The following is a 288,358-nucleotide window of genomic DNA, read 5'->3' on the forward strand; positions in this document are numbered from 1 at the left end:
CTTACATAACATTTGCTGGTGTTTCTAACGAGGTTTCTAAATTGTCTGCTTGAGTTATAAAACAATTATGTACCAAAAAAGTAATAGCAGCATACAAAAAAGTGAAACTGGCATAGTTATAGCTAGACAATGACTAGCAGACCTACCTGTAAAATACATTCTGTTTTCTGTCATGATAAAAATAATAAAAATTTTGTCAGATTTTTAGAACTTGCTGATGTCAATAATGGCAGGTTTGTCTCTTTGTTGATTAAAGACAGTCACATTTTGAAAGGAAAGTTGGTAGTCTAGCGGTAGCAGTTCAAAGCATCTATATGTGATATATGAAGCTCAGAATAGAACCCAGTAAGCTTATCACTTCAGGCAAATAATGTTGTGTCTCTTCACTCTACATATTTTGTGCTAACCACACCGGCACATTGTAGCTAAGTACTATCTTAGAAACAGATGTAACTTTGTTGTGCCCCCGCAAACCATGCTAAAACCTCAACATCCTCGTTTTACTTATGACAACAGACTTTATGATGCATACAAATTAATATGCTTTGTTACCAGAATCATTTCTTCATGTAGCATGTATAACTTGGTCAGAATTTCATCCCCAATATTCTTGAAACATTACATATATATATCCATACAAGACTCTGGCTTTTTTTTTCGCATGTGAAAATATTGCATGGATAGAAAAAAATTACAATGCAGTTCTCTGCGTTTTGCATGTTTCTGAATCTTTACATTTTTGCTTTTGTTCCATATTTAGTTTCTTTAATAAAAGCCATCTTTAAATACTAAGTGTTAAATTCTGACTTTGCATACTGGAGTTCTCCATGTGAAAATAAAAAGGTATTATTTTCAGAAAGGCTTGCCTACAGTCTGTAAACCTCAATGAGGTAAAAGGGAACTTCAGCCACTGGAAATTGTAAATCGCTATTCAGGTACAGTTCTTCAAGTGTTTCTCCTTTGTTTATATATTTTACCTATGGACTAGAATGGAACATAAAATCATTACTGATAAAGTTTGAAAATAAGTGCAAATTGTGCATCAATGTCAAACAGTAAAAAGTGAACTGGATTGCATGGTGAAGTGTCAAACAGTACATATTTCTCCATGGTAAAAGTAAAGGCATAATTTAAAAAGCAAAGAACGTATGCCATGACAATAACAACTTACTTTTGTTAATGGTTACTACTTGAGTATAATTGAGTATCACAGTAGTTATTCAATAGACTTGGAGTTCCCAGCCTAATGCTTGGGCCCAGACATGAAAGAGGTCCTTGTATTTATGAAGGGGGAATACTGAGTAGATTTGTATTCAGATTTGGCAGTGGAGTTACAGTCATATCATGTTCAGTTTTCATATCTGCACTTCAAGCAGGATGTTGAAAACTGGAAAGTGTTCAGAGAAGAACCACAAGAATGCTGGGAAATCATGTCTTGTACCAGAAAATTCAAGGAACTCAGTCTTCTTACTTATTAAAGGAAAACTTAATAGGCGTTCAGATATCAGTTTACAAGAATCCATGTCAGACATCTTCATTCTGGTGGACAAGGACAAGCAAGATTCAGTGGCTGGAACCTTAGGCTTCAATGCAACATGCAGATTTTTAACAGGGAAGTAGATTAACTGCTGAAGCAACGTGCTAAATGTTACGGCAATTTCCTCATCACAGAGGTACAAAATCAAGATAGAGATTTTTTTTAAATCCAGTTTGTGATAGGAACTGAAACAAGAAATATCTGCACTTTCGATATTAAAATACATAATTAAAAACAAAACCTGAAAAAATAGTTTGGCTTTCAGTTAATTTTATGCAATGTGTTTGGTCCTGTTTTCACAGCATGCTATCTTTTAATATTATGTTTCCTCTACTCCTTAACTTCACTTATATCAGGTATTCTTGTCTATGCAACATAGAAAATGCCTTGGATAGTTTGCCTTGGAAAAGATGCAAGGGAGTTTATATTAACAATATTCTTATCATAATTAAAATTACTTGTATTCCATCCCTGCAAAAATGGTCTTTCAAAAAACCCAACAAACCAAAAAGTACTGATGAATTAGGATGTCTCCTACACTTTTATTGACTCACGTAAAATCTCTCTGCATAAATCAAGCTCAACATTTCATTCTGTAAAGAATTCAAGCTCCATACTAGTCTGTTTCAGGGGTCTGACCCATTCCTTTACATAAGTAGAATCCTTCCAGGCACATTCTTCAAGAAGCATAGTCTGGTACAGGAAGATTCAAAAATTTACAGGTAATGAGAACATTTTTAAAAACAGTAATTTTTTAGCATTAAAATGTGGCTATGTGATGTCACATTGTCGCCATAATAGCAAGAAAAGTTCCTCAATCTGCTCTGTGGTCCATACCTCAAAATTTCCACTGAGCATGAGGTTCAACCATGGTTTCTTTTCATATTCTTCTTAAGTGAAGCAAGCCATTTCGTGAAAAGGCTCTTAGCTATGCTGAATTTTCTTAATGGATGAAGACTGGTAAAGAGAAGTTCTCCAAACTGTTGAAAGAAGCACAGAATGATAGATACAATCTGAAAATCAAGCATACTGCACAAACTTATTTGCAATATTATATTTATGAAATTAAAACAACAGCAATCAGAAAATTTCAAAAGATACAATGTTGTTCACTTTATCAGTACAAATTACTTGCTTTGGTACTGCTTTTGTTACCTCTAACAGATTCTGTAACAAATATGCTCATTTGTAAGTAGAAAAGCAATTTTATTTCATTCTTGATTTTACAAAATTTCCTTGACAGCAGGAAAGAAAATTTTTTTTTTTAAGTATTATGTGTAATGAAGATTCTGCAGTTTGATGTCTCATCATAGGACATCTCTGCAAATGCAAGAAGGACAGATGCAAAAGGCTTCCCCTTTGGAAGGAGTAACCTCTCACAATGATAAATGCTGGAGGTTTTCCAGCTGGGGAGCAGCTCTGCTGAAAAGGACCTGGGAAACTCAGTGGACAGCAAGCTGAACATGAGAAAGCAGTGTACCCTGGCAGCAAAGACCAACAGCATCTTGGCATGTATTAACAGGAACATAGCTAGTAGACTGAGAAAAGTCATTATCCTCCAGCAATTGGCACTCATTATGTCTAGAATGTGTGTCCAGTTTTGGGCCTCCCAATATTGGAAAGACATTGACAAATGGCAGTGGGTTCAGTGGAGGGCCACCAAGAGGCCTGGGGCCTTGAGCACTTGCCAGGAGAAGAGACAGTGAAGGAACTGGGCTTGTTCAGCCTGGAGAAGAGCAGGCTTTCGGGGAATCTAACAGTAGTTTTACAATACCTATGACAGTTATCAAGAAGATGGAGTCAGATTCTTTACTGTGGTGCATGGCAGGAGAACAAGAGATAATGGGCACCATTTGAAACATGACTGGTTCTGAGCAGATGTAAGAGAAACCTTCTTCCCCATGAGAACAGTCCAGCAGTGGAACGGGTTACCCAGAGAGGCTGTGCAGTTTGTGTCCTTGGAGGTTTTCAAGACCTGACTGCATAAAGCCCTGAGCAAACTGTTCTGACCTCATGCTGATGCTGCTTGAGCAAGAGGTTGAAATAGGTGACCTCTGGAGATTCCTTCCTGAATTATTCTATGAACTTAAATTTATGATTTCCAGTTGTACCATGCAAAATCATTGACTTCATTGATGCAATACAAGCATAACTCAATGGCTTTTAATAACTAGTTCTCATGAAGATGAAAATGGATAAGAATGCTATGCAGTGTCTTTGCTTATCTTATGAGCACCATGTTGATAGGAATGAAAAAGAGAACATCCTTTCCCTAATGAGATCAAAAGGTATGACTTTGGCTATCTCCAGGTAGCACTGTTGTTAAGCAGAAATGACATCTTCCACTGTCACTTTTAAATGCGTGTTAGATTTCACCCTTGGCTTTACCATATAAGCATTATGCACTTTATCATTAATTTATATACAGAAATTTATTCAACAGTTATAACAAAGAAAATAGAAATAAAACATCATTACCTCCATTTAGTTTGGAAGCATTCATATTGTAAAGGTAATGTAGGGGGAATTTCCTGACCTTTGAGTATTCTATTCTTCATTTAAAGATTCTCTGAAACGTTTTGAATTTCATTTCCTTTGTCTTCTGTAGTCACTTTACATTCAAGATTTCTCACTATCAAGGCTTCAGTGGCAACATCTTTAGACAGCCTTACACTCCAGAATAGCAGAGCTTTGACTTAGTAGCTCAAGGCTTGACAAGCTTCTAGCTCATTGCCTTGCTACATTAACATAACACAAGTGGTTGGTTGTACTTTGAGAAAAACCTGTACTTATCTTGCACTATGAATATCATACCTGTTAATTAAAAACTAGCAGCAGTACCTGTCAGTAACAAAGAATGCACCCACACCTTCTTCATAGTTCAGCTTAGGCAAAGACTTCATTTTTCCGCTCTTGTTTTTCTCATAACAGTGGTTCATCTTTTCTTTGTTTCCAATATGTGTATATATATATACATAGAGAAAGCTAAAACTTTTCTTGCCTAATTATAGAAGGGAGTACACTTTCATCTGAAGAAGTTTAATTACATCCTGATTAACCGTGAATTGCTGCTTTTCCAGCAAATGACATTCTGTGCTCGATTTGATTTTTTTTTTTTTTTTTTTACTTACAACATTGTAACTGTTGAACTCATAATCTGATCCACTGCAGAACTTCATGGGTATTATAGCTATCATAAGGTAGGTTTAGGAGCAGGTCTTGATCATAGTTGTCCCGTGGAAATGTTTCTGCTTCTAGAGAAATAACATTTAATTATGTCAGTGTAGGATTTTTGTTGGACATTTTAATTTGTTAATAGTAATAACAGTACATACAAAAATCAAATCACTGTTGCTAGTGTTTTAAAATCTGGAGGTGCTGAAATCATCTCGAATCCAAGGTCCTGTGTACTCAGGGCTGGATTAAACACACAACAAAATTTTCCCATACCATGACAGCTGAAGTTCAGATACTACATGTTGCAATTGATTTAGAGTCATGTTTTCCTTTTTAGCCTCATAATGATTAATAGTGACACAATGAAACCAGGGTTTTTATTAAACTGGGCATGTCATTCACATTGTTTCTGGGAGGAAGCCTAAAAGGGAAGAAGGATGGTCTTGTGGTTAGGGTTCTACAGTAAGGATATGTCTCTTTGTCAAGTGAAATGTAATACAGAGGTGTCAAAGCTGGCTGCAAGTTAGCTAATTAGCTAGTTCAGGCACTGGAGTCTTGCTAAAACAAACAGAGGCTGGTAATTGTAGTGCCATGGCTAAACTTAGAGCACCTGAACTTCATACTACGTTCTGCAGCATGTATACATCCTTAGGGGACAAAAATAAGTTTTCTGAAAAATGCCTCTTATCTTTTCCATTCTTCCATTGGCAAAGGGAGCAGGAAATAGAAGGTTTCAGCTTCCCATGTCAACGGGATCTCAAAGAGCCCATAGAAGCTTTTATTCCCTTCTTTTTTGAGATAAACATTAATCTCTTCAGGTTTTCTGCTTAACACTTTTAGCAACAATTAGCTTTTACTTTAAAAGAAATATGTTTTCAGCACCTCAGCCTATTTGGCTTTTTTTCTCCCCCACCACTTCCTTTAAAATCTGTTGAATTAGATGAGCCCTCTGAAGCTTAGCCCGTGGCATATTTTCATCTCTCATTATCTGAATTACATAGGCTACTCGATAATCAGCACAGCTTTGTCTTTTCCGCTAGCAAACTATCCTAGTTTGAATTGATCTTCTCCAATCTGGTGCTAAGGAAAAAGAGAAAAATTTCTCTGCTACTTTGTTCTTCTCATGCTCGATTGTAAGCCCAAATGGTTAAAATGCAAGACTCCTTAAAAGATCCAAAGCTGAGCAAAGGAAGGGCTAGGGTGGCTTCTCAGAAACAGATGAATTAGAAGTAAGAAACAGGTTTCCTCTTCTCTACCACTACCCACATCTGAACATACAAACAACAAAAACAACGGTAAGGTAAGGAACAAAATGAGGACAAACTCAAAAAAAAAAAGAAAAAAAGAGCTGGTACTCAGATAAAATCAAAGATTGTTTCCTACCATCAGTTTGTTTTGGAGCATTTATATTCATAGGGTGAATGTTTGTGTCTACTAAAATCAGTGGACTCTTTGTTACTGATTTCAAACTAAACCAAGTTTTCATCTGGAGATTTTACGTCAGATTGCAAGAAACTTCTTCCTAAAGTTCCCAACAAAATATCTAGTTATACTTCTTGATGGTTTTTAGAAAAGTGTCCATTTAGGATTGCAAGAGATTAGGAGAAAGAGAGTGCAGAACATCAGACACCATTTCATTCTCACAATTAGTCTCAGTTTTAAAAATGCGCACCTCTTGTTCAGACTGAATTCTAACTTCACGCTCCAGTACCTGAACTTTGTTATGCTTTGTGTTCTAAGCTGAAAAGCCTTCTTTCCTTTGGAAGCTAGACACAATGACCAAATGTTTTCTTAATCTGTCCTTCATAGAGAAAAAAGAAAGTTAAGTTCTCGTGTCTCTCCCCATACATCTGTATGGACTTTCCTCTATATTACTGAGTTCACATTCTGGAATCAAGCATCCCAGGTATTTGGTCAGACTTTACAGTTTAACTTATGTTAAGCCTACCTATAAATCAGGTATTATTTTAATATTCACAATTCTTCTCCCACTTTCTACTCCTCAATAAATTGCTATCAAAGCCTTCTGATGTGTTTTTAAAGTAGAAAAGGGCAAATATAAAGAAATATATTACAAAGGTTTAAAACTTAACACCCCCTTAGAAAATTAGTGAGCCCATATTACTGCAGAATATGGATGCAGTTTTCTTTAAAATGTGCTATTGACAGCAGCTATGCTTTTCTTGGACTTGGGGGTGGGGGATTTGGGGGATGTGCTATTTTGGGTATTTATGTTATACCATATGTTCCTTTATTGATTAACATCGCTCTAATAATACAATACTACTAGAATGAGATTGATTTAGTATCTTGCAGCTGCAGCTTAACTTCACTAATTCCCTATAAAGGGGGACACATGCAAGTCTTTTAGCTTACAAATACACAAATCCACTATGAGATCAGTATTCTTAGCACTTCATCCCAGAAAACATGTGGCATTCCTTACATGAAGACAAACTATTTAAAATGCAAAAAGCGGTTTAATTCATTGCCAGGGAGCATTACAGCTGGTCTTGATCACATCAATGCTCTTGGAGTCTTAGTTATGAAACACTGAGCTCACCTCTGTGTTAGTTTTACATATGCATATAAGTGGTCTAAGCACTCTCAGTGTCAGAGAAAAGGCTAAGCTGTTAAATGGACATAGGCATTGTAAATCGGGTTTTCAGATTTGCTTTATTCATTTGTCCTCTTTAATGTGTAGACAAGTGTTGATACCAGAACTGAACAAAGTTACTCACCTAGTCTGTATTTAGGAATGCAAACTCAATCTCACATAACATGGGTTTGCAAATTCTTACATCAGATCAAGTTGAATTAAATCTGTTTGACAGGAGTTGCACAATATTTTGAAAAATATTTCACCAGAGATTTTCAACACAGCATTGTCACGAAGGTGTGTTAATGGACCCGGCTGTGTCAAATTATTGCTCTTGAAAAGGCTTTTAGCTCAGATTAATCTAACATACACAAAACAGAGGCCAGGCAGGTTTTTGGGAAGGATGGCTAAAAGTTTTGTTAATTTCTGTTACAGGCATAAAAGCTTCTGCACATTAAATAGTTTGTCTTCATGTAAGGAATGCCACATGTTTTCTGGGATGAAGTGCTAAGAATACTGATCTCATAGTGGATTTGTGTATTTGTAAGCTAAAAGACTTGCATGTGTCCCCCTTTATAGGGAATTAGTGAAGTTAAGCTGCAGCTGCAAGATACTAAATCAATCTCATTCTAGTAGTATTGTATTATTAGAGCAATGTTAATCAATAAAGGAACATATGGTATAACATAAATACCCAACAAGCACAGCTTACACAACAGATGGTGTAGGGAAAGCATCATGTTTAAGGGCTTAGTGAGGGAAGAAGCTGTATACCTAAAAAGAAAGTACCAATATATGTTATCATATTGCTTCTCCTTAGCCCAATAGTGCATGAGCATGACACATTAACACTTAGAAAGACTGGAATACTTTTGTAAAAAAAAAAAAGAAGAAGAAAGTGCAAGCAGAGAATACATTGTGGAATTCCCTTGGTTATTTTCATCTTGCTGATTAAGCAACTATATTCAGCCAGACATACAATGGAAATAAACAGGTAAATGGTATTGGAGGAGGAAATACATAATTACACTGTTTAAAGGAAGGTAAGTTGCTGGTATGTTTTCTCACTTCCATTTATAAGGGCCCAATGTATGTACACTGATCTGAAACAGAAGATGGTGTACTCCTGAGTTGCTCTGGCTTTCTCAGTTAATGTTTTGACAGATTTTGTATCTCCTGTTCTAGAGGCATATTTCAATAAGCAGGACACTGCGAGCTGACCTAATTTCATCTGAGTAGGTTACACTTCTAACACACTCACAAATACAAGCTGACCTAATTTAGATCATCATGTTACTGTGGTTAAAAGGTCCTTGCATTAAATTGATTGTTATGCTTATGTAAAAGTGAAGGGCTTTGGAAACTTTTCAGACAGCCAAAACAAATGAAACAAATGTCTCAGTAATTGCTGTAGCAGCAGTGACGCAGATATAAACATTTGCGTATTTGAGTTTAACCCATGTTTTAAACATTTGAAATATCCTCAAGAAATTCCATATCAGGTCAGGTTTTTTCCTACTATCTGAAAAGATGGCAAAGACATTCTTTGTCAGAGTACTGCAGTGCTGGAGGACATCTTCAGCCTCTTTTACATAATCTTCTGTGGTTTTCAAATGCAGAGTCAATAGCATTAGGAACTTATTTTTTTCTGCATAGATTCTTGCCTTCGTGCAGTCAGAAAGGGCAAGTATCTCTCTGTCTCTTCAGAGGGTCTGTAACTGACTCTGGAGGACTAGAATGGACATGAAGTTAGGTCCAGTTAACCTTTTCTGTTAAAAAAGTTACTTTAAAAGTGGTGGTGGTGTTGTAGTAGGAAGCTCTGATTTTTTTCTTCAGCTCTGCTGTTCAGTTGTTTTGTGGTTCAACTAACATTTTGGACAAAACTAAGGAGTATTGCTCCTGAGGGGCATCACTGAGAGAGAAAGCGGGGGAAGGACAGAAGCAGAAGCTGACAGATCCCAGAGACTGCATTGAAGGAGGTGGAAGGGAAAACGGGGAGTGACAGAAAGACGGAAGGAAGGAGATGATTAAGGATGTTACTTGACGTATTTAGCAGACACTGAGACATACTCTTGGGCAGTAGAAAGATGCCCAGGCTATGTCTATATTGTTAAATAAAAAACTACCCTGGCCTGAAGCTAAGCCCAGACTGGCTGGCATCCAAACTGTGTAGGATTAACCTCTCAAGAGCATAATGGTTGCATCCACACTACAAGGGAATGGAAAGAGGGAAGGGAAGGGAAGGGAAGGGAAGGGAAGGGAAGGGAAGGGAAGGGAAGGGAAGGGAAGGGAAGGGAAGGGAAGGGAAGGGAAGGGAAGGGGAAGGACTTTGCATCTTGTCAAGCATTAGGTTCTTCCATTTTCACCTGTGAGAAGTGAAACTTCTTCAAAAGACAGAGATTTCTCTTATGCAATTAAGTAACTGTAGAGTGCTGATCTATGAGAAACATGCAGACCACAATCATTCATTCCCAACACGTACAACCAGCAGCAGGTTGCCTGCATGCTAGTGGCTCATTAGATAAAACAGTTCTAGCACATAAACCACAGGCAAAAGTGTCACGTCGCACCCACACCTAAATGAACCACTTGTACATCTTTAGGGTAAATAAAAAATCTACATTGGTCAATATTTTTTCAGAAGTACCTTTGTTTATTTTTACACAACAAAATAGTCTATTAGGTAATGAGTTTAAAAGAAGACGGGGAACAAAACATAGTAACATGAATTTCTGTATCTTTTTGAAAATGGGAAACCTGGTATAAGAGATGAGTTTTAATTAAGGTAGTCAACTGGATCTTGTCATCTGAAATAACTGTCATAGGCTGTCTTTTCAGATGTAGTAAATTCTTGCAGCTGATTTGAAAGCACTAGATTTTTGTGGTTTTACAGCTGATGAAAGGCTTTCAGAGTAAATTGCATGACAAATATCATTAACAGAGTTGTCAAATCCATCACTATATGTAGTTATTGAAATTATTAGTTTAAAATAATTTTTAAAAAAAACTTAGCCCCTTTCATCTTTGCCAGTCATTCACAAACTGATTCAAAGATGAGGCAATGTACTTGTGATTCACAAACTTCATTCAGATTTTGGATTAAGAATTTTCAGTTTGTATGTATCAGTCCTATGCATTTTTAGTAATTTGCATGGATATTGCAAAAATTTGCATGGATATTGCAAATTACTGTAACATTCCTGTTCATATGAGGTGATAAAATGGGAGGGAAATGAGCAACACATATTCTGGTTCATACATCAGCAATATTTGTTCCCTTCACATCCAAGTACAGATGTTTGTAGCAACTAAACTAAAAAGCAATTTTTGAACGGTTATATAAAACTGATATTACTCCTACAACTATTTGTTAATAATATATGAAGAGAGTTAGAAAGCTAAATGGAACAGCTGCTGGGAGCTATCTTTGCCTCACTGATATCCATGACAAAATCCCACTGGTGCAGGAAGCCCCCGCTTGCTGCAGTGTTCCACTGCCTCTGAGCATAGGAAGCAACATTTATGGACCTTGGTCACCAACAACAAATGAGTTATCAGATCTCCTTCTCTTTCCAAAATCTCTATTCTGAGGCTCACTAGCCCAACTAAGCAGTTCAAACCAGTTAAAGGGGTTTAACTCTCCATAGTCCCCAGTGCTGGCATCTTCTCTGTTGCTAGCTACTGTTGAACCCTCTGTTTCATCAGCTGCGTATTCTTACCTTGGAACAGAACATTTCAGGTGTTTGGTACACATGAAGAGCATTTCAATAGTATTCAGGACTATAATAAACTTTTCAAACTATAAGTATTGGCTCTGCTATGTAAACAGGAAAACAGTTTTTTGATAGCTTCCTATCTGAACACCATTTTCTTGTTTGTATGTGCATATGAGTCAATTGTCAGGAAACTTCATGATTCTGCATATGTTTGTTAAAATACCACTTCTGTGACAGCATAAACCACTGTTAGATAGCAAAGGTGCCTGGGACAGATTCAGCATACCTATATAGGACCCAAAGCTGCATATTTGTGGAGACAGAATGTGCCTGTGTCCTGTTATGATTCACGGTACGTTTCCTACCCTACATCCCTTGCTGCTGTGCTCAGCTACTTAGAGATCCAGAGTTCACATCATGGTCTTACATGAGTGAACAATTTTAGAGAAAATAAAGTGAAGCTGACATAAAAGTGCAAATCAAAATTTCTCAAGATTAAGAAGTCACTTTTTTTGGTACAGCCTTTCTGTGGTTTCAGAAAGGAGCAGAAACGAAAGGTTTTGTTATTGTTGTTGTTATTACTTTCTAACTATAAAATCATGGTTCATGATGTAATTTTGTGGTTGGTTAAAATCCTCACTTTCCCAAACTCAGTTTGACAGCTACCATGACTTCACTGGAAATGCATGTTCATTCTTTTTTTGCCGTCAGCTACTAATTACTGCTAATGAGTTTGCCTTCATTAAGTCTCCAGTAGGGCAGAAGTACAAAGTACTCCAAACCATGCAGTTCTGTTAAAATGTTGGTGCTCTTTCCAATCTGCTTTCCTAAACAACAGTTTTCAGTGTTCAATTCCTCTTCCAAATTTCTGATCCTTTTCAGGTATTTGAATTTGATGGACAAGTGGACAAAAGAGGCAGCTAAGTGATCAGGATGCTGGCAGGATTCATAGTTCATATTGCAGAGTGAGTTTCCTCTCTGTGACATGAAGCTAATATTTACTTATCTTAAAAATTAAGGTTTTGTGGGTTTTGTTATCAATAGCCCCAAATCAGTGTGCTGTAAATAGCTTGATTCCACTTTGCTTTTACAAAGCATGTTTGTGATGGTGTCTACATCCTCTTTGCTGTGGGGCTGAAGGTAACTGCAACAGACAGAGGGAACCTGTGCAGCCAGCCTGCCCTGGGAAGGGGGTGTGACTGCAACCTTCGCACGCCTCTAAAACTGTACTTAGCAACGCTAGCACTTCAAATGAACATCCATTCCCATCTATTGCCAATCCTTTTCTGACTTCTTCGTAGAAGGAAATCAGTATTCCTCGTACACAGTCTAAGTCCTGAATGAGTCACCATAAAAACACTCCCAATTCTGGCCATTTCTCCAAAATGTTATACATACTTTTTCCCGTAACTGCTAAGTGGCAATCCACAGTAATCAATAAAACTGCACCATGTAGCCCTGTAGTTGGGCAAAGGGGCTGTAAAATAGAAGGAACATTTTCTGGAGCAAAAGCCTTGCAAATACTATTCTGAGGAATAAACTATGGACAGTCCTTTACAAAATACTTCCTTAAAGTTAGGTGCAGAAATCTATTTTTAGTTAGTGAAATATATAGTCAAATATTTAGAGGTAATGACCAAGTTCTAACAGATCAATGTAGGGTGTTTAGCAGCTGTGAAAATCAAGATATTAGGTAACAAGAGGTTTATTATGGGATTTTCAAAAGCTTTCCAGTGACTGAGAAGCACAAATCCCACTGAAATAATGTTTTCCCTCTTTATTACTTTGAAAATATTTTCAGAGGGGGAGCTAAACTAGATGATTCCACTTTGATTTTTTTTTTCTCTATGATAATCAGAAAGCTGAGAAATTTAAATGTAACAGCTGAGGAAGAGTGAAGCTGTGATTCCAGTACCATTTGCAATGCAACTCCCTTGTCCTTGCAAAGTTCACTTCACATAAGTATGCACAAATGCCGAGTGCTTTAGCATGCAATAAAGGTGTTGGTGGGAGAAGCAAACAGGCAAAGCATTGTCAAGCACTAAAAATTTTCACTGATGTTATAAGTGTGATGAAGTTTGCACAGGGAATTATAATGTTATGCTGTACACATTAACATAATGATCTTGAACCACTAAGCAGTGTATCTGTGGTTATGGAGGATCTCACCATAGACTCCTGTTTCTCAGTGGTTATAGCATACAAAGTTAGAACTTCTCCTGGCTTTCCTTCAAGTGTGGCTGAGTCTGTGGAGAAAAGTTTAGTAAAATCTACTGGATCCGAGACTCGAAGGGAAATGAAACGTTCAGGGAATGGAAACATTCAAGGAAGGAAATGCAAATGCTAAAGATGACCTCACTTTGCCCGAGTGACGGTCTGGTCATACAGCATGGTTTCTGGGAATGAGGGATGGCATATGTCATGACATGGGGAATGTTTGAATGCTGATGTTGCACTTTAGTGAGTTTAGTGTACCGTTTATAGCGTAGTAATAACCTTACTAGAGCAGGTTGCAAGCCGTGAGGGACTCACATGCACATGCTTTCTGGCTAGCCTTGGGCCAGACAGGAGTGACAACTGGGTGGAAGGGCCCGTTGTCTCAGTGTCCCTGTGTTTCGCTTCAGTCCCTGGCCTTTCCTACTCTTCACAGGGGCAGAAACCTGCTGTCCTATGCCCAGATGCAGATGGCTTCCCTCACTGCGCAGTCTCGGCTCCTCTAGCCAGCTGTGTGGTGGCAAGTGGAGAGCAGAGGTCCCAGACCACCCACTCTCCCCTGGTTTTCACCACTGTCTCCTGGAGAAAAGAAGTAGGTACTTTATGAATTCCCTTTCTACTTGATTATAAGGAGAAATAGTGGAGACTAACTTTCACTGCACCATCCAGAAGTCCATGATCAGAGCCATCCTCTTGTTTTCTGCTGTACTTGCACTTAGTATCTTACTGATCACTTTCCTAGCTGAATCTCGGGTTGCAACAAATGTGCATTTCAGCAGCTTGTGTCTGTTGTGGTTTGGTTTTTCTCTTTGGCTGCTCGATATTCAAATTTTTGTTTCCCTCCCTGTTTTTTTCTTTTTTCTTTTCCAAGCCGAGGTGATTCGGTGCAAGTTTACAGAACATTCTGGTTGTGAACACAAACACCTTGACGCAGATGGCTCCCGTGGCAGTTATGCTTTGGCTGCGCTGAGGCTGGGCTTGCAGTGTTTGCCTTGAAAAGTGAAACCAGGGGAGGTATGCCTGTTTTCATGTTTTGTTACAAATGCCACCTCAGGCCAAGGTCACTGAAAGGTTGGGCAGCGTCATTTACCTGTAAGCAATCTATGTTTATTGTTTCTTATGAGCTTTGCTTCACTTTAACATAAGGCCTTGGCACAGGTTCATATGACTGTGATCAATTTCTGACTTGGCTTTGACATTTTCCTTGGCTTTTAAAGCAACACTCCTTGCATATAACCCACCATGGAGTGAAAGCTAAGATAAAAATTGTGTCCTATGTGCAAAACTCAGTGTCATCCCTACACGTCCAGACAGCAGTATGTGATGTTAATCCATACACATGGTAGTCAATAAGAGCCAGCATATACTTAACTTTCCTGTATGCATTTTAGTGGAGAGAAATCAGCTTTGTGTAATGGTAGAAAACGCTGGCTGATGCTGTGCAAGACAGTGCAAGAAGGGAGCTGCTGCAGGAGCCGGGAAGGAAGGGGAACCGCCTGGCCCCTCTGAGGGTCTGCAGGTGGCCGGCTCCTCCTGCAGCACATGCAGCTCTGCTGACTGCAAAGAGCTCTTGCCAGTGGGGCTTATATTGTTCAGTGAGGTGAATAGCAAACAAAAAGCCCCTTCTTGGCCTATGCTGCACCCACAGCAAAGAAGCAGCCCTGTATTACTGTAGGTGCAGTATGTTCTGCACCATGCCTATGTGCAGAGACCCAAAAAAACAGTCGAGCCTTTTGTCTTCCCTTTCTCTGGGACACTGGCTCCTATTCATGAGATGCTGACATTGCACAGATCCTGCCAAACTTCTCTACAAGCACCATGCTGGTCATTCAGGAGAGCATAAGATCGGTGAGTCCTCTCACTGCAGGTCTCCTTGTCCTGCTTGTGCTGCCCCTGCAGGCACCAAGAGCTTTTTTCCCACCTCTCCTCATGCACTATGATTTCCACCCCTCCTTTCATTTTTATACTTCTACTCCCTCCATGCAGGCAACACCTCTCTTTAAACCATGGTACTGCAACTGGAAAGAAAAATGACCCTTGCTTTGTTCATCAGAACCGCTTTGGGTAATGTATCCCCTAATGAAACTTACCTCTTTTTACCTGTGATGACATCTGTTCAGGCCATGGTGGGCAGCCCCGCTAGGCAGACCAAGCAGCTGGGAGGCTGACCGCAGCTTGTAGGGAAGGCGTGTGAGCAAGGCAAGTAATAACCCCATGAAATTAAGCAATTAGAGACCCAAGTGGACCTGACCAAAATAGGTGTGGTCAATGGCAGCCTCACGTTCCCAGAACTCAGCTTTTGTCTATCATCTGGGCAATGTTTGCACTCTCTCATCCCTTTTATTGGATAAAGGTCTGAGCTCAGGGAAATAATGGCTCCAAAATGAAGTTAGGTAAAACTAATTCAGCAGGTGATACCAGTAGATGCAGCAGTTAAAACAACTATTGTGATCCAGAATGTATAAGCACAAGAATGCGGAGAACTGCATTGATGATAATATCCTTGTGCACAGGGATTAGTGAGACTCTTATGAGAGTATTGTGTCTGGTTCTGAGCATTTCAGGAAAAAGATGAAGGAAAAGTTGGTGTAAGGAAGACATGTCTTACTGAGTGAAAAGTTTAAAGTCCTAGATTTAGTTTACTTGTTCAAAAACATGACAAAATGATAATTTCATGGTTGACTACGATTATCTGCATGGGAAAGGATTTCTGATAATTCATTTTTGTAAATAAAAGCAGACAAGATCTGCTCACTGGAAGCTGGATTTAGACAAATTCGCATGTACAACTTGAATGATAAGGACAGCTAATTTCAGGGGTGCAGTAGTTCCTCCTCTGCTTCAAGTCTTGAGAATACCAAATGTAATAACTCAGGCATCACAAATAAAACTGATAAAGAGATGAGAGAGTGATATTCTTTGGACAGCGTTGTGCTGCAGGGCAGTCCACATCATCACAACAGTCTGTTCTGCCTTATAAAACCTCAGGTTACATTCACAGTGCACAGTGCAGCACGGGCTAGAGATACCTCATCCAGATCTAGGAGTGAACCGCGGTGGTGGTACAGTTGTGCTGGCACAGAGTCCATCTGAGCTCACCCCCCATTACAGTAAATTAGGTGAACCAGAACTGTACGGTAATAATGCTACATAGCATCCAGCTTTCGTAACTACAGTTTTATAGCATTTCAGGTGGTGCATGTACCTCTAATCTTCATTGGACTGTGAACTGAGAATATTGCCAGGCCAGAGGATTCAATTCCCATATTACATTGAAAGGTCAGCATATTTGGGTTCAATTTTTTGGCTGTACCCTTCACCCAGTTCTTCGGCTAGGATGAAATTCTCACTGAATCAGATTATCTTCTTTCTTACATTTCCTACACATTGCTATGATGAAATTCCCTTTATTTCTTTGGGTTTTTTGCTGGTATGCCTCAGTGTAAAGCAAAGGAGAGCTGAAAGGCTTGTTAGACCCATACTGCTAGACATTAGACACTACACTGACACAGCAATCTCTCAAAAAGAATTGCCATGTAGATGATGACAATGATGATGATAATAATAACAACATTTATTATTTATTAAATAATTAATGAATTGATTAAATAATAATTGCTAATCAAATTAATAGTTAAATTAATAAATAATAAATTAATTTAAAAATAATTAATAAATAATTATTTGTTATTATTGATGATGATGATGATGATGATGATGATGATGATGATGATGATGATGATGATGATGATGATGTGTCAAACAGTCTTCTGCTGTGCCCTGTAGACCTGCTAGACCCCATGACTGAAGGTTTCCATTGAGCAGACACTGTGCTCTAGATTTCAGTCCTATGTTACCTTTCTGGTTTTTTTACATTATTGACAGGCATTGATTTAATCCTCTAGAGAAGGAAAGGCCAATCGTATTCAGTTTGGGGTTTTAATCTGTTTTGATCAGCATGGATAAGGAGCCATTTAAAAATGAAAGAAAAAAAAATGAAGCAGATATAAGAACTTTTCCCTTGGGGTGAAGGAGGTAGCCAGCAGGTCTGCATTATCTCAGTAGCTCATCTCTTATTTTGGTGGCTGAAGAGCGTTCTTTGTGCTCTGCCCTGGCAGGAGCAGCGGGAAGCATCTCATGTGTTTGCTTTGCGGTGATGGCTGTGGCACCCAGATTTGAGGGAGCTGGCAGGGAAGAACCATTCTGCCCCTGAGTATCTACGCGTGGCCAAAGGGAAACATGGATCATGAGGGGCACGGGGGGATGGCAGGAATAGGAGCCAGCCAGCAAATGGGGACTTTGCAGCAGGAATGTAGACAGCGAAAGCAGGCAGCGGCAGGCCTTAAGAGAGATTAAAAGAGCCTTTCTGAAGGACACAGAGGGAAGAGTGGAGCCTGTTGCCGGTAGCTGGGCTGAGAGCAAGCCTGGAGAATGGGTCCTGTGTTACACTGGACATTATTTGAACTCTGACGGCGTTTCTCCATTTCCAAATGTGAAAAATGTGAAACTATCTCTGGGTGGTTTTTAAATGATCACTGTAACGACAAGATGGCAACAAATCTGCATGCTGCTCTGCCAGCTGGGGTCCCATCACAGCTCACATATGTCCCTCTGCAATTAGTGCCTTACCTGTGTATTTCTTTTTCTCCTAGCTAATCAGGCATAATGAATGGGGAGAAAATGTGTAATTATTTTCCCTTGTTATAGAAATTTCCCCACCCCTGCATTCATATTTAAAATGGAGGATAACCTTTCAGGTTGATCACATATATTTTCCTGTGGTTTTTTGGCATGAAGTGTCTCATTTTAATGATATCTCAAGCATTACTCATATTTAATTGATACAACAGAGATGTAATTCATTTTGAACATATAAAAAACTCAGTGCACAAAATTTGTGCCAAACCAAATCACATGAATTATATATCTTTTTGTTACCTTTGTTAATGTTTGTTTACAATATGTTTTTTTCAGTTGCAATTTCATTTTTTTTGTGTGTTTTTCTCAGTTCCTCTACTTCTAAGTAGGTTTCATACCAGGAAAGAGCTTTTAAAATATATTTAAATGTAAAGGCATTTAAATTATTACTCTCCTTTGTGACCTTTTGTTATCTAATGTTTATCTAGTCCTCATTTGCTTAAGTATTCTAAATGTTTTTTAAAAAGTAGTCTTTAAAAATATTTTAATGAGTTCAGCCTTACTGATGAAGCTACATTCAACCATGCTAATCTGAACCAATAAATTCTGTTATCCTTATGGCTAACAGTCAGTATAGCTGTAGCTGGCTTTTCACTGCTGCTTGTTAAGCCACTGGAAGACCAATACATACTGAGATGTGCAAGAAAAAGCTAAGGGAACCTATCCTGATATTCAAGGTTGCCTTCAGCAGCCAGATCCGCCCAAGTTGCCACCCAAGTCTACTTCGCATCCATCTAAATAGCACAAACCTTGGTTTAGAAACCCATCATCCTCCTAAAAGTTCAGCTCTGGAGGACTTGCCTCTCCCTGAGGGCTCGTCCCTCTCTCCGAGTGCAGGGGTGAGGACCGGGCCACCTTGGGGTCAGCGCTCAAGGGCTGCAGCACAAAACCCATGGCAATGGTGTGAAGGGACAAACATTGGCAGGGTCAGGGCCATGGCAGGGCACTCAGCACAGCAGCCACAGTCCTTCCCATCCCACCTTACGGCAGCTCCCTGGGGGCCACAGGCACCCCAGCTTTGCCCCACCACCTGCACTCGACACTGGCTTTTTTCCCTGAAGTTTCAGCTTCCACTTTTGTCCACTTTCATAACTGCAGCAGCTATTGCCAAAAGCATTGGCAGTACCTGCATACCCTACCATGCCCAGGCAGACGTGGATCCTGTGCCTGCCCGAGTGGGAGGGAAGGGGAGAAGTAAGGGGCTGCTGCCACCCTCATGCCAGCACTGCCTGCTGGGTGCACACCCTCCCTCCATCCCACTTACCTGGCGGTGCCAAAGCCCTGCATCCACAGCACATTAAACATAAACATTGCAGACGCTATTTCAGGTTCCTCGTGCTCTTTCGCACATGCCACCAGCCTCAGCTCCCTCAAGATGGTTTCTGTCCACCTGTTCCATTTTACATGGACATGTCATCATGTTGCCTCTGTTCACTCCTTCCCTTTGTCCTGTTTGCTGGGGTCTGCGCTCGCTTTTTATCTGGGGCTTACAAAAGAGTCCAGGTCTGTGTCATAGACTAGTCATACATTGGAATGGAGCCTCCTACGTCCCCTCGGCTTTTATTTCTGGAATGGAATCTTCATGCAGGAACACTATGGCTGAATATTAAATACCCAAATCAGCCACAGCTATCATGGACAGATTCTTAAAGAATATATTCAGCTGAAACCAAATCCGTTTTTAGCAGTTCAAATTTTTAAACTAAAGGAAAGTCTAAACCCAAATTCATTAAAAAGAAAGAAAATTCAAACATATTTAATTTAAAAGTTGCAGGGGTCAGATTAGAGTATTTTGCAGAATTAAAATACATTCACAAAATGCTTCATTGTCACCAAAATGGCAGGGTTTTGGCCCGGCATTGTGTTTGAAAAATGTTGTTGAGTAAGTACAGTGGTCTTATGGGAGATGCTCTCCTGACGGATATCATAAGTGAGTAATGTGTCTTGCAGTAGTTTATATGTTTCTTTAAGACCTAAAAAAAAAATAATGTGAAGACAATCTAAGCTTTCATTTCTTTAACTATGCTTTAGCTCAGGCTGTTGTAGGGAATAGCTGAAAATATTATCCTGAGCACTCTAAAGACTTAGAAACTAGCAAACAAATAAAAGAAGCCCAGAAGTATTAATATGACTGTTCTTGTTACTGCTGTTGCTGTATTTGTTACTTAGGAAAGAAAAAAAAATCACTTTTTTTAGCCTGTCCTGTAGTTTTGGAGTCTGATCTCATAATATTTGCATGCCTGATCAAAGTGCACACCAGTCCCTCCTGCTTTACCCTTCACCCAGCAATGTTTTTCTAACTTTTCTATGTTCTTTCCTCAGTATAACAGTTCTCCTTGTTAATATGGTCCCAGTTTATGAGTCCTGGGGGAGGAAGTTCAAAGCAGTAATTTTAAGTGTCAAATCCTCAAAGACAGTTCAAAGACACAGTCAAAAATTTCTGCTCTCTGTTACACGTGGCTCCTTTCTTCAGGACAATGTGGTGACGAACTATGTATCTTCCACCCTGCGCTGCTCTCGTACTCTGCAGACAATGTAATTTGGTGATGAGGGAGGCACAATATCTTCCAGAGTAACTCCGTTTAATCTCAGGGTTTCATTCTTTCCAACACTTACCAGAGCTGGTTTCTTAGCTGAGTAACAGCAGTGTCTACTCTCACGCTTTCTCTCTCTCTCCACCCAAGGCTTCAAGTTATGTTATCCATGGCAATGGTGCCTTAACCAATACTGACTCCCACATGCTCTTGGGCCAGCAAAACACTTCTTAGAGCAGCCTGAGACTAACATGAAGTCCTTTAGCTGAGGAGCTGTCGAGACATGTCTCCACCAGGGTGAAGATACATGGAACTAAGTTTACAAAGCAGGTCAGAGCAAGAAATGTCAGGAAGCAATAAAAAAGAAGAATCTGAATCCTTTTTTATGTAGAAGTCCTCCTCCTCACAGCTGAAGCTGGCTGGAAGATTTCTGCTTCCCAGCATATCTGGTTAAAAAAGTAGAAATCTAAGTATGAAGTCTGTTTGAGTATATATGTAATACATGTCCTAATGAGGTTCTGGTTTATTACTTGCTTTACCAAACTCTTTGCTAACAACAACAATAAAAAGTAATAATAACCATGGTAATAACCATGTTTTTCACTTTTAGGCACCAACCTGTAACTTGCAAATACAGGTATTAACATCTCAATTTCAAGTGTTTATTGAATTTCATAAATTCTGTTTCAGAGCTTCATGAATCCCCCAGTTTGTCTTTCTGGCAATAATCTAAAGAAATACCCTATGGCAGATTTTCTTAAAGGGTGTTTAGGGTATTTTTTTCTTGAAGCTTTAATTTAATGAGATTCAGAAGCATGTTAAAGTTATGCACAAATCAAATATTGTATTGAAGGACGATGGACCTAAATAGGTATAAAAAAGCCATCTTGAATCAGCACTCATGGCCCATAGAAGGGAAGGGAAATTGTGCCATCCTCTCCTCCAGCTCCCTACGACTTTGAGGAGCAGTGCAGAGCAGGTCAGATCAGGTCAGGCAGAGGGACCAGCGCTCTCTGTGATATAATGAGATAATTTATTAATTATTAATACTAATATATTAATTAATATAACATTAATGAGATAATGTATTAATAATTAATATTAATTTATTAATAGCCCAAGGAACAGAGGAACCCCCATGCCATAGAGAGGGCCAAGAAGCCTAATGGCTCCTGCCAAATCTGATCAACATGAGAAAAGTTCCCTCCCAGTCCAAGGTGGGCCATGGGTTTACCCATGGGTATCTGACCAGGACAAACCAACTGAGCTCCTCAAACACAAGCATGCCTGTGTCCTCCAACCATCAGTGTCCACATGACCCATTTCCAGTGCTGCACACTGGGATGTGTCTGGAGGACCCGCTTCACTCTCCCCCCACAGATGCTCTGGGATTTCCCTGAACTGGAACATTTGAAAAGCGTAGCTGGTAGAAGGATGGTATCTACTAACTACATCTTTATAAGCAAGTACTGACAGCAGACTTAAATCTAGCATATGTGCACCAGCCTTTTGCATTTTTCAGAGCCAAAAGAGAATTAAAACAGACTTTTATGTCCTCAGGAGAAGGAAAAACAAGTGAACAAACAGTATAAGAAGCAAACAGAAATGCTAACTTGTAGATGACTTGCTTGGTTAGTAATTTGCAATAGCTGCAACACAAGTGATAATCCAAGAAGGCACTGGATCGTGTGGAGCAGTCAGCAGGAAGTGCTGAGGAGCTGATACACTGCATGGATGGCACACACTTGTGAACCATAGGGCACTGAAAAAATTGTTTTCCCCAGTCATAGGGGTTGTAACCTGGATTTTATTGACAGCCAAAAATGTAAGAGGGTCTAGGGTGACTCAGAAGCTCCCAAGCAGAGTGTTGGGACCCAAAGAGGACTGGCAGACGAATGAAGCATAGGTACGTTTTTGCTGGGCCATCAAAACTCTTACCTGTTTAAACTGTTTTTTCTTTTTTTTTTGGTGGAACCCTGAATGAGGAGGCAGAAGCAGTTTAAATTTATTGCAAATGAAAAGTGATCCCGTCTTCTTTCAGCCTCTCCTGGGTACTAACGCTTCAGCTGCCCTAAGATTTAGACTCTCACAAATTTGATTTCCTATCTCCAGGGCATTAGAGGAAGGCAGCAAAGTGAGACCGATGGACTCAAATATCTCTTAGAAATCAAACAACTTTTGAAGCAGAGACCCAGAAGTAAAACAAAATGTACTTTTGGTTCAGGCTTTTACTCTATACTATTTTTTTTTTTTCTTTTCATTGTGGTCCCTCGTTTCCCCACCCAGACAAAATGCAGCTATGACAACATGGAAATCCCCTGAGCAGCACAGCTCTGATAATAAGATTGTTCAGGTTCAACCAAAATATTATGTCTGAAAAGTCTTTCTTTTAGTTTGCTCCAGCTGAAACAGGAAAAAAGAAAAAAAAAAGATCAAAGTGATAGCCCACTCAATTATAAACAAGACAAATTTAAAGTGAGAAGGTGTCATTTCCGGATAGTGATCCGTTTGCACAGGAGAGCCCTCCTTTATTGATATTTCTGGCTGAAAATGAGGTCGAAATTAGCCTGAGGGTTTCTAGAATAACTTGAAGTTGAATATTATTAAGCCGGGTGCCAAAATCCTTAAATAAACTTTTCTAAAGCAAGCCAGGGGTAGGTCTTTGGGATGTGAAGTCACCAGGACCCAATCTCATTGATTCAAGTTTGGCTTCAATAAGCTTGGGTCAAGCACAGGAAACCCAGAATGGAGAGACAAGGACTAACTGTTCCTGAAGTCCCACCAGCTGACTCAGATCTCTGAAAGATGGTATTTCTTGAAGGGATATAATGTGAATGGGGCACTGACCCAAATAATTGTGTAAGTGAAGTCAAGCTTTTGAGCGAGGGTCAGTCAGGCTATGGTGCTGCCATCTTCAGTGGTTCCTTGGCCCCAGTGCTAAGTTCAACTTCTGCTTTGCTTTGTACAGGTCGTCACTCTGGCCTGGCACATCCTTCTCCTGTTTGTGGGTGGGAGGTATTGTAGAGGTCTGCCAAGCAGATATCTACCCCCTGCCTCAGCTTGGGCTCTTTTTTAATTCAATGGAGAGAAGGAAATGTATTTAGGGGTTTAGACTTCATCTTTTGAATGTCTGTGTTAGGAGAGATGAATCATGCTCTCCATTGGCTAGATGGGAGCAAAGCATGAAAAGCTCTGACATAGGGGTATACACTGTAAATACCTACATATTGACCAATGAATCCAAACCCATTTTTCTGTATCTACCTAGGCTTAGTGCACCTTCAGGCAACGCTTTGGTGGGGAGCCTCAGGGTCCTACCACAAGGTGGGACTTGACACAGCTATGGGAGTTGTCCGTATCCCGGACAGCCTCGCTGAGCTCTCATGGAAAGGGAGCCATTTCTTCCTATTAAAACAGGGCAGGGGAGCCCAGAAACACCCCCCTGGCTACCCACTGCCCCCTGCTCAGGGCAGCAAGTGACACTGGAGGACAGTCCCTGATATCCTGGCAAGAAGGACACTTTTCTAGACATGAGGGCTGAACTTTCATCATTTTGGTGAGTGGTTTAAATTATTTCCTTGCAAATGAAAAAGCTGTGGTGGCTTCCATACCTAGTCTCCTTATTATAGTGTCATCATTTTTCTGTTTGCTTGGGCATTGTTACCAACTTTGCCCTTGGTTTCCTTTATGCCTCTGACATAAAGTTTTTTTGGTGCAGCCGGGGCTGTGCCAGAGCTTGCTCTTTTCTTTCAGGTATTCAACACACTTGTAGTTAGCCACATCAGTCAGCTGTGTACATGGCCCTGCATTACGCTCTAGTGTGCGTTGGTGTATACAGCCACAGAAAGTGTGCGAAGGAAATATTTAACACCTCCTTATCTTCCGCTTTCTGCTTCTGCTTTGTCCAAAGCCTGAAAAAATGTGAGATGTACCACTTTGTTCTTGGGAGCTAGGTTTTGCAGGATTAGTCTTTTAAATCACAGCTTTTCTGGGTCAGCACTGCCTTATGTGGGACTTCATAGAATCACAGAATGGTTTGGGTTGGAAGGGACCTTTGAAGATCATCTAGTCCAACCCCCCTGCCATGGGCAGGGACACCATTCACTAGGTCAGGTTGCTCAAAGCCCATCCAGTCTGACCTTGAATGTTTCCATTGATGCGGCATCCACAACTTCTCTGGGCAACCTGTTTCAGTGTCTCACCACCCTCATCATGAAAAATTTCTTCCCTACACCAATCTAAATCTACCCTCTTTCAGTTTAAAACTGTTGCCCCTTGTCCTGTCACTACAGCCCTGGCAAAATGTCTCTCTCCATTTTTCTTAAAAGTGCCCTTTATATATTGAAGGCTACCATAAGGTCTTCTTGGAGCCTTCTCTTCTCCAGGCTGAACAACCCCAGCTCTCTCAGCCTTTCCTCAGAGCAGAGGTGGTCCAGCCCTCTGATCATTTTTGTGGTCTCCTCTGGACCCGCTCCAACAGGTCCATGTCCTTCCTGTGCTGAGGACCCCAGAGCTGGACGCAGCACTGCAGGTGGGGTCTCACCAGAGCAGAGTAGAGGGGCAGAATCACCTCCCTCGACCTGCTGGCCACGCTGCTTCTGATGCCAACACTTAAAGAATAAGTAACAGCAATCACACTTAGTGTTTCATAGCTGGAAGATTTTTCTCCCTTGGACCTGTGTATCTCCATTGAGATGAAAGTAGATGAGGGGACTAAACCATGCTCTCAGGGAAATAAGCAGCAAAAATCCCACTAGCCAAGCCAGGAGCAACATCCATGAAATGTGCTGCTGATGCACTGGACTTGACCAGATTTGGCCCAATAAGTCAAGGGGCCCGATCCAGAAGGTCCTTAGTTTTGAAGTGGGAAGCATGTTTCAAAGTAAAAGCTCGGCAAATTTCTTCACACTGGCTTCCTGTTCTCTGCCACTAGTCATCCTTGTCGGCATGTTTACATTTCCCCTTGCCTGCGGTCTCTTTATCAGGCAATGGGTTTGTTCTGTGCCTAGTATAAAGTAAGTGAGCTCGGGTTTCGCACACACACGTACTGCACACATGCAGCGTGCTCAGGATGACACAGACGAGTACAGTATTGAGCATTTTCGTCTTGTTTCTTCACACCACTTTTGGGGAAAGTGGTTGCACCTCAGCAGATGGTGATGGTGAGTCATTTCATCTTTCCAGTCATGTATAATCTTGAAAAACCTGAGTTAAGAGCTCCAAAATGCAACTGCTGGGTTAAATGTGTTAGTGTTTTAGCTTCCAGTCTCTTTCTTTTAGTGCCAGTACCTGAGGCAGATGTGGAGTTGGAGGACACCTATTTAATTTAATTCCCAAGTCTGTTGTCCTTGTAATGACCAAATTTGTATGAAATGAGGGAGACCATAGCTGTATGTAGAGGGCATAGAAGATCAGACCTGTTAATCCTCTCTCGTTGTATCTAGTGTTCATGTGAGGAGTTATGCCTGGGAGCGGGGAACCACTTCACGCTTCTGCAGTCCATGGTCACTCTGAGCTGCCATCAGAGAGGGGTGAGGTTCTGCCTTCTCCTGCTCTGGGCAGTTTCCTCCAAAGAAAATGTTTCAATGTTCCTTAAGCTTGGCCCAAACTGTTCCACTTCAAAAGCCAAACTTTTTCTCTTTTTCTTTAAGCAATTGCATAAGGTATATCTAGGGGATAGTCCCAATCTCCCTCGTAGTATGGCTGAAGCAGCAACTCAACCAAGGGGATCTCACAGCCCATCACTAAAAGCGTTCATCCCTTACTCAGCAAATAATTATAAATTAATTCAACAGTTTAAATTTAAGCTTATTGCAGATTTCATTATCTCATTTAGAGAAGTGAAAATGATTTAGCAGCTTCAAAATAAAAAATCAAAACATAAAGAGCAGCAATAAAACCACTATTTCAGTCTGCTGTCCCTTTTCTCAAAAGAGAGCTGAAAAGTTGGATTTAGAGGTTCAGTCCCAGATCTGTTAAACTCTTACTTATCTAATACTAAACAAACAGCAGTGACAGAGCTTGTTGCACTGTGCCCTGAAGGACATGGGCAGTCAATCAGTTATCGGTAGTTTTAGGGGTCCATTGTTTGGGAGCAAAAGAGTTTTTGGTATTTAGGAAGATAATGGCTATTCTCCTGTGCTGTCTCACAGATAGCGAATCTCATTTTCCCCTGTGTGTCATGTATTATAATATGTAAGTATATAAAGATAGGATACGCATGATAAGTTTTTTTAGTTAGAAGAAAACAGTGAGTGGCTCAGAACTGCATCTAACAACTTTGTTTTTTCTTTTTGCCTTTTATTTATACAATCTGCAGCTGTTCAGAGCCAGCTTTGGCAAGCAGCTCTGGTGGTGAACGGTCAATGCTAGTGATTTATCGCTGATGTCACTGAAATCTTCAGGGCTTCCCAAAAGCAGATATGACTGGACCTTTCCTTGTTTTGTCACTAACTTCCAGTAAACCATAATTTGCTTAGAATTAAAGACAAACAGATTCAGAAAATCCCCACTGAGCAAATAGCAGCTTTTATGATTTCTTTATGAGTCTTGTGGATTTGGTCAACAAATTAAACAATCCAAGGTAAAATCGCCAATGATGGATGTTTGGCTTTCACTCTTTGTCTCTCCAACTCACCCTGCATCCTGGCAAAGTGCTGCCAGCTGATTCAGGCATGAGCTCACCCCTTCTTATGGGCAGAGGAGGGAAAAGCTCATTGCAGCACTTGCCTTCATCTCCTCCTTTTTTTCTGAGCAGCAGACTGCCTCCCAAGCACTGTCCCCCAGCCTGGCAGAGGTGGTGGAAATCCGCAAAAGCCCTAAGAGAGCTACAAGCAGAGCTAAGAAGGGGCAGCCATGGAGGCGCAGGAGGGCATGGGCAGGGGGAGCAGGAGGCAGAAGGCGGTGGGGTCTTGCGGGCAGGATGGCTGGCTTCAGTGGTCCTCCTACCCAGATTTGTATGGTTTGTCCAACCCACATCAAAACTGTAGGGATTAAAACGAGTTCTGACTGACAGGTTAGCACTAGAGATTTTGCATTACTCTATCCATGGAGACAGTCACTTCATTGACTTTGGAAATTCGGTCACTGATCCTGCAGGTGCTTAGCAGTGCCTTTGGTTTCATGCGTTGTTGTTAGTCCTGGTGGCTTCCGAGCTTAAAGCTGAAGCACATCCATAGCCTTTGCTAACACTCTTCTCTTGGTAAAGGCTCATGAGATTCCTGCTGTGATTTGAACCATCCTGCTGGCTATTGTTCAAACCTGAGACACAACCATTTCTGTGAAGGACCTGCCACGGCTGTAGCTATGAGAACAGTTTTTCTCCCACTAGAATCTCCCCATCTCAAGCCCTGCCTTGATTTCAGCAGAGCCAGGCTCAAGGGTCTGCCTGGTCTGGGCTGTTCAAGGGAAAAAATTATAATCTTGTAAACTTTTAATTGTGTAAAGAGTCCTTAGCAGTGTGAGTCATGCTGGAGTCATCAAAACCATTTACATAGCAAATACATTTGTGCGTGGTGGTTCTGAGGTTTAGGGAAAAAGGGTAAATGAGGCTACATGCATATTTATGTCAGACAAAAATTACTGTCAGCCCATGGAGGAACCGTACCAGAAAAAGTGTTTCAAATTGCTTATTTAACACCATTAAGTTTAATTATCACATATTCTGTGGTGAGGATGTTATTTCCATGAATAAGGAACCACATAATCACAATGTGAAAGTTCAGTGTGAAAGAAGTAAAGTCAGCTTTCCTTCCAGCGCGGCACCAAAAGCGCACTATGCTGGTTAAACATTAAATGACTGTTTGAACTGCTAGACAAAACTTTTTTCTTTCTTTTCATTTTGCAGTCTAGTAGAGAATTAATTAAAATTTATGTCACTTTTCAGCAAAGAAGTAGCAGACAGCTGGAAGGTTTTTTCTGATATGCCATTTTTTAATATGATGATTACCAGCTTTGTGTGTTTATGCAAAATCTGGTATATGTAGTTTGCATATGCAGATAGCACCAAGCAGTGTCTCTCTCTCTTATATAAAGGAAGAGCAGTCATCCTAATTCATAAGTTTTAATGTTCTCTTGAGGTAGCTATGAGTACAAATAAACTGGTCTCCTGGTAGTTACATGTAAAGTCCTAGAGAGGCATAAAATGTCACGTGTGTGCATGTGAGCTTTGGGTGTATCTATCTATATAAAATAAGGGTTTTTTCCATTTTATGCGGATTCATTTCAGTTTACTCGTTATCCCCTGAATTTTGAGTATATGTATATCTATATCTCTATATGCGCACACTTTTACCCACAAATATGTAACTTTATGTACATGTATATCAGCCCAGATAGCTCAGGGTTTTGTTGGTCAAGACTCTCACCTGTCTGAAACTGCTGCAGGGCTTGTTCTAGGGTTGTGCTGTGCTGCACAGGTTATCCCCTCAAAGCAGCAGTACCAGTGGAAGACACCACATTTCGTTGTCCTTCAGGGACAGCTGGGCTCTCCTTGGGACAGACCCCACCAGAGCTGCAGTGAGAAGGGAAGACCAGTAATTGCTTCTTAGCACCTGCTGCTCATGGTGGCAAATGGCCACTAAATCTTAGCTCGGGAGATAGATCTGCCTCTGGATTCTGGATTCCTGCAGCATCAGATGATCCCATCCCTCCTGCTGCCCACCATGGGTGCTGGTGGCAGCAGCCCCCTTCCTAGCCCCCGCCTGCACTGCTAGTGCGTTTTTCTCTGCATTCCTGACTGACTTCTGAATTTCTTCTCTTACTCAAAACCCAACTCCAGATGCACCTCAGCTCTGAGGTCAGGAGGAAGTACTGCTGATAGTGACCCTGTGGGGTGATGCTCTTTACTTACACTTTAAAGCAATCAAAAAACTCTCCTCTGCTTTCCCCCTGCTGTCAAACCATGACCATTTTTGATCTTCAGATGTGCTCCTGTGCTGGACAACGTCTGGGTCTCCCTGCATGCTGGCAGAATTAGCCAGAGATCATAGGATCACCGGCAGGACTATGAATGATGGTATCCAAGTAGCTGGTCACGCTTCAGTGATCTGATTCACCTGGGTGACAGCAGACATGACCATAATTTTCTCTGGGAGGCATTATCCATTAGAAATATTTCCACAGGCATTTCCCCACACTGTTTGTGAGCCACTGATATCCCTGGAGCAGCCAAGGTCTTGGTCTCACTGCAGCAGGTGCCCCACATGGCAAGGGCATGCCTGAGGAGTGAGTAGGAGAGAACCAAGCAGGGGACTGGGACATGGGGAAAAGGTTTATGTATCATCACAGCTAGCCTTAACCACCCATAAAAGGAGACAGAGGCATTCCTGCCCTGACGATCCACTCAAGGGGTCATGGCAATAACCCTTTCCCTGTCCGCTCAGCTACAGTGGGTGAGATTTCATGAAATAAGGCTGAACTGGCAGTTTCTGCCAGAGAGGACTCCTCTCAGAAGCATCAAGTTTTGCTTCACTGACCTCATACCTGACAAGTGTAGGACTTGAGATATATGCTCTTAGTCAAATCGCAATTGTTTTATTAGTCATCGAAGCAAATTTGCAGGAAGCCACGTGTTCTGGCAGAAAGTCTGAGCTTTCCCTCCTGAGCCCAAATTTGTGACATTTCAGAAAACTTACAGTACAATCAAAATGGGGCTTAATTGTCTCATGACACCAAAATACTCTTGCTTTCCTAAAACCACCCATATAATTTTCCAGTCTTCTCAGGAACCTGGTGACAGGCCAGACCTTCACAGCACGGGCAGGGGCAGAGCAGAGGCAGCAGGACACTGCTCGGGCGCTCTTGGCTGTCTGCAACACGGCTGGTCCTGATGCAGGTGCAGCAATGGCAACTGCCGGGTGTGCATCCTTGGCTATGGGTCTGCCACCTCAGGGCTACAAGGTGTTTGATGCACGTTCAGGCTGTCCTGAGCTGGAATTCCCATACACATAACTCCCATTGAAACTAGCCTTTGCTCTTGAGCAGATGTTAGCCTCAAGTATCAGCCTCAGACACCTCTGGCAGTAACCGTGCAGAGTATATCCCCCAGTGCATGTTTCTGTTCCATTTATTTTCAAGAGTGTTTTGGTCTTTGACTTGAATATTCTACTTTTCAACAGGCATCATGAACATGTCTTCCTCCCCTTCACATACCCAAGGATAGCAGCATTTTGTGGTTCCTAATAGGAAAACCTGTTTGAGAAAGTTCTGAGATGATTTTCAGATGGAGTAGGTCCTGCTTTTTTCTTGATATAAGGTTTATCCATAACTCTTGAAACGAGAATTCCTCTGTCCCTGGCTCAACCTTAGGAGGAATTAAACTGCAGAGCAGACAATGTATTTTCTCTGTTTTGCACTTGACACTGGGACTTTTTCACAGAGGTTTCCAGGTCAGTATCAGTGCCCCTCTTTGCCCATGATTAATAGAAAAGAACAGACATAGGGTGTCTTGTCTGACCAAACCATTTGTGATGCTGTCTTTTTATAGTTCACAGGCCGATGATGCAGAATGTACCTTTGTGTGTGGTAAGTGGGTGGGCTTCACTGGCATGCAGGGAGAGCAATCTTGAAAGGTGCAAGTGGCTTTTAATTTCATTTTGAACAAGCTTGCTTTGCTTCTTACAAAACAGGTGGGTTTATCCTCTTCCCTTCAGGCAACCACATAAAGAAACAACCTCCTATACAATGGAGCTGCAAATCAAACACACTCACGGGTTTGCTTCAGTAACATCCTGTGAATCTCTCCTTAGGGACTTTTGGAGATGATGAACCAGACAATTTTGACATTGACTGCTTCAGCCAGCTGGAATTTAAGGATTCCTACAGCAGCCTGACCTGCAATTTTACTGAGCTGCCTCCTCACAACACTAACTATACCCTGGCCCTGTGGTAAGTGCTGTCAGTCTGTCCTTTGGTAAACTTCTGGGAAGCGAAATGCTAAGCACCAGTGAGTCATGTTGCCATATGCTGGGAAACAGGAGCAGCAAAGCTAGACAAAATTCTGTTTCAGAGTGCTTTACCAAGTTTGAATACTATATTCAGCAGAGAAGAAGAGTTTACTGAAACTGAACATAACTCCCTAATAAGAAAAAAAATCAGCTGGAAGGATCTGTAAAGGGCATTATAACGTCTCAAATAGTCCTAACCTTGCTTCTGTTGCTCTGGAACACCTGTAATTACAGATGTATCCCAGCATGAACTGAGAGCGTTTTTCCTTTAAGTTAAATGATATTAAAAAAAAAACCAAACAAACAAACCTAGCCTTTATCAAGTGAAAAGTAAAAATATTTTTGAAGAGGCAGATCATTTCCACAGAAAATTCTTTGCCAAGAAGGCTGATTTCCCACTGCAGGGAAAATGCCTTTATCTAGGTCAAGACAAAAATTAACCAATTGTCTTTGCACACACAGCCATGCAAAAAACACATTTGAATGAGTATACAAAAACCCAACAGTTAACAAACACATCAGTCATCTCCACTTGTCGTTGAAGCCTTGAAACTCTTTTCCACCTTTTTTTTAACTGATGCACCTAGCTGAAGAAGCTCAGACTTTATTTCTTTAGCATACTTCTGCTTTTCCCTTTGTCTGTTTTTCCTGAAACTGAAAGTTTCATGGCAGCCAGCAAAAGAAGTGGATTTTTTTTTTTCTTGCTATTCTAATCACTACCTAATTTTTTCCACCTAGTTTATTAGAATTTTTCTGTTTTCACGGGATTCATTCTGGATTTTGACTGAAGTTTTATGATAGTCCTTAAACACAGGAGTCACATAGATGGAGGAACACAGATATTTTCCGCCTCTGAAACTATACCATATGACTCCTTCATGGCCTGGCTGACTGTTGACCCTGTGTTTGCTACCACTTCAGTCAATAAGAAATTTCTCTTTATCTCCAGTGAGCATCCAAACCTATTGCCCTATATTTTAAAATGGCAGCACTAAGAACATTTAAGATCATTTTTAAAGATACAAAGGTTTTTAACACATACATCTCCAATTTAATAATTGCATTTTTTTCTTGGAGAGCTCCAGGACTCTTACTGTGACTCTTGCCACTTGATTATTGTGCTCAAAGATCATAAGGAAAAACATTATCAATCTTTTAAACTCTTTATTTGCATGGCATGTTTTTCTTATTTCACATGGAGTCTCACTTCAGTTAACGTGAAATGACCAACCAAGATTCGTCCCTTACTATGTTATGGTAAGACTGAGAAGAAATTAACATTGTGTCACTTTGGTCAACAGTACCAAGGAAGACAGCAATTATGTGTGCTTCAATATGGAGAAACAGGAAGATGCGTATTTCTTGCAATTCACTGATATACTCTCAAAAAAATACATTTGCATGGACTCTGAGATGAAGAGAAGGGCCTGCAGGAGTCTGATTGTAACTGAGATTGGTAAGACACCATTTTGGACATTTTTAAGATACAGGGGTTACTGGGGAAAAAATAACCCAGCGCAAAGCCTAAACATCAATCTGGATGACATAGAGGCAGTATAAAATAACATCCTAGCAGGGCATGTAGCCTGGATTGGGGTGTTGGCAGAGTGTGGTGTTCCCCTTCCTTCAAAGCCAAACATGATTAACCTCCATTCAAAATGTGCAGCTGAATTCTGGCTTATTGTAACACATTGCCCAGACATGGACATAGACCTAATCATGCGTATGGGTGAAGCAGCTGTTCCTGAGCATCGATCAACTGTCAAGCAGGGACATTTTGTTCATCTCTTACGAGGGATTGCACAGTTTCAGGACTGAGAACCCCAAGTCTAGAATGAGCTCGGTAGCACAGGGACCACAAGGTTGCTAAGATCTCACTTTTTCACACCTTGCTTCTTGGTGGAGCCTGTTGTCTGAACAAGGTGCTCAGGCATCCTGCAGAACAGGAGGGACACCGAGAGCCCATGAACGGGCTCATCAAAGCCACGCTGGGGACCTGAGCCAAGAAATAGGGAAACTGGGAGAAGAATGGCTCCTTAGGACTTACTCCTCTTGGGAGCTGGTCTCATTCAAGGGCTGCAGAGAAGCCCATGTAGGGCAGCTCTGTTCTACTCTGGTGCCACATTGCTTTGCCTTCCTTTGGCTATAGGCACTGTGACATCCCTCTCTTATGAAACATTTCTGCCTCAGTTCAATAGTTTTGTAATAATCTTACATTACCTCTCAGTTTATGGGCCAGCCTGGACCATCTCTGGTGGTCTCTCCTCTAGAAACTGCAGGTTCTGCATGGAAGGATTAAGTATTTGGAGGCTGCAGAAAGAGTGGGCATGATTTCTGGCTATATGCATTTCCCTGAAAGGAGAGAGGTGTGGGCTCTCTGTTCCTGTGGGACTAATATACTTTACATGGCGCATTCAGGAACCCTCAGTGGCACAGACAGGCCCCTGCAGACCTCAAGCACATCCAGCTCAGGCACAGCTTGGGGATAGTCTTGAGGGCTGCATTTTAGACTTGATGTACTTGCACAGATGGTCATTTGACACAGGCTTGTGCAGACCAGGCCAGGTGCGGTTCATAGCAAGGGCCTGGAGCCACAGCCCCCTCTGCTATATCTAACACTGTCACACTTTGTTCCTTCCTCTGTCCCACCACCCTGATGGCCACCAGCAGTTGTACCTGTACCCAGTTTGCTCCCCCGTGCCTTTCTCCCAGAGCAGTGATGGGTTTTGCCATGGGGTGCCCATCTCAGAGCACTGGTTAGAGGGACTGAAGTCTTCAAGCAGTGCTACTGCGGGGGTGGGCATGCAGGTGAATTGCTTTGCAAGACTAAAGGTCACATCCCTAGGAAGTGCCATCCCTGCTGGTCACACTGCTGCTCCAGCAGGTCAAAACCAAGCCCCTCTCAGGACCAAGGTGTAAGGATGAGCTGGGGCTCAGCATGAGGCTCACCCAGCTCAGGCCAGCTCTCGCACAAGATAGGTCACTGTGTAGGGGGTGTTACCTGAAGTGGACTTTTTTTTTCAAAACCTGTTTATTTTGTAGTAACATTATTCTATTCCTGTTATATCCTGGTTTGTTATCATTTGCAGTTAAGCCTGAAGTACCGTTTGATCTAAACATCACATACCAAAAGGAGGCAAATGAATATCTTATTCATTATAGTACACCACACTCATGGAAGAAATACTTAAAGGACAAATTAATCCACCAAATAGCCTATCGGCAGGAAGAGGGTACTTGGAAGGTAAGTGATGATGTATCGGTGAGCTTACACTAATTTCTGAAATTAAATATTATCAGAAATACCAGTTTCATGTAAAAACCGTGCATTTCTACAGTTCTCCAGCTAAAAACTTGGAAAGGTGCAATATTTGGCACTTGGAAATTTCATCAGTCGAAACAATTCCAGACTCAAAGCACCCATGTCTGTTAGACGCTTCTCTGGGCTAACAAAATTTCATTCATTTGGGCTTTGCAGTGGGAAGAGAAGACATAATGTAACAAACCATCCTATGTGTTTGGATGGCTTACTCTTTGCTATGGTGGTTTTGCTCATAATTTCTGTGATCATCAGTCAGTAAATCATATGACCCCTTTTGTATTTAGCAACAGTTTTTTCTTGTCCCTTTTTCATTGAGCGTCTCCAGGCTTTGGGTGCAGCCCTGCAGCTCTCCCACCCCCAAAACCATGTTTCAGACTGCAACTGCCTGTGAACTGAATCTGGTTTGGGCTGCCCAGCTGCTGGGACCTCTGTGTCCCCTGTCACAAGAGTGGCTGTGCAAACACTAGTCCAGCTGGGAGGGTGTTTAAAAGCATGGACTATACCCATTTTTTTGTAGAGAGAACACAGGAGAACTGTAACTAGAAAAAGGATTCAGGCAACCAAATACATTGAAATGAAGAGTACCAGAGCTGCACTGTGGGATTTCAGCTTCTTTCCTGTAGCTGCTCTTTCAGAAGTTGTCTTTTTATGGTGCACAAATGTATTTTTTCCCCTCTCTCTTCTGAGCCTTCCCAGGGAAGCATGTATTTCTCACTGCGGTGTCGGCAATAGCAAAGCACAGTTAATACTTCCAGCTATTTTCCAAAGAGCTTTTACCCAGTGTTAGTCTCTCCTCTCTATGCTGTCTAGACTACCTTGCTGTTAAACAAGGGGGAAGGGGATAAAAGCAGGCTTGTTAGGGATGAGCCTAGGGGTGGCATGCCTGTGTTGGAGAAGAGATCTATAGCCCAATTGACGTGCATTTACACCAATGCACGCAGCATGGGCAATAAGCAGGAGGAGCTGGAAGCCGTTACACGGCAGGAAAACTATGATATGGTTGCCATCGCGGAAACATGGTGGGATGACTCACACAGCTGGAGTGCTGCAATGGATGGCTACAAGCTCTTTAGAAGGGGCAGGCAAGGAAGGAGAGGTGGTGGGGCAGCCTCGTACATTAGAGAGTGTTTTGACTGTCTAGAACTCAACGACGGTAATGATAAGGTTGAGTGCTTATGGGTAAAGATCAGGGGGAAGCTTAATAAGGCAGATATCCTGGTGGGAGTCTGTTATAGACCACCCAGCCAGGATGAGGAAACAGATGAAGTATTCTACAAGCGGTTGGCTGAAGTCTCACAATCTCTAGCCCTTTTTCTCATGGGAGACTTCAACTTACCAGATGTCTGCTGGAAATACAACACAGCAGAGACAAGGCAGTCTCAGAGGTTCCTGGAGTTCGTGGAAGATAACTGCCTGACACAGCTGGTGAGGGAGGCAACCAGGGGAGGTGCCCCGCTGGACCTGCTGCTTATGAACAGAGAGGGCCTGGTGGGCGATGTGGTGGTCAGAGGCTGTCTTGGGCTCAGTGACCATGAAACGATAGAGTTTTCGATTCTTGGAGAAGTAAGGAAGGTGGTCAGCAAAACCTCTACCCTGAACTTTAGAAGGGCAGACTTTGGCTTGTTTAGGAGTCTGGTTGAGAGAGTCCCTTGGGAGGCAGTCCTGAAGGGCAAAGGAATCCAGGAAGGCTCGATGTTATTCAAGAAGGAAATCTCAAAGGCGCAGGAGCAGGCTGTCCCCATGTGCCGTAAGTCGAGCAGGCGGGGGAGAAGACCGGCCTGGCTGAACAGAGAGCTTTGGCTGGGACTCAGGAAAAAAAGGAGAGCCTACCACCTTTGGAAGAAGGGGCAGGTGACTCAGGGGAATTACAAGGATGTTGTGAGGTTATGCAGGGAGAAGATTACAAAGGCAAAGGCCCAGCTAGAACTTAAACTGGCCACCACCGTTAAACATAACAAAAAATGTTTTTACAAATATATCAGCAACAAAAGGAGGGCCAGGGAGAATCTCCCTCCTTTGTTGGATGCAGAGGGAAACATTGCCACGAAGGATGAGGAGAAGGCTGAGGTACTTAATGCCTTCTTTGCCTCAGTCTTTAATAGTCAGACTGGTCATCCTCAGGGTTTTCAGGCCCCTGAGCTGGGAGATGGAGATAGGATGCAGAGTGAAGTCCCCGTTGTCAAAGAGGTGGCAGTCACCGACCTGCTCCTCCACCTGGATGTGCACAAGTCCATGGGGCCAGATGGGATCCACCCGAGGATACTGAGGGAGCTGGCAGAGGAGCTGGCCAAGCCACTCTCCATCATTTATCAGCAGTCCTGGTCAACTGGGGAGGTCCCAGATGACTGGAAGTTAGCAAATGTGACGCCCCTCTACAAGAAGGGTTGGAAGGAGGATCTGGGGAACTACAAGCCTGTCAGCCTGACCTCGGTGCCAGGAAAGGTCATGGAGCAGATCATCTTGAGTGCCATTACACGGCACGTGCGGGACAACCAGGTGATCAGGCTCAGCCAACATGGGTTTATGAAAGGGAAGCTCTGCTTCACTAACCTGGTCTTCTTCTATGACAAGGTGACCCGCTTAGTGGATGAGGGGAAGGCTGTGGATGTTGTCTGCTTGGACTTTAGTAAGGCCTTTGACACTGCCTCCCGCAGCATTCTCCTGGAGAAGCTGGCTGCTCATGGCTTGGATAAATGCACTCTGTGCTGGGTTAAAAACCGGGTGGACGGCCGAGCCCAGAGCGTGGTGGTGAATGGAGTCAAATCCAGTTGGCGGCCAGTCATAAGTGGTGCTCCCCAGGGCTGAGTGTTGGGGCCAGTCCTGTTCAATATTTTCACTGATGATCTGGATGAGGGGATCGAGTGCACCCTCAGTAAGTCTACAGATGACACCGAGTTGGGTGGGAGTGTTGATCTGCTGGAGGGCAGGAAGGCCCTGCAGAGGGACCTGGACAGGCTGGATCCATGGGCCAAGACCAACTGTATGAGGTTCACCAAGGCTCAGTGCCAGGTCCTGCACTTGGGTCACAACAACCCCATGCAACGCTACAGGCTGGGGGAGGAGTGGCTGCAGAGCTGCCTGGCGGAAAAGGACCTGGGGGTGTTGGTTGACAGCTGCCTGAACATGAGCCAGCAGTGTGTTCAGGTGGCCAAGAAGGCCAATGGCATCCTGGCTTGTATCAGGAATAGCGTGGCCAGCAGGACCAGGGAGGTGATAGTGCCCCTGTACTCGGCACTGGTGAGGCCGTACCTCGAGTACTGTGTTGAGTTTTGGGCCCCTCACTCCAAGAAGGACATTGAGGTGCTGGAGCGTGTTCAAAGAAGGGCAACGAAGCTGGTGAAGGGTCTAGAGCACAAGTCTTATGAGGAGCGGCTGAGGGAGCTGGGGTTGTTTAGTCTGGAGAAGAGGAGGCTGAGGAAAGAAGGGAGGCTGCGCCAGGGGAAGTTTAGGTTGGATATTAGGAAAAACTTCTTCACCGAAAGGGTGGCCAGGCACTGGACCAGGCTGCCCAGGGAAGTGGTTGAGTCTCCATCCCTGGAGGTATTTAAAAGACGGGTAGACGTGGTGCTTGAGAACATGGTTTAGTGGTGGACTTGGCAGTGATAGGTTAACGGTTGGACTTGATGATCTCAAGGGTTTTTTTCCAACCTTAATGATTCTATGATTCTATGATTCTATGATTCTAAGCTAGCCTGACACCGTGATGACAACCTGTAATAATAACCAAAAGTACCGAGCAAACAGCACAGTACTGCAGGGATGCAACTGATCTCGCGCATTTTGCTGAAACTTAAAGATATTTTTCCTGTGTCTTCTGGAAAAATAATTGGACTTTTTTGTGTGTTTAGACAATAGAGTCACCATACCTTCAGGTAAAATTACTGGGGAAAAACCTTGAAAAAGATGCATCGTATGAGGTGAAAGTACGTTCGCAGCCCAATGGAGATTATTTTAAGGGCATGTGGAGCGAATGGAGCACTTCCAAGAGCTTCAGGACCGCAACGGAGCAACACTCCACAGAGAACTGTAAGGACAGAAACCACTTTGGTCCATCTGGAAGAAAACAGAGCTAGGGGTCCTCGGCTCCCTGGCCAGCCCTGGCAGCATCAGTTACAAGAGCATGGGGAGGGAAGAGCCCGTGGCCACAGCAGGGTCAGCCCTCACAGGCACTAGGCACTGCAGAGGAGATGACCCAGAAAGCAGCTGTATCACTCTGGTCTTGGGGTGACCCTCCACATGAAGTTAAATCTCACTCAAGGGCAATAAGATCAGACAAATTGCTGCTGTAAGGGCATGAGGGGGGTGCAGAAGGAGGTGAAGGCTGGCTCACTCCTGCTTGCTGCCTGCTGGCATGCAGGGAGAAGGACTAGCTTGCACTAAGCGTTTTAGGTAAGGCACAAAAAGCAGTGAAACATGACTCATTCCAGTGCCCTGGATTTGTGTGTGAATATGGCACTTTAATCACAAATAAAATATGGGATAAAATCTCAACACTGCACTTGTAAACACAAATAATCCTTCTGGTCCTTGGGGTCCCTCAGTCCCCAGGGGTGCCTCAGCATTACATGTGTTCAAAATCACTTCAGTGCTGCTGTAAGGACGTGGTGAGTAGTGGCTTCAATCTGCTGGAGGTGACAGCAGACTTCGAGCTGCTTTAATCCAACCTGGAAACCCAGCTTGGAGCTCAGCCAAGTGCTGATGCTCTCGTAGCCTACTTCTTTCCTCCTTCAGGGAGGCAGGAGAAATGCGCCACTGCACCAGTCCAATGATAGGCAAGTGCAATTCTTGGCATTAATTCCTAATTTATTGTCTGAAGAGACATGACAGTTACAGTGGCTTAACAGTGAGACATCTACATGCATTGGCTGATGTTCTTTACTTTTCTTTAGATAGCAGTGTGGTCGTGGTTATACTTTCCGTCCTGGGATTCATGCTGTCCATTGTCATGATTGTCCTGATTGTAACTTTTTGGGAAAACAGGTAATCTAAGTCTCTTTGTATCAGAAAAAGTGTTAGAAGACAACCCTGTTCTGACAGTCTTACCACCTTCCCTGTCATACTTGTGAACTATTCTCTTTCCATCTCTGGACCTCTGTATCAAGCTGAAGGCAGGCAAATAGTAGAAGTGGGCAATACAATAGAGGGTGTTGGCAGGCAGAAGATGACGTGCCACTTTGAGCAGACTTTGGTCTTGGGCTTGAAACACTTGGACCTTTGGGAAGCTGAAGTCATCACAAAATACTGAGTCAGTGTCTCACTGGAGGCAAATTTGACTCAAAAGCTTCAAGCAAGATCCAGAAAAGAAAGCAACCTGTGGGTTTTAGTGAAGTCCCAAGAGGTCTGGAAACGGTATACCGGGGAGATTGTCTCTTTCCCTTTCACAGGCTGAGTCAGCAGGGTGTTTGCCCTGCAGCGCTTTCGGAAGCAGCAGGGCAGAGCTCTCTGCAACAAGGGCTTGATGGCGTCAGCCACCACCCCAGCTGGGTCCACATGGAGCCAGCCATGTGGTGAAACCAGGCTCTACATCCCACACCCAAGCAGTCATGGCGAAGTGGGATTGGAGATACATTCATGACACAGGCAGTCCTTTGTCTGCATTGGGTTTTTTTCATATATTGGCTACACAGCAGTAGATAGATAGCTGTAAATATATTTTTAAATATGTGACTGTATATGCTTATACAGAATAGATGACAAATTTAAGAAAATGAACAGATATGTAGATAATCGGGTGAAACTAGAATCTGAAGTGAAAAAGTCCCAAGTTTAACCATAGGAGTTGAACCTCTTGAAAGGCAGAAAGCCCAGGCCTCTTTGGTGGCATTCAGAGCAGTCTGTCCATGACATCCAGCTCCACTGACATCCAGAGAGGTGCCTGCATGTGAGTTGCTTTTTGGGGACAACACTTGGGCTGTGCTAACTCCTGAATTACACATGGGGATTGCCTGGGAATGTGCTAGTTGGCCCCAGTCAAACCATGCCAAGACCAATTTTAATAATTAAACATTTTAGACACTGGAGTTATCTGCCAGGGAATGCTCCCCAGTGCTCTTTTATTTGCAAGTATAGATGTGGCTTGAGATTTCTAACTCTTGCTTTTTACTGTTACTGAGCATCTGCAGTTCTCCGACTTTGCTAGAAGTTCAGCTTATGTAAAACTGCTGAAAAAGCAGGCTTTTAGATGGTGAGAATTTTGAAGCCGGAGATTTCCCTTTTAAAAAGAAGAGGGTTTTATACATGTGTGTATATAGATCCACACATACAGACACATATGCAACACAAAATAAATATTCATATACATCTATAGTTATATTTATATAACTGCAACACTGAATGTCAGTTGGGCAATATTCTGTAGATGCATCATAGCTGAAGGTTTCCAGCAGCATAACACAAGAACTTTGCTAATCAAAGCAGTAAAAATGAGACCTGTGGGACAAGGCTACAATACACATATCTGAAGCACAGATAGCTGCCAAGCTGCCAAGGAGTGGGACAATACGCAGTCGTTTGACTTATGTAAACATGCAGAGGCAAATATCAGCAAATTTGCACTTTAACCACAGCATCTTTTTTCACTTGCAGAAATTGGTTTCACCATGCAAAACCCTGTTAACACAGCTAGATGCAAATGAGCTCTTTGCCAGCATAATTTGCTGCTTTCCTAGTACTTGGTGAAGTGTCTTCCTTTAACTGCGATACTTTGTGCACTCAAAAGAACAATGACTATTCGGTGACCTTTATAACTCTTCTTCTCCTGTCTTTGTTTTATTCTGAGACTTCTCTGTTGTTATTCTGGGAAATGCAAGCCAGCCCTCAGGCTTTGTGAGAATTAGTGAAAATAATGCATTATGAACCTCTGATATCTCAACATGTCCCTCTTTTGCTGCTGTTGAACCCCTTTTTGTCTACTGTTGCTGTTTCAGGATCAAGCCTGCTGTGTGGCCAAACCTTCCTGATCATAAAAAAACACTGGAGCAACTATGCAAGAAGCCAAAAAATGTATGTACTTCCACTGTTGTACTCACCTGAGTATAAACTATTGGGAACAAAACTAACACTCATGAGAGACAGTACATGCATTTGCTGCACAAACTGGGACATCTTTCAGAAATTAGTTCTATATTTCACTGAAGAAAGCCCACATTTGCACAGGCAGATGCTAGTCAGGGGTATGTAAATAACAAGACAATCCAACTAGTGCCTGAGCTTTGACTTGTGCAAAGTAACTACAGAGGGCTGGAGAACTTGATATATGAAGAAAGGTTGAAGGAATTGAGTTTGTTTATAGAAAAGAGGAAGCTCGGGGTCAGGACTACTAAACACAGCCTTCCAATACCTAAAGTGTAGGTCCTATCCAGGTCCTGTTTCTGGCAGAAGGTTGGAACAGTCGGACTCCAGAGAACCTTTCCAACTGAGATGCTTCGGTGATTCTGTGAAACTGTGATCATGGGGCTGGAAGGGGACCCTTTGCAGACATCCCTGGTGATGCCTGTGTACCCTTACACGGCCAGCAGAATTGCTCATACACCATGCAGTACATGAACTGCTCTGCTAGATAAAAGCCAGGTGGACAAATGTTACAAACCGTAAGGTGTGGGATTAAATATTGCCTTAAAACTATGTGTCTAGTGCAATTTTTCACTGGGAAACTCATCAGTGCTCTTCTCTCCAGTTGGTATATTATTAGCATGTTCTTAATTTAATAAGAGGTCTCAGACGACTCTCTCAGCCCCAGTGCACCCCACTGCAGGGATTCCTAATGTGTTTCAGGAAGTCGTGGCAAACTTTTACTTCCCTCACTGTTAAATTAGGAAGGTAAAACCGAAAGGAACCACCTGGGTTGGCACACTCATTCCTGTGAAATGGCAGGCATGCAATAGATGCGTGGCTCAGAAAAGTCTCTGAAACACCAGTTCCCATCACATTGCATAGAGCATAAAACGCTCTCCAGTGGCACTGCCTGCAGGAGGCCACTGGATAGGTTCAGATTAATATGGAAAAAGATTTTAAGCCACGTGATAGTTTATTCTCTGCTAACCTATTGTTCAGCCTGCTCAGGCTGAACTCTTTCAGAATTAAAGAAATAATAAATGCCCTTCTAAAACCAAAGGAATTATCAAAGTACCTTTTATCTTAAGCTAATACCCACTGATAACTGACCATGCTGTTCCCTTTGCCACACAGAACTTTGATATAAGCTTTAACCCAGAGAGTTTTGGTTACGTTCATATCCATAAAGTGGATGGCATTCGAGCAAAAGCTGAGCTGGAAAATTTTCTTCAGCCGTCAACTGCTCCAGAGTCAAATCTTCCAGAAAAATTTAGGAGCGGATCAGACCTGAAGATGATCCCTGCGATGACAGACAAAAGCAACCGAAACTTGTCTGTGACTTATGGAGGAATCTGGCCAGCTGAAGCCCTGCACAGACTCCTGGGCACCAGCCAGTCTGCAGTCGCTGAAGGAAACTGCGGCTCCAGCACATACGAGGTGTGCCACAGCAACGGCGTGCCCCTGTGTGATGATGGATTCAACCTTGCCTCTGCTCATCCACCGGATCGCTCTGCCCAGCCTGGACCAGAGCCCCTAAATGGTGACACCGTATCCCAGATGCTGCCTACCAGCGAAATGTGGTCACCAAACAATGAGGAAGCCTATGTCACAATGTCTAGCTTCTACAAAATTCAGTGAACCTTTGTCTTGTCTAGACTGTGCTCTTGCCTAGAAAGGTTGAACCAGATGATTCTTGAGGTGCCTTCCAACCTGGTATTCTATGATTACAGGAATGACAGTGTACCATTTTTTCTCTAACACAAGCAGGACACTGAAGCTTTCTGGTTTGTTTTCCTGCATCCTGTGAGTTCCCACCTCCGCAACACACCCTGCATGCAGTGCAATGCTATACCTGAAAGGAAGTGGGTTCTCCCACGTTTCAGTGATAAGGGGCCTAACCTCAGCTCTCAGTATGCCAGTAAAAATCTTCACTGCAGCAGAAATTAAATTTAATTCAGCCTGGCTTTAATCTTCAGATCTGATTAATCCAGAGCAATGATACTGCAGTCCTAGCTGAGGATCACAGCATGTCTCGCAAAAGTTAACGAACTCTTCTGTTAACCTTTTGGTTGCAGAGTTAAGCTCTTATTAATGCCTAAGCAAGAAATACGATAACAAATTCAAGTTAAATAGAATCCAATCTCTTTGAAACAGTGGTAGGTCAAGAGTAACTCCTCTGCACATGAGTTTGCAAAACGCCAGTAAATGAGAGTTGCTATCAAGCATTAGCTGCCTGGGGATTCAGGAGCTTGGTCACCACAAAGAGAGTTTGCTGAGCCCCCAGGAAAAAAGGCACATGGACTCACTTTAGGAACATGTTTTCTCAGACTCTTTTTCTTTTTTTTTTTTTTTTTTTTTTAGAGAAAGAATAAAACAAAGCAAAACCCTACATGCCACTACTTTTTGCGGTTGATAAAGATATGCCATGGAGCCAATTTTAGGATCCACAGGTACTTCTGCCAGTGCTATATATTAAAGATCTTCAGTATTTGACATACTAGCAATGTTTAGCTAAGAAAACAAAACAAAATCAATGAAAAGCAATGTCCCATCTCTTCCTGTAAACTGAACTGGGGCTGTAAAATGCATGATGCTGTCTTTCTCTGCAGCTCTTGTGCAAACATTAGTGCAGCATGTAAGTACTATCCAGGACGGAAGGGCTGAGCTGACCATGTTTATTTGCTAGCATTATTCCCAATGGCTGTGGCTGCATGAGAATACTTTGAATTTGGCCATGCAATGTTCTCATGCAACATCTGACCTAGGAAGATGGATGGAGCATCATGGACCCTGCCAGGATCAGAAGCCCTATATTTTTTTAAAGGTAGCTTTTTAAATTTTTTTTTTTTTTTTTTTACATTATGACAGAGGAAGGCATCCTGTCCTTTCCCAGTCACCTTTCTCCGGACCCTATGCCCAGCTCTAAGGCATTCCTCACATGCTGATACGCAGCAATGGCTGAACCACCTCACAGTCCCTCTGGGATGTTGCGCATTGCGGAGCACACGCTTGGAGATAAAGCTGCTACACCCACATGGTTGCATGACTGCCGAGCAGCATGGCCATGAGAAATCCAAGCCACTTTGCTGCGCTCTGGGACTGGGGTTCACCTCACTGTGCAGTCTCAGTTCCTCTAGCTGCTTGAGACTGTCCTTTACTGAAATGTATTCACATTCCAGAGTCTAAGGGTAAAGAGAGTACTCTCTCATCCTCAGAGCTGCTCAAATTTTTTCTGACTGGTAATAATCACTGAGATGTCGCTACATTTGATATAGCCTGCTGGAGAAAAACAGCACTCACAAGACAGCACTCCATCTTCTCCACCTCCACCTGACACCAGAGGACCCTTCAAACGGGGACAGCCTTACGGTCCCTGCATGTAAAGGGGATAAGGACTTGGCTCAAGGCATTCCAGTGACATTTTACAGAATGTTTTTTATTGCTGTTTCTCACCGAATGAAACATTGATTAATGCAGTAGAAAAAGATGAAAGCCCTGGACATTCATTTGCTTTACAATGCTTGTATTTCTTTTTAAAAAGAGCTGCTGGTAATGTTCATACCCTGCTAACTTGCACAGTGTGACCGTAGATGCAGACAGACTGTGCTGTAAAGAGATTCTCTGCCAGTAACACAGTGACAAACAAAAAGGGGATAGAGGAAGAAGCAAAAGCGCATCAGAAAAATCCTGTACAGTATGTGCTATGCTTGTTTCGAACTCATACATACCTTTTCAAGGATTCCAAGGGACATCATAAATGTCTGTTTGCACTATTTAAGCAGTAAGGTACTCGTGTAATAGTCTTTCTGTTTGTCCAGAAAGGTATACTTCTCTTTAATGGGGGAAAAGTAGTAGAAACCTGATGTTTATTTACTTTAATCACTCTGAAATAGTTATATTTTTCCTATGTAGTACTCATAGTTTTGCATAGCTGCTAATGTTTAAACATTCATTCTGTTTTCTATGTCTTATTATGTTATTTAATTAGATAACATGTAACCTTGGTTTTATTATGTTTTTACTGTATTAAAAGGACATGGCTATTTGCATATTTATGCTGCTCTAATTCAGTCTTCTAATATACATCTATCAGGATAGGACTTACGCTGCCCTCACTGAAATTTGGATAACTCCATGGGCTCTACCTGGCTTCAGGCAGGATAAATCCCAAATAAATCCAGACAGCTCCCAGAAATAGCCATGAAACCTGTTCACTGAACCACATCCGACTGCTACCAAGCCAATGCCAACAACTGGGTCATCGCAGAGGTGTTCAGTCAAGTCCTGTCAGGCTGAACTTTCACAAGCACTAAGCTCCTCCGAGATAACTCTGTTTGGGGATTAGGCTGCTCTGAAGCATGCAGAGGCTAGCAGTCTCTTTCAGCTTTGACAATCTGGCCTGAACTGTGGGAGCGAAATCTTTTGGAAAAATTGGTCCCTGACTATTTTGTAGGTGCTCAGTACCAATATTTGAGCAGTCTTAGTATCAGCATCCCTGAACATCATATGTGATTTTATGTCCATCAACATAAATTTGATTTAAAAAAAACAGATATAAAAGCTTTCTGCTTCCTTTTGAAAAAAAAAGAAATCCAAATATGCGCCAGAGCAAGAAGCACCACAAGCACTTGTGGTCCATGGCCAGCTTTTAGATGCATAGTACGTATATGAAGATACAGCCACGGCTATGTCTTGACAACACTTCACCGGGTCAGGCCTCAGTACTTTCCTTATTCTATAGGACAGAGTTTCCCCCATAGCTGTTCACAAATTCCCATCTGACTCAACATCCGCACAGAGGTATAGTTCATCTTTCACATACTCCATGCCCCTTCTTTACTTCAGCATAACCTTCCTCCTCCACACTTTCTGCCTCCTGTGCTCATACTCAGCTGCACACACACAAAGAGCTTGGTGACCCTGGTTTCTATGTAGCTGCTTTATGACACCGTGCCTGGAGCTGCCTGCTCCTCTCTCCGCACATAACCATCAGGCTCTGCTGCCTCTTCTGTGCTCGTGGTACAACACAGCTGCTCTCCCGTCTTTGCTTCTCCCCTCGTCTATGTGCAGCTCATTTGCACTACACAAGAATCAACTAGTGGCACACAAACGCTAATCCATGAAATAAAATAAGTCTTTTGTTGGTTGTAACACTGCGTCACAGTCTAATTTTAATGATGCTGAAAAATGTTAATTACCTCCCAAGGCAATACTTGTCCCCTGCTGAATTTATTAGTTTGTTTACCAAATCTCCTCTGGTGCATGTTCATTAGACTGGCTGATAAAACACACAAAAATGCTGCCTGTGTCCGTGGGGTGGCAGAGGAACCGTTTCTGCCAGGGTGAAGGGATGGTTAAATGCATGTGATGTGCAGTGAAGTCTGGGCCATGAAATAAATGGTGAAGGGGTGGCCAGGCCAATGCTGCTGCAAGGACATGTGGCTGAATTCGGGGCAGTTTTAGGCAGGCACAAGCTGAGCATAAAGCCATCCCTTCTGTCAGCAAAGGACCCGGTGATGCTGGCAGGTTATTTCTGCGGGGCAGGAGCTCAGCCCCTTCTAGGGTTCTTAGCAAAAATGCTTATTGACTTGAAGGCCTGTATTTATACAGCAGTGCTGCAGCCCTGGGGGAATAGCAGCAGGTTGTTAGTCAATACGCTTTTGGCTCAAGCTAGTTATCTCTTTGGCAGTGGGTTTCTGCACCTATCCTTTAAAACCAGCTAAAATGTAACATAAAGGAGACTTACCATCTCTGTGAAGAATTATTTTAAGGCCAAACAGTTCCTTATTACTGTGATCATGAAGCCTCCAAAATTAGCACTCCTGTGTGTAACAGGACATTGGCAAAACAAATCTAATGGACAGACACACAAGACAACTGATGATGCCAGGAAATGCAATTGCTAATTTATACCCACTATCCCACCCTTTTGCTCACTCAGCGGCTCTAGATTTCAGTAAGGCTGGCTATTCCTTGGCTTTTAAGCGCCACCTGTTGAAACATGAAGCCACATGTCACAGTCCAGCACTGGGACACTTGCTGGTGTCATCAAATCAAGCAGCTCTGAAAACGTCGCTCAGACAGGAACTGGAAAAAAAATCAAACCCGCAGCAAACTAAACAGTGTTTCACTTCTTTATAGTCTCTGGTCCCAAAGAAGTTGGGGCAAATGAAAGCAAAAGTCAGAGTTTCCAGGATTTCTTCATCATTAAAATGAAGTAGGCATCACTGTCCACAGAAGCACTAACTCCAGAGTAGTAGTTCAAAAATTCGTCTTTTGTAACCTAAGAATGAGAAAAACAGTGTTTACAGTGTGCGATGGCTATATACTGTGGCCCAAAGCAAGATGTTTATGTAACACATCCCCATATTTTGCAAATAAGTCTTTTGCATCTTCCAGAGAAGTCTGATTTTTAGGTCAGACTGTCCTAATCTGACATTAGGATGTGTTGCTGCAGCAAGCTCTCACACAGCATTTGGTCCAATGACACTGAGATCAATGGATTGAGCTTCTTGCATTAGGCGACAGAGCTGTTGCTATGTCCTTGAAAAATGAATAAAAGAAAAGTTATTCTGGTTATTAGTAAATATTGACTGCATAACAGATGTCACAATGAAATTACATTAGTCCAATATTAGCACCATCACCAAATAAATGTAAAAAGCCTCAAAGGTTAGTGAAACAATAAAAAATGAGAAACAAAGCAGAAATGCATTGGTGGAAATATCTAAAGGAATAAATCTATGCCACAAAGTCAGAGCTTCTCTAAAGCAATCTGCTATTTTTTTTCCAGCAAATGTACATAAGCTAAAAAAAAAAAAAAAAAAAAAATCAGTAAATTTTGAATGCTAAAGTATCGTTGAAAGTAAAAAAAAAAAATTGCAGCTTTTGGCAAAAATATCACATTTTCAGTGAAAAAAGAACACATTTATCTCCGGAAAACAAACACTGCTCACATTTTACCACAATCTTCGCTTTTCCACAGAAAACCAGGCTTGAGTTAACTTTCACAAAACATTGTACTTCCTTTCTTTCTCATTTTTCCTATTTGCCAAGATGTTCAACAAAGTCTGGCTCCCATCCCCATTCTTCAGCTGCAGTTCCTGTTGGGATCAACACCAGCGTTGTAAGCTGGGAGGACGCCTGGGTCCAGGTTTTGGCAGAGATGGGGCTGCTGTACCTGGGATCAACTGCAAACGAGCAAGCTGAAGCTTTTGCATCCTACAGTACTCCCACCTCCTGCAGCCTCTGTTGGTGTGATGGTTGAAGAGGTGCTATAGACAAAACCAATGCTCGCTTTGAAATCATGGAGACTTCAAACTCAGCTGGGGCAAATCCGTATGGCCAGGGGCTGCTTCAAATACCGAGGCTGCTCTCAGCCCCCTGAGGACTTGGCATTAAGTCCAGCCCACTAGGAAACCCGCTTTCTGCTCATCGCTTCCTCCTGAGCTGGCTATGAGAAAGGAATTCCAGAGAAACAGGACAGGCTATAATCATAGTGAAAGTCATAGAAAGTGGGCAGCTGCCGATGGTGGCAGGTTGCTCTTGGCATTATCTGTTTTACCAGGGAAAGCTAAGTGTGCTGCTGCTGCTCCCGGTGTGGAAGACAGGAGCTGGAAGGCAAAAATAACCAAAATCACCAGGCTCGCTCCTTCTGCCAGCTGGTGACAGCGGAGGCCACGAGCCCAGCTCTGGGGTGGCAAAGGTCTGCTCTGTCCACGCGGCTGCAGAGTTTGGAGGCAGTACCCTGTAAGAGCTGTTACACAAAGGCAAGTTGGTTTTCATACAGCAATGCGCCCAGGTGGTTTTGTTTGCAAAAGCCTCAGCTGCTTCTCTCTGCCTCTGCCAAGACAGCTTTGTGCCAGAAGACCAACAAAATGAATCAGATCAGTAAATATACCTTGTGGTCTAATTTCAAGAATATATGCCAATGAGTGGGGCTTGCATTAAAACTCAGTTGCTTGAATCAGAAATTTATGCTGCAGGAGAGACAATGAGCCAAATAGCAGTTCTGGACTACATCAAGCACAAAATTTCCCCTCCAGGCCGAAAACGTGAAGCCACAAAAGGACACAAGGGGCAAAACCAAAAGGCAGTAAAGGATGATGCAGGAGTGCTGCCTTTCCCCAGGGAACACACCAGAGGGAGAGGCTGTCCCCTGCCTCTCCACCCCCATGTTGTGTGCTCTTTCAGGAGGGGGTCACAGAGACACTCTGATGGCTCACGTAGAGGTCAGAGCAGAGTCTGGGGGAGGCATAAGGGAGCTCTATGAGGGACCACAGGGCTCCAGCAGCATTTTTGCAGCATGCTCCTGGTGCTGCCTGGCAGGGAGGGCAGCGCTCAGCCCTGACAAGACGCTGTGCCATGGGGCAGGCTGGAGCTCAAGGTGCAGGTGAAACCTTCGCCTCTGGTATTGGCTCACAGCCCTGCAGACTCAGATGTTCCTATGGTTTATGCCATCCTGTTTAGCATCTGTTGCACAATCAGAAAGAAGAAATAGTGGTTCGAACATGAAGCACCGACCAAGATCTGACAATCTTGATGCTAGCACCAGATACGATCGCGTGCATTGCCACCTATCTCCCAGTATCAGCAGTGTGCGCTGTGCAACCACAGACTGGCAGGACAGCCTGCATCACCATCTATCTCCAGCATCTGCTGGGTCTGTAAGCAGCATGCAGCAGCCTGAAGCTGAACACAAGCACTTCAGCTTAATTTTTGGCTCTCCCAGATCACAGTGCAGCATCCCCAGCAGACAGGGACAGTGAAGTGCTAAAGGGCGGCTCTGGGCACCTGCTGTTAGCCCTGATATTCCTTGATGTCTGGTTCAAATCCCTTTCATTTGCCTTTAACCTCTGCAAAGTGCTTCCACTGAATCCCAAGTGTGTGTGCCCAGTGTGTCATTATGGCTGCATGTCTCCTAGTAGAGGTTTTCCTACCTAGCAGTCAATGCAATGTCTGTGTTTGTTCCACAAATTTGCACACATATTAATCAAATGACATTTCTTACAGCACAGATTCCAATTTGTTTTCTATGGCATCTGATTACAAGTTAAAAATCACATGTTATTCTTTCCCAGATTATTTCTTTTTCCTGAAATCACTATATATTTTCTGCAGGTACCAGTGTTTACTCAGATTGTTCCAGGAGCAACCCTGTTCCCACAGAAGTGAAAGGAAATTCTGCTACCAACTTTGAAGGAATCTGAAACCAGCCCTTGGAAACATGCTCAGTTAAAATTTCAAAAGGACTACATTGTGAAAAATGTCCTCCTGATGCTGAGAAATGTGTCCAGCGAGCGATGAGGTCTGCACACAGACAGAGCCAAGGAGCTGGGTGCTACTCAGGGGGCATCAGGGGTCCATTGGCTGCGAGTCTCACCTGCAGGCTGGGCACTGAGCCCTCCTCCCACCAGGACGAGAGGGTCTGAGCTCTCCTGGCTCACGTCCTTCAGGCTTCCACACAAAACCCCATTAGTCAAGCTGAGTGCCGAAATCTCACCCTGGAGCACTCGGTTTTCCCCAGCCACCACAGGCTCCGGCTAAGGCTCCTGGAGGCCCGTGACAAAGCTTCTGCTGGTTTTAAAAAAGCATAGTTCCAGTACCCCTCCTTCCTTCTGAAAAGGTATACTGCATTTGGGATTAAGTAAAATTGGAAAGTATTAACACTGAAGAGACACGCTGGTTGCAGTTACTCAGATAATAACTTTCACTGCACTTGATTAAATGTCAGCACAACAGATCACTGTGGGGTCTGAAGACATGAGATAGCATGTCGGAAGGAAATATTTTTTTCATTTTGTGATTCCGCCAGTCCATTCACTTTACTTTCTTTTTATTTGAAACATAGAAGACAGATAATATGACACCCTGTTGTGGAGCCAATTAATAAATGAGAAATAAATGGATTCTACTCAAGCTGCCAGGACATGTACAGCCTCTATTTGATAGTAAGTTTGTTTTTCATATAAGGTATGTTGGCACTTCAGTAGCATTGCAGTAAGCAAAGGCTCCTCTTATGATCAACAGCAATCATAAAGAGACTCTTTCCACCAGTTTCCAGTGTCAGCCAGTATGCAAGTTTCTGGAGGCTTACAGATCAAAGAAAATAATTGAGTTTGCATAGCCTTTACTAAGGAATTGCAAGCAGCTATTGCTTATACTGACATTATGGCTGGACAAAACAGAAGCAGAGTTTGTATAGCGCCAGGGCAGTAAGCACTCAGGACTTCAGTGTTTGAACTGTTAGCAGCCCCGGCTAATTAAGAGCTGAGATTTCATCAGTCAAGCTCTTTTGAAAGTCCAGTCTATAAGCCTATACTGTTTTTAGCTGGCTGCCAGCCTGAAATGGAGCAAACGCTGCCATACACAAGCCATTTACTCTCTGCTACAGCAGCAGCACCTCAGTCTGGGAGAGCAGCAAAACAATGCAAGAGAAGCAGAAAGAAGATGACAAAAGAAAAAGGAATCAAGGCAGGAATAATTAGATAGCACAAACACCCCCTTCTTTCTTCTTTTTTTTTTTTTTCCTCCACTGTTTTCTTTGTGCAGCATTTCTCCACTCTCTGTATGAGGAAAGGACAGAAGATCTCAGAACTAAGACAGCCTCATTGGTGTGACCAGGAGGGCAGGTTCCCACCCTTTTTTCAGTGTGAGAAACAGAGGATGACAAGACAAGAAAGTTACAAGTTCTTGAGTTCCCAGAAAGTTCCCTGAAGTCATAGCTTGGTCATAAACCAGTATAAATACAAAAAGTAGTAAGCAACTTTCGGTGTAGGTGTGTACAGACAGCAGCTACCAGACCAGTAAATGTTCCACAAACAGTGAGAAGAAAATACTGTAACACACATATGCCCTTTAAACAAAAACGTTAGTGAGATGATCTCACAGTACAAAAAGAAAGAAACCAAAGTGGGGGGAAAGGCTATAAGCAGGCCCACAGAGGTTTGAAACAAGGCATGCACAGGAAAGATGCCTGTATGCCATGTTGTAAGCCAAGGAGAAAACAGGGCTTTAAAGAGAATTTTGCATTTATTCTGGTCCGTGTCTCCCCTTCTTGATCTGTTTCTACCTGCAGCCTCCTGGCACTGGGAACTCACATGTTCCCAGCAGCGAGCTGAGCAGTTGCTCCATCCCACAAGTGAGACCCAAGAAGCCAAGAGATGCTGCAGTGCTACAGGCGAGAGGGCTACGTGACCCTCCTGAGACAGGCTTCCTCACGTTTATAACAGTATGCCCCAGACCACCAACCTTCCAGAATATTTCGGTTTCCTCCTCTTGTATCCTCTGTCAAGCAGAGCTGTATCTAACACTGAAGGAGGGGATATGTTCAGGAGCCACAGGGACCTACTGCGGATGTCTGAGAACAAAGGAGCAGCTTGCCTCAGAAAAGAAAGACAGGTCAGTGATGCAGGGAGAAAAGGGACAGATCTGCAGAGTGGCTGGATGCCAGATCTGCTCTCTGATGATGCTCCGATCCCCTGAGGCTGAGCCTACGGAAGCATCTGGGAATTATTTCTGCAGATTGACTGTAATTGGCACGGTTACTGGAAGCTGTTATTACGGAAAATGAGCATGTTGTTGTGCATACACTTAATCATGGGAACGTACAGAAGGTGGAAGTAAAGTCTTGCTCCTTTAATCATATGATCAGAGTTTCCAAGCGTTCTTCATCATGATGATAAAATAGACATCTGTGTCTATTGAAGCGCTGACTCCTGCATAGTAGTTCATGAATTCTTCTGTTGTGACCTGAGACAGAAGGATTTAAAATAGGAAAATGAACCTTTTTTTTTTTTAATGCTATAAGTCAAAATCAGACATTGAGAAGAACTCTAAGTGAAACTTAACACATGCTATTTCATGTTGTTGCTAGTGAAAAGGAATCCAACAGGAAGAATGAGGACACTGAAAATTTGCGTAAGTTCACTTCTTTGCTAGTAATAAGAGCTCTTATCCTCCAGGAACACTTGGATGGAAATGAAACACACGGAGTTAAACTAACCTTACCAGGAACTGAAGTTAAAATCAGTGTTGCCCAAGAAGATAAATGTTTTAACATGTTTTTTCCAAGCATGCTATAATCTGGTTCTTTGTCTTGTTATTAATAAAAGTGGCCAGGGTTTCTGGTGCAACCCAGAGACAACTAGGAGCTTTATATCCATTCACTGTAGAGAAAATATCATGGCTCTAAACAGGTCCCACTTAAAGAAGCAAATGTTCTTTCAAATACCTAAGAGTTTTGAATATCTTTCATGGGTTTTTTGAGGTTGAATTAGTTTTAAAATTACCATTAAAAAAAGAAATCAGATTAGCAGATACAAAGAGTGCATGTCTCTTGTGATGCCTTAACTCTTGAACTGTATACGTCACTCTTTGAATAAACATCACATAGAAAAATATTTGCTCCTACTGTGTTGTGCATTTGAGAGCTAAGTAAAACGTGACAACGGGGAAAAGTGAACACTGTAGACTGTCCTACCATCAGGAACCGATTACAAGCTTCGCTGACCCTGCCTGTTTCAGAGGCACCCAGCAAGATCATCTAGCAGATGCTTAGCCTTGGGGTATTTCTGCTAAAAACATTTTTAGGTGGTCAGCTCATACCAGTGTCATTAGCGATCTCTGATTCAGGCACAGGAAAGTCACAGTCAGTTCCCGGAAGAAACTGCAATCAGGTGGGCTAACATCAGGATAGCTGAACAAGAGGTGGGTGCTCAGAGTAACTTTTCTACAAGCTCAAACACTGCAGCATTTATGAGGTTCAAGGCACTGAACTTGTGAAGGGTCATTTTGGGTTCTCATTTAATGCGTTCATGTATGACCTCAGCACAGAAAGCAGGAACATTTTGCTTAAGGTTTGCTAGACGTTACCACTGCTTGCAGAGAAGAAGGGGACAACTCATGCAACTGGTGCTTCTGAGGATGATAGAACAGAAAAAGGGATGAAATTCAGCTCTACCAAGTGCAAAGTCATGCTTAAGGGAAATAAAAACCATCACCTTGCTACAAACTGAGAGTCTGCCTGGTGGAAACAAAACAAGTGGAAGATGTGGGTGTAGCAGCCAGTCATTAGACAGGTAAGAGTAACCAGTGTAGTGCAGCCATGGAAACCCAGGTGCAACCTCAGAAGTGTGAAGTGTTGGAGACGTTCCACAAAGTGCTGGTGAAAGCTTATCTAGTTTGTTATTGTGAAGATCTCAGACTGAGAATATCATCACGTGAACAGCGAAGGTCCACGATTGCTCTGAGTTGGTCACACATGTGTAAGTTCAGACCAAAGAAGTTTGCAGATGCATAACTAGCGGAAACAAAGCATGCTTGGTTTGGAGATGGTTACAAAGTGGATGCATAAGAAGTCCACCACAGAAGGTGCCCAGGCTTTGCACCTGCACCAGAGAGTCAAGGCAGAGGGCAGGAAGGGCTCCCAGCCCTGCCTCAGCTAGTGGCTCCTCAGGGTGCACGGCTGGTGGCAGCCCCCCCCAACCCCACCCTCCCTCCAACTCTCTGTGGATAGATCTATCTCTATTATGGACTGATTTGCAAGTCAAGTGTCTCACCAATTACACACACTGGAGAAGCGCTAAGTGTAAAGTATTTCACGTATTAGGGAACCTGTTTTTGAACTGGATCCTGGTATTTATTCTTCTAAGAAGTGAAAAATCCTCCAATTTATGTGGATCCTGAAAATCAGCAATCATGTGGGTTAGTCTGAAGATATACTTAGAGTAATCTATGACAGTAGAGCATTAAGGCTACAAGCCTGTAAATGCAATCTCACATCTACCTTTGCACCTCCTGCAGAGCCCCTTTGCCTCCAAATGCGTAAGCAAGCTGCACCAACAGTCCTACGCAGAGGTTATGCATCCATTTTACTGTCCCCCATAAATGTGACGCAAATGCATGTTTGGTACTGCAATCACTCTCACATTTAATAATTTAAGTCAAATGCTGAGTCAGATGGTAATTTCATGGCTTGACATTAGGTGTTTCACTTACCTTCCCATCTTTGTCATAGGGTGAATCAAAATTATCCAGAAAGGCTCTAAAAACTTGATCTTCTGTCCAGTCTCCATTTTGGTATTTGGGATGATGCTTTGCATTATACACCCCCCGTAAGTCTTCAATTGTTATGACACCATCTCCAGTCTTATCTAACTTCCTGAATGCCTGCATGATGATCTCTTTTCTTGCATTCGACATGGGAGGCTGTAAAGAAATATTAACAGAATCATTTAATTTCTGCCAATTACTTGCCCAGTTCTGAATTCAAGTAGCTGCTGTTGTTAATAGTAAGCCTATTTCAAGGCACATGGAACAACAAACTTCTGACAGTCTACACTGTCCATGAGGTAGGAAGGGCAATATATCACCAAAAGAGCAGTGTGATTGAGACTATTCAGTGTCTATCGATATGATAGTAAATGGACAATAAGAGAGAAAATGCTACCTAGAATGCTTTCCTATTCTACCCAGTTTAAATATTTCTAACAAGAAATTACTAATTACTCTAAGCACTAATCATTTTCTTACTTAATTGTTTAGACTTCAGCAGAGCAAAGAGGCTACAACCAATATCAGTCACACTGTGATTGATTAGAGAAAGCCACCACTGGATTAGTTCATGTTGTAAGGAGATGCATCACAAAATGATGGACAAAGAAGTGAGATTAATGGACTGAAACAACTAGGTACTCGGACTGCAATATAGGAATTTAGGTACCTAAATCAAGGCGGCAATTCATTAAAAAAAACATCACAACCATTTATTTGCAACTATTCTATTCTATTCTATTCTATTCTATTCTATTCTATTCTATTCTATTCTATTCCGTTCCGTTCCGTTCCGTTCCGTTCCGTTCCGTTCCATTCCATTCCACTCTATTCTATTTGCGAGGGGCCTTACGCCTTGCCAAGAAATTCCAGAGATGTGTTGGCTTCTGAGCTCTCTCATCCATAGAGGTGTTGTTTAGGGTGATTTTCTCCTTTAGCATATTTAGACGGAAACAGAGTATTTTAACTTCTCAAGAGTTACTGACCTTTTAAATAGAGCTGTAGACTTTGCTAATTACTAAGGTGAACTGAAGTGCTGTGTTTTGTGTTCAGCTAATGACAAATCAAGGCTTTTTCTCCATTTAATGCAGCAATAACATAAATTCCCAGACTTACTCTCAGTGTAACAAGAAATTCATCAAAATCAATTGTTCCACTGCCATCTTTATCAAATATTCGGAAAATCTCTTGTGCTTCTTCCTTGTCTATCATCATAGCATAATCATTTAATCCTTTCACAAACTCTTTGAAATCAAGGGTCCTGCTGTTGTCATCATCCATAATCCGAAATACTCTGTGGAAAATGTACAATTTGAAGAGAATGCATAGGAAAACTTGAAGAATGCTGCAGCGGTTTAGCACAGTGTCAGACCACAGGGACATCTTATTGAGATAACATTTCCCCCTTGTACAGTCTTCAGAGAAAAAAAAAAAAAAAAGAGGGAGGGGAAAAAAAACAACAACAACAAAAAAAACCTCACACTTATTGACAGCCAAGATGCCTTGCTTAGATTGGGTGCCTGAATATTACACAGCTGAAGTTAAATGAGGTGAAGGCTGCCTTAAGGGGTAGTGGTTTTAAACTAAAGGAGGGTAGATTTAGACTAAACACAAGGAAAAGATTTTTCACAATGAGGGTCGTGAAACACTGGAACGGGTTGCCCAGAGAGGTGGTAGATGCCCCATCCTTGGAAACATTCAAGGCCAGGCTGGATGGGGCTCTGAGCAACCTGATCTAGTTGAAGATGTCCCTGCCCATTGCAGGGACGTTGGACTTAGATGGCCTTTAAAGGTCCCTTCCATCCCAAAGCATTCTATGATTCTGTGATTAACTGAAGGAGTCTTCCTATTCATTACACACTGAGCCACCTAAAAGTTGGGCATGTAGATGAAGTTCCAGCTGTTGACCTAGGATCCCTCTGTGGTTTATGGGGCCTGGGAGGAGTCTCAGGGTGTGATGCAGCTCCCCTTTCCTAGGCGTGGGGCGACCCGCATTCTCAGGGTGACTGCAGAAGGAGTCTAGACGCCTCCCATAAAACAGACAGCTAATAAACCATTACAGACAAGGGAATCACACCCCAAAGGAAAGGAAGCACAAAATACCCAGTATTGAGATACTTAATTATAGAAAATACTGAAGAGAGAGAGAGATGTTTTATGTTCCCCCTCTCTCCCTGGCAGTTGTTGTTCTGGGTCTCAACGAAGCACCTTCCTCTGAGGGATTCATGGTCCTCAGTCTTTCAACAGGCGAGCAGGTCACAATACAGGAGCCCCAAGCCCAGGCTCTGTGGATCGTGGCATTTGCATTGGAACCAGGAAACTCAAATTTTGATCCCTGCTTAGCCTGTGAGCCTGTTGCAGATAGAACTATTAGGCTGAATAATGGATTTGACTTCTTAGACTCACCTGCTAAGTCCTTTGATGCCTGCAGATCCCCTTGCTAAACACTGCAGGCGAAGTCTTTCTACGGGGTCAGTGGTTTTAGACAGGTTTCTTTTGGCCTGGATTGCCATCTCTCGGTCATGCCTTGCTGTGCCCGGCATCTGGAAGACCAAACTGTTCATACAGCATGTATTCACGTACACAAGGCAGAGTGCTGAAACCTGCCTTAGCATATGGAGCAACCCAAATCCCTCACTTGCAAGGTGCTGGCAGCTCTCTCATGAGGACTCCTTTTGACTCTTTATTTCCTTTTCCTTATATCCTTCTATCAGAAGAGGAAATTGCCGATACGGGCCACCAACCCTGAAAGGAATGCTCATCCAACCACTCTGTGATTAACCCAGACGCAAATATGAAAGTGTGGGTAATAATTCGTTGCCTACAGTCTACGAACACAGTGAAAACTGGTGGACACTGCCTCTGCATCCCCAGCAGCCCCACTGAGCCTCCTGAGCCTGGACAGGTTTGCAGTTAACATTTGCACACAGGTAAAGCTGTGACATCAAAAATTGTCCTGGGTGAGGGCCTTTCCTTATGTTTGCTTTTGTTCCATTGCAGTCCTAATTCTCTGGAGCAGGGCTTTCTCCCATTGCACATTTGAGCAACGGCAATCACCCTGAGACCTGACCTTGCCTACAGATAACACCATGTGTTACTTTAACACAACTGCAGAACAAATTAATACCTTAAACTTGCACAGCATTTAGCACCCCGGGATTTCAGGACTCTGCCAACAGTCACATAAACCTTCCAGCTTCCCTCAGAGGAAGGCAGTGGAATAAAAAGAGGAAAAACCAGCCTGTGGACTTGCAGCACTGCAACAGCAACAGCACCACCAAGAGCAGCACGCCCAGGCTGGCAAAGGGTCGCTCCTTCTCCCACAGGGAGTTTGTGCCTAGTGATGTGAGCACCAGGGATGCCCACGCCCATACTGACATTTTAGGGGCACATTGAATCCTGGCCCCTGGGCACGTGGTCAGGGCCAGGACTGCCGCTCCCTAGCCTGGCTGCTGGGTCTGCAGATCATGAAGGCCCCCAAAATATTTTCCAGCCTTCAAAGCATCACAGGACCAGGGCATGAAGGAGTCACAGAAAGGCTGGGCTGAGTTGCAGCAGAGCTCTTGACTCGGAAGGCACTTGGTGTTCCACTGAGGGTGCTGTGGGATCAGGAGATGAAGAAGATGGGTGGCCCTGTGAGGCATCGTCAGTGCACCTTGCACTTCCAATCTCATTGTCATTGCATGTGCAGAAGTTAGAATTGAAATGGTCACAGAAAACTTCTGAGAAAAAAGGAATTAAACTGTTTCATCTTAAGTACTCCGCTCCTGTCTACAGAGCATTGGCCATGGCAGCTGGTAACATCACGTGTGCTGACTTTTGCAACCCCTTCAGACAACAGCAGCTGGGCTTGAAAAAGCAGAAAAACAAAATGTTTTTGTTCCCCCCAAATGGTTTCAGTACTAGTTTATTGTAAAAGTCTAGTGTGGTAGACAAGAGACCATTTCAGCTTTTGCTTCAGCCAGAATGAACAAAAAGTTCTTCTGGGAACTCATTAATGAGTGACCAGGAAGTCCTCACAGCTATGTGGGATCAGCAGTCAAAAATGTTTTCTGCAAACAATGACGTGTCCTTAAGGGAAGATGTTTGGCTGGCAAGAATATAAAATACAGTGAGGTTATATAAACACAGTGCAAACTACATTTACATTATATAATTATGTACTATAGCTTATATATATATATAATCCCTATGCATCTGTATACAGAGTGCATAATGCATGCATAGCACTGTGCAGTATGCCTCTATACTATGTTATGTATTTATATAGATCTATAAATACTGAGACCAATGATGACATAATTCATCTCCACTGCACACTGCAAAAATCTACACAAACACACACCGTGCAAATGGTGAAGTAGCCCTTTGCCTCGGGTTCGGTGGAGGCATTTCCAGTATACTGCAACATGTATCAAATAATCATTGCAGCGAGATTCATGAATTGAGGCTAGGGAGGGATCATCTGATATGATATCTATTATGATCTCCTGTACCTCAATAAAAGCCACTGAAAATGGCCAGTCCTCAGTTACCTCCTCAGTAAGTACAAAGTTTGCTTCTACACCTACAGGCATTTCTGGCTGAGAACTCACCATCTCTAGGCTCCATTTTTCCAGTACTGAATCATTTTCTGTTTAACATATGGTCTTCGTTTCTAGTCTGAACTTCCCCCATCATTAGATGCTGTTTTACTCTCTTTTACTAGATTAAAGAGCTACCTATTAAAACTTTCTCCACATGCAAACACTTGAAGGTCCCTTTTAAACCCTCTTTAATTAGACAGAGTTTAGGACTCTTGCTACAAAATGAGTTTCCAGGTATTAAATAATTCTACTGTTGTTCCTGAACTTTTCTAGTTTTTTTCCAGTGTTGCTTTTGAAGTGGGACAGAGCACTCTAATAATCTCACTAATGCCATAGGCAGAGTATTCCCATTTTTTCCCCCATGTATCATGGTTAAAAACACTAATAGTAAATATTTCTGCTGCTCTTTGCAAATCTGCATTCTCTGTAACATTCAATAACAAAATCTCCAATACCATGTTGTTATATAAAACTCAGCAATTGAAGTCTGTTTGTAAAGTGATTGCACTTACACACCACACTAAAGCCTCTTAAACATGACCTGGCTTCCTGTGTCACACAGCAGTATGAGTCTGAGAATCCTTTCTATACATTCAATAAGTACAGAAAACCAGTTAAATATAAACCCTACTACATGCAAGCCTGGACCATAGCAACACATCTACCACTTCCCTATTTCTGTTGGCTGCTAGTTTAAGCTAGAGATAAACCCTTCCTAGGCTGTTAAAAGACTATACTGCATTGTAAGAAAACAGATTCTGAATCAGAGCAAGGATGGAGGAATCACAGTGATACACATGCTCTCTCCTCTCCTTTCATTTTGCTTTTGCCTCTTTTTAGGTAATTACAATAAATAAATAAATTAATTAAAGATATAGTCAGGATTTTCTGACTATAACAGTTCTCCATATACCTTACAAATGTGTTATGTATTAATAACCATTAATAAAACAAGAAAAGGTCAGAACCATAATTTTGTATGGTTTTAATTCTTGTATCTCTTCCAAGATCATCAGATGTCTCCCACAGTGAAATGAAAGGGGGCTGGTTAATTTAACTCTGAACACTAGAGAGTTTTGGTTTGCGTTAACAGCCTGGGCTATGAGCAAGCACAATACCCCATGCTCTCAGCATTGTTTGTTTCTATGGGCAATGTTTTGTTGTGCAGGCTGAACAGAAATGATTGCATTTCTTCTTAACAAATACAAAACCTGAAATTTTGGGTTGGATTTTTCCAGAAGAACCTTAGGCTCTTCAGCAGCCAGATCCCTTTACATACCTCTAAGCATGAGGTTTAAACCCGGAATGAGTCGGATTTAATTTCAACTCAGCACCATTTGTTTATACGTTATTCTTCAGGTGAGCCCAAGAGCCTCCTGTGAAAAACCTGAAAAACACCCCAGTGTGGCAGGCAGAAACCCACACTAGCCTCTGGATTGCCACAGGCTCCTGAAAGCCCCTGTCCTGGCCAAAGGCATGAGTCGCACATCACCCCTGAGTAGATCTGAGAGTCTAGGAATAGATTAAGTGGCCTAAACCAATTGCACACATTTGGTTTATTCCTAATAATTTCATTCAATTATTAAGAGCATGGAAACTGTGTGACTATTTGGCAACCATCTAAACACCTCCTTAAAAATCTGTCTTCCCAGCCCCACTGACCTCTCCGTAGCAGCCTGCCCTCTCCACCATCCCCAGCATCATCCGGCTCCCATCTTCTGGCAGGTGGGGCATTTCTCCTCTTGCTATTTTGCATATATATATATATATATATATACACACATATATAGTGAAATATCTATATCAAGATATATATCTATATAAAAAAACCCCTACCCTTGGCTTAACCACAAGCTCAACTGATCGGAGAAGCTCGCTGTGAGCTAGCAAACAAGAGAGAAAATCCTTTACCTGCAATGCTATCCTGCACCCGGGGTTTCCACCCAGGACCTGGGAGGTGCCGGGGGCTGGGACAGTGTCGTGCCCCCCCTGCCTCCCCGCTCCCGGGGCTCTCGCAGGGCTCAGGCGGCAAGTGGAGGGGATGCAGGGCCTCAGGCTCACTGAAGAGCTTCCTTGTCCATCTCGTTTTACTTGTTTACACACCCGGCTGCCTTGGCCCCCCCCTTTTTTGGGAGGCCTGGAGTTTACCAGCCGGTCTCCAAGGTGACACTGGTGGCTGCGGCTGGCCCAACCTGCAATTACACTGCTTCCTTGGGCGATTGCTGCTGGGTTGCAAGAGTCGTTTTATTTAACCTTTTTTTAGATCAATGCCTTCCTTCTCATCTCTGCCCACACGGGCTGGGAGGGGAGAGTGGGAGACACCTCTTGCTGATCCTCACTGGGATGCCTGGGGACGCCTGCAGGAGGGTGCAGCATCGCCATGCCAGCATTGGGCACGGCTATGTTGTGAAAACATGTTTCTCTGCTCCGTAATTGATTGATAGAGTTGAAAAAACTTGCTGGTTCAATCCTTTACTCAAAACACAATAAAAGAAAATAAGTAAAAGGCTGTTGACTGTGTTTCACAAAAAAACAAGTTGCCAGGGTGTTTTTTTCCTGCTCATTAATTGCCATTTTGAGGACTCACTGGTGGTGAGAACCTCTGCGGAGATGCCGAGATTGTGTTCATTTGCAGCAAGAAGAAAACTGAAAAGGTTAAACACTCATATGACGAGGAAAAATTGCTCTCTGTCTAGACACAGCTATTAACAACTCTGTCTGCAGAAGGTCACAAACATTATCAGTGACATGGTGTAACACTTGGAGAAGGAATCATATTGATAGACTCCTTGGGGGTAAAAAGTAGCCTGTGTTACACTCCCTGGCCCCCTCCGGCAGCAGCAAGCTGAACAGACAGGATCAGGGCTGATGGCAACAGCAGCCTGTACAAGTCAGCGCCAGAGTGCATGGGAAATGCAGAGAGAGCCTGGTTCTGCCCATGGATAAAACACCGAGCAAGAATGAGTAAGTGCATTGTTTCCTGACAAGAGCAGAAAATTATTTTAGGCAATTACTAGAGTAATAGCATTTGCCTCCTGGCGGGCTGCTTATCTTTCATCGACAGGTACTTCCTGGTACTAAACCATAGTTTGTGCAAGACTTTGTATACGCTTTGTATCTCCCATCTGGCAACTGATTGTACATTAATGCACAAGAAGGAAACAATGCTTATTTAATCATTCAGTGATTCAAAAATATTGATTTTGTGACAATGTAACATCCCCCCGTCTGCTGCCTTTGTTTTGTGAATTGATCTCCAGGGGCCTCCTGAGAGTACATAAGAGATAAGGGGCTCCGAATATGACCTGGGCTGCCGGCGCAGGAGGAGCAGCCCCTGCCGTCTGCCAGCACACACTGCAAAGGCAAAATGGAGACACATAGACTGGAGAAATAATTTTCGCTGAACAACAACTTGGTCCTTGAAATTCAGCATCCCACCTGAGTAAAGCAATTCTTCAGATGCAGAATTTGCATTGACTTTCAGAGGGGTGCATGTAAATCGGAACAGTGAGAACAGGTTCTTGAAAGCAAGAGAATAAGTTAATTTAACATCTGGATACTCGGCTGCCTTCTGCTGCCTTTCCTGCCCTCTGCCAGTGAGCCCAGGCATACATCTACGCATGCGGATCTTCAGTCCACTTTTAGCAACTTCCTCTGAAAAATGGACTGTGTCATGTCTGAGCTGGTTAATGAGTTTTGAATCTGAACAATTATTAATGTGCTTTCAGGTGTCTCAGATTGCATCAGGCTGTGATTAAGTTTATTTGATTGTTCCTGCTCTGTTACTGTGCACACAGCTGTAAACAGAGCTCAGTGAATTCAGAATTTATCAAAAAGGAGACAGAGCTTTCATCAGAACTCCGGAATTTTTCCTCCTTGTTTTCTAACTAGCTCTGAATACATACCTGTTTGATTTTTGGTTTTGTTCAGTCTGAACAGGCTGAACTGTCTGTTGAGTTTGGGGTTCAGCTCTGGACTGAATCTACTAATAAAAAAAATCTATGAGATCTAACATGATCTATACACTCATGACAGAGATCTTGTCAATTTCAGTTTCCAAAAAGTCAGATTTCTTGTTCAATTTAGGCAAGAGGGAAGGTGTAAGAAATGCACAGTGCCTCAAAAAAAAGAGAGAAGCCACTGGATATTCTGCCGTAGTTTACACGCAGTAGCATTGTTTCTTAATGAGCTATCTGTGACCACCACTGTTGAGAAGTTGTCCAGCAGTGAGAAGTGCAGGTATGAACATGTCTGTTCACACTTGGTAGGGGAATCGGTATGATGTTTAATTTTCAATACAATTAAATTAGCAGGTTTTTAAAAAAAAAAAGTATCTGAACACTATACACCAAAGAAGACTAATTTTACAGGATAAACCTTTGGGCTTTTTCCTGCCATTAAAATTGAGAAAGTTTCACATACACCAAAAAAGAAACCCCCATATTAAGTAATATTGTCAAGGGAAAAGTATTCCCATTTTAAATCAAGCTATAATTCAATTAAATTGAACTCCCAATCCTAATAAAATGCTTTTACATCCAAAAATGCTGTCTCCCTGTGTAGTCAGTAGTTATCCAGCCGAAATCAATTGTGCTCATGATCGTTCTCCGGAGCCAAGACCAGCTAACATAGGGCAAACCATGCCCATGCTACCGAACTCCTTCCAAAGAGGGTGGTCACATCCAGCCTGCCTGCTGGGGATAGTCCCCTGCCCTGCTCATAACAGAGATGCAGCCCAGTCTCTCCATGTGGGTCTGACCCCACAGCACTGACCCTCAGCTCATCCCTCCAGGCCGAGGAGCCTTTCCAGCCTGGAAAGTGCACGGTACCGGCAGCGCGTGCTCGATGGATCACTCTGCCTGGCTACGCATCTTTGGCATTCCTTACCTTTACCTTGTCTTACCTTACCTTTTCCCCTCACCCTGCAGAAGCACCCGCAGATTTGTTTTTTTTAACAGCATGTCTGCTGTCAAAGGCATGTGTCGCTTGACAAGTTTTTTAAGGTTATTTGAGATCAGGAGCATTCCAGAAAAAGCTGTAGTTATTTTGAAATATTTTTTCCTGAAAATCTATCACAAATCTGTTTTCAATTGGAGAATGAAAAATGAAAACACTAGATACTTCAGCTTTTTAAGAAGTTCAGCAACAAATGTTTATCAAAAATCAATTATTTTTATCCTGCAGCTTAAATAATAAAACTTTAAGTTTAAAAGATTTTATGCAAAGTGGAAAAAATTAATGTAGGATTTTTAAAATTTTGATTCTCTCACATTTTTCAAAAATATGACGGGCTTCTGTCAACCACAGTCAAACAATGCAATGGAGGTCTGACATGCATGAGAAACTTCTGTGCTCCCCACCCCCCGCTGTGCTCATCCCCCTCTCTGTTTTTCCTCCAGAGAAGAAAACAGTTAAACGGACCCAGCATTTAGTAGGATCAAATACCTTTTGATGCTGAAAAGCTGTGCTGGATCACTGCAGAGAGGAAGAGGTAAGGAAGAACACGAAAGCAGTCTGCAGCTTGCTGCAACAAAAACCAGAACAATCTGTCCTCAGTGAAAAGGGCAAAGAGAAGGGAGCCAAAACCAGAGCGGAGAAGATTTTGGTTAGCTGCTCCTCAAAGAGGCCTCCCTAAAGACTATTGTAACAAAGTGGTGGAACAGGCTGGGGAAAGAAGATTGGTTGTGCAGTCTCTGCTCTTGGCACAGGAACATGCCAAGAGGGGAAGTCTTGGTCATTTTTTGATGTCCCAGTCCTCTGAAATGTGGATTTTTACAGGTATATGGGATCATGCAGGCACAATTTGACAGGAGGGAAAAAGGTGCTGAGGAAGCAATGTCGGTAGTTGTACAGGAGAGGGCAGAGGCTCTTTCTTCTAGGACATGGGCAAAGCATTGGTCGCAGGAGTAGCTGGAGGCTGCGGGGAGGAGAAGCTGTACTTGTTGCCAGTGAGGGGAATGCTTCGCTTGTCAGCCCGTGGAGCCTATCTGACTGCAGCTGTTACTTCAGTCTGCGTGGTACCACTTCTAAAATAACCACAAATAGGATGTATTTTGTTGTTGTTGTTCTCTGGAACTTCCTCTCCAAATTACCAGGGACCGTTTTGGTTCCTGTCTCCAGAAACTTGCTGGTGGCATGTGAGTCAGATGCTTTTCCCTACCGGGGCACGCTTGACATGGCAGCACGAATCAGCATAGGCCTACATACCCCAACAGCCACCTTCTCATTCACTCCACTCATCAATACACTGGTGATACGCCATCGGTCTAGAGAGCTTAGTGATGTCCCAAGTTCCCTTCTCTCCATGGCCTGCTCACTTCAGCAATGACTTTTGTCATCCAGAGGATTAGCTATTGTCAGGCTCCTCTGCACATGTTGAGCCCTGAGATGGTGCTGCCTTGGCCTGTGAGCTGCTGTTGCCTCTGCGAAGATGTCATTTCTCTGGCTGCAAAGAGCAGATTTGTACAGGGATGGGTCAGCAGACTAAAGACCAAGGGCCAGGTCTCAAAACAGATTAATGCCAACTCCTTCAAAACTACCGCTGCTCAAAGAGCTCTCCCCTCCTCATTCTGACCTGGTCCCAGAAACAGTGAGAGCCCAGCCATATGTACTTAGGGCCATTTTAGCCACCAAGGACACCCCAGGTATCTGCATAGAGCTACAGAGGACTTACCTGAGCTCTCCTGGGAGAGGAGCTGAAGGGATGGCAGAACACTCAGTGGTACCAGATGCTGGCATTTAAGCAACTGAATCACCCTCTAGCAGCCCCTGCTATAGAATTGCAGCATCCTAAGAACATTTGAAGTTAAAAAACAGTTTGTTTGGGTCAGCCCAAAGGTCTGCTGGCCCAATCTCTTAATCCCCGCAGCAGCCAGCAGCCACTGTTGGGGTATAAGCACCAGGCATACCTGTAGAGTTGTCCTTCCCCATCTGCCCTCCAGCAGCCAGCCATTTCCCAGCTTCCTGAGCTGGAAGTCATACCTATTGAGCTGTTCTCCATGAGTTTCTCTAGCCCCCCTTTGAACTCATTAACACATTTGGCCCTTGTGAAAACCTCACAGTAACAAATACCACAAGTGCTGAATTGTCATATTCTGCAGGTCACACCTGGTGTTGGAAGCAGCCATTCAGATTTTGGGGCATCCTCACTGAGGAACAAGGACTGGGAGCCAAGAGGTGATGTGGTTGGTAAAGTCCAGCAAGAGTTTCTCTGCCAACAAGCTTCCCAGCCTCGTGAAGAGGACTTTAACCCAGATTTGCTGGTTCTCCTGACCAAAGCCTGAGGAGAAGGACAGGCATGGGGTAGCCATAACACTTCCCAGCTGAAAGCATCACTGCTAGCAACCAACTCAAGTGCCTGCATAGCACAGATGCACATGCACAAGAAGAACAGAAGGAATTAAGAGTCTAAGCACACTCCTCCTTTACTAATTTCTTCCTGTTCTCCTGGTGTAGGAGTCAGACTTACAGGTTTGTAATTCCAGGCTAGATCATCAGACATGGCTTTCTGAGGATGCTGCTTTTTAGCCTTGGTGGAATTAAATCTGCTTAGCACGTGGTGCACCTTCATAACTCTCTAAATTTTAGGACCCTGGGAAAGTGTCTCTCTTAAAATAAGTGCATGCATTCCCTACTTAAACAGTGGACAGAAGCAGGTGTCTTTCTTTGACACCCTCCAGGCAAGCCCAAGGGAGTTTGGTGTCCACTTCCCCCAAAAGCTTCCAAGAGAGTGAGGCTCTGACAGACATTTGTAACACTCAGCAGAGATATAGGGGATCTGCCATCACAGCCTGGAGTCCTGATCTGAGCTCACAGCTCTCACAGGGCATGTATATGAGATAAAGATGAAGACAGATTCCTTCTCCACTATCTCCTGGCTCCCTATAGTTCGGCTTTTGGATTGTTTTTTCCACTATCATCCTCCATCATCCAGTCTGGGCATGCTCTTCATTACTGGAGGAAGCAGACCACTGAGACAGGAGACTCCAGCTACAGCTTGTGAACCTCTGTGGTTTTGTAAATGCTGACTAGGAGGAACTGCCAAACTCCACTTTCTCTGGGGTTTGGCAGCAAAACTAGTGCTTTTCAGACATCAGCAAGACCTAAATAACAGGTTCAGATGCTGCAGTCCTTGCAGCTCGGAGCTCATTTCCATTTTAGCAAAAATCACATCCTTATGACTCTTTCACTTTGAGGTGATGGGGGGGAGCAAGTCTGCTGGCAGGTGAGAAGGAGAAGCATATCATGGACTTTCCCTTTCAAAGGCAATCTTGTGTTTGCTTTTCACTATAAATTAAGGCAAAAATACATTTAAAATTTCTGGTGAAAAAGCTTTCTGCAACACAGTTTCAGGTAAATCATAACGTTCAGTTCTGATAAACCCAAAGTGCTTTGGCTCTGGCATGGATCTTACTGCACGTCACCAGCCAGCCATCGTTGAAACAATGAAGCACAAAGATGCTTCTCTTTTCCATCTAGCTTTTAATATGCAAGATTAAAAACAAAACAAAACATCTACCCTAGTTTTAAAATTGTGGGGGTTTTTTCATGTTTCTTAACATGGAATGAAATACAGAGAATTCCTTTCAGTAGCTGCACACGATCTCAATCCTACAGGCTCTTTTCTCCCACATGGCAACTTCAGAAATCAAATTAGAGTTGTCTTTCTATACTGTTCTGTCTCTTTCTGTTATGATGGCATTAAAGGCTTCAGCCAAACGGATCCTACTTTAAAAGTCCTCTTCTTAAAAGAATTCACATGAAGGAGTGCATGTCAAACAAGTTCCATCTGCTTACTACCTCCTGTGTTTTACAAACCACTAAAATGAAAAAATCCTAGTGCTGAGAGGGTTATCTTACAAGCAAGATTTTCTCATGCCTTTGACACAAACGATTCAGTTTGGCAGCATAGTACTAGTGGTAGGAAAGGTCCTGAAATATGTGTTTGTGCACTGAAAGCTTAATTTGGTGCAGGATATATGGGAGGTTAAAAAAACCAAGAGCTGTTCCTGATCTCTAAAACTTCCAAAATCTGCGTAGTCTCTTTCATCAGTGAAAATTCAACTAGAGATGTATGGACTTGTAGAAGATGCATTGCATCATAAAAATTTAAAGAACAACTCAACACAGTAGCATGCCTTATTCCCTGAGAGGCAGGCAAGAAATGCTGGGAAGTGCAGCCCTGTAACCTTGCATTGCCACTGCTATCAACAGGCCACCAGCTTTGTAGTGAGCTTGCAGAGCTTCAGGATGAGGGCCTGCCATGCTTGCTTTGTCTGAACTTTTCTTGATCTACCTGTAGCTTTGTTGTATTTCTTCCTGTGACAGCAATTTATCTAACTGACCAGCTGCCCATAATAATTTGGTTTAATTGTTTTAATTTTGTTTATCTTGTTTATCTGTGCCCAGCAAGATCATGGAGGAGATCCTCCTGGAAACTGTGCTGAAGCACATGGAAAATAAAGAGATGATTGGTGGCACCCAACATGACTTCACTAAGGGCAAATCGTGCCTGAGAAATTTGGTGGTCTTCTACAACGGAGTTACAGTGTTGGTAGATAAGGGAAGAGCAACTGACGTCATCTACATGGACTTGTGCAAAGCACAACTTACCAGATGTCTGCTGGAAATACAATACAGCGGAGAGGAAACAGCCCAGGAGGTTCCTGGAGTGCGTGGAAGGTAACTGCCTGACACAGCTGGTGAGGGAGCCAACTAGGGACGGCTGGACCTGCTGTTTGCGAACAGAGAAGGACTGCTTGGTGATGTGACGGTTGGAGGCTGTCTTGGGCCCAGAGATCATGAATGACAGAGTTTTTGATTCTTGGAGAAGTAAGGCGCGGGGGGGGGGGGGGGGGGGGGGTGTCAGCAGAACTGCTACCTTGGACTTCTGGAGGGCAGACTTTGGCCTGTTCAGGAGCCTGGTTGACAGAGTCCCTTGGGAGGCAGTCCTGAGGGGCAAAGGAGTCCAGCAAGGCTCGACATTCTTCAAGAAGGAAATCTAAAAGGCACAAGAGCAGGCTGTCCTCATGTGCCGAAAGACAAGCCAGTGGGGAGAAGACTGGCCTGGCTGAATAGAGATATTTGGCTGGAGCTCAGGAAAAAAAGGAGAGTTTATGACCTTTGGAAGAAGGGGCAGGCAACTCAGGAGGACCACAAAGGATGTTGCAAGGTTATGCAGGGAGAAAATGAGAAGGGCCAAAGCCCACCTGGAACTTCATCTGGCCACTGCCATAAAAGACAATAAAAAAATGTTTTTACAAATACATTAGCAACAAAAGGAGGGCTAAGGAGAATCTCCATCCTTTACTAGATGCGGGAGGAAACATAGTGACAAAGGCTAAGGAAAAGGCTGAGGTACTTAATGCCTTCTTTGCCTCAGTCTTCAATAGACCAGTTGTTCTCGGGGTACCTGAGCTGGAAGACAGGGAAGGGGAGCAGAGTGAAGCCCCCATAATCCAAGGGGAAATGGTTAGTGACCTGCTACACCACGTAGACACACACACAAGTCCATGCGGCCAGGTGGGATCCACCCAAGGGTACTGAGAGAGCTGGTGGAGGTGCTCACCAAGCCACTTTCCATCAGCTACCAGCAGCCCTGGCTAACCAGGGAGGTCCCAGTTGACTGGAGGTTACCAAATGTGATGCCCATCTACAAGAAGGGCCAGAAGGAGGATGTGGAGAACTAGAGGCCTGTCAGCCTGACCTCTGTGCTGGGGAAGGTTGTAGAGCAGATCGTCCTGAGTGCCATCACATGGCACGTATGGGAAAAACAGGTGACTGGGCCCAGGCAGCATGGGTTTATGAAAAGCAGGTCCCGTTTCACTAACCTGATCTCCTTCTATGACAAGGTGACCCACTTGGTGGATGAGGGGAAGGCTGTGGATGTTGTCTACCTGGACTTTAGTAAGGCCTTTGACACCATTTCCCACAGCATTCTCCTGGAGAAACTGTCTGTTTGTGGCTTGGATGGGTGTACTCTTCACTGGGTAGAAAACTGTCTGGATGGCTGGGCCCAAAGAGCTGTGGTGAATGGAGTTAAATCCAGCTGGCGTCCAGTCACAAGTGGTGTTCCCCGGGGCTCAGTATGGGGCCCTGTTCTGTTTAATATTGGGGCCAGTTCTGTTTAATATCTTTATCAATGACCTGGACAAGGGGATCGAGTGCACCCTCAGTAAGTTTGCAGACGACACCAAGTTGGGCAGGAGTGTCGATCTGCAGGAGGGTAGGAAGGCCCTACAGAGGGACCTGGACAGGCTGGATCGATGGGCTGAGGCTGACTGTGTGAGGTTCAACAAGGCTCAGTGCTGAGTCCTGCACTTGGGTCACAACAACCCCAGGCAACGCTACAGGCTGGGGGAGGAGTGGCTGCAGAGCTGCCTGGCGGAAAAGGACCTGGGGGTGTTGGTTGACAGCTGCCTGAACATGAGCCAGCAGTGTGCTCAGGTGGCCAAGAGGGCCAATGGCATCCTGGCTTGTATCAGGAATAGCGTGGCCAGCAGGACCAGGGAGGTGAGAGTGCCCCTGTACTCGGCACTGGTGAGGCCGCACCTCGAGTACTGTGTTCAGTTTTGGGCCCCTCACTGCAAGAAGGACATTGAGGTGCTGGAGTGCGTCCAGAGAAGGTAACAAAGCTGGTGAAGGGTCTAGAGCACAAGTCTGAGGGAACTGGGGTTGTTGAGCCTGGAGAAGAGGAGGCTGAGGGGGGACCTTATTGCTCTCTACAACTACCTGAAAGGAGGCTGTAGTGAGGTGGGGGTTGGTCTCTTCTGCCAAGTAGCAAGTGATAGGACAAGAGAAAATGGTCTCAAGTTGCTCCAGGAGAGATTTAGTTTGGATATTAGGAAAAACTTCTTCACCAAAAGGGTTGTCAGGCATTGGACCAGGCTGCCCAGGGCAGTGGTTGAGTCTTCATCCCTGGAGGTATTTAAAAGAGGTGTAGATGTGGTGCTTAGGGACATGGTTTAGTGTTGGACTTAGCAGTCTTAGGTTAACGGTTGGACTCAATGATCTTAAAGGTCTTTTCCAGCCTGAATCTATCGTAACCTCCCGCAAAATGCACACAAGCTTTTCTTCCATAACCCAGGTGCTTTTGTCCAGCTGCAGGTTAGGTGGGAGTGCCACCAGGAGTAGGAGACCGGAGCTCCCAGGCAATCATCCACAACCCCACCTTGCACAGTGCAGTAGAGATCTACACGGCTTGTGTAGGAAGGGACTGAGAAGCATCGTATGGTGGCACAGTTCTGCAGGCACATGCTGGAGAGGACATCCAGCAGGGAAATGCAGAGAAGTAGGCCAGCACAATGTTACAGAAATGGTAGCAAGATTCCCAAAACGTTTCTAGCTCCAAAGGCCAAGCTACAACACGTTACAGACCCTCCTTTGTTTTGGACCTTCGCCACTAGTCAAGTCATAATTTCACTCCCTAGCAAAGTTCCTGCTGATTTTAGAAGTGTGGTATCTAACACATGTAGTTACGCCTGAGGCAATAGAGATGAAGCGTCCAGTATCTATACTTCTCCCTGAAGTTAGTCACCTGGGCCACGACCATTTGCACTAGCTAATGTTCTTACTCTGTGTCTCACTGTGTAGCTCCGCTACGGATATTGATTTTGATGGGGACCCTGCCACAGTACAAATCACTAGCAGGAACCAGAAAGCAGTCATTTACACAGCATCAAGGCTAGGAGCTAGGATACTAGCACTAGTCTGCATTTAAATGTTTGTAAACTAGTTTTTCTGCCTGACAACTTGTTCTTTTTAAAACTTACTTGGTCAAATTGTCTCAAATAGATTTATGCTAGTGAAAAATGTAGCTCAGCCGTATGAACAAGCAACCAGACTACAAATACTGCTGTGTTTGTGATACACCATTCCTGCATTTGAGGCCAAGAATTTGTTAACATTATCTACCCAGAAATTGCATAATCTGTCGTGTTTGTTATCTGCAGGAGGAAGTCATTATCTTCTGATGGATGAAACCTCACAAGTTTTTGTACAAACAGTCATATGATCCGGATGTCACCAAAGATGGCTGTTTTGATGATGCCAAGCAAAAAAAAAATACAGCCCCCCCCAGCTTACATAGTAACAACAAAAAGTAACAAAACATTTCTCAGAGTAGAATATTACAAGAATAATGTGAATCCTAATTATACTACTACTGTAAATACTATGTAAGCTCTAATAACAGTGCATTTAGTCCACCATCAGTTGCCTCTGCCAAGGACAGAGGCTGCAGTGCTACGTTGCAGTCCATGGCGTGTTACTCACCACAGCTTCCTTGACCGTAAGAGGCTCTGCTGAGCGGCACCTTCAGCGTGCAAATCCAGCTTTTTGTCTGATGTTGCCTGGTGTCGCTCCCTGCCCACACTGCCTGATCTGGCACAGCCCTGTCCGGCCATCACCAACGAGGCACGTAGCATCAAGAAAAAAGGTGGGAGCAGAGTCCTGAGACTGCTTCTGCAATGCTTTCACACAAATGTCAAGTCAACACTCCTAACTGCACTGTCACCCTAGTGCCTGGCTGCCTACAAGGAATCAGACCTCCTCCTCTAGCCAAAAGAAAAACAGAGGGCCCTGGACCTTTGGAAAATTTAGGGCTCCACGCTTATCTTGGAGGATTTGTCATTACATGGCAGAAATCAGCACCTGTTTCTTAGCAACAAAGTGGGTAAATTGGGAGGATGGGGACACAGAGACTTACCTGCAGCCAGTGGATCTTTCTGAGAGGCTTGGTGCCTGACATCTAGCTGTTCTCTGACTGTCACTGTCACAAAAGGGATCCAAATCAGAATAAATATTGAACTCTTTGCCTCCTTTTGCCCCAGAGTTGTGAGAAAGCAAGTGTTATTTGTTCCTCATTTTTGAAGAAAAGGTTAATTTTAACCTCCAAAGAGTCCAAAGGAGAAAGAAACAGAGGCTGAGTTAAAGGCAGTATGTTAAAGATGTCTTCCCTTTGAAAATATTGGAAATATCATGTGGGTTAAAATAGGAGTAGTCCAATCCCTACCAAGGGACCAAGTACTCTGGTGGCCAGGACTGCACTGATGAATATAAAAAAGGGTTTGTCAGCAACACTGACAGGTTTGTGGAGGGCAGGTACACAGTCTTGGTAATTTCTGTGTACCATTCCTTAAGAAGCTTGGATTATCTCCAAAGCCCATCAGCATTCCTGACAACCCCAGATGGTGGCTTCTTAAATATTAGACTTTAAATAAAGAAGTAAGGCTGCAAAAGTCATTCAGTGGAAGTTCTCTCTACCTTCCGCATGCAGGTACAGTTCTTTACCACATTATTCCTAGGCAAAGCTAATGCTGCAACAGAAAACAGACTTTAGATAAACACATTCGTAGAATTAAGTCCTGCAGTTTCAAGTCCAGGGGTTTCCCTAGCTGATCTTGTCCTTTGAATAAAATAAAAAAAAGTCTAGGCATGAAATTCAGTTCATTGTAGTTCTCTCTTTATCACCGACACTTCAGCATAGGGCTGTTACCCAAACAAAAGGAAGCACAAAATGCAATACCTCTCTTATTTAGGCAGTGTGACATTTTCTCTCAAGGTTTTGGATTTTTGCTTGGGACATTCTTGGTCATCAGTGTTAGAAATCTTCTGTGGGTGGTGTGGGTAAGGCATCAGTTGCCTACCTTAATGTTTAACTCAGAACTCGGGGAGTACGCCGGAGGAACTCTTGGGTGGTAGGAGATTTCCTTTGCAAAGTTTACAAAGCACTTAAACTCATCAACTTTCTAGCCCAGGGACTTTCCCAGTAGAGAAGTTGCCTGGGAAGAGACGATGTGTTGACTTAGGGGTTCCTGACATCTGGCTCTTCTCAAGTGTCACAACTCGGATCCAAACCAGAACAAGCACTGAACTCCGGCTGCCCATCCTAAGAGCCGAGTCCAGTCCTTCACTGTTGCAAGGTAAGGGGGGGTGGGGGTGGAATCCTTTTGATGAATTCTGCTCTAGTCTTACCCAAATCTTGTTCCAGAGTCAGTATAAAACCTGGGAGACTACTCTGGGGGCAGGTCTTCAGTTGATGAGGAAGATGAAAGGATCATTATGCTGAGCTCAGGGATTTCATCAGTTTGGAGCTATAATGAAGAACAAGCTTCTCATTAAGTGGCTGGTGTGGACAGCTAGCTAGCTATATACATAGGTAGATACTTAAATAGATTTTGCCTACCAGTATAATCTGTTGTCTAGAATTTTTCAAGACTGTCCGTGGTTTCCTGGGAGGCAAGACTTTGCCTCACTTGAATGCTGAGGCTATTTCAGGCACCATAGTGCTTACCTTACCTCTGGTCTCTTGTAAAGCAGCCCATGGTTGCCTGTCACAAACAAAGCAGCAAGCAGTCCAGAAGAGTGTGCTGTGGTGCAGGATGGGAAGCGGCAGCTTTTGGGTGGGACAGTCACGCATATAGCTGACAAGGAGGCTGCTGAAACAAGGTACATGCTCCTGTGTAAGCAGACATGCTCTGAAAGTAAATCTTACAAGTATGGATTTTGGTGGTAACAAGCATCAAGGACATTTTTTTAATCCAGAGGTATTAGTGCGTGTTTTTTTTTAATACACTGTATTATTTTTTTCAACAGGATTAGTTGAAAAGTTAACCAAATTTGTTAACTTCTAAACCATTAAAATTCAAAGAATTCACAATTTACAGATTTGATGAGGAAGTAGCAATTAAAATGCTCAAAAACTATAGCACCCAGTTAGAGAGTCTTGCTTTTCCTCCCATACAAATAGATGTTCAGCACTTATCTGAGTTTTATGAATCAACTGGCATACCAGTATTATACTCAAAGACCTTAGTTCCTCGAAGGAGAAGTTTGGCATAACATGGTTGATGCTTTTAATCCTTCCTGCTCTGCTGTATGAAAATTAAGGTGTGCTCTGTAGCAGAGTTCCCTACTGCTAGCAGGCCACAAGCTGGGATGGACAGTCCTGCCTTGTGTCTCAGTATTTCATCCCCACTTAGCCATGGACTTCTGGAGCCATGTGAAGAAGAGTTTTGTGCCTCTCTGATCACTAATAGCAGAAAGTTGGGAACAGACCAAATTTGAAAAAATCAGCAAAGAAGGAAAAATCAAATCCAACACAAATATGTCTATATAGAATCTGTTGGGGTTTGTTTTGTTTTGTTTTGTGTTTGTTTTTTTTTTAAAAAGACATTAACAATTCTCTCAATCTACAGAGGGTAACAGTTGCTACCCCCTCCTTCCTGATTGTGTGGCAGAAGCCAAGGTGGCAGATAGCAGAGACTGTTGGAGTTCTTGATTTTACAGTAATAGAGATATGAAAAAATATCTCAAGAGTGCAAACATCCAAGGAAATAACTACTTGAATCCAATATAGGTACTGTTAGAACCAAAGAACTGTTTCACAGACTGTCATGGTTTATTGGTCTCAGCAAGTGCTAAAAGACTTCATAGCAAAAATCAGAAGCTCGGTTTTTTTCATTGTGACATTGGGCCAGCTACTCTCAGCCTTGTTGCTGAACATGGTCTTCTGCAGGAATACTGGTTTGGCCTATCTACCCCAAAGTAACTGGAAGTGTCACCTTGTCCTATGGTTGATGAGCTCAAATTGTCACACCGTGGAAATTACTGCTTGCATCCCTCAGGAGGATCGACTAGCTGTGGACTCCAATAGCTAGAATATATAGACTGGTTTCATATTAATTCTTTATTCAAATATACCAGTGCATTCAGACAATCTCTGTAACCGTTTATGGTGGTGTGCTCCCCACCCCCTGCACCGCATAAGCAGTAACCACCAGCAGGGATCGCGATGGCTGCATCCAGCTTATGCTGGACTTTGGGGATGGATGGCCAAGGGCTCTCTGCAGCAGGGACCCAGACGTCTTGCTGGCATGCAAATGTGTCTATAAATCAATCATCTTATGCTATAAATAGTGGAGAGCCCAGTGCCCGTTGAGCTCTCATGCACGGCAAGAGGCTGCATGCCAGGGTCTCCCCTTGAGTAGGGATGCCTCTCAAGGTTACTCCTCGAGTCTGAGAGGTTCCTTGCCACAACAGATCTAGTGACTAATAGCGTGCTAAACTTTGAAATCTTAGCTAAGTGATATAAAGTGATACATAATCCTTTAGACATAAACTGTTGACTAAGTCTGGGACTAGGACTGGATCCAGCTGCACCTCAACTCCTCTCTGAGAAGGAGTTTAGAAAGCAAAGGGGTCCTCTGAGCCTCATGACACAACAGGAGGGTCTACCTGACAGTTTTGTCTGACCCTGTCCTCTACGCAGTAAATAATCAAGTGTACCTTGCCATCAAATCTTGTTAAACCACTGTCACATTTACCACTGAACTTTGTTAACTCACTGTTTTATATCAATAAAGTACATTGTTCCTTCTCTCTTATGAGTGAAGTGCATTCTCACTCCATCTGCGACACAGTTCCCAGAGAAATAACCACATAAGACATGGTCTGGTACTGCTGGTGACAAAGGTCTTTTTCATTGCAACGAGTAGAATCAAGCTCGTAACTCCTAAAGCTCAATAGTGATTATTGTTCCTGGTAAATGGTGACTGAAGATCTGATTATATTTCTGCAGCATTTGAACAGATGTCTGCTTAAACAGGAAGCAAGTCCACCCCATTTTCTGGCAGTGTTTTTAAGTTTTTATTTATTTCTAGGTCTAAATTTGTTCCAAATCACTCAGAACCGACAAGAGGGAGACACTCGCCAAAGTTCATGCTGTTGCCCCCTTTAACAGGGGGTACCTGGGACAGACCCTGCCTACCCACCAGCGCCCCTGAGCCTGCAGATCCCAGTCCTGTTCTGCACCGGCTCGGCTATCGCTTTACAACACATCAGCATTCAAGCCCGCGGCCAGTCTCTGCAATGTTTATCACTCAGAGCTGACAAGTTTCTGATGATTTGTAAAGATGTTTTAAGCACTAGTCCAGAAAGCCTGACTCCAACTGTCTGTGTCTTCCCAGCCCACCACTGAGCTGTCTCTGAGAGGCAATAACACAAGAAAAGTCTTTATTTTATTTTGGTGCTGTGAATTGCACCACACTTGATCATGCTCTCAATCTCTCCCCCAGCTCGCTCCCTCCTTTCCCCTTTGACAGGGTACTCTTAACTCCAAGCCATGAGTTGTGCTCGGGTTAGATACCCGAGGCAACGGCTATAGAGTGTTTGCACAGTACTGAGACGAACACAGGCTTTTACTGCTTCTAGGCAGTCAAAGCTACATATTCTTTGGCTTCACGGGCCAGCTGTCAGCATGTTGCTATCAGATTTCCTATGGAAAATTCAAGGTGAGGCTGTGAGCAGCAAAAAGTGTAAACTTACCCCAGGAGCAGGCAGGGCTCACACCTTCCTTGTCACCACCGCTCAAATACTCTCCCAGGCTTTGCTTTGCCTCCCAACTCACTTCCCTTGTCCCGTCTCTGCCCTGGGTTCGCTTCGGCCCATTCCTCTCCACACGCTGTGTGACACATGCAAGCCACCTACGCGCACTCTGAAGGGGGTGATGCTGTGTCACCACACGGGCTGCCACGAGTGCTGGCCTCTTGCAGCAGACTTGCTAGTTATTTGTGAAACCTGAGCTTGAAAGCTGTTGCTTGGTCACTGAAACATGTTGGAGCAGTACGCCGCTTTTGCATCTTCTTCTCGATTCCCATAGATCTAAAACCAGCAAAATTTTCCAAAATAAAAAGTATGATGTTTCTACAGGACTACTAGTGCTTAGGAGGAGCCAGCCTCTGGGAGACAAGAAGAACACAGAACACACACACGAAAAAATCCCATCAGCATCCAGCCTTGGCGAAGCTTACTCAGAACATATGACCTTTCCTAAGCTTTGGAAATGATTTCGTTTGACAGTGAATTGTTAAACTGTAAGTGTTCACTTGGATTCAAAGGCTTAGCAGGTGTCCACAGAGCATGTCGAGGCACTGCCTCAGTTACACCTTTGCTTTGATGTTGACTGAGAGACGCAAAACACACACCTTTAACCAGATAAGCTGTTTCTGTGGAAGGAGCTTGAAAGCTATTCTTGTGTTTGTGCATAACCCACATTCAAAAACCACTCCAATACCTGACCTCTGTTATGAGCTGAATCTTTCTTTGCAGCTCAGGTCACATTCCCTGAGATGGGAAGAAAAATTGTGTCCTCTGTCCAAGTTGGGCCCTGATCAAACTTTGGCTTCTTGATAAAGCTCTCAAAAAAACGCTGAACGCAATGGTAATGAGTCAATGCATAACAAGATGATGCAAAAGATAGGACCTCTATAAAGAGAAAGGGTTAAGATCTTTATCACTGTATGCAGAGCAGAGACTAGGACGAACAAGCAGCACGCTGTTAGCAGGCACACCATGGCACTGTGCAGGCACAGGTGAAGTGAGAAGGGCAGAGCAAGGTTCATTCACAACCCTGACAATTCAGTGCCAGTCAAACGCTATTTCAGAGGACTTAAAATTCACTGAGCACGCACGGTCGTTTCATTAGCAACTGCTGACAATTAAGCCACAGAATTTATATTGCTCTCTGGCCAAATAAAAATCTGACAGTGAATAATGGAAAGTTAGTATTTAATACAGGACAGCTCCCATCCTCTGAACTACACAGTGTTAGGCTTACAATAGCTACTTATCACAGTAAGTCTGGAGGAAGAGTGTGGCTGGTTAGCTATGCTGAGAGTGTTTCAGTTCCACATCCAAGCCGCCTCTGGAAAAAAAATTAAAAACATACACAGAAGATCGTTCTGCTACTCCTACCTCTTCTCCCATGAACAGAGAAAATGCCATCCACTGGATTATGACAGAGGGCTCAGTTTGGTCCACTGAACTTTCAGTTCCTAATCTTTCTTGACATCTGCATGCATCATTCATTTACTACATCATTCTGAACCCACATATATTAAGAATGCCTAACAAAAAGATCCAGAAAAGACACTTGGTAGTGCAGCAGAACAGGGAGGGGTGACAGTCCCAGAAGGGGTGTGACAGAAGTCTTTACTAACAGTGCCAAGATATTCCTACTGCAGTGATGGCACAGACTGCTCTTGAGTGTGCAAAATATTTCCTGCAACTCACTTAAAACAGCAGTTGCAGATTAAGTATAGGAGACAATAAATAATTAAATACAGGAATCAACCAGTCTTAGTTGTTATAAATATTCTGATGTGCTAAAGAGATGAATTATTACTTGCTCCAGGGTATGGCTTTTCAATTTACAACATCCAGAAGATACTTCTTACCTCTCAAGGAAAATGCCACTTTATCGGAATGAAAAAAGAAACCTAAAAACATACCCTGCCATTGTAGCTGTATAGACACAATAAAACATTTAAATTAAAAAACAAAAAAAAATTTTCTCTCTTCTTCCTTCACCCTATATTTGACTTTTTTTTTTTAGGTAGGGAAGACAAAAGTGATAACTATGCAAGCAGTGAAAGAAGACGTAGAGTTAACTCCTTCACTTTGCCCATCTCCTCACAGCTGTAGCGGAAACAGTCTCTTGCCTCTATGCTTACCAATGGCCAGGGACATCTAGAAAGAATTATGTCCTAGTTTGACGGCTTATGGAAAGGAGGGAGAGATGTAGGAACCCTACCTCCCATCCCACCTTATGCCCCACAAAAATATCCAGTGCCCAGTCAGTCCCAGGAGCACGCAGGGTCCTCACAGACTTCCCCCAGGCACTGCGGGAAGCTTACATCGTCAGCAAGCCTGGCTGCACCTCTCCATCTCCCTGCATTCGCAGAAGCTGCTTGCGATTCCGCTGCTGGGGTGAGCTGTCAGTAAAGGTACCAGCCCGCAGTGTGGGTCCAAGTCTCCTCCCTGGACTCCGACAACAGCACGTCCAGGTACGCAAGCTTTTTCTCATTATCCCTTTTTAATCTGCTTTAAAGAAGATGCAAAAAGATGACCAAAACAAGGTTGGATTGTCTTCTAAAGTAAACTTAATTTCTACCTGGAAAAAAGAAATAAGTCAAATTTCTCTAAAAGATCACTATCAAAAACATTTCAGAGAAGTATGAATATCTAAAATACACCAGGGAAAATGTATTGCAGAAATGATTTATTTCATGCCAACTTAACTCTTTGACTAGATATTTTAACACACATTTCAAAAATATATCCAGTACAACAATAATTTAGAACACTACAGAGAAAAATTTGTAACTCAGTGAATTTCAAAACAGGGTATTATGCATACACACTTGTATCATAAGGCAAAAGAAGATAGTCTATCCATAAGCAGCACTCCTACAGCCTATCTTGATATACACTGGAGAATGAAGATCACCTATTACTAAACCTACACTTACAAATGAATTCCCTTATTTTCCAGATAAGTCTATAGAAATATAAGGTATTTCTATAGAAAATAATTAATTTCTACAGTGATAGCTAAGCTATCACTCTGAAACTACTATAATTCACAGGAACATGTCAAATATAACAACATTATCCTGAAGAAATAACTGAAGTTGCGTATTATTATTGCCTGCCAATTACAACTAAAACACACACGCGCACACAAAAGCATGCTGAGGAATACATTCCAGTGCATTTTAATAGAAACAAAGAATAAATCTGATTGGGCTCACCATATGACTGAAACAGAAGGTATCTAGTATAATGCAACATAATCAACGACAACAATTAATGTATTAGAAAGGGATCTAGTTCAAGGTGCTTTTTTGCTAGGAATGCTGGGTTTCTGTTAACAAAATCAAATAGCGTAGGAGTGTCTCAGCTTCAGACTAGACTACTTAATTAGAGGCACAGCTAGTATTAGAGAACTGCCATGAAGCAGTACATATTCCTGCAGAGCCCATTAGGGAAAAGGAATGTAAAATTTTCAGAAAGTTTAAAAGATTCACAAATAAGTTGCTCTGAAAAAATTAACCATTTTCTGAATTCTAAAGAAAAATGAAAAGCTAGGAGACAATATATACCCTAAGTAGTGTTTTTGTTAATAATTAAGATGCACATATTTGTCGGTAATGAACAGGTCAGATTTCTTTAAGAAGCCTCATAAAAAGTTTTCCTTCATAAAGAGATCTCTATTTGGTATTGTAAATGCCCCTCAGATTGCAAGTAATTACAGCAATAATGAAAACTGGAAAAAAATATTGTGTATTTCACGTAACATTTACAGTATTCCAAGATAAATTTAATAAAATACAAATTATCATAATTACAGAAAATCAGAGTAATCACTTTTTTAATACTTCACATGTAAAAATCGTTGTCATGGTTATGTTTTAAAATAGCAAGAATAAATATTGGAAAGATAGCAGCTTTCCACCATCCCCATTAATACTGTTATGATTATTTTACAAGTGCTTGATTGCAAAATAAAGGCAGATTTGATATCATGATTTTTCCAGTAGTGTAAGTTACAGTAGCATAAAGTTTGTTGTTTCTTAACATGTTATCGTACCTAAAGAATAAAATATATCATAGTTTGCCCAAAGTGTCACTATCAGCACTGACTAGAAGTTGCATATGCTTTACCTTCCCTCATGAAAAGACTCCCTCACTTCACAGCTAGGAGACGCACCTTTCTTGAGCAGCGTGCAAAGGACTCATTTCCCTATACAGATATCAGAATATGTATATTTTTAAACACCTGAAAAAACAGAACTACAAATCTAGTAGGAGAAGTATGTTTGACTAGGGCTTTTTGCTATCCATACTTTTTAAGAAATCCAACACTGAGACAGTATTAAAGTAGCTACTGTTTTCACTCCCGCTTTTCAAAGTTCATTACAACTTGCATGGATTCTTTTCACTGGTTGAAATCTTTGATATGAAGATATTCAAACATTTGTACTTAACTTGGGTGGGTTTTTTGGTGTTTTGGGTTTTTTTTGGTGTTCACAGATGAAGAGGAAACTGTGGAAATGACAATGAGATGGAAGTATACCCTAACTGCTCAGTAATTCAGAAAGTGAAATAATAAAGAAATACATCATTGACATTCTCTAGCTGCAAATAAATACAACTATATACTGACAGAATAAATATGCCAACATTCAGTTCCCAAAAGCACAGTTTGCAAGGCAGTTATATTTTAAATCCCCTAATCTGGAGCATCAAATGTGATGCAAGAAAAAATTAGCCTACAGTACAGTCACCACTTAAACATATCAAAGCTAGTTTTAACTTTTTTTAGCTGTGGTACTGTCAGGACTAGAGCTATAGTAGCAAAGAACTCATCAACAGTTGCCACAATCTGGCATCATAGAATCATAGAATGGTTTGGGTTGGAAGGGACCTTTAAAGGCCATCTAAGTCCAACCCCCTGCAATGGGCAGGGACATCTTCAACTGGACCAGGTTGCTCAGAGCCCCATCCAGCCTGGCCTTGAATGTTTCCAGGGATGGGGCATCTACCACCTCTCTGGAGGTGTAAATCCTTAGGCATGTAGCCCCCAAGCAAGGTCTGCATTATTTGTACTAGCAGTAACCAAACTAGTTTAAAACTAGCTCAAATACACAGCAAATGCTGTGCAGGCATATCCCTTATTTCTACAATGTTCTTTTACAGTTGTACTCTATGCTTCTTTGTTGAAAGTCTTCTGGATTTAGTCGTATGAACTCAAGTTACTTTTCAAAACACACTTTAGATTAATTCACCTACAAATTGCACATAATTAGAGCAAGAGTAACTGTTGGTCACCAGTGAACGCTATGGATGAAACGTGGCTTCACTTATGAACTTGTTACTTAAACACCCAGCATCCAGGGGATCTCCGAGTGCAATCCAGAGGAGAACTCTTGAGATATTTTCAGAGCTCTAATTCCCATGCTTTCAAAAAGCAGACACTGGTTACTCCATTACTCCACTGCAACATCAAAAAAAGGTCACCTTAATGAGCTCAGAATTTCTATGTCAGCAACTGAAATCCCACTGTCATTAATTTATACAGTCAGCTCCTCACATTCTTGTATCCCAATGAAAACTGCACAGAGGGCTTACACTAGGGACTAGTTAGCTTTTGTATATAAAGTCCTGACCAAGTTTCCACTGAAAATTGTGTTTGCAGCCATTCCACTGATTTCTGAGAGGGGAAAATACAGGCCCCACAAAGGCTCGATCCAACTCTCTGAAGTCAGCAGGGGCTAAGTAAGGATACTTCACAAGCATTCAGAAAAACAAACACTCCTTCTATAATTTTTCTGTTAGCACTGAATTAGATCCCTTTGTAACTTCCAAGAGTTAAACAAAGACCTTGAACCTTATTTCATCCAAAGATTTTTACAAATAAACTTTTGGGCAATTAAATGAGATACAAATTTTAAAATTAGAAATATCGAGTCTAAGAACATTCATGCGGATGCATGTCCAAGAACGTATACAACCCCTTTCATGTGAGGCTGAATTCAGGATAGCATTTCTAAGGACATCTAAAATAAATTAATAGGTGCTAACATGAAGTTGCTAAAGAACAATCTGAATAAAGAGAGTCTCATTTTCTCAACTTCCACTCCCTGATACAGCCATAAGATTTTGATCAAGCTTTTACAATACACAAAATACCCAAACTAAAAGCCCTCCTACAGGTAATCTGGAAATTGCATGAGCTTGAATACATGTGGGCATGGCTGTCATTCAGAGTTTTCACCTAAGAACAGAACTGACAATTATTTTATATCTGCCAATTTATTAATATAATTATTTCTATACAAACAGTATTTTTTCCCCTTCATAGTAACAATTCAGTGTTTTAAAACAGGCAGATCAATATATTACAAATACCACTACTGTTAGAATGCATGATGTACTAAATCACAGGAGGTAGTTAGGTTCCCATTAATAATTACTTCAGAAAACAAAGACTATTTTTAAAAATTAGTAGAACACCTCATTCATAAAAACTTACTTTTCAGAGTAACTCATTCCTAACTGCTTTAAGGGATGTCTGCTTTTTAAGCATGATAAAGAATTTATGACAGAAACATGTTCTCTTTCCGTTTTCAATGTAACTTTGCAATAAGCACATAAGAAAACTCCCAAGTGGTAAAGACTTAAGACAAACTGCAATAAATGAACATTTTAAATTAATCCAACTTCCAAAGATATAATGAATTTGACCACATCTTTTACCTTATGATTACATTTGAAAATTCATTCAACTAACTACTGTTTAAAAATATATCTACACCAATGAAATTAATGTGAAGCTTTTTTACACTGTTAATAATTGGCATATTTGAATGGCATTCAAATGCATAAGCATTATTCTTTTTGCAACAACTTACTGCAAAATACAGGCACCTTAAAAACAGATACATAATGCAACCAGGACATTTGGGACATTAAAAGTGTTTACCATTATCTAGTCATGCTATGTATTCCCCTTCTTTTAAAGAAATACTCTACAATTTGAAGCCGTGCCTGAGGTGTGTGCAAATTATGTTTCAGCATTTAATTCAATTTTCACATTATATTTCTGCTACAGTTCCAACTGTAAAAGTCTTAAGCAGACATCGTGTCTTTGATAATGTATTCTTGCTATTGCACATATGCTCATATGACAGTGAAACTCTGGTCCATATTAAACTATTTACACATGCTAAAATAATTTATCTGCATATAATCTTGGCAAAGAAAAGAATATAGCCTTTCTTCACCAATACACCTTGCTCCAAAATTTATACTACCAAATTTCATAGAATCATAGAATACGAGGTTGGAAGGGACCTCAAGGATCATCTGGTCCAACCTTTCTTGGCAAAAGCACAGGCTAAACAAGATGGCCCAGCACTCTGTCCAGCTGAATCTTAAAAGTGTCCAATGTTGGGGAGTCCACCAGTTTCCTGGGGAGGTTATTCCAATGGCTGATTGTTCTCATTTTGAGAAATTTTCCTCTTGTGACCAATCGGAATCTCCCCAGAAGTAACTTGTACCCATTAGCCCTCATCTTTTCCATGTGACTCCTTGTAAAAAGGGAGTCTCCATCTTCTTTGTACCCACTCTTTAAACACCAGAACATGTATTTTATGATTTTATGAAGAACAGCCCACCATTCCATCTTTCTGCTTATACAGGGTCTGATTCAAAGACCACTGAAACCAAAAGAAGACTTAATTTAATTCAGTAGATTTTGGTCTAGGCATAAAGTTCAAATAGAAAAATTATAGAAAGTGTTTAGTAATTGATGTAACTGCACTTTGGATGCATTAAGATGCTCTAACAGCATCTGTTAATATAGAAAAAAAACCTCCTTCCAAAAAATCCTCTTCCTAAAACTTACAATGTTAGAGTTCAAGTTGAGCCCTAGGTATATTTGTGAAGTTTACCATCTATTAACTTAGTAAATTTCTCCTTTCGGTCATGACACAGAAGCCCACACTGATGCACAACAATATCTACAATAGAAGAAGCATATTCTTGTCATAAGTAGTGAAGTTATCATACAGGTGCATTTCCAAAATAGTTGTTCCTTCATATTCTTTTTTTAAACAGAAATGGTCTTTTCTGGTTCAGTGATATATAATAAATACAGTATTTTCCAAGCAATGAGTAGGAAACAGATTTCCACTGAATTTTCCTTAGTTTTGAGGAGCTTAGACATCATCAAATATTTTGCTTCGAGACATTGACAGGTATCTTCCACCAGGCTGGTACCTGCAGAATCAATTTTAAATATGAAAAGGTATCACAGGAAATAGAAAAATAAAGACCCACGAAATCATGTAACTCTTACTGCACTCTTACTCCTTAACTCTCAATGAATTACAGGATCTGAAGTTCTACTGAATTACTGTTTCCATGAGAATTTGATAGGCAGCTATTAAATTAAATCTCATGTGACCAAGAAAAACAGTGATATGAATACTGGGAGTCTTAAATAACTTTGTTTCCTGATACAAAGGAAAGAAGTTGAAAGTTTTTGTTAAACAGAACTTTTTTTCTCCCCCCCCCCCCCCCTTTTTTTTTTTAACTAAAACAACCCAAAACAACACCATCCAAAAAGTAGTTTGGGTGATTAACAGAACGTCTCATTGGGTATTCCTAGGAGAAATACAGTATTAAAGATAATGAAAACAAATGGCTGCATACTTAGTGGGAAAAAAGAAGCTTCACAAACTGTTGGTCAAATATATTTTAAAAGCGTTTTAAAAGCACAAAGAAGTTCCAATGCAAGCACAATGTACTTCCTCACTGCAGTACTTACCAAAACCTGAACAGACACAAAGCCAGACCCTAGTGTCCCCAGTGCTCTTACTGTCCTAGAATGCTTCTAACTATTGCAGGAGCTATAGTTTTAAAAATCAATGTTACACAAGCTATTTTTAAATGAATTGAAATTTCATATGCAATTATTCTTGATTTACTACCTCTGTGAAATGAAATGCAGGTTACTAGAGTAAAGCTCAAATAAGCTCTGTGGCTCCAGATTTTCTTTTTAAAGAAAAAGTTCAGAATGTTCCACTCTGCAAAGTCTGTATAGGTGCCAGAAGACTTCAGATACTGTATTTGAAAATTATTTGCTCCAACAGTTATATAGGCATATTCCTATTTTTGTAGACTATTATCCCATTCACACTGTATAGAAGTTAACAGCTGACAACTAGTCTAGCAGCTCAACTGCTAGGCTAGTTCCTCTTTAAACTCTTGTGCTTAAAAAGAACCAACTTTTGAAATGTGGTGATATTAAACTAGACAAGTTAGTTGTTGATACAAACTAACATTGCTGAATCAATCTGTAAAACCTGGCAGTGCCATTTAACAGCATTCTTTGCATGTTTTTGAACTGGCATTGATTTTTTTACATTATAGATATAAGTCAACTGAAACCATTTATGATTTTTCATTGGATTGGGTATGCTAGTTTTAGCTGAAAAATAATGTAAACTGGTATTTATTAAAAGGGAATTTAAAATTATTTATCATTAAATGATTCTACATCCTAACTAGATAGATAAAAAAGCACCCATACAATGTATTATTTGTTTCTTAAATATGAGCAGAGCTTAGCAGTTATATAAGATACTCTTATTTCACGACTAAGGAATTTAGTGTTGCATTTACACCCACAGAATTCTCTATTATAGACAGAGCTACACTGTGCAGTCTGGGACTTTTTGTTCAATAAGTTCAGATTTTAATTTACTCTAGTAGTTCCAAGACCTGATCCCCAGGTGTACTCCTCCAACTGCTGGTCCTGTAATACTCAGTTTTCTTTCTTGCAGCCCTTTATAATGGTTTTTATACAGGGAAATAAAGTGAGCTTTCTGAAGTCTTGTAGGGAATTAGAGAAAACCTTATATTGTACATATGCAAGTCATTCTCCAGTTTTTTGTTTTTATATGCAGTATTTTTCAGATTATGCCAATATACAAAATTATATTCGACTCCAGTCTTACTCAGATATTTCTAAAACACTGAAAAACCTTCAGGTTTCAATTGGTTTTAAAACAATTCCCATATCATGGGGGAGAAGGAAGAAAGGAAAAGAGCTAGGTGAGATGATAAATTTTGTTTACAAAACTATTACTAGGAAACCATTTGATATAGCTGTCATAGGTCAGAAGACAAAGACATTAGTATCTTTTAATTGTAAATAACACAGAAAATTCCTCACCTTCCTGAGTCCGATTCAAGAGGGTCATCATTAATTGAGTCTGCATTAAAATCCAAAGGTTCTGCATCCTGGAGGAGTTCTATTCTATCTCTTTCAGTCCTACCGTTTGATCGGGTATACTTTGATAGTGCTGAATAGGTAAAAGGAAGGAAAGACACTCATTTGCTCTACGAACATCTTGGAGTGTGTGGAGACATCAAACTTAAAAGACCAGAACAATAATTTGCTAGTATCTCACCCAAAGTGTAAGTGTGATGATTTAGAGTAGATTCAATATTAAACCAAATCTGGTTACATGCTCAAATTTGTAGTATTTCATTTTTTTGTCTCCACAGCAATGTAACTACAACTTTTCTTTTGCCCCTCAAGTAGGATGAGATCTACTTTGCAAAGAATCAAAGAAAATGAGAAGTTATATGCAAACTTTACTTTTAAATCAATCAATCATCCATTCATCTTTCCAACTTCCCACTTTAACTAAGCTAGCTGGAGGTTTTTTTGGTTTGTTTTTGTTTGTTTTTAAAGAGGCAATCTCATGAATTAACAAAACATAGTTGTTTTGCAGTTCACTCTGCCACCTTCATTAGGCCAGTACCTATGGCTTGTTTCGAAGTTGGAATGCTACAAATACATATGGTTAACATTAAGATATAATTTCATATAATTTCAGTTAGTCTACCACTGAAAATCTGGGTTTCCAACTTTGTAAAGAGGAGGGGGAAATCTACCAGAGTTGTCTCAACAGCATGTTCAAAGCCTCCCTCCTCCTCTCCCTTTTTCCTTCTTTTTTTCAGTTTCATTTCTCACTTGCTTACAACAGCACATACAATACATTAAAAACATTAACACTGTGACAAATAAACTTCTTGGAAGTTCAGCACATCCACAAAAAAGTTTTTTGCTAACACAAGTTATTAAATGAACATGCATAACATATCCTGTGATATGTTATTGGCTTTACATTTGTTGGTCATTTATTTGATTATTCCATTATTCCAGTCTGAGAGAGTTCATTTGCAACTAGAAGAGGTAAGTTTTAAGATTTTAAACTCCCAACTTCAACACATATCCTAAATAAAGTCTCTTTGTCGACAACTGCTGCTCTAATTGCAATCATTACATGTCCTGTAAGAAGACCAAGTAATTGAGACTAGTCAGAATCTCCAACCTCAACTAGTTGAAGTGTTGAAGATGGGAAGAAATGCAGCACTCTTTCCAGGTGTCTTTAATGGGCAAGATGGCACTGTGCCACAGAAGGGCATAAGTATCAGCACATTATCTAAGACAACAAGGAATCTACTTGAAGCTACTCACACAATCGGTGTTGTGCAGATAAGATATTAAAAAACAAAACAAAACAAACTCCCTTCAAAACCCACAAAGCTTACATCTATTGGTATTGGTCTCTGAGAAGCTGGATTCTTTTTGGTCTGTGTGGACAACTCTGTTTCTAGTGGAATCATCTCTATTTCCATACCGCTCCTTCCACTCCTGGGAAAAAGACAACAAAGAAAACACAAGCTGTGAGGAAAAAGTAACAGAACAAAAGCATACATAGGATCAAGAAATATTCCAGACCAACAATTTAGAGCTAATTGGTCAATCACATCAGACTATGAAAGTAATACTTTGAAAATGTTCCTGTTCAGTATCTTGATACAGGAATACTTTTTGTTTTGTTTTAAACTCAAGATATGTCCCTTCACTAAACCGGTTACCATAACTGTTGTTTAGAAAAGAGACTTGCAGAAAACAAACTACCTATTAAATGTGCACTCAAAGTTCATACAGTGGCTCCAAGTTACAGTAGGAACGTTGCCTTTTTTTGGTTTCTACTTCCATCTAGTGGTAGAATGGTAAAATAACCAGATGCAGACAGCACAAAAAAAAAAAACAAAACCCCAACATTTGGACAGGTCATGTTTACTAAGCTTGTTGTTCTGATGTGTTTCCATTCTGTCATGTTTTAGTATGTAAACATTTTAGTATGAAGTATAATGAAATATTAATGAAGAAAATGTCTCATGCTTTTATGAGGAGACAACTTCATGTCTCAACAGAAACTTTTCCAATTCCTCCAATAACTTTAGTATGTTTCATATGCTTCATATCTAGATCCCAGATTATGGACTGGTAGGAACTGGTGTACTTGAAGTTACTGTGCTAATTTATGCCATATGTTACAGTTCTAAGCTGCAGAAGGATCAAGCATTTAATCATGATCCAGTAAAAGATAACACTTTCAAAAGCCCCAGAAGTTTCAAGAATGAATGTGCTACAATATTCAATGCAAACTCAAAAAAAAGGTAACATCTGAAATGGAGTTTGCTGTTGAACTAAAATTGCTGCTTAATGTCAGATCACTTCAGTGTATACTACATGCATCATCCATTTGCTACTATTTGGTTTCACAGTAAGTTCAAATTCTAAAATTATGAAACGGGGGCAAGAGGATCAGAAGGTCTATGCAATATTGGCTGTCATCGAGAAATGAAGAATCCCTGAGCTTGAAAACCTGAGAGCTTTTAGTCCCAGTATTATCTTGCCTTTCTGCAGAAAATATTTTTCCCTCTCTTTAGTCAGTTCACTTTTTGCAGGCATCCTTTTGATTTCTCTCTTTGATTGTGACTTTCTGTACTATATTCCAAATGTCCAAATGTTTTTAATGCTTGTTACGCATATAGGCATACACCGTTCTCACAGCACACTGAATATCAAAAATTTCCAAGTAGTGTGACCACAATTGCCCTCTTATCCTTTAAAATTAAAACGTAAATTATTTTTTCCCCTCAGCCAAGATTATTCTGCAAGATTAAACTGATTCCATCAATTATTGGAGACTTATTTTTTTGTGAAATAGATCATGCTGAATTAAACAGCAATGGCAAATCCTGTCAGATATTGTAGCAGACTAATATCATAATTAGCAAAAACAATCTCATACCCTTCTTCTGTTTTCACCTTCTTCCTGTCTTTGTCGTTTTCTTTTCTCTATAAATAAAAAAAAAATTGTCTGAGCTCCATACAAGAAAAATCATTACCAATATTTTTTTTTAAACCAACAATGAAAATCCGAAGTTAACTAGCAAGGATTCTTATTGAAATAGATGGCTCCTTCAGTTAAATAAGAACAAAAGACAAAGCTGCTGGTCTATCATTAAGGAGTTTCCCATTAAAATGAATTGATCATGATGATATCTTGGGTCAAGGCATAACATTTGGATACAAGCTGGCAAAGCAAAAAAAAAACCTCTTAGAAATAGCTGGAGAAAGTACGACATTAAGAAGAAACTTTAGCATTATTGAATCAAAATCTTGCTGAAGTTCTGAGAGGCCCAAAGTATGACCCTAATAGTTTGTGTCCTTATCTGCTATTAAGCTAGAAGTGTAATATCACAGTATCAAATAAATAGTAACCTCTTTAAGGGAATGAGACACATTCCTCCTTCTCCTTCTCCAAAACAAAACAAGACAAAACAAAAACCAAAAAAAACCAAACTCCTATAACTCTAAGTAAATCTAGGGTTTGTTTTTTCATAAATTAGGAAAGAAGAATGAAAGTATTCCATAATGTAACATTGTATCCAGAGATTTTAATCTCTAAACATTACTCAAGAACCACAATAGCTTTTAACAACTTCCAAGAAACACTTTCAATAAAAATTAACATTTAAAAAATTAAAAAGCTCTCAAAACCAGCAGATAATTACAGCTCTACAGAACAACATGCTTTGCGTGATAAAACACAGTTAGCTGAAACAGCAAAAACTCCTAAAGACAGAATTTGGGCAGCTTGATCAACACACTTACACAAAGAACGATAAAATGAGTTTGTTGATGACAAAGACAATTTAAGTGCTAACTATCCTTTATGACAGATTACACAAACACCTGCTCAGGTATTATTACCTCAGTAATGACTTCAGAGGAGCACCACTTAACTGAACTGTAAAATATATAGAAATAGCTATAATTCAGATACTGGATGAGTAAAGCTGATACTTCAGATGTCAGTGAAGTCCAGCACTGTTTATATAGCAACCACAATGCTCTAAGTCTATTGCATTTTGTGCACTAGACTGCCTCAGTACAGTTTTCAAAATATTGACAAGCTATATGCTTTTTTATTGGTGTAGCATTTCAGACAAGTTTAACGCAACAACATATTACATTTTGCAGGAAGACTAGGGTAGAGGACCTAACTTACCTCTCCTGATTAGCTCTTTTCCTTCATCAATCAAGTCAGAGGTCATTTCGCTATCCCCCATGAACTGCTGGAATCCCAAAAGATTCAAACAACGAGTTCCTAAACTGGTAAAAGCAGAAGGAGAAGCAATTGCCTTTGTTAATTTACAATTAATAGTTTAGATACATTACACTGCAAAATCTAAAACAAATTATTCAGAAATTTATGGACAATTCAAGTAAAAAAGCAATATAGATGAAAAGACAGATTATTATACTACCCGAGAAATCAGAAAATTCAGAAGAGTGGCATGTTCCTAAATTCAACTGAAAGTGATGACATAATCCTACTCAAATAGAGAGATAGAACTGTTTATAGTCTGAGAGTAGTGCAGATGATTGAAGACAATTGCTTGAAATGTTCTCAGATATAACAGAATTTATACCTACGATATCTCACTGACTCTTCTTTGCCAGAAGACAATTACTATAAAAATGCTGCCTATTATGATTTCTCTGTTTTTGAAACAGTAATAACATAGGACAGCCACCTTCATATCAGATTTTACTCAGGAGAAAAATGTGACATACTCTTAAGCTGTAGGGATGCTGGCTGCCATTTTGGATACCCATTAGGCAGCAGTCAGGTAATAAGCTTGCTCCATCTTTTTTAAGCTCGTCCCTGTAACTAGATAGCATGAAATCACTTCTACCTTTTCAGTTTCACACCAGAGAACACAACTGCTGTTTCTGTTATTGTTTTCTTCTCTCCAAACTGGAGCATCAATATCATGTTTGAAGTTGGCTTCATTGTATATTTATGCTGAAAAGTTTTTTTCCTATACTATCTGAACTTTAAGACTGCTGGATTAAACAAGGAAGACAGCTTTCCTTAATAGATTTTAATTAAACATTCAGTTTTGCATGTATTTGCATCATTAGAGAGCACTAAAGTTCAAGCAAAGCAACTTCCTCTCCTTTAGTTTCTTTTCTTCCTTTTCACTATGGCATTCAAGACCCAGGATCATCACGGACAAGAAGTCACACAATTTTCTTGTCATTGGCTTTCCTGTTTGCTTTCCATGTTTTTTTTTTTTGCCTCTACCACCATTTTTGTCACCTAACCTAAAAGTAAGCAGGGAAAACCTAGGACTGGATCCTTGTTGTCTTACTATCTATGGATGCACACAGGGTATTGATGGGCATTCAAGGCTTTAACTGCATTCTACATGATTCAAAACATACATTTTGCTTCTGACTGAACGGTAATGCAAAATTGAAGAAGTGAACATAAACGTAGACAAGCAATGTCAGACGGAAAGTGTCTCATCCCTTACAGTGGTCAAAAGCAGACATTTTGAAATGTAAGGATAAAGCAAGCATATAACAGTATTTTCTGCAATTACCCTTCCAGCCTCCAACAAACTGTGACTTATGGAAACAAGATCAAATGATTTAAATGACTGTGCTTTCAAACTGAAGTCTGGTAACGGATCAGAAATTTTTCATGAGTCTGTTAGAAAGTTCATTACCTAAAGTTTCTGCTAATGCTTCTTAGTTTATTACAAAACCTTGATGGAAACATAGCTTCCTCATGGTAATTTTAATCTCAAAAGCAGAATCTAAATGCTTGTGGGCTCCCAAGTTTGAACAGATAAGATCTCAAAATCTAGGAATGACGTTTCATGGGGAACTGCCCCCCCCCCCCCCCCCAATTCAGTTATGAGTTAATACAATCCACATTCTTAAAATGTACGCATTTCACATACATAAAAAGCAATTTATTGTTTTCATTTTTGCATTTTTATTAGTATGTCACAACTCAACTGCTGGAAGAGGAGAAGTGACTCTCTTCCTGATTGCTGAAACTAATATTATTAATGTAACGAAACACGGAGGATCTGTCTTGCGATCACTTACCTGAAGTATGTGGCAATACAGAGAATGACAACAAGCATTGGGTAATATATATAGAATCCATCTGCAATGAAGGACAGCACTCTCATGGATCCCATTATCTGGAGAAAAAAATGCACAAGCTCTAATCAAATATATTCTACATATATGCATAAAGATTGTGCCACCTCACTGTTTTCAGTCCACAACACACAAACACACAATCCTTTACAGTTACTGAAACATAAGTAAGTACTATCATCACAGATCTGATTCAGACAGTTGACCCAGAATGCCCAGATATAAAGGCCACCTCTAACAGTGTATCCACTTTGAGGTTTCTAAGATGCTAGATCTTGGTGTCTCACCTAATCCAGAACCAGTTCAAATCCAGTGGATCTTTTCATCTGCTGTGAAAGCAGTCTCTGGACAACACTAACAATGTACTTGTTAACAACAACGTGAGATGTAACTTGCTGTCCTACAGAAATCGGTTGTTCAGTAAAACTCATTAGTTTTCATTGGCAAGTTAGGTTTGCTCCCAATCTATAAATATGTCCCATATGCTAAAGCCAGTGGAAGTGAAAGCTATTAGGAACTGAAGAACAGTCTGAACTCTTCAGTGTAATACTTTCTTAAGATAAAGAGACCAAAACAGAAAAATTGAGCTATTGATGACTCCTGTGTAGCTAGCAATCATTACCAAAGTCCTGGTCTATAAGTAAGTATTTCTACCCTGTTTAATACTAGCGAAAAGTTTTGAATATCTGAATCATAGAATCATAGAACTGTTTAGGTTGGAAAAGACCCTTAAGATCATCGAGTCCAACTGTCAACCTAACACTGCCAAGTCCAACACTAAACCATGTCCCTAAGCACCACATCTACACCTCTTTTAAATACCTCCAGGGATGGGGACTCAACCACTGCCCTGAGCAGGTTATACCAGTGCCTGACACCTTTTTTGATGAAGAAATTTTTCCTAATACCCAATCTAAATCTCTCCTGGAGCAACTTGAGACCACTTCCTCTTGTCCTATCACTTGCTACTTGGCAGAAGAGGCTGATCCCCACCTCACTACAACCTTCTTTCAGGATCTTACTACAAGTAGTATTTAAAAATATTTTGCCTATTCTCCAAACCATATAGAAGCCTCAAAACCACATTTTCTGTACTTACAGATGTATAAGCTGTTGGCTGAGTGTTTTTGTGAGAGATTGTTGCATCCATATGGGTCAAGCCCAAAAAGTTCAAGCATAATGGTGGAGTGAGACGGCAAAATAACCTGCACAAATGCAAGAGGCAACAGCATTTGAAACAATTTCTTGCACTAAAAATATTAAGAAATCATAACTGGATATATCACTGAATCACGATATACAGCTCATTAGGATTTATACCTATATGATTATAAATTAAAGTTTCATGGACATTTTAAATTAACTGTGTGACAAAATCTGCAAAATATATGCCACATACTCACATGCCACTGAAAAGGAGACTGTACGCATCTGTCTGATGATGTGAAGCTAAGTAATAATAGTTAAATACACGGATCCTGAAGACAGTAGAGTAAACACAGATACTTAGGAAAAAGATGGTAAGAAAACAGGCCATCTAGGGGAGAAAAAAAAAAGTTGCTTGAATGTAGAACTCTACTAAAGGTTTTAATGCATTCAGCACATGGTCTGTGCATGCAACAGGTTGACTGCAGTCTAATTTTTATTTGACATGGGACAATAGCATCAGCTCTGAGAAGAGTTTCAGGTTTTTTGACTAATTTGAATTGAGAATGATACTTGTAACATTCTGCACTTTGTATAAGCTAACACAACTGACCCTACAACATTTATTCTACTTCTTTTTGTTATGTAAATGAAATTGCTGTAATGGCCTCGATAATTACTATGACTGATTTGACATTTATTCCCACAAAAAGTGACAAAAATAAGTGTTTTCAATTCAACCTATTTTGTTACTGTACTGGAATTTGTCAGCTCAGTTCCTTTACCGATAAATTTGTGCACGCATATGCTAGCCACACCTGTGACTCGATTTCTGGTCAGCAGCAAATTCCTGTTTAGGAAAGAGAGGTCACACACATGGTTGATTAGACACAAAGTCTAAACACCTAAGCTCCAAACTAATGTTTCACAAATTACTCTACGCCTGATATTCAAGCTCAACTGGGTCACACCTTCACCCCATATTGGAGAGTTGTAGGAAGTGGCAAAAGGCAGACTCCCTCCACAGAAGTAAAGTTGGGTATTACATATTTTAGAGACCTTCTGAAAGTTGATAGATTATTTAGAGACTTCTTTTTAAATCAATCTGGTCTACTATTATTGTAATAACAATTTATCTGAAAAGATTTTTGTTGAGTGATTATCTCAAACTTACCTCTATGTATATATAATTATATGTCTTTTCTGCCAGCTGTATGAAAACTGCAAATAGCGATAAAACTGGTTTTGTGCTGAAAAACGTGCACTCAGACCACACAACAATTACAGAAAACATGGCCAGAACAACTGCAAGCACCCTGTAAAACCACGGTCGTAGAAGACATTCCCAGTACCACTCTGGAAAAAACAAACACACACACATATGGAACTGGTTAATGAAAATTACACAACCAGAAATGGAACTCTCTCACAAAAAACATCATGAACTTCTTCCATGCACACCCTTAAAATCAAGGCTGGAATCTGTGGGGTCACACACTTAATTTCAGGGCTTTTCAAATGCCTAGAGATCTGGCTTTTATAGGAGCATTTAGTCATAAGGAATCATATGCACAACTGGGGAAAACAGGGTGGGATTTGGGAGGCAAATTTTGCAAACGGGTTTGGGGGTGTGGGGGTTGTAGAACAGAACTCTTCACTTTTGGCCCAAATACTATGGGTGATCCACTTTTTGTTTGTTCATCTGTTACTCTCTCAGAAACAAAGCCTAGTCTGTAAAATTATATTGTCCTACCCTGGAAATAACTCATTGCTAGTGCACAACAAATTAGAAGTTAAAACACGGTTAGGCGATGACACTTTCTAAAAAGATGCACAAGCAGCTGCATGTCCTAATGTTTGGTACATGACAGATGAAGGGTTCCTTCCTCTTTGCTTTACTGGAAGAGCGGTGCCACCTCAACAATATCCCACAAATGTAGAACGCAGCCATGATCCAACATTTAAAGTTGCTATTTTCTTTCTTCTTCTAAGGCTTCAAAGTTTGCTACTGCAATTACAACATGTAACTGCTATTAAATTTGTAAGAACAATTAAGCTTATGGTCAAGAGCATAAATCAATACCTCATGGCTATTCCATTACATAAATGCATTAAGATGCACATTTGCTTCCCTCTACTGTAACTGAACTTTTTACATAAAACAATCAGTTCTTCTTACAAAATGGTACCAGTTACTCCTTCACATATTCAAAATCTGCATGACAGCACTTACCAACAGTTGGTGTGTAGAAATACTGAATAATTTTATTCTCTGGTTCCTGGGAATGAAAGGTATGAACAAACTGTCGAGTTGCACTGGTTTCATTTTTTGCCACATCTTCTAGGTAAAATGCTTGTTCTAAGAGAATTTGCCACTGGACCTGTGTACGACGATGTCTCTGTACTGAATAGATCACCTACAATAAATTCCAAGAAATTATGGTTACAACATACTTGTTTCAAGAAACAAGACAAAAGCTTTGCAAAATCCCTTAAAAATATCTACATAACAGAATTGCAAAGATTAATTCTGTATTCTCACAAAAGCAGGCAGATAGTTCTCTGAATACATAAATCATAAGAGGACTACAGACATGATTCCTGAGTTTTGCATTTCTTTCATCACAATCTATCTGTAGCAATAACAGCCTGCTTTTTCCAACATACCACTTTATTTTTGCATCTTAGTGAATACCAAGCTTTTACTACAATTTCTTTTTTAGAATGCACTGTCAATCAACCATTACAAAGCTTACTCACAGACAGTTAAAACACTTGTCAAGATAGAACGCAACACTTTTTACACATCCAGAAATTTGATCTGGACATCACTTGGGATATTAAACTTCTGTGTTTTCTTTCACCGAGAAAAGTTTCTGTTAAGTAGCAATACCAAAACCCACTAGACTCAGCAATTCAGGTAAAGCACATTGAAAATCTTTGTTAGCATTTCTTCTCATTACATTAGCATAAGTGAGGCATTCTCTCATTTATTAATATACCTGCTTGTGAAGTTTGACCAAACTTTTTTCACTTGGATAACTGTTCTGTCTTTCATCAAAATCTTCATAATCATCCATGTTCCTACCCATTCTTTCCTGGTACTCAGTAGGACACTGGAAGGGAAAGGAAAAATTAACTGGAAGATGAAAGGGTAGCAAGTGCTCTTTGTTAATTATTTGTAAATGTTTGGGACATTTCATGTAACTGAAAAGTTCACTCTAAGTGTAGATTTTTCTGTTTCTAAAATACTACATATGTCAAAATACAGCAGATAACTACATACACCACAAGAAAGCATTCCGCAAAGAATTTCCACTCCAACTCTGGTCAGAAACTCACAAGATGCCAATTTGAGATTGTATGTTAAGGGGAAAAGATAATAATGTACAAATATTCAGTAGGTGCAGGAAGCGTCCCCTCCCCATTGAACAATTATAGCTGGAGATGAGCAATTTGTTACCTTTTTCAGTATTGTATCAACACATTTTCTCAAAGGGTGGTTATACTTGATACTCTCACTTACTTTACGAACTTCCTGTTGAGGAATAAAAAATAAAGACTTGTTTCATTATGTTAAATAGATTAAAAAATTTTGCAGGGTCAGTAACAGTACCAGCCCTCCCAATGGCAAAGATAACCATCAGAGCTTAAAAACAACAGAACTTCCTAAAAGCCACAGCTCTACTAGACATCTAATAAAAGACAACTGAAGGAGTATTTATAAAGAACTTCTATGTATTCTCAAAAAAACCCCACGTTGTCAGTGGGCAAACATTACTCTGTGAATGTGTGGAGGATTGGTTTCTATGCATGAATGTTGAAATGGAAAATACTTCCTTGTTTTAGTTGTACATAAAAAGGAGGAGTTTCTATCTTACCTGGTTTAGTTTCACTTTTATTACTTTAAGCAGCTTGATGAATATCATTTTACACTACTTCATTTGATATCTTCCTCGCATTTACCTCCACATAGCTCACTTCTGAGGCCATCTGGTATTTATCAGTACTAAAAAGATGCTACCTAACAGCTAGATAAGTTGTGTCAGAACTGGCTCTAGCAGTTTATCAGGCTCAGTGAGAACTAGATTTTATTCTTCATCCTATTCGCAACCCAGAGATAACCTTTTGCTGCTTTTTTGTTGTTACAAACAGCACTTCAAAAAAAAAGATGTGAGTTCTAGAGTCTGGAGGACAGAAATATTTGTAAGGGCTTAGAAATCTTGTCAAATAGGATGATTAGCAGATAGAAGAATTGTATTTGTTTAGTGTGACAAGGGAGCCTAAACGGATATAGACAGTCCTTTGACATATAAAAGGCTGTTCTAAGAGATGACAGTCAGTAATTCTGGATTCCCTCTGAATCTCCAGACGGAATGATGACAAGAGATCTGATTAGTCTGTGGCAAAGAATTTTTCATTATGTAGTGGGATTATGAAAAACAAACAAACAAACAAAATCCTGCAAGAATGTCTGTAAGGGTCAATCCTAACATAGTCAGCCCCGTCAAGTAGAACACTGGACTGGAAAAAATTAAAAATAAAAAATTGGGAAGTATCCTCCAGTACTACAGTTTCTTGTGTTTTCAGAATTTCTGATAAAGGAAGAAAACAAAAGCCTAAAGTGGGTGAGAACTAAAATTCTGTGATATACTTGACACAGCAGCAATTCATAATATTTACAATCAAGTTCTCTGAGTCAGCACTGGCATTCTTAAAGAATTTCAAATATTTTCACAAACTGCCTATGAAGGTTGAAAATAAATTATTGGCCAAGATTTCTAAGGTATTGTGCAAATGTTTCTAGACTGAAAAAAAAGTGGAAAAAAAAAGTGAAGTGCCAAACCTTGAAACAAGGTTCTATCACACATTAACAATATAATATATTTTATGTTATATGTTATATGTATATATGTTATATGTTATATGTATATATGTTATGTATAACATCAGAATCTGTCCGTCACCCTACCTGACTTAAAGAACCATCTAGTACAAGACAGCAGTCTAGTACAAGACCCTCTTTTCAGGGAAGTTTGCTGCCTCCCTGGGTCCTAAATTAGGGACGTCACCACAGGACTGAAGATCTTAGTACAACCTTCAGACTACTCCCATTCCTGCTCGGTCACGTGGGTACTAATGATGTCAAAAGAAAAAGCCTGAGGTGGATTAAGAGATTTCAGCACCCTGGGAAGAATGCTAAAAAATTCAGAGGCACAGGTAGTGTTTTCCTCAATCCTCCCAGTAATGGGGGGAGACTCTGGAAGAAAGAGGTGAGCCCAGGATATCAATACCAGGCTCCAGAATTGGTGCCTCCACCAAAACTTTGGGGTTTTAAATCATGAAAGAGCCTTTGAGGCACAAGGTGTGCTGTATTTAAGGGAACAGAATAAAGTATTTTCTACTCCAACTGCCTGATGACTTCAGAGCCAACCAAAAGTTAAAGCATGTTGTTAAGGACATTGTCCAAATGCCCCTTTAAACACTGACAGGCTTGGGGCATCGACCACCTCTCTAGGAAGCCTGTTCCATGGTTTGACCATCCTCTTGGTAAAGAAATGCTTCCCAATGTCCAGTCTAAACCTCCTGTGGCGCAGCTTTGAACCATTCCCATGTGTCCGGTCACTGGATCCCAGGGAGAAGAGGTCAGCACCTCCCTCTCCAGGCATTTGGACACTGCTCTTAATAATTTAGTTTAACTTCTGGTCATCCCTGCAGTGGTCAGGCAGTTGGACTAGATGATCGTTGCAGGTCCCTTCTAACCGAAATATTCTATTCTGTTCTGTTCTATTCTAAGTGCTAGCTTCATAAACATTTTTGTTGCTCATTTTCTAGTAAGTGTTGTAGTTATGTCCCACTCTGATGTTTATAGCAATTTCTTCAAAATTGTGTGTCCTGGTTTCAGCTGGGAGTTAATTTTCTTCTTGGTAGCCGGTATGGGGCTGTGTTTTGGGTTTAGGATGAGAACAATGTCAAGGATACACAGATGCTTTGGTTCTTGCTAAGTAGTGCTAAGCTGTCTCTAAACAGGTGCTAAGTGGCGCTCACAATGGTCAAGGACTTTTCAGCTTCCCCTGCTCTGCCGGGAGCACAAGAAGCTGGGAGGGGCACAGCCAGGGGGAGTGCTGGCCCAGACTGGCCCAAGGGCTATTCCATACCATATGACGTCATGCTCAGTATATATAAGCTGGGGGAAGAAGAAGGAAGGGGGGACATTGGGCATGATGGCGTTTGTCTTCCCAAGTAACCATTACGTGTGATGGAGCCCTGCTTTCCTGGGGATGGCTGAACACCTGCCTGCCGATGGGAAGTAGTGAATGAATTCCTTGTTTTGTTTTGTTTGCGTGCACGGTTTTTGCTTTGCCTATTTAACTGTTCTAATTTATTTTACTTCAATTATTAAACTGTTCTTATCTCAGCCCACGAGTTTTCTCCCTTTTACCCTTCTGATTCTCTCCCCCATCCCACTGGGGGGGAGTGAGCGAGCGGCTGCGTGGTGCTTAGTTGCTGGCTGGGGTTAAACCACGACATTGTGTTACCGAAGAATGAAGATTCTACTATTACTTAATGTTTATGTGTTGCAGAAGAAGTTACCATCCAACTTTAAAACTCTTCAGAAGTATTATTTCCAAGCCATGGTATCAGAGCAGTAGAACAGGGAATAGCTATTCAACGGGTTGCATTTCCATTCTATTCTTGAACTACATTACAGCCTATTGCTCACTCACAAATAAAAATAAATATAGCCTCAAAAAAAACTCTTTAAAAAAAACAATGCTCTATATAGTCTCTTCTCAAAAGGCACATAGCATGGTCCTGCAAATCGAACTTGGAAACTCTGCTCAAGATTCCAGAAGCACACTGTGAGCAGAGCAGAAAAGCCAACATACACAATTTGCATGAGAACTAGTGAAACATCTGTACACCGTATTTTCAAGATCACTTTGGAATGTTATTCATTAGCGACCAATATTACTCCAAAAGGGTCAATAAAAGAATAAAAACATCAAATAATGGCTATCAAGTTGCCAAGTTCTTCATATCAGGGACTATTTCTCTTTTAATTTTTACGCAGGATCAAGAGTCATCAAGCATGACACACTATGATGATTTTCTTAATTTACTCATATTTCACAGTAAGTTCATGCTACTTATGTTTTCTTGCCACAAGTGCCCAACACCAGAAAATTCAGAGATGATTAACAGCAGCCTCCACTTAGTTCATAGCGAAAGCTAGTTACTTACCTCCATGATATCCTCTAAATTCTCCTCCGCATCTGCTTTTTCAGTCATCAGTTTGGCAGCTTTGAAATAGGTCTTCATGAGTAGATAGCCCCTCTTGGCCCCATTCCAGTGAGAACGGGGAATTTCCACCAAACCATAACCCAAAAGCAACACAAGAAGAAAGAGACCCCATGTGTTTGCAGCGGCTATCCCAATAGTCTGAAGCTGGTTCCTAAGGAAAAAAACAATAGCAAAAACAAAAAAGAAAAAACAAACAAACAACATCCTCCTACCCCACCTGCAAGAAAGCAGCCTTGAAGTATCTATGTGGCTTTCAAGTTTACAGGAACAGACTTAGCATCATCTGTTGTTCTTGCCTAAGGCCAGTCTGCTACTTGGCCATATTTAAAGCTGCCACGATTTTTCTGTATCTCCCCACATTTCTTCCCTCTCTCGAGGGAAGACAAAAATGTTTTTTCTTAAAGGAGTATGTTCCTTTAGGAAGCAACATGAACTTAGCAAACCTACTAAAAGTTAGGTGCATGACGGTGCTTGCTACTGTATCTACTACAGAAGACCATTAGCAATGTTATAAATACCAATTATTTTAACTTACCTTATGGCCTTTAAATAGAATCTACAGTAGACAGAAGTGCTACACAGGAAATACTGACAGAGACTTTTTGAAAGATGTTATTCTGAAAACACCAAGAAAGTTCCTGCACTAACTTTGCAAATGCATTTGTAGGGAGGAAAAAAAAAAAAAAAATTGCAAATATAAGAGGATTCCTCTGCTGCACATACCAAAATAAGAAAACCAAAAGACAGATTTATATAAATAGTGAAAAAATCCCTTTCCATAAAAAAAGTTAACAAAACCTTTCAACTGGCTAGCAAAAATCAGATCAACTAAAATTGTTTTTTAAAAAAGACCCATTTCATCTACAGAAGAGATTACCCATGACAATTTCATAAGAACTCATGCAAGCGCTTTAAACATTATTCTTACCATTGTAAATTGAAGTTTGGGTTTACAGCCACATATATTAAAAATGCTCCAAAAATCAGCAAGTAAGTCCCATAATAGATTGCATTCTCAATCAATGCAGTTTTAATCTTTCCAGTAATGGAGAACCCTCCTGATCTAGCATATGACTGCATGAAAGGTAGCAGAATCCTAGGAGGAAAGTAAACAAAGCCAAACCACATCAGCCAATGGCAAAAAAAAAAAACCTCTTAGTTTAGCAGCGGCAGGATACTGAGACAGAGGTGTTGAAGCTAAAGACTCCGAAGCTTCTAACAAAATTAGCTAGTTACATATTTTTATTCTAGATGTACTGGTCTGATGGCAAACCTTAAACAAGCTGCACATAAAACCAATACAGTTAGCTTTACTATGAAAAAAATGTTAATCGAGAACTCACTACCACCCCTGACATTCTTGACTGAGCTACAAAAATAATTATTTGATGACAGGTTGGTCAGATACCACACATCAGTCGAACCCAAAAGCACAGACAATCGTTTTGCTTTAGCTATATCTATAGCTTTACATAGTATATCCAACAAAACCAAATCATTTACAATATTACTCAAAAATTACCCAACTTATTAATGGAATTATTTTGGTGTCCTGTTGCCTAAACCCCATTTTTTTTCAGACAATCTATCCATAAACACCTCTGTGTGTAAATTGCTCAGTTTCAACTATAAAAGTGAACCAAGAGTAAATGGCTGCCATCTGAAAAGGAGCAAGAAAGAAAAAGTATACTCAATTTAGTACAGTATTTATTAGAGACAAATACAGTAATTATTAGAGAAATTTCACTGCTTGCAAATAATATATGATTAGATAGCTCTGTGGAACAGTGATATATATTCTTAAAGAGTATGCTATGACTGTTACAAAGTTGCACTTAGAAATTATACCTATATCATAGTCTTTGCCATATTCGCTTGCCTTACTTACCATGTTAAAAACTGTGATGTCCAATATACCACACGCCAGAAAATTGGCATAATTCCATTAGGAATATAACTCCATGGTTTGAAACATTTTTGCTTGCTGTAACAATGAAAAGAAACTTATTGTTAGTTGCAGGGCCAAGATTATAAAAAACACTTTCTATAAATTCCCCTATCTAGAAAGGCCTTTGAAAATAGCATAGAAGTAATACACTACTATGTGAGTAAGTAGTCAACCATCAACCATCTCAGAAGAGAATAAACTGAATCACTACTTAAAAATATTTATCATTCTCCTCACCGCAAATAACACATCTGGACAAGTCAGCTTTCTTAGAGAAAAAAATAGTAGCTCAAAGACTAAAAAGAAGTACTAAAGGAAGACTAAAGGAAGACTACAGGAAGAATAAAGGAAGTACTTTCTTCATGCAAAGCAAGAGACATTTCTGTAGACAGAAGACCATTCAACTTTAGTTAGTGCAGCAGGTTTTTAAAAAATATTTAGGGACCCCATCACCTAACTCTACTACCTAGAACATTTAGCGGTAAAAAAAGTATATTGTTTCTTCTGTCACCCAGCTGGATTTAGTCAGGCTTATATGAACTTTGACTTGTTGAGCCAATGCTTTTCTGACAGGTAGTGTTTGCTTCAGAAGACCAGAAAAGCCATGAGAGCCTTCTAGTAAAAAAAAAAAAAAAAAAAAAAAAAAAAAAAGAGCAAAAGACAAAGTGTCTATCCACACTAAGACACTGTTTTTCTTTCCCCACACCTGTCTGGGTAATGAAGCAATGGTGAGTCAAGGGGCAATACAGTCAATTTAATACGAGTATCTATTGAGAAATAATTGGTGTTTTCCAGTGTCAAACTAGTTAAGCCTGAGTTGTGAGTTTCTAAGTACACAGCCTAAATATTTTCAAAACTATCAAATTACCACAGAGTGACAGGCAGTGTGACTAAAGGTTTCAAAAAAGTTTTAAGATCTGAGCTGCACCAACACAGTATCTGCTCAATTACTACTTAAGTTGATACTTCTATTTGATATACTCAAGTCATATACCATAGTATAACATCCATCAGCATGTTCTGAAACTACAGGTAAACTGAAAGGCTATTGAACAGTTTTCAAACTGTGTATTTACACGGCTATGTTTAATTAACGTTCACTGGGTGGTCTTAAATAAAGGATAAAACGTTGTGCCCCTAAGTCTGGCATTTTACTGCTCTTCCACAGATATACCACATTCAGATAGCCTCAGCTTTGGGGCAACAAAACTGGCAATCCATTGCATGGACATATCAACTGACATCTTAAATGCTCTGATCATCTTACAAATAACTACACTGCACACATCTACAAGATGTGGAAACAGCCAATGGAGGCTAAAGAACGAGCAGCCATGCAAAGAGCCCATATTTGCCTACATTCCCCATGTTTTAGAGATTACTTCCTTACTGTCAGAAGACAGCAAACAGGCTATTGTTACTTTGGTAGAATATAGTAAATTTCAGATAACTCCAATTACTATATATATGCAATTATAATAAGCAATTAGATATGCTGCTTATATATAAGACAAGCCTCCTAATTTCATTCGTAAGGTATAAAACTAGATTTTCCCTCACCCTCCTGTATGCTTACAATCTTCAAATGTCATATCACAGAGATAACACTTGTTTATTAGTCTTAAAAACACAGCACACTCCTATCATTTTAAAAAAAACCAAACAAACATAAAATTCTTTATAAATATTCTAATGAAGAAAACATACAGCTGATACCTTGGAGCAAGAGTAACGTAAGAGCCATTACTTTCTGCAGGGCTGGAGTTAACAGCAAGTTTGCACCGATTATAAATAGTCTAAAAGACAATTAATTTTATATCAGTGATCAGAAAAAGGTACATTTATTTTAAAATAATAAGTCCCATTTTTAAAGACATTTCCTGTTCTCCACATTTACACTTGGGAGCAATTATACTAACAGACCCACAAAACAACATGCAATCTGCAGGACAAGTAAGTAAAAAACTGAAAGTGTTTTTATGTTGCCTAAACAGACAAAAAATTGCTATAAACAAATGAAATTTTAAAACATTTGAAATAGATTTGTTATCCGATGAGATCAACAAAAAATAAAATTAATTGTAAAAACAGACACTATCATGCAAAAAGGTAACAAGTGTTAGTTTAATAAGATACTATTTGGAAAATTTAATTGCTGTTTAAGATATTGTCTTCTCAAATTATCATTAAAAAAAATGCCATATACATTTGACGCAACTAAGCGGAAAATTTCACAAGCTTCTTACCGTACTGACATCCAGAGGCAGTATAAATACAATAAGAAAGCAAAGATACCAAGCCAATAACGTTGCTACGATCACCAGCCTGTGCTGTTTCTTGAAGTCTCCATACCGATGAAGTAGGAACAAGGCCAGAAAAAAGACAAATACTATCTCAAGGCCCAGTGCTGCACCACTCATTATTGAAAATTCACTCCAGCCACACAGCACAGTTCACTTAAGAAAGCAGATCAGAACTGTAAGACAAAAAGGCATTTAATTACTTTAAAATCTCTGGAAGGTATTTACGCAGAAAAGAGTTGTTAAACAGACATTTTTAAACATATTAACAGACTTGTCTTATTTCACGATAAGAACTCTGATCAGATGAAGAACAAGACTTTCAGAAATGTGCTTTAACATCTTCTGCAAAAAATCAAAATGTCATTCCAATTTTGTCATTTCTAGGAACATATTAGGACAACTCCTCTTCATCTTGATACACAACAGATCCAAAAGTCAAATCTCTGTCCTTCAATAAGACTATAAGTCCATCTTCTAAGTACAGTATAAATTTCAAAAGAAAATCTATTCTGCTCTTTTTTTCCTTTTAGAAGAAATCAACTAGTTTGGACAAAGGGTTAAATGTTTAAATTAAATGTTTCTGGAAAGCTTTGTTAATGGACCGTTCCTCAACTATGCATTTAAATTCTGTACTCAGAGTTAACAGAGCATAAAAATACAGCAAAGCGTACGTTAGTCTGCTTGGGAGGTACCTCTTCTAGGTTTGAAATTTCACGTCATAAGAGACAACATGCTAGCTAATTCACCTTCCTACCCCTCTTCTGTTCTTCAGAGCAACAAAGATCTCAATTCATTCGTTATTAGTCTTGCCATGATATATTTTTGCTTTGCCAATCATTCTGGGTTTAGGTACTCTGTGTTATAGGCAGGACTGCTAGCAATGCCTAAAAAGTTCATACATCTTCAAAGAGGCATGCTACTGTGTAAAGGGCCAGTGAGCTGCACAAATCTATTACAGAAAATTGCATTGACTTATTACATCGTTAGGTAAACTGCTTCTGACCTTTTTAATAACCATCATTTTACCACAAGCACATCATACATTAAAAAAAAAAAACAAACAAACAAACAACAAAAAGTTTATTACTCTGGTCAGGTTGACTTGCTTCTCCATCAAGATTACCATTTTAGCTGGTTTGATTTAACTGAAATAGTTTTTGCCATGGCTTCCCCACTGTTGTATATTCAGTGCTTTCATTTTTTGGAACTTTAGAGATTTAAAAGAAATGGTACTACTAAAATTTCCCTCAATTAACTTTTAAATACCTTCATAATTTGTTAAAGTGAACCATTTCCTTTACTAATCTCTCAGTATATTGCTTAAGCAGATCTGTTATACATGAGGGCACTAAGCAGTGAAAATTGTCTTATTTCCACTAAAAAATTCCGAAGTTTGTAATGCCAGTACTTCCTTGGGCAGACACAGGACAATTATTCTGTGATTTTTCCCTGAAGATTTGTTTCCCCTCATTTTGCTACTTTCACATTTAATTCCCAAATAGCAAGAGCAGTCTGTTTACTCCATATCAGCTGTTATACACAGAGCACCCCATATTCTGAAAATGGCTTGAGTTACCTTGCTGTTTCTTCTCAAGGATGCACATACTTACTTTTTATCTTCTGCCTTTCATCTAATGTGTTTCTCAAATTATCAGCATTTATGCTAGGTCAAAGCATCTCCTTCCTATCTGCCCGTACTACATTTTGGCTAGATCACTTGTAAATCATGAATGCAGGATATCTAACCTATTTCTCAATCACTTATTCTAAGCAAGTCCTTGTCTATTCTATTGTACCATTCTTGTTTCCTCAGAAAACAGAGTTTTTTTAATTGATAGTATAGTAGCAGATTCCACCAAAAAAATGAATGGAAAAGAAATACTATGTCAGCTTTACTAAGGCAGTACTATCTATGTAGCTTTGGGTGCCCATTACAGCCACACCTTATGCTAGGTAAACAAAAAAATTATACAGCATACCCTCCATTAGTCACACCTATACAATTTTTTACTACAGTCACATCTAAAAGGCTGCTATCAAAACAGAAGGTGAAAAGTTTTTGTGCAAGGTGCTACACTCAGATACTACCATGAGGGAACTTCCAAAAAGATTAAAAACACATACTGAATATGCTAAAATAGAGAAGATATTGAGTCCTACCACTTTCAAAGCCAAAAGCAACTTTGCAGTTATCAAAGTAAACTACATTTTTCTGTTCTTCACCTGTTTCCTATTTTAATCTCAAAATACAAAATGAAAAGCCTAATTTTTACAAGACTGAAACTGATGAGAAGTAGAGTTGTTCTGAAATACTGTATACACATTTCCAAAATTACAGTTCAAAATTTTTAGACAGAAACCACTTAAAACTAGTTTTCAGCACAAATAGCTTAAATGGAAAAAAAATCCACAAGGTGAGAAATGCAATGCTTGAGAGGAGCTCTTACTGTGAACTAAATGCTGCCTAATCAGACAGCTGCATTTGGGACCCGCGCTACTAGAATTGTTTGTAACAGAATTTAAAATATATTACTGCAGGCTATAAAGCCATGCCTTCCTGTGGGAAGCAGCATTTGCCTCTGAACCTGGTTGTTAGCTCAAAGAAAGGTAAGTTCCTTATCCATAATTCTGTTTCTTCATTTTATTTAGACAGGCTTCTCACTATTAGCACACGGCTCCCTAGTATCAGCTGGCTGAAATTCCGGAACTCCTGAAGAATGTTCTCCTGCAAGCACCATAAAGGCCTCAGTTCACACTTAATTCCCTTTGAGACTCCCTGCTATCAACAGTATTAAGTTACCGTGCCAACCTCAAGACTAGCCACACTCACGACCATCTACATTACAAATGAACTAACTACTCTGCCTGGTACAGAAATACTCAAGTAACCAAATGAAACAGCAGAGAATTAAAACCCCACACTTTCCTAGAGCTTTTATATAGCACCAAATTTAACAAAGACACTCCAATACTATATTCTTAAAGAAGGGCTAAAAAGAGTAGAGTATATCTGCGAAGCACCCTGGTCTCACTAAAGTGGACTCCAATACCCCTTTAATCAGAAATCCCAGATCAGACTGTACCACAGCTTTATTCTTTTCAAATGTTGCATGAAAGCGTTTTACCAGCAGATTGTTCATTTTGCAGACCAATGTAATTGGTCCTTCAACCCTTCCCCGTCAGCCCAATACCACGCTCTCTGCAGAGTTCTCGGTGCTGCCCTTGACACTGCCCAGCGTACCCACTTCCTTCTGCACTGAGCGGGAACCCACGGAGCAACACAGCTCATGCCTGACAAGGCCTGAACCGAGGGCAAACGTTGCTTCCACGTGCCTTACTGAAATGTATACATAGAACTATAGCCTGCATGATGTTCCCTTCATGTATTCGGCTTATTACACCCTCCAAATTCTTCCCCTCGAAGACACACAACACTGTTCTCTATCCCGTATTTGTGTAGTTGATTGCTCCTGCTTAAGCACAAGCACAAAACTCTACTCATTTGTACCTTTTCCCCTCCCACAGGCTTCTGAACCTTCCAGGCATTTTGATTTCCATTACCACACTCAAAAAGGTCTGCAATCCCTCCTAGCTTTGTGCTTTTTTAAGTTTTAATAATCATATTATTTCATTATGGAAACTTTGTGAAAATACTGAGGAGTAGCTGACAAGGGACTGGCCTCCTTAATGACAACAGTAGCTGTTCCCAACTGTTCTTCCCCAGCAAAAACATCCTGAGAAACAGAATCAAAAGTCCCATTGAAGACCAAATATAAGACATCAACTGATCCTCTTGTATACAGTAGGCCTATCAGTGAAATAAGTTAGTTTACTTCAACAATTTGTCCTTGATAAGCTGATGCTGTCTTTTACTCAGCTGTTATATTCTAGATGCTTACATACAGCTTTTGTTCCAGAATTTTTTTCAGGAATTCAAAAGGAAGCAGACTAGTCTGCCAATCTGTAGTTCTCCCTGTCCTTCAAAAATTAGTAATACAGACAGTCACCACGCTTCTGGTTTTCATATCTTTGGTACCTCAGTCATTTTTAGAATACTACATCCTTTTTTTGTTGTTGAAGTATTCTTGGATAAAGATCAAACATATTTGGAAAAGTTACATTTCTACCAATCTTGGATATTTCAGTTAAAACACCTGAAGAACAAAGCAGCTAGAGGTTTCCTTGCCTTGCTCTGTATTTTAAACACCATAATAACATCTGAAAAAAAAAAGTCGCCATGAAAGTTACCAAACTATGGAAGAGATATCAAAGACAGTAACGGACAAAACTGAGTGAGAACCACAGCATACCGAAAGAAACACCTGTGCGACAGCATCTCCTACCTCAAGCTGAATTCACAACTCGGCAGCAAGTATAACTGAAAGCTGCCATCTCCAGCAAAATATCAATGGCCGGTTCAATGATGACCTTTTGCCTTTCTGCCAGGGAAGAATCTGCTAGTTCCCATCTAGTTTCTTCCAGCACATTTCACTTGGCAAAAGAAAAACAGTATGCCGCAACACCTGTGATAGGTTTCTGAAGCTCGCCCTACTCTGTAAAACGATGCTGTTCAGAATCGTAAAGTAAGACTTCACTTCACAGACATGATTAAACCTTTTGGACTGATAGAACCGCCCCACACTAAGAGCCCTTGTCACTTCATCTTTCAACAACAAAATGGGCGAACTTCACACTTTAGAAATCTCAAAAAGAGAAGAACAAGAGGTCAAGCAACAATAAAAATAATCGCTTCAGCTGTTCTCATATCCAAGTCTGCTTAATGTGTTCTTGGGCTTTCTTTTTTTGTTTGGTTCTGGGGTTTTTGTTGGTTTTTTTTTTTTTTCCCACTTCCTTATTACACATTGACCCTTGCAGCCTGGGGAAACGGTATTTATATGAAGTATATATTAAGTATTTATAAGCAGATAACAGGCAGATGAAGAAATGCTTAATCTCAGCACAGTGAGAAAACTAACTAAAGAAAGAAAATAGCCATGAACTGCCCGAGAAAACTGACCAGAGAAGTTACCTGATTGTACTACTTGGGAGAAATAACCTCTGAGATGAATCAAGAAAACATATTTTGCACAGCTTTGTTTTTCTAAGAAACACTACTCAGTCTATGTACTGATTGACATTTTAGTAGCACCTGTAATTTCAACTATCTTGCAATGAAGAAAAGATTTAAAATTAATTAACCATTTAATTCCTCGCATATCAATATTTAGGGACACAAGTTTTGTATCTGCTAATGGCAGGACAAAAATAATAAAATGCTGTGCCGACTCCATTCAAAATAGCAGTAGTCTCCAATTTGGTGGGAGATTAGGTTCTCCGCAGAAGCACTAAATAAAAGACAAATGCTTTACCAAGGAACACAGAGATTTTTGTGTTGAAAAGCAAGCAGGGACCATCAGTACAAAACTACAGGAAGTTTATTTGCTTTACGTGGCACTGTCTTGTCCTCTAATAAAGGATATTAAAGTACCACAGAGGCTGATGCTTTCATTGGGTTTAGGGGAATACTCTGGAAATAACACATTGAAGAAAACAACTTGCTTGGAGGAACTAAAATAGAATCAGATACAAAAGCTGTACAGTTGCAATAAAAATCTAAAAAAAGAATAGAAATCGCTAGCCAGGCTGCCACGCTAATGCACTCACACAAAACAGGTGTCAGTAAGGCAGTCAATCACATGATTATAACCCTAACATTGCATTAAGACAAACTCAAGCTATTTGGCAATTCCAAGCTTTTTAAAGAATAATTTGATTTTACCCCTCCCAGCAAATTCTTCTTTCACTTTCCCACTTAATTAATAAAGAAAAGATTGACAAAAAAAGCGGGGCTGCTGAACAGGTTAAATATAATCAGCTTTTTATGTTTTTAACTAAAAAAATCACCTCTCTTTCATTTGATTATCCACTTAAATAACCTTTAAGCAACGGTTTAGTTAAAACTGGAAATGGTTAACACAAATTCTTTCTTAAGATTATATGAATGCCAATTTGAGTCACATCATTGTCTGTATCTGACTAAATAGCTGTGTACCATTTGCCATGCGTTCCATTACCATCTTCAATTTTATAGGCACGTCTCTCCATCGTTACACAGTAAACAAAGGACAGCATTTACAAGGAAGTGGCTGACTAAGAGCGGAGTTGTAGGTGTGTTCAGAATTAGTTTTCCATCCCCACCAATTTCAGTTTGGAGACAAAGCATGAAGAGCTGCATTACTGAAAGAAAGCCTGGCATAAATCTGGAGCATGGTGCAAACAGATTGCGGAGTTTAAACTAGCGTGGCTGGAGACAGGACCAGAACACACTGCCAGTCCCTCAATTTCAGGCCTTCACAGTGAAGGCGTTTCCAAAACGCAGGAAAACCTTTCACGGTAAAATGTCACTGTCAGCACGATTCTGGTCTTCCAAACCAGATACCGCCGCTGCACATGAAAGCTGTTGAAGCTGACGGCCGTACGTCCGCCGGCCTGTAAGAGGCACCGAATCGCAGCCTACCGACACGTAACGAACACCAACACGCGTGCCTTACACGTACGTGCTTGGGGTCCCTGAAGGAAGGAAAAAATCAGGGGCTAAGGGCAGGAAAACGCCGATCCCTCCCACCCCCTTCCCCTCCCAGTCACGGGCAGCCCGGGACGTGCCCAAGGTTCCCCCGCTTCCGACCCGGGCCACGGACCCCGCTCGGCGCGCCCCGGGCTGGGGGGAGCGGGACACGGCTGCACCCACCCCTCCCGCCGCCGCCGCGCCCGGCCCGGCGCAGGCCCCGGCCCCCACCCCGCCGCGACTCGGCGCTGCGGCACCCCCGCGGCCGCGGCGCCCCGACCCGACCCTTCCCTCTTGCCCGCCCGCCCCGGGGCCCGCCGCTGCCCTGGGCCGCGCCGCTCCCTCACCGCAGGCAGAGCCCCCCGCTCAGCAGCCGGTCCCTGGCGGGGCACCGCCGCCCGCCATCCGGGCTGCCGCCGGCCTCCACGCGAGGGCTCAGATCGTCACGCAGAAAGGGGCGGCGGCGGCCCCGGGCGCCCTGAGACGGAAGGAGCCGGGCGCGGCCGTCGCCGCCGACATCTGCCCCTCGCCAACCGCCCGCCGACCCCCGCGGCGCTGACGTCGGCATCGCCCCCGCCCCGGAGGCGGGCGCAAGGCACTGTGGGTACGGCCCCTCCGCGCTGAGGCGGCGGCGGCGGCGGCGGCGGGCGGGAAGGCGCGGGGGCGCCGAACTACGACTCCCGGCAGGCTTTGCGGCGGGCGCCCACCGGCTTCCGGCCGGCTCCGGGAGCCCCGCGCGCGCGGCGGGACGGCGCGGTGCTGAAAAGGGCGGCGGGCGCGCGGCTGCTGAGCGCTGCGCTCGTGTACCCGCCCCCCCCCGCCCCCCCCCGCCGCCATGCACAGGTACGGGCGGGGGCCGCCCAAAGCGCCCTCCTCGCTGCGGGGCGGGCGGGAGCCGCGTGGTGCCCGGGCTGTGCGTGAGGGGGGGCCGCGCACGGGTCCCCCCCCTCTGCCCGGCACGGAGGGGGGGTGCGTGGGAGCCCGGGGGTCGGGAGCATGTGCACGGGTCCCGGGGGAGCGTGCGTGGGTTCTTGAGCCCCCCCCCCCCCCCCCCAGTGTTCAGGATGCGGGGGGGTGCGTGGATCCCCGAGGTGCCGGGTGCAGGGCGTGCGGTCCCCGGGGTCCCGGGGCTGCGGCTCTCCCGCGCCGCGGCGGGCCGAGCTGGAACCGCTGCCCGCGCAGGGCCGGCGGGCGGGGCGGCCCCAGGCGCCGGGGTGCGCTGCTGGCGCCTGGCGGCTCCCCCCGCCTCCCGCCCGGTCCCGGCCACCAGGCCGCGGGCCGCCCGCGGCCCTTCGTCGGCCGCGCTCGGGGCCCCGGCGCTGCGGAGGCCGTGCCGTGGCGGGCCTCCCCCGTCGGCTTCCTTCGCCGCTGCCCCCCACTCGCCCCCTCCGGGAACGGCGTGCGCGTAACCCCCGGCGGGCTGTCGGTGCGAGTCGGCCCGGCCGAGCACAGGCCGCCGCTGTGGCCGCCGCTTGTGCCTCCAGCGCTCGCAGTTTTAACTCAAGTTGCTGCCCTGCGTGGGGATGTGGATTACGTGTGACTGTGAAAGGCTTCTGCACCAGGAGCCCCATCTTGTGTTTGGTGTCAGTCTCGCCGTGCCTTCAGAGCCTGCGGGTTTTGTTGTCTCTACAGAAAACACCTCCAGGAGATCCCGTCCTCCAGCAGCAACGTTTCCACCAGCTTCACCTGGGACTGGGACTTGGACTCCAGCAAGACCTCGGAGCTTCTCTCGGGCATGGGAGTGTCTGTCCTTAAGAAGGACAAGCTGGGCAATGAAAACACACCACAGGACGTGCTGGTGTCGTCGTCCTGTCCTCCTCAGAAACGGCAGAAAGTGAAGGAGAAGGAAAAGGACTTTGTCATTGTGCGCCGGCCTCGGCTGCTCCGAGAGGCAGAGTCAGGTACCGTCACCCCGATCTAGGTTTCACTCGCCCTTCAGTAGAGATGGAGAGTGGGCATCACAAGTCATTAGTACTTTATTCTGGGCTTTTTTTGCTCTTTCCCAGCAGAATATCTCTTCTAGGTCTGGTGGCTTTCAGGCCTGGGCTGGTAAGTCCTGTTTTATGTAAGCCTTTAAGCAGAAGCGGCGCATCTGGCTCCAGAACGGTGTCCCACGTAAGCCGTGGTTGGCTCCTGCCTAGCCCCGCCAGCCTCTGTCTGTATGCCAGGGGTTTGTGCTGCATGTCCCTGTGTCTGTCCACTCTTGTTGCTTGGGACTTGGGTGGCACCTTGGCCCAGCAGGGCCCTCAGCTGCATCTGTTGCTCTGCCCAAGAGACCTGTTCCAGGAGATGTTTCGCCACATACCAAGCGGGGCCAGGCTCGTCACAAAATACAGTTGCGGCTGCCAGATGAATATGGACTATTGGCGCTGCTGTCCCCAATATAATTTTGAAACCCAGGGGGGCTTGATTTTTTTTCTTTTTTTAACTTAAGCATCTAACAAGTAAGATACTTGGTCCTCAAGACCAAAGGGATCCAGATTCACATCTCTCACAGTGCAGGCCGAGGTATGCCAGAGGGGCAGCATCCCTGCTCCTGTTGGACCTGGACTGTGAGCAGTGCAAGGGACCCTGCCAGAGAAGGTGTAGCAAAGGGCGTAAGGCTCCTGGGCTGGAAAGGGACTGGCAGGGAAAGAGGAGGGCTGTAACCTGAAGACCTGGGATGCTTAAAGAAGGGGTTATAGGATGTTGGTTTCCTTTCCCTGGTACCAAAACGTGTTTTCAGTCTGCAGTGACTACAGAATGCAAAATAAAGAAACAGCTCTCTGCAGACACTAGGCTGTCGAATGAAAGGTGGGAATGCCCTCAGACAACCTTGCGTTTGAATAAGAGGGAGTGCTGGGTCATAGGCAGCTGCTCTTGAGCTCTGCCACCCAGAAATCTCACTTGTGAATGGCAATGACTTCTGGAGCCCTGTTGCTACTCGCGAGAAGTTGAGATCGTACCACGTCTTTTTAGATAATTCTTGGGGGGGTGGTAGTTAGAGTGCATGTTTTAAGGAGCAGTTTGCAGTACCTGATTTTCTCTGTGTGTCATGCAAAAGCATAGCTCACCTTGAGCTCCCTTCTGGAAGCCTGACAAGCATAAGAAGGAGGGCATTTCAGCTGGGGGGGGGGGGGGGGGGGAGGAGAAAAAAAAAAAAAAAAAAAAGGACTGTACAAGCATTAGAATACAAAGTAACAGAGATGCTCTTGTTTCCAAAATTAGTATGTGAATAAAGATTACTGTAATTTTTCAGGGAAATTGTTTTTCCATAGCTTTAGTATGTATACTACATTGATGTTATGGAAAGCTTTGCATTTGCCAGTCATACCTAGGCAAAGGTGGTAATATCTTCCTACAATGAAGAGCTGAAAGGGGGATGTCTGTATAACCTAGAAAGAGACCATAGAGGTGGTTTTAACAACCAGCCCCAACAAGGCATCTGATCAGCAGGCAAATATGAACCAGCTTTAACTAGAACACATTTGCTCTTTCCCTAAAGGTGTTTCTTGGGATGCACTTCCAGATGAATTGCTTTTGGCAATCTTTGCATATTTGCCCCTAAGTGACTTGCTCAAAGTTTCCCTGATTTGCAAGAGATGGCATCGTCTTTCGTAAGTATTAAGTTTCATCATTTAGTACTAAGAAAACCTTTGCTTCCATAGAGGGTTAAATGATCTGGTTCTCATCTTGTTTATTCATATATAATTCAGTTTATGCTGTATGTGGGTTATACGTATGTATAATCAAAAGATGGCTCACATATTTTAACATTAGCAAATTCTATTAAATAGCTTTCCCTCCTCTCAGTCTTTTGTGACACTGAAAACTTTCTGTGGTTGTACTCGTAGTTCTGACCCTTTCTAACTCACTAACAAGCAAAATTCTGTGCCTTAGGTTTGATGAATCTCTCTGGCAGACTCTTGATCTGACTGGTAGAAATCTGCTGCCAGGAGTGATTGGACAGTTGCTGCCTGCAGGTGTTATTGTATTCCGCTGCCCAAGATCTTGTATTGGGAATCCATTGTTTAAAACAAACAAGTAAGGCTTTTTCTGCATGTTCTGGATCCTGAAACCACACCTCAAATATTCACAGTTTCTCTCTGTATTTTTGGTTTTAAGGTCCCCACCAGTAGTAGCACTTGTGCTGTCTCTGGAGTGTGGAAGAAGCTGATCAATGGTTAGGCATGTGTTGAAATAAGAGGATCTGCATTCACCTATCAGTTATTTAAAACCAAGTTAATGGGATTTTTGAAAGTATCATCAAGCACCATCATCCACTTGCAATTCATATCTTGTAGAACCAAGAATAGTCAGCATCTCCAGCATTTTTATATGGGAAGCTCAAAAAAGTTATTTAACTCCAGCAGGATAGACTTTCATGTGTTGTGACGAATCCTGTAAATGCCTTGAAGATAAAGAGTTCTGCAGTTTTGGCTGGTAGCTTAGCAGCCAGCCCAGTGAGCTTAGTAGTATGTCCAGTGTGCAGCTGAATACAACAGTATAATTATTTTCTGCAAGCTTTGCACGGTTTTAGTGTATGGGGTTTATTTACGGTGTGGGGAATTTGTGGAGCAGGTTTTAATGCAATTTTAGTAACCTGCCTTTCTCCTTTTTTAGACCTCTCAGAGTTCAACATATGGATTTGTCAAACTGCACAGTGTCTGTTGCAGACCTCCAGAGTATTCTTTGTCTGTGTGAAAGGCTGCAGAACCTCAGCTTGGAGGGAGTAGTGCTTTCTGATGACATCCTCAGGTGAGTGACATGTTTGGGAATATTCAGTAAATACCTTTTGTTTGGTGCTATCATTTTGTGCAGGATAGTGAAAGAATGCAGTTGAGAGTTGTTTGTTGTGAGAGTCTTTTGAAATGGCCAGTTTTAGGCAGCTAACAGAGCTAGCTGGCAGGCTCGATGAGCTGCCTCTTTCCTCTCTGTCCTCCAAGAGATGAGGTGAGGAAGAAACACCCCTCTGCAAGAGTGTTTCTTGGTGGCCTTTTTTTCATTCCCCAGAGTAGGGGGAGCCTGGAGAAACTGCTCATCTCTCTAGGGTTTATGAGTCCATTGGCAGTTCCTGCAGCCAAGCTGTACAGCAGAGCTACTTATTATTTTCCCATTTCTGTGCTCCCAAGAGAACTTTGTGTTTGGCATACATGTTCTTTTCTATTTTAAGGGGTCTCAGCATCTCTCCCACCAGATGCTCGTTGTGCTTCTGCCCTATTTCTCACTTCTTTGTTGGAACTTCACTCTTAAGGGTCTGAAAAATTACAGATTCTGTCAAGCACATGAGCTGTTATTTGGTTAAACTGGAAAGACACTAATGGGTGTGCAGTCAACGTCCTGTTCAGTCACATCAGGTGATTGTGAAGGTGCCAGGGACCATAGGTCAAATGGCAGAGACTCTGGGTGTCCTGCTTTCTACTTTTGAACTTTCTGATGTCTTCCTCACACCAGCGCGCGGAAAAAAAACGGAGCACAAATAAACCAATATAGTTTGGCTTTTGATACCAGATAAAAAGTATCTGAAAATTGTGTACTAATAAGGCACCAATGATGGAATTCTATTGCCTTGTGTACAAATGCAGATACTGGGTGTAAAGGTTTTTCCAGGTTTTGCTAACTGCATGTCTGCCCTAGTCTTGCAAACAAATGCATTCAGGGGAATGCTATTTGGACGCATGTTTTGTTCTGGAATAACCTCTATCTTGCAGAAGAGTGACTTCAGAAATGGGATGATTGCTTTGTCTTTTGTAGAGGTACAGACATCTCTAGTAAGTCATGGTGTGTGTTTAATGGCATACAACAGGAGAAGGTGAAGATAAATTATTTCCTTTTAAACTTAGCAGTTTATGAATAGGCAGATTTTGTCAGGAGTGTCAGGTAAAAACACAAGTATCCCTTTCGAAGTTGTGCCATGATGCAGCAAGTATAGAGTTGAGATCCTTAGTAACTCTTAGGTTTGTCAGTTTACTAAAGATGCAGTGCTGCATGTTTAACAAATAATTCTGTTCCCGGGATGTCAGCTCTTAAAAAAGAATCACACATCCTAGCAATGCAAGCAATATTCCAACATTTAAATTTTACCAGACTTTTCTTTTTTCTTCTCTACAGGAGCATTGCTAAGAATCCCAGTTTGATGCGACTAAATCTCTGTGGGTGCTCAGGGTTTTCTGCAGAAGCCTTGGAGCTGATGTTGAGCAGCTGTTCTATGTAAGACAAAAATAGTTTTTGCTATTCCTGAGAAAAAGGATCCTTTTTTATTTTTTCCGTAGGCATCCCAATTGTACTTCTCTAATATGTTTTTTTATGAGCCTGTTTCTGTTCCTAAATGCCTAGCAGTCAATTATTAGCTGAATAGTCAGATAGGTTTTTTTCCATCAAGCTGTTTTCTTTTTTAATAGCAAAGATGTACTTCAGTAGTTTTTCATGAGTTTCCTTAATCATCCTTAAAGGAAGTCTTGTTGGTGGGTAAACCCCATTTATGTTCCTTTGATTATCATGTAAATTTGGCTTTCTTAATGAAAGCAAGTATGTGATCCTCACAAACTGAAAGTGTGTGTTTTGAAACTGGAAAGTGGAGTCCCAGAGCTCCCTTTGCAATCAGAGTACAGCATGAATGGCAGAAAACATTGTGCCTTTCCATCCATGATAGAATAATCCTTCAGTAACCTTCTACTTTATGAAGCGCTGTGTTCAAATTGACAGCTCCAGTGATTAAACCATCTGCTGGCAGGAAGTCACTGAACTGAGCCCCAGCTGGTCTGGGATTTATGTCCTGATCTTTCTGCGACTTCCTGTGAGATGCTGGACAATCTACTTAATCTTTGCTTGTGCAAAAGCATGTTTTTAATCAAACAGCGAGTTAGTGGACAGAAAAAGCTTTAATCTTTCTTTGCCTCTCATGGGTAGATAATGCTTTCTATTGCTTGGTCTGATTACTTGGATCATGAGCTCCGTAGAGAATGGCAGTCTGTACAGTGCACAGTGAATAGCAGATGGCAAACCTGATCCTAGGAATGCAAGTGGCAATTTAACTGTTTCTTCAGTTACATAGAGATTGCCAGCTAAATGCTCTAGTTGTACTGTTCACTGTGTCTTTGTCCTCTGCTTACATTCTACAGCACCTCCAGACAAAACAAATACTTTGTCCCAGCCCTGAATGGTGATAGGCTATAAGTAATAAAACATGTAAAGAGAGTTAAGGTCACAGCATGGCTAATGCTTATATAAAACTATGAAGTATTTTATGCTAATTAGTGTTAAGTGGTCATCTGACCGATACTAATAATGGATAGCCTTTTTTCCTCTCAATGTGAACATCTGTTTGGTAGTAACAGATTCAGGTCACAAACCCAGAAGCAGGATGAAAAGACAGCATCTCCCTGTGGCAGACCCCAGAGAGAACTGTTTCACTTCCTAAGAAATTGTTGAATTATTCCAGTTGGAAGTGGCCTTGGGAAGTCACCTTAACCCCTTGCCTGGAGCAGGATCTAAATTCAGCACTGGCCAGGTTGATGAAGACTTTCTCTGGTTGGATCTTGAAATCCTCCAAAGACAGATACCACAGCCTCGCTGGGCAACCTGCTCTTGTGCTTAACTACTGTCATAGTGAAATTTGTAGTCATGAATACAGGAAGTTGGTAGTAGGTATGTTACAAGCTTTTGCTGTAAAAGTATCAACTGTAACAGATAATATCAGAACTCAAACTGTATTTCAGTCATTCTTCCAAACAACTCTTTGTTCATTTGTGTCTAGGTTGGAGGAGCTGAACTTGTCCTGGTGTGACTTTACAGCCACCCATGTCAAAGCAGCAGTCAATCATGTGACTTCAAAAGTAACCCAATTAAATTTAAGTGGGTACAGACAGAATCTACAAATACCAGGTAAATAGCAGCATGGCAAACCTTTATCCCACTATGGGTAAAGCAGCAAGCTTTATATTTTCTTCTGGTTGGTGTCTGTGTGTATAGAAAAATCATGCACTAACACTGATTTTGTGTTCTGTATAGCTTGGTGTTCTTTCTGTCAGATAATCTTACTCATGTCTCTGGCTCAGCCATGAGGGGTGAGATGATTTTGTCTTCTAAATTTAAAAATAGTCCCGTGAAAACTCATTTCATCTCAGTTGAAAGGTATAGCCCTTACTTCTGAAGTAAGTCCTGGAAGCAGGATACACTGGATCCCATGTTCCACTGTGAACTGTGAATTAGCCTTCCAGATACTGTTCTTGGAGCCTCCTTAAGGCTTCTACTATTGTGGCTGCTGAAGGCATCTTCCAAAAGAGAACAGCCATAGTAACTACTTGAGTTTCTGCCTGGCATGATGTCCTACAGATACCAGTTAATTTGGAAGGCAAATAATCTCAGTAAGCAACATTAACTACTTCCTTGCTCATAGTTCTAGGAGGGAAAGTTGGGTAAAGTTTCAGGGTAATAAAAAATGCAGAGAAATCTGGATTTGAGGAGAGGGCACAAGAAAACGGACAAGAGCATAAACAGTGAAATGGCTTTGGTGGTAAGGGAAATTAGTTTTTTCCATGAGCAAATGTGACGATAGGCTGACAAGCAGGTGGGTGACACACAGGCTGTGACCGTTCTTTTTTTCTGTTTAAATGTCAGACAGACCTTGGCATGCATTCCCTTGTGGGGAAATATACCAGACTTCTTTTTATCTTGGCCCAAAACACATAAACAAAGATGCTACCTAATCTCCTCCAAATCAGGAATTTGAACCTTCTGTTGATCTGACTGTTAGAGACAATGTGTGGAGCTCTTCTGTTTGCAAAACACTTTCTATGAGTAATTTTGCTCTGTTTCAGTGCAATTTGTTAAGGCATAAGATTAGTAAGGCATAAGAATAGTTACGTTATAAGGCATAAGAATAGATCGCTAATCATCATAATTTAGGTATTGTTTTCTTTACTTTTTGCACGTGAATTCTGAAATACCAAAATCCTGTTGCATGTTGATTAGCCTCTTGCTAACAATAGTTGCCTTTTAGGTGACATCTGAGCCACAGGTGATTCTATGCTATTTGCTATGAAAAGATGGTCTCAAGAATTTACAGTTTAAATTAGGAAAACCATAAATTTCTGTCATGAGGAAAGTACTTTCTGTGGTTAAAAATGGAGACGCCTAAAGAACATGATGCTCTGAAAGGGTGTTTGATGTGTGGAAAATTTTTGGTATTTTTTCACTACATGTAAGAATTTCATGCATCTTACCATTACTGTGTCTCAGTAGATTTCTACAGCAATATCATTTGAATTACTAACTTGCTAAGTTGCTGGCATGATTGATTTCTAGGGACACTTCTTTGGACTAAATGGATCTGTTTTGCTGAGGATTAAAAAAAATCCCTGTAAGGTATCTCGATAGGCAGACTACATGCTGTAAGTCTTAAGTGTTTATAACAAAAAGTTGTGTTTCAATTGTGGGGTTCCAGAAGAAAAGATAAAAATGGAAGTGAATAGGCTGTATAAAGCACGTTTGTATTGTTACTGAAAGATGGACCGACTCTGTGTGACCTCTTTTCAGATGTTAAAACACTGGTGGAAAGATGTCCTTTTCTCGTCCATTTAGATCTAAGGTAAGAAGACCTAAAGCCTTTTCATGGCATGAGTTCTTCTGCAGAATATCTGCCTGCAGAGAAGCTTCTGCTTCACTTGGCCTTCGGTGACATCAAAATACCTCCCCCACAACGCACATGCGCGCTAGAAATGGGTTACTTCCATCTTGAGCAAAAAGTAATTCAGTGGTAGAAAAAGAAGTTGATATCCATTAAGTTTCTGAATTCAGCCTGAATTTTGGAAATACCAAATTTACTGCTGCTTTATACCTAAACCTCAGTTTCATGTGCTCTCATGTACAGTGACAGCGTGATGTTGAAGCCGGAGTGTTTCCAGTATTTTCATCAACTCTTCTTTCTACAACATCTGGGTCTTAGCCGATGTTACCAGATATCACCTGCTGCCTTAGTGTAAGTAACCTCTAAATGGCTTTGGTTTGCTATTCATGCAGAGGATAAGTTAATTTAAATTTGCTTTATTTTATGTTTAGAATTGCAAGTACTGTTTTGAAGAACTTACTGGTATGAGGAATTAGGAATAAGGAACTGAGATAAAATAACCTGACTGCTAGAGCGTGTACTTCTGAGAATCCAGACTGGAACCAAAGGCATCTGAGATAATCTTTCCCTGATGTCTGTCTGTACTCATGGAACTTGCTGCTCAGTGCTTGCATTGTGTCTTCCCTTAATGGCATTATACTACTGGTACTCATTACTGTGAGGTACAGCTGGAGGTTCCAGTCCTGCCAATGACCAGTGTCGATGTCAATATTAGGCTTTCAGTTATGCCGCAAGGAAGGTATAATCCTTTGGAAAAGTTAAGAGTTGACAGTACTTGCTGACTAGCTAATCTGTTTGTATTCCTTTGCTGTTGTGTGCACCCATGTCAGTTATTCGTTGCCACTGAAACACATCTTCTGCCTTTTATTAGTATAGCAGCTATCCATCTTAATCCTCTCGGAAAGGATGTCAGTCCTGAGGAAATGATCAACAATAAGAAAAAGGTTGTGAGAGGAATAGGACTATCAAAATGGGAATCTGAAGAACCTTGTCTGTAGCAGTGTGTGCTGTCACAATGATAGCTTGTATGTCTCTGCCTTTTGATTTTGTCTAATGCTTGCTTATAGATACACAGTTCATATGATGAATGGGCAAATGTGAAGCAATCAAGAAGCCAGGGCTGGCTACTCACCAAAATGTCATAACAAATTGGAGACTGATAGTATCTAGGGGCTTGTGTCCTGAGTCACATCCTGAAACTTCATCTGGGGCAATTCCTTCCACTTGTTCTAAATGTTTAAGTCCAGGGAAGTCAAAGGGGAGGAACCAGTTTGTTTCCACTCTGTGTGTGGGAGAGAGAACAGCAAGAAGCAACTTATTCAGCCAGTTTCCTGAACGATCAGTACAGATAACTAGTTTCAATTAAATATGTGCTTTTAAAAAGTAGGAAGGGGAATTTAGCCTAAGTAGTTACCTTACTTCTAAAAAAATTAGCAGAAATATTTCTTACTTCAATCCCCGGGAAAGTTATGGAACGGATCCTCCTGCGGGCCATCACGAGTCAAATGAAGCACGTGATTGGGAAAAGCCAGCACAGCTTCACCAAGGGCAGATTGTGCCTGACGAATCTGGTGGCCTTCTATGATAGAGTGACCTGCTCGGTCGACATGGGGCAAGCGGTCAACGTTGTCTACCTGGACTTCTCCAAGGCCTTTGATACAATTCCCCATGGCCTCCTCCTGGAGAAACTGATGCGTTATGGCCTGGACAAGTGGTCTGTGCGGTGGGTGAGGAATTGACTGGTGGGCCGCACCCAAAGGGTGGTGGTAAATAGCTCTTTTTCAAACTGGCAACCTGTCACAAGTGGGGTCCCCCAGGGATCAATATTGGGCCCAACGCTATTCAATATCTTCATAAGTCATCTGGATAACAGGATCAAGTGTAGCCTGATGAAGTTTGCAGATGACACCAAATTGAGTGGGGAAGTAGTCACTCTGGAAGGGAGAGCCACCCTGCAGGAAGATCTGGATAGGCTGGAAGAGTGGGCTAACAAGAACCTGATGAAGTTTAACAAGGACAAGTGTAAGGTCTTGCATCTGGGAAAGCATAATCCAGGAGTGCAGCTCAGACTGGGATCCACCTGGCTGGAGAGCAGCTCTGTGGAAAGGGACCTGGGGGTCCTGGTGGGCAGGAAGCTCAACATGAGTGAACAGTGTGCTGCTGCGGCCAAGGAGGCCAATAGGATGCTGGGTTGCATCAACAAGGGCATCACCAGCAGAGACAAAGAAGTCATGATCCCACTCTACTCGGCGCTTGTCAGGCCACACCTGGAATGCTGTGTACAGTTCTGGTCCCCGCTACACAAAAAAGATGTGGACAGGCTGGAGGGGGTCCAGAGAAGGGCCACCAAGATGGTCAAGGGTCTGGGAAGCCTGCTGCATGAGGATAGGCTGAGAGAACTGGGCTTGTTCAGCCTTGAGAAAAGGAGGCTTAGGGGTGATCTCATCACCATGTACCAGTACTTAAAGGGGAGCTACAAAGAAGATGGAGACTCCCTTTTTACAAGGAGTCACAGGGTGAGGACAAGGGGTAAGGGGTACAAGTCACTCCCAGGGAGATTCCGATTGGACACGAGAGGTAAATTGTTCACAATGAGCCCAGTCAATCATTGGAATAATCTCCCCAGCGAAGTGGTTGACTCTGCTGTGCTGAACATGTTTAAGACTCAGCTGGACATGGTGCTGGGTCATCTCGTCTAGACTGTGGTGGAAAGGTTGGACCAGATGATCCCTGAGGTCCCTTCCAACCTGGTATTCTATGATTCTATGAAATGCAGTTATCTAGTTTGGGTACAGACTACAAAAAAAAAAAGTTTTCAGGTTCATGATTAATTTCGTATTTTTTTCTTTCTAGAGAACTTGGTGAAATTACAACATTAAAGACTCTTCAGGTATTTGGAATAGTGACTGATAGCTCTCTACAGCTCCTCAAGGAAACACTTCCTGATGTGAAGATCAATTGTTCACACTTTACAAGTATCGCAAGGCCAACTGTTGGCAGTAAAAAGAACCATGAGATTTGGGGCATCAAATGCAGATTGACGCTGAGAAATCCTAGTGGCTTATGATCATGTACAATGCACTGGATGTGATGGACATGCTGTGTGTAGTGAGGCTCTGTAAGAAGTGGAGTGATGGAACACCTTTAATCATAGTACTGTTATCGTAAAAAGCATTCTAACTTGGTCTTATGCCTTAATGTAGTTTCATAAATATTTTTACAGTTTTGGTATTTTTTGTTTTTACTTAAAGGCTTTAGAAATCTGATGATCTGTGAGCAATTATAGAATTTTTCTTTAAATCCTTCTTTTTTTTACAGGGGAGCTTTTAAAAAAAAATTAGGAAACAATCATTGTAATTAAACATCCACCTCTAGCAACTGTTGCAGGTTCTGATGCAGCTTTTGTTGCTCTAAGGTGTTACAACGGTGCTTTTGGTTAACTCTTCCAGCTCTGCAACTCCTGAAATGGCTTGTAGAGGTGCTAGATATCTTAATAAGGCTTATTAAGGAATTGTCTTTGAGTTTGAAGAACTCAAAATGAATAATGGTATTAAACCTGTTCAAATCCTTAATTGAATAACATGGACAGTAAGATGAGAAGCTATCCACTGTTTGTGAGAGGGACAGAGGACTGAGTTTGGATTCACCAAACCTGAAAACAGTAAATAGGGAAAGGGGTGTCTACACAAAAGCATCTAAGAGACAGCTCAATACTGTACAAGTTAAGAAGCAGTATAAAGGAGCTACAGTGAAGATTTTCTTTAGCAGGCCACACAGGTAACATCTGTTTTTAGTATTCTTTATTGTTAGCAAAATATAGTCTGAAAAACCTATTCAGAATAAGCATCTGTAAAAGTAAATGTTGGTTATCGATTGTTTCATGTAGCGGTGCTAGGTTTTCTGGTTAAATATTACAGAACATTAACGTAGCTCCTCCAAGCTTGATCTCGGATAAAACTTCTTAAAACTGTTCTCTTAAAGAATAAGATCTTTCAACTGCAACTGATAAATTGGCAGAAATCTTGCAGGAGGAGGGCTCAAATGGTTCTAGATCTCGGGCAAAAAACAAAACTTGGGACTGCAGCATGGGAGTGCTGAAAGGAAGAGATGCTTTGGTGCTATTAAGATACATCAATTTCTCTTTTACTATAGCTTATTTTTGTAGTGTCGTTCTACTTGTATCTGTAACACTAACCACTACTGTCTAGTATTGGGTTTTTTTCAAGTCATATGAAAAGCTGAGTAACTAACTGTCCAAACCCCCCCCCCCCCCCCAAAAAAAAACCAAAACAACAGAAAAACCAAACTCAGGATTGGGACAGGTAATGACTTCAAATAAAACTTTGATCTGGGTCTGTCATCAGGGTCCTCGTGCGTAAGCCTGGAGTCAATGTTCCAGCAGGTGTAAGTGTTAGTTACTTGCACCCTGTGTAGGTCATGAATATGCTGCTGTAGTTCCCATGAATGCAGTAAACAAGCAGATGGTGAATTTATTCATGGATGTTTAAGGTTAGCCTACAGCATTACTGTAAGGCTATTGCATAGGTATAGTGTTTCCAATCTCAATCTGAAGAAAAGAGTTCAGGAGTAAATACCTGGTAGTACAGAACAGATTAATTACTGCGGAAAGATTGTATGAGTACTAGAATCTGATATTTAACGTGACTTTCTATAGTATAGCAAATACAGCATTATCTTGTTAATCTGTTCTAAGTCGCTTGGGTTTTTATTAAAATTAACAGAGTATAAGTAACACTTGAGTCACTAGTGGGCTTGTGCGCCTTACAAAGGAGTTACTGGGCAACGTACCTTGTGAAAGCTGAAGTGGAGAAGTGATGGGAGGTTGGAGGATACTGGATATTTTACTGCTTCACGGTTTGCAGCCTTAGGTTTATGCCTTAAATTACTTCAAGAAAAAAGTAAATCTTTGCAGCACAGCACTATTGTAAATTCTTCTCTCTATGCACAATGTAACCCCATACAACTTCTCTTGCATTTAATAAAGATCTAAGGAATTGCTGTATTGTATAAAATGACTGTTGGTTGGGAGAACACTTTCTGTGACTTGCCACCAACTTTGTCTCATGGGTTTAAAAAAAAAAAAAAAGGATAAATTTGTCCAAGCAATGTCTAAACAATGGTGGTTTAGAGGACAGGGTGTTATCACCAATACATTTAGTATTTCATAGACTGTGCTTTAAAACCCTGTACAGAATTGGGATGGTAGTATGGCTTTAGCTAGAAAGAATAGTCCTGAACTTGTCTTTTTAAGTACCAGGCTCAGTGTTGGAAGAGCACAGACATTCTGTTGTAGGTCTACTGGTTACGATGGCAGCTGTACCAGACACATAATGGAAGCTGCCTGGGTAAGGTGCAGCACTGACCTTTTCCTAACTGAAAAAAGCTATTTGGTAGCTCCAAGCAATCCATACCAAAAACTGCTATGTAGATAAGTCTCTGCATTTTGCCTAAAGCATGAAGGCTTAGAAACCATTATTTAAAACAAACTGCACAGTAAGTGAGAAGAAGCTGAGCACACGAAACTTTTGGAAGTTGAAATAAGGCACAGGACAGCTTCATGTATCTATTAAGTTTTTTATTTTTATTACATAATGTATAAACACCACTTTTTTAAAAAAAAGCAAAGAATGACAGGTCTAGTTTAGCAGAACACAGTGTGGACTGGCACTAAATGAAAAGACCATGGATTTGATTCAGCAGGTAGAAGAGGTGCAGAGTTCACTGCCAGTCCAGGCAGATTAAATCAGTGTTAAACCAATACTCGGTCCTGTCACAGAATACTGTCTACCAGCTAAGTTGTCTGTACTGCAATCCTTTGTAATAAAAGATCCTTAAAAAGGATTCTACAATTCTTTAATAAAAAAAGGTAGCTGCTTACTGTTATCTATTATAGATCTCTGAATCATTCTAGTTATTTAAATCAAGCATTCACCAGTAAATGCTTCAACAGAAGTGCAATTAAATACAGACAAAACCAGTAGAGGCCACTCATGAGTAGGTCAGGTTTCCATTTTGCTAAGTAAATTAGGAATTTGACTGTGAAATCTTACTAAGCCCTAAACCAGATCACACTTCGGGCCTGTAGGGCCTGAAAACATTGCCTTTTAGTCAGCATTAATAATAAGGAATGACAGGCATCTTTAAGAGGTATGCACCCTGATCAGACTAATCAGTCTCCATTAAAACATTACAGCACACAAATGTCTAAGTAAGTAGGAGACAGGGCTTCTGCCATAAATTTGTCTATGCAGGTATTCAAGGACACTTCAATACCTAAACCTCTGATCTAATGCAGTGGTAAAGTCCTAGAAGTCATAAATTAGTGTTAATAGCATTGGTGGGTTGTGGGTGGGGTTTTTTTTGAATCTTAACATTAATATTTAATATTGACTAGTGTACTAGACAGAGGCACATAAACCATCCTTAACTGGTTACAGATGGATTAGGAATAGCTAAAACACTCTCGTCTCTGTGCAGCCGACTTTCTAAAGAAAGATTAGTCGTTTGCATCTTTACCTTTAGACCAGTTTTGCAGATTATCTTAGACATTAAGAGCTTTATTCTGATCGTTCCTGAACTTATCAAATTTGGAAAGAGTATTTGGCTACTTTGATTTTCCCCTTCTGGTCTGCAATCCTGATAACTGAAGCAGATAGTCTAAATAACTCAATCTGCAGCACACTTAAAAGGTGAAATGTACACAAACAGTGACAGCTTTTTCAAAAAGCTCCATCAGTTATCACATTTTCCTAGAATTGAATAGTCTGGTTAAATCAATTTCCTCTAAATTCTGGTTTAGAGTGAATACAAACACTTAAGTAGTAGAAGGAAAAAATCCTTTATCCACTTCCTCCAGCTATAAAGATCAGTTTACATTTTGTGATTGGCAATAAATACACTGAATGGCCACACTGGTGGAGAGAACATTGCCATTAGACCTGAGAACATCTGTTACAGAAGTCTCTTCGTTCAGAAGTAGTTTAAAGAAAAACTCACTTTTGGAAATAGATCTGTAGTAGACAGGACAAAACACATTTGTTTCAAGTCGTGTAGCAGAAGAGTTCCTGCTGTAGGAATCTTCATTTTGTCAAATTCTGCCCTCTCATCGATGCAATTATCAGCACAGACTTTCAAGGGCAGTCATAGTTCACAGTTTCTCTAAAACCTTATCTAAAAAGTCACTTCCTCTTCTATAATCAGAGCTTTTTTCTTATTATCAACTTGCTTACCTAACACATGATCAGAGGCATGTAAAATTAAAATCAATTTGTTGCCAATTAATACCAGTAGAATTCAGCACAGGATTGGAAATTTAAACTTTCTGGGGAAGTTAAAAACATACTTGGAAAACTGAGAGACTTGTGCTCCAACTACTAGCACCCAGCACATCTCATTCTTCTCCAATTGTAAAGAAACTCAGAACCTAAAATTCAAACCATTCAGCTTAATAAGGCCAAATATCCTTCTTAATGATAGCCACCTACATACACTACTGTGACTGAACAGCTGCTAGCCAGCTAATCCATTCAGTGAAGGAGTATATCTTACTTCAACATGTTTCCTACAGCTTGTATATTTCTATTAAAGGGGTCAAGAACACCCTTGGGTTTCAAGTCCCTCTCTAACCAAAGAGAAAAGGTAAGAGCTACCTCATTCAAGATGTGATTAAACCAGACTTTTACTTCTGATGTAAATCTACAAAGTAGAAAAAATACTGGAAGAGCAAAAAAAAATTGTCACAAGTTGTATGAAACTACAAAGTTGTAAAATTTTTGAAAAGCATACAAAAGGTTTGTATTTCCATTTCTATTACATCAACATCAGGATTTACCAAAATCTATATATCCTTGCATCAAATCGCTAGATTGACAGTCAACTTTTCTACAAAAGTATATGCATGAAGGCGTTTAGTTTCATCAGTCCCAGACTGTTACTACAAAACTGTACATTTGAATATTTAATGCTACTGACTCAATACTTGAACCCATCTACCTGTGTTCTTTCGTGTTTGCCTTACAGGTTAAAATGTCAATTTTCACTGAAGTTAGAGGTAAGACTTCCGATGTATTTCTTTTACACCAGATGCAAAAAGAGCTTAAATAACAGGCTAAGATTTCCCCAGACCAAAGGAGTGAAAAGCATCTCAAGCTTCCTCCAAATGCTCTTGCATCCAAGAAGGCCAACTTCCAACTTAATGCAGCATTGTGATGTGCTATATATCCCCAAAAGCTCCCTCTGTGGATCTGGAATTGTTTCAGCAGAAGACACTAGGGTCCTTCATTCTTCCAGCAAAACAGTGCACAGTGCATCCTCTGTATCGATCATTATTGAAGCTATCGCCCCATCATTGAACTCAAAAGATGTTCCTCCATCTACAACCATACAGGCATCCCAACAACGGGAACGGACACAGACTCTGCAAAAACCCAAAAAATAAGTTTTCATGTAAAAGCTTAAAAAAATCAAGTATTTCTCACAAGCACTTATCTGAACAATAAGACTGGTTCTTGGACATTCCTTTGCGTGGGTCAATAAATGCTTAATCACACGGGAGCATATTTAGAGAAGAATTTAGCATGGTACTAAGCACTAGAATCCCCCAAACTATCAGTACTTTGTATAGACATAGCAAAGAGTCCAGAAAGGACTGAAGGACTTGTTCAAATGGAGACTATTGCTCCAAGAGTCTGAGAACAGCTGATAACATAACACTTGATATCGAAAGCTGCAGTTCAGATGTATTTTTTAAAGAAAGCTACTGATGATCCCATTTCATAGTGATCTGCTTAATCTTTCACAGAGAAGTTTTCAATTAATTTATGATTCTCATGTATGGTCTTCATGTTAAGTGGAACATGCAGTTTCAACTAGCAATGCTTGAGATTCAAATAATTTGGATATTAGTATAGTCTATTTTGTTACATGAATCATTCACAGAGAGAACGGAAAGTAATTTCAAACACAAAGGTGAAGGTCAGAATGCTTGCCAGGTGACATCATAAACAGGCATTGCAGCATATTGCTGTCAATATTAGAGTTTGACTACTGTATCTTTAAGCTAATAAATTTTAATTTAAGCTTCTAAAATCTAAGGCAGGTCTTTTAGAGCTGGACAAGACAGAATAAAGCTACTAACAATCTTCCTCTTCACTTACCTTTAAAAGGAAAATTAACTCAATCATTGGAATTTATCCTTTCACAAATGTAGAAAGCGAGAACACTATTAAATAAAGAGTTCTCCAAACTTTTTTCATATTTCTAGATGGGAACCAATAGTGATGCCAGATCAGCTGCAAGACTGCAGTCTCACATGGATGTGCTTGATTGCTTCTGACTTAGGCCTTGGTCTAGACAATGTTTTGATCTCCAAAATTTAATCAACAATTATTCAGTCCAGTGACTTAAATTTTCAGGAACACACATTTTTGACAAATATGAAAAGCTTGGAAGTGCAGCCACAGTGTCAAAACTTAATTGGCCTGTGCATCACTAAAACACAGCCAAGTCTGGATGCTTCAGAAGAACATGGAGCATGTTCCATTCCTCCATTTCACTCTGGGCAGCTATGATGTCAAAAAAGATAAAGAACAGCAATGGGGAGATGTCTAGTATCAAGAGCTAAAGATCAACTGTGACAGGCAGCAAATTCTACTTAAAAAAGGAAAAATGGGCAGATATGCCTCATAGGTATACAGACATTTGTAGCTCCGGTATAGTTTTTATAGTATATCCCATGCTGAGGACTCCAAATAAGACAAGACTTAGTACTGTAAAACCAATGGATGAAAATGCAGTTACTTGCTCCTATTTTAACCTCTCCTCTTACTGTCTCTTAAGATGTACTCACCCTTGGGAACTCCCAGATCCAAATGACTAAGAAGCAGTAAACATTTAAAGACATGACACATACACAGTGGGCATCTAATATTGTAACATCTAGTCCCAGTAGCCAGAGATGTCCTTTATTACTAGGTCATAAAATGTTGTTTTAATACTGATGTGGCTCAAAAGAAGCAGAATTTGGGTCTCCTTTGAGTCAGAGCTTGTCTCGGCATTTGTTTTGATATAAAAGGCTGAATTAACATTTAATTAATGCTGAGAGATTGTATTGTTCTCAACATAGTTATTCTGAACATATAACTAACAGTTGCATGTGTTTATATTTAATTGTGGCAAGCTCCAGAAAAATCATTGAATCATAGAATAATTTAGGTTGGAAAAGACCTTTATGATCATCGAGTCCAACCATACACCTAACACTGCCAAGCCTAACACTAAACCATGTCCCTAAGCACTACATCTGCACCTCTTTTAAATACCTCCAGGCATAGTGATTCAACCACTTCCCTGGGCAGCCTGTTCCAGTGTTTGATAACGCTTTCAGTGAAGAAATTTCTCCTAATATCTAATCTAAAACTCCCCTGGCGCAAGTGCCCTTGGTTAAAATGACTGATTTACCAAATAATTTAGTTTGGAAGGGCATCTAGCCTGACCTTCCACTCAAAGCAGGCCTTACTTCAAGGACTAGGTTGCTTAGGGCCTTTCCCAGTCAAGTTTTGAGTATTTCCAAGGACAGTGATAGCACAATCTCTGGGCAACCTGTTCTACTGCCTGACCATTCTCACTGTGAATTTTTTTTTCCTTTTTTTATCAGAATCTTACATCCTATAAAATCATGTCTGTTGCCTCATATTCTGCTCTGAAAACAGTTTCACTCAGTCTCCTCTGTAACTATCCATTGGTAGCTGAAGACAGCAACTGGATCCACCGTGCTTGGTCTTGTCTCCTCCAGGCTAAAAAAAAGCAGCATTTGAGTCTCTCGTCTATACGCCGTATGTTTTCGCCCCCTAATCATCTCAGTGGCCCTCTCCTGAATTCACTCCAGTTTGTCTATGCCTGTGTCTCATATTGAGGGAAATGACATACACCTAAAACTGGGCACAGTGAGATTCTTTTATTCTGTAAGATTGTGCATGGATCAAACATTAAAAAGGCATAACACAACTTGGAAACATTTTCTTGCTGTTATTATGAGAATACTCAAGCCCGTCAAAACACAAACTGGATGTTGAAACACTTCAAGGGAGACTCTGGATTACTCATACTTTGACAAATACACAGAATCATAGAATCATTAGGGTGGCAAAAGACCCTTAAGATCATTGAGTCCTACCGTTAACCTAGCACTGCCAAGTCCACCACTAAACCACGTCCCTAAGCACCACATCTGTACCTCTTCTAAATACTTTCAGGGATGGGGACTCAACCACTTCCCTGGACAGCCTCTTCCAGTGCCTGACTACCCTTTTGGTGAAGAAATTTTTCCTAATATCCAAACTAAACCTCCCCTGGCACAACTTGAGGTTGTTTCCTCTTGTCCTATTGCTTGTTACTTGGGAGAAGAGACCGTCCCCTACCTCACTACAACCTCCTTTCAGGTAGTTGTAGACAGCGATAAGGTCTCCCCTCAGCCTCCTCTTCTCCAGGCTAAACAACCCCAGCTCCCTCAGCCGCTCCTCATAAGACTTGTGCTCCAGACCCTTCACCAGCTTCATTGCCCTTCTCTGGACACACTCCAGCACCTTGATGTCATTCTTGGAGTGAGGGGCCCAGAACTCAACACAGTACTCGAGGTGCGGCCTCGCCAGTGCCGAGTACAGGGGGATGATCACTTCCCTGGTCCCGCTGGCCACACCATTCCTGATAGAAGCCAGGATGCTACTGGCCTTCTTGGCCACCTGAGCACACTGCGGGCTCAGATTCAGCTGGCTGTTGACCAACACCCCCAGGTCCTTTTGCGCCAGGCAGCTCTCCAGCCACTCCTCCCCCAGCCTGTAGCGTTGCATGGGGTTGTTGTGACCCAAGTGCAGGACCCAACACTTGGCCTTGTTGAACCTCACACAGTTGGCCTCGGCCCATCGATCCAGCCTGTCCAGGTCCCTCTGTAGGGCCTTCCCACCCTCCTGCAGATGAACACTCCTGCCCAACTTGGTGTCACCTGCAAACTTACTGAGGGTGCACTCGATCCCCTTGTCCAGGTCATTGATAAAGATATTAAACAGAACTGGCCCCAATACTGAGCTCTAGGGAACACCACTTGTGACTGGCCACCAACTGGATTTAACTCCATTCACGACAACCCTTTGGGCCTGGCCATCCAGCCAATTTTTTACCCAGCAAAGAGTACACCCGTCCAACCCATGAGCAGCCAGTTTCTCCAGGAGAATGCTGTGGGAAACCGTGTCAAAGGCCTTACTAAAGTCCAGGTAGACAACATCCACAGCCTTCCCCTCATCCACCAAGTGGGTCACCTTGTCAGAGAAGGAGATCAGGGTGGCCAAGCAGGACCTGCCTTTCATAAACCCATGCTGACTGGGCCTGATCATCTGGTCATCCCATACGTGCCATGTGATGGCACTCAGGACGATCTGCTCCACAACCTTCCCCAGCACCGAGGTCAGGCTGACAGGCCTCTACTTCTCCACATTCTCCTTCTGGCCCTTCTTGTAGATGGGTGTCACATTTGGTAACCTCCAGTCAACCGGGACCTCCCCGGTTGGCCAGGGCTGCTGGTAGCTGATGGAAAGTGGCTTGGTGAGCACCTCCACCAGCTCTCTCAGTACCCTTGGGTGGATCCCATCCGGCCCCATAGACTTGTGTGTGCTTAAGTGGTATAGGAGGTCACTAAGCGTTTCCCCTTGGATTACAGAATCACAGAATGTCCTCAGTTGGAAGGGACCCACAAAGATCATCGAGTCCAACTCCTGTGGGGGCTTCATTCTGCTCACCGTCCCTGTCTTCCAGCTCAGGGGGCTGGGTACCCTGAGACCAACTGGTCTGACTATTAAAGACCGAGGCAAAGAAGGCATTAAGTACCTCAGCCTTTTCCTTAGCCTTTGTCACTATGTTTCCTCCCGCATCTAGTAAAGGATGGAGATTCTCCTTAGCCCTCCTTTTGTTGCTAATGTATTTGTAAAAACATTTTTTTATTGTCTTTTATGGCAGTGGCCAGATGAAGTTCCAGGTGGGCTTTGGCCCTTCTCATTTTCTCCCTGCATAACCTTGCAACATCCTTTGTGGTCCTCCTGAGTTGCCTGCCCCTTCTTCCAAAGGTCATAAACTCTCCTTTTTTTCCTGAGCTCCAGCCAAAGCTCTGTTCAGCCAGGCTGGTCTTCTGCCCCATCAGCTTGTCTTTTGGCACATGGGGATGGCCTGCTCCTGCACCTTTAAGACTTCCTTCTTGAAGAATGTCCAGCTTCCTGGACTCCTTTTCCCTCCAGGACTGCTTCCCAAGGGATTCTGTCAACCAGGCTCCTAAACAGGCCAAAGTCTGCCCTCTAGAAGTCCAAGGTAGCAGTTCTGCCGACCCCCACTCCTTACTTCCCTGAGAACTGAAAACTCTACCATTTCGTGATTGCTATGCCCAAGATGGCCTCCAACCATCATATCACCCACTGGCCCTTCTCTGTTCGCAAACAGCAGGTCCAGCCTTGCCTTGTTGGCTCCCTCACAAGCTGTGTCAGGCAGTTATCTTCCACACACACCAGGAACCTCCTGGGCTGTTTCCTCTCCACAGTATTGTATTTACAGCAGACAGCTGGTAAGTTGAAGTCCCCAACGAGAACAATGGCTAGCGATTGTGAGACTTCTCCCAGCTGCTTATAGAATATTTTGTCTGCCTCTTTGTCCCGGTTGGGTGGTCTATAACAGACTCCCACCATGATATCTGAAACATTCAAGGCCAGGCTGGATGGGGCTCTGAGCAACCTGATCTGGTTGTAGATGTCCCTGACAGTTGCAGGGGGGATGGACTAGATGACCTTTAAAGGTCTCTTCCATCCCAAAGCATTCTACGATTCTGTGATTGTTGGCCTTCCCCCTGATTCTTCCTCATAAACACTCAAGCCTATGATGGTGATCATCATCAAGCTCTAGACAGTCAAAGCATTCCCTAACATACAGGGCTACCCCACCGCCTCTCCTTCCTTGCCTATCCCTTTTGGAGTTTATCGCCATCTATTGCAGCACTCCAGTTGTGTGAGTCATCCCACCGTGTTTCCATGATGGCAACTCTGTCATAGTTTTTCTACTGCACAATGGCTTCTAGCTCTTCCTGTTTGTTGCCCATGTTGCATGCACTGGTGTAGATGCACTTCAGTTGGGCTAGTGATCCTGCCACCTTTTTGAGGGAGAAACCCTAATTCCAACGTGACCATTTTCAGGCAATTCCGTGGTTTCTAACTCATTTGTCTTTGCTGCTGCATGGGTCTCCATCCCCTACCTCCACTGAGATGGGAGACTGAAGGACCTTGCTAGGACACTGTCCCTCAAATGTTGGTGTGCTACCCCCAGGCTTATCTCTAGCCAGCTTGGTTTTATCCCTTCACCCCTTCAAATCTAGTTTAAAGCTCCTTCAATGAGACCTGCTAACTCCTGTGCAATGATCCTTTTCCCCCTTTGAGACAGGTGTACCCCATCTGTCGCCAGCAGGCCTGGTGTCATGTAAACTGAACCGTGATCAAAAAACCCGAAATCTTGCCAGAGACACCAGGCTCGGAGCCAGGTATTGATCTGCTGGCTCTTCCTGTGTCTTCCCTCATCATTCCCTGCAACTGGAAGGACATGAAATAACTCTTCAGTGACTGCTACAGCCAACACTTACTTTGAAGAGAAGCCACGCTGCCGGCTACTTGAGAAAACTCTGTTTACAATAGGTTCTCGAATACTGAAAAACATCTTTGGTTCTTCTGGACTGTAGAGGAGGGACTCATTGTAATCATTTGTTACTGTAAATAGAGAAATCAGCCATTAGTTTTTCCAGAGAAAATAAGGTATTCTCAGAAACACACATTCCTCCAGGAAAGAGCAGCTTCCCTGTCGAGAAGGAATATTGAGTCTTGCCAGATGTTTAATTGCCTTCACCTGCAAAAAAAAATTAATTTTACAGAACATTTCTTTCAGTTCTATTGCATGACCAACACTAAGCAGTTCTCTTCAGGTGACTAAATATTAAGTGTCTCAAATCTCAGAAGAACTGAAATTCTCCTGAAGATCTATACATACAAAAGTCTAAATGAGTGCTTTCATATAAAGTCAGACATTTTTCACCAAATGTGCCTAAATACTGTTTGTAAGCAAGACTAATATTGCAAGAGCGCTAAAATACTGGAAGCAGTGTTGATTGTTAAGAACAAAATGAACTGGTCAAAGTTAAGATATGTTAAAGAAATCTTGCCTTTTTCACTAACCTTTTTGTACTAGTTCCGTGTTCAATGGCATATTGAAACTTCCATGCTTTTTAGCTGTTGAGCCAAGAGAAAGAGCCCCAATTAGATAGGTTTATCTTTATATAAACTTGGCCAGTAATGCCACACTGTTCACTCACCAATTTTAAGGATCTCTTCAACAGCTTGATGGGCTATCTTGTTAATATTATAGGACCTAGACAGAGAAGTAGAAGTCTTGTTTGCTAGGCAATACAACTTAGAAGAAAAAAAAACAAAAACAAAACTAAGAATCTTGCATACAGATGAAGAACTATGTTCAACATGAGAAAGAAAAAAAATAAAGAATGCTATGAAATGTGAGTTGACATCAGTTTCTTCAAAAAAATGCCTTAAATTAACTCTTGGTTTGACATCTACCTATGGCTTTGTAAACCTTAATAATCAATTAAGTGAAGTCTTCAGGAAAGAAGAGCATGATACACAGGATGTAGTCTCTTTGTCAATAATCCTCCTGCCTTAAAACCCCAATAATTGCTGATTTAAGTCTGCATTAAAAAAACTAAGCATGACAGTTCTACAGATTGTGTGTTCTTACCCCTTCTATCCACCTCTTGCTAATTAATTCCTTCTGTTAGTTCTCATTTATGGGACTCCACGCTCCTTCATAAATATTATGCCTCTTTGCCCATACCCTAAAGTGTGCTCTTGAATCTCACAATAATCAGTGTATATAGAAAAGGAACAGTCAGATCAGATACTTTTGCATTTGCCACATTTGGATGCACAAGTCAGCATAAAGCCTCAGTCTGAACCAAGTCTAAATTCCAATAAAAGTGTCCCTTGTGTGTCCAGGCTCAAAAGGGATTAGGTACTAATCACAGCCTCCATGCAGCAGTACTGTGAACACCTCAGTTGCTCAGGTCTCAATACAGCTTAAAATCCTCAGCCCAGCACTTGTCACAGCAGTAAAACACCTCAGACTGCAACAGACATCCACGATACATCTAACAAACCACAGAGCTGCTGAAGGTGGTTGTCCAAGGCTCTTTCTCTTACACTTATTGCCTACCTGCAAGCCTGAGCAGATGCTCGCAAGAAACTGAGATGCACAGTTTGAAATTGTTCTCTTTCTCTCATCCTTTTATGCAAGTTTTGGCAGCTGAAGGAAGCACTTGGACGTTTAAATGCCTCTCAGTCCGAGGATGTCTGAAATCCCAGGAGAGTCCCTAAACCACAGGCTAAGGAAGATCACCCCACTGAGGCTTGGCCTCACTTTAGACAAGTCCATCAGTACACACTGATCACAGCAATGGAGATGGGCAATCCTGGAGTTTGCTCCCTGGTTCTGGGATTGCTCAGTACAGAGTGTATAAGCAAATGAAATGCATAAGAACAGCTTTGAACTAAGGCTGTACACTCCCAAGGTACTGAACACTAGGAGAGTTCCCCTAGCAGTGTGCCAATTTCATCCTTGGCAGCCTCCAGGACTAAGTTATGCTGACTGAATACAAAATTCTGAATTACAATGAAGAGTAAAACCCAACAACCATGGTTACAGCATGAATATTCATTTTTGAATTTCATTAAAAGCTTCAGTTTTAGTTCATCTTAGCCTGCCACATAAATCCAGAGACTGTTGTACAACTTTAAACTATAAGCACAGCCAGATTTCCAAATGAAACAGGCTCTCACTGTACACATCTCTCACATCTCAAAACTAAATTGATTAGACTTACATGCAGTACTGCAGCTTGTTTAAACTGAAGTTAAGATAATTTACCCCTTTGATTAAGCTAGCACAGCTCTGCTTAGATATGCCCGTCTTTGTTTAAGGGGAATATTTTGGCAAGGAGACTGTGGCCTTTCAATTAAGTTTGAAAGAGGCAAGAGGCTTGGAAGGAGAATGGACAGTAGATGTGCCAGAGAACACTTAGACACTGTTTCCAAGTACATGTTTTCCCCTTCTTAGTGCTTAGATTTTTGTAAGTTTTCTGAGCTACTTTATCTAAGCATTTTAATTTTAGCCAACAAGAACAGTTCAGAGATCCCCCCAATATGCTCTGCAAGTCAGAGCAGAATCTCTTTCCCTCACCACCCCCAACCATTCATCTCCACATGTGGCATCGAACCTCTTTCACCAAAATTACACCTAAGGTAAACTTCCGTCTCAATGCCTCAGCTTCTCACCCTTTCAACTCTTCTCTCCATACCTACAAGTGAGGGATACTCTGCTCTTCTCATACACCTGAGACAGCTTTGAAACATACTGACAGTGAGAATATTTGGACAAAACTGACATGCACTGACTTACCCATAGCCCAAGAGAGTCTCAAGTATGGACAAAATGCCTAAGCAAAATAGGTCCATCTAGCTTATCCAAAGCAATATTTTATATCAAAGCAGCAACATGCACTTACCATGCTTTTGATCCTGTTCCAGTACACACATTAAGCCCTGAACTCTTCTGTTTTTCCCAAGGACCATCATCAACTGATATCTCATAATAGGAGGCCCTATGAAGCGAGAATTTAAAACTGGGTTTGCAGGACTTAAAGTTCTCCCTGAATAAGACAGAACACACAGCCTTATCAGGCACATAAAAATTTAGAGGGGTTAGTTTCAAATCTGGATGACAATTTCACAGGCTTTGCACAGCATTTCCAATTTGGCAGCCACTTTTGATTCACTGTTTTATAGCAGTTTTTATAATGGACAGCAGTGATTTGCAGCATGAACTTTTAGGCCACTTTTCTGCAGCCACTTTTTGTATTAAATTATGCACAAAGAACTCTGTGGTTCATCTGGTAATCGCTTCATACACAAGCAGGGTTTGCTGGACTTACAAATGAAACTACAAATACATTACCTTCCTTGCATAATTGTTGAACTACCGAAAAACTGTGTTTATGCTGTGATTGGGTCTCATAAAATTACATCAGGGAACACTAAGAGATAAGGTACTCCAACGTCAGGAAGTAATAGCATGGCTTCAAGCTGAATTCTTGATCACTTCAGTAATTAAAATTCCACTGTGATTCTTCAGGAACAGTTTTAGTTTTACAACAGTCAGCAGGCTTACGTTTCTCTCCAGGACAAATTCTTCCTAAAACTCAAATGTAGTAAGTCTTGGGGCACAACCATCATTCTGCATAGGATTATTCATGTAGCAGGGGATTCCTAATGTTAGCCCTAGAGAGACCAGACAGTGTCTCTCTGTAAGCTTCAGAACATCCAGGGGTATATCTATGAACTAAAGTTATTGATGTTCATAGTGCCTAATCCAAACAGTATGATATAGTCTTCGACTAACAGACACCCTCTTAGAAAAACACTGCATTCACTGTGTTCAGCATGACTGAGTTTCACCTTTCTTAGTAAAAGGAGCTTACTGAGCTGTTTTAGGTGATGAATGTTTCAATCTGGATCGACTAGGAATACACCTCTTGAATATTTCGTGTCAAACAGTTTAGGCTCTTAGTAACTAAGGGCATTCTGTGTACTCACTCTTGGGAAGATGAAAGAACTGGAAGCAAATTAAGAACACAGGTGCACAGCTTGATTCAGTTTTAGATAATTTTTGCAAGCTGGGTATGAAAGGGGTGGTTTTTCCTTCAATTTCCTTGTTTTCTTAACTGACATGCAGAATAAGACCTTGAAAGCAGCACCTAGACGCATTTTGTCTTAATACACAACAGACTCGTCTATTTGAGCCTTACAGAAGATTCATCTGTGAGATATCATTATTTAAGTCTTCAAGTGTAAGGTGCTATTAACACAAAATCTATTACTAGAGATTTGTTCATACAGGCATTGTGTTCCTCAACGCTTCTCAAATATACTGGAACCAAAGAGCACAATGTATTTCTGACACTCAGAAGTAGAGGGCTATTACGAAGTGTTGGAAAGCAGCTTTGTGTTCCTCTATCACTGTATGTTAAAGAAACTTTTTAGAATCTTGATAAAATTAGGTTTGACTTAGTAGAGAGCAAAATTTGTATCTCTTTGAGACTAATTCCTTCTGCCAGTCTGAGGCTGCAGTCCAGATGGAAGATAAAGCACTCATGGAACATTTATACTGTTTCCAGCAGCAATCACAGTGTCCCAGGCACTGTACAAACACAAGAAGATGTTACACTCTAAAGTTTTTTTTTTTTTTTAAAAAGATACAGAATAAAGTGGAAAAGGGATATAAAATACAACTAAAAGTTTGGCCAAATCCTGACCAAGGATCATGTTTTAACTCCTTTCCCACAGCCCCAATTACATTCCCCACATCCCTCTTGTTACCATTTGGCTGGCAGAAATGCATTGATATTCGGGACAGAAAGGACAGTCAAAGGTATCCTGGATAATGCAGTACCAGGATTTGATACAAACTCGTTTCTTAAACAAGGAAATAAGTGTTTTCCCACAATAACAAAGCTTCTGCGAAAGGCAGGCTGATACTGTTGCCTCTAATGACAGAGAGGCAGGGAAAGGAATACTTGGTCATGTTAAAAGCTATTTCTGCTTGGTCACGCTAAAAGCTTATGAAAAGGTATTTAAGTAGAGATGGAGGAGAGGAGGTAGTTTAAGGACAGATACTTAAATCTTCAATCCACTGTAAAGACAGTAACTGAAGGCATTTGGTTACATAAGAACTAACGAGGAAAGGAGTAAAACAATCAAGAGGAAAGAAAACAGCCAGGAATAATGAAAGATGAAAGAACAGCCAGACAGGAAGGTGGAAAACCAGAAATTAATATCACTGCACTTATATCTCTGAAAATACACTTTTTAATCAGCAACAATACAATCACTGTTATATATGCATAGACCAGAACTGAAATTTGACAGCAAAGACATCCCATCACTGATTGTCCCTTGCAATGTGATAAAAAGAAATTAAGTCACTTGTGCCTTGCTGCAACAACAAGCAATTAAACATACCTGGACGAAAGAGATTCCCCAATGAAGACTTCATTGAGTGCTCTCACCGGTAAAAGATGTGGACCAGAAATGTCAGATCCTGCAGATATCGAATATAACAGTTTTGAATCATGGCTCTAAAACCCAAATTTTCAAAAACAATTCACAACTCACTGGAGGACACGCTCTGCTGTCTTAGTTTGTATTCTAGACCTAGTGCTCCATTTTCTTCAAGGACTCAATTTTTCACTGATTTCGTCTGTAGCCAGTGACTGTCCTTTACTGGAGACTAAAAATATTTGAACCAAGGTCAATGAGGCAATGACATTTACGTTCAGACACTGCTTTCCCTGAAAACTCATGGGCAACCAGACAAGATTGAAGTCTTTTGTTCTGTCAGTCACTCTTCCAGCCTAGTTAAACTTACTGACAGTGACTTAACAGACATTTCTGATAAAGTTCAAAGAATTAGACTTTATACCAGGGTAATTAAAGGGGCATAACAAATTGTACATGTTGACTAAGGACTTCTCAGTGACAAAATGCAGTGCTAGACACAGGTTAAGGATAGAATCACGCATCTTCAGTCCATCATAAAGAAAACAGTTCAAGGTGTCTGATTACCAAAGAATTACCCAGGGAGAGATTCTCACTTCTAATTTCTCATTTGCTTGCTGGCAGTCTTTGACCAGTTTTTTCAATTGTGAAGTAACGTACCTCAAATTTAGCACAAGTTAAGAGCGCTCATGCACACGCGTGCGCACACACACGCGCTTTTAGTGCGGAGCAGCTAAACACATGGTAAAATGTTCATGTGGTAACCCCAAGTATCTATAGTAACCCTAAGAGACAGCATTTTAAAAAAGCTCAGCTACTGTGCCAGCAGATAATACTATTTAAAAACATCTCTAAATTAACTGTTAATACTGGAAACTTGTTCTAAATGTATAGTCCAGAATGAACATACAGAAACAAAAAATACTCCCTTCTAAAAAAACCTTAATCTGGGTCTTCAGCAAATGAGAGCTGTCTCTCCCTGCCTCTCAAATACAGCGACCAGACTTCAAATACTTCAACTCCTACAGATCTTTATCTCCTATTCCAAGTGATTATATTCTTGTCAGATTTTAACCTACTTTGATCCTGGAATCTTTCATTTATGTGAGCCCTGCTGTGTTGCTCTTGGCTTAGCTGCTGTTCATGTAAATCTACAGGGGTTGGGTTAATACCAGTTCCTTCAAGATACAGTCGGATTCTTTGCCGCCACTGCCACCTTAGAGAGAAGAAAGAAGTTGGTATCAGTAGCTGAAATATTTATTATGGAATTAGATATGATCAGAGAGACTTCACTCTCAAAGCAGAGTATCTTAAGATTAAAAGTTAAATATATTCAAAGTAACATTTAAAGTTTTATAGCTTCCACTATAATTTCTAAATTTAGAAAGTTAATCATACTAAAATGTAAATACTTTACATTTACCAGTGTGCTACCTAATGTTTTTTGTATTCGTAAAATAAAAGGACACTGGCCAAAGTACTCTACAAACATTATAGAAAACAACTCATCTTTTTAGGATGCGATCCTAACTTATGAATTCATGACTGATGCAATGATTTTGAGAACAAGTTCTCATGAATTTATACAGCAATACATGCTGTATTTTTACCAGCTTTTGTTTGTACTTTTAGATGCCCAGAAAAGCAGCTCCATCCACCCTTTATACATAAGGGCCACAAGTATCCTCTCATTTTAAGAATCTCTGCTAGCCTAGGAACTTTAGGATGCTTAAGAGGAATTCAAATGAAGAAAGAGAAGAATATAAACGGCATTCTTCCTTAAGCTGTTAGAACATTCAGATTTTTTACTTTTTTCTAGAGGAGGTATCAATTCCTTTTTCCTCTTAGAATTTAGAGATTATATAAAACAGGATAGTAATAGTAGTTTTGATTAAGAAAGCAAATCACAAGGGAGTGCTATGAGCACATTTTTTCCCAGTTCATATTGTTGATATCTGGGTGACAGGAACCAGCTTACATGTTTCCTAAAATTACAGCAAGGAAGACTTACTTAGTCATTTATAGGACTACATTACTACTTTTTCCTCATTGTCACCCTTGTAGAGCCTCATTCAACACATCCTCAGTATAATTACCTATCTGCCCTTAAATTCCAAGTATGGTTTTAGGTAGTCAGGCAAACAGCATGCAATGAGTATCGTTGTGCTAGCCTCCTTACAATACTCATGCTAGAACATGTCAAAACCCCTACAAAATTAGAAAATGGGACTGTACCCCTATTATACCCCTATTCTGAGATCCTGTTACACCACTGACCATCAAAAAATCCCCGTGGGTAGTCTGATATAGTTTGTCTTTTATAAATGAATAATGCTGGTTGTTTCATGGGACTACAAGGTTAAATGCTTACATAGACTGTTGCACTAAAGTGGCTGACACTTCAAGGATAAGGTAAAAAGACAATCCCCCTTTTCCAGTCTCTGGCACCTCACCATCCTTATGCAACTCTGAGCCACCAGCAGCTCTTCCAGACGGGCTGATCCAGTTACCTACCTATTGTAAAGTTTCCTTACGGCCAAATAAATCTGAGAACTGCCAAATGAAACACCACTCAGATCCTTGCTTAGGAATATCAGTTCCTATTATTCTGTAAAAATAATCGGGAGATCCTTTCTGTTTCACTCTGGTGAGGCTTCAGCTCCATAATGAGCAACAACAGGAGTGTCAGCAACAAAAATATAACATGGCATCCAACAAAACACTAGAAGTGCCTAGATTATCAAGGGAGGTTACCTGCATTAGCACTACCAGCTTTACCTAAGCAACTCAGCACAACGGAGAGTTAAAAGCTTCTGTTTTCTGTGTCTCAGAATATGTGAGTTGAAAGTACATTTTCGTTTAGCAATACCTACTGAAACCCCTTGTTATTTATAATCAATCCTGATGACGGTATTCACCTCACTTCAGAACTTTTCTATGGCACAAATACAGTTACACTTCAAGCTACAAATTAAATATGCTAGAAGTATAAACAAAACCCAACTGCAACATGTTCTCACGTGAATGACTTACTTCTGTTTGATGGTTTGCCATCATAGAAGTATTCTCAAATGTTAATACACCACAGAACAATGTCTCCTTTTTTAAATAGTTATTAAAAAACTCTTCCCTAGTCTGTCCTTTAAAATTCAGCTTGCTCCCTTCTTAATTCAAGTGAGATTCTTCTATTTTAAGAGTATCTAGTACTGAAAACATCAAGCTATCTTTAGCACAAAGCAAAGCTTTGCCTTACACTAATCTGTTAACAAAATTTAAGCCACTCTAATCTCCAAAACTCCAGATGCAACAAACTGACCATTTCCTAACTGTATAGGCTTCATTACCTTCTATTAGTATGGCCCACCACTGTACTACATATGCTTTTGAGTGTTAAAATCTGTAAACCAATACACCCTTTACTAGAATGCAGTTCTTCATTTATGAATTTGCTAAGTCAGAAAAGTAAATCAATTACTGAAGGTCATAACAAAAATCTTTTTGCTGGAACTGGCAGTCAATTTTATCCTTTGTATTCCAATCTCATGCTTGACCACAAACCCATTTTTCAACATGGTAAACATCTACACAGAATTCATGATTTGAGGCATTAAGATTTTATTAAGCATTGTCTGCTCCTTAGGAATTGCACATCATTAAGTATTTTCCAATCATAATATGTTTTGGAAAAGCAAAGATCAGTGAATCCTACCTGAACTCACCACGATAAAGCTTCTGTAGTGCTTCAGGAAATGAATGCGTGTATCTCACAGGCAAGCACAAGTGACCCTCCGATCTGGTAGCAAAAAAGGACAATGAAAATGACAAGGTAAGTATTAAGATTTGGTACCTTTAAAAAACAAACGTCTCCTTCTGTTACATAAATCAAAGCTACACTTTGACCTTTATGAACCTATACTGTTCTTACATAATAGCACATCAGCAACAATACACCTCTTTCAGCTCCTGGGGTGTATGTGTGTGAGACATAGGATATTTCTCCCACATTTCCCCTAAAAACTGTCTGTTCAGCTAGTAATCCTGCAGGAATGTGTAGGTACTAATATAGTTCTTGTCACCATAGTTCTAGTCAAGGAATTCAAGCTTAATAAACCTTGCAAGTGAGAAAGAAAATTTCCTCCATTTACACACAAGTTAGTGATACGAGACAGGTAAGCAACATGCCTATGATCAAAAGAGTCTCATGTCAAAGCCAGAAGACTAAACACCGCTCCTCTTTCACCAGTGATATTTGATAACTTGAAGGCACTTGTTATTTGAACCCGGCTATTCAGGCTTGATACTGTAGAGTATCTATTCACAGCATTTGAAAAGTTTTGGAAGAGGAGTAAGGTATGGAAGGAATTAAAACTTTTGGCCACCACTTCTTATCTACTAAGATTAAATTAACTGGTAATACCTAAAGCAGAAACGTAAATCTGGAAACCTCAGCAGACAGAGCCTTGGGGAATTCTGAGTTTTACTTGCCATCCACTTGAAGGTTATACCAACCAGGCAGCACTAATACACTGCATCCACCTGCCCAAATCAATCTTATGGCTAGGTGGATGCAACTTGTGTGGAGTTTATAATAGGACAACTAAATGCCATTAATTGGCCGAGGAGACTTCATCCTCTGAGGTACGACATGGTTTACATGAAGAAACCAGAATAAACTTCTTCATCTGAGGCCCTATCAGATTTGCAATAGGATTTGCCTTCTTCATAAAGAAACCAAGTTTCTGCGTGTTCAGGCACCACACTTAGTTGCTTTTGTTAAGTCCCTTTTCCTGTCGCTGTTCTATACTGCCATTTCAGCCTCAAACTTCTGGTTAGTAATGCAAGTTAACTAGCTGCAAGTGCTGTTACACTGGTGTGTGAAAATAGCTGTGGCGGTTTAACAGAGTCATGTTTACCCAATACTACTTAATGTCCTCTCAGATGAGACAGGATAACTCATTGTGGAAACTTTTCTAATAACACAACAGGTTCACTTGATATCTACAATCCACTAAGACATTTACGCTGCCAAATGCTACAGGCGTGTCTCATGCATCGTGAAAACAGATGCATACTGTGCCTGGTATTAAATAAAGCATTGCGTTCCCAAATATGTTTTTACCTTTCAGGATCAGTATTTACTCCAATAACTGGTTTAAATTTATCAAAGACCTTACTGGCTGCCAACAACATTGTACCATCACCTACAGAAAAAGCAAAACAGAAGTTAGTTTCACTTCACAATCTAGTATCCCAAACAAAATAGTCTCAGATGTACTGCAGCATTACCACCATGTGTTTTTATATCAACAACCGAGCAGGTAAGCTGCACAAAAATAAAATGGGACCGCAAAACTACTGACACCTTTCAAAGCAGAGCACTGACAACTTAACTCAAGATGGTAAATGTGGCTGCAAAAGTATGATTCATCTGACAGCTATACGTGCCCAGGCAACTGAATTTGGCAGAAGCAAGTCTGAAAAGAAATTTATGGAAATTTCTGTATGTTTATCAGCTGGTAAGAGAAATTCTTTAAGAAAATAAATTCAGAAAGTACTGCTAATCAAAGCCACAGGAGACAGGAAACAACACCAAATTTTACTGTAAATCACATGAAAACAATGACTTTAGTTCCATCTCAGTTGTCCTCCTAGAAGGCACAATTTAAAGGCCTTATTTGGCCCCAAATAGGCATACTTGGAAAGGAAGTCTTAGATAAAACTGTTGAAGTAGAAATCTTTAATTGTCACTGGTTTCTTCATATATTGATATTCTTTCCTGTCCATTAAACAGAATTAACCTGCTATAACCTGAATTAGTCTTTGCACCAAGATATAAGCACTGAAAACCTCAGATGATGTATCACTTCTCAGCTGCTTGCCTCATAACCATCACAAATATTGCCAAGGCCAAACTAGCACTTTAACCTCCAGCTTAGAGGAGTTGTTTGAAATCTACATGAGTATATTAGGATGCTTCAGGAAGGTCCCTTTCTGCCCATTCTGCCTGGTAACCAGTAGCTAAGGGCAAAGTGGACCATTGGAGAGGAGAGAAAGGCAGAGCCGTGGTCAAGTCTAACTGCCAAAAATGGCTGAACATTACGTCAGAGCCCAGCAACACACTGCAGTATTTGCAGTAATTCACAAAAATAACACTGAATGAACTCCTGCAATCCAATGTTAAAAAGAAACAATCAAGTTAGTTGCTCTGATGGTTCACTTAAAAAGCTCTCATTAGAGGCACAGGCTGCTCAGAAGCTGCATACTTTTACCTATACCATCCAACTAGATACTCCAGTCACTAGAATTAAGTGTGAAAGCAAGAAAGACATTTTGAGCAAGGGGAGGAAAAGGCAGTATGTTAGTCTCCACCTCACATACCAAAACCAAAGCATAGGGTTTAGAGCTATGTATAATCACGACAGCAAGCATTTTACCCTCTTTAGTTGACAACTACAGTAAATTCCACAGTTTATACTGTTTTACACAAGACAATTAAACATTCCAAAGTGGCCACACACTGCGATTCACTTCCTAGTACTACAATTTTAGATACTAGAGGTAGAGAGGATGGTCACAACCATTGCATTTTGACATATTTTCTGACAATTAGATAAGCAATTTGTTTTCAAAATGTGCATACCTCCAGATGTTTCACACACTGCAAAATATTTTTGAAAAATATATCTATGAAAACATACTGAAACACATACTTCCCTTCCATAAAGTCGTACCTCCTGCTGATATAACAGCATCTGCCCACCGAACTGTCTCTTCGTTATATTCTCGACGTTTAACAAGACGAACTTCTATCCTCTCGTTCCTATAAAGTGCAGAAAAAGTCTGAATGTGTTCTGTATTGTTCCTTGTCATATCCTTCTGAAAAACTGACATGTAATTAAGGGCCAATTACAGTGGTATTTGGCTTATAAGCATTTTACACTCACACAAATCCTTTGTATCTTTTTCATTTGTTTTCAAGATAATAACACAGGGTGCTAGTCAACTGAACTGAGCTAGTTCACATTACAATTGTTTCAGGAATGACCATTCACCTGCATCACCCTGTTTTCAGTATTCCTATTTTATTCCTATTTAACTTGTAACACAAAGCTTCTTTTTGTTGTTTTACAGAATCCATGGATAGTTGCACTGTGTCTGAAATTCTCAACATCCATACATTCTTACCTTAAACTGTCTACAACATGCTCCACGTTTTTTGTATGAATGCGATGTCGCTCCAGCAGACCAGCATAGTTAGATCCCTTCAAGGCAAGCTGTAAGACATAAATTGATTTTGTAGAAGTTAATCACTACAGTAAGTGCTCTTGAGTAATACAAATAGAAGGTATAAAAAAGCATGTATTTTATCTCAGTAGAGACATGTGCTTTTATAAGCATTCCATTAATTACATCTCTATATACACACCAGTCAGCTTACATTGATTAGTTCATTAAATGAGTTACATGGCCACAGCAGCTAAGAATCACAGACCTTTTAAGGGCTTTACACAAATATGTAAGCAAGTGCGCTACAGTGACTTCTGTGACACTTCAGACACTTTGCTTTCCCCGAATCTGATAAGTAGTTTAAACTCTAGGTAAATCTACACAAAATAGTTATACTAACTATACTTCTGTCCTGTGCTAAAAGCACCCAGACAAACAGTTAGCTAATTACCTTAAGAGTTATAAACACTGTGCTATAGAGGACAACAGAAAAAGCAACAGGAATGGTAATTAAGAAAACAGGAATCTTTGAAATACCTAGAGCATTAACCTTCAAATTGTATTTGAGCTAAAATGGAAGACTGCCAAGTGGTGACAAAGGTGACATTTCCCCTGCGTCAAAAAAAGCTTAAGGACAATCTACCCACTACCTCTGATACTGTCCCCTGGATTATAGACCAGATTTTTCAAACAAATTCACATCAATAACAAGACAAACAGTATTTAGCAGTTGCATTCTAGCCTCGTTCTTCTTGGAAGGCAGAGAATTTAAACATTTAACCTTGACACACTCTTTAGACCATGGAAACATTCTGCAGTTCATAGCCGTAGACTCTTGGAAGCAGGCAGGTGAGACTGCTGGCTGAAGATTAGATTTTTTTTGCAACAGGTTTCTGTGTGAGTAGTTCAGTCACCACCTGCATGCATTTGTTCTTCACCTCACTTAGTGTGCTCGTCTGGGGCTCGTACTGCCAAATACGTGTTTGCATGGAGATTAAGGAAGTAGAAGAAAAAGGGTGAAAAGGATGTTAAGCAAAAGGAGTTTATAAATACATTCATAATGAAAGTGATCCTGCTTTGAGCAGCAGGCTAGACTAGGTGACCTCCTGAGGCTGCTTCTAGCCTGAATTATTCTACAATTATACTGCCATTGCTTCCTTTTCCCTGCCCAGTTAAACTCAATCTACCAGCACAAAAACAGACCTGCTCCTAGAGTTTGTGTAGAGAAATTCATCTGTGCCAGAAGCTTTGACCACGCACTTCCAGCAATTTATGCAAGTGCCTTTACTCAAAGTTGCACACCCTTCCAAGGAAAAGCAGTGCAGACAGCCACATCTAATCCCATTTCCATAGAGACTCCCACACCAGAGAACTCCGCAGCAAAGGGGAGAGGACTGGCAGGATATGACAACTACAGTTAACTGCAATCCAATACTCAAAAAACGCAATTTTTCTTCATCTGACACCCACTAACGTCAAGAAATCCAACCATGAGCTAAGCACAAAGACAGACTCCGTGCTGAAGAAATTACACAAAAAAATGGAATTGGCTGCTCTGGAACTGCATCACTGCCCTGCTCACTGTGTTTGCAATCAGTGATTAACTTGCAGGAATGAAATCTTCAGGTGGTCTTAGAGCTGGGATCAGGAAACCACCTCCAACAGAGGGCCTCCTAGACTTTTCCTGGAAGGCACTAACAGCACTACAGGCTGTTAGTGGGAGTAGCTGCCAGCTGTGCCTGGTCACACACACAGATGTGAGTGATGAGAAAACATCCAGACAAAGCTCTCAGGTCATCTTTACACAGCTTGTTAGCACTGGTTTACCGGGGTACAGGGTGTTATGACCCATTAATTGCCTCACACACTTAAACCCTTTGTTTCTACTCCTCAGCTACAATGCTTGTGCACTCCCCTACGCCTCTTGCTCCTCCAGAGCCCACGGTGTTGCACTGGGAACTCGAACGGTGCCACTGTGCTGCTGTGGGGAAGGAAAGAGTGCGCAAGACTATGGCCAGTTACAGCACTGCCCATTGCTGGGTCTGCTGTCAGCCTCTCATGATCCATTTGGAGCAGAAAGGTGAAAGTGGAAAGGAGAAAAGAAGAAGGTATTCATCTCCCACAGACAACAACCGATGCTGAGCACCACAGGTCTAATTGCTACAAGAGGGATTTTCAACTGCACGTTTGAAGCACAAATTGACCTTGCTTTACCACCGAAAGAACAAGAAATCCACAGCAAATAACCTCAAAAAATCAACTGTGTTACTAAAACCAGGGTCCCCATTCATGCTTCCTCTAGAAATATCTGCGGTGAATGAAACACGAGCACCTGACAAGCAGACTGCTGCTGCAGCATACGTTTTTCAGGCTGCTGTTTCCACAGGCTATTACTTCCACACACAACAAAACTGCAAACTCCGTCTTGCAATTTTATGTACCTCATTTATTTGGCCTATTTGTCAGCATGCTATCTTTCAACTTGGTCAAAGAGAGCTTTTATCTCAGAACAACGACAGTGCAATGAATCTCTGTATGATCATTTGCAGCTTTTGAGCCACCAACATCAGTGGCGAGCCTACAGCTAACATTTCATTGGCATTACTAACAAGGAGAGGTACGGGCAGTGTCACTGCTGTGGAACAGAGTCTGTTCTCTAACTTATATTTGCCTTAGGTGTGTTAAATTATTTCATCAACAGCTTCAGAAAGCAGAAGAGGATGCTCAGCAAACAAGCTGCCAGTATCCTGACGACTGGCTGAACAATTTTGATGGATGCTCCTACTCTCACTAAGAGCAACACTGCAGAACAGGTATCTAATGTGTGGAGGTCTCCTCTTTGCATTTAGCTCTAGAACAAGTAAGCAAGTATCGCTAAGTAACAAGATAAATGAAAACTTAGGGCCTTGAGTTTAAATGGCTAAGCTACACCTAGGGAGTTAATGAATCATTGTAATTTGCAAAAGGCTCCAGAGATTACAACAGCCTACTCATCTCTAGCCTCATCCCTCTAGCTTGGAGATAAATAACTCACAAGTTCATTCATCTAAGAACTCACAAAGGGACAGCCTCTCTGAGCCTAACCACAGTCAAGTATATCAAACAGGAATGCTAATCATCAGTTGCTTTTCATGTAACTACTCCAAAGAACCAGAGAAGTGCCTACAGCCCTTGTGGCCAGAGGCCACAGAATCACAGAGTGGTTGAGGTGGGAAGGGACCTCTGGAGGTCATCTGGTCCAACCCCCCTGCTCATGCAGGGCCACCTGGAGCTGCTTACCCAGGACCACGTCCAGATGGCTTTAGAAGATCTTCACAGATAGAGCCTCCACCACCTCTCTGGACAACCTGTCCCTGTGCTCAGTCACCCTCACAGTGAAGAGGTGTCTCCCAGTGCTCAGACAGACCTTCCTGTACTTCAGTTTGTGCCCACTGCCTCTGGTCCTGCCTCATATCCAGGAACTGAATGCCATACTAAAACTATGACAAATGCTGCTTCTTAAAAGAGCTCTGCACTGAGGATAAAGAGTAAGACAAACTGAGACCACCACCTCCTTTATACTTTGAAAGAGCTGAAGGCAAAAATCAGACAGCCCAGAACTTGTGACATACAGAAAACCCCAGACTGCAGGACTGCCCAGCTCCCAAGCCCACTGATCAGACAGGCCCATGAACCCACACCAGGCTTGGGTCTTACCAACTGACCCCTCAAAAAGGCCCGTAGGTTTTAGCTTCTGCATGAAGACAGACAACTTGCAAATTCTTCTTCCTTCAGAGGAAGCTCTGATTTACAATTGTCGCGGTCATTCTTCCAAATGGAAAGGGTTTGACAGGCCACTCTCCACTTTCAACATCCGAGAGCAAGTCCAACAGTCTTACAGAGCAGGTATCTTTATACCAAGTATTGACATTCTTGGCTAAAGTGTGAAAAAATGACTATTATGACAGACCCATGTTGAGTTTATTTGGTATTTCAAGCTGTATGGAGTAGCAATTTGATCTGAGTATCACATCTACCTGAAGAAAAACGGACCAAACACCCGATAACATTTATGTAAGTAACTTTGTATAAGGTAGTTTCTTCAGGTTTTCTTTTTTAAAATCCTCTTTATGACTTAAATGAAGTAAAACAACAGAGCTCTGATGTTTCACAGGAAAAAGTTCTCATCTAAAGTAATCCTTCCACTTCATTTTACCACTATCCTTTTTACGGAAAGCCACTTCCTTCCATGGTATAAGTGGCTATGTTTGGCCCATGAACCGAAGAAAACCTCATAAAATTGAAAAAAAACTAAACTAAGTGTCATGGGGTAATAGTATATACTTGGGCAAAACTCACGCATACTAATACAGAAAACCTAAAAAATTACAAAGAAGGTTAAGAAGCCTGCCAGTACAGTACAAGGAGTATACTACAAAACACAAAACATTTAAACTTAGTGATATTCTTCCAGAAATTGCCAGACTGTAGACTGACTTTCTAGACATGGGCTAGAAAATAAAAACGCTATTGCTACAGAGCTCAGGATCTTCAAACTGGAGTACACTTGGCATTTCTTGCTGTTGAAGTTGTAAAAGCCTACGTGAGGGGCCACACACCTGCACTGCAGGTTAAGTGATTTCTTCCAGCAGTTAGCTGGAAAGATTAATAAGAGCAAAGGAAACTCAAAAGTACTGACGAATACAAGTGATCGGCTATGGGTCTATAAAGACACAGGAAACACAGCGTTTGCCGAGTCCCACTTGCTGAGGCTCCTGGAACAGGAAAAACTAAGGGTAAAACATAGGAGAAATGTCGCATTGGAGCGCAAGGGTAGTCAGCTACAGGTGGCATTAGGAGAAGTACCCAAAAGCAGAAGTATTCAGGGAAAGTGGGATGAAACAACCAGTATAACTGTTGGCCTATTAATCTGACCTTGATAGCACACAAGATTGTAAAATAAAATGCATTAATATATACATGAAAGCTATTCTAGCTAAAAGTGCAGTAGCATATGACAACAGGGACAAACTGGCCAAAAATACGTTCAGGCATAGCTTCAGTAGTGTTCTTAAACCTCACAACAGAGATGCAATGCAAAGCAGGCTTCCAGAAGAGCTTGCATTGGAAAACACACTCAGGTGAGCAGAACACGTTCTAAGATGGAGTTATTCTTCCTTAGGAGCCTGAATGAGAAAAGGTCTAGATCGAATGTCTAAAAGAAGCTCTTCTCGTATCTTCTGGCCTGATCCTTTTTTAATGAAAGGACAATTTTTCACAGAGCTCCTTTAACAGTCATTTAGACACGAAACATTTGCTTGACTGCCTTCATTCTGGAGCCTGAGCTCTCATCTCTCCTAAGTCTCACCCCACTCAGTTGGAACTGTGGGTCTGCTGTCCTTGAGTAATGCTGGCCCTCCAGGAACAAGGCTGCGCAATGAGGACGTGGCTTGGAGCCACAAATACAGAAGTAACACGAAGCCAAGCAACATCCGAATACACGCTGTTGTCTACATATGTGGATTATGATCCTTGATTTAGAGAATGGGAAAAAGAAAAGCCATGACCAAGTCTTACTGACATTGCTAACCTAAGGAATAGTATGCTCTCTTAAAACAGTAATGTGAACGTTGTCCAGAGTGAAACTGTGAATTGAGCACCTTCTACATCTCATCCTAGTACACTAAAATTAACAGGAACTTTTCAGATGCATTTTGGCTATATATGAATACATATATATAAAATATATATTCATATTCTCATTACTAGGCTTTTCCTGAATTTACAGCACTAACCTTCACGTTGTCTTAACCTGCCACTGCACCAGGATGGAGTTAATGCCTCAGTGTACCAATCAGTTGTTTTACAACTGTCCCTCATTCAGGAGTTAAAACTAAATGTCTGACTAGAAGCAAAAAAAAAAAAAAAAAAAAAAAAAAAAAAATCAAAAGCATAGATCTAGAAATGATTACTCTCTCAAATTTCCACAATGAACTTGCCCACACACCCACCCCAGCAAGACCACTGCTTTCCAATCTACCTAATTTCTACAGAAAGAACCACCAAATGGTTTTGGAGAGCAATAGCTAAACACAGAAGTTTGAATTTTAACCTGAAGAAGAAAATACTATGACCACTATAGGTATAATCATATAACCATTTCTAAGCAGATCACAGCACTATTAGAAGTCCTGTATTTTCAGAAATTGTCTCTCTAGATGAACCACATCTCCCAAATATAGACAAAGTTACTGCTCTCAGTTTTGCTCTCAGTTTTAAAAGAAACAAGCATTTATTTTGACAGGAATACGGAAAAAATATAGTTTTCCAACAGTGTTAAGTTTTGAACTAGAAACAGCTTTGAATAGAGCATGTGCTTCAAACAATACAGTCCTCTTACCTTCACTGACAAGTAAGGAACACTGACTCAAAATTTGCTGAAGTACCAAAGTCAAAGACTGGCAACCTGTAGTTGCATGCACCTAATTCTCCTGTGTTCTAGTGTTAACTAGTAATTAAGTTAAATCTTCATCTGTCATGCTAGAAACAAATCCAGCTTTCCTCACAGGTCAGGCAGACACTGAACCTTCTGATTTCTTAAGAGCTTCAAACACATATTAAGCTTTCCTATTTTGTAACATAAAAATAATCCACATACAAGTAAGTGGGATTAAAGCATGATTCAGCTTTTGAATCTTATCTAATAAAGTGCAGAAGACAAAAGAGATAAAAATAAACTGAGCAGCTAGCCATGGCAGAACCTGCCCAGCAGAAATCTGCACCTTGGAGGCACATTTCAAGTGCTTGACAGAAAAGGGTCTGCTAGGAAAGCCACAGCAACCTTGAACCACAACCCTGAACCTTCAGTGGGTTTTCCAGCATCAGCTGGAACTGATGGGGGAGTTGAATTTGGTGACTGTATACAACAGATGTTCAGGTTTGGATATGACACCAACTTTCACAGTAAGTATAGGACAGCATGCCCACCCTCAATTTCTTCTAACTAGAGAAGAATTATCAAGACAAGTATCATTTATGAACTTCAGTTGCTGTATTTACACTAATGACAGCAAGTTTGCGGCTGACACCAAGCTGAGGGGTGCGGTTGACATGCCTGAGGGACGGGATGCCATCCAGAAGGACCTGGATAGGCTGGAGACGTGGGCCCATGTGAACCTCAGGAGGTTCAACAAGGCCAAGTGCAAGGTGCTGCACCTGGGTTGGGACAGTCTCCAGTATCAATACAGGCTGGGGGATGAAGGGATTGAGAGAAGCCCTGCTGAGAAGGACTTGGGGGTTACTGGTTGACAAAAAGCTGGACATGAGCTGGCAACGTGCTCTCGCAGCCCAGAAAGCCAACCTTATCCTGGGCTGCATCAGAAGCAGCGTGGCCAGCAGGTCGAGGGAGGTGATTCTGCCCCTCTACTCCGCTCTGGTGAGACCCCACCTGCAGTGCTGCGTCCAGCTCTGGGGTCCTCAGCACAGGAAGGACATGGACCTGCTCAAACAGGTCCAGAGGAAGCCCACAAAAATGATCAGAGGGATGGAGCACCTCTCCTATGAGGACAGGCTGAGAGAGTTGGGGTTGTTCAGCCTGGAGAAGAGAAGGCTCCGGGGAGACCTTATTGCAGCCTTCCAGTACCTGAAGGGGGCCTACAAGAAAGCTGGAGAAGGACTTTTTGGTAGGGCCTGTAGTGATGGGACAAGTGGTAATGGCTTTAAATTGAAAGAGGGTAGATTTAGATCAGATATAAGGAAGAAATTTTTCATTATGAGGGTGGTGAGACACTGGAACAGGTTGCCCAGAGAAGTTGTGGATGCCCCATCCCTGGAAGCATTCAAGGCCAGGCTGGATGGGGCTCTGAGCAACCTGGTCTAGTGGAAGGTGTCTCTGCCCGTGGCAGGGGGGCTGGAACGAGATGATCTTTAAGGTTCCTTCCAACCCAAACCATTCTATGATTCTGCGACTCTTTTTTCACGGAAGTTGCTTGACTTAACCTCTCAAACGGGGAAGTGTGTTCTCCTACTTGCTTTAGAAATACTTCAGAAATACTAAACGCACCAAGTCTGATCTTACATGGTTTTGCTAGAGAAAAAAATGAGATGGTAGGGTCACCAAATTTGGAAAAAAACAAATCAAATTTAAGTCTTTATTGAAAAATTCCAGGATCATTGAATTGATACTTTGTTTGATAAGTCTCTGGCTCCACCTTTTGCTAACAGCAAGGCAGGCTGCAATAGAATCATGGTTGTGGTACGAGTGGATTAACCCATTTTGGGACACCCAGCTCTTTCGGGGAGCTGCAGTCCACCTCATTCAGACCAGCAGGAGTGCCCTGAAGCCCTTTCTGAAGTGAACCTGAGAACCAGTTTCACTGAGCAGCTGCAGGTCCTGGGTGAACTTAAAATGCATTGGTTTCAGATAATTTAATAGCTAAAAAATGCAATCAACAAAATCAATGCATTGTTTACAGGATGGCTTTAATAATGAACATTTGCCTTAGCTAAAGTAGCAGTGAAACCACACAGTTTCCCAAAACAAAGTCCTACTGAGAATCAGCATTACCTAGGCTCAGGTTTAAGTTCTCTGCAAAGCTTTAAACATGAATCAATTCTTCAATTACAAACTACCACTGAGTTGCAAGCTGCAGGCATTAATCCCAGTTCCTCCTCTCTTCCCAGTCTGGGTTATTAGATATTATACAGGCCATTAAATGCTTGCTTATAAAAAAAATGTGGCAGGTTAACCAATCCAGTAGGTCAGTACCTACCATGAAAGGGAGGTAGCAGGCTGGTCCTACCTGACCAGCACTCTTGCCTGTCTGCTGTTGACTGATGTACTAACCAGCTGTCAGCTGCTCAGAATTGTTCCTAATATTGTTCCTGGCCATTTGCTAGGTTTCTACCAGTTTGCTACATCACCCATCACGCTATAGACACCCGGTGGGCTGCTTTACCTAGGACATTTTTTTCCTTATACTTTCCTCACTGTTTTCTTCAGCAACTTAGACCCCTCACTTTCATTATATAGCCACAGCTGCCTTTAAAACCTGGCTTTATTTCCACTATAGAGTAATGATTATGAAATGTTCTGCATATTGCAGCATTTTGTATGCCATTACTTCTGTAGTAGCTGACTTCAGTAATTTCTTCACTTCTTAAGTGAAACAGGCAACATTATGTTTCTGAAGCTTTACAGAAATGCTGCTTTGGGGCAAGAGTTTGATCTGTACAGGAACAAAAGTAAAAATGCCATAAACTGTTTTCTAATTCTTCATCTACCACATTAAAGTAGTATTGTCATTTTAACCACAACTGAAGAATACACATAGTGGTTTGTAATTCAAAGGCTAATGCAGAGCAAATTGTTGTGTTAACTGTAAACAGAGCAGTAACTACTTTCTGCACTAACAGGCTTCTAGAAACCCAGTGCAATCCAGGCAATTCAATCATTCAGTTCTCATTAATTCAGCAGGACAGCAACATAATGTCATAAATCACAACTAGCTAAGTACTTAAAAACAATATTAAAGTCACTTCCAAAAAGCAGCCTTTTTCAGCTGTATAAAGTATCAGATGCTTGGTGAGACAGTCCATGAAGTTTAATTTAGGTACTCTGAAATGCCCTGCTTTTGCATCTATTTACCATATATGACTGAGTATACTTGAATGGTGTGCTGGAAAAAACAAATGCTACGGAAAAAGGCGTTACTACGTCTCATTTATTTGTTTCCATCATTTTCCAGACTCCTCTTATGACAGAATGACAACCTAGAAGGAACTTTTTAATAAAGCAGATGCAACTGCTTGCTTAATGTTAACTCCTTACTCTCCCTCCCCACTCCAAATAAGGACACATAAACCAGCCACAACAGAGTATCAGCTGTGGTCCACACTGAATCATTTTCCTCCAATTAAGACCAAAATGAACATAGCTTTTCATCTGACAAGACATTTTCAAAGGTAATTAGAACTGCATATGAGGTATGTTTAGACAGCCTAATTGTTGATCTTCCCTAAATACCTTCCAGCCGTGAGAAGTCGGCAGCTACATCTCAACTGCGCTATCAAACAAAAAAAAAAAACCCAGGACACAGGAAATTAGCTTAATCTATTACTGGGATACTAAGTTCTCTTAGTTTACAGACAGAAAACAGCCAATGCTTGCTCTGCATGGGTTTGCCGAGAGCGAAACAGTCAGGACATACAGTAGCCTGGGGTATTAGTTGCGTGGATCATTCATCTTTATAACCAGCCATATTTAGATACTAATCTCAATAATCAGGTCAGAAGAAATTCAAATTGATGTCATTTCTGGTAAGCAAACTGTTTGTAGGGACTTAGGAAAATGATTAGTATTTGTATTTAACTTAAAGCTGGTAACTTCAAGTGTTAGAAATACAGCAGTCTCTTTAAATCTCATGAAGGCAAACAAAATTATTCCTTCTGTGATTTGATGCACAGAATTTACTGATGCAACACTTTAAAAGACCTGCTCGGTCATTTGGGGGCATTTTTCTTCCTTGGTATTAGAAGAGAAATCTCTCATTTTTATAGGTTTCTAATCTCCCTTCTGAGCCAAAGGCTCTGAAAACCTCCCCTGTACAACAGCATTCAATTAAGTTTTTCAGAATAGTTCAGAACCAGAATACTAATTATGATAGTCAGATGTGTTTAGGTACAGCTATAAACAGACTCATTTGTAAGTATGTAAGAGTATCTGCCACAAGATATGTAAAAATAACCACCTGTAGCAAGCATGCATAACATGTAGAGATGCAATGAAAGATTTAATCTCTCACAGACCTACTAAACACTCTTTCAAGTGTTTGCCCTTGCTCTCCATCTCTCCCACATCTGTTCTGCTCTTCTGCTGTCTGGACTGCTTCTTCACCTCTCCCATCTCTGTTTGCAATGAGAAAGAAGTCTGGAATTGTGACCCTGCAGCTTTGACTTCACAACATTTAATACCGTTTGTATAGTACAACTCACTCGGTGTGTCCAAAAGAAAGGCCACAGAAGTATTCAGGCCACAGCTGCTCAGGGCCCTATTGCCTATTATAAGTGTCAGCCAGCCAGCTTCGATACTGAAATATTCTCCTTCTTGGCATATACTGTGATTTATATAGTATATCATATATATGATACATGCTGTGATCTATATCATATTTCAATACCTATTGGTGTATGCCAATGATTCATCTTCAGCCTCCTTAAATGTGGAACAAATCCCATCTAATTAGGATGTGTGCTCAAAGGCACACATGCAGTGCCACTTCCGCACTACGTGACTTACTGCATTTTCTGTCTTAATGCATAAACACACTGATTGCAACAGCTAAGTTCAGGCCTGCTCTCCTGTCTTGGTGATCAGGCACACCTGCTTAAGCCCACAATGACCATTATTTGTGCTATACTAAAATCTGAAGCTTCCAAGTAGAGATGTCAGTTATCTCCTAGGAACTTGCAAACATCTCTTCTGCCCACAACGAGCAGGCGAACAAGCCCAGGTACAGCTTCTCAAATCTAAGCCGCCAACATTGCCTTGAAATTGAATTTCTGTGTTTCAGATAGCCACCGTCTGGATGTCTGAAGATCCATGGCAGATGACAACAGCACCGTGCTCCTCTGCTGGTACCGGCTCCCTCGCGCCAGGCCACGGGCACACCACAAGCCAGCTCCCGAGTCACCTGAGCTTGAGCCCCTGCAATGTAACGCAACCACCACCCGCCCGTCCACATTAGCTCACAGCATCAGGTGAGCCAAACCTTCCCATACGCTTTTGCTTTCAGTTTTGCCCAAGAGCAGGCTTTCCTGTGAGCCTCGACTCCCGCCCTGCCCTCTGTGCGGCCATTCAGTGTGGCTGAGCTCCCACCCCAGATTCATGACTGCTTAACTCACAACCTTCAGGATAAGCTGAGCATCACCCTGGATAGCAGCAGCAGGGACTCGCTGCACGTCTAAGGGCAGCATCTGGCCTCATTTCTCAGAGACCAGCAGCCTTGGGACCAGCTTCTGATGCCTCCCCAGGAGAAACAGGGACACAGGGAACACAGAGTGCAGCTAACCTCAGGAAGCAGCCACATCATGGTCCCAAGCTGCCCGCAAAGGATACGGCACAGAGGGGGAAGGATACTTTGCAGCAATCACTATGCTAAGAAGTGATCTGTGTCCACAACAGAGAGGGTAAGAGTCTCCTAAACCTTCACCTAACATATTTACTGAGGCTGCCATTAGCTCGCAAAGTTTGAGGGGAAAAAAAACTGAGACCAGAGTCACAGCAGAATGTAAATACAGAAATTTTTACAGGTCAGTTAAAAAAATCTGAGAAACAGGCAGTAAGGAGAATTCCTTCACTCTCTTATTTCCTATTTAAAAAAAAAAATATATAATTCTAGAAGAGCTTTTCCATGTGTTCTTGCACAAATCTTTGTATTCCCACCCATACACCAAGAGCCTAACTTAATACTGCTACACACAGAGCTAGGCAAATTAGGCTTCGTCTACCTGGCGACACTACGAGTTTTAATGCTGCAACTCCTCACATGGAGGCATTTTCAGAGGAAAGGTAGATTAAAAAGAGCACCAGTCCTAGAATAAAAATTCTAAAATTCTACTAAATATGGAGAATTATCTTATACCTGTAAGTTTCTCCAGAAGGACAAACTCTAAGGTGTTTCTGCAACTACTACAATCAGACACTGCACATTCACAGTTATTTTTTCTAAAATGCATCTTCATACTGATCCAGGTTACCGATCCTGCAAAACATGCATTCTTGTGAGAAGAGAAAGTGCAGCTATCGCTGCATTCAGGCGAGAGCACCTTTGGGGATGCGCAACACTAACAACACTGCTCACTGATTCACTGTCCCAGTCCTGACTGTACATAAGCGGTTGGGTAAAGGTGATCAAACGTGACACTTTGTTTTTCTTGGTTTTAGCTGTGCACCGAGGACAACCTGATTCTCTATACTTAACAGCAAGAAATGCTCCCTCTCAAGAGAAGCTTAAATGAAGACAGAAAAGCAACCTTACAGATGAGCTGTGAGAGACATTGCTTTTCCATAGCCACTATATGAAACAACGTATGGGGACATTTCACCAACAGGAACCTACATTTAGATAAGACTAAGAACACAGGCTGATGTTTCCACATTAAACTTGGTGCCCTATGAAATTTTACCAGAGCGCGTTACAAAATACGTAAAAATGTTTGGACAGGAATTCCACAGGAGGTGGATGACCAACTGAAGTACACAGAAAAATGTAAGAACTACCTTGGTTTGGATACCGTACTTTTTATCCCAGCGCTTTACAAAGCAAGGCGTGCAACCATAGCATTTGTTCCTGCTATGTAAGTTAAGCACATTTGCAAGTGTAATCCACGTGTTGTGAACGACTAGAGGTCTAAAGCATTTCCAGCAGGAAGAGACCAAAGACTAGACAGGCCCAAATTAATGGTCTTATTCAGAATAAAGACAATAACACAAGCTCGTTACGTGGTCTGCACAGACTGCCGGCAACCGAAGTAACTCCAGCAGGTACCACCCTTTGGCCCACCAGCGGCAGATGAGCACTGGAACCAGACACTCACAGGCTACGTGGGGGATAGGACGGGGTCACTGGGCTTGGTGGAAATAAAGACACCAGACACTGGGTGCACGTATCAACTCCTAGAGATACCTGCCTTCCTTAGTACACCTTCATTAATGGAACAGCCACCTGGTTTTGTACTGAATGTTTCTTAAAGACCAAAGACAAAGGCTTTTCTAAAAACTGTAGCAAGACAGAGATGTGAATGAGAGATTTAGCTGTTTAGTTAGAAAAATACCTGAAGGATGCAGCGAGGAAGTGAGGCAAGGATACGGAGCAAAGGAGGAGGAGGCTACGAGAATGAGTGCTCTCCAAGTCTCAGAGGAGATTTTCACAACATAGTGCCTTCCTCAGCACGCGCTTCTCTAAATATAGTCTTTATATTACACACTGCAAGGAAAAACCTGCGGCTTGCTGAAGGCCCCCGGAATCACTCCCAGGATAAAACCCGACACGCTGACTACACAAACCCCTCGGCGATCTGCAGGTGATGAGCGAAGGGCGGCCAAGCGCCGCTGCTCGTACCCCGCCCCCCGGCTACCGCGGCGGGCGGCGCCGCCCGCCAGCTCGGAGCGGGGCTGACGGGCCCGGGGAGGCGGCGGGACCCGCACCGCCCGCCGCCCCGGGCACCAGGGCGAGGGGGAGCGCCGGGCCCACCCCGGACACCCCGGCCCGGCGGGCCCCTCCGGACCCGGGCATCGCCTCGGTAACTGCTCAGGCCCCCGCAGCCCGGCCCCGGCGGCAGCGGCCGGGGAGGCCGGGACCGCCGCCGCTTCCCGCCGCTCACCAGCTGCTTGAGGTCCTCCTCGGAGAGCCCGGCGTAGCGGTACCGCTGCTGCTCGAACTCGTACCGCGTCGTCTTCACCACCACCGCCACCCGCGACGGCCGGAACCCGCCGCCCGCCGCCCCCAGCCCGCCGCAGCCCCGCCGCCGCGGCGCGCACGGCCCGGCCCCCGCCGCCGCCCCCCGCCCTGCCGCCGCGCAGCGGGCGGCGGGGCTCAGCCCGCGGAGGGCGAGGAGGCGCCGGCGGGCGCCGCCAAGCAGCGGCAGCCCCGGCAGGGCGGAGGAAGCCGCCGCCGCCCGCTGGCAGAGCAGCAGGGAACGGCGGCGGGCGGCCGCCCGGCCGGCGAGGCAGAAGTAGCCGCAGAGGAAGCCCGGCGCGGAGGACATCGCCCGGGCTCGCTGCCCGCGCGGGGCGGGAGCCTGCGGCCGGCGGGCGGGAGGGCGCGGCGGGGCCCGGCGGCGGCTGCCCCCGCTCTGAGGCGGCCTCCGCGCCCGGGCAGCGCTCGGCACACATGGCGCGCCCGCGCCCCACCCCTCGCCGCGCGCAGGCGCCGCCTCCGCCAATAGGAAAGAGCGCCGCCGGGCCCCCACCGTGCGCGGGGGCGGGGCGGGGCCGGCGCCGCGTGCGCATGCACCCGCGCCCGTCTCCACCAAGGGCACCGCCCCCGGAGGGGGGGGGCGGGGGCGGGGGCGGCGGGAACCGCGCGCGGCGAGCGGCCGCCCGCGCCTGGGAGCGGGGGTGGCGCATGCGCGGCGGCGCCGCGGGCGGGACGGGGCTGGGGGCGCGTAGGCCCCGTCGGGGCGGCCGTGAGGGGCCGGGTGCGCTCGGCCGGGCTGGCCGGGCTCCCCCGCCGCCGAGGGGCACCCCCTGTGCGGCCCCTCGCGGCCTTCCAGTCAGCCTCCTTCTGTGCTAGCCGTTGGTGAAACAAAGGCAGTTGCGTCCTCTGCGTTAGGTGATGGGGGCGGGCCTCGGGACTGAGCGGACGGGGGAGTCCTGAGGTGGGCCTCGGTGAGGTGCCTGGCTGGGAAACTGGCTTGCTTCCTTGTTAAACTTGTCTGAGGAAAAGCACTTTGAAAGTCAGAAAAACACACCCGGTTCTTTGGATAAAGGACCCCATACTGCGTCTTGTCAGCATCTGATGAGAAACGTGTAGTTTGAGAAGTCCGTCTCTTACCCATGGCTATTCTGGTCTTTATTACGTTTATCACAGTGTCAGGAAGCGCAGAAAAAGGCAACGTGAAAGCAGAAGGCCTGGGAAAAGACCTGCGCAGCAGCGTTGTGAGTGCACGTGAGTCGCATTTTGCAAGTCCAGGTGAAAAAAATGAAATAATCGATCCTGAGTTACTTTTTAATATTGTAAGCAAGCTATCTAGAAATACTGTGGGGTTTTTACATCATTATTAATGACTGCCTTTTCAGGTATTGACTTTCACAGACAGTATTGCAGCACTGAAAGCCTCATCTATGCACGTTTTTCTCATTACCTTGTGCCTGTTCTTTCCCTGGGGGAAGTGACGGCCTTTCGCTGTGGAGAGAGATGGAAGCAGCTTCTGCCTGCCAGTGCAGCACCCTTCTACAGTGCTTTGCTAAGAGTCTTAGGAAGGGAGAGTAGCTAAAGCCATTCAGCCCTTCCCTACTCTTGTATAACAATACAAAAGCCTCCATCCAGTCTTCAATGATGGGTAGGAGGATTGTCTGTCTACTGATTAGCTTAGCCTTGAAGGTAACTACCACAAACCAGATTACCAGGAGAGTAATTAAACATAACTAATTCCCTTGCTAACCAGAAAATGCCTCATTCTGTGTAACCATTAACTTTTGGATTGTACAAAGCAGTAGATAATACGAGATTGTGGAGACCAAAAGGGTATAAGAGGTTTTGAAAATTTACAGCTCTGCTCTGAATGGTATCTATTTCATAACTTATTTCACCATTGACCTGCACTACTAGGATTCTATGCTTCATGTATTACCTACTTATATTGAACTGTTTTGATCTTTCTTTGAAAAACAAATTGGCTTCAACCACTAAGGCGAGCTTGAATATGGAACAGTATTCTACTCTGAGGCCATGCAATTATCATGTTATGGTCCTTTGAATTGATGCCCACAGCAAGCATTATAAGCATAAAATATGAAATACGTATTTTAAAATGTAAATTCAAAACAGTAGATGGTATCTTAATGTTCTGAGGCATGGAGTGTGAAGTGATTCATCCAGGGTTCCCAGAAAGAAGTCTCTGACAGACTAGCTGAAGGGTGCAGAGATCGTCTGACACATCATTGTCTATGTGGAAAAAGGTTTAAACTTTCCGTAACACATAACGTAGAGATTGTGGAATGTTACTTACAGCTTGCATCTTACTTTGTAAATGGACCTACTTACACAATGTTCAACAGACACTACTTAACCTCTCCCTTACTACACCTTTTGATTTGAACGGAGACCTGGTGCACAGGAACAAGACACAAGTATCTGTCAAATGACACTTTACTTATTTTGAAATACGTTCATAGTTTGTGACGTATGACATGTTTTCATGCCCCATCTTCAGTGACTTCAGAGCAATATACCCAGTGCATTAGGAGACAGATTCATTCATACAGAATGATATTAATAAGCATAGGCATTTTAGGCTAGTATTCTTATAGGACATGAGTATGGAGCTGAGGTGAATTCCCACTGTAATAACTTTTTAAACCCTTGGCTGACCACAACCAGCTTTGGTTTGGGCATGGAGTACTTAAAAATTCCTTGTGGAAATGGACACCTCAATACTGCCTGCAGTAAGGAAAACGCTTCAGAGTAATGCCCATTTTAGACACCACGGAGTTGTAGTACATGAGGTCAATTTCAAGACACGAAAACCAGGCATCCTTAGCTCTACATTCTTCGAGTTATAAAAACATATTTTATATGTATATCAAAACTATAAACTGGACTTTAAAAAAACCCTATGTAATAAACTTAAAATAATCTATTCTGTGTTAGAAAACAATGTAACTGGAAAAATTTCTGTGTAAACACTGAATTATTCCTAAGTCGTTACACTAGCTGCAAAACTGGCAGTGCACGACTGTACCAGCGGTTTTACGTAAGGTCTCCAAATGGAGCCTTTTTTTCATCCAAAACAATGTACATATCGCTTCTAATGCAGTTACAATCTAGGACAACTGTTCATTCCTACTCCGTATTGAAGTCTGTGAGTAATGCCTTCTTGTGATCATTTAATTAATAACCAGTTATGTAACTAACTAATCCAATCATTTACCTTCTCTAGCCTTTCTGTATATGCCCCTAAGTACTACTGATAACTGAAAATGATAGTGCTATCCTTGTGTTGAAAATGGCAATGCTGTCAGTGTTAGCTGCATTCACAGAGGAGGAAGTAAACAGACCGTCACGGTAACATTTCACAAAACTGAGTCCTCAGATTTTGAGCCCAGCTGACCACAGCTGTTAATTCTGTTTTTTCAGAGGAAAACTCCAGACTAACGCTTAGGGAAGACATCACTCGTGCGACACGTCAGAATCTTACAAGGCAGGCAGATGAACACGTTAGCAGGTGCAGTCTGACGGAATTTCTGATCACAGATTCTGTCCATGTGTGCTTGCATTCTGATTGCAACATATGTACGTACCCTCATCAATGATGACATAGTTGGGTCATATAATTTGCTTCATAAATTCCAAAATAGAGGAGAATGCTTCAGAAAAAGCAAAATAAATGCAGTTATTTTTATGAATGCAAATTATCGAAACAAATCTAATGAGAAGGGGCAAGCTTTCTTGTCCACACTTCCATTAGAATATGTTTTAACTGACAGAAATTTGCTTTTCTGCTTTTCTTCCCAGTCTTTGTTTATGCAAAGCAAACTACATCATCCCTGAAGTCGACAAACATAACTGACTTCAGCATTTCAGAAGCAATTCGAATGCTCAAACAGCTGCAGACACACTGTTTTGTAAGAATAACTTTAGTGGTTGTGAAAGATGACTCAGGAATCTGAAATTTTAGACAGACAACTGCTGTAGAAGATGTTTTTTCTAGATTTTCCTGCCAGCATGCCCCAGTAGCAGGTCCTCTAAAATGCAGCGAAGGAAAAGAGGATGCTCTTTCCCTTCCTGTCCATGTTGTACAGGCCGTCAGTCGCACTGAAAGCAGTATCAAATTGCTAAAGGTTTTCCCTGTACTCATTCATTCGATAGAGACATTACCAAACTCTTAACTTCATACAGTTTGCCAAAACTAATTCAGAGGTCGCTAAAGATCATGACATAAAAACCCAAGTGGCAAGGTTTAGGAAGAGATACAAACACCTGAGAACGTAAAATAAGCCATGTAGGCTATCCCAGCCAAGTAGATTTTGCCAGAAACTCATTATCTTAGCAGCAGATACCTGCATGTATATCCTTATATTAGGAATTGTTAGTTTTCCCTCCTTTTGAAAATTATTACTGCACTAATACATAAAAGCTTCTAGCTCTGCATCCCTTATGTATAGAAATTAATCACTGGGATTTGTTAGAAATAAATAAATAAATAGAATTCATCTGGGAAAAAAACACAGAAGAACAGATTGCTCCACAAACAGCAAAATTAGTGATGTCTAGTTTCGTATGCATTTGGGTCACATCCCTACACCCCTCTTCAGGCCACAGTAATCCCAGGTATCCATCCTTCTGTGGTTTTCCTTTCTCCTCCGTCCCAGCCAATGCTGCAGCTTGGAACACGCCGCTCAACCCCACAAGCCTCACAGAAAATCCCAAGCTTACCCTGAAACTTCTTCCTCAAAGGATACCTTCCTCTGAGTTCTGTCACTCAACAACAGCCAATTTTCATGAAGAACTTAAATTGCCTTTGAGCTTTCTACCGCCCGTCCAATTTTTCTGACACTGAACAGTGGGCTGGAAGTGGGTCTGACAGGTAGATGGATGGAGTACACAACTGTTTAAATCTCATTTCCTTAGGAAAGCAGGCTTGAAATTCTGCAGCATGGAAGGAGCTCTCTGTAGGAACCTCTAACTGGGACATAAAGACAGACAACTAGATAGATGGAAATTAAAGCTGTAAGAAAATTGTTTATTGTTCACGCATAGAAATTGTTGCTCCAGCTGTCATAAAATGACAAACTACATCTTTTTTAAAACCAAGTTAATATATTACATATTAGCATACCTTCAGTCTTAAGAAACAATGAATTTTAGTGCAATGAGACTAAATAGAATAAATAAAGTATTACGATCTTAAGAGTAAGAATTCATACCATAAATATGTCTCTGCATACATGTATTTATATGTGCTCTATTACCACAGTATCCAAACTCTTCAAAATAGTTAAACATCTCTTTTCCCCCTCAGCTTTTAGGAGACGTTGCTTCATGTTTAAGAGTGTGTGCGCATGAGCATGTGTGTTTGTGTGTATACTTGTGTATATATGTAACGATCTTGGGAAGGGGCAGATCAAAAGAGAGTTTATTTGTGAATGATCGTAAGCCTTGTTCCTCATGCTGTGGGAGCAAATGACAAACTTTAAGTCCCATGTCTGCAAAAGTTCCGTTGTGCCTGCTCTGGAGTGCTCCTTCATTTGCCAAGGATTTTACAGCTGTAGTAGAATTTGGAGCGATATCATGGCACTCAGGTGCTTAAATCCTATTTCACAGAAGGCTTTGATTATCAGGAGAGACTTTGAAATCAAACTCTGCATTCCGCGCATAGCCAGCTGAACTCCAGGGCAAAGTTATCACCATGACCTGTTGCTAAATACCTAGGGCTGCTGTGTTTTACAGCTGCTGAAGTTTTTATAACATGGAGCTTTGTTCCTGAGTTGCAGCAATGAAATATGAGGGTCAGTGATGCAAATGTTGTCATGGTCAGGAGTGAGGCAGATAGAGAAGGACACAATGTACAGCTAGTGATGGAAAGAACATTTTTGTTATCGGCAGACTGAAGAGTCAAAGAGAATCCCGGGGCTTCACTGTTTGACACAAGTGCTGTGAAGCACTCGCCTTTTCCTGAAGGCAAAAATCCAGTTCCACTTAAGCTTACTGTCATCCAGATGCTAAATCAATGTCAGACAAGTGCTAATTTTGGCAGGCTATTTAGGACTCAGCGTAATCCAGATGCTAGTTCAGCTTCATCTGGATGCTAATCTTGACAGGGCACTGAGAATTCAGGAAGAAGCTGCTATTCTTCCAACTTCATACATACGTTCAGACGGGAAAACTAAATTGTAATTTGACTCTACAGGTGTGATGCATCTTTTAAGACTGAGAAATCATTACAATTACCTTAATTAAAAGGACTTCAGATACTTCAGAACATTGTTTCAGCTCTGAGGATGACAAAGAAGTAATATTTGGTAACCAACAATATACAAGGCAGCAGAAAGTTGCAGCAGAATGGTTATAGACATATTTTCTTTATCTTTTGACAGAATGAATAGAAAACACAGAGCATAAGTGGTGTCTGTACTGTGCATGGGCTTATGAATGATCCGGTAAGTCTTAATTCACAGGTGGCATTAGAGAGAGTTGTTTTTTCTAATTCCTCATGAGAATGGTTAGGTAGAAGGCAGTAGTTTGTGGAATCACTTTTACAGAGTGACTGGGTCTTTGGCACTGTTGGGATTATTGCACACATTAGGATGTGTAACATTCATCTATTTCAAGCAGTGATGCTGTTTAGGGATAGCTACAGCTAAGGCAGAAGCAATCTCAGATAATCTCACACATTTAAAAGAAATTTTTATGCAGATATCCAGTTATACTGTGCATGCATTTATTTGCATCTATCAAATGGAGAATTAACAGTCCAAGTGATTGTTTTGTGCAGCTGAAAAGGTGTTAATGAGTGCAAGCAGATACACTTTCAGATCTTAAAGCTCATATGCCCCCTAGAACTGGCTTGCAGTTCTTCGTGGTGAATTCTCCTGGTGCTTACAGCTGTAAAAGCGCATCGTGGTTCTTTGCCCTTTAAGAAAATTCTACAACCAGTATACAACTCCAGATATTTCCAAAACAAAGAAAAAAACCACTTTGTTATGAAGGCTGGTTTCTATAGGCCTTGGTCATGCTAAACTGCCACTCCCAGTTCTGCTTGTATATACTTGCAAACAGGATGCTGAATGTTACTACACAATTTTAAATAAATGTTTTTCGTGAAGCCTGATTTAAATCTTTCCAAATGTATATTTTAAATAACAGATTAAAAGTAACAAATATCTCTTCACATATATTATTAGTTCATGGTTATGTGGTTTTATCCATCAATATGATGAATAAACACTTACTCCCTATAAAATTCCTTACTTTAATAATGCATCTAAATATATTTAATTCTAAAATCTGAAGCCTTTGTAACACTTCTTGAATATTGGAAGCCATTGTGTCATTCCCATCTCAGTGCAAAGCAGGCCAACCGGAATCCTCAAAAGTGCATCTTAAGTTCTTTCTCAATGTATTAAACCTAAGCTGTCCCTAAAATTAATCTTTGCTGAAAAGTCATAAAGCAAAATCCATCTGATTTCTTCCCTCCAGGGAGTGATGAGTCAGCTTAGACATTCTGGGAAGATGAGTTCCCAGCCGTGCTGTTGTAACTTCTGGTGGGTGTCATGAGCAGACTACAGGCTGCCTGCGGTTCCATCTAGAATGATCTGAAAAAGAATTTTAAAAAGTCTTGCTTATTTGAGTGTATTCATGTTTTGAAACAACCGGCATTTCATAATACCAAAGCAGTAGGTTAAAGTTGGGATATGATCAGTTCCTGGTTTAGGTAAACATCTAACTAGATAACAGAGGATTATTCACAAATATTTGAGCATGTGAATAGTGAATGAAGCCTATGACCCCCATGTCAATAAAGACAAGCACATATGCACTAGGGATTCAGATGTCTAGGTAGGACAATGCATGTAGGATGCAAATCATCTCGCTCTATACGGGGAACACTGTCTTAACACTTCATAATAGATGCTCAGTGAACTGTGAGAAATCCAACATATCCTCAAATAACTCATTGGTCATGATAAATTACCCGGGGGTGTTTTTCGTGAGTGATCTCTATGGCTTTGGCTCATCTGCAGAAAGTAGATACAATGCCAGACACATTAATATCACTATCTCAGTATCTGCTTAAAAATTGCTGCTACCATCTGGCCACCACTCAATACTTAAAAAAAGTTTTAAACCTCTTACAGGTGAAATGAAAAGCCTTGCGTTTGTCAGAATATTAGATCTAATTTTCCCCCCTTCTCTTTCCTGATATGTCAGCACCTAAGGCCAATCAGAGAGTTGTCTTTTCTTCTCTGCTTTAGAAGTCACTGATACCTGCTGGAAAGAATACAGAAACTTGGACTCCAACAAAGAAGTTAATTCTTAACTTTTCCTCAGCTTTAATCACTATCAGGCACGGGTGTTTTAGATTTATGATTTGGAATCCTTAACGACTGGTAAGAATTTAAATTAAATTGACAAGAAATGTTGAACAAAGATAGCAGTTTTTTCAGGAGTTCCTGTGGTGTTGCTGAACAGCAGTTCCTTTAAGAACTTTAAAGAGTATTTTACTTAAAAATAAAAAAGCTCTCACAACATTTTACATCTTGATAAACACCAGCAGATGACAGAGTCCTGATGAGGCCAACATGGGAGTTACATGTAGAGTGGACTAGGAAACATCTCTAAAATAAAACAAAGGTTGCACTTCTGTGATACGATGCTGTCCGGCTCTCAACACCAGTAGTCTCCAAAATCCATGCAATTCTTGGTGGACCCGTACAGGACACACTGTCTCTTTGCACGCTAAGGTTTTCTCTTAAGGTCTATGACTATGTATGGAGACACTTCTTGTGACGTACCTAGTCCTAGACTCCAGCATCTTTGAATTCACCCTAATAGCTTCTAAAAGAAAATTCCATGCCAGGAAGGAGAGAACACCTCAATCAAAAGAGAGGATCTCTCAATCAGGATGAAGTTAGGAGAAGATTTAAGAGAGTTATTGGTGAGGTGCAGTATAAAAAATAATGCATAAAACATTTCTTTGCCTAGTGAAACTGTCATCCTTGTCCCTCACATGTACTTTTCCAGCTGCTCTGTTCCCCCTCGGGTATAAAAATTAACAAATTCCTGTAAAATCAGAGAAGGGAAAAGGATGGAAATCATAGGAACCATCCTACCTATAGCCCCATGCTGTTCTACTACTATGACTGACATTTCGTACACCCCTGTGAAAGAAATGTCTCATGCCTCTAAGGAATAACAGTGCTTTCTAAATATTAACGGGGTTACAACACTTTAAGGACCTTCTGGTATTTCTGATGACCATGATGGAAACAGCACCTGTTTCTAAATGTAAACAAAATGCATTCTTCTGGAGCAAGGACAGAATGTCCTTATGGCTATGAAGAAAACATGGTAAAATCTCTTAGAAGTGTCAGAAGCAAGGAGTAACATTTTTGGAGACATCTTAGTCACTTATGGGTCTAAGTAGTGACTTCAGATGACCTGCTACCAGTGGCTAGCTTAGGTGTTGGTGGTCCAACAGATCCATCTTCTGGCAGGATGATGTTTTGAGCCTGACATAGGTACTTGTTTGTTTGTGCCGCCAGTGGAAAGAGATGGGCACCCTGCAAGAGTTGCACAGTGTCTACATTAGAGAACTGTCTATCCAATAACTGTATATGGAATTTATGCATATGAGCAATGCAACACAGTAGTCCCGCGTGCTGAATTTGTAACTGCCTGTAGTCAAGGTGCCTGAGAAACAGGAGCCAGAAGGCCCCGTCTGCACCCATACCTGACACTGCCCTGCCGACAGACAGGAAAGCCCCAAACCCATGGTTAGCAAAGCAGGAGGAGGCAGTGGCAACTCTTTGACATCACGTTACTCGTTGCTGAACACGCCCCAGGCACAGACCTGTAGGGTGCTAGGTGCTCTTTATCCACAGGGGTCAGGCACAACTCCTTGCTTCCCAGGAGGCCATGCTCCCTTGCTAGGCTATTCTATACACCTGGTTAAGGGGAATTATCTGTTCTGTTTGTTGAAGCACATCTACCACACAGCAAAGAAGGTAAGGTTTACAAGTCCAAGGAGCGGAAAACCGAAAGGGAGAGTCATGCAACTGTCTGAGGCCAGTGGCATTTCCCTCAGCAGGGAGCACTCTTTGTCCAATCATTCACACATTGCCATATCAGCATTTTTCATTGTTTTATTTGTTAAATTATTTACTGAGAAAAATTTTCGTATGCCTAATAAAGAATTCTGCTGATCTTTCCTCCGCTAGATAGATATTACAAAGACAACTGGAGGCAAACATAGTTACAATACTTAGCAGAGAAATGAATTAACAATGAAAGACATGGAAGAAGAGAGTTGCTTGACTTTGGTCAGCCTAGAAGTTTTCTGTCTAGTCTAAATTCATGTCCTCAGTTCACTTTGTAGTCAGTGGGAAAAGATAAATACTTCCTAGAGACTTATTGATCCCATCCACTCTCAAAATGTGCTTAAAGGTGAATTGTTCTGCTTCTCTTCACTTAGATTTATAGAGCAATTTGTTGGTAAAAATATCCAAGCTGTGGCTGGTGAAATATGATCTGATAAAATTATCAGGTACAGCAACTTATTCTTTATGGACTTGATTAAATTAATCTCTCTACTTGAAAGTAAAGCAATTCAATTAAAAATTTAAAAAATACTGGAATAAATGTCTATAGTGCATTTGTAGAATGCTAGAAATATCTCTACTACCTTATGCACTGTCCTTATACAGCATTAACATCCTGTGGACATTATAGCGAAGAATTCTGTGTAAAAATTCTTACAAAAATGTCTTCCAAACATATAGAATCACTTTAATGTTCATAACGCTTCACTTATTACATATATTGTATTTGCTTTCTTCTTCAGTCTCTAGAACTAAAGATAATTCTCATCTATTTTTTCATGTCTTTTACAGTGTCATGAAATATATAGCATAATCTAGGGAACTGTTCAGTTTATTGCCTATAAGAAATGAAAGAACTATCTTTTTTTTGAGACAAAACAGGTCGAATGGAATGAAATAAAATGCAGGCATACTTTCTAATTGTATTTCTTGTAATGAAACAGTCACTTAGAAGTTATGCTTCTTAACATTTACAGTAGTCTTAAGGAGAGGTAATCTCTGAAACTGAGTTACATCAATAAAAATAAGCCGACTTAGTCATGCACATCCTTCAATGAAAATGAAAGCATGATCCAAATGGACGTTTCTATGCTGATATTTAAAACTGACCTCACCCTGTTCAATACCCATGAGGTATATTTTTCTTCCTGTTTTGGAACTGGGAGTTCCAGGGACAGGGACGTGTAAGATGTGAATGTCTGCATGTAAAGTGGGACCTGGATACCAGTAACTGAAATCTATGCAAAATTAAAACCTCATGGCTCTGAGAATAACAGAAGAACTTAAGATAAGCACGAAACACTAGAAGTGATTGAAAAAGCACATGAAAAGGATTGTTAGAACTGCTATCAGTAACTGGACATAAATGAAAGGCAGATGCTTAAACTAAAAGGTCAAGAAAAAACAGCACCTGACACTCATATCTCAATCTGTTTTCTGGCTGCCATCTGAACATTTGTATCAGAAGTCTCTGCAAATCAAAATAAATATTTAACTTGTAAATTTGTGCTCCTACGCTGCCTTGACTTTCCCTTTCGCCTCTTTTTTTTTTTTTTTTTTTTGTAAAAGAACAAAGAGTTCTTATCAATAATTCTGGAAAGGAATCAAGCTCCATCCACAGTTTTCAAGTTGCTAGAAACTCTTTGTAAAGTCAATAGAGACTATTTAGGAATTACAGAGGGAATGTTTGATTATCTGGGAGCAATCCAGGGAGTTCTCAGAGCTAACAATTTTCCCATTTCCTAAACAGAAAAAAGGTATTTTTGAGAAAATGTTATATAAGAGCATCGTGCTTTGCTTAGAGCACTGAATGCTACTGAAATGTAGTTAAACAACAATTAATAATGGGAACAAGCACTGTAAACTGCAATCTATTTGCCTAAAGGGGAAAAAAGACTTGTTTCCTTAAGCAAACAGTCACTCATAGGTCTTACTCGTACATGGCTTGATCCTTGTTCAATAGTTGTTAAAAGGAAGAGTTTATAAGGACAGTATGTTACTCAGTTGAAAAGGGAAACTAATGCTATGAGCAACAACTCAAACATGCCTGCTGTAGTCCTTCTATTAGAAAATCGAACATAATTGGCAGCACCTGTATCCACTCTAGCAGTGTGGCACAAGCAAGTGAATTCGCCCCAGAAATGTGACCTGTCTTTTGCTAAGGTAGAAGAGCTTTTAAGTCTGACAGCTGTTTCTGCCTTGCTTTCTGCAAATGTGACCCCAGCCTCGTTGTGAGGGCTTCTAGAGTAGGATTAAGTCAGCAGCTTGCCCCTTATACCTTGTTTTAGTTGCATGCTTCATTTTCAGGAGCCTACATTTTTGTTACATTGAAGAAAGCTGGCAAAACTGGTGTGTAAATCTTGACCTGAAAATTTCCTAGTGAGGTGGTTGTTACAGCTGATCAAGAATCAGTGTTTTAAATGAAGTTAACCACTGCATAATAAATATCTTCGTAAACATTTTACGCTTGAAGCCATTAGTAACTACTTAAGCACTGATGTGAATAGACTGAACTTGCACTTACTCAAGTAACAACTAGTATCTCAATACATCTAGTAATTTCTACTTAAATATACTGAAGAAACCTTTAAGTTAAGCTTGACAATATTAGAATTTCTTAACCCTCAGCCTTTTGTCAAAGAGTATTCCACTGCTATAAAGATGTGTAGATACTTTATCTGGCAAAACCTTCCATTTTAGCAGTAGTAAGTCAAAATACTAAAAGGAATTACCTTCTTCTACCTGAAAAGGGCTGTCTGTAGCAGATGAAAGTTATAGTTAACATGAAAAAAAAAAAAAAGTACAATATTCATTGCTTACAAGAAAATACCCTGAAAGGATTACAGCATTCCTAGGAAAATTTCTGCTTACCAGATCCACTGCTGCTCACTTGAGTTATTTTTTCGTCATCTTCATCATCGGTATCACAGTTTAATGGCTGAAAAGCTATTTCTGACTCTGTGTCTACTTGATTAGCATCTGGCTCTTGCTCAGCAACGCTTCGCAATGCCACAAGGCGGTGATGTATTGCTGCGTACAGGTATCCAGTGTCTTTTGAGCTTGCCTGCAGAACATAAAATGCATGCAGTCCAAACTAACTGAGAAAAATCTCTATTTTTCACAGAGAAGCTGACTGAGAACTTTTCAAAAGTAATGAAAGACCTGTATTTTGTCTTTTTAATCAAAACAATCCATTTAAGATTCACACTTAATAATCCATTTCAGAAAACAAACTTAAATACAAATAATGTCACGTTTCTTTAAGTGGTCTGAAGTTTATAATATGTAGTTATTGATTATCTTCTCTATGGATACAAGAAACATAAGCTTAAAAATTATTTCCCCTGAAGAATGGCTCAGTTTGTACTGAGTACTTGATATTCCAGACAATTCCTGAATATGATTCTAGAAGTAAGAAAGCACTGAAATGTTAATATAGGTGTTGCATTTTGGTTTACAGAATAAATAAGAATTTTAAAACCTAATACAAAAAATTATTTATGATTATAAAATTTAAACCTTCGAGCAGCCATGTCCTGAGTACTGTGTTCCGTTCTGGTCATCACATCTCAAGGATATTGCAGAATTAAAGAAAGTAAAGAGAAGGGCACCAACAATGATCAAGGGTGTGGTACAAATCCTTATGAAGAGTGGAGACTCTTTGGTCTGAAGAGGAGGAGGAGAAGGGGCTATAACTAAAGTTTTCAAAATTATAAAAGCGGTGGATAAACTGAATATGGTACGGCTGTTTATCAGACCACACAATACATGCACTACAGTATGCTTAATGAAAGCAAGCAGAGGATCAGTGTAAAAGAAAGTGCTTCTTCACAGAGTGAGTAAGAACTTCTAGAATTTGCTGCCTCAGGATAGAGTGGGGACAGACAGCATAAACTAAGAACAACAGGCCAAAAATATAGTAAGAAAAGTTTAAAAAAGGAACTAGAAAAATTCAGGGACAATCAAAAGTAAAATAGACAGCAAAAGAAACAAGTAGGGGTGCATGCTCTCATATGCCTAATACAACACATGGACGCTGGGGGCTGATGAGGTGAACAGACAATACAAAGTGGCCACGCTTGCTTGTGCTTCCTAAAAGTACTGCATTTGGGCACTGTCAGAAGTGCCAGTAGAGTACTTCTTATGTTCTTATGAAGCAAATAATCTAGCAGAGGGTAGAATGCATATGGTCTTCTGTAGCCCAATTCTCCACTTCTGTGCATCATGTGGAGTAATTTCTATCTGTATCACTTGGCCATAGGAAGAAATATATCTTGTTTGGATTGGAATGACACGTTTCAGTGTGTACAGGTGGAAAAGCACTGGTGAGGCTGCACCTCCAGTACTGTGTTCAGTTTTGGGCCCCTCACTACAAGAAGGACATGGAGGTGCTGGAGCGTGGCCAGAGAAGGGCAGTGAAGCTGGTGAAGGGCCTGGAGCACAAGTGTTATGAGGAGCAGCTGAGGGAGCTGGGGTTGTTCAGCCTGGAGAAGAGGAGGCTGAGGGGAGACCCTGTTGCTTTCTACAGCTACCTGACAGGAGGCTGTAGCGAGGTGGGGGTCGGTCTTTCCTCCCAAGTAACAAGAGAGAGGACGAGAGGAAATGGCCTCAAGCTGCGCCAGGGGAAGTTTAGGCTGGATATTAGGAAAAACTTCTTCACCGAGAGGGCAGTCAGGCACTGGAACAGGCTGCGCAGGGAAGTGGTTGAGTCCCCATCCCTGGAGGTATTTAAAAGCAGGGTAGACGTGGTGCTTAGGGACATGGTTTAGTGGTGGACTTGGCAGTGCTTGGTTAATGGTTGGACTCGATGATCTTAAGGGTCTTTTCCAACCTTAACGATTCTATGATTCTATGAAAAGCTATGCGAATTGGGAAGCAGCAGCAGATCAGGGTTGCCTTCTGTGCTACCCAAACTTGCAGCAGCAGACAATTCTCTCCCTAAAGCCAGGCAAAGAAGAAAGCAATTCAGTTGTTCAGGTGTCTCAACTACAAACGCAATTCTCAGTGGACAAATCTGAGCTCTCAAGATAACACAGCTTTTCAGGAAACGTAGGGTCATAAATATGAAAAAGGCAGCTGTTCAGTCTGATCATTTCTATCTGTAGGTTTCTACTTATTCATTCAAAAGCCAGACTTCCTCTGTCACTTTAACCTAATGTGAACTCCAGTTTCTGCCAACAGGGGTGGACTCACCTCCATACATCCTCTGACTATTCATTTCTACCCTCTCCATTGTGCCAGTACCACCATTAGGGTGATCACAGGTGAATAAAATCAAGCTAAACAACTAACTTCCCAAAACCAAACAAAACAACCCAGATCAGTTCTCTGATCTGTCTCACTCCTAGCTGTACAAATTCCAATGCCACCAAGAGTGAGGAAGGAAAAACAAGCATGAGGGGAGGGGGCAGGGTCAGCCCTCTGCGCAAACCTGGGTGAGTACCACCGGATCAACCTAATGGAGTCCTCTGGACTGCCTCCTTTGTAGTCGGCATCGTATGACTCTTCTCCCTCGCTCATGAGAAGCCCTTTGGACAATACCCCTGAACCAAATGTGTCATTCATTCATGTGACATGGGAAAAACAAATTTAAATGGCAGTTAAAAATACCTGCTGGTGCCTTGGAGGAGTGGGCTGCACTGACTACTAGACCAGCCTGATTTACGCGCCAAGGCTTGGTGATGCCTGCTGGGTGTCTCACGCATTGACCAATTTGCCTTCCACACTCAAAAGTCTCAGTGTTAGTTTGGCTGGATACCAGCTATAGGGATGGATACCAGGTGCTTCAGTGACGACTGTAGAAGCAGCTTCCTGCAACCCTTGCCACACACATACAGCTGTAATGTATCTTGGTTTCCTAATGCGTGTCTTTTTTTACTGTCCAGAAGTGCCAGGACAGAATTTCAGGAATGTTTAGATCTACATATGCTAGAAAAACAGCAGCGCAACTGGAAATCCAGGACATTTCTAATTCTTACATGCAGAGCAGCTGTGCAGCACAGCCATAGTTAAGTCAATCACTGTTTGGAAGTGATAGACTTACAGCGCTTGCATATACAGTGCACGGTGCTTTGCTTGTGTATGACATGTGGCACTTCCTGGCAGCGGTGATTTATTTTTCTTGCCCAGGAGGCTGAACCCTTCCCAGAAAGGTCTACTGGGAAAACCGGAGACATCCTTAAACTCACATGGATGCTCTCACTTCCCAGCCTAGGACATATGTGCTATTTATTTGCAAATAAGTCCACCACATTTCCATCCTCAACTTATCAGCCCTTGCTAGAGGAAACCAGGATCCCCAAGACTATTGTCTTACATAAGGTGACATCACAAAATCTGTGTTCTCCTCAGCTGAGGAATGGAGGTCCTACAATGGATGGATTATTGCAAGCACTGTGTCGAGAACCATGGCAGAAAGATGCTGCCTTGTACCAGAGTAACTTATGAATATGTAACTACCTGTATAGAAATTCTTCCAGAAGAAAGAGTAATTACTGCATATGACTCTGCAACGATATCCATCCCATCAGTGCTATGTGAAACAGAGTCTGGAAATGTCTGTCCTAAGGCCATATCCCATCTTCACACCTGTTTTTTTTAAATACCAAGGGATAGCACTCCCAACTCATTTCATAATAAATGCCATGTAACAGCTAAGCTAAGCATAGCCTGACAGAGCATAAAAGGCAATTTGCTAAAACCAAAGCCTCAGCAAGTTTTCAGAATCCTAAATGAAATGGGGATTTGGGTGGGGTTTTTATCTCTTGCTTACCTGAATTAGAAATACTTGAACAGAGTGGTCCTCTTGGTCTGTTGCAGTGAAGCACAGGCTCTTTCTGTTTGCTCTTTTTACCACCATTTGATCCCAGAGTCGGGTGTTGAGAATCAGTCTCAAGCTGCCTTGATTTCGCATAACTAAAATAAGAAGGTTTATATGACAAGTCATTGGAACCATCTTCATTTTTACTGCAGCAGTTTTCTCTACCACTTGTATATAACTAATCTTTTCATGAATTACTTTACTTAATTTGGTCTAAAACCGGACATGGTGAGATTTTTTTTATTATTATTATTTTCAATGCCAAAATACATTATAGTTTCTTTCAATACATCTGGCATACAAAGCAAATAATCTTCAGAAACTGTGCAATACAGTACAAAAAATGACAGCACAGTAAAAACAACATTCCAGAAATTACTTGAAACAGCGCTCCTGGAAAAGCAAAATCAACAAAGAGCAACTGTCAGACTGGTGACTGAGCTAAAGATACATTGCAGTAGAAACACACAGACCCTAACAACATATGCAAGCGTGAGTGTACAAACTGAGTGAAAAATGCCCAGTGCCTCAGTCCGTAACGCAGCTAACTTTATCAGGCAATGTTAAAAATATTCCCAGCAACTTGACTTAAATAAAACTAGCTATTCAGTTTTAAATGTTCTGAGATAAACTTATTTTGGTCAGCAATAGTACAAGTTATTTAGTGTTTTGTCTATGTGTTACTTCGTTATTTAATTCTTACTTAGCCTTGACTGCAACATTCCACATTTATTGCTAGAAGTGTCATTAAGCCTCAGGGATCCTCTACCTCTTTCAATCCAGGTTAAAGAAAGCTTATTAAATATAAAGAGCTTGCAGTTGATCTGAAAGAGAAATACATGATGGAAATTGCCAGCCAATGTTAATTTTTCTGGTTCTAAAACTTTTATGTTTTTAAACCTTTTGATATGGCCTGTATACATGCATGTGGATGTATTAAAAAGATAGATATATAGATGTATCACCATTATTACTTAAAATGAAATGGCTCCCAGATCCATGCTAAACTTTCTGCTAGCCATGGAAACACATTCAGCACGAATCCCAGTTTACTTTTTCAATTATTTCATCTTCATTAACTCTTCATCTGTGATATCCACTAACACAGCTGAATTTTTTGCAAGTGTTCTACAATCTTATTCCCTCACTCATTAGAAACATTACGCAGCCCAGGACACCAGTACCACTACTAGGAGAGTACTACTGCAAAGAAAGTAAAACTTCCATGTTCTGACAAGACAGAAGATTTAATCAGTGATAAAATAATGTAACTTTCAATGTTAAGATTTTTAAAATCATATACATCATTGATATGTTCTGAGAAAATAACAGTTTGAAGATGAAGAATAGCAAGATACGTCCTGCTGGGCCAGAAAGATAATTGATATTTTAGATGAACTATAAAACTAATTAATTTGACAACACATTGCTTTTTTCCCAAAAAAGTTTTGTCATAAAAAAATCTTTACTCAAATCACTTCAAATTTTGACGTTTTAGTTACTGTTGGTATACTGTGTGGATGCTTATAAAATACAGCTGTAGAATGAAGTTCTGAAGCAAGTCACTTACTGAAAGGGACTATAAAATGAACAAATATAATGTAAAAAGAAAATATCAGCCTACAGAACAATGAGTTAGCAGAGGCGTATCTTAAAAAAGTGAAAATTGAAAATATAAACTGAAGTTATTTTCAGATTGCTGCAATCTGTAATAGGTCTAGATGTTCTTTTCAACAACAAAACTGCTCGCCATCAAGGCTTTATGAAATACACACCTGTAATACATTGTGTTCTGCTTCTTCTCCAGTTATAACTTCAACTTTATCTAACAGAATTTTCTCCACTGGCTTGGAAATACAAGCAGCTGCTGATTCAATTAGTGTTGCATTCCTCAACAAAGCTGTTTCTGTAAGTGGGAAAAAAAAAAAAGAAATCCTTTCTGTACAGGGAGTATTTTCAGGATAACAAAACTAGCACATAGGATGGCCTATGACTTCAGTAATCCCTGTGCTGTCTGATATTATTTAGTGTTTAATAAGTTTTTGGCCAAAGCAGTAAATAGAAGAGAAGAGGGAAAAGGCTGGAATACTGCAAAATGTCTCAGCTGTTTAGGCTCATTTTGAATTGAACAGGGCTCTCTGCAGTTGCAGAGGTTCACCCCAACGGACAACTTGCAGAAACAAGTCCTAAATAATTAGAAGTTGATTTTCCAAATGAAACTGGTCTGTCATATTGCTGTGCTGATTAATAAATAATGAAAGACATATGTCCCAATATTCATAATAGTAACATATATACAATGAATATTTGACAGCAACATGAAAGGACAAGATTTGAAAGGAACAACATTGTCACAAAATTTTGTATATTTGCATAATCTATATACATTTTCCATAGGCTTTAATTTCTTTTTTTTTTACTTGTAAGAATGTTCATACAAAGTAAGAGGATCCAGTACCCCCATTAGTAAACAGGGGTACAAAGTTTGGCAAGAGGGCTCAAGATAGGGGCCTACTTAGGATTCCCTCACAACCTAAGTTTACGTGGCTTGCCTAGTAGAAAAGCTCACACCAGAGTCACAAACAGCCCCTGAAATCTGTCTGTATGGAAGTTTCAGTCCTACAACTGGGATACAAATATGGCAAAGTAATTTCTATGAGCAGTCACAAAATACAAGCAGGCAACAGCTTAAAATTGTAGTTCAAAAATGTGGTGTAAAAGGCATTCACAAAGTTCACTGCATTTTTTTCAAATAATGAAAATAATAATCTAAAATCTGTAAAACTCTATCCTTTCTTGAGTAACTTAGATCATTCATTCTGAAATTAGTGCAGTTCAGATGTCATAAACCAAACAATATCTGCTTTCTGAAGACAGATTTTGACACATAGTGCAAGTGCACCAGTGACTGGACAGCTTGAGAATAGATGAAAAATATTGACCACCACTCATTTGACATCCTCTAAGATACAGCAAAACATATAATAATAAAGCTAACTGTACTTGTTTGCTGAGTATGCTTACTTCTTTGTGGACTGACATGAAAAGATTCTGTGTACATGGATGTTATTTCTCCTTTGTATGAATCAGCTTCATTACATGGCTTGGGATGCTTTTCAGGACTCTAGAAAAAAACAGGCGAAATAAGAATTCCTATTTCAATAAAATGGCCATGTTACTTCATATCAAACATAACATTGAATCATTTAATGCATGCTAGACTGAAGATTAGCAATGGTAATATCTTAAGAGCAAAAACTGACCCAGATGATACAATTTCAGTCTCTAGTGGAAATAATTTTATTATTATAAAACCAGTACATCATTCTTCCACCAAGAAGAATGGCCTCTTTGTATGGATCCTGGACTAGGATTTAAATCCACTGAAAGACGTAGATATTTAAGTACCAGCTAATTTCCAGTTTAAGCACTTAAACCCCAGAAGAATAGTTTAAAATTCCCATACACCACAAACTTAACCTCAGAGGAATTAAAAATTTCAATGGCCTTCTGTTTTTGTAGATAGAGTTTCTTAGGCAGGTGTAAATAAATGCTTCTGGCTCCTGACAACGCTCAGTCGCTCAACTACCTTGTAACTAAACCCTGCTCAGAAGTCATAACCCAGACCTATGATTGCCAAGCTTTTTCACTGGCAGATATGCATACTGTTTTCATTCTACTTCTACTAGAAACTGAATTTCAATTCCATTTTAAGTGGTGCAGTCCTCAGCTTGGGAACCACCTTTTTGTCTGAGTTTCCTTCAGGACTTGATCCATTAAGCTGTCTCACAGCATGCACCATATAGTTTAACATGGGCACTATCTAGGATGGGTGTTCAGTTTTCCGTCATACTAATTTCTCCCATCTCTTAACAGTTACAATGGAAACTATTAGAGCTGTGGGGAGCATATTCTTTTATCTTATATTGTGGCTGTCCCATTTTACATGGAATATATAAAAAACCCTTTTTCAGGTGAAAAAATGAGCAAAAGAGAAGAAGTGCATACTGGTATGGGTTAGTAATTAAAGTACTTATCTAGGATGGGGAACATAGGGATGCCTACCCCTCCTACAGCAAATATTTAGATATTTTCTCCTCAACAGTCATTGGAATCATATTTACATCTTTAGAAGAACAGGAGGAGCTAAAAAGAATCAATCTCTGAAAAAAATTATACTCATAAGCACATGAACCCTGATAAAAAGTCTGCCAGCATTTACAGAGCTTACCAAAACTCTCTCAACCATGTTTTCTCCAAACACAAAATCAGAATTGCAGCTGTTCTGTACACTTCTGTCTTCAAACAACTGACTTCTGTGGGAAAAAAATAACATAAGAATGTGATTTAGAACTATTTAGAACTTTGTAAAGAATATAAATAAGTTCATGCATTTACTTTACCACATCTTACATTAAAGACAAACAAAAAGTGTCCACTTAAGTAATCAGACAAATTCTTTAAGAGAATCTGAGAATATTCTCAACATAACATTTCACAAGAGGAACAGAGAGTATCACACTGTATTTCATTAAGATTATTGAGGATGTTTGTTAAAAGCAAAGAACAAGAAGCAAAACAATATGCCTCCTCCTCCTCAGGGAAGTATCTTACTCCAGAAACTTTAACAAGTTACATTTGTTTCCCTGTTTCCTTTCGCTCCACTGAGAGACTACCAACGAATAACAATTATCCCTTCGTGTTGGTGCAGCTCTGGTACCCTTCAGAATAAGGTACTCCCCAGTGCCTTACAGGCGTTCCTTGGTCATCCACCTGACGTCTTGGAAAGGCAGAGGAGAGTCAGTGTATTCTAATGCACACACTTTCAATTCACATAAATAGTGCAAAAATGTAATGGCATGATAGCAGATGGCTTATGATGAGATGTAACTAAAACAGGAAAGAAAGATCTTCTTTCCATTCTTCAATGACCTGTTCCATAGATAAGCTTAAAATAAGAATTGAGGAAAATGACATACTTGCAATCCTTTGGCACTGGCCCGCTATAGTTTGGGGAATACAGATTTGTGAGAAAATTTCATACAGTAGATAAATCACTTTACGTTTAGGATCTTGAGTGTGACTTGTTTTGGCAGAAGCTACATTAAAACAACACTTGTCCTTCTTTTCTGTCCCCTTTTCCGTGTCTCAGGTTTTCCAGATAAGAAACATTAATTTTTTGCATTGCCACCCTGAGTTTAACTAGTCTCAGTTAGCCTCTTACCTCTCAAGAGGTTTTAAGAGAAGGTGAATGCGTTTTTAGATAGTGACATAGTCACAACTTATAAAAAGTATATTACTTGTGGATTACATTCAAGAATATTCTAAAATAAGTAGAGTTGTGATTTGACCTGCTAATTACATAACCACTGTAAATTAACAGGATCCATTTTTTATAAAAGTCACTAGAAAAGTCCTTGTAAACTTCTTTGTGTAGAAGTTGTTCCTGCTGCTGTTTGTTTTTTTGGTTGGTTTTTTGTTGTTTTTTTTTTTTTTCCTTTTACAAAGGGGTTATAGGTTGTTCGTGCTTTGTGTAGAGCTGAATCACTGCATCTCTTGCTGGCAAAGGCAGAACCATCCAAGTTCTTGTCTCTTTCTGTTCCACAAGGACGACTTGGCAGGAAGACAATCCGATGTTCTGTCACAAACTGCATACTTCAGCACCACTTATCTGCTCTTCCAGATTATTTATCACCCTTGGGAGGGCTTAACGGCACATACGTCATGCAGAGGATATTCCTGTTAATAACCTGGTTTGTTGCCAGAACTTTGATGATTGCCTCTAAAACTTAGTTTCTTTGTTCACAACTACAGTGTGCTTGAAATCTCTTCACATAGAATGAAGGAATTCCCAAGTAGAAGCTATCTCCATTTTACACTTAAGGAAAAAAATATTCCTTAACATTCTCATGCTTGATGTGTTGCTAAAACTAAGAGCAAATAATAAAGACAAATCAGAAAATCTGTCTCCTTTCAGCCTTGAAGCCTTTCATACATGTTTTGGGCCATGAACAGGGAATTTGAAGTGTGTTTAAACTAATGAGTTTCTTATCCTTAAGAAAACTCCCCACTAAAACTCACTGAATTGTGATCAATTTCCATCCTGAAAGTTCATCTGCTACTTCTAGGCTGCTCCAGTAGCAACTTAGTAAGGATAGCACTCCAGAAGAACTAAAACCCGGAAACTATAGCCTCGTCTCAAAGAAATAATGTGGGAAACGGATTTTTATTATTTTCAGCAATGTAAGGAAAAAGTAATCAGTGCAGGATCTTTCTTTTCCCAGACAGTTAACTGGAAGTGTCAGCCTTGAAGTCTTACTAAAACCTCAATACCCTTATGTTGCTGCAGGACAAGAACAAAGTGTGCCAGGGATGACATTGCCATGGAGATGCAAAACAGAGGCACTGAATTCAGGGAATGACCAGTAACAAGGAAGAATGAGAGAAGGAGAAATGTGGGTAAGATACTGGAAAGGGACTATGGAAAGGGAGTAGATCCAGGTACTGTCCTTCTCGGAGTGTCCAGAAGGGTCTGAGTAACTGCCAGTTCCAGTGCTGGCCTTGAAACCTTGCAGTTTTCCAAGCAAATCCTTATGCAAAGCTGAATACATGACCAGAAGCCTGCGTTTTCCCAGCATTGTATTTCTGTCACTTAGAACACAATCTCTTTTCCAAGCTTTTAATCAGACTCGAGAAACTGCTAATTTCTTCTTTTCCGTTCATTACTGCAGCCAGTTCAGGAAATGGAACTCTTGGTGGTTTCCTGGGACATGGACAGCTGCAGCAACTGCAGAGGGCTAACAAACCATTTTCATTCATCTCTATACAGAACCATATACAGAGAAGAAGAGGTGGAAGAGGAGGGAAGGTAAGAGGGACGTCTGCGGGCAGCAGCAATCCCTGCTGTTGAGTCTCTCTGCATCTTATTCTTTGTAGATAAATGCCAATAGTTACACCTTGATTGAAAATTAAAAACAAATCTAGATCTTAGCAATAAGCAGGCCTGGCTGCAATGTTCACTATTTTTTAGCATGTATATGGAGTTTAATAAAGTTGTTTGCTTGAATACCTGTAGTCAAGTTATCTATGAGAAAACAGCTATGCCAAAAAGATTTTACTGAAGTGTTTTAAAGCATCAGTCACTTAATACAGGTCAGAAGCGTGGCACTTACACCCCTCTGCAATCTCAGAAGAGCAGTAAGCACCTAGTTGTATTTAAATTAGTTTTCAACTTGTCAAATAAACCAACATTTACCACAATTGCAATATACAGAATTAATGAGGCACAAATACCCCAAGCAGATTAGCAATTCCTCTTTTAAAAAAGAAAAGGAAAAGAAATACCATAAGCACTTTTAAGTCTTGTAACTTGTCAGCACTGAAACACTGCATTGCATTTCTCTATCCATCTACTTCACAAGAGAAAGCCACTCAGGTGGCAGAAGGTAAATAGAGTATCGATACCAACTGATTTTGAAGTCAGTACCATCTTCCCTTTAGCTTTTCCAGTATGCGCATTACCATTATTCCGAATCTGCTCCAAATCCAGCATGCTGTATGGCTCCATGTTGTCCTTACATGGCATCATCGCAGCATTTTGATAGAAAAGGACAGGCTGGCTCTTCCAAAATCACAGTGAGCATCTGCCCTCTAATGATACTCTTCTTGTTGATAAGGATTAAGAATCTAATTTGTCTGTGCATCTAAAAATCCCTTATCTCCTCAGAACCCTGGCACAGTGCATCCCAAATGTTGTGTGCAGGAACCTTTAGCTGTGGCCCATCCAGCTCTGAAGAGGACTGGAATAGACTCCTTTGCAGTTAACATGTCTCTGCCCTCTTTGGGCGGGAGGGAGAAAGGCAGCAACATCAAAAATCTATTATCTGTGGCCCTAGCAATTTTGAAATGTCATTCTCTCATCGTAACTGATCGCAGGTGTATTCCTGATGCTCACAACTTCCAGGTAAATAACCCTCATCAACCATCAGCAAGCAGTATTAATATCCACAAGATAACCTGCTGGCTAACCACAGACCTAACATTCTCATGAGCCCGTCTCCAGAGAGAGGCAATAGCCCACTTTTGCACCAGTATGAGCTCTTTCAGTCATATAGAGAGGCAAGGCCATGGGGCAACATCCTAGTCCAAGGAAGTCAGCTTCCTCATGCAGAAATTCCGAAGTCTGTGCTGGTCAACCCATGCCTGCACAAAGATGCCACCCTATCACAATCGTCACAGCTAGCTGTTCATGCTAGAAATTCTGGCCTGTGCATGGAAGTAGAGCATCAGTTGCAGCATTCACCTTGTCTTCCAAATCAGTCCTGTATGGTTTTCTTCATGTCTCCTGGGTCCAATATGCTGACATATTTTGGTAATTCTTGAATTTCTGTGCATCTATTTATGAGATGCAGCAGCTATGCAATCAGAAGAGAATTCTCCAAAGAGACACAAAGATGACTGTAAACATTCAAAACCGGGACATGTTTTGAACTGCCAAAGGTGCATGAAATGGCAAACCAAAATAGTTTCTGGCTTAGGGGTTCCTAATGAGAAACAAACTGTCCCACAGAGATTAATTCCTGGCAGGAGTCCATTTCTTATGGCATACAGAGTTCATGTCAGCACCCACAAATCCTGGCACCACACACAAACACCAGTGGTAGGAATCTGGGGGTTCTGGTCGACGGCAATTTGAACATGAGCCAACAGTGTGCCCTGGCAGCCAGGAGGGCCAGCTGTGTCCTGGGGTGCATCAAGCACTGTATCGCTGGCCGGTCGAGGGAGGGGATTGTCCCGCTCTACTCTGCACTGGTGCGGCCTCACCTTGAGCACTGTGTGCAGCTTTAGGCACCACAGTACAAAAAGGATACGAAGCTACTAGAGTGTCCAGAGGAGAGCCACGAAGATAATCAAGGGTTTAGAGGGGAAGCTGTATGAGGAGTGGCTGAAGTCACTTGGTCTGTTCAGCCTGGAGAAGAGGAGACTGAGGGGGGACCTCATCGTGGTCTACAGCTTCCTCACAAGGGAAGGAGGAGGGGCAGGCGCTGATCTCTTCTCCCTGGTGACCAGTGACAGGACCCGAGGGAACGGCAGGAAGATATGCCGGGGGGGTTAGGTTGGGCATTAGGAAAAGGTTCTGCACCCAGAGGGTGGTGGAGCACTGGAACAGGCTCCCCAGGGAGGCAGTCATGGTGCCGAGCCTGACAACATTCAAGAAGCATTTGGACAACGCCCTCAGACATATGGTGGGAATTTTGGGGTTGTCCTGTGCAGGGACAGGAGATGGACTCGATGATCCTTGTGGGTCCCTTCCAACTCAGGACGTTCTATGATTCTATGATTCAGTGAGCACTGTGTGGATGTAGGTAGAACGGGCTTAGTACCATGTTAGACGTGTAGGACAAAAGGGCATGCCATAGGCCAAGTGACAAAATGGTGTAGTAATATAATAAATAAAAACTTACTGTGTTGTTTCAGAACTAGAAAGATTCATGGTAGTAGGTGAGCTCGCTGCTGTTTTGGAACTTAATGAATTCTCAGCTGAGGAGTAAGAGCTGTCTTCAGATAGCTAAGAATAATAAAACCAGATGAATTAATTAGACCAAGCTTATTTTCTGCTATAAACAGATCTGCCAGAAGTCCAGAGTCACTGACGTATATGTGCGCATACGCATGCACGTGCATGCGTGTGTGTGTGCGCGCGTGCATGTGTGGTAGTTGGCAGAGCTTCCTCCAGCTGTGTACTAAGCTAGTGCCCTTAATCAAAATGCTAAAATGTTTCTTTCTAAATAAACAAAATCCAAAAGACCCCCAAAGCTGATTTGCCCACAGAACCCTGACATCTGAAAGTTGAGACAGCCTGCAGAGAAGAAATGTTTTTTCAAACAGTCAGCACAAGTTTAATGGTTCACACCATGTCAGTGATCCATCGATTCCACTGAAACTGATATAGGAACTTTCCTGAAAATCATGCAGTGGAATAATTAATTGCTTTAAAAGAGCACTGTTTTTTTTTCTAATTTGAGCAACAAACATATTAGCCAGAAAAATTACTTTTGTTTTTACCTGAGCATGTGCTTCTTTCTTAGTTACTAGAGATAATACAGGATTTTCAGGACAGGTCAGGGCTTGTGGGGGTTGTAAAATGGCAGGTCTAATGACATTCCGCAGTTGACTTTGTGACAAGGATCCTTGCAAAATACAAAGACAAAATATTCAGAGACTTTTTCTTCACATCTAATTCATACCTATGTGTCTTGCCTCTTTAACTGAAAGCTTCAAAGCATATTTAAACAACATTTATTGTTGTTTACTAGCTACATATTCTGAAAAATTGTAATCCCTTCCAAAATACACAACTCTGCAGTGACACCAACCCGTTATCCTATCAGAATACAAAGGTAATGCATTATATACAAAAATATAGTTATTTATATTTATAAAATATATTTGTATTTATGTATTTAAATATATCTTTATATTTATACTTATATTTACTGCTTGGTGTTAGATCTGTCTTCTGGTACTTCAAATTTAATCCTGCACCTGCAGACGCCAAGAGGGTTCTTCATTGCCTTCTCCAGCAGCAGTTATTCAGTTAGAAATGTGGAATTTCACTATTCAAGGTTATATTCAGTCCACTCAGAAATAAAGCAGTCAGCCCAGAGGCTCAGAACAGAGCTCACAGGATATTTACACTGTCAAACAAATAACTTATGAACCTCATAAACATACTTAGCCTATCACTCAGCATAGAGAGGAGTTGTCATTTTTATGTCTTCTGCATCTGTTAAGAACATCTTTGTGGAACCACAGTGAACAAATATTGCAATGACAGTTACCTTCTTTTGTACTTTTGATCAAGTCGGGGTTTCTTTGAAGAAGAGCTGAGGTCATGAATATGTTATTCTTCTTTACTACAGAACAAGGAATTTGAACTTTAATTATGAGCAATAACAGATTTTAATTACTAATTCATGTTTCTGTAACCCCTCCCTATTTTGGTAGTACCTGAGCAATATTCCAAGCTATCCATCTAAAGAAGATCTCTGAGATACTGCCTCCATTTTACAGGTGGGTAGACTTAGGCACATGGGTTTTCTGGCTATGTCAGAGACAGAAGTCCTTTAGATATTAACGGATGTTTTAAACTCGTAAAATCCTTCTTCAGCTTTGAAAACCAGGTGCTGCTGGTTTGCAAAAGCTATTGAAATGGCAATGCTATCTGGCCCAGTCTTAGTCATTTTTAAGATGAGTAAATGAGGCTCAAGAACATGGGAATAAACAAATGTGCCCCGACCTGTTTTGATAAGAAGGCTTTCATAACTTACTATAATGATGGCAGTGAACTACTGATGCTTTCACTGTTCTAATAAAGATACCAGACACCAGCCAGAAAATGATGGCAACCATGTACCACGTCCTGTAAAATGACACAACTGATACTCTACACACAAGCACTACCTTTTCATTGCAGAAAGAGTGTAGTTCGTTGCTATAACATTGTTAAGATTGTTTAGAAATCCTTTATGCCAATGTCTGTCAAGGACCTGTCTCTGGTAAGAGACATAGACTAGGATTTAAGACCACTCCATCGTTCCCATTAGTGGTAAGTGGAAGAATACTCCTAGGATCACTGGTAAGGTGGAAGACAGGCTCCTAGGACAGAAAATGATATTCCTACAGGAACCATCACCATTGAATTGCAAGCAAACTGATTCATGTAATTACTTTAACTCCATTCTGTTTTTTCAAGTATAATTTGTACCACACTGGGTAAATGCCTATTTGCAAATTATTCAAAGATTCCTCCCCAGCACTGTAGGATTCCCTAATACCAAATGCAAAAAACGTTTCTTCTATTGCACTGCCAGCCCTCCTCCTAAAACATTCCTTTCTCCTGTCCAAATACCAGCCTAGTCCAATGCACTCCAGCTCTGTCCTGCAGAAAAAGCATTTCTGTACACCTCTTTATTTTAGCTAATATCTGCTTTTCTACATAAGTATTATTGGGTTTGTTGTTTTCTTTTTTTTTTTTTAATTACCTGGCTGGGAGGGAGGGAAGGTAGGAAGGATGGTAAAGGAAGATGATCTCCCTCTTTTCTGAGCAAGAGTTGTATCTGAAAGGATAAGAGACTGAAATTAACATTTGTTTGGAGGAAAAAAAAAAAATTAATTTTAAGATTAGCCAATTTGATGTCATGCCTTCATAGGCAGTAGAATAAATTATTATCTGCTAGCTACCAGCTTTCTGAAGTAGACTGTTAGGTTATGTCTATAGTGCTGAATCAGAGAGGTCTCTCAGGCCAAGTGGCACAGCCTGGCTCAGGCACACTGCTTACAGCTAGTCCACTCTGTAACAGCTCTGTTTTGGAGACCACCAGCTGGAGAGGTTCAAAAGAGAACAAGGGAGTGAGCTATCAGTTAAGCAGCGTAGACAATCAAGAGGCCAAACACTGAAGCTTCCTCCTGCACCCTGCTTGATTTTTTGGTACAGGCATACCCTAAAACTTCTACCGTATCTATGATTTTCTGTGTATGATCTCAGTACAATTTTCAGAGTAAACCAAACTTAGCTTATCTTAAATCCTCTTAGCTACATTCAGGTATGTCACAGGACTAGATAAAACAAGATATAGTGTACGCATACTAATACCTGAATTCAGAAATAACTTTCTGGTCTCATCCGTATGCTAAATAAACACTGTAAAAAACAGATCAGTCCTTCTGTGCAGTAGCCTCAGTGACTTGCATGCCTTTCCCATGGAAGCAATACACAGTCCTTAAAGGGCCTTCCAGGTCAGCTGTTGGCAGGATGGAAGGAGAGGCGCTTCTGGAAACTGCTTTACATTTTCAGGGACTGCCCAGGGAACACTGATCTCTTCCACAAAACAGGGAATCTCATTCCCTTCCAGCTCTCCTCCTCCCTTGACTGAGTGAGCAATTCAAGGGAACAATATGAAATATACAGATTTTTCACTACTTTATGTAGTATTATCTAAGTATGGAAAATTAATATATTTTTACTTAAAAAGAGATTTATTGGAAATTACCACCAAGTTTATATCAATGTTTAAGTGTTCACGACTTGCAGCATTTCTACAGTGCAGAAACGTTTCTTGGACAGGAAAATTCCTTCTCTTCTTTACCAGATGAGAATACAGAACTATAGTAATTAAAACATGGGTAGAGCTAAACGTCATACCTGTGTTAGACTGAGAGTCAGACTTCTGGAATGTAAAAGATGATGATCTTGCGCGCTTTCTGGAACAACTAATGAAATCTAGAGAGAAGTAAACATAACATTCTGCAGAGACAGACTGGCAAGAGATTTCAGCACAATGTTATGATATGGAATTAAAACCTGAACACAATAAATTCTAGGAATTTATTTCAGGAAAAGCTGTAAAGCAGCACCTATAGCACGAGGGCTTTGGAATCTCAGTCAACAAAGCTCTAGGGAGTCTTCTTTATTTCTACTAAGTTCAGGGAACCTGAATCAAGCACTCAGAATCAGTTCAGAGCCCACAGGGTCAGAAGACATTAAGAATGCAAAGTAACATTATAAAGTAGCCTAAACAAATAGAAAATGGTAGCTAGGAGCTCATACAGCTGATGAATGTACTTGGCCACTTTTCAGGACTTCTGGAGTTTGGCTTCCTGGTAAATAGGAGAGGTAAGATATAAGAATTCTTGAGTTAAGACAGGGACATAGATATTAGGACATAGTAGGTGGCTCTACAACCCACATAGTGTTAGTCTACTAACAGGGATTGGTCCCACCTCATACAAAGTAAGGGTCCAAGCAACAGTCAGACCTATGAATAACCCAGTGTATTGTTATACTGTTTCAATGAGATGGTTATTACCATTTTCAGCTTTGCAAACTGGGTCTTCTGCAGGCCGCTGGAAAAAAAAACATAAGCATGGAAAGGTCAAGAAGACTAGAACAGCCATTTTGTAGACGAGGACACAAAATATATCAATCCAGCATATATGCATTAAAAGCAGTCTTGTTTCTAGTTTCTACTTTTCCTTCTTCTATTTTGAGACCATTTATTACAAGTCTTAATCTGGGCTAAAATCTTTTATTACTGCTAGGATCATTGTCTATAGAATCCTTATTTCTCAGCATTTTTTATCAATTATGCAGAAAAAAAAAAAAACAAAACCCAAAAAAACCAACACCTTTTTACCTTCAAAGGGCGGTCCTTCTTTTCAAAAACAAATATTGGCTGGGCAAGCACTGATCTCTCTGGAAAAGAGAAGAGATCATTTTTATTAGGAATTCTGTCATAGCACTTCTCAACTGCAGTTCTCAAAGTGCTGTGCAATAACAAACATGACTTTATCCTTTTGCTGCAAAGGAACAGAATATAGAGCTGCAGCGATGTACAGCACAGTCCATAAATAAAAAAAAAAAGTTAGAGTCCACAAATCCCAGTGTGAGTTTTGCCTAACTAGATGCCACAGGATTTGGCCTCATATTTTTTTTACACTTCTTTTAGTTAAAAAGAACAAAAAAGTGCTTTTAGCCTTTACAAATAACATCTGCCATCCTTTAAGAACAAGGGTGAACTGCAGCTTTGGTTCTCAGAAAAGTGCAAGGATGTGAAATGTAAAATGATCCCGAAAGGAAAGCAAGGAAATGTGTTACATTTGGCCTCTCAGCTACATTCACACTTCCCATTCTTTAGGCTTCAGGCAAGTGAATGCCTAGTGTCAGTTTTAATGTGTGAGTATGATATATAAACATATGAAGTTCTATAGAGCAAATTCTTCTCTCAGGCATACCTCTGCATTTTTTAGGTATGACCGAGAACAACTTTGGATCCATGTTGAGTTTTGTTGTTGTTGTTTTATGAAACATATTTCAGCATACAGTTGCCTCACATCAAATTTTATGTTGATTTAGGGTTCACTACTTCTACATCTTACATGACTTCTTTGGGCTACTTACTTTGCTAAGCATGAGACCTTCACAGCCTGTGCACCTCTAATGGACTAACTTGGTTGCCAGTGTGAAAGCAGAAGTTGTTTTCACCAGTACCACCAATTAATGACACATTTATTATGCCAATAAATGGCACAATTAAAGAGCAAAGAAGCAGACACAAATAGATTTTTTTTTAGACCACCACATACAGGATTCACCTCATGCTAGCTTGAGGTGTCTGTAACATGCAGTCAATAGAAACAATCAGCTTCTGAGCATGAGCATATTTCAGTCGTGTACGTTAGGAGATGAATGGAGACCTAAATGCATGTATTTCTCTCCATGGGTGACAAGGACAGATGAGGGTGACTACAGAGCTATGACTGGCCTTTGGGCAAAGAAATCCCACACTTGATATCTTGCTAATTGACATTTGACAGTTTATCATGTACACACCATTTTTATAACATTTGCTTCCTCTGTTTTATATTAGAATATTTACCTATTCAAGAAAAATATCCATGTGAAAATAAATGGATTGATATTTTTATCTTGGCTTGCACACTAATCTGTGACCAAACCACTCTAGCATTGGTATCAATTACTTAAAGGTTTAATAGAGCAAATATCAACCTATCATAGAGGGTTTAAAATTACTAAATTAAATATATATTCAACAATCAAGAAAAAAGTAAACATTGTTAAAATAAATACTGGGTGTATGTAAACTGGGGCAAGAAGCATGAAACTATTACCCAAACCCAGCAATATACAGACACAGCAGTAATAACTAATACAGTTTTGCTGTTGTTGAAGTTAATTTTGTATTTACTTGGGCGTTATGTTTGTGCAAAGGACTGAATTTAGCAAACTTGGCATGCTTTGCAATGAAGGTCTGGTTTGTCCTTAATAGAAAAAGCAGAAAAAGGTTCACATTGTTCAACTCCAAAAAAGATAATTCTCTGTCACTGAAAGTTGAAGAAAATTTCCATAATCCGGTTGCAGCATGGCATGAGATGGAGCAATTCCACTTCTATTCACTAGAGGGGAGTGGCACACATAAAAAATAGTATTTCACTGAAATATGATGTATTCAATATAATAGGCTTTTTCCTGTCTCCTTTAAAAAAAAAAAAAAAAAAAAAAAGGACTTGTATTCTTACTGAATGAAGGAAAAATACAAAAAATAAAGCATGACTACAGAAACCTTCATATTCTCCACAGCACCTCTGAAAGCTCAGAAGCTATTAATATTTTTAAAGGTACATTATACTACTCCAAAGCATGGAATTAGCAAAGAGTGAATTGCTGTGAAAAAGGAACTGACTTTCTATCACAGAGTTAACTTTTGCTGGAGCTAAAAGGCTGTAGGGAGTTTGAAGGAATTAGGAATGCTCACTACAATTTAAACAACAAAATTCCAGTAATAGTTTAAAACCCAAAAGTTCCTGAAGAAGAATTCATAACTGGTTGATTACCAACAGAAACATGTGAAGCTAGGGTATAATGGTACCCCTTTAAAGCTAAATATGTGAATTTTGATATTGCACTAAATATAAAAGATATATCCCATCAACTGCTTTTGAGCCAAAGGGGAAACTTTCTTGCCATCAGAAGATTTAGTCAGAGGTTGCTGATGCTGCCATGGTTATTATTTTTATGGTTCTGTATTGCTTCTACCCAAATCAAGAAAATCTTTCTGTAGTTCCTGAAAAGTATTCCAAGCAGCTCATCAGTAAGATCTTTACTCCTCAATCAGACCATTCGTAAGAGTTTTAAAAATATATTTGCATTAACTATATATGTATCCTATGCATCAGTTTCAAAGTACATTTTAAACTTCTCAGATATTCAAGCACAAAATATCTGCAGCTGCTCCCCACAGAAAAAGTAATGCAGAATTACTTGTGGATGTAACACAAGGCCACCAAGGAGTTACCACACTCGTGTCAACGTGCCAATTTTAACACTGGTGAGCATCTTTGCATTTCTGTCCTTCATTTTCTGCACTAAGGTTGCTGCTGCCAGGGTGGATGGCTGTGTGCTGGGAGCAGCAGCCCTTCTGCACCCGCCTCTCCGAGAAGCGGTGGGGGGCACCCAGCCAGTGCCTGACTGTCCCAGGGAAGAGGCAGCAGCAGCCAAGGCCGGGTGCATGCAGAGGTGGAGGGACAGGGATGGGGTGGGCTGGAGCCACTCCTCCTCCTCGTCACCAGGACACAGACAGACACAAGCTGGCTAGTGCCTGGTTAAGACTGGGCCGCTCCAGTCCTCAGCAGCTTGGCTCTTGTGGATAAAAGAGGCTGTTGGAAAAGTTACCAGACAAACCTGCCAAATGGGCTGCCTCTGGCTGCAGGGACTGGAATAATCGACCAGCCTCAGCCAAGAGTCCAGACACAGAACCTGTCTGTCTGCCCATGAATAATCACCATGGACTGGGCTCTCTTTTCCTCACTACAGTTCCTCTGAAGCTGCTGAATTAGAAAGGTCTTGGCCTAATGTTTGCTGCATTCGGAGTTAAAAATAAGCCCTTGCCTGGAAGACTCATTAGAAATGTCCAGTTCCCTTGTTTGAGATCTTATCTGCATGGCCTCCTGGCTCCAGCCTCCTGTCCTGCACAGGAGCACTACCAAATGTCCTCTGACCTGACCTCCCCAATACGGAAGGCACCCGGGTCCCAGGCCTGGTGCCTGCTCTGCTCTGCTCTACTCACCCAGCGTGGGTACCCCGGCTCCATCACTCTGCTCGGTGCTCTGCCTAGCACAGGACATGCAGGCAATTGGCAAATTATGTCCCTCATGTGCTCAGATGGAGACTGCATTTATAGAGTTCCATTGGAAAGAAAAAACAGAGGTGCATTTGGGGAAAAATAATTGCTGGCTGCTGCCTAAGCCTAGGAAGCACTAGTCAGAATGGCATGCAAGAAATAATGTAAAACTGCTTTCACCAGCTTTGCTTGTATCCCAAAAGCCAGCATTGTCCACAAGGTGTATGGGTCCTTCAGCCTTTGCTATGACATTCCGCTCTTCACTTTTATTGCTGTTGCTTTTTCTAAAGCTGTAGAAACTTCACAAAATATATCGATTAAAAAGTAAGCAGGACACTGATGGTTTTGAAAATGTTAGAGGTGTTATTATTATTGCTCCATCTTGCCCAGAGAACAGATAAATGATCCTTACTTAACCCTTGAGGGCTAAGGAGACAGTGGAGAGAATACAAGCCCAAATCTTTCTCCAGTTTTCAGGCAATCATATGTCTGAAGTCACATGTCAAAAGTGGTTGACAGTGCTGTGGCTCTATTCCTCAAAAAGCGAAGCAAAAAATCCTCAAATCTTTAAGAGGATAAGATAGGAATTTGTGATCTCAATAAAGGTTTTTTACTTCTGACTTTTAAACAGTTAATTTTCACATTTTCAGATTCAAAAGAAAATAAATTCTGTTGCATCTTCACCGTCACCAAACTTGCCAGAAGTCTGAAAATATTTTAATTCATATTCCTATCAAATCCTTCCACATTTTTGTATCTAAAGTTAGGAACCTACATCTATAAAAAATAACAAGAGAAGGTTTTATATCACTCAGAATGGCTGACTCCAGCGAAATCTGTGAGTATCCATCAAATCTAAAAATCAAACTGATTTTATATATGCATTAAAGTGCTAAAATGCAGGCATCAGAGTTTGACAGCAATTGCAGTTCTTACATGTGAATCATATTTTTCTCCTCCAGTCTTAGCAATGTATACCATTATAGAAAGGAAGTACAGAAACTGATTTTCTCATTCAAATTTGTGTTCCGTTCAAATCAATTTCATTGGTTAGTGATCCCTTTAGCTAATTACAAAACGGAGTAACTATTTAAGGAATAAGGCATTCTGTGGTGCCAGAGGTATGCAACATCACCCAGATTTTTTAATTCCTGCTCAGTTGACTAGACAATACCTTCTTCAGGAATTGCCAGACAGGGTTGAAGAAATCTGTAACTACTTTTCCAGTAAATTAACCTAATACCTTATAAAATGAAGGTTAGACACTTTACATGGTGTTCTGCTTTTCCACTTTGTATTAGATTTTAAAATTAGGCTTAACTGAAAGCCTATGAAAAACTGTACTTTTCTGACTGATAACAAAAGCTGACTTGTAAAGAATAACATTTTTCTCATAATTCCTTAAATTAAAATAACAACTTGTACCTCTCTGGGGTTTGTAGCAATCCCATTTGCACCTCATAGGAAAACTTTTAATTCTAAAACAGAAACTACAATTTTTACTTTACATAGTAAAAAAAAAAAAAAAAAAAAAAAGAAAATAACTTCTTAACCAAAGATCATTTTCTCAAGTAGAATAAGGTTCTGGAAAATTGTATAATCTCCAAGTAATGTCACTGACTTACAAAACCTTTAACTGCATCCAGCTTTCCCTCCCAACATCCTAGTAAGTGTTAACACAACACACAAAAACTACTACATGAAGAATTTATAAGCAGATTATAATTTTATCCTATCAAAAGGCTATGACATAGTATTAGCAAGTTTCTGCGCTCTGATACGCTGCAGCATGAATTTCGCTAGCTTTGTATATTACTGCTATAATTTACAAAAATAAAAGCAGAAACACTTCTGCATTTTGATGTTACAGCTTAGATTGCTGGTTCCCAAGTCATAGAACTCAAACGAAATAAATTTTAAGCAATAACAACAAATCCTTGCACATAACATTGCCGTTTTGTTTGTTTCATGTACAAATTAGCTCAACAGGAACATGTAATTGGGAAAGATGTTGAGAAGAAAAGTAGATTTACTGTGACTTCAGTTGCAACATCTCCAGAGGTAGTTTTACATTAATAAAATACGAAGAAAAAAAAACAAGGAAGAGCTTTACCTCTGCCATTTATGAATATATGCTATTTACAGCTATTACTTGAAAAAAAACAGTAATAGAAAATATTGTGCCTGGTATTTTGCAGCGATATATGTGAAGAAAAAGAAAGCAACAATGGACTAGCATGTAAGTGGCAGACATGGATCCAGAAATTAGTACAGTTCCATTAAAAAAAAAAAAAAAAGGAATTATTTTGACTATGCTAGCTGATGATCTGTCCATTAACATGTTGCCTCAAGGAGCATCAGAGTTAATCTATGAACTAATACAACCAATTTTTGTTCAATATGCCACAAAACCACAGAAAACTACCCATACTTCAGGTAATAAAACTGCAATAGGAGGCAGAAGAGAAATACATGTAGTGAAAATATGCAGTAGGATAAATTAACAAAATACTTTGTTATCCAAGGTCGGTCTCATGTTTAAATATTGTGTCTGTTTTTTGATACAAAAAGACATCTCTCAGTATTTCCCAAGATGAACCGGTTTAATCTAAAAAGAGGTGAAAAAATAGTAAAAATCTTCTGGCTAAGAACAGGATTTGCCAAACCTGCAGTAGAACCATGGTTTCTGTTTTATAAATACTCACTGAACTTTGCAACATAAAATAGAGTCAGTTCACAGCCAAGCGAGACTGCAACAAGGCTGCCAGCCAACATCTCAGGTCCCTCAGTGACCTCACTACGTAAGCCAGGCTTTCCTCTGCCAAAACTTAAATACGGAAGGTGACACAAAGCAAAATGGGGATGTCCTAGAACAGTACTTTAGGCACTCAACTTAATAAAATTGACCAACTTTAAGATGTACAGAAAAAGCTTTTAAAAATTTTGCATTGCTGATCCTGAGTAACAGGTCTGTTTCTGGAAGCACTGAGCAGTTGAGAACTCCAGTGGAATTCACAGGCACGGCTGGTTGCTCAGCACTTTTGAAAAATCAGGTCACTTATTTAAGACTCTAAATATGGACCTGGAAACCTACTTTCAGATTCTCGTTTATTACCCTTCGTGCTTTTGATTTCTGCTTATGAAGCATATTCAGTACTTTCTAGGATAACTCCCTTACAAATTAAGATCAGTTTTAATGCCAAAGATGGCAGGATTTTCCAAGCAAATTTACTTTTTTTTTTTTTGCTAAGATATTTTAAGACAAGATTGATTAATTCATTTGCATCTAAATCCATTATACATACATGGTGGGTTTTTTTTAATCGGTAGCCACTACAAACAAAATGGGAAAATAAAACAGGGTCATAAATCAAATGAAATTCTAATCTGGTCAAATCTCCAATGCTAATCATAAGAGTTTTCCATTCACAGAGGTACCAGAGACGCATATTGGTATACAGGCAACAAATTTTGAAGTGCAGTATCTTACTCATACTTCCAGACTTGTAAGCTAATTGAATTTTTTCTTTTAGAATACTCTTCTATTGAAGAGTGTCAGTGAATCAATAAATTTGCAACAAGTTCTTACGAATCCTGATTTGCCAAAAATGCTCAATAGAAATTGTTGTAAGTAAGCGGTCCAAAACCATGCTGAAGGGTTTTATGAGAAGAAATAGTTTCCGCATTATTAAAATAAAGTACTTCAAACATATTGAGATAAAATTTTGGACAAAGCCTTTAATTTTTTGAAAAACAATGTTGTTGAGATTTTTTATTTCTAGAGAACTTAAACATATACAACAGACATTTCGCCACCTAGCTGTGCTTGCTACAGAAGTAACTGTACTTCAGTGTCCCATGAAGAGATTGCTGAACGCAGCACTGCATGCTGTTCAAACACTCTGTATTAAATAGGAAGTGTACGTTGCTTATCTTGGGTTCAGATCTCATCCTGTAAATACAGTTTGGGGAACTGATAAATTACTTCACACATCTCTGTTTGGATCACCAGAGAGTACATCATCAAAGAAGTGAGTTTCCGTTTCATCGTACTCAGAAAGAGGAAAGGAAAAGTTCATCCAACTGGCTATTGCAAAATAAAACTTCTGGAAGAATTTGCCCTAGGACAGCTTTACTGTACTGTTAAGACTCCAGTCTTGCACATTCTTGCCATACAAATAGTTCATAACCCACATGAATAATTTCACTGTCACCAGTGAGACCAGCTATGAGAGCAAGGATTCTTCATCCAGGCACAGCTGGGCAGAATCAGGCCCTAACTTTTAATGTTCACCATCTCTTCGGTCACTCTTCTCAATGCTACAGATTCTAAATACAGTTTTCCTGATCAGTGTGGAAAGGGTTCTTTTACTCAAACAATGCCACTTACTACTCCTAGCTTCCACTGTGGGCTTATAGCATGCCATATGGGATTTAAAAATTAACAAACTTCTCTTCAGCCATGGAAACTCAGCTGACGGCCTGCAAAAGTGTTTATAAATCCAGCATATGTCACACCCATTCATCTCTGTAGAGCACAGTCCTCATCTTTATATGGGCAAGACATAAATAGGCATTAAAACAACAACAAAAAAATCCTATCCCAGCAATACTTTAACATAATTTCTGAGAGAAATGAAACCCAGTTGGCTTTATTTCAAACATTAGAGTGAAGAAAATATTTTTGGGAGTCTCATCACTACAGTGTAATTCTAGCAGTGATGCAATGCCAGAAGTAACCGTGTCACTAGACCAGTGTAACTGTGCCAAACGATGTAACCAAAAATTGTTTTATAGACACTGAAATTTCCAACACGCCAGTGCTCAGCATTCTTAATCTATCATAAAAGCCTGTAAAATACTCAATGCAAGGGCAATAAAATTCATAGGCATATAAAGCTTTGCGATTTTCAGGGCATTGTACCAATATTAAATTTCATAAATCACTACAAAGTAGCATAGAAGTGACACTTGGGTTTTTGTGCAGAAATTGAACTATACAGGTAATAAGGCCATGATCCAACAACACTCACACAACCTTGAATTTTAGGCATGTAAGTAAATTGGACTATGTGTGCTCAACACAAAGCACAAAGTGAAAGGCTAGTTGACTGATAATTAGCCCAAGCACTTTGAACTGTATCAGTCATAGTATCAGGTTCAGACCTTGAAAGTGCATGCTTCCGCTTGCTGTTTTGGGTTCATTCATCAACCTGCATGGTAAAAAACGGTTGGTGGCATCACCTGCAAAATGTCCTTAATATTAGCACTTGTTTCTTTATGCATCCTCTTAAAAAACATTACTATTACAATTTTGTATAAGTCATTTTCAGTTCTTGGCCCTCCTCACTACCTAGATGATAAAAGATTTTGCTCTTCACCTCTGTGGTCAGCCATCTCTCTGAGGAGTGAGCCTGGGCCCGTTTTGCCCTCCGTGCCCAGGTGCACAGGGCAGGGCAGGAACGGCCAGGAAAGCTGGCGCTGTTCCCAGGTATGGCCAGGAAAGCGAGCACTGTTCCCAGCCGCGGTCAGGGCCAGCATTTTGGAAAGCTGCAGAGAGTTCAAATGTTTCTCTTAGAAACACAGAGAGACTATTTTGGGGTGCTTTACAAGTAAAACCCCGAACATACACTATCTGGTAGCATCTTTTCTTCAACTAAAATACAAATTGGAGATTCCTGACAGATTACCACTAAAGACTTGCAATAAAGAAACTACAGCCAGCCAAGCTCTTGTTTTGCATCACCCACAATGCTGTTACCAGCCGGGCACATTCTTTGTGTTTATCCCATTCCCCAGAAACCTCCTTGCAGAGGGACCACAGGAGACATGCGAAAGATATTAGCCAAGAAAACCTACCTGTACCGCATTCCTCCTTGGGATTTAAGTTGCCGCTACATGCGCCGGGGCAGGGCCTGCGGGCGATCTGTCCTTGCAGGCCAGCAGCTTGGTGCAGAGCCCAGGGGTCACCAGCCCAGTCTCTTCTTTTGGGGAGGTCGAGCTTAGCCTTCGCACCATGGCCGGATCTGACTGAAAGGTCACAGCCTGCCCAGGAGCGCCGTATACCTGTATATAAAACATTCCCTTTGCAAGCAGGAATTGGCTGGTTTCTCATTATGAGGTCCTCAGAAGTGCCTTTATATACACATATATATAGTCATATATGTATATATTAGATATATAAGCCGTAGTTGGGTGTAGAACTTTGGATTTAGTCTTATCAGCTGTTCCCTAGGCCACCCCGCCTCAAAACTCGTCAGGCGAGGCCCCGCGACGAGCAGCCCTCGCAGCCCGCACCGGAGGGTAACGGCCAAGGGCCGGGGGCGCCCCTGCCGGGCAGCGCCTCAGCGGGCCGGGCAGCGCCTCAGCGGGCCGGGCAGCGCCTCAGCGGGCCGGGCAGCGGCGGCTGCGGCGGCCGGCGGCAGAGTGAGGGCGCGCCGGTGTTACAGTGACAGCTCGGGGCAAGCCCTTAGCGGGGCCGGCCGTTGGGAGGGGCTATGTAAAGCCCGGCCGATTAACATAAGGGGGCGGGCGGGGAAGCGGCGGGAGGGGGTGTGCGCGGTGTTCACCGGCAGCGGCTGAGAGAAGGCGGGGGGTTCCGCCACGGGTGGGCGCGGCGGCGTGTGCCGGGTCGCCCGAGACCCCTCTGCGGAGCGGGGGCCCCGGGGGCCAGGCTGGCGGCTGGTGGGGTGGTTAGTGCCCGGTGGGGGCGGAGGCAGCGGGCAGGGCTGGGCGCAGCCGCGGCGGCGGAGGGGAAGCCGTGGCGGGGCTGGCTGGGTTCCTGTCGCGGTGAACTGCCCCCAGGGCCGCCGCCGTCCCGCTGCTCCGCAGACGGCCGGGATCAGGAGGGGACGGAGCCTACGGGGCTTTCGGCAGCTTGTGCGGGCCGAACGCCGCCGCCCGCCGCCGCCAGCCCGGGAGAGGGCGGCGGAAGGCCGGCAGCTGCCCCTGACGGCTGTTCGGGCCGCGGGGGCGGGCGCGGAGGTCAGGGGCGGGCGGGAGCTTCGCGGGCGGCGCCCGGCGCCCCCGGCGGCGCGGGAGCAGGAGGCGGCGGCAGGGGCGGCCGCGCTGCCCGCCAGCGCTTCCCTCGCCCCCGCCGCCGCGACCCGCGGCCTTGGGCGGTCGGTGGAAACGCAGCGTATCGTAAAGAATGCGCCCAGCAAAGCCGAGCCCCTTAAAAACACCGGTGCTGCGGCCCTAATGGGTGGTTTCATCATGAAGGACCTATATTTTCCCCTCTAATGGAACTGTAGATTTTGCTTAGCAGCAGTTTCCTTTGATACTGCACTTGGTATTGATTTTCTGGGCTTTTTGTTTTCAAAAAGAAGACGAAACATCAAGCAAAGCAGCCAAGGACTATGATTATTCCCATGCTGATATGAACCAAATGCAGTGTCAGCAAAAAAGGTGTTATGGTCCCCTCCTTCCAGATGCACTGCGCAGCGAGTTTATAAAGCCTAGCCTGGGTCTCCTGTTGTTCGCTTAAATGATAACAGTCCCAAATTCTTCAGTTCAAGTGGGAGCAATTTCAGGCCATTATATTGCAGGCCTGGTGTTAAACTGCCTCTACTCCTAATAGTTGAAAACAAAAAGGTAGGAATTTGCTAAAAGTTCATCAGAACCATACGTGTAGTCTAATGTAGTTTTTCCACACAGCCAGTACCAGATGTTTCACAGAAGAAGATGCAAGAAGTCCAAGAGCAGGCAGATGCTGAGTAATTTTCCCTCATTAGAACCCCAGTGTGTGTTGGCATAAATCCTGAAGTGTGCCATTTTACCCCTACCGCAGTAGAATCATAGAATGGTTTAGGTTGGAAAAGACCTTTAAGATCATCAAGTCCAACTGTCAACCTAGCACTGTCAAGTCCACCACTAAACCATGTCCCTAAGCACCACGTGTACCCTTCTTTTAAATACCTTCAGGGATGGAGACTCAACCACTTCCCTGGGCAGCCTGTTCCAGTGCCTGACTGCCCTTTTGGTGAAGAAGTTTTTCCTAATATCCAACCTCAACTTCCCCTGGTGCAGCTTGAGGCCGTTTCCTCTCGTCCTGTCGCTTGTTACTTGGGAGAAGAGACCGACCCCCACCTCACTACAGCCTCCTTTCAGGCAGTTGTAGAGAGCAATAGGGTCTCCCCTCAGCCTCCTCTTCTCCAGGCTAAACAACCCCAGCTCCCTCAGCTGCTCCTCATAAGACTTGTGCTCCAGACCCTTCACCAGCTTCGTTGCCCTTCTCTGGACACGCTCCAGCACCTCCATGTCCTTCTTGTAGTGAGGGGCCCAAAACTGAACACAGCATTTGGGGTGTGGCCTCACCAGTGCCGAGTACAGGGGCACTCTCACCTCCCTGGTCCTGCTGGCCACACTATTCCTGATACAGGCCAGGATGCTGTTGGCCTTCTTGGCCACCTGGGCACACTGCTGGCTCGTGTTCAGGTGGCTGTCAACCAACACCCCCAGGTCCTTTTCACAGTATTTGAGGTGCAGTACCCTCAGCCTTAACTGTTAGTACCAGGTATTTTTGTGAACTCCGATTAAACGTGCGGCCTGTGTCTAAACCTTACTAAACCATTGACTTCATGGTTGCATTATGTGAGCAAGTTCCACAGTCGCTATACTGCATGATGAACCGCTTGCCATTTATGATTTTGCAAATTTTCAGTTTAAGTTGAATACTGCCTTGTTACTGGTATGTGCAACAGTCCTGTTCTAGCTTCTGAACAATGTTTCATTGTTTTATACCTTTATCACACATTCTATTCATCTTCTGAGATAAACTGTTCAAAACTTTGTAGTCATTATTCCTCTGAGATTGCTCCTGCTTCTGTTGCAGCTCTAGAGCCTCAAATTCCCAAACATCCTTCTTCAGACTCAGGTGGCCTACAGTCAACACTGCGGAAAAGGCAATGGCACATAGCTATGCCTGATTTCTCCACAATTATTTTTTATTGTCTTCCACGTTTCCTAACATAGTCATTTTTCCATCATATTGCAGATTGAACAGAGCTGTTATCACACTGTTTGGGGTCATGCCCAATTCCATTTTTTAAGATTATCAAAGAGTTAATTTAGAATCCCAAAACATGTATTTATAAAGGAGTTTTTTCTTGAAGACAGTAATTTGTCATTAGTATTATGCCATTAGTCATAGTATTTGCCATTTTAACGACTATACACTTGGTAGGGTGGAAGACTTCTCAACTTCTTCAGTGTCTTCTCTCAACTGACTGACTTAAATAACTCATTTGCAAATGCTGCTGCTGGGTTGTTGGCCCCTTTCCAATTCATCTACACAAAAGGCCTTAATATGAAATCTGTTTTTCATCTCTGCTCAATAAAACTAGTAATTTCTTCCTACTTTCTCTCCCTATCTCTTAGGTAGTGTTTGAGTCATGTTAATACTTGGTCTGATCCCAAGAGTATTTAGTTGTGGGCTAACTTTAGACTTACAGATGTCTAAACAGTTGACATGATTGCCTTTTTTAATCTACTACATATTGATTTCTGCCAAATAAATGAATTCTTAGAAATTGAATACTAATAAATTGGTAATACATTTTCTTCTGTGTATTCATACATAGTGATCTACGGATTTTCTAGGTACTGAAGAGTTTTTAATCGCACTTACATATATGCATACCATACCATATAGCCTTACTGTGTAGTCTACTACAGGATGAAGAGCCTTGTGCTTTTGGTGAACGATCTGAATAATACGGTGAATGAAGACATAGATCAACAGACGGTTTGCATTTTGGAAGATGCTGAGCACTTTCTGTTCCTGATTGATGTGTCTAATATAGCTTAAAGAGAGAAGGTTTTCTGTGTTGTATTGCTAATTTGGCTGTGTTGAAAATCTTAATCCTATGGGCCAATTTTAGAAGGTCAATTCTAAACAATGGTTCCTAATTTATTTTGAGTGTTGTTATTTTAAGGGTATCTCTCTTGGTCTTTTTGAGCAAGCTTCTGAATTCAGCTTGAGTTGCAGTTGCTTAGTACATCTGAAAATTAGGACATTGTAATTTGACATAAAAATTATTGTCTTTTAAAAAACTAGTGTAAAAAACTGTTTTTACTCTTAAAATGAGGGGACTGATACCTCTTACTTTTAAAAATCTGTAAAGGTCATAGAGATTAGCAACAACTTGCATGAGTCTGAAAATGTACTGAGACCAACCTAATGGTTCTGAACACTCTGTTCTTGTTGGGCATTGTTTTGGTTCTCTTGTGATCAGTGTGTAATCAACCATTCCCATGGCAACTTATTATTGTAAAACCCTTTTAAAATACTGTAAATAAGTGTATTTAAATACCAAGTGTGGCCAAGTAAAATGAAAGTCTGAGTTTAGAGGTGTATGAAATTAAATGTGATTGTTTACATCAAACATGAGCTTGATTTGTAACCTAAAGCCCTAGTATCCCAGAACATTTGGAAAACTTGGATCCAGAGGCAGGTTGTGGTCTCAGTTTTGCAGATGGGGCCCATTCCTAGTTGAAAGAATGTTTTCTTCATATGTGATCTATGTTGGATCACATTACATTTTTATATTTAGATCTAAAAAATCTAAACAATTTAATGGCTGAATTTACAGACATTTTCCTGACTTCTGTTTTACCAGCTTAATTAGAAATTATGCATTGCTTCAGCTTAGCTTAACTTTTGGCCCAGCCTTGTTCAAAACAATCACAAATATTAGAATGCATTCGTTGAACTTAGATGAGTTTAAAATGTTGTAAAACTGCAGAAGAGACAAGATTCACATGATGTTACATTTCATTATCAGTATGCTGGTTTATATACCTCCAGGTAGTGATCCCCAAAAGCTCAGGCTATTTCAAAATGTAAAATAACACAACTTATATAGTAGTAAAAAAAAAAAAACTGCCCAACCAATCTAATGTTTAAGTTTCTTCCTTAGAATCAGAGAAACAACAAGCATGCAACCATAAAATTATAGGAGCAAATGTGATGAGAAATACTCCAGTTCCTCCAAAAACAAGCTCTGAGTCTTTCCACTTCATTTGTTTTTCATGTTTCCATTGGTTGGATGTGAATTATGCTTTGATGCTTTTCACAATGTGAAGTTGTAATTAATTTTTCCTCACACTGTAGCTTTTCTTCTTTACTCAGTAATGCTCGATTTGGCCATGTGTCCTGGTTTCATCTGGGACAGAGTTAATTTTCTTCCTAGCAGCGGGTATAGTGCTGTGTTTTGGATTTAGGATGAGAATAATGTTGATAACACACTGATGTTTTGGTTGTTGCTGAGCAGTGCTTACACCAGTCAAGGACTTTTCAGCTTCCCATGTCTGGCCGGTGCACAAGAAGCTGGGAGGGGGCACAGCCAGGACAGCTGACCCCGACTGGCCAAAGGGCTATGCCATACTGCATGGCATCATGCTCAGTATATAAACTGGGGGAGTTGGCTGGGGGGGTGATAACTGCTGCTGGGATATGGGCTGGCCATCAGTCAGCAGATGGTGAGCAATTGCATCATGCGTTACTTGTTTTATATATTCTTTTATAATTATTATTTTTTTTCTTCCTCAGCTGTCCTATTAAACTGTCTTTATCTCAACCCGCAGCCTTTCCTTTTTTTTTTTTCCAATTCTCTCCCCCGTCCCACCGGGGAGGGGGTGGGGTGAGTGAGCGGCTGTGTGGTGCTTAGTTGCTGACTGGGGTTAAACCGTGACACCATGCCTTTCAAACACCTATATTTTGTTTGAAAATACAGCAATTATCTATCTCCATGTTTCACTCTCTTATTGTGAATGTCTCATTCCATGGTAGTAGAAGAATGCTTTATTTCTAGAGGTCTTATCTTTGTCAGTTAAATCGAACACTCCAAAAAAAAGTGCTAAGGGCCGGAGTCCTTGTTCCTGCCAAGTGATACAGTAGGTGTAGAGAAAGGAAGCAGAGTGAAGCGTGCACAGCCCACGCTGCTGTCCCGCTCTGCACGCTGCCATCACTGCTGCACCTTCCCTGGCATTGCCCGTTGGACTGACGTGGAACCTGCGGCCTCTTTGGTATCAGTGACAGGAGTCCCTCCAAAACCAGTGGGTTTGAATGGTCACAAAGAACACACAATTCTTAATCTGTTTTATGCATGCAATTATTACTATCTAGGGACACCTTTGAAATAAAACATATAAAGAATGGCTGCCTCAGCCATGCGATTGTTGACCACACTGAGATCAGCCTGCAGAAAGCACCAGCCCTGACAGCAACAGAAAGTCTGCAGTGAAACCAGCTGCGCCGGCTGACAATCAACAGATAGAGATGTTTGATATGAATCCCTATGGCTCGCTATGACAGTTTTTATAGAATCCTTTGGGATCATTAGATGTCCCTAACTACAACTGCTGGAGAGGAGAGAGTATTCTGGGGAATCATCACATCGGCTCATCCTGTTCTCAACTTCAGCATCCATTGCTGGCCACTGCTGAAGACAGGATACCGTGGTCCAACCCAGCATCGCCATTCTCATATCCTTGTGTTAATACTGTATTCATTTTCCTTGCAGAACTCCTTCAGATAATAAAATCTTTAATGCACTGTGACAGCCAAGTGAGTGCAGAACATCATCTGAAACTGTGAACTGAAAGTAAAAAAAGGAAAAATAATTTGTTTGGAAATCATAAAGCACACATATCCTGTACTTTTGACATTTCATCTATGAAAATGTAAATTACCCAACAGTTAGCTTCTCCATAAGTAGTTTTTCATCACTTCATGATAAAATTCATTTTGGATTAAGAGATATAAAAGTAAAAAGCAGAGAAGTTAGCTGTGCTGGTTAGCTAGGTCACAAGATAAATTCCTTATTTATTCAAGTCTTTAAATGGTGCAAGGTTCTTTTATAGACAAAGTAACTATGAACTCTAGACCAAAGGTATTATAATCTAATTATGAGTCTAACAGTTTTGTGAACACTCAATTATAACAAACAAAACCAAGTGTTTGCAATTAGTGTTCAGTCAAAGCCCTGAAAATGCCTGCATGTGTCCTGCTGTCATTGGCAGGTCTGGCACTCCCCCCTGCAGATCTGTTCCTCCCATTAAACAGAACCTCCAAGGATAGCACAGATTTTGTGAATGTCAGCATGATGCACTCACATGACTCCTATTTATCCAAAGATAACCTCTGAGAATTCCTTATTTAACATGAATAAAACAAACGCAATACATTCATTTTAATTTTCAGATATATTAATCACTCAACCAAAAGGCACCTATCCCATGGTCTGAGCACTCTCCACATATTAAAATTTTAGGAGGGAATATCATTCATATCACAGTATTGTCGCCTTGCCCCCCACCCCCATGAACAAGTACAGTCTATAATGACACCCTGCAGCTGTGACATTGCTGTTCTCCGTCTAAACAACAAAAAAATGGACATGAGATTTTGATAACAGCTGACATCTAGTTTCAAGGAATAAATACTTAAAAAAACAGTCTTCTTAGTACTTTACTCGTCCTTTACTAATTTCCCATAACACAGAGTTTACACTCTGCTCAGTTTGGCCTAGCGTGGCGGCGCATTTCATTGATTTTTAACCCCTTCCCACATTTCCTTTCTCAGAGCAGTTCCAATGCTGTATTTGAGAGGCGTCTGTGTGCCAGAATTTCTAGCCTGCCTGTCTGCTCAGTTGCGTGGTAAAACAGCTGAACAGAGGGGAGCTCAGTGAGATAACTGAGTATGTGCCTGTTACACTGTGAGTACTCACAGCATGTTCTCCTTTCGCCTGCCCCAAAGGCAAGGACAACTAGAGCTAGGGTTCCAACACACTTGGCCTTTGAATGGGAAGGAGGCGTGAAGGTGGTGAGAGAGCGCATGTTGCTGCCAGCTCTAGTTACTGCTTGCGCAGATGGGGAGAGCTACTGACGGGATGTTTACGGCAGCCTCAGGGCTGGTAAGCAAGATCTAGCTCCTAACTTGGGCAGAGTCACGCAGAAGGAAAAGGAAAAGCTTCTGAGCCCTGCTGGGTTACTTAGCACAGCTGCCTGACGGGATCAGGGGGAAGTACAAAGCTTGGTGAAGACTGCTGAAACTAGAGAGCAATGTGTTTGGCAGTAAGTTGCTACTTAAATTTCCACTATAGTATTCCAGAACAAACATGCAGTGCAAAACAGGAGTATTTTTAACAGTTTGGGGCCATGTGGTGTTCTGCTAACCAACAGCTCAGGAAAATGAACTGACTTCTCAGGCATGTTGCTCATTCAGGACATATGCATTCATTTCTCCCCAGAGCTGCCAAATCAAACTCATTAAAGACTAAGAGACACCAGCCAGTTCAGAAATAACTCTATGTTGATTATATCATCCTCCAAGTACTTTGAAGTCCAAAAATAAAAGACATCGTAAAAATAAAATGTATTATTACTAGTAGTACTGTGTAAGATTTGGGAGAATGTACTTTATTAAAAGGGCACATTTTCCAGAGATGAATGTCTGTGTGTATATGCATGTGCAGTGCTTCCCGTGTACTTATTTGTGAAAGCAATATATGCACTACTGAATCTATTTATAGTACATATTTTGCACTAAGGAACTGCAACTATACATATGTCAATATAAGTAATTTTTTTCAGTTTTCAAATCATTGGCTTGGAGTTTTTTATTTCTTTTTTTTTCCCACATCAAAAATTATGTATCAAAATAATGGAATAACAGAATGATTCAGATTAGAAGGGACCTCAGGGAATCATCTAGTCCAACCTCCTGCTCAGAGCAGGGTGGACACTGAAATCAGACCAGACTGCTCAAGGCTGTATTGAGTTGAGTCTTGAAAACCTCCATGAACAGAGATTCCACAGCTTCTCTGGACAACCTGTTATTTTTTTCTTTATATTCAGTAAGATCCTCCCCCATTTCAATTGATGACCACTCTGTCTTGTTCTGTTGCTGTGCACCTCAGTAAAGAGTATGGCTCCATCCTCTAAGGTTATGGAAGGCTGCTACAAGTTCCCTTGAGCTGTTTCTCCAGGCTGAACAAGCCTGGCTCCCTCAGCCCCTCATCACAGGGCAAGTGCTGCAGGCCCCTGATCACCTTCATGGCCCTGTGCTGAACTTGCTCCGGTTTATCAATGTCTTTCTTGTACTGTGGGACCCCAAATTGAACACAATATTCTATGTGCAGTCTGACAAGTGCTGAGTAAGGGGGAATAATCACCTACATTGTCTATGCCAATGACCTTCTTCTCCTCCATATGTTACGAATATATAAAATAATGTAGTATGAAATAATATGTACTATCCAGTATCTGGTCACCCATATTTTGTAAAGAAATAAAACTAGCTCTGTAGCCTGCAACACCTATTATCTTGTTTTACAATGTCTTGTAAAACAACCTGGATGCTTACAAACTGTTTCCTGAGCAGTTCTGTTACGTTTGTGTTGTGGTACCAACAGCATTTCCCAGCTCTTGAGTGGCTGTGTGTGTGTTCTGGCTGCATGCTGACTTTCTGTCTTAATAAAACCTGGAAAATCACTGTTGTCCTTACTTTTTTCCCCTTATTCTTAGAATAGAATAGAATAGAATAGAATAGTTCAGTTGGAAGGGACCAACAACAATCATCTACTCCAACTGCCTGACCAGTTCAGGGCTGACCAAAAGTTAAAGCATGTTATTAAGGGCATTGTTCAAATGCTGCTTAAACACTGACAGGCTTGGGGCATCAACCACCTCTCTAGGAAGCTTTTTCCAGGGTTTGACCATCCTCTCAGCAAAGAAATGCTTCCGAATGTCCAGTCTAAACCTCCCCTGGTGCAGCTTTGAAACATTTGCACACACGCCCTATCATGGGATCCCAGGGAGAAGACATCAGCACCTCCCTCTCCACATCCCCTTCTCCAAAGACTGGCACCTTGTCTCCACTTCCCCTCCTCAAAAAAAACTCCCTTTCGCCAAACTGGACAAGCCCAGAGCCCTCAGCCGCTCCTCACAGGACAAGCCCTCCAGCCCTTTCACCAGCTTTGTTGCCCTCCCCTGGAGGCATTCAAGGATCTTCGCATCCTTCCTAAATGGTGGGGCCCAGAGCTGCGCACAGAGCTCAAGGTGAGGCCGCACCAACGCTGAATACAGCGGGATGATCCCCTCTTTTGACCGGCCGGCCGTGCTGTGCTTGGTGCACCCCAGATGCGGTTTGCCCTCTGGGCTGCCAGGGCACGCTGCTGCCTCACAGTGAGCCTGCTGCCCACCAGCACCCCCAGATCCCTTTCTGCAGCCCTGCTCTCCAGCCACTCCTCTCCCAGGTTATACTTATGCTGGCATTACTCCTTCCCAGGTGCAGAATCTGGCAGCTGTTCTTGTTCAATTTCATACCATTAATGATTGCCCCATGCTCCAATCTATCTGGATCCCTCTGCAAGGCCTCCTGTCCCTCAAGAGAGTCAACAGCACCGCCGAGTTTGGTATCATCATCAAACTTGCTAATGGTGCATTCAAGTCCTGCATCCACATGATTGATAAATACATTGAACAGAACTGGCCCTAGAATTGAGCCCTGGGGAACACTGCTGGTGACCAGTCACCGGCGAGAAGTAGCCCCATTCACTACATCCCTTTGAGCTCTGCCATTCAGCCAGTTCTTCACCTACCACACCATAAACCCACTCATCCCACAGCTGGACAACTTGTCCAGAAGGGTGCTGTGAAGAACAGTATCAAAAGCCTTACTAAAATCCAGAAAAACTACATCCACCGCCTTCCCTTCATCCACGAGATGGATGACCTTATGATAGAAGAATATCAAATTAGCTGAACAGGACTTTCCCTTTGTGAACCCGTGTTGACTCTGCCTGATGATTGCATTGTTCTTTAAATGCCTTTCTTCCCACTTTCTACCCCCAATATGCCCTATTTTCATACCAAAAAATCTAAGCAGACACAGACCTGTAGTTCCCTCCAGTACGTACTCTGAACACGCAGGGCAGGAGAGCAGGACTGCTTGAACACCACATTACAAGTGCACCCTGTACGACCTCTAGTCCTTCCAGGGTTAGGGCTGTACACAATACATTTCCCCACTCTGTGCAGATGCACACATTCCCACTGCTAGACTTCTAACTTTATATTTTGCCATATTAAAGCATTCTTTCTTTAAATAGGCCTGAGTTACAAAGCCATCTAGGCAACCCCCTCCAAAACCGTTATGCCATCCATACACTGTTGGTGTAAATGTAGAACAGCTGCAGGCTTCCAATCACTAGAAAAACCCACACATGTTCACTGGTCATTCCTCAAAGACAGCTTCTTTTTGAGCAACACCAGCCAATTTTTATTTCATTCTACGTGTGCTCTATTTATATTGTAGAGTACAACTTTTTAATCGGGACATAATGCAGTACTAAATCAAAAGTCTTGCAAAGCTTTACTTGAAAATATATAAGGGCCATATCATTCATCTAAACACAGATGTACTAAACAACTTTTACTCCAGAGCCTCATTTTATGATTAAAGTCTAAATATTTGGACCTTTATTTTAAATCACTTATGATAATTTGCAAGACAACAATACTTACTTTGATCTAACATTTTCGAGTACATCATGAGTAAGTATCCAACAAAGCATTCAGTACAGTAGAAAACCTAGCAAAATACTTCTGACATTTCTGGGTTTCAAACAGGAATCAAGAAAAGAATTGTTAACAAATATTACGAGAGCTGTTAATGCCTTGTAGTTACTCAAGGAAAACACATTCCAGTTCTCTGTATCCAAAGCACTATTGCCTGAAATTACACCCATCTAATTTTAGGCACTTAAGTAAGGCATCTAAATTAAGAGCCTCATTGCTCTATTTCTACATTACCCCTCAGAGAGGGTGATTTATTCCTGTGATCTGAACTGCCTCTGGACAGGCATTCTGCCTCCACTGACTGCAGAAGAAGCCTAGACTCTCAAGGTTTTCCTTCAGACACTTCCAAAGAAAGATGAAGCTTAGTTAAAAGCAATTCAGTAGATAGATACACCCTGCAAAGTCAGTGAAGGAAAGCCTTGTTATCTTTCTCTCTCTCTTTACTCTCCTCCTCTCCAGCAAACCATCCAGGAGAATCTCTCCTGCAAACACGTGTCCTGTGGGACAAATGTCAGGTGTTGAAAGCAGAGCATGTGCACAGCTTTATTCCTGCACATAACAGTAATAGAGATAAACAAAATTCCATTGCTTCTAAGAGCAGACATTACTGTGCTGCTAACTGCATTGCTAGCTAGGGTTTTGACTCTCATATTTGGAAATGAGTTCGTATGGCAATTTCATGTTTTACCACCTCCCAGCTGTTCACCCATCAGAGTTTACTGTCCTGCAATAGAAGGAGATTTGTACTTGCATGGCAGTCAATAGGCTAGCGTGTGTTGGTTTAAGTGGCCACTGACAGCGAGTTTAATGCCAGACTCTGAATTGTGATGAGTGAAAACGTAAGAGTGTACCTATGGAGTTAGTAACTCTGCGGGGAGCGGGGCATTCTTAAGCCATAATATAAAGACTCACCAAAGCCCCGCTGTGGTAGCTCTCACTCCAAAAATACGGAAAGGTGGCACTGTATGCATAGTCATTTAAAGAGAGGGGTTTGAAAAACGGCAGATGACTTATGCCCTAGAGATGTAAATTTGCCTGCAGTGACTGTAAAAGAAGCCAAGGGTCATTGCCCCAGATATAGATGCCCTCCAACTGCAGTTAGGTTGAATGGATCCCATCCTCAACATGAAAATTTCACTATGTAGAACACATTTCAAAATCAGTTTAGGAAACTGATTACCAAGTGATATCACCAGGGCTTGTGGAAAATCAGGACAACATCTTTGGTTTCAAAACTTTAGAAAGCTTCACTGTAATGTCATGAAGAACAACCAGCTCACTTGGAAAAGTATTTTAATTAAGATACAAGGAGAATGTGTGCATCAGGTTTCTTTAAAAAGAATTCTGAAGCTAGCAGGTGACTTTCTCTGTAAATATTGTCCTCTTTGTGTTCTCTTTGGCTGGTATTTAGTAAACTACGCAAATCCTGAAAATCATTACAATCTTGAATAGTCCACGCTTAGGAAACCATCCCTCTGAAGTCTCTGAAACATTTTGCTATAGCTTATGCATAAACATAGATACATGAAGAGTTTTAAGTATTTGTAGAATCATACCTGCTTTTTATATACAAAAAAAATGCTTATCGTCACTTCTTATTATAAAATGAGGTAGATTACAACAGACAGGCCTTCTTCTTAGGGTTTTATTTTATTTGTTAGTCATTTACCACTGGAATATCTTTGTGTGCAAAGATAAGATGTAAAGATTCATTTCTTGTTATTCTTCATCTACCTACCTCATCCAGCTAATTTATTTTACACTACGTTAACAGTATCATGGCATTACAAAGGGTAAAATCAGACTGTATGATACCGTGCTGCATTGTTGCTATTCCAATACTGTATGTGCTGCTCTAGGTCATGTGACAAAATTAGCTCCATTCAATGCCCTGGCAACTTTCCAGTGTTTCTGTAATAGATATTCTAGGACATTGTTACATTACTTAATGCTATGTACAACAGGCTTGGTTTTAATTAACCTGCCTCCAGTAATTATTGAAAGAAAATTGAAGGAGAAATGCGAGAAAAAACTCCTGCTGTGCTCAGTGGGAAAGAATCAGAGCATGGGCTGTCTTGTTTGCTCTTCCAGGGAAGGAGAGGACTTGAAAAGGTCCTCTGTCTGCTCTATCAGCTGACCTCAAGCCATGTGAACAGCAACCTCAAGGATTTCTGTAGGAGCTAGTCCAGAGATGGAACTAAAAGTATGAAAAGCAATGAAGAAGAAACATGTAGGAAAGCAAGAGAAAACTGATTCAAACATAAGTTAAATGAATATGTCGTAAGTCTAGTAGCAAACAGAAGCTTAAGTCCTTGAAACTGATTAAAAAAGACTGTGCTTTTAGTTAGGAATGTCCAGTTTTTGCCTTGCTGTTAACCAGTATTTTGTTCTCTGTTGGTATCTGAGTCTGCGTAATACACCCCTCGTTCATTGAGTTTTCATTCTCCTCTCTGTTTGAATTGCACTCTCTTTCCTCCTGGGACAGGAAATGGGCTCATTAACATCAGACCTCTAATCAAATACAGATGCACAATGAGCTACAAGACTCACATGTAAGTCTCATTTTTATGCTGTAATTTATATAATATTTGAGGTCTCTGTGAAGTTTTGAATTTTTATGTAAAGTTGCATTTGAGTAACAGAAACTTCACTAATTTAACAGGCCACTTATTTTTAATAATGACTGTTATGAAGAATGTGTCTTAAAGTGAAACCATAACATTGTTTGCAGTACATGTGTGTCTTCTCTTCTTGTCTAGATAATAATTTTGAGGGCTTTTGCAGATGATTTGCAAATGGAACAATACTAAAGGCCAGGGGTGAAACCCTTATGTCTTTGGACAAGCTATGCTATTTTTTAAAAAATTTGGAATTAAAATAAAATTTTCCCTATGGAAAACATATCACTTATGTCCCCTTACTCTAGTCCAGAAAATCTAAACTGCTTCAGAGTGAAAATTCCTACAGCTCCTCCCTCAATGCTCTTAGTACACTACAAGTGCTTTCACACCTGATTTGAACTGTTTAAACGCTATCATTATTAACCACACAATTTCAATCCCATTTACCTAAGCAGCCTTTACTTTCAAAATGGTGTAGATATTAAATGTAGAAGATATTTTATCATAGCCTTAGTGTTGTAGAGTTTATGTTAGAAAAACAACAATATCTATGCTTGATCATTAAGTAAAACTAGCTATGTTAAGTGTTTTGTGGCATTTATTAAATAAGGTATACCAAGATAGTAAACTATATATTTAGCCAGGGAAACAGGAAGAGAAAGCACGAATCAGTTGTAGTAGTGGTAGTGTTTGAAACATCACGTTTTCATTTTCTGGCTTTTCTGATTTGAACTCTGCAACCTTTATCTTGACTGAATGTAGGTTTTTTGTTTATCAACTGAACTCCAGAAATGCTTCCACTCTACAAGTGTTTGTCTTCCAGAACATCCCTAGAGCACTTAAGCTGTTCATCACCAATTCTCAGTTCCCACACCCTATCCAGATTCAAGGAGACACTTCCAATGCTGACTGACATGAATATAATAGCAGTTCTGCTAGTTGATGGATGACAGTGGTAAATGTGACACATATTGATACTTTGAAAATGAGAAGACAAAACAAAGCACGTCTTTTGTTATTATACAGCTTCTATTTTCAGGCATCTATCTTGTTCACCTACCTACCTTTTTGAAGCCAAAAACAGCCAAAGAAACTGTATTCTGAAACAAAGCATTCACTCCAGGTTATCCACCTTCATTAGGCATCCTGGAAAACAGAAATGAGAGGCTCAGCAAACAAACCTTTAGTTTTATTAACTGTGGAACTTTCCGTCTTCAAAGAATCATAGAATCATAGAATGGTTTGGGTTGGAAGGGACCTTTAAAGGCCATCTAGTCCATCCTCCCTGCTATGGGCAGGGACATCTTCAACTGGATCAGGTTGCTCAGAACCCCATCCAGCCTGGCCTTGAGCATTTCCAGGGATTTCCGTCTACCACCTCTCTGGGCAACCCATTCCAGTGTTTCACCACCCTCATTGTAAAAAATTGCTTCCTTGTATCTGGTCTGAATCTACCCTCTTTTAGTTTATAACCATTACCCCTTGTCGTATCTCAACAGGCCCTGCTAAAAAGTCTGTCCCCATCTTTCTTATAAGCCCTCTTTAAGTACTAAAGGCTGCAATAAGGTCTCCCCGCAGCCTTGTCTTCTCCAGGCTGAACAACCCCAGCTCTCTCAGCCTTTCCTCAGAGCAGAGGTGTTCCATCCCTCTCATAATTTTTGTGGCCCTCCTCTGGACCTGCTCCCACAGGTCCATGTTCTTCCTGTGCTGAGGACCCCAGAGCTGGACACAGCACTGCAGGTGGGGTCTCACCAGAGCAGAGTAGAGGGGCAGAATCACCTCCCTCGACCTACTGGCCACGCTTCTTTTGATGCAGCCCAGCATGCCATTGGCTTCCTGGGCTCCAAGCACACATTACCAGCTCATGTCCAGCTTTTCATCCACCAGTACCCCCAAGTCCTTCTTGGCAGGGCTTCTCTCAATCCCTTCATCCCCTGGCCTGTATTGATACCGGGGATTGCCCCAACCCAGGTGCAGGACCTTGCACTTGACCTTGTTGAACCTCCTGAGGTTCACACAGGCCCACTTCTCAAGCTTGTCCAGGTCCCTCTGGATGCCATACCATCCCTCAGGCGTGTCACCGTACCCCTCAGCTTAGTGTCATCTGCAAAGTTGCTAAGGGTGCGCTCAGTCCCACTGTCCATCATTGATGAAGATATTAAACAGTACTGGTCCCAGTACAGACCCCTGAGGGACTTGTCAGTCACTTGTCACGCATCTCCAGGCAGACACTGAGCTGTTGACCACTACTTTCTGGATGTGACCATCCAACCAATTCGTCATCCACTGCATAGTCCCTCCATCAAATCCGTAAGTCTCCAATTTAGAGAAAGAGATGTTGTAGGGGAATGTGTAAGATGTGTATGAATCACATATTTCTCTGCAAATGGAAGATTTCACAGATAATCTATATCTAACAGTTACTGCTTCTGAAAATCAATTACAAATGTACTGTTTCATTTTTTAATTAAATGCAATGCCTGTCCTAAGGTTTACTAATCTAAGGAACAGTCAGATCACATGTACTGCAGAGGTTTTAATACTGACAATGAGTATTGCATGCATTATATTCTGTAGCATAGTGCAAAACAGCTTTACTAGCTCATAATAGCTCAGGTGTAGGGAAGTATTACAGTTCCAGGGGTACATATTTCTTCATAGGTGAATATATTCTACTCCTCTACAAGTTAAAGCTTTCTCAGGTATTTTTGTACACTTCACACAACTGGGAGATGCTTCCTTAAAGCTCAGTGAGTGGTTGTATTACTACTTATATAACATAACTCTAGAAAAAAAAATTGTTTCCAGAGCTGATTGAAAGAATTCAGGAGGAAAGTGAAAGGCAGCTGGATGCCTGACTTCCATCAGTGCCTCAGAACTATACATGCCCATTTCAGTAAATGCTAAGGGGCAACAAGACTTACGTTTCGCTTCAAATAAAATAATGCTGATTAATAATGGATGTAGTTATGCTACTAATATAATTATGCCTTGAAAATGGAGACTTGAAAATGCAGCATAGGAGCCCTATTACCTCAGTTATCTGTTAGGACAAGAGGAAATGGATGAATTTGATAGAAAAAAATATTTTCTGTTTCACCATTTTGTTATGTCAGAGGAGCAATTTCCCAAGAGAACCCTACCCATCAACTGAAAGACAATTACACCCTTCATATTTTCTGAAAAAAAGCAAGGCTAGAGCCCTCTGTGGTCCTGGAAGGGTTTCCATATGACAACTTGGCTACCAAAAGCCATCAGCAGATTATCATGCAGTAGAACAGAGACTTTGATGATTACTTCAGACTTCAGGCAAAACCAGGTTTTATTATCAGTTGGTTTATCTTTCAAACATTTGCAAATTAAATGACTGAATTGTAAGAATCATTCAGTTGCTTTGTGGTGCCATAGTACTACATTTTTGTGCTTTCTTTTGATTCTTTGCTAGTACCAAGTGACTTCCTGGATCACAGGGCAAGAATAACTAAAATTCTTTGCCTGCACTATGCAGGAGGTCATGAAATGTTCAGAATGATCCCTTTTAGCAATATAACCTATTAATCTGTAAATCAATGAGTAGCAAAAGCTGCTCCAGCTGTCAGGATTCCTTAGTTTTTTAGCACATGCCGAACAATCCCCTCTCACTTCTTTTCCTTCTGGAAACATTCAGAGGAAATTCCTTAGTCCTTTTTTGAGTACAAAAGTTGTATTACTTTAACTAGTCAAATATGCTAAAAGTAGTACTGCAGGGAAGGCAGATGTATTCTTCAACTCAATTCTCATTTACTCATATATAGGAAGAGGACTAAACCATAAGGTCCCTTTCTACTGGTGCAATTAAGTCAAACTTGGATATGATCAAATCAACAATATATAGTGCCCTTGACCAAATCTGATGCTATGTTTCAAAACCTGTATAATAAACAAAGCTTTAATTATACAGTACTACAAAATGGCAAAGTAAATGAAACTAACTATCTACGGGTGTTGGCAAAACACCTCCCCACTTCAAAGGTGACTCCCTAGTTATTATTTAAAAGTATAAGAATTGTCTGTCAGTAACACATTACATGAAATCAGCTAGCTAGCTGTGGTCAACAGCTGATGCTTCACAGAAATTTAAACTTGGACCTGAGTCATCTAAGAGCCAGAACCATATAAGTTATATTAAAGTCAGGGAAACACTTTTGATTTCAACAAGAGCCAGTTCAAACCCTTATTAAATTCTATTAAGCTTATTAAACTCTACTTACTTGCAGCAGGTAACCAGCCTGCTTTGTGATGTGAAACATGAGGTTTTATTTATATCCCTTTTTTACCTTGCTTAAATAGACTTTAATTACCTAGTCCTTTAAAAATAAAACATATATACACAATCCAGACCTGTTTTTTGATGACTTCCTGCAGCATTTAATTCCCCAGGCTTATCCTGTGGACTAGATTTCCTTATACGGAATTCGTATTTCCATGTTTTTGGAGACTGAACACTTTGGAGTTCATTTGAAGCTGATACTTACAGTAAAACTTGGGCTGTTTAAGCCTAAATCAAGTGAAATTCTAAAAAAAGCCTGAACAAGCCCTGTGGAATTCAAGTGTCATATTTCACACATCTGTGATAAATACTGATATCCCCCATTTGCTTCCTGTTTTGGCATAATTTCAAGAGTGTGTTGTATGCTATGGTAGTGTTTACAGTAAATGAATGGGCAGGTCCCAGAAAATGGAAACTGAATTTCAGTCACTGCTGTACCACATTGGCAGGCACCAAATGTGAGAAGGCTTCCTTCCTTTGCAGCCCCCATCATGCAAGTCCCAGGTGTACCACAGGACTGGCAAGTTTTAAGCCCAGCTCCTTTACCTGTCTGTGAATGGTTTCTTAATGTTCAGCACAAAGGACAGAAAGAAGGTCACTTCCCGCATCCTACAGGGGCTGATGGACCTTGCCGACACAGAGACATGGCAAGGCTGCATTTTGCTGCTGACACAGAGACATGGCAAGGCTGCATTTTGCTGCTTGGAACTTCCTCTTAATAAACTAACTTTTACTGGGTAGAGAAACTTCATCAAGCCCCACAAAAGCTACCGTGCTGATATAATCTCCCCATCAATGAGTAATTTGTTTTCATTTTGGTTTTAGCCTCAACATCTTTGTATTACTTTACCTTTGTTTGTACTAGTAGATAGTTGATCAAGTAGCTAACTACTCACAGTTGCCAGTTCATAGTATTTTAGAGTAAACATGACACCAAAGGAAATAGCTCTGCATGAATATGTTTTTATGTGATAGCTTGTCATACAGTATATTAAAATTACTGTAATTAACATTTCTACAGTGGAAAATATTAACCTATTACCAGGTGAGTGTTTCATCGTTAGACAAACAAAAACAGGAACTAAGTTACAAATGCTGGCTTTTTATTATCCTTTATTCCAGGAAAATCAGAGAGCCAAGCAGGCTAATACACAAAATAAGGGCTGGAAACAAAAGGTACTGCTCAAGGGCAGAGTAAACGCAAATTCTGAAAGCCTGAAGTGAGTCACTGGGACTGATGACATATGTGGGGATTGAGAGGTTGTTTGGGATTTTATGTAAGAGATCAGCAAGTGAAAAGAAAATCAGGAAGAAAGAGAGAAGCATTTATGTTCTTTTGAGGGGAGATGAGGCAGAACAAGTTCAGCATGGAAAGGCAAGTAGTTTTGTCTTTCCTCATCACAGATGCTTTATCCATTTCCTCCTTGGTTAAATGGAGATAATAATAGCAAGAATAGTGGATAATGACAGATTTCACTATAGTCCAGAAAAGTTTAGTTCATTAATAGTGACCACAGAGCTCCTCAGTATGACTGGAGATTAGTTGCCAGAGAAATGCAAATGATAAAAAAAAAAAAACAGTTACTGAGGATAAATTAAAAGACAGCATTGTAAAATATATAATTGTGTTTTTTTCCCCAGGGAATGTAATGACAGACATCTCCTTTGTGTTTGGCCTATAAAATAGAACGTGTTTTCATACTGTCAAAGCACAAGTAATTACATGCCTTTGCTTCCCTGTGACTGGACTTAACTTCATTGAAAACAGAGATGGAGATAATTTACTTGCGTAAAACTAGTGAGAAATGAGAACTGGCCAGTGTTATACCCTATTGTGCAACTACATTAAAGCAGTTCAACCAATCAATTGACTATTCAGCCAACTGGGAAAATGTCCTGAGCTACCATAGCTACCTCTATGTATAATACAGAGCTGAGTGTTCCTGCACCAAGCCCAGCTCAGGTAACAGCTGCTCATGCTGAAACTGCACAATAGAAAACTTAAAACTGAGAAAAAATGTTCTTTACAGAATCGACAAAGAGAACTCTCAGCCACAAGACATATATTTAGCAATATAGTAATAAGAGTGTAAAAGGTACTACATACAGGAATAACACATTATATAGACTGATAAATGAGTAAGGGATAAATCCTTATGACCCAAGGCATAAACCACACATGCATTTACAAGAGGTGGGAGGAAATTCCCCATTGAGGTATTACAGGATTGCACCTTCCTCTGAAGCTACTTTCATGGACAGAATAACAAACCATCGATCTCATACATGTCTAAACATAACAGCCTTAAAACAGGATCTGGATCCTTTTAAGTCCTGCATTTAAACTTGTGTGAAGCCTTTTATGAAACATTGGACTTCTTTTGATTTGGAAAGCCGTGTAACTTCCCTACTGGATGTTAAGAACTATAACGTGTTAGTTACACAGTGTCTTTCCTCATAAAGAAACTTCTTCTGCTTCCTACCAAAACATGCATGCTCTGATACTATGATTTTGTTACTATTTGTTTGCTGACTTCAATTATCCAGTCACTTTTACTAAAGACCTGAGCACACTCTGATAATAATTAGGTAAAAGTATAAAATAACAAGGTGAATTGGGAAGAGGTGGGGGAGACAGAACTACTGATGAAACCATCTGCACAAACACGCAAGACGGACCCACCACTGGCCAAGGCCAAGCCCATTAGCAACGGTGGTAGCGCCTCTGGGAGAACATAGTTAAGAAGGGGGGGGAAAAAACCTACACAACTGCAGTCAGAGAGAGGAGTGAGAATACGTGAGAGTCACAGCCCTGCAGACACCAAGGCCAGTGAAGAACGAGGGGGAGGAGGTGCTCCAAGCGCTGAAGCAGAGCTTCCCCTGCAGCCCCTGGTGAAGACCATGGTGAGGCAGGCTGTTCCCCTGCAGCCCATGGAGGTCCACGCTGGAGCAGAGATCCACCTGCAGCCCCTGAAGGACCCCACACTGGAGCAGGTGGATGCCTGAAGGAGGCTGTGACCCCATGGGAAGCCCGCGCTGGAGCAGGCCCCTGGCAGGACCTGTGGCCCCATGGAGAGAGGAGCCCAGGCTGGAGCAGGTTTGCTGGCAGGGCTGGTGATCCCGCGGAGGACCCACGCTGGAGCAGTCTGCTCCTGAAGGACTGCGCCCCGTGGAAGGGACCCAAGCTGGAGCAGTTCCTGGAGAACTGTGGGAAGATCTCACATTGGAGCAGTTCGTGGAGAACTGTCTGCCATGGGAGGGACCCCACGCTGGAGCAGGGGCAGAGTGTGAGGAGTCCTCCCCTGAGGAGGAAGGAGCGGCAGAGACAGCGTGTGATGAACTGACCGCAATCCCCATTCCCCGTCCTGCTGCGCCACTGCAGGGAGGAGGTAGAGAAAATTGGGATTGAAGTTAAGCCCAGGAAGAAGGGAGGGATTGGGGGAAGGTATTTTAAGATTTTGGTTTTATTTCTCATTACCCTACTCCGATTCGATTGGCAATAAATTAAACTAATTTCCCAAGTAGAGTCCGTTTTGCCTATGACAGTAATTGGTGAATGATCTCTCCCTGCCCTTATCCCAACCCACAAACCTTTTGTTATATTTTCTCTCCCCTGTCCAGCTGAGGAAGGGAGTGATAAGAGCAGCTTTGGTGGGCAGCCGGCGTCCAGCCAGGGTCAACCCACCACAGCACCCTGCTGCTGTTTTGTGGCTAACAGCTCTGGTTCGTCACTGAGAGTAGAATATGAACTTGTTCTTGTCTGGGTCCTTCTCTGTCCTTTTTTACCTCTCCTTCTCTGACACAGAAGTGGACCTGTACTCAGAAATCAAAGGCTTACTTCTTCAAAGGAAGTAAGTTTGACTAATCATTTCACATCTGGACACAACATTACAAACACAAATTAAATAAAGAGCTCAATCTGGGAGTGTGCACCTGCTATAAATATGTGCTGGCTGTTCACAGCTACATTATGGAAAAGGCACAACTGTTAGTCTGGAAGACTGTACAGAATGAATACCACACATGCTATGCAGCAGTAAGTTGTACAAGGGTGAGCCTGTGAAAATATTTATCAGCAGAAGACTAAAGTAAGCAGTGTAATGAATGATAAGAAAAACAGGGATTCAATATCTCACAATCTGTCATAGTATTAGTCAAAAGCTGGCAAACACCTGAAGGCAGTCAAAGGAAATGCTAATCATCAGCAACATAAGCAAAGTCACAGGTATTGAAGCAGAACTAGCTGTATGATGGATAGTACAATGGCTTATAATACTTAGAGACATGGAATCATCCAAGCCACCTTCTTTAGGATATTAAAAGCCTTAATTATATTCACTTTCCTAGCTAGTTAGCTGTTAAACACTTGCATTCCAAAAGTATCCTTTGTACTATTCTTCATGCCACATCTATATGAATGCTTTCACAGCTATAGGAGAATCTCCTTTTTTTTTTTTTCTCTGCTGACTACCTTTTCAACACCACAATTTGTATTTAGGATTTCTTAAATAGAAAAAATTAACTGTGTTACTGTTTTATGAATCTTCATTACCCTCTGATAGTCAGTGCAATGTTCTTCTCCTCCAAGGGTAATACTCAACCACTGGCTTTGTGAACCTATTGTGAGAGTGTCTACACGAAATGTCACAGTGTATTGCCATTATATTCCAGTGAGATGGCAACAACAGCAAAGACCTATGCTATGGCTAAACTCCTTTTATTACACAAATGTGCTTGTTTAGAATTTGCTTGAGTATCTCTAGAGTATGGTAGTTCATCCAGATAAAACCTATACCTTTATTTCCTTTCCTATCACTGTTAATGATCCAAAACATTTCCATAGCAAGAGAAGAATTTCCTTTCAAATGCATCCTCATTCAAAATTGCCTACTTCATCCATGCTGTAGTCTCATCAACCACTATCTTCTTTCCATTGAAAGGGAATTGTGTATGAATACAAATGATACAGTTTTTGTCCTAACACACACACTTGGACAGTGAAGAGCACAAGAAAAAGCAAAAAGAATTGACAATTTCCCAGACAGGCAATAAACTAGCATAGCCTGTATCTTTCTTCCAATTGTTGCGAGCCAGAGAAGTCCAACTAGTATTGCCAGCTCCCACTGCCTAAAAAAAAGTGACTCTTCACGTATTCTGAGATTTTGAAACGTACGTTTAGGATCCCTTGTCTTTAACATTTGATTTTTAGCTTAAGGACATTTGCATGCCTCTGTAGATCAAAAAGGGAAGGAAAATCTGGAAAGGCTCTATTGAGTTATGGTGTAATGCAAGTGTATTGCAGCCTCTCAGAAGTGAATAGAGCCTTTTCAGGAGAATATTCAGCAATGCACAACAGCAGAGTGCTGTTCACATGAGACCAGAGATTCTGCCATACAACCTAGCTGAAGCAGTATTTCAGCAGAAGGAACAAAAGGTTTAAACTCTATTGAATCTTTGGTTGAAAGTTTTGTCTGGCTTTGCTGTTTGCTGAATTAATTTATTAGTTAGTTCAAGTTAAGGAGCTTTGATAAGAAGAGGAAAAAAAAAAATCAGTTTTATTCTGTATTTTATAATCTCTGTTGGCCTTGTTGCTGAAAGGCCAGGAAAGATATATTTGAATTTTGTGTAGCATTGTGCATTTGTTTTATTTATTTGTTGTGTTAAAAGATTTCAAACTGTTTTCACATGGATGTTTTTAAGGGTAGCTAGGGAAGCTCCTTGTCTTCAAGTAACTTCTTAGCTCCCCAGTAAAATATTAAAAGAATTAGATTCATTATTCTTGCAGTTTTAAAAGGAAACTTACTGCTGGTGAACAATAAATATTTTGCATTTGTAAATCTGCCTGGAATAAGACTCTTCCTATTTCTACTGTAACAAAGAGGCCTACTGTTTCTACTTTTCAAGATGTACTCATGTTCCCTTTAGGAATCCTTAAGGGATTTAAGATGTTTTGAAATCCATGGGGTGATGAGCACTTAACTGGGTTAGGCTCCTTTGAAATCCTAGCCTTACATTCTGAAATGCTGACCAGAACTGCTCTTTGCAGAAATAATTAACTACTACATCTAGTGCTCAGTCTTGGTGTTTACAGTGAGCTGATACACAGAAGCCTAAGGTAGACCTAAGATGAAAATATATTTATTGGTAATTAAAACTGTAAGCTTTATGAGTTTTATTCTTCTCAGGAGTTGCCTAGTATTCAATTCAGATGCACTTATTTGATTTTACAATAACTTGGTTTATATTTGGCTTGTATTTCACTTTTAGGAATTGGAAATAAGACTATGCTTATCCCAGTACAGGATATACATGTATGAGACATCTTTCCTCTAGAGTTTGTAAAGCAATCAATAGTCTGTATTTCTTAAACTCTACACAAAGCTGTTCATTTTCATGTAAACTTCATAAAATAAAATCTAAAAAATACATTTCTTGAAGTCTTGGTCCTAAATCAAGATCTACTACCTAATCAAATGACATAAACTTCTGCTGAATGTCCAGCAGATTTGTATTGGGAGTTTACCTCAGAAAAGACAAAAGATGAGTAAAAACTGGGCAGAGGCTTCAGAAATTTGCAAAGGATTTTTTTACCCACACAACAGACTAGTATACCCGGTTAAAAAACCCACACAAGCCAACTAAGAGGCTACGTAGGTAGAAATACAGTTTTAAAAATATCTCAGTGTTCCAGAGCTGAATGTGTTATATATCCTCTAAAAACTGAAAAAGCTGTGCAGATTCTTTTCTCATTATTTACGTAAATAAATAAATATGAAATATTTATTTATATACATAAAGAAATATGAAATATAAAAAGCCATACACATTCATAATAATGCAGTATCTATATCCATACCATTTATAATTATGCATTATATGAATTCTTAATATATGGCAATTATTTGTATTTGACAGACCAACCATATTTATACCAAAGTTACACTGAATGAGGAAATAATAATATGGAAAACAGCTGAAAAGACAAATAACAGAATAAATAAAAGAAGAGAATGTAAAAGGATTTAAAGTAATAAAGGAATGAGGTAATGAGAAGCTGGCAGTCAGCAGGACTGTAAATCTTTTTACATGTTTATTCAAACATGTTTAGGTGAAATATCCCCTGTTTTCCAGGTTGCCGTGGAAACAGCCACATCCTGTGTGACAGTGAAGCTAGAGGATGGATAATAAAAGTCGGGCAGAAGGTGCTCTGTGAGTACTCTTTCATTCTCCTACTCGTATTGCATGCCAGGTTACTGCTCCTCTTCGGTACTCTCAGAAGTAACACTTCAGCCTTGCAACCAGTGGTTTCAGGATCTACATTCGTTACAGATGCCTCCACAGGTGCTTATAAGATTAACAAACCTTTATCTCTCCTTATGCCCAGGCTCCTTTCTCTACCTATTGTCTTTTATTCATAGACAGTCAGCCAGACCATCTCTGAGTCTTCCTTTCACTCCATACATGGACGCCATTACTTAGGCTGTCTTCTTGGAGATACTTTTGCTTGTGCGTCAGTGGCCTGTATCTTCCCAAAGCACAGCACAAAAGAACTGAGAATGACATAATGCTGAGAGATTTTGGTGGTCCTGTGAGGAACCTGGGAGCTGTGTCTGCCCTAAACAAAGTCAGTTGTAATGTGAAGTCTTGGGGGTGACTGAAGTGACCGATGGAAAACTTCTCTGTAAACCCAATTTGACAGCCTCTAAAGTCTTTTAATCTGTTGACCTATTATGGAGATGGACCATGAGTTCTTGGAAAGGGAGGAAGCCAAGCAAAAGTCCCTGGTCTAGTAGGCATTTTTTTTCTTTGTAATTTTTCTTATAGAGACTGGTTGCACTGTTTTCCCCAAACTGGGCTGCTTTTAGACAGCCTGTTCTCTTGCTCTGGAGGCCAACTTCAGGTGAGAGAATTGGAAATGTTCATCTTTGGTACCTGTTTTACATGGGTTTGGGCTCTGTTCTACTCTTACAGTAGCCACTGATGGGAGGAAAACAAAGATCTTCTGTCCGTTATAACAATAACACTTTTGGGGTCTCACCAATAAAGTATATGTTCTTAGATAACAGAGGTTTTCTCTCCTGATGTTGTGCCCTACCCTATGTGGGCTGCCATGACAGACAAGATTGGGATGGGGGCAGAATGAGCCAGCCCTTCTGCTTTTTGCTACGTCAGTCTGGTACATGGATAGTGAGGTAGCATCCTTTACATATGATGACAAGGTGGATCACCTTTCAAATGTACAAATGAAGTGGGATCAAGATGAGTATTTAAGGGCCTTGCTGAGATGGTGCAATAGCTTTTGGATGAAATATGGCACCCAAGGGCATTCAAGGAGCACGTTGTGGGGATGTGACTAGGGCAATTGGAAGAGCGTTAAACCTCTGGGGCAGTCCTTGGAAGTGATCTAATACATTAGTTTAGATGTAGCCATAGATATCCCAACTATTTTACAATAGAGTAGAACAGCTTTGACCATTGTGGGTTGATTGCTTGCCAGTATTTGACTTTTAAATGACAATCAGAAACTGCAGAATCATACTTTGAGTCATTCATACTATTTTGCTTGCCAGGAGTTAGGTAACCTCTTTTGCTCCTTAACAGCTCTTCCAAGTGCTATTTCAAACTCACTGTACCCAGAATGCTGCACTGTTGCCTTAAATGATGAGGAATAAAATCATGACCTTCTTTCTACACAATGGTAGAAAACTAGCAGTTTTAGGCAATGTTTCTCTTCACATAGCTTTTCAATACTGAAGAAGGACATTCTTGGGTAATGTAAAAAGAGCTTCTCAAATTTTCTGCTGAAGAATGAACAATAAAGCTGAATGGAAGCAGTTTGTACATCCATTGAGGTATGATCTTCTTGGCAGCTACAGCATGGTGTACAGCCACATCTTCCCCTCCTTACTGAACCTTTGTGTAGTCAGTGTTCTCATTTAACTGCATAGTTGTTTTTGCTGGGTAATAGTTGACAAGGTGAGCAACCTTACAGGAAAAATTAGTATGGAGGGGGAAGGAAAGATAGAGAATCGAAAAGGCATAAAGGAGTGTGCTGGTTTTGGCTGGGACAGAGTTAATTTTCTTCATAGTAGCTGCTATAGTACTGTGTTTTGGATTTAGGATGAGAATAACATTGATAACACACTGATGCTTTATTTACTGCTGAGTAGTGCTTACACAGAGTCAAGGCCTTTTCTGCTTCTCACCCCACCCCATTAGTGAGCAGGCTGGGGGTGCACAAAAAGTTGGGAGGGGGCACAGCTGGAACAGCTGACTCCAACTGACCAAAGGGATATTCCACACCATATGACGTCATGCTCAGCAATAAACAAGGGGGAAGGTTGGCTGGGCAGCTGCTACTCGGGGACTGGCTTGGCATTGTTCAGTTGGTGGTGAGCAATTATTTTCATTTGCATCACTTGTCTTTCTTTGGTTTTATTTATCTCTCTTTGTTATTTTCCTTTTCATTACAATAATATTATTAATAATATTACAATTAATATTAATATTATATATTATAATATTTCTATTATTAAATTTAATTTTAAAACTTCTGATCTCAACCCACCAGTTTTCTCACTGTTATCTTTCCAGTTCTCTTCCCCCCATCCTGCTGGCAGGGGAGGAGTGAGAGAGTAGCTGTCTGGTGCTTAGTTGCTGGCTGGGGTTAAACCATGCCGAGGAAGGATGCTTTGGTTTGTTTGCTCACTCCCGTGGGGTGAGATCTCTGCATAGAATTAAACAATTTTATGTTCTGCTCCTCTCTGATTTTGTTCTTGGCCTTCACTCATGAATCAGCTTCCTCTCTTAGTATCTCATCTATAAAATGGAACGAATGTTCAGTTCTCTCCACAACCACCTGAATAATTAATTAATTCATACTTGTAAAGCAGTTTGATATTAATCAAACCATTAATCATTAGAAAAACATTTACTATAGAACACCTACTCTAAGTATATGTTATAATGACTGCGAAACTATGTTTCATTCATTAAAAAGATTGGTACCAGACTCAGTCCTTTATGCTCTGCCATTCACTAACATGCACCATTCATTTTATTTGGTGGTTTTACGTGTCAGGAAGCAATCCAAGTCTCCCTGACGTCAATGAAAAAATCCCCTCTGACATCAACTGGCACCACAATTTATCAGTTAATTGTAAGTTACCACTATTGAGATTCTCTGATAAAACTCTAGAACTTAGGTTTATACGTATGTTTAGAAAATCTCAGTCATTAAAGAATTCCATCAATTTTTTCCTTTTATTATTTTTTAATATGAAAGATGAGAATAGATTTCATATACACCTCCCTTACTACTAGTTTCACTAGTTTGACATTAGTGGTACCTTTACTGTACTAGTTTTTTGCAATCCATTTAATCATTCCTATGTCGTATACATTTAATCAGATTTATAGGGTTCTAAATATTACCTGTCCATGTAGGTTCTTCAGTAGCAACTATCAGAGACACACACTATCACTTTAGTACATATACTTCTCTGTTACGCTTCCTTTCTAAAGGGCATCAGTGTTACCTGTGAGTATTGCCCAAATTTAACTAGAAGCCTGAATGTACATTCTCATTGTCAATCATGAATTTATCAGGAATATCTCACACTTTTTTGATGAAACAGATTTCAGCTCTGGAGTGCTTAAAAAATGTGAATCATATAATACCAGGTTGGAAGGGACCTCAGGGATCATCTGGTCCAACCTTTCTAGGCAAGAGCACAGTCTAGACGAGATGACCCAGCACCATGTCCAGCTGAGTCTTAAACATGTTCAGCATAGCAGAGTCAACCACTTCCCCGGGGAGATTATTCCAATGATTGACTGGGCTCATTGTGAACCATTTACCTCTCGTGTCCAATCGGAATCTCCCTGGGAGTGACTTGTACCCCTTACCCCTTGTCCTCACCATGTGACTCCTTGTAAAAAGGGAGTCTCCATCTTCTTTGTAGCTCCCCTTTAAGTACTGGTACATGGTGATGAGATCACCCCTAAGCCTCCTTTTCTCAAGGCTGAACAAGCCCAGCTCTCTCAGCCTACCCTCATATGTCAGGCTTCCCAGACCCTTGACCATCTTGGTGGCCCTTCTCTGGACCCCCTCCAGCCTGTCCACATCTTTTTTGTGTAGCGGGGACCAGAACTGTACACAGCATTCCAGGTGTGGCCTGACAAGCACTGAGTAGAGTGGGATAATGACTTCTTTGTCTCTGCTGGTGATGCCGTTTTTGATGCAACCCAGCATCCTATTGGCCTTCTTGGCCGCAGCAGCACAATGTTCACTCATGTTGAGCTTCCTGCCCACCAGGATCCCCAGGTCCCTTTCCACAGAGCTGCTCTCCAGCCAGGTGGATCCCAGTCTGAGCTGCACTCCTGGATTATGTTTTCCCAGGTGCAAGACCTTACACTTGTCCTTGTTAAACTTCATCAGGTTCTTGTTAGCCCACCCTTCCAGCCTATCCAGATCTTCCTGCAGGGTGGCTCTCCCTTCCAGAGTGACTACTTCCCCACTCAATTTGGTGTCATCTGCAAACTTCATCAGGCTACGCTTGATCCCGTTATCCAGATCACTTATGAAGATATTGAATAGCGTTGGGCCCAATATTGATCCCTGGGGGACCCCACTTGTGACGGGTTGCCAGTTTGAAAAAGAGCTATTTACCACCACCCTTTGGGTGCGGCCCACCAGTCAATTCCTCACCCACCGCACAGACCACTTGTCCAGGCCATAACGCATCAGTTTCTCCAGGAGGAGGCCATGGGGAACCGTATCAAAGGCCTTGGAAAAGTCCAGGTAGACAACGTCCAACGCTTGCCCATGTCAACTGAGCAGGTCACTCTATCATAGAAGGCCACCAGATTCATCAGGCACAATCTGCCCTTTGCAAAGCTGTGTTGGCTTTTCCCAATCACGTCCTTCATTTGACTCGTGATGGCCCCCAGGAGGTTCCTTCCATAACTTTCCCGAGGAATGAAGTAAGACTGATGGGCCTGTAATTACCTGGGTCCTCCGTTGAGCCCTTCTTGTAGATAGGGATAACATTCGCCTTCCTCCAGTCCTCTGGGACATCCCCCGATCTCCATGGCTTCTTGAAGATTATGGAGAGTGGCCCCGCAATGACATCAGCCAACTCTCTCAACACCCTCGGGTGGATGGCGTCAGGGGCAATCAATTTATAGGGATCAAGCTCCTGTAATAATTCACATACTAACTCCTCCTTCACCGGTGGTGGGTCTATGTTTGGATCCTCCTGGATTTTTGTTCCCAGTGCCTGGGACCCAACAGTGTTGGTAAAGACAGAGGTGAAGAAAGTGTTGAGAACCTCTGCCTTTTCAGCATTGTTGGTGACTGATTCACCTCTACTGTTTAACAGTGGGCCTATGTTTTCCTTCTCTTTCTGCTTGAAATTTACATACCTGAAGAACCCTTTCTTGTTATTTTTGACATCTCTGGCCAGTTCCAATTCAAGCTGAGCTTTTGCTTTTCTAACTGTGTCTCTGCACACTCCAGCAATGCCCTTGTAGTTCTCAATGGATGATCTTCCAGTTCATCTCTGGTACACATCTCTTTTCGTTTTAAGCAGACCCAGGAGCTCATGGTTGAGCCTCTTGCTCTGCTTACTTCCCTTTCTTTTATAGGGGATAAACTGGTTTTGTGCTTCCAAGAGAGCATTCCTGAAGAACTCCCAGCACTCGCTAGCTCCTTTATCCTCCATGGAAGCATCCCATGGAATCCCTCCCAACTGAGCTCTGAGCGAGCTGAAGTTTGCTCTTCTTAAATCTAGAACTCTTGTCTTGGTGCTAACCTTTAGCATGCTCAGCCGGATCCCAGACTCCACGATATTTTGATTACTGCAGCCAAGGTTGTTACTGATCGAGACAGTACAAAGAAGGTTTTCTTGGTTTGTGAATAGCAGGTCCGCAGTGCCTCATTCCTGGTTGGCATGTCTAACATTTGTAAGAGGAAACAGTCCTCTACGCATTCTAGGAACTTGATGGATGACATGCGAGCTGCTGTATTGTTCTTCCAGCAAATGTCTGGGTAGTTGAAGTCACCCATGAGAACTAGGTTCTGTTGACCAGAAGCTTGCTTTAGTGGAATAATATATATTCCTTAATCATATCAGTAGTTCCAGTGTCTTTGTATATTCCAGAGAATGTCGGTCATAAAGCGAGCCAAGATAAGGTCTTCGATGTTTTCCTGTTTCCTTCTGGGCTACTGCTCATTTTTCAAATATAAATGCTTGAATGACAGAGAGAAACTGATGCCAGATTTACTTTCTTTTGCTTCTTGTAAGTCTTGCTTAAATTCAGGATGATCCACTGTTTCACAATAAGATTATTGCATAACTTTGGATACATGGTCTCTCTCTATTTAACTAAAAAAGCATCTTTTTTAATAACATTCTTTTACTACTTTTCTATTTCTAAGAACTGCGAATTTGCAGCCTCAGTTCTCATTCTAACTGCTACTGGCTTAATGTATTGATTTGTGGCCTTCCACTGCCCAGGGTCCCAAGTATCTGTAACACCATGTTTTCCTTTAATAAATTATGTTCCCAAATGAAAGACAGAGAAGCAAAGAAATACGAAACTGTTGATACAGCTATACTGTGGCAGAATATACATTACTAGGAACAATGGATTATTTGTGCTGCCTCAAATACTGAAAAATATAGATTCATGTTATTAAAAATAACAAGGCACAACAGAAATTACACCTAGCAGACTCATTCAAAGTAAAAGTCCTATGATGGTTGTTCTTGTTCAAACACATACACAAATCTAATCTGTTAACGAAGAGTTCACGAACAGACATTGCTTTTTAACAGACCATGGGATTGTCTTTATAGAACTGAAGGGATCCCCCATTTAACCTACCTGTTTTAGTGGTCAAATCTGTGAAGACAGGTAGGTATTTTTTTCCAGTCAGAAAAGTTAAGTTACAAATCTTTTGGAGCGTATCGACACTTCTAAATCAAGTGGTTGTAAAATGGTGCAAGGCATTGCTTTCCACAAGCAGATGAGAAAGTATATTTTCCTTCCTGTGAGATAAAGGTATATTAAGCCAGGAAGCTTGAAGGATAGCCCTCATACAAAGGAAAAATGATATTTCATTGCAATGACACTTTGCTGAAGGGTCTGACACTCCAAAATGTAAGATCCCTATCTCCAAATCCCAGAGAGAATTCTGCAACACGAAAGACAGTGTTTTTCATAGAAAAGATGTTATATAAATATTTCCTTTTTTTTTAAATTCGTTTTACTACAGAGGCTGTAAAGCGTAATCAATCAGAATTGTATAAAACCTTGTAACATGGAGCATGTGACTCTTTATGTGAAGTCGGTAACTCTGTTTAGTAAAAAGAATATTATATTTAATTCACACAGTTGTTTCTGACTATGTTTACTACATAGACAATCAGTCTATATTTAGAAGTGTGCAGGAATACCTGACTGAGAATTGCTAAGCAGATCAAAGGAGCAATATACAATTTAAATTGATTAGCTGATTGCTTGTCTTCCTGACTATGGAGGTCAGAAGGTGCCAAGCATTAGCTTATTCAAGCTTATTGGTAAAGGCAGCATATATCTCAAATGGCTAGTACGTATTATTACAGCATCTAAATAAATATTCAACTTCATGAATTTGCAGTTGCAAATCAGGAATTTGATCTACTGAATATTGTTCCTAAATCAATTACTAAAGTTTAGGTAACTACACTAGTTTTATCTGACCTGACCTATTTTGTGCATTTCTAATATGCTTATGATTGTGTTACCTGCATGCCACACTGAAGACATAAGGATAATGCGTGTGAGTTTGGCACTCCCATGTGAAATCTTAGCATCCTGCAAACTGCTCAGTGTCACGATCTTTGAGGATCTTTTCCTCATTCAGTTTCTTTAGAAAAACGATATCTGCTTCAGCACTTCATTCTGCCCACTGAAGTCTTTATCTGTCTCCAGAGCTAAAAGAACAAGAGCCAGGACTAAATGGAAATAAGTCTTATAATGCTATTTACAGTTACAAACAAGGTTTCCATGGAGGAGTAACAAACTGAGAGGATGTGTATGATGCAGACGCAAAATAATTCACAACGCACATATTTAAAATAGCAATAGACAGCTTAAAATGCAATCTTTGCTGATATACCTTCTTTACATAATTTCATAGTCAAGCTGACATATTAAGAAAGGGTGAAAAGTCATTGTTAGCTTCACAGAACCATAATGCTTACAGTATGATTATAATAATATAGCCAGCCATGCTGTATAATGGCCATAAAAATCATTATGGCACCTGCTAATTTCTACACCAAAGCTTTAACATTTGCTTAACCTGTACAAGAGCAATAGAAATGTGCCCAGTTCTGACTAAACATTAAAAGCAATTAAAAAAATCGATGATTAATTCTGTAACAATTTTATTATTTATGTAGTCAAGGTTCTCATTTGCAATGGCTCTATTATTCTTCAACCTGCCTTAGACATGTTTCCCATACCAACAAAGTTGTTATTTGTGAATAATACAGAAAGCACTAGGGCTTCCAGAAGACGTAGATAATTCAAATGTATGCCATTCTATTGTGCACCGTTAAATGGACAAAGCATTTCTAAAGCCTCTATTTTTCTATATGGGTTCTGTATGGCTTCTTTTTATATAGGAACTCTGTGGGTTGTGCCTGAGAATCATAGAATCACAGAATGCTTTGGGTTGGAAGGGACGTTCAAAGGCCATCTAGTCCATTGCCCCTGCAGTTGGCAGGGACAACTACAACTCGATCAGGTTGCTCAGAGCCCCATCCAGCCTGTCCTAAATGTTTCCAGGGATGGGGCATCTACCACCTCTCTGGGCAACCCATTCCAGTGTTTCACCACCCTCATCGTAAAAAATTGCTTCCTTGTATCTAGTCTGAATCTCCCCTCTTTTAGTTTAAAACCATTACCCCTTGTCCTGTCGCAGCAGGCCTTGCTAAAAAGACTATCCCCATCTTTCTTGTAGGCCCCCTTTAAGTATTGAAATGCTACAATAAGGTGTCCCCGCAGCCTTGTCTTCTCCAGGCTGAACAACCCCAGCTCTCTCAGCCTTTCCTCAGAGCAGAGATGCTCCATCCCTCTGATCATTTTTGTGGCCCTTCTCTGGACCCGCTCCCACAGGTCCATGTCCTTCCTGTGCTGAGGACCCCAGAGCTGGGTGCAGCACTGCAGGTGGGGTCTCACCAGAGCAGAGTAGAGGGGCAGAATCACCTCCCTCGACCTGCTGGCCATGCTTCTTTTGACACAGCCCAGCATACAGTTGGCTTTCTGGGCTGCGAGAGCACATTGCTGGCTCATGTCCAGCTTTTCATCTATCAGTACCCTCAAGTCCTTCTCCTCAGGACGGCTCTCAATCCCTTCATCCCCCGGCCTGTACTGATACCGGGGCTTGCCCTGACTCAGGTGCAGGACCTTGCACTTGGCCTTGTCGAACCTCCTGAAGTTCACACAGGCACACTTCTCAAGTTTGTCCGGGTCCCTCTGGGTGGCATCCTGTCCCTCAGGCATTTGACTCTACCCCTCAGCTTGGTGTCATCTGCAAAGCTGAAACTTGGGAAACTTTTGCTTGCTACAAAATAACAGGCTTCTCTGATTATAGGATCTACTGCATAACATACATCAAAAGAAGACAAAGCAAAAGATCTGAAGCCTTGCTTGTGCTCATTTATTTACACTATGGAATTAACTAATTAAATAGTCATACCCATCAGTAAGGCTAAACTGACTGCGCTGCTGGGAAGCTGCAAAGGAAATGTCATATTATAAATCACTTACAAATGGCTAACAGCAACTTCTGATAGCAAGTCAGGCTTACTGATAGTTCCTTTTTTTGACATAATGCAGTTGCGTAACATGTGATGGGGTAGGTTTACGTGGAAAGCACTTACTCAGTACCAACTTAATGACTTATTTTCCAATGGCTTTATCCAACTGTACCCATGTGTATGCAAAACTTGAAATGCCACAAGTGTAAATCCCTGCGGTTCTTTAGCTCTTATAACATCTTCAACATCTTCAATCAAGTCTGCAAATTCATGGAGCTAATAGGGGCCATATTTTGAAAAGGTCTGTCACTGTGTCTGTCTTATTAAGGGTGATTAAAAGAATGAGATTACCTTCTCATGTTAACTCTTCTACCTTCGGGCCCAAATCAATGAACAAAGACAGCTGACAAAGTTATCTCCATCTTTGGTTTGGCCCATTCCTGATACGATGGTGGCTGAACTGTTAAAGAAACAGCTGTTTCATAAAACAGCTGACTTAAATGTCATTACAGTGCTCTACAACAAACTAAAATCAATGATGGCTTTACCTTAACTACGCTGCAGTTAACTGCAGAGGGATTTACCAGCTAGGGTTAACACCCCCTTATGGCTGCTCAGGCCTTGTGCAGGAAATCACCAATTGGTATTTGAACATAGCAACAACAGTCTAGACCTCATGTATTAATGCAAAATTGAGTTAGTGATAATCTATGTTAATACAGTGGCCTATAGACTGATGCAGCTAGGAAACAAATAAAACAGTTCCATTCAGCAGCAAACAACAGTCCTGCTACTGAGGCAGTGATTTCTGGTGGCCGAGCAGAGCAGAAGACTGGCAACTCCAATCACTTCAGCTGCCAGATCTGAGTTTGGCTGTGACTGTTGTTGGAAGCCTTGAGCTGCTCTGTCTGTGCTGGTAGTACCTTCCCTTGTATAGAAATTACCCTTCTGGAAACAAATCCCTGAGTTCTTGGCATCACAGCTAATCAAACCACTCAACACAATCCTTCCTAGTGAACCATGGAAGATCTCATCGGCCCTTACTGATGAAGGCCTAGCAATGGTAAATGGACGAGCCAGTACATCTTCCACAGCACAGCTGTGTTAGCTGCTGGTGAGTTGTGCTGGTTTGAGCTCTTAGCCAGTTCACCCTACAGTAAACAACCAACCCGAGTTGAAAGAAGAGACGGGATTTCTGTGTGAATGGATTTAAGGCAGGGACACCAGTCACATTATGATTCCAATGAACTCTGCAGTGAAGAGAAACCCAGTGAGGCAAAATGTCACTCAAGAAAATACATACTGGGATTTAGTTCTGGAAATAATAGAGACCATGATGATATGAAAAATTTTCCTTCAAGGATCCCCTTTTGTTTAATATTATCTTTATTTTAGTGGAGCATAGAGACTAATAGCCCTGAGGTATCTCACCAAGTGGAAACCACACATTGGGAACAAGGGGCAGGTACCTATATGACATATGGAGCAACATAACAGGGAAGGGACTGTAATGCTGGGGTAGGATGGTGAAACTGAGCCCTGCTTGGAGGCATGCTCCTTAGCTTCAGTGTAGCATTGCAATGCTTCCTGCTCTCTGGTTCTGTGAGCCCATGAATCAGATTAAGGCAACCACCTGAGCCTAACAAGTGGTCTTAGAAAGGGAGAGGAGCATGTACCCTCATCTGAATGAGTCAATGCATTAACAGGATGGGTCTTGTACTTAGACTACATAGTCACGGTAATGTACCACAGAGGTCAGCCATGCCCTGACCTTACACTGTGCCGTTTGTCCAAAAGTTTTTTCTCTATGTCTCAACTGTTTTAGAGGGCCCAAAGACTACATCACAGAGGGGAATGAAAGGTGAACACACAATAACCTCATCATTCCTCTCCTTACATAAAAGTTAACAAAACCTTGTTTGTTGAGGGGCTACCATGTAGATGTGCTGTAGCTATGAGCCTTTATGAAAAACAGTCTTATTTCTAATCTATTTCATGTTTTTCTGATCCTTTTCCACACTTCAATTCTGTAACAGGAGGCTGGACTACCTGGAAAGCTGGGGCTGGTTACAGGCACACATGGTGACAGGTAAATGATTACTTTTTCTCTATCCCCACCTCTGAGCTGGGGATTTTCCACTACAGTGTCTTTGCTTAGGGAAAGTTTTAAAATGGCAGCAGAGTCTCAAGCTGTCTGATTTTAGTGCTGATAGAATCGTACTTGATTTGCTTGACTAAGGAAGCTGTTGGCAAAAAATGTTACACTTGGCAATTTACTTGTCTCCACGCATATTTTGGCTTCATATCAACTTTCTTAAGTTTTTTTCCAGACAAGTGCAGAATAATCACCACATCTGCCATGCAGCCAAATGTAAAGTTGATGAAAATATTTTATTTATACAGCCTAATGCAAAAATGTAGTTTGATATGTTATAAATGTCAATTCTAATACTACTAGTTAAAGCTATAGTATCATTGTGGAATGAAAAGATTTTTCTCATTTACTGGGACAGTATTCTTCTTTTTTAAATCCAGAGTTAGGGTTTACAGGATCAGAAACCTTTCTTACACAAATAATACTAAACACAGGGCATCTTATAGGAGTAAATATTTGAGGCTTACTCCCTTTCCCACCCTCAAATATATAACTTTACATGATCTATTAACATTATAAAAAGTCATAGCTGAAAACAAAATTTGTCAATGCCCTCATGAAATGCCTTCTGAACGCAGATCACAAAAATGAAAGATGGAAGTAGTTTACCTTAAAAAATTACTGCAGTTCAGTTGCCAAATATTTATGCTCCTATGGGCATTCTCTCTTTTTTTCCTAATAAAGCAAAAAAGACATATTCTTACTGTGTATGCAACAGGTTTATATTACATATAATTTTGCATAGGTTGTACAGGGTTTGTTTGAAAGGCAATCACAGAATGCATTTGGATAAATACACAGCAGTCTTAAATGATACAAAAATATCTCTAGCCTAGCCAGACTTTTTATTTTTCATCTCAAATATGTAAAATAAATAACACAGGAAAGCTACTGTTCAGTGCAAGTAAAGACCTCAGATTCTAACTCCTATTGCTAGCAGACTGCTAGAAAAATAAACCCATCCTAAAAATAATTTGTAAAATGTAAGTCAGAAAAAATATAATTTAAATGAAGACTTAGAAAACATTAGAAAAGAATGCTGAGTTAGTTCTAGTTCAACAAATCATCCTTATGTGACAAAACTTTTAAATGCATACGTTTCTATATACACAGCATAAGGTCATGCTAAAATCTCATGTATTTGAATAAGACCTAAGCATATGCTTAAGTTCTTTGCTGAATTACAGCCCTAATATAGGTCATCTATAAAGACAAAATCTAGGGTGATATAAAGTAATTGACATTATAACTTCTGCTTTCCTCATCAATTTGAGCTTCCAAAGTTCATCTTTGAAGGTCGCTCAGGAATCTCTAATTTTCTGCCGATATTTGTGACTAAGTTGTAACAGGGTTTATTGTTAACAGCAATATAAAGAATAATGACATAAGGAAAAAAAAAAAGTTAGCATCTCTAACTGATTAAAAAGCTTCATAAAATGACAAACCATGAGATCCTGAGTGACTGGATGTAAATCTAATTTCTTTCTATCAAATCCCCAATATTAGTTGAGAATTTTAAATCAAAGTTTCTTTGGAGTACCTCTTATTTTCTGCTACAATGTGCAAGACAGGTTTGCAGGTTTTTTTGATCCAGGTAAATTTTCAAGTTTTCGTACCTTACATATGCTGTATGTTGCTAGGAGAATTCCCCTGGAAATTAGTCAAGTCACAACCATTTAAGTACCTAAAAATTGAGGATCTTGTTTATTATAATACTCAGCTAAATTTACATATGTAGAATGTTCAAAGATAACAATACACATGCATACTTATTTTCTAAATGTCTTCTTTATGTGTAACTGTTAAGTGCCTTTTTTTCTACTTTGATTTTTCAGGATTGTGATTTTACTTCAACATTTTTTAAGGCTTTTTATTCCATTGCTTTAATTCACCTAAGTTCTTTCATGAGGGAATCTGAAAGTAAAGGATACAAAGAAGCAAGAATCATTACATCACCTTAAACAGGGAAGAATCCAAAATAGAGGAAAATTCACATCATCACATTCACATAGAAAATTTAAGAAAAATTTTTCAAAAATTTACATGCTAAAAATCTAATGTCACAATGTGATCAAGTTGTTTATTTTGTTCTACAGCCTGTTGTATTTGATATTTAAAATTCAAAATTGAAATTGTATTTGTTAGCTTGGGTATATTCTGTCTGATCTTTAATTAAATCCATTTTAAATGGAATTTTTAAAAATCACATGAATATTCAGACTGCCACTGTGAAGTACTCACTCTTGAAGTCACTGTTTGCAGCAGGAGTATGCTGCATGTGGTTCAGCCCAGCTTGGCAGTACCATCTCTTAAAATCACAAGTAATGGGTTAAAACCTGCCTGAGAGAGTCAGGCCCTACTGGATTCCCATCATACGGGCTTTCTTCCAGACTAGATGATATTTCTGCGACAATATGACTCCTGGTTCCTGCCTCATTTCATATATAAATGTAGCTAACCATATACCTGTAATGCTTATATGGGACTTCAAATATATTAGCTTTAGAGTCTACAACAGTTTTGAGAGATTCAGTTTAACTCTTTACTGTGCTTCATGGACATTTTAAACAATTTGCTTTTGTTTTCTTGACTCTGTTTGAAGTACATTTTATGTCTAATTTTTCAAGGTCAAAAGGTACAAGTTATACAACAAAGGAAAATCACTTATCAAAAATACTACTATATATTCATAAGCCTTAGCACATACAAAAATAACTTAACTGCCTAGGTTTTAATTGATGGTGAGTTGTTTCCTTGTAAAGTATTCATAAAAGGCATCTAGATAAGTAGATAATATTCAGTCTTTCAATCTTTAAATAGGTTTCTCCACTTCCAATACACTTATGTCAAAAGTTTCAACTTCAGCTCATGACTAACACTGCCAGCTGTCAGAAATAAGTATGTTCAGTTTTCATTTCATACACTTTGTCCTTTGCACAAATTTCAAAACACACTTTTGGCTCCAACAATAGTTGTGAAGTAATTTTCTTTGTCGACACAATTTAAAACAACAACTCTATATTTAGTTGTTTTTAAGTATTTGACTAAAAGTCCCACTCGGACTGAAATAACATTTGAACAGTTTAATCTCTGCTTAGAAGAAAGTCAGCTGCTCCTTGCCTAATCCTGCATGAAGAATACTCAGCTTAACTGCTTAGATCGATACCACCTGTTCTTACTCACATACACAAATGAGCAGAAAGACAACTCTGAGTCTAAAAACCAGCTTAAATCAGCTGAAGTGGTATGGAAAATGAACCATCCACTGATGTGAGGAAATGAGAAGAAAAGGGACTTGAATACTGTAGGTGGAGGAAAGGGTGGTTTCAGATAGACTGAAGGAGTGGAAAGGAGAAGAGCAAGTTAAGAGCATTTGGGCAGCCATCACAACATAGATAATTAAACAAAGAGAGGACAACGGCAATGTAACCCAGGGCCCCTGACTACAGAAGTCCGAGGTCACTGAGCAGCAGACAAGAGAATTACAATAGGGGAAACAAAAGACTACAGGATGCAATTGTAGTTGCTAGAACAACTCCTGAACCACAAATAGATACAGTGAGAGGGTACAGCTGAGCACACAGCCAAGGTGGACAACAGATCTAATTGGAAGATGATGCCAGAAGCAAGAAGAATGTGATGAAGATCAGCTGCACATTTATGGAGAAGGGAAGGGAGAGCTTTTCTACAATAATTATTATAAACACAGAAATCTCAATATGGCTTTGTAAAAAACTTCTTCTTCATTGCCTTTATCCTTTAGAGCTCAGAAAGGAGAAAAGCAGATAATATATGGCCAATATTCACAAGGCAACCATCACTTGATACCTCTAAGGACAATTTTTAATAAATGTCAAGTAAGAAGCAACAAGAATAAGGAATGAAGGCAACTCTGCATCAGAATCACAGTTTTTGAGTACAAACCTAATTGAGCACCTCCAGATGAAGCCATGCCTCCTGAAATTCGGCACACTGAATATTGTGCCATTTTACAGACTTTTCACCTGAAAATGCTATAGATATTACAAGAGTTTTAGGATGCTTGTGTTTTTAAAGTTTTTTCCTGATGACTTAAAACTTTTTAAACAGCTTTTCGTTCACTATCTGTCTAAAATGGCATGTAATTAGTAAGTCTACTTGTATTTTGTTTTAATTGACATGTTGAGAAGATGGGCCTTTTAAAATTCCCTCGCAAGAAGGAAGTTTTATTTTATTTAACATCATAATATCTATTTATAAATTACTCTTATGCTTCTGTCACTTTTGCAGTCTTTTGTCTCACTAAGAGACTATATCTATCAATCAATATAAACATACCAATAAGATGCAATGAACTATATACAATTTTAATATATACATTTAAATACAGTGACATCATCCCTAATTAAAAATTTTGTTTTAAAAAGACTTAAAAATTATAAAGTTTGGGACCAGATATAGAACATTTCCCTTATATATGACTCAAAGCCTTAAAAAAACCCTTGACTCTCTTGTAATTATTACAGGATTCCTAACAGCCTTTCTAATTATAATCATTTACTCCATCTGATGTTCATTGTTCCTCTGGCCATAATCTTGTCCCTTAAAATCTGAAAATGTTTTAAAAAATCAAACAACAAGCTGCTAGACAACTGTAAACGTCTCTCTTCACAGAAAGATCGTTTTCCACAGTATTTTTTTAATCAGGTGTTATTCTAACTTCCATATATATCTTTTAAAATCTACAGACAAAGTCCAGATTAGTTAGAGAATGTAAACTGGGCAGGAAAATCATGAGTGAACTGAGGAACTGACTAGATTTTTAACTGTTCAATGACAGAAACTGGTTTGTTTTCATGTTAACAGTTTCCAGAAAAGACAAAGTATTTCTGTGCTTCACTGAAACATGGTGTCATGCATCTTTTACTTGACATTAAGAAGTAGCATGCTCTTGTATGAAAAACATCCTGGGTTTCCCATTCAGTTTTCCGTCAGGAAGTTGAGGATGCAGTGGTTTATAAACGGAACACTGTTTTAATCTCTGATTTATGGACATTTTACTAATTTACACGAAACTTTTTTAATAATGAACAATTTATCTGTTATACTGCAAGGGACATTTTGCTACTATATTGCCACATTGGAGCTTTTCTAATCAGCCTTAACAATAATTTAATTGCAAAACCCAAAAGAAATTGGTATCACCGCCTCAGCATCCAGAGACCTCCAACCTGAAAAAAAGGCACCACAACCACTTTGTAACTGCTACTTAAATTTCTTAAAAAGTTTCCTTCTACTAGTATAAGGGAAAGAAGAGAACATTCAGATGTGCAAGCAGTAGATTTTGTATCTAATGATTAATTGCTCCAGCTGCATGAAGGAGGACATGTTATAAAAAGTCTGAGTAGTGGAAAGTTGTGCTGAAAGTTGCCAAAATAATATACTTATTTTTTCGTTTAAAGATATATATTATGCTCCCACTGAAGTCAGTGGCAATTTTGACTGTGACATCAACTGGAGCAGGCAGGGTAGGTATTCTGTATTGCTCCTACACCTGCCATTATGAAGGTGATAATGATTATTCTGACATTCTGAAACACATAGCTTTTTTAAGGCTCCGGTTTACTGAACCCAAAGAAGCCTGACTCATAATAATGTGTTTTCATATATGTTGAAAGAAGCTGTATACAATATATGCCTCCAGATTTCCACATTGTTTCATCCCCAGCAGATGTCAATTTGTATTTGAGAATGCAAGAAAGCACATGACAAAGAGCCTTATACTGCTCCAAGAACTGACAAAAAGCTCGAGTTAATTTTGTTTCTCTTTGGATACTGCTATATTTTTTACTTCATTTACAAATTATATCTTTACATTCAGCTTGAGATGATTGATTCTACTGTCTCAGAGACTGCCGAATTCAGTGATCTTATATGTGCTACATTTACTGTAATAAATGAAAATGTTTGGACTGCAATCTAAAGACACATACTTCAACTTAACCTCTTCACCAATTTAAATCTGTTGTACTGAGGAGTTAAAGGAAGCTGGTATTCCCTTCTCTATTTTGCACAGCCAGATGAATTCACTCTTAGAAGAATTTAATACTATGATTCTGTTTCCTACAGGTCAAACTAAGATCTGATATGGGACTGAAGAATTTCCACAATGGTACCGTGAGGGTGATGAGGGAGTCCCAGTTTTCAAAGGAAAAGGCAACAATATTTTCAGAGCTGTCAAATATTCTGAATTAATACAATTCAATAGGATTCATCTGTTTTCCTTACAACTTGAATTTTGGCCTTACATCTGTGACAGGGAAAACACAACTCTAAACTTTCTGACAAACATGGACAAAGGTGTGAATAATTTTTATGCCAAAATTGTATTTTTAGTGAAAGTCATCAAGAACATTTGCTTTGAGGTTTCTATCAAAAACATGATGCTTTTAGCTGAGTTTCCGCTTACATTTTTGTTTGAATTCTCAGTGTATGCAAACCTTATGCAAACTGCAGCCAGAACAAAGTCAGAGCTCTTGCCAACAAAAACTGCTGAGTTTCACACAGCTTTAAATATTTTACAAGGTCTGAAGCTTTGTTTGCTCTCATTTGAAAGAACTGTTAGGATACTGCTCACAGTTTGCCTGACCTCAGCCTGTAATTTAGAAGGTTTACTCTCAGGCATACCTGTAACTTTCCACTTCACACTCGGTCTCAACTATTTAGGAAGAATTGAGTGGGCAAAAAATGGCAGGAGAGCCTCAGACTATGTAAAAAATGGCATTACTTGTTTCCAAGTCACTAAGAAGTTAGGAAAAAAGTTCTTGAATGCTTACAAATGAATGTCCTAAAGCCTAAACAAAGCAGTGTCCTGTGTGTGGCTTGATACCTGTCACGCTAGTGAATATGATGATCATCACAATAAGAATGAGTCCATAACGTGTAGGCTAGAAAGCTGTGTTATCACAGGGGGCTTCAATCCAAGAAACATATAAATAATGTCATGAAGTCTAAATGCAGGTAATGGAGTATACCCACTCCTAGTGTGACCAGAATGTATCCTTGTTTATTTTTCCAACTTTTTAATTTCTAAGTATCACTAATGAAATAGTGATAACAATAATTATTAATAACAATAATTATCAGTAACAATTTTGTAACTGCACAGATATAGAAGACCTGGGCATTCAAAGAAAAAGTAGCAGTAGTTAAGTGGCAAGGAACTCCAAGTTGAGCAGATTTCCACAGGTGAATAGAAGAAAACTGAAGCTACTAATATACGTGCATGTATTTATACATCTATCAGCATTTTTAAAAGGCTAGTTTTATATTGCTAAAAGTCAATGAATCAGCTGCCTGGGAAAAAATGTGAATGGTAGTAGAAAACATTTTAAGGATATCATGAAAAATTTGAAAACAAAGACATTTTCAGATAAATGTGACGGTAGCAAGGATCTGTATGTACATCTGTATCTATGTACAAAAATATATACACAAATGGAAGAAGCAGGAAACTGTCAACAATAAAAATACACTAAAATGTGGAAACTTTAGAAAACTGGTAAAGAAATCAACAGCTTTAAGGAGAAATCTATGGTCTGTAGGGACAAGGACAATAACAAGATTTTCTGTACATTAGGAGCAATGTATAGGTTCCTAATATTGGATATAGACCATGGCCACATAGATGCAGTAGAATGTTAGTAAGAGGCAGCATACAGATATTATTTCTGGTCTGTATCTGCAGAGGAAAAACGCAGATGATTTATAGATTCCAGGAAGATAACTATACAACTTTCATGCAAAAAATAAGCAAGGGTATCATACAAATACTAGGAAAAAAAAAAAAAACAAAACCACCAAAACATTTTAAAGTCAGTAGGTCAATGTAATTTGCATTTAAAAGTTTTAAAGAGCTGGAGAGTTCAGAGTTATCTGAACCATAACTGTTGATTTTCAATAACTGTTGGAACACTGGAAATGTTCCAGAAAACTGGAAACAAAGCTAATGTTGAACATGTATTTAAGAGGTGAGCAGTCCAGATAATTACATATTTATCAACTTGAGAGTGATTCTAACAAAATCAATCACTGATACAGCTTACTTAATACAGAATTTTGTAAAAGGTACTAAAATTATGGCCCGTCAATAGAAACATAATGAAAATAGAGCCTGACAATGCAACTGACCATTTTTTTGCTAGGACTCCAGGATTGGAGTACTCTTTCTGACACTTCTGTATGACAACTGACTCTGTACTGTGCAGCATTTTGGCTAACACAGAACTAGGAGTATTACAAAGGTTAAGAACTGGTTAATTTGAACAATGTGATGTTTAAAATGAATAAGACCATTACTTTCCCTAAAGACTGTTCACTGCTATTATCAGTTATCTGGATGAAAAGGTAAAATTATCATTGCTAAAGCCTGTAAATGACACAGTTTGGAGGACTGGTAAGCCATGATAAAGATGGGTCACTGGTACAGAATGGGGTCACTTAATAAAATGGATATACTCAGACAGTATTCAATTTAAGATAGCCAATCAAGAAGCTCTATATCAAACTACATTACCACAATAGGCACTTTCTCATCTTACAACCTATAAATTAAACCATCTAGTGAAAATCATCCTTTCAACTGCTGGGCATGGGAAAGCCAATCACCACGAGTCAGATTCCAGCCACAGCCTTGGATTCCAACCTTGGTATTATGCCACCTGACAGCTAATAAAAAAAAGCTGCAAATAGTAACACAGGCCTGTAACTCTATTGCAACCTGATAGAAACAACAATACACAGATAGCCCCCTTATCGTCAGTATTGCCAAAAAGGACAGGAACAATCTGCCTAGGTTCAGAATCTTTGCAAGATTTGAGAGGCAAATACATGGGTCATACAATTCCTTGTGCCTGAAAGTTGTTCCGGACAAGGGGAAATGGGGAAATCTCTTCATGCTAGAAAAAAATGATGAATTCTAAGAAGTTATGAAGGACAAGACAGTTGAATCTAATAACACTGCAGATGAAAAGTTTGCAAAGATGGCAAGACCATGGTCAAATAGAGGGACAGGAACATGGCTTCCAGTGACAGCATTTTTAACAGCTCAAGAAAAAGATGTTGCAGTAGGTAATGCACAGTGTAACGGAGGCTTGCTCTAAGGATATACAGCTGAGAATGATAAGAAAAAGGAATGCTAAAGGAGTAGAAACAGCAATGAATAGCTTAAATATGTGAGACAAGGAAGAAGAAATCTAAATCTCCCAGTTGGCACAAAAATAGAAAAGCTGAAGTGTAGAAGGCTTACAAAGGTCAATCAAAATGGAGATCATATTTCCAGCAAAACTGCAGATGTTTTCAAATACTAAGCATTGAATGAATAACACTAGACAGAGACATAATACTATCACTAGTGTTCAGATAAAAGGAAGACAAATTGGTTACGTCTGAGGAGCACGCAGCTTACAAATCTTTGTTAAGCCTTCATACTTCAGATCTGAACTAAATTAATCCTGCTATCAAAGACTCGCAGGGAAAAAGACTATTGTCTGGGAACAGTAAGGCCCTGCATTATCACCCTTGCTGCCTTCTCCTGTCTCCCTTACTGTGCTTTGTGTTCATGCAGCACAGTAAAGGAAGGCAGCGAAAGAAGTTGCAGTGCAGACACAGTGAAACTACCATATGGAAGCTTTTCAAAATGGGGAGGTGAAGTTTTCTTAGCAAAATAGTGGCGGAAAAAAAAAACAAAAACAACCCACAAATGTGAAGGAATCATGGGAAGTTTTATCATCTGTCTGTTGTATCTCAAAAACAAGTACTCCTTCCTTTTCTCTTGTCTCACACGTCCAAGCCGTATATCATTTTTTCTTCCTTCTTAGCAATTCCAGGATACTTTTGTTTTCCTTACCATTCTCATTTCTCTAGTTCTTCTTTTCTCTTCTTTCTCAAAATCTTGCCTTGAAAAACATTTTCCTACAAATGCTTTCTGCTCTTTTTCTCTTCCTGATTATTTCTCCTTACCTCTTCTGTGCCCATCTGCTATATTCTTTTAATCCTATCTGCTTTAAATAATAACCCTTTTAGGATAAGAGAATGACCATCTTCAGTGGTTCACAAATGCACATTTAGGCTTATGGGCATGCATTCAGGTGGCAGTACTGAGCTGCAGAGGCTTAAAAAGCTCTGCCTATAAAACGCAGCAATGGAGCTGGCTTCTGTTCACAAAATGTCCTGCTAATCAGCATGGCTGGAAATTATTTGCTATGAATAGAACAAAAAACTTATTACATATTAACAACGATTAAATATTAAAAACTAAAAATAGTAATCTTTGCCATACACATAATTGCCAATTTTATCTATAAACTGCTGACCTGTATAAAATTATTTCAATATAAAACAAATGTATATGATTTTGGTAAGATGGCTGCTCATCATTCAAATTATTATATCTACATATTTCTCACTAGAACTGTAAAAAAGGATTTTTTGGATTAAACAAGAAAGATTAGATTAGATTTAAAAAAAAACAGATTAGTTATCTTTAGTGAAGTAAAGGTTATACATTTCAAGCTACCATAAAGAATTGCAAAACTTCAGTATGTGTAGGGTTAAAGGGTGGAAATGTGCTGTAACTTGCAGTGGAAATTTCCACTGCGTGCTTTATTGGCAGAGGAATGAGCCATACCCATGGTAAGGGGGTGTGTGTGTGTGGTCTCTTCATAAACACATTGGAATGCTGTGTCACATTATTTTTCCTTCCAGCCTTCTGATCAGTTTTTGGTTTTGTTCTTCCTGAGTTTTCTGGGCTCACAATGCACACAGATCCACTAAAACTTGTGGGACATTTGCCTAAGAACAAACTGCAGGATCATGTTTTAGCCTGCTCTAGTGTTTTATCATACTGACACATTGTACTCTCTGTAGTATTCTCCCATCTTTGTCACCCATTCAGTCAGTCATCCTTTTTTATTATTGAATGTAACTGCTTGCCTTTTTTTAATTCTGTACAGCCAACGGTTAATTATGGATATGGGAAAAACTGTAAGGTTTTGGGAACAAGAACTGTTCTTCTGTCTGTAAAACAGCAGCTCCTATGCTTCCAAGCTAGTAATTGGTTACAGGATACAAGATGAAAGTTAGGAATATTTGGAGAGAAGTTATCTAGAAAGTCCCAAGAAGCTCAGTACTGCAATCTGAGGTATTCCATTTATTTATCAATGATTAGGAAAAGTCCTTGCATAGTGAAGCAACAAAATGGGCTGCATTGTTATTCACAGTAGTCAAGAGTAAAGCTGGCTACAAAGGAACTGCAAAAATACATGTTTCAGTGATGAAATTACAACCACAAGATAGGAAAGGGTTAACAGGAAAAAAGTCCCTAAGTATATGTAAAAATATGGGCTTAATTGAGCTTTTGGCACTCAGGGAATAAAATCTTAGTCAATGTGGATAGTTTTCTGAAAGCATTAATTCACTGGGAATCAGAACATTACACAGTGCTCTGAATTATTAGGAAAGGAATAAAGAAAACATAGATGGTTATGCCTCTTTATAAATCCATTTTATGGGTTAATGAATCCTGAACACTGCTCACAGTTCTTTTCTCACTGCTAAAGAGAAATGCTGGAAATAGAAAAGGCATAAAGAAATAAGTGACAAGGATGGTGGGAGATACGCTTTCCACATGAAGAGAGCCTGAGCAGAGTAGGACATTTCATCTTAAAAATCTCAGAGATGACACAAAATCATGATTTGAGTGAAAGTAAATAGAAAATAGTTATTAAATATTTATCGCAATTTAAACAGCAGACAGCACCAAGGAAACCACCCATGAGCAGATTTGATAATCTTGAGAGAAAGTCTTTTTTCAGTGGAACACAGTTCATTGAGGTATTTTTGCTGTAAAGTGTTCTTGTAGTCAATATTCTAAGGAATTCAGAAGAAAAGTGATAAAATGTAGTGAATCCAGTGAGCAGTGGTGAAGCTCCACAGCTTCTGACTCAGGAAATACTTAGATGGAAGATGCCCAAGCAGAAGGTATGCCTCCCTCACTGAGTCTTCCCCAAGCAGCTGCTGTGGAGCCACTGTAGGAGCCAGACTCAGAGGTGAGACAAACCTTTGGGATGTCCTAGCATGGCAAATAAACGTTCCTGGCACCAAGTTTAACCTGATACCAACACCTAAACCCAAGACATTTGTAACATAAGTGACTGAACAGTAGGGCTCAAAGAGTTGTAGTGAATGGGGCTACATCTGGTTGGCAACCAGTTGCCAGGGGTGCTCCTCAGGGCTCAATTCTAGGGCCAGTTCTGTTCAATGTATTTATCAATCATGTGGATGCAGGACTTGAATGCACCATTAGCAAGTTTGATGATGATACCAAACTCGGCGGTGCTGTTGACTCTCTTGAGGGACAGGAGGCCTTGCAGAGGGATCCAGATAGATTGGAGCATGGGGCAATCATTAATGGTATGAAATTTTACAGGAACAGCTGCCAGATTCTGCACCTGGGAAGGAGTAATGCCAACACAAGTATAACCTGGGAGAGGAGTGGCTGGAGAGCAGGGCTGCAGAAAGGGATCTGGGGGTGCTGGTGGGCAGCAGGCTCACTGTGAGGCAGCAGCGTGCCCTGGCAGCCCAGAGGGCAAACCGCATCTGGGGTGCACCAAGCACAGCACGGCCGGCCGGTCAAAAGAGGGGATCATCCCGCTGTATTCAGCGTTGGTGCGGCCTCACCTTGAGCTCTGTGCGCAGCTCTGGGCCCCACCATTTAGGAACGATGCGAAGATCCATGAATGCCTCCAGGGGAGGGCAACAAAGCTGGTGAAAGGGCTGGAGGGCATGTCCTGTGAGGAGCGGCTGAGGGCTCTGGGCTTGTCTGGTTTGGAGAGAAGGAGGCTGAGGGGCGACCTCATTGCTCTCTGCAGGTTCCTGAGGAGGGGAAGGGCAGAGGGAGGTGCTGAGCTCTTCTCCCCGGCATCCAGTGACCGGACGCGTGGGAATGTTTCAAAGCTGCACCAGGGGAGGTTTTGACTGGACTTCAGGAAGCATTTCTTTATGGAGAGGGTGGTCAGACCCTGGAACAGGCTTCCTAGAGAGGTGGTCGATGCCCCAAACCTGTCAGTGTTTAAGGGGCATTTGGACAATGCCCTTAATAACATGCTTTAACTTTTGGTCGGCCCTGAATTGGTCAGGCAGTTGGAGTAGATGATCACTGTAGGTCCCTTCCAACTGAAAATATTCTATTCTGTTCTATTTGTCACATACTGAGAATTCCCAAAGAAATGCTAGTAGTGTAAAACATGCAAAAGGAGAGAGATTTTTAAAACATTTAATATTAATCCAGCTCTATTCATCTTGCAACAAAAGGGTTTTACAAATGGTATCAGTAAGAGCACAGCTAAATGAATGCTGAGTGACTGATTTTAAAACTCCCATCTGAGCTGTCTGTATCATTTTATGGTTAGTAATGGTTAATAATTCTCTCTTTGGTGTTTTCTATGTCTAACCAGATCCACAGGAGTGTATAAAGAACTACCTTTGTGTATTCCAAAAGAAAACATGAATGAAAGTATCATTACAGATCAAGGAGTGTAAATGACAAAGTACTTAGGCTCAGATTATATACAAGTTAAAAGTAATATGTTTGTAGTTTTTGAAGTTTTGGGTTTTTCTCTCTGTAATATTTCATTTCACATAACTTTTAGGGACTTTGATTTAATAAAATCAGTCTACAGGATTGAGAATCCGAGAAATTTCTCTGGCAGGGTCACAGCCAGAGTATGTGGCTTAAAATGCAACGGTTCAACTAGTGCTGTAGATTGTTTCTAGTTACTGCTGGTAAGCTTTTAAAAGCTGTTTGAAAACCAAACTTCTGTGCTTGCCAAAAAAAAAAAAAAAATCATTATTATACTGATTTTGAGTCCAGGCTGAATGGCCAAGTAGCAAAGGGACAGCTTGTACAACAAAATTGTGCAATTTATGAATATGGTAACCATTATGCAAATTGACATTCTTGTTCCTCTACCTTGAAAGTAACATAGTAGAACTGGATAATTTTGGCACATTTAACACAGATGATGAGACATATACCACAGAATTAGAGATTAAATAGGTGACAAAACTTGGAAAAGTGACAGCCAAGATGAATATGATTAAGGGCTATGAAAATATGAATGCTATGTGGAAGGTGAACATGGAATGACTGCTCAAAATTTCTTCTATTACAAAAAAAAAAAATTGCAAGGGATCAAATTAAATTATCAGACAGAAGTATTTACACAGACAAAATTTTCCATACAGTGAATAATTAAATGATGGAACTGACTGCCACAGGATTCTCTGAAAATAAACATTGTAAATGGAACTTAAAAAGCAATTAGACTAAATAATGGAAGAAAAAAAATCAAGTAAAAGCCTCTAAACACAAAAACACATTTATAAATTACGTTCACAAGTCACATATTGCCTGAAGCTAGAAGGGCGCATCAAACGAAACACTACTATATTGCTGTCTTGCTTGCAGACTCTTCCCCTACGCAGCTGCTTTTGGCCATTGGCAAGGACAGGATCCTGGGCTAGATGGACTTTTGGTCTGACCTAGTACAATATAAAGATAATTATTTCAGATTTGCATACAACGTTTGGTCATGCAGTTTATAGAATGAACATCAAGTTAATATGAGTAAGCTCATTTCTCAAGATCAAACAGCAAAACCAAAAATAGGTAACCGTACATGCATCTCTAATTAGCTCTCAGGATATATATTAACACATTTGAATAATTTTAGGCAAAAGAAATCACAAAATGTAAGCGGGCAACATGGCTTGCTTTAATACAAACCCAATGTTTTATTTTTTAATTATGAAGCTTTTCAATATTCTTTAAATGTGAGACATAATGTGTGCCAATGAAAACTTTTTTTTTTTTTGCTTCTTTAAGGAGATAAGTCAAGCAGAATGCAGTAATCCATGCAATATTTCCTTGTGATTTCTTCTCCAATGTCAGAATTTCTTGCATGTTTGATAACTTAGGATAAATAACAAGTGGCTCCAACTTGACAATTACGATTTTTCTGTTTTCTCATGTTTTGGAATATATTTTTAATAAAAGATGTTCTAAAATTAAAGAAGGTATTTAGATGCATTTGCTGGCATTCTGTGGTAAGCCTGCTGTGAATTAATCACCATCTGTCCCAAAGAGAGTTGCATCTTTCCTTGGGAATGATCACCAATCCCTGTTACTGCCTATTGTAATTTGTAAGTCCATTTTCTATTATTGATTTACAAAGCTATCACAGCTGTCCTTCAGAAAGGGAAATAGTGGCTGATGTGCACTGCTTCAGTTTGGACATCTGCTGAAATTTATCTCAGAGTATTTACAGTAATTTGCAACTCGAACTGTGGTATGAAGTTGTTATTACTGTATACTTTACCATGCAGTGTGTGAATTACTCATTCCTTTTTAGGATGATCAAGTATTTTTAGGTGAAGTTATAAAGAATAAAGTAAAGTTTGGTTACTATCTGTTTCAGCCAGTTCCTACCTTGATTTTTTGCTCTTTTGTGGACTCTTCATCTTTATAGGATATAGAGGTCATTTAGCTGAAGCCACACAGAGCTCAAAAACTCTGTTTCATGAACAGCCCAAATGAACTCTCCACTGCAATGAAATTTCAAAAGAAATTGTCCAGGTAACTATCTAACTTGAAAAAGGTGTAAATCTTCTGCTTGGCTTTAGTTCTGTTAATAGGAGATAGGGGAGTGTATTTCCATTTTCTAACAGAATTGGTAGTAAACTTGGTTAGCCACATGGTAAGGAATAAATTGATACAATGAAGAGGTAAACCAGCAGGTAAAGGGGAGTGTCCTGGTTTCAGCTGGGATAGAGTTAATTTTCTTCTTAGTAGCTGGTATACTGCTGTGTTTTGGATTTAGGATGAGAATAATGTTGATAACACACTGATGTTTTGGTTCTTGCTGAGCAGAGTTTACACTGGTCAAGGACCTTTTAGCTTCTTGTGCTCTGCCAGGTGCACAAGAAGCTGGGAGGGGGCACAGCCAGGACAGCTGACCCAGACTGGCCAAAGGGCTGTTCCATACCATATGGCGTCATGCTCAGTTTATAAGCTGGGGGAAGAAGAAGGAAGGGGGGGGACATTTGGAGTGATGGCGTTTTTCTTCCCAAGTAACCGTTACGCGTGATGGAGCCCTGCTTTCCTGGGGATGGCTGAACACCTGCCTGCCCATGGGAAGTAGTGAATGAATTCCTTGCTTTGCTTTGCTTGTGCACGCGGCTTTTGCTTTACCTATTAAACTGTCTTTGTCTCAACCCATGAGTTTTCTCACTTTTACTCTTCCAATTCTCTCCCCCATCCCACTGGGGGGGAGTGAGCGAGCGGCTGTGTGGTGCTTAGTTGCTGGCTGGGGTTAAACCATGACAGGGAGATTCTGAGTGCTGGTACTCCACAGCTCATGCAAGTCCTTCCCCTTGGAAGTGCTGCATCATATGGTGCCACACTACATGCTTTTGTAAACAGAACTCTCCAGGCACAGCAAGGTTTCTGCTGAGAGACAATAATTCCACCATCAGATTTCTTAAGAAAACTGTGTACCTATGGCTCATCAAGAGTTTAGTAAACATTTCCTAAAATAACACATTAAGCCTTCTGCTTCTACTAATGAGATTTCAACCCTTCTTCAGGTCACTTACACTGTCAAGAAGAATAAGGCAGAAATGTAGCAAGAAGTAAGAAATATGTTTTAATGATGAATGCTACTGCTAAATCATAAAAACTTTTCTAAGCTGATGAAAACAGAGGTCAGAAGACAACATTGGATTTCAAATCATATTTCTGATGTCAGAAGAAGAGATTGGAATTATTTTGAAATGTAGCATTGTTGATATAATCAGTTACATTCACCTAGAATTGACACTTCAATGTTTTGGAAATTGAGACAAGAACAAAGAATTTGTTATGACTTGGTGGTGTTTGGAAGCTTTAGACACATTGCACCTTTCACCTTGAATGTGAATGTGAGGCCTTTGGTCCTTTCCAATATCTTTTTCAGAACTGATAAGATTTTTCAAAAACAGCTCCTACTGTAATAAATGTAACTAAGATCATGGCAAATACTTTTAAGGAAAGATGCAATTAACAATCCGAAAAAAAAGTCCCTCTCAAAAACAAAGTTTTAAATTAATTGTAAAAATTCAGATCTTAACAGATGTGCAGTGACGGATTCTAGTTCATGTTGACCTTTTTATCAAAAGGCCAGAGACAGACAGGATATCTGGAAATAGAGCACATTAGAAGCACTACGCTACTTGTGGTAATGAGACAAAGTAATATCCAATGGATACACTTGCAGGTGACAAAACGGCTACTTTGGATTAGATTTTTTTGAATGTTTTGGAAACATAAAATAAGTTATTACAAAAATGCCTTAAAAGGTTTCACCGGAGACTGACTCTTTTTAAAAGGATACAAGCATCTGATTTACCTGAAACCATTACAAAAAGTGCTTAAATACCTTAGAATCTGTCCCTGTTCTCACTGAATTAATTGGTCAAGGTTTGTATCGGTAGCATTGATATTCTTCGTTTCTGATCTGATCACACTTCCTCAAATCAAACATGTTCTAATCCTTTCTATAAAAGAAAGGCACCCAGATAGTATCATCTTTTTGTTAATTCAACACATGCTGTGACTATAACCATCTCTCACTATCACTCACTTTGCATGTTTTATTCTTTATTTACTACACAACTGGAGGCCTTGATGGATGAGGGGAGAGCAGAGGGTGGTGTTTATTTCAATTTCAGTAAGGCTTTTGACACTGTTTCCCAAAACATCCTTGTAGACAAACAGATGAAGTACAGACTAGATAAACAGACAGAGAGATGGGCGGAAAACTGGTTGAACTGCCAGGATCAAAGGGATGTCATAAGTGGCACAAATCCAGCTGGCAGCCAGACACTTGACCCTAGTGGTCAGTACTGGCACCAATACTGGAACAAGTCCACTGAGGGGCCGCAAAGACAATTAAGGGATTGGAGTGTCTGAATACAAGGAGAGGCTGAGAGAGCTGGGACTGGAGAAGAGAAAGCTCAGGGGTATCAATGTGTATAAATACTGGGGAGGGGCGGGGGGGGGGAGGAATTACAGACTAAAGAAGATGGAGTCAGACTCTTCTCAGTGGTGCCCAGTGACAGGACAAGAGGCGATGGGAAGAAACTGAGACACAGGAAATACCATTTAAACAGAAGAAAAAACTCTTTTACTTAAGGGTGATTGAAAACCAGAACAGGTTGCCCAGAGAGGTTGTGGAATCTCCATCCTTGGCGATATTCAAACCTGAATGAACCCAGTCCTGGGCAGTCTGCCCTAGCTGACCCTGCTCTGAGCAGGGAGGTTGGACTAGACAATCTCTAGAGGTCCCTTCCAACCTCAACTATTCAATGATTCTATCATTTAATTCACATCATAAATTTCTCTGAACAGGCACCTTACTGTTTTGTATATTAATAAAGCATAAAGTGACAATCTACATTCAAAATTCCAATGACTGATTCAATTACACTCTGAACTGATCTAGAGGCTTTCTGTCATGTTTCCGTAGCGGGACACTTGGAAAAGGAGGGTCTTCTACTTTCTCTGAAATGCTTTTTTTCAAAGTCTGAAGAATTATTACCACCTGCAAAACATTAACTGAATAAACAACACCCAATAATTTAAAACATCTGATTTTTGTGAGCAAATCTGAAAAAACAAACTGAAAGCTTTCTAATAAAAATGCTGTCTATCAGTATAATCTTGAAGCAGTCCGACAAGTTGCCCAATTCTTTCATGGCTGGTGCCTTTTAAAACTACTCCCTGTCGTGCAGCTCTTTGCTCAAGTTCCGGCAGTCTGTTTTGTCTTGCCAGTGTTACTCTCCTTGCTCACAGTTCAAAGACATGCCATGCAAAGCACAGAATTTTTATGACATTAACAATTATCATTGTTTATTATTTTATGTTGCCCTGTGTGCACCAGATATTTCTCAGAAAATCTATCACAGAAACACATGGGCCTGCCTTTATCTCACTGAGAGCCTTCATGCCTAATATGGCACATTTCCTTTTTGCCATGTTGGTTATTTGGTGGTACACAAACAGCAGCTTCTTGTGTTCATGAAATCACTTCCTTTATCATCTACAAAGCTGGGACCAGTGCAGCCTTCTCCCATAAGCAATTGCTATTTACACTCTCAGCTATAAACTGGAGCAATATAATGAACAGTCATTTTGCCCCTTCCCTGGAATGGAAAAGGAGAAGAGGTTGAAAAGCCCGTTCATTCCTCCCTCTCTAGTCCCCGGCTGGTGGCAAGTTCAGCACACCTGAATTACTATGTAACTTGGGCATCACCTTGGGCTCAGACTTTGTTCAAGGTTCCACAGTCTTACACTGAGGCTATGTTTGATTGCCACTGATTTTTTTTCTGAAAAGCAGAGATCTCTACTCATTTGCATAGCAAAACTCTTCAAGGTTTATTATCACATTTCTGTTAGGGCTTTTCTGCCTTTGACAGATGATATGTTGTCCTGCTTATATGTATGAAGAAGAAAATTCTTTTCAACTTGTTATTTTGGCCCTGATACAATCTTCTGGGCAGTTTTTCACTGATACTTTTTTCTTCTTCTCTAGGAAATACAAGCCATTGTCCTCTTTCTCCATGTCTAAGACTTCTCTGGGCCCACAACCCTATTTCCCATTTTTACTGAGATATTGACTTCAGTATTCCATCAACTACCTTCTCCTGAAATATCCCTGGTGCTTATAAGCAACACTCTAAACAGTCTTCACTAGAGTGCCTACAAAAACATGATAATTCAGTTTGTGGTTTGCTTATCATACTGAGCAACAGTATCTCAATGTCCCCTTGTACTTGTCTGATGGTAGCTAATGTTACTTGGTTTATATTGTTAGATTTTTAACAAAAAAATCACACAGTGGACTCCTGGTCCATGAATGAGGCTTACTGGCATTCAAGTAATGCTGTTATTACTCTATGAGAGAATGTGAGTAATTAGGTAATAATAGTTATCACAACTATTATTATTATTATTATTAATATCAAGATATGTCTTTAAGCTATTTATCTTGCTACAGTGTAAAACCTGACAATATCACAGAGTAATAAATTTAAATACAGACTTTCACTAATAAACGAATGGGATCTCCTCTATCCCTATGATAACTGAGAAATACTAGCTTTTACCAGAAGGTGGTGCTTATGTGCCACTAAATAAAAACGACGGTCCTCCAATTTCAAGCAAGTTCCCACATAGTAGAACAGAAAATGAAACAATGATTTATGATTTCTGTACTTCGTTTTGAAAAGATTGACTGAACTGTCAAGAAAAGGAACCAATATCTTTCTTCCACAGGAGATGACTTTTCCAAGTTTTTTTAAACTGGGCTTTCATCTCATTTTACATGCAGACTGACAGTGAAATATGTTTTTAGTGCTGTCAAGTATTAGTCCATGCACAAAACAATGACAAATAATTTATATTTTTTTAAAAAAAGAAGACAACATGTAAGGTGTTGTAAGTATGGATTATTTAAGTTTGCCTTACTAAATACCCAATGAGAAGCTGCAGTTTTGATAACTGATTTTTACTATTTTGGATTAAGAAAATGTTTTTTAAAGCCAAAAAGTGAAGATAAAAATATATTCTCAAAAATTAGATCAAAAGGGGCTCTTTGCAATTAAACTGTGAGGTGTCTGGTTGTAACAAGAATCTATAAAGAAAGCAATTTCTTTTAAAAAACAACATTTTCATTTATGCAGTATCCTTCATCCCACAGGAATACAGAAATTATTTTAGAGGCTTTGGTATCTAATATTTAGAATTTCAGAAGTTCTATTTAGATAGCTGATTTGGAGAGGTGAGGATTGTATCCTCTCCTTCTGTTATCAGTTGCTTGTAAGTTCTTGAGAACTACCTGTCTTGGTCTGAAACTTTTTTTAGTCTGCCTTAAACAAATGGTCTCATTCACTGGTTTCAAACACAGGACTGAAGGTACAAGAGACCAGAAGCTGCTCTTCTGTTATTTCTGTGCCTCCACAGATTCACTGCTAGCCCAGAGCACAGCATCTCCAGAGATACCCCAACTATTCTGGTATCTAAAATGGCATGATGCATAGCAGTGCTATGGTCACTGCAGTTCTTCCTGGCCATCTGCTCTGGTTCTTGCTCCGTAAGCATGTAGCCTTCACTGGAGACCTCTGTGTCTTGCTCATGTTCTCTACTGGGTAAGGGCATTTAGTTGAGTTTATAGATTGGATGGTAAGTCTGTGACAAATCAGGCAGATACCTCTCCAGTCATGGTAGGGTAGTGTCCGTCTGTATCTTTTGCTTCAGGATATGACCATTATTCTGTGAAATAATATAATAATAATAAAAAATAAATAATAATAATAAAGCATTAAAAAAACCCCAGAATTACGACTACAGGGAAACAGGCAATCCAGTATGGCTGAATAATTTCAGTATTCAAATTTGGATGTTCATTACACTATCTGCTTTCTTGACAGAGTCTGTCATCTCCACACCACTATGTATTGTCACACTACTGGGCTGAAAAGTTAGCCAAAATTGAGGGCCCTGATGGGTTGTTTCCATTAGGATCAGGAATGGGGAATCTGAGACAGGTAGTCTCCAGATCTATTTACAGAAAAATGCAGTTGAGGTTCTGTTTTCTTGAAGATACTAAAACCAGCAATACGTAGATTCTTCAGTTAGAAACTGCCCAATCCATTACCCTGGCAAGTTTTTTGTTCAGGAACCTCTATCCTCTATCAGGTTCACATTTGCAATTATTTTGCTTCAATTTAAGTACATTCTATGCTTATTCTGAAAGTTTTGCCATTAGAAGCTACTTTGACTTGCTGCTGAAGGTGACCAACAGCCAGAGACAGTAAATCCTGCCCTAGGCCCGGGGAAAAGCAGGACATCACCTCCATTTCCTTTACCCACCTCAACATGCACATCCAGTGAGTGTGGATACAGTACGTTCACGCAGGGTGCTGGCAACTGGACCACATTTGGCCCTTTACAAGGAAAAATAAGAATAGAAAAATATCCTCAAACAACTGAAATGTGCTATCTCAGTCTGTGGTAGGGCAGCAGAAAACTACAGATAGACAGCACTGTTTTGCTTCTTATCACCACTGCTTAGTTGCCAACTGAGTAGGCACTGATACCATTGAGAAGAACTGGGCATTATGTAGCAGTGGACTCGGATCTCTCAAAGCTGCAAAAGGAGTACCTGCAAAATTAACAGCATTTCCAGCCCTGTATTATTTGTTGTATACACATGAGCAATGAAGGGAGATATTTTCAAACCTCGTTTGATAGAAGGCCAAAGGACAAAAGGAATATGCTGCATGAGGAGTTGGACTTGATGATCCTTGTGGGTCCCTTCCAACTCAGGATAAGCTATGATTCTATGAGGAAGAAAAATTAGATCTACCAGAGTTGTCCTCGCTTTAGTTTTTTTTCTGGAACTGACTCTACCTCTTTTGGTAAAGCTTAAATGACTTAAAGTCTGAATGACATCTACCCTTCCTTGTTAGGAGGTTCTTTTCCTTCTCTTTCACCTCTTCTCTGTGGAGCTCAGAAACATGCTATCTTGCAGTTGCAACTGTGCAGTGTTTGCCCCCCTCAAAAGAACAATATGAAGCTCCCTACAGAGGGAGCCAGTCTCAACAGCTGCTCCAGACTTTTTGGCCTGATTTCTTGAGGAAACAAGGCCCACAGGAGATCACACTCTCTTTCTATAAGTCTTTGTGAGCCAAGGATTCTCCTCTGTTTAGTCTCTCTGGTATCTCACACAATACAAATTTCTGTTGAACCTTTCCCCACAGCACAGACATTCCTAGTATTTTTCTCTCATTTTCTGATGTCTGATAAGGGCTGAGCTGAAAGCATAATTTCAGCATGATTCAGTTAAACAGTTACTCAACCAGTGCATACAGGAAACCAGGCTTCACTATGTCCAGAGCTCACTGAACTACGTCTTGTTCCACGGAGCCACTCCAGTAGCTCTGGCAGGGATGTGGCACTGCCGCTCAGCCCACCCTTCCACCTGGTGCCTGAAAGTCCTTCAATAATAGGCTGTAGGTATTTCTTTCCTAGAGTTTCCCAGGAATTGTGGCCTGCATGGTCACTGCCCTTTCCTCACAGGTACTTGATCTACCAACATAATGGGATTGGAGCATTTGTTCCTCTTTGAAAACTTGGGACTGACAGAAATGCACTTTTTATTCAAGGCTTCTAAGGGGAGCGTCTGCTCAGCCACACCTCAGCTAGCAGAGCTGAAACCTCTGGCCAAGAGGTTGGCATAAGGCATTGTGGGACTGTTGTTGCAGAATTGTTAAACGCAACAAGAGCAAAGGCATGTCTATACTGGATGTGGAGTTACTCAGCCCACACAAAGCTGAGGACTTGCTGCCTCATGTGTGAAGGCATATTGGGGTCCTTTCTAAGGAAAGATCTGAATCACAGATCTTGATTTTTGCTAGTGTATGCACAGACTGCTGACTAAACAAAAATCACAACCTCCCCCTTAAAATGCAGTATTTTACAAAATAAGGGCTTTTCCATCTTAATGTACCAGAAGTAGACAAAATTGATTAAAACATTAATAGACATCCTGTTCTTTCTTTAACTGTAAATCTTTTGCAGGATTCTTTCACCTGTAGTTCTGAGAGGCTTGATAGTGCTGTACATCCTTGCAGCAGCAGCATGAAGGTTACAAGACCATCCTGTGTTGGACAGCTCTGGATCCCAGTTTGCCAAACACCTACTTCATATGTTTACATCGTGTTTTATGTATTTTTGACTGACTTTTAACTTCTAGTAACACTACATTTGCCTAGTACTCTTATGATTCTTTTTCATCTTCAAGCACTCTGCATACATTAACTAACATAATCCTCTTAATCCTCTTAATTAATCACTTCAGTACTTCTTGTTATTTTTTCCCCCCAGAAATATTCAGGACCAAGCTGAAGAGTTGCTGCTACAGCATTAACTCCATGTCTTAAAGAAATCAGCAGAAACCGCACCAACATGCATGTAAAACACTTGATTCTACTGGAGAAAAATTTGAGGTTTTGTATGAAAGCAGTGGAAATTTACAGTACACTGAAAAGAAATTTGATAAGACTCTCTTACTGTATACAAAATAATGAAAGAGTTTTTGAGAAAAGCATGTAATTGCAAAGGAGTTAGAGGAATTAAACAAAAATCTCTAAGAAAAAGCCTAATACCTATGAAACACTGGTGACATATGCACACATATATTCAAGGACTTCTTAAGTTCACTCTTGTATGTGCATCATCTTTTAAACAATACGTCAGTACTGAAAAGCACTGCATATTGAAGAAATAGGTTCATTCTCTAACCTAATACATAAGATGAGCATGGAGTTAAAAGAAAGAAAGGACTGGTTTAATCAGGACAGACAAAGTTACAAATTTTTCTGAAATTGTAACTTGAGCTCCAAGAAAACGCATTAATCTGTTAAAAATAAACAGAAGGTTTGATGTGGGAGACTTCTTTGAGGAGAACAGGATTTTCAGAGAAGTCACGTGCTTGGGGAGAAAATGAAACAAAACTCATTCTAAGAAAAGTTTGAAAGCTGAGAAAAGAAAACCTGCCTATTCTAATAATGTTAAGTGCTGTCAGTGGGAATGTTAATTTTCTTTTGGTTATAAAATTTGGATCAGTCTGGAAAATGAAGTGCTTGAATTTTAAGGACTGAGTCAATCTTTAGACTATTTTCTGCAATTATGCTCTCCCTGTAATTCTTTCTTGAACTTAATCTTCACACGCGTGCGTTGCATTCTAAGTCATTAAGGGTTTTTTTCCACCTTGTTTTGAATGGACCAAGGACCTGCTCCAATAGAGCAACTGCTGTACTCTAAATCAGTAGTTCTCAAACTATTGTTTGCAGTCATCCACAGAGAGCTGCCTTGTCACGTGGTGCTGGCTGTCACCTTGTAAACAGAAATAAAAGACACTAAAAAGATGTATTAAATACTTTCCCATGACACGGTCTCAGCAAATAAAACTGAAGTGACCACGCAGTGCTCTAAGAGAACTGGGAGTGTTCTTTGAGAAATCTTGTATGCTGGATGTGATTTTGTGCACTTCTAAACATTCAGAAGCCTTCCACTGCTTCCCTGTAGTACCAGAACTACTTACCACAGAGAAATCTCTTATGAGAATAACAGTAAAGAGCAGTGAAACCAAAGAGAGGAAGGCAAAATAAGAACAATAAACTTCAGGAAGGTAGATTCCAGTAAACTCAGGGAAACATTAGTTAAGAATTTATGGCAGGCAAGTTCATGGGGAAAAGGAGTTGAAGAGACCTGGCAATTCCTCAAAGAAATGGTATTGAGGCACAAGTACAAACTGGCCCAATGGAGAGGAAGGATGGAAAATGTAGAAAGAGACCAATCTGGCTAAGTCATGAGCTTGTTATTAGCCCCAAACACAGGAAAAGAGCACAGAGAAAGTGGAAATTAGGTTAGACTGCTAGGGACAAGTGTTTTTTGGAAGACACAAAACTCAAGTGAAGGTACAAACAGCTGCAATTAGCAAGGAAGATGAAGAGTGACAAGAAAGAAATATAGAAGTAACAATTACATTAGTAACAATAAGAAGAGCAAGGATAATAGAGGTTTGCTCCATAGGAGAGATTAAAAGTTACAGGGCTTCAGAATTCACTAAAGAGATCATTTGTGAACAGGAAGCTAACACACTTAATTGAGTGATAAACATAAGACTTTAGCACAAAACAAGGAAAGAACAAGCTTGGCAATTTTTAAATACGTTATAAATGAAAGCAGCTTAAAATAATTTTCATATCAGGTTGATCCACTATCAAAATTTACTTAGCAATATGCATAAGCAGTCCTCTGAGTACTTGTGAAAGAAAACTGAGAGACAAGAAGACTACAGAGGGAAAATGCAATACACAACTTTAATGGGAAAGGAGGGAGATGGGAAGAAGAATTACATTTTCAATTACTGGAAAAATCCCACTAACAAATAAGCAACTTGCAAACATTGTCAAGAATGATGTTTTAGGTAGTCCTGTGAGGAGCAGGGAGTTGGACTCAATGATCCTTATGGGTCCCTTCTAACTCGAAATATTCTATGATTCTATGAGTCTATGAAATCAGGTCAAGTCTTTGACTATAAAGTAACAGAACTGGCAACTGAGGATGCAGCAGATAATGCCATGTTTCCAGACACTAGTAAGGCTTTTGACAACTGTCCCATATGACATCCTCATGAACAGATTAGGGAAGCTTTTCTTGACTCTCCTAGCATAGATTGAGTGCATAATTTGTTGGATAATCATAGCCAGAGTGTACTTATTTATGTTTACCTGTCAGGTTTACCTGTCAGAATGGAAGGAAGTGTTGAGTGGTGTCATGATTTGAATGCTCTGCAGGCATGCATAAAAGTAGTATAGGAAAGCAGGAGTAACCAACCAACTGTACAAACACTGTACATGGAACAGCTGGCTAAGGAGGAACTAGGAGTAAATCACAAGCTGAACATGACCCAGGATTGGCTTGCTGTTACAGAAGAAGCAAAACTCAGACTAGGTTATATGAACAGAATATAGACCACAAAAGAAGTGAAGTAATCTGTCTAGTCTGATCAGCACTGGGAAAACCACAGGGCGTACAGAACAGGGTATCTAGTTTGGGGCACTGCCCTTCAAGAAAGATTTAGATCCACTGGGCAGACTCTAACAGAGAGCAACGGGATTATGAGACATCTAGAAAACATAACCTAAATAAAACATAACCGAAAGAAGACTGAAGAGGAACAGTCAAGATATATAATAGTCAAGAATATAAATGTTATTGTAAAGAGAAAGAGAATGTTTTTCTCTATACGTGCATGCAACTGTCATCAGCTCATGGGCCCATTTTTCTATGTACCTATGCATTAGAACTCCCAAATCTTAGACACATTCCTATGGTCCCCATCAGGCATTGAAAAAGTGTTATAGAAGACAAATTGAAGTTGTGTTTATGCTTTCATTACTGTAATGAAAATATCATACTATATACCACTCATACCTTCATACTCAGCTCCAACTCAGAACAGTCATGTTCATCAGCCCAAGCAAACTGCAATACATATACAAATATTGCTCCTGAATTCTTCGTATTTATGTAATGCTTCTTCAATTTCCTTTTAAGGCAACACATCAACCAAAACTTAGTAATGCTCTTCTTCCTAGCTTCCTTTTATGTTCTGCTCCCCTCACAGCAGCCACCAAAAATGCCAGTTAGGTACCCTTAATAACCTCTCTTACACATATTTGGAAAGCTGTCTTGAAACATCTCAGGAAAAAATGAGAGTGCTGGTTTCCTGATCACTCTGCAAGATCTGCTTTCACAATTAAGCTTGTGCAACTAAAACAGAACTCAAAAATGGGGAAAATTCACAGAAGACCGACTACGAAAATTCTCATGCTTAAATTTCACGTTGGAATGTGACTGATTGATTGTATTAACGGCACATTTGTGGCTATCTCAATTTGTAGATTTTTGAAATCAGGTTTCTCCAGCGGCCAAAGACCCTGAACCCTCAGGTTTCATGCAAATATAAAGCACTTTACAAGACAAGCTGCTTTTACAACACACTTTTCTTTAGTTCTTCTCAAGCTGTTTTACAAGGCATTAAAATAACTCCAAAAAATTACCTAGTCAAGTAGCTCACCCGTGCAAAACAAAACACATCTTAAGGTTGAAGGCCAAGCCCCCTTCTGTATCTCAGTGTGCAAATCCCATTGAATCTCGTTAGGAATAATTCTTAGTGTTGATTGTTTTTTTTTTTTTTCCACAAGGGAACAAGACAGAAATTCAGATCCGAGATACATCACTCTTGCAACCATGAGAGCTGAATTACTTTAGTTTCCAAAACAGCCAGACTGACAAAGACACAGCTATCAATACATTACACAGTGGATGCACAGAAAGAATTCTCTTAAAGAAACTGAGATTCATTACTGCTTTGAAATACTATGGTCAGAAATGGTTCATATTTCATAAAGTCATCAAGAAAATTCATACAGAATAACTCATGCTGTGTTTTGCCCACTCAGGCTAAAATCTTTCCTCCTTAAAATGCCAATCCTAGAATCTGAAATGGATTTGGGAACTGTTTAGAAGATATTATTTTTTTTAAAACTGTTACTCATTCATTGTCCTGATAAGAAACCGAGATTCTCAGGTCTCCTCTGCTACCGCATTTTGAAGGGTTAGTTAACAGGTATCCAACCAGGTGCTACCAAAGAATTTAAGATTTCAAGTATTATATAAACTACTACTTCTTCTGCTGTCAAGAGCAGATAGTAAAAATTCAACCTCTCATAAATATGTAAGTGCAAGAGCATATATAAGAGCAGGTACACGACTGCAAACATATAGGTACAAAAGCATGACAGAGCCTTGTTTATTGCATGACTGCATATTGTTGTGTTCTTGAGGGCAAGGGGCTTTAAATACTTACAGACAATGCCTGAAAAACAAGCTAATGGGTTAGATGCAGTAGTTCCATATTTAATAAACAGCTATGAAAACTTGGTTAACATTGCAAAAATCAAGCTCTGAATTATTAGGAAATCCTCTCTGCAACCTTAGCTTTTACAAGTTCACAGTATTTTCACACTGAATATCCTCACAGATATCCTGCTCCAACAAATGGCACATTCCTCACCCAAAAAATTTTTGAGTTTTTGTGATATGATTTGAGGAAAAGATACCTTCCTCTGCTGTCATTTTGGCAACAGCTAAGCTGACGCTCCTACAAGAAATTCCAGCCCAAGACAATTAGAGTTGGGAAAAATTCTGAGCATTGAAAAATAAGATTTTATAAAGTTTTAATAGAAATGTGAGGCACATTTGTTAATAACAATTATGTAACATACACAGGTGCAGGCACAGACAGACATATACAACTTTTCCAGATTGGCCATAATAGTAGAGAAACTTTGTGCCATTCTGGCAGTTACAATACTACTAAAATAGGCAAAGGTATCATTTGTAATTTAAAAAATATTAATGAAGTATCCCTAACATAAACTTGTTGTGTTGGTAACATGGAGGCAACTTGATTTTTGTGGTGACATTTAAATTCTGATTGGATATGATATAATCCATTTTTTTCAATTTAGACCAGTGGTACTTTTATCATGCGGTGATCTGCATAACGGAGTGTTCACATTTTTTGTGAGAGATTGTACTGTCTTTTCTTCTTCATTTCAATGTGTTTACTTTCTCAGAGTGCTGTTCTCTCTTGCATGGTGAATCACTTGCAAATACGCTAGCAATGCTACATCTTGCAACTGATCTGAAAGCTTATGTTCTCCTCCTTGTTTTGGGGGTCTCTAATTTGCATTTGGTGCAAAAGCAGTGACAGTTGCTGTATGCTTAACTGATTTTTTTAAGGACACGTTTGCTGATTGCCTAAGAAAAGGGTAAAATCATATACAGGCTACTAAGCAGGTCCTGATAGAATAAGATCTTGTTCTCCTTCAGACATGAGAACAAGCTGTAGCCATTTCTAGTCAACAGTAATTGAAGAGAATAGCAGGGCTCATTTGAAGTTTAATCCAGGAGGATCACAGTAGCAGCACCAGTTCCAGTGTGCTGGCCATGTTTCTGTCCTCAGAGTGACCCTGCAAGGCTCCTATTCCCTGTCTCAGCATCAATGCAGGCAGTCCCCTGAGGATGGACACTCCCTAATCCACCTCCAGGAGGCTAGAATGATTAAATAATAGATGTAAGATTTATTTACAGGTAACTGGGATGCTGCAGTGTTACATTTCTGTGCCACATGGTTCAAAAGGTCTTACAAAACACGAGATGATAAGGCTGGCAATGAAAGGAGGCAATTTAAGTAATTTATCTAAAAAGGAAGGAAATAGGGTTTTTGAGGTCGAATCACAGTTCCTGCAAAATCAATTGATTCAGTGAGACCAGCTATTCACTCTGGTAAGGTAACTTCAGTTGTTTGTAAAGGTAGCTGTAGTGTGCTTTTACAGATTGAGTAAGTAAAACTGAAGTTCATATTCTATTATTTAGAATTTCCCCCGTTTTGGTGAATGAATACACCCACTATTCCTTTAGAACACAAGTCTTACTTTACCCACTAAGCACATTTTTGAAGAAAAGAAACACTTCATTTTATCAATAGAATTCTTATATACTAATATTTCTTTTCAACTGTACTCATAACATCACAACAGGCACACCAAGTCTCTGAGCTGAAAATAACTGAGTGGTGGTAGGGAGCACATTTGCCTGCTCTTTCCATTCTCCTGGCTTTTATTTATGACTACTGCTGGAGAAAAGAGTTTGATGGACACTTCTGGTGTGGCACAGAATGGCCATTCTCATATTCTGATGTGGTGATCCTTCCTGTTCAGGAACAAAAAATGATAGATGTGATTAGGTGCAGTTTAGCAGATGGAAACTGCACTGCAATATGCTAATCTTTGATTCAGCTCAGACATTTAATGTTGCCTTAGCTGTGTTAATTTACACTACTCTCAAATCCTGGTCTGTAAAAATGCAGACTATATATCTAGGAGGCTTAAATCAAATTCATTACATCATTGTCATAAAAACAGAGGTCCAGCTAATCGTTGCTTCTACTATAATTCCACAGGTCAAACCTAACTTGCTATGGGAACATGAGTTCATGTCTGTCTACGCAACTTAGAAGTAAAAAAGTCTGTACTATACAAAGAATCTGCTCCTTGAGGTGTCATTTTAGTAATGTACATTTGCTGCACACCTGAGCACAAGGTAGAAAAATAGCTATAATTAAAGAAGGGACAATTACAAATTAATCTTAAGTAAAAAGATCTGAAAAGTTCCCAAACGCACGGCTTACATACCTACCTTTTTCTAAAGAGACTTCTGAGATTTTTGCTCCATTCATCTACATAGTCACTGGAATAAAGTTAAGATGCATCTGTAGACATACAAAGTTATCTGCAATAACTTAAACACTGTCCAAATCAGAGGTGTTTAATAAAAATAAATTAAAGAGCATAACATTGGAAACAGAAGACTATTGGAAGCTTTATAAAGGTAAATATTGTGAAAGGAATACAGTCACAATGCCTGGATTACTGGTGGGTTTAGGAAAATATTTTCCAGCGCAAAAGGAGCATAGTGTTCCATCTCCTGATTAGCATGCATAAAACTTCCAGTCCACAAGCAATAAGAGGAAATATCTGAAGGGTCCTACAGTAGCACAAATCCTCAGTCTTTCTCTTGCATCACTAGTTAGACTTCTATCATTTGTTTGAATGATGTATTTGAATTGCTTTTATTGCAAGCATTTGCTGCCCCCAAGAGTCAACAGCTCTGTTCCCATGGTGCTGTGTACTTTCTTAAAAGATGTTTCATACATACAGTATCACATGTTTCTGTGGTTGCTATGGTAATGAAAGTACTTGTCTTTTACAAAATTGCAGAGTGAAAAACAGGGATATAAAACATGGAGGCTAAACAGCAGAGTTTTAAGTTATTTTCTGAGGGGGTTTTGTCTAATTTGGTAACTGATGTATCAGTGGATTGTACTTTCTTTCTGTTTAATATTAACATGAAACTGAAATAATATAATGAAAATAACCCATTTATCTAGACAATAGGAGCTCTGCCTATTTGATCTGTCCATTATTTGCACAAATGCATACTTGAATGTATACATTTGTTAAAAATGTGTCAATAACTGATCAGAAAACAAGTGTCTCATTATTTCTGCATTTTCCTGTACAAAATACTCACCCCATTACTTTCTAATGCATATCTTTATTAGTGTCTTTACTAAACAATTGCAAGGTGGCTATTTGTGTCCACAGGTAGAATAGAAAGCAATCCTTACACTATAACACTAGTATTTTGAAGGTTAAATGCCTCACCCAGTCTCATGTAAAGAGTGCCCCTCACCAAGGGTTACTAACCTGCAGAAGAAAAGAACAAACTGGGATACTGTATTTTGCAAGAAATCCAAATATGAAAGGCGGCAAGGAAACAAAGGACAGGGACACTGACAAAATAGAAGTATAAACACAAAATAACAAAACAGGATCTATTTGGGGAAAAGCTAATCCACTGTGGAAGTGATTCAGCATCTCACACACATACATTGTTATATACCTTCTATACAAACACACAGAAACACATGTAAGCATAGTCCTATACACACAAAGTATAAAAGCAGCATATACCTAAAGAGGAATGATAAAAAGGGGCAACACAGCTAAATCAGATAACAGATAGGAAGTAATCTATGAGTATGCAGAGATATGGCTAAAAACCCAATACTTTTTGAAGTGATTATACCCCACTAAGCTGACATTAAGCAAAAAAGAAGTATCTACACCTTGTACAGTACTATAGTAACCATGACTGTAATACGGGATTCGCCAATTGGTTGAGTAGCACATTAAATCCTTTTTCTTCTGTTGGAAACAGCTTTTTCCAACTGTTAAGCTTCTAGAAATGTTTTCAATGATCTAGAAATGCATTACCTTACACTTCGTACTATCACATTTCTATTACTCCAGTCTCAAGGCCATTCAAATCTTTCTGTATGACCTTAATTAACATCAGATGCCTCCCAATCTCATGGCAGCGCATACAGGCATTATAGAAGTTATTGCCTGGAGTTTATAGTCTGAAATTATTATGTAAAAGAGAAAATAAATTATATCAAAAACTAGGTGAAAACTAAGGCCACTGAGTCTATGTGAATTAACTATAATGTCATACAGCATGTCTGTAACTAAGCCAAGACATGATCCCAGATCACCAGGCTCTCAAACCAATGTCTAAACTGCAAAACAGTGCATAACGCTAAGCCAGCCAGTCCCTAACACAATCACTGACACAACAAACTTGGTATTATTTCTTCCTCTTAATGATATCAATGGTAACAATTTTATTTGCAATAAACTTGTCACATATAAGCATTATCTTTCATTGTTTACACATCACACATTTTTTCTGCTTGTTCAAGTAATAATGGGAATGTTGCTCACTTAGTAGTAGTTCTAGAAATTATTTAGCACATACTATTAAAATCCTGTCTGACGAGAACTATTACTTTCCTTGTGTGTTTATCTCTGGCATTTATTAATATAATATCTAAGTTGTTCATTCTTGTTAATTTACCTTTTATGACACTCATGTGAAATGAAGGGGGAGGCATATCACTTTACAAATACAATAAAATGGTTGAGTAGATACTTACTAATTCAAGGCAATTACTCTGAGGCGTACATTATTTCCTAGGCTTTCCCTGAAAGCAAATAAGAAACAACAAAGAAACAAACAACAAAAAGCCCTCAGGTTTCATCATGGGGTTTCCCTTTTTTTTTTTCTTTCCTCTTTTTTTTTTTTTTTTTTTGGTTAGTTTGTTCTTCTTTGCTCTTTTATCTTTTTTAAACCAAGAGAATAAGAATTTTAGATTTATGGCACAGCAACTGTGCTAAAGAGAAACTCACATAATTAGCAGTTGCTCTCCTTAATAAGGTCCTGATAGGTACCAAGACAAACTGCTACTTGGCCAGGCGCATAGATACTTGTTAAGAGAGGAACAGTGAAAAACGGAAAACCTGGACATGAATGTTCTTCGAGGTACTGTCTTTCACATCTTCTCCTGTTCTCTCCATACTGCATTATGCTAAAGGGCACTAACTGAATGCTATGAAGAATGTGCCATGTATTCACACTCACAGGTCTTCCAAAAATTGTTAATCAATCTGCATTGATTAATCCCCACCCTTTGGAGGGAAGCAGTTCTCAAGCTTAATTTCAGTTCCATTCCCCTTGCCTACCCAGTCTACCACAAATTGAATGGCATTATCTTTTGTTCTCACCTTTACATTTTCTCCATGTTTTGACTTGTAGTCCCTAAGTATACAGTGATAAAAACAAAAAAGAAGTAAATTCATCCTCTTGGTTTATGACTAACTTTACCGTTACCAGCAAAATTCCTAAGTATCAGTCAAATCCCATCACCTTTTCAGACCTTATCCCTTGTCTTTTTGTTCCAGTAAAACCCATCTTGCTTCCATACTAAACCTTGTCAGATTTCTCTCCCTCAACCTGCAGCCCATGCCCCCACTGTTACCTGTACCTTTGATCAGCTATTTTTAGACATCCAGCAATTCCCTCTGTGAACTCAGTTCCACGAAATACACTGAACAAACTGCCATGAAAAGGAAGACTTTCACAATGACTGCATGTTATTCTCCTCCCTTCTGTGCTATGAGCTACATCCTCCTTCCACTTACTTCATGTTGGAATTGGCACTTGTTGGACCCCTTGAATGGTCACTTTAGTTTCCTAATGTTGCTTAGGACAAACTGAGTAGAAAAAGCTGGGTAAGTTTCTGCTGAACGTAGTGCATTAAGGCAGCTGTTATCAGTGTCAAGGCGAGGAACAGGATAATTTACCTAATGCAAGAAGGGGAATGGGGAGGAGCAGCAAGAGAGTGGGGATTAAGGGATCTGGCACAGATGATCTCCGTCTTGGTTTGCTCACTCTTGTAAGGAACTGCAGCCTACATCTTGTTTGTATCTGCCTACCTCAGCATTTTACATCCTCATTTCTTATCAGTTCCCTGCCCGTAATGTTGTGTGATGTGTGACCCCCCAATTCAGTACTCCATTCCCCTTGCCCATCCAGCCCTCACAAGTCAACTCAGCTCCCCACACTGCCCCTGGTTCAATCCTTGTCTCCACTGCGCTCCAGCCAGGTGTCTCTTGCCCCTGCACCATCTGCACAAGTGAGTGCAGGAGGGACCCCACTGCTCTTAGCATTTGCTTGCCTGGAACTGACCTGGCCCACTAGCAGCTGGGAGTAACTATGCCAAGGGAGGTTTTGTGTCTTGGCTACTACACGGCATGCACAGCTGTGTTTTCAGAGTCATGTGTATAGGCTGGCCAGGATCGAGAACTGAGAGAGGCTGTCTCCATCAATCTTTTGATTAAGGTGCTGAATTCTTAAAAAGTCTTGGAGCATATTCCAAGTGAGATAATTCAAAGTGTAGCTTGACTATGTGTGGGTGGAGCTCCACGGGAATAGCTATAGGCACACTCTGCCAAACTGCAAATACCATAGTAAAGAGATGGCAGGGCTTTTCAAAGAAAAGCTTGATAAATATCTTTTTTTAATTTGAAAGAGAAGTTTCTTCTACATACAAAAACATTCCTCCAAATATTCAGTTTATGACAGACATTCAGTCTGAAATGTGAGTAAAATCTTGAAAAAGTTATAAGCAACCAAACATAGATTCTTAATAAAAATGTCAGTCGGCTTTCATAAAAGAAAGTGCTTCCAGCCATACCTATAATTGTTGTATATACTACAGCTACTGGGTTGTGTGTTTTCCTACAAGTTACAACCTATTTCTTGGAAGTTCAAGGAAGTGGGTCTCATGGAATTATCTGATAGGAGAAAATAATTCCACAGGAATTAGTTTAGGCAGCACATTCACACAAAGGAAAAAAAAAAAACCACCATGATGTTTTAAGAAACAGTCAGATTCACAGTAGAAGTCAAGATTATCAGCATTTGTAATGGGACAATATGATATAAGACCATGCAGACAAACAGAGAGTTTTCATAATTATGAAATTATGAAGGTCCTGAAATGCAAGGACAAGAAGTCTAGATGATGGGCAGAAGTTAGCTAATGACATTATTCCAAAAGGTAAGTAATGTGGTCAGACAGTTAACTGGAAAGATTTCATTAATTGCTTTGAATGCTGTAAAGGGTTAAAGTGTACATACTCAAAAGGTTTGTTTTACTACTAAAGAAATCTAGCTTATAGCAATTTTTATAGCATACTAAGACAGCAAGAATTTTACATTTAGACCTCCTTAAAACCAGAGCTTCCTCCAATTTTTAATAGCTGACCTTCAACATAATCTGGAAAACCTGCCTAGCTATGTGAAATGTTACCTCTCTTTTGTCCTCATTGCTAATAAAGCTTGTTCATTCTTATAGATCAAGTTTATGGAAACTAGACACCAATGACAATATTTTTTGTACAGGCATAAATGAAGGGAGGATTCCACTGACAGATCTCTAAAGCTTTGGATGACACAAGTGCAAGCAAAGTAAGGTAAGACCAATATTAACTGATTTAGAAAAATCTTTGCCAAATTGTTTTCACTCCTGGAATTTTTTTTCCTTTACCAGTCTGGCAGAGCTTTGCACCAGCAGGGCATAAAATCAGCCTGTGGAACTGAGTGAATAACTGATCCTTTGCTTCACTGGACAAACAGAAAAGAGATCATTTTGGATGGATCAAAATGATTTGTTGGCTAAAATAAAATGCTACCCCTTATTTTCAGGTGTTTTACCTTTTTTCAATTACATGTAGAAAAGTGAGGCATTTCAAAACAACAACAAAAATACAAAATATATATATAAAAATCTGTATTTTGTTTTCAAAATCCCTGAAATGTCTTGCTGCATTGGACGAGCTTCAGCTGAGATTACTTTTTCAGATGACAGTTTATTTTCTAATTTTTCCCCACCTCTATCCATTTGTTTACTTATGTTTTAAGTCTTGGTTAAGCTGATTGATTGTGATTTGAAAATTTACGGATTTAAATGAATTCTATTTGGAAGAATGTTGAGCAGTAATTTCTTTTGCAGCTTCAAGAATTTTGTTCACCTGCAAGCAGTGATAAATGTTGTAGATGCAGTCCAAAACAGAAAAAGAAAGCAAGAAAATCCCCAAATATACCAAATTACTGTTAAAACTTTTGTTACATTGATTACCTTGGTTCTGTGTATCTCTAAAGAAATATATGATGAATGAAGAAAGCTAACAAAGATCGACAGCAATAGGCATTGGTTCTGAAAAGCAGCTAGCACTATATGGCTGAACTAGATTTTTTTGTGACAAAAACAAAAGCTGTATCCTTGTAATGCTGTTGGTCATGAACTTGATCAAAAAATAAAACACAATCTAAGCTAGTTCAATCTTTTTTCTGTGAAAGTGACAGAAGTATTCATGTGCAGTACACTGCATTAGCAGAGAAAATACTATTATCTGTTGTGCCCAGAGTACAAAAACTGTCCAGATTCTTTTGAATTCCTATTGAAAAAAAAAACCAAAAAACTATGATGGAATGAGACACTGCTGATGTTCCTGGGTTTATGTTTATCTTTTTAAACAGAATTTATAAGAAGTCTCATTTTGTTGAATGTGGTAAGATCAAACTACATCAAGCAATTCCTTGCTCGCAAGTCCAAGATACTCTTTCTAGCCAGCACACAGAAAAAAATCTCTTGTTCTCTCTGCTTGCTTGTATGTGTATGTTTACAACATCCCTCTGCTCTTTAGATATTTTTAATACATACACACACCTTCGTCCTCACCTTCCCTCGCATAGATATTGTACAAGACACGGCAAGTACCCAAAATCTCAGATAGTGATCTACAAACAACTTAGGCTTTAGATATGAAAAGGGCACTTAGTCATCATCCTTCACCTGCCCAATAAATAGTTCACATTGCAAAGCTTAGCATCACTGAGAAACAGCAAGGGAAGCTGGAGTCCATATCATATGTTAGTAGCATTTATGCTTCAAAAATTTCTGGCAAGCTTTTCTTTCCTAACTGGGGAAACCAGACTGGCCTTGTTCGCAGATGGATCCAAATCATACCCCAGGTTCTGTATTTGGATGACTTCTCACTCTGTTTTAGCCATCAGTCAAATGTACTTGTTTCCCCATTTTGACTGAGCGGGTGGCAGCTAACATACCTATCCTCCTGAGTGAAGTCTGAAACTTCCCTAGATCAAAGATACGCTTACTAGCAACCATTCAACATCTAGCATAACATATATTTTTTCACTAATGAGCTACAAGCAAAATCCCATCTGCATATGTGACTGTGTTGGAAAACATAAAAGTCAAGGAAATACCTGGCAGAAATACACACTCAAGCTGATCTAAGTAATTAAATTTCTTGCCCGGCCAAAAGAACTTGCTGCAAGACAGGGAGACTCAGAGGGGCATAGAACATCTGGGGAGAAAACGAGTGACCACTGAAACAGAAGCACCAGTCTGTTCGAGTCTGTTTGAGACAAAACTGATGCTTGAGACTGACCTGACATCATGGAGACTACAGGGGCTGAGATACCACAGCACATTCAGCCACAGACATGTTGACTGTTAACAAGTGCCGCAACTTGCCTGTTGTGCAGCCCAGGAGAGAAGCTGGGTGGGCCAGCATAGCGGTTTCTCACACAACCTCGCTGTCCTTCAGCAGGGCAGAGCGCAGTGGTCCCAGCCAGCAGTGCACAAGAAGGGGACAGGGCTGCAATGTTCCCCCACCGCCATTAGCCCTCAGGTGCTCCAGGAGCGTTTCCGGGGTCTCTGCTGAGTCACCCCAGCAACAGCAGACAAGGCGGAGAATGCCCAGTTCAGATTGGCTCAAATTCCCACGTTGCCTGCCGATTGGCTGTTGCCACGCTCACGGGCTGCCCTTCTAGAAGGTTCTCCACATGTCGGCAAGGGCTCAGCTGGGGGCAGCCTGGTTAGAGGGGGCAATCTGTGTGATCGCGGCGGGACTGGGGTTTGTACTTTATTGCTCACAGGCTTCATTTAAGGAGTATGGACTCTCTGTGACACAGAGGATACATTCATGGGTTTGGGTTACCTTAGCAAATTACTGCCCATGGTCTGAGCCATGATGACTGACTGCTACATTTCAAGCTGTTTTATAACTGGTTTAGTAATATTTACCACAACTTAAAAAACAGAATAACTGCATTAAGGTATGCAGTGTATTAGGATGAGGTGACCTGAGATCCACCTGAACACTCATCCACCTGAACATTTTTTTCTGTATTTGAGTCATATTCAATAATGCTATTACACTTTTAGATAATATTAGGTATTTAATATATGTTATGAACAGCCTTATTTTCAGCTGTAGAAAGCACAGCATACAGAGTCTGAACTGTATTCATGCTTTGTGATTGCTGTATTATTGTATAACATATGAAAATCTTTCCAAGCAAGCTACAAAAGAGCGGGTAATACATTGCAATTCCTGCCCTAGGAAGGTGAACAGAAAGCTCTCAGACCAAGACTCAAAGCCAGACACTGTACTTCCTGTCTTTTAGATCTTCTAACATGTAAATCGACCGTTACAAAGAGGATTAACTACTAGAAGTGTACGACTGAAGCCCAACATTCAGCCCTGCTCTTTATTCACTGCCAGAGCAGACCAGGTGTCCAGAATCCTAATGCTCGGCTCTGCAGTTGGGGTTTATATGATCTGAATACTAAGCACAAGTCACCATTGTTTTCTGTCTTTAATTTATTGGTGGCCTTAACAACTGGCTATTTTACTGCTAATTGTACTTTAAATTGCTAGTACAAAATCAAACAGCAATTGGAACTCTAAACACGCACTTTTATGAAGTACGGTGATTTTAAAAAACTGTTTATTTTATCAGAGAATTAGATTTATGCTCAGGACCTTCAGGCTTTCTCACAGAAAATTACCTTGTGGTATTTTAGTTACATTAATGGCTTAATTTATCATTATTTTCTTAGGAAAGCTGTATAATTTGTACTAGAAATGGGATGATGGTGTAAGAAAGCATTTTCAAAAGTTGCAATAATTTAATCACAGACGTATCTGTGTCATTGCAAAATGAAGCCTTTGGCATTTGAGAATCTCCCTTCTTAGCACTTCTTGCAAAAACAGGCCCAAGTATTCCAACAAATTCCATTTTGGAAAATCTGTCCTATTTACCAGAAGTCACCACATGGCTTCAGTTTGTAGTTGAAAGTATACCTTGTCCTGGTGGCTGTGGCATAGAGCTGAGGGCTGGCAGGGAACATGGAGTCCACTATGCCTGACCACAGATCTGGATGTTATTCTGGTACAGTCTAGTCCATATCTCCTAAGAAGTAATTTCTACTTGGAAAAAGTGGATTTAAACTGCATGGCTTTGCAAATATTTTGGGATCTGTCTTGCTGAAAGACACGGTAAATAATAATAGCTAGCTTCCCTCCCTGGAGCTTAGAGCATTTTCCAGATCTAAAAAGACACGTCTTATTAGCCTATTTTTGTAGATGAAAAAATCTTCAGGTTTAAAGATTGAAAGTTACTTACGCTGGGTCACACTAAGCACCCCTTGCAAAGCTGGAGGCAGATACACAGTCTCTCGTTTCTATCCTGTGGTCCAATAACACAACCATCATTTTTCAGTAAAAACTGAGGGTCATCTTGACCTACACAAAATACAGGGGTTGGCACATAACTCAGAAACAAGATCCACTCTACAGAGTGCAAGACTGCATGCCTACTCTTCCAGGACCTAGCTTCATTTTTCCAGTTCAAAATAGTTGACAGTTTTTGTATTTCTCTATGTTTACCACATGTGCAGTTGCCCAAGATGAAAGTATAATTTCTAATGTTACGGGACTGCAAGGTCAGAAAAATGTAGCGAGAACTATGGCAACCATATAGTCAGCTCTTGGTTATGTGTGAGTAGTTATTTGGGTTACTCTATACTCAGGCTTGCTAAGCAAGCTTGAGTCCTTCTGCTATCAGAATGTCAAACAGTTGTGTTTCCATCTTGTGAAATATGGTCCTCATGTTGCCAGCCACGGGATAGTCTGTGATGCTTCTAACAGCACTGAAGTGGTTTAAAGTGCTTGGAATAAAAGAATGAACAAAATGAAAATATAAACATAAAATGTAATGCTGAGGAAAAAAATACTAAAACCATATTTTATCTCAAACTCACATCATAAAAGTAAAATCCTGGTTGCAAGTGCCACTTGTAAAATTAGAAATTCATTACAAAATACTTTAGAAGGATATTTTCATGAAATTCTTAAAAACATTAAATCTGGGTTGAAATCTGTAAACATTTGATGAGTTTTAATATGTGATAAGCAGTAGATTTAAAAATCTCTGGGGAATATGTAAGCTCAAGTATACTCTGCTGTTTAACTCCCAGAACTGAAATCCTCCCCAAATGCGTTGGAATCTCTGTAATTTACTTGAATGAACGCACCCACTGCTGAAATGCAGACCTCCCGTCCCAGGTCCCCCGCCCTGTGAAGAGGCATGCAGTGGTTGTTTCATGCAGCAACTCAGTGAAGAATGGGAAAAAACTATAGGGTTACTTCAACAGATAGTAACCAGGCTGGATTTTCTTTTCTTTTTTTTTCTTTTAACCTTGGCAAAGACACAAAGGTAATAACCCTACTTTTAAGAACAGTGCTGTAAATATTTTCATCATTCAGATGAGGACAAGGGCTTGATTTTGTACTTCATTCAAGTGGTACCAGCAGCTAGCGTGCTATAACGTTGCTGAGACAGTATGTAAGATAATATCTAGCACAGAGAAACTCCTACAAGCTGACATGCTAATCTGGTAGCAACAGCAGCAACACTTTTTCCAAGCTTTGACATACAACTATTGAACCTACCAGAATAATTTGAGAGACCTGTTTAGATAACAGACTAATATAGGATTTGTTTAGTTGTCCTGGTTTCAGTCTCATAATCTGAATGTCGACATTGTCCTGGTTTCAGCTGGGATGGAGTTGTTTTGGTTTTTTTTTTTCCCTAGTAGCTGGTATAGTGCTGTGTTTTGGATTTAGGATGAGAATAACGTTGATAACACACTGATGTTTTAGTTGTTGCTGAGCAGTGCTTACACTAGTTAAGGACTTTTCAGCTACTCATGCCCTGCCAGCGAGAAGCTGGGAGGGGGCACAGCCAGGACAGCTGACCTAGACTGGCCAAAGGGCTGTTCCATACCGTATGGCGTCATGCTCAGCATATAAACTGGGGTGGCGACTGCTGCTCAGGAACTGGCTGGACGTCAGTTGGTCGGTGGTAAGCAACTACATTGTGCATCACTTATTTTGTATATTCTTTTATTATTGTTATTGTTATTTTCCCTTCCTTTTCTGTCCTATTAAACTGTCTTTATCTCAACCCATGAATTTTTTTTTTTTTTTTCCTTTTTTTCCAATTCTCTCTCCATCCTGCTGGGCACGACGGGAGTCAGTGAACGGCTGTGTGGTGTTGAGCTGCCTGCCGGGTTAAACCACAACAGTCCTTTTTGGCACCCAACGTGGGGCTTGAAGGTTGAGATAATGACAGATCTGACCAGAATGTGTTAAGGCAAATTTGTTATAAGCATTCATTATATTGTTTTAATAGTTGCTGAGCACAATGTTGATTTATTTGCTCTCAAAGTTGTTGTGCTTGCTCTCAAAGTTGTGGTATGTAACACCTTACTTGCCGTATGCACTCCCTGTGGTGCTGTTTATCACCTCTGGGGGTTGGATTAAAGTTATTGCTTTGCTGTACTGTGTAACACTGGCTTATGGTATGATAAAATCCTTGGTTGTGAGATTGTAGTCAGCACTGCTGTCATTTCCATACTTTGGGAGCCATCCCTCAGAAATTGTTAATTACACTTTTTACCTCTTCTCCTCAGAGAACCAATCTATGGGGGAGAACGGGAGGGGACACTTTCCCCTACTCCTTCACCTTCCCCGTCTCCTCCAGGCTAGTTACAACAGCTCCTGAGAATTTTTAGTATCCTTGGGATGTTCAAACCAGCATGGTCCTATTGCTATGTCTCCTGAATGTGGGTAAGGTCTTGTTTAGGGTTAAACAACTATTTAAGAATACCACCCAGAGATCTACCCCCACAACAGGCACTGCGGCTGAATCAGAGAACCAGTCTGTGCTGGTATCAGTCACCCCTATACACAAGAAGAAACACACAAGACAATCAGCCTGTTTCGTAAGGGATGAAGATGAACTAGGGCCATTACGAGAACAGGAGGAAGAGGCAGAACTCATAAACGAGGCAGTAACCACCTGATCCCTATCCCTGAGTCAGCTGTGAGATATGTGAAAAGATTTCAGTCGTCATCCCAGTGAGCGCATTGTCACCTGGCTGCTCCAGTGCTGGGATAATGGGGCAGTAGCCTAAAATTGGAGGGTAGGGAAGCCAAGCAGCTGGGATCCCTTTCTAGGGAAGGGGGCATTGACAAAGCGATTGGAAAAGGGGGAGAAGCCCTCAGCTTCTGGAAGCGACTCCTGTCAGGCGTGAAGGAAAGGTATCCCTTCAAGGAAGATGTTATATGTCACCCAGGCAAGTGGCCCACCGTGGAGAGAGGTATCCAGTACTTGAGGGAATTAGCCATGCTGGAGGTGATTTATGATGACCTGGACAACGGGCAATTATCCAAAGAGCTAGAGGAAGTCAAGTGCACACAACCCATGTGGTGGAAGTTTGTACGGAGTGCACCATCATCATATGCCAACTCATTGGCAGTAATGACCTGGAAAGATGGAGAACAGACAGTGAATTAATTGACTGGCCAACTCCAGCAATATGAAGCAAGTCTCTCTTCCTCCCTACGGGCCTGTGTCTCGGCTGTGGAGAAACTGTCCAAAAAACTGTCCCGGCAGTTCCAGCAACTCAAAGAGGATACGCCCTACTCCCCAGCTGTATGGACCGGTGTCTCAGCCATTAGGAGTAAGTGTTCCTCTGCTCAAAAGAGAGGATATAGTGGGTACACACCACGGGCCACCCTGTGGTTTTACCTGCATGACCATGGAGAGGACATGAGGAAGCGGGATGGAAAATCTGCCTCAACCCTAGAGGCATGGGTATGTGAGTTGCAAGGAGAAACAATCACAAGACAGGGTTCTTCCAGGACAATTGATGCTCTCATTTCCAGTGGGCGGTTCCCCAGACAGAGTAGAAGAGCTGATACTACTTCCGATCTTAGTAAAGAGACTTCTGATTCGCATTTACAAGAAGTGATTAACAAATACTATCACCAGGACTAGAGGGGCCCTGCCTCCAGCCGGGTGGAGGAAAGGGACAACCGGGTTTACTGGACTGTGTGGATTCAATGGCCTGGCACATCAGACCCACAGGAGTATAAGGCTCTAGTGGACACCGCTGCACAGTGTACCTTAACACCATCGAGCTACACAGGGGCAGAATCCATCTGTATGGATTCTCCAGCTGTATGGATCCATCTGTATGGATTCCATTCTATGCTGTAACTGATGTACTAATTCATGGGTTGAGACAAAGACAGTTTAATAGGACAGAAAAGGAAGGGGAAATAATAATAATAAAAGAATATACAAAATAAGTGATGCACAATGCAATTGCTTACCACCGACCAACTGACGGCCAGCCAGTTCCTGAGCAGCAGTCATCACC

General features: G+C 40.9%; 6 protein-coding genes across 11 annotated transcripts; 2 read left to right on the forward strand and 4 right to left on the reverse strand.

Annotated features, from left to right (window-relative positions):
- Positions 1-25,505: 25,505 nt before the first annotated feature.
- Positions 25,506-44,047, forward strand: IL7R (interleukin 7 receptor). Its single transcript, XM_082337104.1, has 8 exons — positions 25,506-25,637; positions 31,224-31,362; positions 32,723-32,877; positions 34,511-34,665; positions 38,592-38,769; positions 39,633-39,723; positions 41,670-41,745; positions 42,931-44,047. Exons 1-8 carry the CDS (start codon positions 25,547-25,549, stop codon positions 43,432-43,434), a joined length of 1,389 nt encoding a protein of 462 aa, XP_082193230.1. The 5' UTR covers positions 25,506-25,546; the 3' UTR covers positions 43,435-44,047.
- A 9,398-nt stretch (positions 44,048-53,445) lies between these two features.
- Positions 53,446-58,391, reverse strand: CAPSL (calcyphosine like; the record flags this gene model as incomplete). Its single annotated transcript, XM_082335575.1, has 4 exons — positions 53,446-53,547; positions 55,795-56,004; positions 56,965-57,142; positions 58,255-58,391. 4 exons carry the CDS (start codon positions 58,389-58,391, stop codon positions 53,446-53,448), a joined length of 627 nt encoding a protein of 208 aa, XP_082191701.1.
- Positions 58,392-81,547: 23,156 nt separating this feature from the next.
- LMBRD2 (LMBR1 domain containing 2) lies at positions 81,548-114,979 on the reverse strand. Of its 3 annotated transcripts, none has more exons than XM_082336694.1 (18): positions 114,793-114,979; positions 107,824-108,053; positions 107,294-107,373; positions 105,518-105,613; positions 104,558-104,725; positions 103,570-103,780; positions 99,788-99,862; positions 99,327-99,440; positions 98,558-98,741; positions 97,499-97,680; positions 96,582-96,715; positions 96,278-96,383; positions 95,122-95,219; positions 93,224-93,327; positions 91,961-92,007; positions 90,405-90,507; positions 89,017-89,146; positions 81,548-87,056 (listed from the first exon to the last, which is right to left on the reverse strand). In XM_082336694.1, the coding sequence occupies exons 2-18, from the start codon at positions 107,995-107,997 to the stop codon at positions 86,996-86,998; spliced, it is 2,067 nt and encodes a 688-aa protein (XP_082192820.1). In that variant the 5' UTR covers positions 107,998-108,053; positions 114,793-114,979; the 3' UTR covers positions 81,548-86,995. The 3 variants fall into 3 exon arrangements, with proteins under 3 accessions (XP_082192820.1, XP_082192821.1, XP_082192822.1); XM_082336695.1 differs by lacking the exon at positions 114,793-114,979 and adding an exon at positions 113,933-113,988; XM_082336696.1 differs by lacking the exon at positions 104,558-104,725.
- A 1,103-nt stretch (positions 114,980-116,082) lies between these two features.
- Positions 116,083-129,201, forward strand: SKP2 (S-phase kinase associated protein 2). Of its 3 annotated transcripts, none has more exons than XM_082336915.1 (9): positions 116,083-116,346; positions 117,930-118,041; positions 118,325-118,468; positions 119,048-119,182; positions 120,536-120,634; positions 122,181-122,308; positions 123,962-124,013; positions 124,296-124,403; positions 126,906-129,201. In XM_082336915.1, exons 1-9 carry the CDS (start codon positions 116,181-116,183, stop codon positions 127,117-127,119), a joined length of 1,158 nt encoding a protein of 385 aa, XP_082193041.1. In that variant the 5' UTR covers positions 116,083-116,180; the 3' UTR covers positions 127,120-129,201. The 3 variants fall into 3 exon arrangements, with proteins under 3 accessions (XP_082193041.1, XP_082193042.1, XP_082193043.1); XM_082336916.1 differs by lacking the exon at positions 126,906-129,201 and adding an exon at positions 125,487-125,717; XM_082336917.1 differs by lacking the exon at positions 126,906-129,201 and adding an exon at positions 124,924-125,117.
- Positions 129,202-129,679: 478 nt separating this feature from the next.
- NADK2 (NAD kinase 2, mitochondrial) lies at positions 129,680-166,237 on the reverse strand (the record flags this gene model as incomplete). Of its 2 annotated transcripts, XM_082336913.1 has the most annotated exons (12): positions 129,680-132,489; positions 138,736-138,859; positions 139,322-139,375; positions 139,459-139,514; positions 141,718-141,861; positions 144,230-144,308; positions 145,345-145,481; positions 147,975-148,058; positions 149,385-149,466; positions 150,997-151,085; positions 151,451-151,539; positions 165,854-166,237. In XM_082336913.1, the coding sequence occupies 12 exons, from the start codon at positions 166,235-166,237 to the stop codon at positions 132,351-132,353; spliced, it is 1,461 nt and encodes a 486-aa protein (XP_082193039.1). In that variant the 3' UTR covers positions 129,680-132,350. The 2 variants fall into 2 exon arrangements, with proteins under 2 accessions (XP_082193039.1, XP_082193040.1); XM_082336914.1 differs by lacking the exons at positions 151,451-151,539; positions 165,854-166,237 and having other exon boundaries at positions 141,718-141,813; positions 150,997-151,076.
- Positions 166,238-172,338: 6,101 nt separating this feature from the next.
- Positions 172,339-206,646, reverse strand: RANBP3L (RAN binding protein 3 like; the record flags this gene model as incomplete). The annotated part of the gene is given in 17 exon segments (XM_082336625.1): positions 172,339-172,359; positions 172,363-172,386; positions 172,388-172,473; positions 178,884-179,076; positions 182,785-182,927; positions 183,536-183,656; positions 184,608-184,738; positions 185,857-185,956; positions 187,064-187,148; positions 192,297-192,400; positions 192,898-193,022; positions 193,674-193,748; positions 194,877-194,951; positions 196,037-196,114; positions 196,701-196,737; positions 197,028-197,086; positions 206,391-206,646. Coding segments are annotated over 17 exon segments (1,713 nt in total).
- Positions 206,647-288,358: the final 81,712 nt, after the last annotated feature.

Source organism: Platalea leucorodia (genome assembly GCF_965183815.1).
Source record: "Platalea leucorodia genome assembly, chromosome: Z".
Taxonomy (NCBI): domain Eukaryota; kingdom Metazoa; phylum Chordata; class Aves; order Pelecaniformes; family Threskiornithidae; genus Platalea; species Platalea leucorodia.

Coding starts and splice junctions, on each gene's coding strand:
- IL7R (XM_082337104.1), top strand. CDS start 25,547: ATGACACAGACGAGTACAGTATTGAGCATTTTCGTCTTGTTTCTTCAC. Junction 38,770..39,632: donor GCAACACTCCACAGAGAACT/GTAAGGACAGAA, acceptor ACTTTTCTTTAG/ATAGCAGTGTGGTCGTGGTT. Junction 41,746..42,930: donor TATGCAAGAAGCCAAAAAAT/GTATGTACTTCC, acceptor TTTGCCACACAG/AACTTTGATATAAGCTTTAA.
- LMBRD2 (XM_082336694.1), bottom strand. CDS start 107,997: ATGAGTGGTGCAGCACTGGGCCTTGAGATAGTATTTGTCTTTTTTCTG. Junction 99,441..99,787: donor TTGATACAATACTGAAAAAG/GTAACAAATTGC, acceptor TTTCCCTTCCAG/TGTCCTACTGAGTACCAGGA. Junction 87,057..89,016: donor CTTGAATCGGACTCAGGAAG/GTGAGGAATTTT, acceptor TTGATTCTGCAG/GTACCAGCCTGGTGGAAGAT.
- SKP2 (XM_082336915.1), top strand. CDS start 116,181: ATGGGAGTGTCTGTCCTTAAGAAGGACAAGCTGGGCAATGAAAACACA. Junction 118,042..118,324: donor AAGAGATGGCATCGTCTTTC/GTAAGTATTAAG, acceptor TCTGTGCCTTAG/GTTTGATGAATCTCTCTGGC. Junction 122,309..123,961: donor ACAGAATCTACAAATACCAG/GTAAATAGCAGC, acceptor ACCTCTTTTCAG/ATGTTAAAACACTGGTGGAA.